Source organism: Dipodomys spectabilis, unplaced genomic scaffold (genome assembly GCF_019054845.1).
Source record: "Dipodomys spectabilis isolate Male_0828 unplaced genomic scaffold, ASM1905484v1 ptg000297l, whole genome shotgun sequence".
NCBI classification, from domain to species: Eukaryota; Metazoa; Chordata; class Mammalia; order Rodentia; family Heteromyidae; genus Dipodomys; species Dipodomys spectabilis.
The window spans coordinates 1699527-1987884 of record NW_024870974.1 but is presented as its reverse complement, the minus strand read 5'-3'; the positions used below and the strand labels follow the sequence as shown (position 1 = coordinate 1987884).

Here is a 288358-nt window from a genome sequence, read left to right as displayed (position 1 = left end):
TACACCCAAACAATTTAAACAGCCTCCTGTACTAGAAAAATGTCACCGATTTAGGTTCTACACTCCAAATTATACTCTTCTCTTGATTTTGCCTATCCCACATGAAAAGTCATTTTCAAATAAATGTTTGGTGTCATCTCTGCCTAGTTTGTGAGCAAATTCCCAAAATCTAGCATAGTTATTTCATATTCATTCTAGGTAGAGAATTGACTAAAGCCCTAAATTGTTATCGTCTAGCTCTTACTTTCAGAGATGTGACTAGTTTGTAAAAGCCAGATGTCGGAATGATTTGCGCAAGATTGTGTAACATGTTAATGACAAAGCCAGGGCTACTTTCTCAATTTCCCATTCCCATTCTCCATTGATGAGGTCATAGAGGTTCTTATACCTAATAGGCCAGGGAGTTAACACTACTGATGAATGTGAGCTACCTATCACTTGATTGGTGGCTTCATTCCCATTGTTCTTCCCTTCCATAAATATGCCTGCTTTATGCATACTTCATGGAAGATCCAAAGAACACAACCCGAAGTAGAATTCTATAGCCATAGTAAAGAGCCAAGTTACTCTCTTAGGGATGGTCAGGTTTGACAGAAATCAAGCCACAAAGACCAGCTGTTATTTCCGTGTCTCTACCATTGCTAAATCAAATCTGCTAAACACAGCTTTGATGTGTGTAAGGGCTTTCAAAATCATTTGGGGGCTCTTGAAATCCAGTTTTCTTTGGTTTTCTAGAGCATCTCAATCTCAAAAAAAAAAAAAAAAGGTAAACACACCTTTCTACAGAGGACAAAGATGGTACAATAATGACAGTCCAACTGTGTAAGTTACAAATCTTAGTGTGTAAGAATTACTTCAAGATCTGATTTTAAAAGGTCTAAGAGTCATATGGTGAAGATACTCCTTTTGGTTAACATCTGATAGCCAAGTCTTTCTACCTAGTATGCTTCAGCCTAAATGGTCCAATGTTTCCCTGTAATTTTGGCAAACATTCTGGAGATAAAACTAGGTATCATGAAAACCCTAAATTCCACTGCTACAGCACCAAGAGATACTGACTAGCAAGATTATCCTTATAAATGATCTACAGATGTTCAACTAAGCACCATGTTCTTTCGCCTTGGGTTCTGAGCAAGTTGGCAACATTTCTTTACCCACCTTACCATGTAGCTCTGTGGACCAGAAGAAAGAATCCAAAAAAAGAATAGTGAACTGTGGGCATAATTTAGTGGTAAGAGTTTGCCTAGCCTTTGTGAGAATCATACCGAAAAGAAAAAAAGAGAGAGAAAAAGAGTAGTATTATTTAAGCTAGAGCCACTAATATGCCAAACTATTTATATAAATTGTCACACAAGGAATTTCTAGTCCTTTTTTTTCAGGTGAGGAAATGAAAAGCAATGAAACTCATTAGTTTGACCACAGTCACACACTTATTTAGTACCAGATGTAGGATTCCAGATTCCAGTCTAGAATTATCCAGCCCATTCTGGATTCCTCATTAGGCTTTAGGCTTTGGAGTCCCTCTGCCCAGAGGATGAACCCTAAGATTGCTAGCACTTATAACTCTCCTAGTTATAAAAAAAATTATATCAGAAAGAGCTTCTCCTAGCATGAGAAAACATTCAATAAATAGTCCCCATAGAGGTTCCTTGCTCAGTAATTTTTAAAAACAGTTATCTATAAATGTTATGATTTCCTTGTAATCTACCTGGACAAATCCCAGTGAGACTTGAGTGCCATCAAAAGCTATTAGAGTGACTACAAACAGCACAGCTTCGCTTCTTTGCTACCAGCCCTCAGCTCTAAGACTCTGCCTGTCAGCAAGAGTGTCAACTTCAATGGATGGGCAAGTGTCCACAGGAACTGAGTTGAGGTCACACTCATCTCCCTCTGCCCTACAAACAGATGTCTGGGTGACAACTCTTAGTCACAGAGAGAGAATCGAGGTTCAAGCCCAATCAGGTGGGAAATGCATATCTTCTTTCTAATCCTTTTTGGCCAGCCAGTTCATTCCCTAAGACAATACTGCACCAGCTGGTTCTCTCCAGAATCTTTTGCTTTCAAGCCATGCCTGCATTTGGGTGATGTCTGGTTATTCAACAAGCAGAACTGAGTATCATTCCTATAACTGGGAATCTGTCAGCAAGATCCCTGTTTGGTTCTGTGTGTTGGAGGGCACACCTTCCAAGGGTTACCTCACAAGTAGCCAGGTTAAAAACTGATGTAATGTGGAGCTCTAGTGGTAGCAAGAAGGAAAGCAGCTGTGAGGGAGAGCCAACAACAAATAAAAGCCAAGGGAATTGCTTTTTATTATTCATTTACCACATTAACATGGAAAGAAAATAGTCTACAATAATCTTCCCAGAGAATATACGGCAAACTCTAAAGGATAATCGCTTCCTCCCACATGACCAGAGTTCAATGACTGGCCTACATGAAACATCATAAAAACAGTCAGATCTCCTCTGGAAATAGAACTCAGTGTGGCCACTTTTCAACATTTTACCAAGTCTGTTATGAATCCTCCAAAGTAACCCTAAGTCTCCACACACAGTGTACTGTATATTTTTTAAAAAAATGCTCTTCCCTCAGTGATTTGTAAAGTCCTATACATACTCAGTGTCCTGGGAATTTAAATCATTCCTGCAGGGCACAGGGAGGGTGTGAGTTCATTCTTGCCCTGGAAAAGTTCTTCCCTTGAATATCTGACTTCTGAGTCTTTCTCAACTACTAAGAATGAAGCATACAACATCAAACATCCACTCTTTGTCTTCTCATCAAAAACCTTCGCTGAAAAGAATATAGCTCCAACATAGCCAATGATGTGGTAGAATATAAATGTTAAAAAAAACTTTCATGCTGTATAACCTGGAGTTGGACATTTCTAAGCTATACCCAAACAAGTTATCATGAGAGGAAATATGAGAAAATATAGGCACTAAGCCTTTTTTTTTTTGGGGGGGGGGGGGCAGGGTCTTGCACGCAGTCCCTGAGCCTCTGTGTTCAAGGCTAGCTCTACCACTTGAACCACAGTGCCACTTCTGGGTTTTGCTGAGTAGTTTGTTGGAGATGAGAGTCTCATAGACTTTCCTGGCTAGGCTGGCTTTGAACTTTGAACCTCAGATCTCAGCCTCCTGAGTAGTCAGGATTCCAGGCATGAGCCACCAGTGCCCAGCGGGCACTGAGCTTTTCAGTCACCTACAGCTTAATCATAAGTGGGGTGCATTCTAAGGACTGTTATAGCTGTCTCACCATTGAGCGAATGTCATGCAGCTCACTTGCTCAAACTAAGCAATGATGACATCACTAGGTTATATAAACTTATAGGGCTATTGTCGTATTTGTGACCTGTCATGGGTTAAAACGTCATCATGAAGCACATGACTACATTGAAACAGAGTTCAATACTGAAGAAAAAGACTCATTCTCCATGCATAATGATGAAAGAAACTAGAATGTTCATAAACACATTTACCATGTTTATCTGAAGAACATCTCAAGATTCATGGGAGTTTTTATGGCTTATATATCTTTGAATCCACTAAATGCCTTCCCCTGGCCATATTCCAAGAGCTTTTAAATTGCTAAGTCTACAGACAACTACCAAGGTTCAGAGGTCTGTGAATGAGATTTCATGATTACAGGTGGGGGAGGGGCTCATTCACTAATGTCTCCTCTCCATCCTTCTAATACACTGTTACTGACCTTTCCTAAAACTACAGAGAAAAAAAATGATCAACATGGAAGAGTCTTTTGCTGGAAAGTCACTGAGAAGAAAATAGTTTGTCAACAGAGGTTCAAAATGAAGAACTCATTTCCTTTTAGTCTTCATTTTTAGCTACAGATTAGGTGAGAAAATGCAGGTCCATTACCTATATAACATCATGACCACCAACAACCCCGCACTAATGCAACATTAGACATCAAGGCCTGACAGCTGTGTAGACCTTTTTCACCACAGACATTGACCTTTCAATCTTGGATGCAAAGAACTTTGTATATCCACTTGCCTATATTTTCCATGGTGATTAGCTCATTTGCTTTCCCCCAATAGACATTGGTATGCTGCTTAAAATAATATTTGGAGCTTTACTTGCCATCTTTCTGATGGAGACATGTTGATTTTATTAAAACAAGTTGGGGCTGCATTCTTTCTCTGTTACTATTCCAGGTAGACCTGACAGACACTTTGTTTGCAAATGGTCTGCTCCAGGGGAAACCTTGTTAATAAGTTCCATTTTTTACCTGCTGGACAGTTGCACTCTGAAGGCGCTTCTCTTGCGATTCTTATTTTAGCCATATGTTCATAGGATTTCTGTAGGAGGGGAAAAAAGTATTAAGAGCTAGCAGGAGTAAACTAGATCCATGAGTTTTTAGAACTCTCTTCTGTGGCTAAGTTACTAATGACGTCTGATAGCCGGCATAAACAGCATTTACATAAATGCATGGATCTTAGGCAAAAGGTAACAGTACTCACGCCGTAACAAACAGCCAATATTGTAGACGCACTTTAATCACATTCAGGCTGTAACTACTGCATCTCGCTACTGGCAGGAAAACTCCTTACCCCCTCCCTACTGGAGTCTAAGCCATCTTTAAAGACATTCCTTTCAATTCTTCATTCATAAATATCTGGGTGCTACATCTCTGACCCGTCCCTCCCCCCCCCCAAAAGAAAAGTTTTTTCCCCCAATTTTTCAAACGTTTAATATGAAAAAGAAGGCCGTGTGAAATTAATTTTAAATCTATAGGCTTAGTTCACTTTTAAGCGTGCTTACCTTTCTCTATTGATAAGGCCTAACCTTGGTATATGAAGAACAGATGTGAGCGTTCCAATGAGTATTCTCCATGCAACGGAGAAGGCTGTCAGCCCAGACGCCACAGAACTAAACAGCCAAGGCAAAGAAAGCCCCTGCTGCCTTTCCAGCCTCGCTCCCTCCCCGCCCGCTGCAGCAGGCCGTGCAACCATTAAGGAAGAGACAGGGAAGATCATACACGCAGACTTGGAGGGTAAACCAAGGAAGGGAGGCGAACAAACATCCACGACAGCCAGACTTCACAGAGCTTCACACAGGCCAGACCAACGGGGTGTATCCGCTCAGGGTGGAGGCTGATCCTGCACACACACACACAGACTCACACCTGTGCAAGATCCGATCCACGTGCAACTCCCCCCCCCCCCCTCCCCGGCTTCCCCAACCCCTCACACCTGAGCCAGGAGCCGCTCCACGTTCTCCTGCACTATGGCCTTCAGCTGATCCGCCGTCTCGGGCAGCAGGGGAAAGGAAGGCGCCCCTTTCGCGGATTCCAGAGCGACGATCCTCGCCTGGAGATCGTTGGTCTTCACCCCGAGGTACAGACAGGAAACCAGGGCCACCCCGGAGAGCAGGGTGGCCAGGATGGCGCACGGGGGCCTGGCGCGGGCGCAACGCCCCCCGGAGGGGCTGTGCTCGTCCGAGCCGGCCTCGCGCCCCGCTCCCTTCCCCGCAGGCTTCTTCCCCAGCATGGTGGCGGAGGTGGGGGGTAGGATCGCCGGCCAACCTCCTGCCGAGAGCCACCGGATCGAGCGCGGACGGCGTCCTCCGGCAAAGTTCGGTGGGGTCCCGGCGGCTGCACAAGTAGTTGTGGGAGCGGGAGGCGGGCGGGCGCGGCGCGCGGCTCAGCGCGGGGACCCGCAGGCGAGGACCATCCCGCGTCCGCGCGCCGCTCCTCCTCGCTGGGAGGGAGATCGAACAGTCACGCAGTACCCTAAAACTCCCTGCGTCCGGGACCTAGCACACGCACCCGAGGACGGACGGCGTGGGGACCACCCCCGGCCCCGGGTCCCGGCAGGCGCGGACCGCCGCGGGGCCGCCGCTCGCCCGGCCCGCCGCGACCTGTTGCGCCTCCTCGGTCCGCCGTGTGTCTACCTAGACCGCGTCTCCTCCGCACGCCGATCAGCCGCCCACCTGGAGTCAGTCCCAGGCAAAACCAAGGGAAAAAAGGCTGCGAGAGCCCTCAGGAGCGCAGCCCAAGAAAGGTGACAAGAGGAGGAAGACCAGATCACCCCAGCAGCAGCCGGTGGCGACGCTCCAGCCGCGGCGGCCCGAAGGCTCTCCGCAGCCCCGCGCGTGTGCGAGCCTTAAATACCCTGCGGGATGCTCGGCCAGGAGAGAGTGCGCGCAGGCCCCGAGCGCGTCGTCCCTCCCCGACCCCCTCCCGGAGCCCTGCGGCCCGCCCCCCCCCTCCCAACGCCCCGGCTGGAAGCCGCCTCATTAGCATAATATATTCACCTTCGCCAGACTCCAGCCCGACCGTTCCCTAGCGCGCCCCCTCCCTCCCAACGTCCGAGCCGGAGCCCTCCTCATTAGCATAATATATTCACCTTTCCCCGTCCTCCTCATTAGCATAATATATTCACCTTCTCCCCCTCCAGTCTACTGGACACGGAGACACACCCCCCCACCCCGCCCGGGGGGACGAGGAGCTCGGGTGGGAACTAGTCTGGAGGTTCCTTATTAGCATAATATATGCAAATATTTGGATCAGCCCCTTGATTGGAGATTGAGGTGGCTCCTCCCCCTCCACTGAGTAACTCCGGTGTCTCCCCCGCCCCCTACCACTCCCTGGCCCGGACGAGGGGCCGATTCGGGGTCTGCTGTACGGTAGGCGATCACTCTGGATTATAGCGATTCATCCCAGAGCCTTTTCTTTAGCCCGGTAAAAAATGGAGGCATCGCCTCCAGAAATGAAAAATGCAGCCCCCAGCTCTAGCCCGCCCCTTGACAACGTTTTTCCCGCCTTCCCAGGCCCAGGGTCTGCAGGCTCCCCGCTTCCTTCCACTTTTCGGACCCGGGGACCTTCCCTCTCCCCTCCCCCAGCTCCCTCCTAGGTTGAGTCCCCGCCGCCCCCAGCTCTGCTCCTCATTCCTACTAAGGGTGCTAATGCGTTTTCCTGATTCCCTGTTTTGTGAGATTGAAAGGGGGTGTGTTGAGGCACACACATGTCTCAGGATTTAAGGAAAGGACTGAAGAATGAGGTCAATTTTTCCTTTTCCCTGACTCCTTCATTCTGTTCCCTCTGGATCGAATTACAAGATCTCTAATGGGATATTTGAAAGTTAGGAACAAGTAGCATTTTTGTGGAGGAACGGGGATGGTCCTACTTCTTATTCTAAAGAGCTGCTTATCTCCTCCTCGAAAACATAAATAAAATACTACCTATTTTTCTCCATTGCAGCCATACCTTCCTAAGATTTCACATCGATTTTTCCTCTTTGCTCTGGTATGGGTGTGTGCCAGGATTCGATCTCAGGGCTTGTGTGTTGTCCTATAGCTTTATCCACTCAAGGCTGGTACTCTATCACTTGAGCCACAACCCTACTCCTGGCCTTTTTGATGATTAATTGGAAATGAGTCTCATGGACTTTTTCTTGCCTGGGCTGGCTTTGAACCTTGATTGTCAGATCTTAGCCACCTGAGTAGCTAGGATTACACTCATGAGCCACTTATGACTTTCTTATACCTCTTAATAAAGATAACCTGCAGTTGTTGCTCAACCAAACCCTGCACAAAGCTGATTTTTCTCACTTGTGTGAACAGATACTGTTGGGTAGGAAGAAGGAAACAACCTGGAAGAAAAAACTTTTATGAATTTTGCTGTCCAATCAAAAAAACCATACTTCCTTACATTTGTATTACTAAGAATTTGTTCACTAAGAATGACTGAATGGAAGAAGAGGTCCCATCACCTGAGGCCTCCCACAACATTCAAATTCGGAAGATCTCATGCCAGATTTTCCCAGTCAAAAGCTGCTACTAAGATCAGAAACACAATCCATGTCTTAACTAGTCCAGTAAGCAATTGGATGCACACTAAAATTTGGTGTAACACTTGAAGAAAGTACTTTTTTTTTCTTTTGAAAATCTCAGAACACTAGCATGCCAAAGGAGGAAATATAGTCCTTTCTAAGTCACATTTCATGGCGATAAATTTATTTTCAATAATAGTGTAGGCGTTAGAATCTTTTTCTGTCAAAAGTAGTTGCTTAGCATAAGTACCACCATTTTGAGGGTAGCTGCCATTATACAAGAAAGCTATTTTAATCAAGCCTTATCCTAGTATAAGAACTGTTTTCCTAAACTGGAGGCATGGCACTCTAGCTGTGCAGGTAATTGTTTTTCAGACAGTTTGGCTGTATGTCCTAGTTTTGGTTGATTGCTTGGGTAAACTTTTAACCCCTTTCAAACTAGTCAATCGTGCAAGTTTGAATTCAGGTCCTCTTGCTTGTCCTTTTTTGTACTTCTTATTTTTGAAATAGTGTCTTGTTTCCTTCCCAGAAAAACATTGGGACCTCAGTTCACCTGCATTAGGCTTTTCATTCTGGTGGGATGACAGGGCTGTGCCACGGTGCCCAGCTTCTTTCCATGAGATGGCATCTTGCTGACTTTTCTCCCAATCTCATAGTGTGATCTTCTTGTTCATAGCTTCTCAAGTACCTAGGATTACAGGTATGAGCCACCAGTGCTGGACATGGTACTTTATATATATATATATATCAACAAGTCTGCTTTTCCAGTTCCCTCTGTAACAATTCTTTTGCCTGTTTTATTTTTCCTCTTCTTCACCTCTGCATGTTTGTGCCCTTGGGGCTCTGTCCTATGCGGTCTTCTAACTCTATACTTGCACAAATACAATTCCTAAATTACCAATTTTTATGAATGAGCCATAAATCCATTGAGTCAACCCAAACCTCTTGAGACTCAGCAACCAATTCCTATCATCTTCACTGGAGGGCCCAGCTTAAAATTCCCCTTCTTTTTTCTCATTTCACGAGATAGATAGTTGCTATCTATCTAGTGTCCCCAAGCAAAACCAAAACCAATTTTTAAAAAAAAACACAGTAGTTAAAATCTCCTTCCCTCTTCCCTCCTTTTGTCTCTAATATTTTCTACTGTCCTCAGGATGAAAACATAATAGCTTGCATCATCTCATTCCTGCCACTTCAACAGCATCCTGGCTCATTCTCCTCCTCTCCAAACCAATTTGAGTGAAGTATAGGGACAACAACAAAAAAGAACTTTGCGCCAAAGTACAGTTCCACCCTCTTAAAACTTCAATAGAGAAGCCATTTTCCATCCCTACCAGCACAGACAGTATGTGACACATTTTTTTGAAAGTACACTTTGTGGAAATTGGCCATGAGAAGGTACATGAGCAACTCTTGAAAGCTCTCCAAACTATCAGATCTTAGGAGAGAGATTGAGTTGGAATTTGAGACCTTTATCCAGAGGATTAGATTTGCTTTATGTCTTTGGTGGTCACAATACCTCAGAAATTCACCGGCCATTATCTCTACAGTTTCAAAACCCAGTAGATTCTCTGCATTAAGCACAAAGAACGCATGGATTAATAAAGCTCTGGGAGTTAAAGTATGTGTTACTCTGTGGAGTCATGAGAGCATGGCTATTTTGGTTTCTATGTGGAGAAGGATTTTTACTTTTTTTAAAATGTTTTTATTGTGAAAATATTGTACAGAGGGGTTATAGTTACATGAGCAAGGTAATGAGTACATTTCTTATCAAGTATTGTTGCCTCCTCCTTTGTTTTCCCCCTGCCATCCCTTCCCTCCCACCTCCACAACTACACTACCCACCCACCCCTAAATTGTAAAGTTCATTTTTTGACTTACCGTCTTGTACATCTCATTGTTGCAGTGGGTCCACCTGTATCCCTATTTAAACAATTTGTTTTTTCCCTTCTGCTCCCCAAATTATACCAACATCAAATACAGAGTAAACAGGGGTTATACAAAGCAACAAAAAAAATCATGTGGTACCTTATAAATACATTAGAAACAATAGCAAGAAAGAAAAACTACTTGTGTCTTCATCTTGGAGTTCATTTCGCTTAACGTCATCTTATGTGACCTTTTCTGCTTGTCTCAGGCATACACTAGTTATTGCAAATAAGGGAAAGCATGGGCCCTATGTTTCTTTGGGTCTGGCTTACTTCATTTAATATATTTATTTTTCCAAGTCTTTCCATTTCCTAACAAATGGGGCAATGTCATTCTTTCTGATGGAGGCATAGAAATCCATTGTGTATATATATCACATTTTCTTGATCCATTCATCTACTGAGGGGCATCTGGGTTAGTTCCATATCTTAACTATGATAAATAATGCTGTGATAAACATAGTTGTGCTGGTAGCTTTAGTATGGTCTTGTTTGTGATAATTTGGAAATGCTCAAAAGTGGGATTGCTGGGTCATAGGGGAGCTCTATATGGAGTCTTTTGAGGAACCTCCATACTACTTTCCAGAGTGGTTGAACAAGTTTACACTCCCACCAACAAAGCAGTAGGGTTCCCTTCTGGCCACATCCCCTCCAGCATCTGTTATCAGAGTTCTTGGTTATAGCCATTCTAACTGGGCTGAGGAGGTATCTCAGTGTTGTTTTGATTTGCATTTCTTTTATGGCTAGAGAGGTTGAGCATTTCTTCATGTGTCTCTTGGCCTTCCTTCTTTCCTCTTCAGAGAAGTTTCTCTTTAAGTCTTTAGCCCACTTATTTATTGGGCAGTTGTTTCTTTGAGGATTTGTTGTTGGGGGATTTAATTTTTTGTGTTGGAGAAGGATTTAAAATAAATAGCTCTAAAAATATGTTGTGGTCCAATTGACTCCAATTAGCCTATGACTTACATCAATAACAGTAAAAGGCAAACAGCTGTTTGATGGATGGCTGTGAATGCCTTAATTCCAAGACGTGTTTGTAAGTCACCTTATGCAACAAAACAGGTATGTAAGACAAGGCATAAGGTAAGGGTCTTGAGATGGGAAGATTTTCTTCAGTTATTTGGCAATGTTCAGTGTGTCCACAAGCCTCCTTAAAAGAGGGAGGTGGTAGGGCAATGATAGCTGAAATCTGAGGATCATGGTTCAAAGCCAATCCAGGCAGGAAAAGTCTGTGAGACTTATCTCCAATTAAACACCTAAAGGGGGGAACTGGAGCTGTGGTTCAACTGGTAGAGTGCTAGCCTCGAGCGAAAAAGCTCAGAGACAGAGCCCAGGCCCTGAGTTCAAGCCCCAGGATTGGTGCAAAGAAGAGGGAGAAAGATGGAGTCTCAGGAAGAGGAGAGCTGTAATAAGAAAAGCAGAGATGAGCATGGTGAGAGTATTCATCACAAAGACCACAAAGGCTAAGATCTAGAAGATCACCATTCAAAGCTAGCCTGAGCAAAACAGTCTGTGAGGCTCTATGTCCAATTAACCAGCAAAAAGCTAAGTTGGAAGCATAGCTCAAGTGGTAGTACAAGCCAACAGAGAGAGCATGAGCCCTTGAGCTCAAGACGCGGTACCCGCAGTAAATAAATAAGTAATAAATACATTGAGATGTCGAGTTTGTGATGACGCATTACAACAGCAAAAAGAAATTAATATAAGCAAAAACACAAGAACTCAGCCTTCAGAAGTGATACTAGAACCACCAGAGCACTGGGCAGGCTGTTAAATACTAAAGTCTGACTCTTGGATGTATATACATACCGATCTCATTAACAGATTCCTGGGAAGGAATTGTAGAACATGCCTTCTTTCATGGCATGAGAAGTGAAGATGCTCTTTTCAGAGGCATAGCAAACTGACCACAATGTGTTCTATCTCCTTGATGCCTACCATTCATGCAACAGGCCAGCCAAGCAATGTAGTCACTCATTTCTTCTCCCTACTGCTTACTGAGCCAAGATCCTGGCCCATCACCAAAGTGCTATGGATACAAATCTTCCACTCACAAAAAAAGGAAGGGAAGGGAAAGGAAGGAAAAGGAAAAGAAAGGAAGGTAAGGAAGAGGGGAGAGAAGTAGGGGATGAGAGAGGGAGGAATCAAGGGAGAGAGGAAAGAAGATAGAAAAAACAGGAAGGAAGGGAGGAAGGAAGGAAGTAAGGAAGGAAGGAAGGGAGGGAGGGAGGGAGGGAGGAAGAAAGGAAGGGAGGAAGAAAGGAAGGGAGGGAGGAAGAAAGGAAGGGAAGGAGGAAGGGAGGGAGGGAAAGAAAAGGCAGGCAGGCAGGCAGGTTTCTGACAGGCATGAAAGACGTTAAAGTGAAAATGAAGATGCCTGGAAACAAAAGGGAGAAAAAGGAGAAAAAGAAAAGAAGAGATAAATATGAGAAAATAGGAGTTTTTAAGCAGGTAGAAAAGTTGGTTTGTGTTATAAAGACATACTCTGTTCCTAATACCTCTAAGAAGCTTATCAATAATGAATACTGAGCATAGATGTGAAGAACTAACACTTTTTTTTCAAATTTTCGTGTTTTACTTATAATTAGATTGTCAACCCAAATGCATCATATTATGCGTGTTTAAGTAGATATTAATTACATCAATAAAAAAGACTTTTCTGAGTAGAAAAAATCTTTTGGTGCCATTAATTTTCAAGACTAACTTTCTAAAACCACAGCTTTAACTGATGTTGACTGAAATTATTAAGGCAGAAGCCAAGGAAACTGGGCCCTGACTCCCACCTGTAATTCTCGCTACTCCAGAGGCTGATATCTGAGGATTGAAGTTCAAAACTGGTCCACTCCGAAAGAGCCCATGAAATTCTTAATCTGCAATTAACCAGCAAAAAGCCAGAAGTGGAGCCGTGGCCCAAGTGTTAAAACACCAGCCCTGAATAGAAAATGCAAAGAACAGGAGAAGAGCGTGAGACTGAGTTCAAGCCCCAGTGCTTGAAATAAATAAACTAAACCCAGAAGCCAGTGAGTAGGGGCATCTGCAGCTGCTCTGTGCATCCACACCACCTGCCGTGTCCCCTCTGTACCTCCATAATAAAAATGGTGGGGTGGCCAGGCACGGGTGGCTCACGCCTATAATCCTAGCTACTCAGGAGGCTGAGATCTGAGGATCTCGGTTCAAAGCCAGCCTGGGCAGGAAACTCCCTGAGACTCTTATCTCTAATAAATCACTAGAAAACTGGAAGTGGCACTGTGGCTCAAGCAGTAGAGTGCTTGCCTTGAGCTGAAGAGCGCAGGGACAGCGCCCAGGCCCAGAGTTCAAGCCCCACAACCAACAACAACAATATGGCAGAGTACTTTATGTGTAGCATTCTGGAGCTGTTTTACAGAAGCCAGAGGAGATTATGGGCTCACAGCACCAGCTTTCCTAAGACAGATTCCCAAAAAGGATGGGTGGGGCAGGCAGTGGAGAGTTAAGTACACTGAAGTTTACAAGATACTTCCGTAACCAGGCAAAAATTCAGTAACTCACCAACAAATTATAAATATCTTTCAGTGAAGAAGAGCAGAAAAGAAGAATTTGGCTCTGAGTGACAGCTGAAAAGCAACCTTTCAGACAGATCAAGGAACTGATCCATGTTTGGGCCTAGTTAAGCTAGGGCTTTAGCTTTACAACTGTATGAATGCAGTGGTCTGCACTACACAGGCCCTCCAAAATCCCAGTCCTCTCTGTACCCAGCTGTGAGTCTGCTGTTCTGTTTTGTTTAGAGGAGGAAGATGAATGTCTTTCTCACACCTTAAAGAACAAAATACCAACCTTCTACCTAATGGGTTTTTCCCGGCATTTAAAAAATTACATTGCTAATTCAAACATGAGGCAATTTTCCATTGAGTCTATGAAACCAACTTTACAAGGGCAATTTCAACTCCCTTTCTGAAAGAAACTCCTGGTAGTTTACTTGGACTGAATGCAGGTATAAGAAGGATCAAAGGATCCCCCAATTTTAGGAGTGTTCTCCAGATGCATGCCTTCATACATCAGTCTGACATCTGACCCCTGGATCTCTTGCTCTCTATCCATCTTGTGAAACAGAGTGAACTACTTGAATTAACATCAGACTAGGCCTAAAAGACATGTTTGATGTCCAAGGGGCCAAAGAGGAGAAGTTGTGCTGGGTGTTGTGGCTCATACCTTTAATCCTAGCTACTCAGGGGGCTGAGAGTTGAGGATTGAGGTTTGAAGCCAGCCTGGGCAGGAAAGTCTGTGAGACCCTTATTTCCAATTAACCACCAATAAGCTGGAAGTACAGCTGTGGCTCAAGTGGTAAAGTGTTAGCCTTGAGCACAAAAGCTTTGAGTTCAAGCCCCCAGGAATATGATCAAACAAGCAAGAACATAAGGCCCTGAGTTCAAGTTCCAGTACACACACACACACACACACACACACACACACACACACACACACACACACACACACACACACACGCACACACACACACACACACAAAGCTGGAAACAGAAAGTATCCAGTTAATCTGCTCCCAAATTTCTGACCAATAAAAACTTTGAGAAAATAAATGTTTAGTGTTGTAAGGCAATTCCTTTGGGGCATATATATTAATATATTGCATTATGGGAATGATGGTTTATTTTCCTTACATTTCTTAATATTACTACTTGCATGTATACTCACAAGCAATTCATTATTTAGTTTTACATGTTCTTGAGCTCCACATAAATGTTCTGTTGATAGTAATGAACTCTTTCTCCCCCTTCCACATTGTATTTTTACAGACTTATTCAAGCTGTAACTTCATTAAAATTTATTTGCTACTGTGTCTATAGCATTGTATCGCAGTGTATCTATTCTCCTGAACCTCAGGTTTGTTTCCATTGATTTTCTCTTCTCCTATTTCAAGCAGTGCTCTATAAACACCTATGCAGCAACTTTGACACAGATGCCAAGTTTCTTTAATAATGTTGCTTTGTAACAAATTACCCCCCTACACATACACACACCAAAAAATAAAATAAAAATAACCATATAAAACAACACACTTTTCTTATTGTACCACTTCTGTGGAGCTGGAATTTGAGACGTGTAGTTTAGGGGCCCAGGCTGAAGATCTCTCACGAAGCTGCAGTCAAGATGTCAGTTCAGCCTGCAGTCATCTAAAGGCTTGATTGGGACTATAAGGTCTTCCAAGATGGCTGAGTCACATGACTCTTGACATGAGGACTTAATTTCTCCCTGGCTGTAGTTAGGAAGCTTCAGCTCTTTGCCACTTGGGTCTCTCCAAAGGGCTGCTTGTATGTGCTTATAACATTGGAGCTGGCTTCTCCCACACAGCAAATGATCCAAGCCTGGGTGGGGAGCCTTTTTTTTGTTTCCAAGGGCCATGTGGATATTTATAATATCATTTGAGGGCCATATGAAATGATCAACATAGGCAGATGGCCACAAGAAACATATGAGACACGTTCATGCCTCTGCACTGTCCTGTACCAAATGATTTCACAGCCCACACATGGCCCACTGGTTGGTGGTTCCTCACCTTGCTAGGGGATGAAGGAATCCCTCACAAGGCCTCTTAGGAACTTAGGAAGTCACACTCAATGCTATTTATCCCATGCAACACTGATCATCAGAAGTGAACCATTGCGCTTCCAGAGGAAGTAGTGAAGTCCCACCATGGAAGGGAACAAAATGCGAATCTACTTTAAAGCTACCTCAGCCATATTTCTTGCTGGGAAGGTCCATGCATCCTTAACTCCTCTGGGTAATGCCAAAGTTATACACCCATGAATGTTAGAAAACAGTTCTTCTTTCCCAAATCCTTACCAATGCCTGGCATTAGGACACTTTCATTCTTTTCTCATCTTTGCCTATTCTAATAAGTAAATCCCCATAAGTGGCTGGTTCGTCAGTAGTAGCAAAGTGAACTCTGTTCCACTTACTACCCGTCCCTTAGCAAAGCCTGTGAGAGGGTGCTGGAGTGGAATCCTGTGGGGAAATGGACTAAGGGAGGAAGAGCACTGCAGAAACGGGGAACATGTTCAGTGCCTGAGGATGTTTGAGGAATTGAATAAGCAAGAGGAGAGAAGGGACAAGACTACAGGGTACATGGGGGAGTGTAGATAGTACAGGACCTTGTTAGAACTTTCCAGACAATTCTACGGGACAGCAGAGTTATTTGGAAGTCTTCCATGGATAAATCAGTGCTTCCCAACTTGACCTGTGCACTGGAATCATCTAGACTGCCCCAAGTCTCAATCCTGTTCTTTGGACTTCTTCATTCAACTCCATAGTGCTTCAGGGCCTGTCCATCTTCATGTGGTCTTTTTACATGTGGCCTTTTCACATCGCTTCTCCGTGAGGGTAGCTGGACTTGTTCTCAAAGAGCAGAGTTGTTTCCATCAAATGCTAGTGGTTAAAGCAAGACCCAAGGCTACCTCCACTTCAAAGGAAGGGGACTGGACACCACAAAGGCGTGACTCACTGGGGCCCAAGAACATAACAAACCACCCCAGGGAGATCTGAGGGGCAATAAAAAGAGGCTCAGAGAAATGGATCAGAGATGCCAGGGGATTCACTCGAGGTAAGCTATTCCTGACAGCCTTTGATCACAACATTTTTGTCCACTGATCAAGTTATAATCTGTAGCTGGATACTTGTGGCTCACCCCTGTAATCCTAGCTGTAATCTCAGGAGGCTGAGATCTGAGGATCATGTTCTGAAGCCAGACCAGGCAGGAAAGTCCATGAGACTCTTATCTGCAATGGACCAGCGAAGAGCCAGAAGTGGACAGACCGTGACTCAAGTGGTAGAGTACTAACCTAGTACTAACCCAGGAACAGTGCCCAGGCCCTGAGTTCAAGCCCTGACATTCTAGCCCTGAGACATGAACACACACAAAAAAAGGTAATAAAATACTACTTACATCCACTCTAAACAAGAAAATGTATAAAGCAATTATTAGAAAGTGTCTTAGATTATTAGAAAGTATGTCTAAGCTGCTCTAACAAATACTGTGGACTTAGTGGCTTACAAACAGCAGCTTCTTATCAAAACCCACATGGTAGAAGTGGCAGGGGTTCGCGCTGGGATTTCTTTTACAAACTTTGTCTTTCTGACTTAATTACCTCCCAAACGTCCTAATACTCAAGTAATACTACTTGAGTATATTCAAGTACCACTCAAGTAATTCTACTCCTAGGCATATGCCCAAGAAAATGAACATATTATCTACACAAAACCTATACATGTGTTTAGAGCAACTGTGTGCATAATTACCAGTAAGTGAAAATATCCCAAATGGACATCAACCGATGAACAAATAAAGATGATATATCAATATAATGTCATATGGAGCCATCAAAAGAAATGAAGATATATACATCTATCTATGTGTATGTATCTATACATACATACATATATACATACACACTACTATCTGATAAACCTTGGAAACATGCTCCTGTTTGAATGTTGAAAGAAGCCAATCAGAAAAGACTACATACTGTATAATTTCATTTATATGAAACATCCTAAATAAGCAACTCTAGGTAGAAAGAAAGTAGATTAGTCTAGGTTTGAAGATGATGACTAGGAGGAGAGGTGAGCAGTAAAGAGTATAATGTTTCTTTTGAGGTGGCAGAAATATTTCCAAATGAACTGCAATGTTAATTGACTAAAAATTCATTGATAGTATAGTTTAAGGTGATGTTATATGAATTACAGCTCATTAAGAAAGGAAAAATATACAATATATTGTTTTTAAAACAGAGAGGTAATTATAGTATATAACACTTGATTACATCTTAGCAATTACCCCAAAAGTAAATCTAGAAATATCATATGACCAGCAATTCCATTCCTAAATACATGCTTCAGAGAATGGAAACCCATATCCACACAAAAATTTGTGTTTGTTTGTTTGTTTGTTTTGTTTGTTTGTTTTGTTTGTTTGTTTTGTTTGTTTGTTTTTGGTCCGGTCGTGGGGCCTGAACTCTGGACCTGGACGCTGTCCCTCAGCTCTTCAGCTCAAGGCTAGCGCTCTACCACTTGAGCCAGAGCGCTACTTCCAGTTTTTTCTTTTTTGCTTATGTGGTGCTGAGGAATCGAACCAGGGCCTCAGGCATGCAAGGCAAGCGCTCTACCACTGAGCCACCTTCCCAGCCCTCCACACAGAACTTTGTGCAGGAATGTTTAGTGAATCATTATTTATCATCATCAAAAGGGAAAACAACCCAAATGCCATCCATAGATGGATAGACAAGCAAATTGAAGGAACTACATAAAATGGTATTTTAGTTATAAAAAGTACTAATAAATGCTACCACCTGTAGGAAGTGTAAAAATATTGTGCTAAGTGAAAGAAGACAGACTTAAAGAGGTCACATATTACACAATAATTTCATATATAAGACATCCAGAAGGTCCAAGCTACAGAGACAAAGCCTAGGTTGTGCTGACCAGGACATGGGAGTGGTTACTATATTACACATTTCTCTGGAATGATGAAAATGTTTCAAAAGTGGAGAGAGGAGGTGGTTGTCTGACATAGTAAATCCATTCTATCACACTGAATTATACCTTATTATTGTTAATTATGCCATACAATTTCTACTTCCTCTTTTTTTTTGGTTGGGGAAGAGAGGACTGGTCCTGGGGCTTGAACTCTGGATTTGGGCACTGTCTCTGAGCTCCTTTTGCTCAAAGTTAGTGCTCTACCACTTGAGCCACAGAGCCACTTCCAGCTTTTTCTGTGATTAATTGGAGATAATGGTCTCAAAAACTTTCCTGCCTGGGCTGGCTTCAAATTGTGACCCTCAGATCTCAGATTACAGGTGTGAGCCACAGGTGCTTGGCTTCTACTTCCTTAAAAAATAATCATTTATTAAATCTTTCCCATTTATACCAAGGATCCAATAGAGTGGAGCATTTTAAAAATGTCAAGATTTAACAGCTCATCCACACAGACATGTAGACCAACTGAAGTAGGACATAATATGCAACTATAGAGAGTTTACTGCCTTTTAGGAGGAAATTTTTTAAACAAATTTTACTCCGTTCTCCCAATAAATTGCATTTGGCATGACATCCCAACATCTCTAAGACAATGATTATTAAAGACAGAAGAGCGTTTTCATGAGCAGCATATGATTTTTTTTCCTGGAGCATGCTGACATCTCGAGGAGCATGTGAGGGCTGCCTTTAGTTACGTGCCATAATTAGTGGAATATTGGCTCATTGTTCACATGGCCCATGTGTTCGGACCCTGTCGCTAATGTGTCTGGATGTGAAACACGATGAAGTAAACGTCTAGAAGTTAGTTAGCATTGGACAGAAGCGCCAGGATGATTCTGGTGGTGACTTTAGGCAATGATCCAGGCAGGCTATATATTACAACTACCTCATGACCCAGATCTTCGAGTCCACCCACCTTATGGCCATCTATTACACAGCTGGCCCCTGATATGGGAATCTCCATTGTACAACACCAGCATTTAGATAAAGCTTTTGTCATCATAACCTGGTTACTCTCATGTTGTCATAGTAACAAGTCCAATCTAGAAAACCTTACACAACCCTAATGTCACAAAATTCTTTAATGACCAGTAAGCTTGTTGCTTTATAACCTGTTTTAAGGTGTTAATATCAAGCACCCAGGCTGGTGTTGTGGAGACCTAATCTCCAGGCCACTTACACACACACACACACACACACACACACACACACCATTCCCTGTACCTACCTTCTTCCCAGGTCCGCACACTGCAAAGGTAAGATCTGTACTGTGGAGGGTGGGCCCAGCACAGGTGCCTTTGGAGGCCTGGGGAATAGGTTTTGGCACATTTGGTAAGAATTCACACTGTCTGTGACCCTGAGCATGGTTGGGGGGAGGGAAGAGGAGCAAAGAGGGGAGAGCTGCGTAGGCCTGGGTTTTGGCCTAATGAACTTTACACAAATGTAAGAAGTGACATCAGTGCTGGAAAGGGACAGAGTCACTGGAAAAGTCAAACTAGGATGCTGAATAACCTCAGGCTGCTGGTCAGATCCTCTGGGTTGCTTTAACCAGTAACTGGAAGCACAGGTTGGAGAATCATTTCACCAACTTGTCCGAGGATTATGACATGTGAACCTTCTGACCTCAGATGCCTCCGACTTCCTATTTGGTGACAACCCCCAACCCCCACTCCTGACCCAGGATGAAAGGGGTCAGGAGCACTAACACATACATTCTTCCATTCATCCTCTTCTCTCCAGGCAATTCATGGTCTTGTTAGATCTTTGGGGCTATTTATAAGGTGTTTTCTGCATTTTCTTCCGATATTTTAGTTTGTTTTACAAGAAAGTTGGGCTGGATTAGAATCAACTATTACTGGAAGCAGAAATCCCAAAATGGCTTTGAGATGTTTGGGTTTTGGCAAATTAACCTTCGGAGAATGATTCCAAGTAGAACATTAAGTTTTCTTTGACTTGTTTTAAAAGTGCATAAGCCAGGTGCTGGTGGCTCATGTCTGTAATCCTAGCTACTCAGGAGGCTGAGTTCTGAGGATCACAGTTCAAATCCAGCCCAGGCAGGAAAGTCTGTGAAGTTCTTACCTCCAATGAGCTGGTGCAAGTAGAGCTGTGACCCAAGTGGTAGAGTGCTAGCCTTGAGCAAAAACAGCTCAGGGACAGCATCCAGACACTGAGTTCAAGCCTCAAGACCAGAACACACACACACACACACACACAGTGCATTAGTACATTATGTTAAAATTGAACTATATAACTTGAGGGTAGGGATAGGATCGTTCTGGGAAAAGATAAGCAATGAAAGAAGAGGTGATATCAATCAAGATGCATTGTACCCCTAAGCTGACTTCTGGAATTGAACCCCCTTTGTAAAACTACTTAACTTTTTTGCTCTTAAAGCAGAGTAAAAAAAAAAAAAAGAATTAGTTTTTTTAAAAATCCACTAATGTAGTATTACATTATTTAAAGCACTATAATAAGTCATACAAAACAAAACGCAAAAGATGCCCCAAAATTTTGTCCCACTAAAAGTAGAGACAATGCCGACCCTGAGGCCAACGTGTATAAATAATGAAGGAGTGAAGGAAGAAGGCAGCATGCAGAAAAATGAACTGAGCCTGGAAGTAACAAAACCTCAAGACTCCAAATTGGAACAGAAACGTCATGTTTTGTGAGCAATATAAATCAAAAGTCTCAAAATGGCAGGCCGCAGACTGCATTCAACCCACAAACGTGTTTGGTTTGGCCCACACAGTGTTTTAAAAATAGGAGATTTCCCACTTAGGAAAAAAAACTGGATTTCCATCTTCTGAAAGCTCAGAAGATCTGGCAACTGTCTTCACAGCCAGCTAGGTAGGCATCAGGCCATGCTGAGTGCAGACTGTCATTCTTGGGGAGGAGGGCCCTGTTTCTTCTGTTCACCCCGTTTCCAGTCTGTCCTCTTCTAGGCCCAGCATAATTCATTTTCCCAATATGATGAGCACAGCTACCTGAGTACAGCACCTAATCCTTCTTGGAATCAGAGAGCCAGTTTTCGACTTTTATATCCACACACCCGTGATATACTGTGAGTCTCATGGTTCGGGATAGGAAACCTCAACCACAGGCATCGCCACCACTTCAGTCTAAGAGTCCTCCAGGTAGTCACTCAATTCATGCACTGTATGTTTATCCTGACCCTGGAATGTGCTATGCAGGGCAGCCCAGGAAACTCCTGCCCAGTATTTTTCCTGCCAGAAGCTATGGTCCCACCAACCCTTAGGGAACACCTAAATATTTGGTCCTCCTCTTTTTCCCCTTCTCTTCCCCTCCCCTTTCCCTACTCCTCTTCCTCCTCTCCTTCCTCCTCCTCCTTTCTCCCTCTCTTCTTCTCTCCTCCTTCTTCTCCTTTTCTCCCCCTCCTCCTCTTCCTTCTTCTCTCCTCTTTCTACTTCTCCTTCTCTTCTCTCCTCTTCTCCTTCTCCTTCTTCTCCTCCTCCTCCTCCTTCCTTCAGGGTGTGTGGGTTTGGGGACTTGAACTCAAAAGCCTGAGCCCTGTCCCTTACCCTTAGTCCCAAGGTTGGCACCCTCCCACTTGAACCACAGCTGTACTTCTGGCATTTTGCTGGTTCATTGGAGATATAATTCTCACAAACTTTCCTGCCTGAGCTGGCTTTGAACTGTGATCCTTACATCACAGGCTCCAGAGTAGCAAGGATCATAGGCATGTAGCACCACATCTGGTTTTAGTTATCATATCTTTTTATTTATGTATTTATTTATCTGTTGATCGATGTACAGTTCTGGGGCTTGAACTGGGGGCTTGTGCACTGTCCCTGAGCTGTTTTGCTCCAAACTGGTGCTCTACCACTTGAACCACAGCTGCATTTCTGGCTTTTTTTTAGTGGTTAATTGGAGATAAGAGTCTATAGACTTTGCTGTCCAGGCTGGCTATGAACCACAATACTCAGATCTCATCTTCCTGAGTAGCTGGAGTTACAGGCATGAGCCACAGGCACCTGGCTTGTCTCTTCATTCTTCATTAGAAGAGTAGTAGCCTGGCCAGAGTTATAGATTAAGTGGAACTCAGCTCAGCTTTAAAATGAAGAGACTGATCCTAGCACTGCAAAAGTTCCTCAAGTTTCAGTTAACTGATGAATTCCAAAGAGGGAAAGTGTTCTGAGGCCAGTTCCTAGGAAATATGAGATAGGCAGTGATATTTCATGACCCTGGTTTAAAAATAGCCCTCGCGCATATAGATACCATGATAGCTTGTTAGAGATACATAAACTATTGGGTTCTTTGCCAGGAGTCTCTCCTCAAATTAGAGCATGCCCTATCAAAACACATCCCTTCTAGCTGGCGAGTCAGAAAATATATTGTTAAATATAAACAATGCAACTGGGCGCTGGTGGCTCACGCCTGTAATCCTGTCTACTCAGGAAGCTGAGATCTGAGGATCAAGGTTTGAAGCCAGCCCAGGCAGGAAAGTCCCTAAGACTCTTATCTCCAATTAAGTATCAAGATGCCCAAAGTGGAGCTGTGGTTCAAGAGTCATAGTACCAGCCTTGAGCAAAAATACTAAAGAACCATGCCCAGGTGCTGAGTTCAAGCCCCAGTACCTGTATGATATAAATACCTGTATGAAATAAATTGATGGGTAAGCTAGAGGTTCAACAGGATAGGGTCTGGGTAAAAAAGTAATATGAATTCCTGAAATATCATGCTAATGAGCCTGAAGCACAGTGACTAGAAATTTAAAACATCTACACTGTCTTTCACACCACCAGCCCCTCCTTTTTTTGCCTTCATTAGTTTTCAGATAGTATCTTACATTTTTTGGTGAAGACTGGCTTCTGACTATGATCCTCCTACCTACACCTCCCACATACCTAGGATTATAGGGGCATGTCACCACCACTGGCTTTGAAATGCATTTCAGAATTGGAAAAGGGGTCTACCAAAGTGAGAAGCATGGTCTCTTTCTGCTAAGGGTTGAGCAAAGGTAAATAAACCTACAGGCACATTCACCGAAGTTTGAAAACATACTTGAGCTCATCAGCTTAGCATGGTTGGACAATCAAATGCCGCATGAACATTCAAGTTGGAGTACACTAACCGTGAACTATGATTCTGCCACTTAGCACTATTCCTCCAGGTTTCAGAACAGTTGTGATGATTAAGTAAGTTAATAGTGCCAAGTGCTGAGAATAGTGTCTTATATGAATTAAGTAGTCCATACTGACCAGCTTTTATAATTGCTTCACTTTGTATAGAACCATGGCCTGAATACTTGTGTGCCCTCAAATTTTTTATGATGAAAGCCGGGTACTGATGGCTCATGCCTATGATCTTAGCTACTCAGGTGGCTGAGATTTGAGGACCATGGTTCAAAGCCAGCCTGGGTAGGAAAGTCTGTGAGACTCTTATCTCCAATAAACTACTCAGAAAAAACTGGAAGAGGTGCTGTGGCTTCAATGGTAGAATGCTAGCCTTGAACACCAAGAGGCTCAAGGACAGTGCCCAGGCTGTAAGTTCAAGCCCCAGGACTGGCAAAAATAAATAAAAATTAAAGTTAAATTATGATGAAATCCTAACCCTCCATGCAATGATAATTGGGGGCGGGGAGCGGGGGAGGATTGAGGAAGCCATTAGGTCAATGGGAAAAAGGCCTTTGTAAGAGATCTTGTGGGGATGGGTATAGTAGTGATGGACTATCATCCCAGCTACAGAGGAGGTAGAGCTCCATCCCCCAAGGAGAGCTCCCTTGACCCTTCTACCATGGGAAGACACAGCAAAAAGATGGCCAGCAATGAAACAGGAAGCAATGAGCTTCGCTAAACTCTGGATCTGCCAACATTTGACCATGGATTCTTTATTCCTGTAACTGAGAGATAAATGTCTGTGGTTTAATTTCGATGGTATTTTGTGTGTGTGTGTGTGTGTGTGTGTGTGTGTGTGTGTGTGTGTGTGTGTGTGTGTGTGTGTGATAGCAATCTGAATGGACCAGGATCATATAGGGTTCAAAAATCAGTAAGCATGGCATTGTGGGTCTTGTCAGTCTTAATGAATGAAAAATAACACCTGGTGTTTAATCACACCACGTTTTCCCCTGTATAAGTCACAGGATAGTTTGAAAATGGGGGGAAAAAGTGGCATGAGGGTATGAGGAACACCTTTCAAAATGACAGGAATGAAACGCAGGGCATGAAAATAAGACGGCAATATGAGAGGCTTACTTTCTTACAGAAAAGAAGAAAGAGTGTGGGCCATGGTATCCGAAGCGTGCTGGCACAAAGATGAAAGTTGAACACGAGTCCTTCAAAGATCTGCTTCTGATTCAATTTAGCCAAAAGAGAATTTACTCACATTCTTCTTCCTAAATGGAGTTCCTTTTAGCAGGAAAGAGATCACATACATTCTTAGGTACTCAATCCCCCCTAGAAAGCATGTCTGTTGCTGGACCAAATTCAACTTTCCCCCACCCTCAAAAGTTACAGCATCCATGAGGTACTTCAAGGGAAGAGCATTAGGTAAGATTTTTTTCAAATCTTCCTCATTTTCATACATTTTTCTTTACTTAAGTAAATAAATATATGTATATGTATGCGTATGTGTATATGTGTATGTATATTTTTGGTGCTGGTATTGGGGCCTGAACTCAGGGCTTCACACTCCCTTAGCTTTTTCACTCAAGGCTGGTGCTCTACCACTTACTTGAGCCACAGCTCAACTTCCATGCTTTGTTGGAGATAAGAGTCTCATGGACATTTCTGCCCAACCTGGCTTCAAACCTCAATCCTTAGATCTCAGCCTCCTGAGTAGCTACGATTACAGATGTGAGATATGAGTGCCTATCATTGTGAACTTGAATTTTTTGATCACTCATTTAATGAATAAGGAAGTTGAGGACTGACATGTCTGCTTTCAAATAATTTATGACTTATGAGAAATAAATTAATACTCAAATTTTATTTGAAAACCTCAACTTTGTAAAGAAAATAATTATATCTTACTATCTATTTTGGATCAAGAAGTTTATTCTCTTGAATAAAGCAATCTCAAATTATACTTCTGGAAACAGATTTCTACCTCGGTTTACTCAACTGTATACCTGTTTTGTGCATCATTGTGCATTTTGGAGGAAAAAAAATATCTACCTCAGTGGCAGAGTGCTTGCCTAGAATTCACAAAGCTGTGGATTAGATCTCTGGCATTGAAAACAAAATGTAGATCAGTTACGCTTCCTTTTGTAAATGACCAAAAGCTAGGGTTTTGCGTCTATTAAATGACTCTATGTGTGTATATGTATATGTTGTATACATCCATGCATCAATATTTGTCTGTCTGTCTCTAAGCTAGGAAAATTGGACAGTGGATTTGAATTCTTTCTATAACTCAATATTCCAATTTGAATGCAAATTATAAACCTTGCACAAGAGGTCAAGTTTACCATCTGGAGTATAAGAATAACTTTGAGCCATGATTTTGAGAGCTAAACTTGGGCTTATTTCAAGTTATTTTGTTTTTGCCATTTTAATGATTTCTTTTTGTCGTTAGGAAACACACACACACACACACACACACACACACACACATTCTGCCATTAATTAAAATCAAATGCCTCTTTCTGTGCAGATACCTGTAAATCTATTAGACCCCTAAACTGCCTTTTGTGGCTTTTTAATTGACTTTTCCTAGACTTCATTGAAGCACACAGACACAAGTCCCTCTATTCTCCTCGGGAGTCCCATGCTGTGGGTCATTAATGCTAATGGACTTTGCATGCATGCACACCGAGGGACAATAAGCTCCTTAAACACCTTTTTAATGGAACAGTTTAGTGTTTTTCCATTCCTCCGTACACACTCCCATTTGGACATTCTCTCCTCAATTGGTGTTCCCAAAGCATGTAGTTCTTATTCTTTATGGAACTCTACCACTCAAAGGAGAGCCTGACTTTTCGTCTTTATTGATCATTTCTGGGAAAAGCAGCATGCCGAAGTCATTACTACTGTATTCGATTTTCTGCTTTCAGAGCAAAAACTCAGATGTTGCTTTTGTTCCAGTCCTCTACTTTCCAGCAAGCATATTTAATGCACAGACTATTTTTTATCCTCCTGAAGACTTGCTAGCCAGAAGCTAATTAAGTAATGAACACATATTTACCCCAGGAGGCTAAAGATTTCTTTACTTGAACATGGAAATAAATAGGCATGCTTTCAAACTCTTGTATATAATGCCTTTATTTGTTTACACCTTGGGAAAGGTTATTCCCCTCCTCCATCATTTTTTTTAAAAGTACCTATTTTATAGGACTTCATCAAAATGGTCAAACTGAGAGCAGCAAAGTTAACAGAATAAACTGTGCCTTTGGGGCCACACATCCATAGGAAGTGAACCCCAGTGTGTATGCTAACAATCATATTTCAGTTTAGCTTTTAGAAATGCATTATTCTTTATTGTTATTATAGCTTGATTAGTAGATTCTACAAGACAGCTTTTATTTTCCTTTTTCCTTTGTAAAGTGAGGGGTAAGAATACATGATACAGTGCCTAGCAGGGTGCTGGATATTTGGTGTTTATTTGAATCACATGAAGTTGTTGTCATTGGAAGATCAAAAACTGATGAGTTGAGGGTGCAGTTCAAGTGATAGAGCACCCGACTGACACGCATGAGGCCCTGGCTTCCAATCCCAGTACCACAAGAAAATAATAATAATCATCATGTTAAATAAGCATGCAAAAAATATCTATTAAAACATCTATTTAAAATGAATGCTGGAAGTGCATACCTGTAATCGTAACTACTCAGGAGGCTGAAATCTTGAAGGATCAAGGTTCAAAGGCAGCCTGGAGAGAGAAGACTGAAGTAACTAGCAAAAAGCTGGGCTGAAAGTATAGAGCACCAGCTGAACAAGCAAACCAAATAAGAGCGTGAGGCCTTGAGTTAAAACTCTGGAACCCACATGCAAACAGAATAACAAATTACATTTAAATAAATAAATCTAAATATATAAAATCCAAATCTAAAAACTTTACTCCATTTCTAAAACTTATAGAAGAAGCAATCTAGCCAGATGTTGGTAGCTCATGCCTGTAATTCTAGCTAGCATGAAATCTGAAGATTGTGGTTCAAGTCTAGCCCAAAGTCAGCCAAGGCAGGAAAGTCTGTGAGACTCTTACCTCCAATTAAACCACCAAAAAACCAGATATGGAGTTATAGCTCAAGTGGTAGAGTGCTAGGCATGAACACAAAACCTCAAAGAAAACACCAAGGCCCTGAGTTCAAGCCCCACACACACATACAAAAGAAAGAAAAAAGAAAAATATACTTTAAACAATAGACAAATGCACATTAGTCATTCAATGGAATGAAATCCTAAAATGGGCTTGTCTTTTGTCTTCTTGTTCTTTTGTTTGGAATAACAGGTTCCTGCAAACCAGCTTAAATTCGCATTATGAAGAAATGACATTCTGATGTATCTGAGCATTTAGGAAAAAAATTACTATATGACAGATTTAATAGTGCATGTGGAAAATACTGAGAATAAACATAAAAAATAAACAAATATGGGGCTGGGAAGGTGGCTCAGTGGTAGAGCGCTTGCCTTGCATGCCTGAGGCCCTGGGTTCGATTCCTCAGCACCACATAAGCAAAAAGAAAAAAGCCGGAAGTGGCGCTGTGGCTCAAGTGGTAGAGTGCTAGCCTTGAGCTGAAGAGCTGAGGGACAGCGCCCAGGCCCAGAGTTCAGGCCCCATGACCGGACCCAAAAAATAAATAAACAAATATGCTTTCATAAAATAACATTGTAAGAAAAGAACTAAAATCATAGTACAGTGTTTAAATGCCCAACGACTATTCCTTAGATATCAGAATAATACAATTCTGTTGAAGTACCCCACATATTATCTAAAAATTAAATACATATCACACGCCTGTAATCTCCTTTACGTGGGAAGAAGAGAGTGGAGAGTTGAAGTTTGATACCAGCTTGAGCAGAAAAGTTAGCAAGATTCTATCTCAAACATAAGCCAGGCATGGTGGTGCATATCTATAATCCCAGCTACAAAGGAGGAGGAAGTACAAGGGTGGACAGGCTGGCTGGTGGGAGAAGAAAAATATATATAAGAGTAACCAACCATAAAGCCTAGGGGCTTAATGGTAATTTCCTCCTGGAAAGTATATATACCTATTTTCAGCCATTTCTACTGGTCTAACATGGATACAAACATATATGTATATATACACATGTCATATATATGATACATATCAGATAGGACATACATCATCTATAACATATAACATCAGATATCTGAGGTGATGGATGGCAAATGGAATGAGCAATGTGAGCGGTGAGAGTAGAATTGCTGATTTGATTAAAACTTGGACAGCCCTTGAAGAAACTCCTCACTATAACCCCAGGAAATTTATCTGCCCAATACTACTTTATACTATACTCAATCGACTCTTCAACCTCAATGTAGATCAAGGTTTATATATTTACATAGAGCTTAAATATTTCTATTTTAACTATACATATATGTGATAAAATTTAAAATTAAATTAGAAAAATTAAAAAATATTCTGTAGTACTGAGGACCTCAGAACCTTAGGCTAGATACACAGGTGCTCTTCCAATTGAGCCATACCCCCATCCCCTTTTGCTTTGCTTATTTTTTTGAAATCTAGTCTTTCTTTTCCCCCACTCTAAAGTCCAACTGGGCCATGCTCCTCTTATTAATATTTCCCACCTAGCTGAATTGACAGGCAAACACCACCATACCCAGATTTTATTGAATCCAATGAGGTCTCGTGAATTGTTGTTGTTGTTTTGCTCAGATTTGCCTTGAATTGTAATCCTCCAGATCTTAGATTCTGGTGGATTACAGACAGGAGTCACCATACGCAGCTAAGGAGAAAACAAAACTTCTTTCATTAAACTCTTTTAAGGCTCACCTCCAAGTTGGAAGGTGATGGGCAAGCCAGGCTGGGCCTAGATGACTTCTCACCTTTCTGCTGTAGATTCCTCCTCTTTCTAGCCACATTTTCCTGGCCGCTGCCTGGCAGGAGAAGTAGGGATTACCCCAGCTAAGCAGAAAGGAGGAAGAAGAAGAAGAAGAAGAAAAAAAAAAACCACTTCCAAGTTTCTGCATTTTCCTGCTGTGTGCCTTGGCTCAATCTCATTACTTTGACATTAAATCTTGCCTTAGTGCAATAAAATAATTTTCATTTTATTGTAATAATATAAAAAGTGTGAGAAGGTAATAGAGTTCATGGAAACTGACTTTGCCTTCCCTGACTTTTGAAGTTGGAAAATGTTTAATTCTGCCATAACACACGTACTCACTTTTTTTTCCAGGAATGCATCGTCCATCATGTCTAACTTACATGAGCATCAAATCTTTATCAGAATAATTTAATCAGGTGCAACAGTTTTGGGCACACTCTGGTACTGTGATGTCTATCTATGCTCCCTAGATATAAAGGTGAGCATTCTGCATGAAATATGGTATTGAGTGGCCACTTAATTAGAAAAGCTTCTACATTGGATGTACTGTTATCTTGGTGTTAAAAGGGGATCAGAATTAAATAATGACTTTTCACATTAGAACCTTGATAAAAAGAGAAAGATGCCCAGATAACAGGAGCTTGAGCAGAAGCAATGTAACACAAAAGGAGGGAAAGACAGATGAAATAATATTCAGAAAGAAAAACCATCTCCAAGAAGGTGTGCATTAGTCAGAATTATTTGCCCAGCGTCCACGGTCTCCTGTGACTGATCACTTGCAGCATTGCAGCCAGCCTTGCAGTGCGTTCAGAACAGCTTATAAGGTGGCTGTTACTTGGTAACATTCAGACAAATGCTGCTTCTGAGCCCTTGTTCCCACCTGCTCACTCCTGATGAGAAGAGTCTCATGATGACGGCTGTAGCATCTTTTGGAGCCATTTTCTAGGAGAAGGGAGGCATGAGCTCCTGAGCCTCCTCTTTGGCGACTACACCGCACTTCTCTTCCTACTGCTCGTGTGACCTTGGCTGACTCCATAACCTTGCTGGCTTTCAGCCTCCTCACCTGTACGATGAGCAATAACAGCACCTAGTTTATGGAATGTCTGTGGACAGTAAATGAATGATCACATGTAAAATAACAGTACCAGAACTTTAAATGCCAGCTTTTCTGAAACAGTGAGCCCCTCTCCTATCCCCCCCCTCTCTGTGTCTCTGTCTCTCTCTTTCTCTCACAAAAACATATCCTTTAAACTCAATCTAAGAATGTCTTCCTTCCTTTCTTCCTTCCTTTCTTCCTTTCTTTCTCTTTCTTTCTTTCTTTCTGTCTTTCTTTCTTTCTGTCTGTCTTTCTTTCTGTCTTTCTTGCTTCCTTCCTTCCTTCCTTTCTTTTTTTGCCAGTCCTGGGGCTTGAACTCAAGGTCTGGGAGTAAACTCTATCACTTGAACCACAGCACCAATTTCAGCTTTTTCTGAGTGGTTTATTGGAGATAAGAGTCTCACAGACTTTCCTGCCCAGGCTGGCTTCAAACTACTATTCTCAGATCTTCTGAGTAGTTAGGATTATAGGTGTGAGCCACCAGTGCCCAGCATATCAGAATGTATTTCTTCTCATCCTTGGATGAGTCATCAACCAATCCTACAAGTTTTCTATAATTTTCGTGATGATTACTCTCTATCCCAAGGAGTTATGTTTGAGTAGGTAAAATATCCTGGATAAAAAAAAATAATCATGGAAATGTCTGTACAGAAATGTCTAGTACAGAAATTTTCATCTACTCTGTCTTGAAAACCTTCAGACTCTGAAGGCTTTATGTATTAGATGGTGAAAGGAAATGTGCAAGACCAGCTTTTCCTCTCCCTTTTAACTTGATCTTTTTTCTCCTAGCATCCTTGTCTGCCTCCCTGGCCCTTCTAAAACTATTCTGGGAGAACAAGGCATTGTGGGAAACCCACAATAATCACTTTTATGGCTGGTATCGTTGTGGTCTGGCATTGGAGCACTCTGGACTTGACAGTTGATTAAAGATAGTGCTTTCTCCAGCAGAGTTTTCTCAGTTTACATTTGTTAAATGAAAGGCCTTTTCCTTTGGCTGGTCATTAATATCCCTAAATTGAATCCCCTAGATGTCTGGCAGTCGCCCCAAACTCTCTTTATTGGGGTTCTACCACCATGCAAGCAACAGGCTGATGCCGAGGTGGGTCCAGGCTGAGTCAACTCCCCCATCTGTGAAGCATGAGAAAGAAAGCCTGCATCCCCGCAGTGCCACAGCAAAAACATAGGACTTTTCATGTCTCATGATTACACATGCGTCAACTCTAAGAAACACATGTCGGGTTTCCCTGGAGGCCCCCTGAAGCGTCTCTCGCCGAGACTTCAATGAAAATGTGCCTGACCCAGTGTCCTTCCTCCCAGGGCAGAACTGGTTGCTCCCCCTGAGAGCATTCCCAAAGGAATCTTCTCTCCCAGCTTCTTCCATGGAGTAAGTCCTTAAAAAGGCAACCCAGCACCTCCTCTGGCATGTGAGGGCGATGGGCCAGGGAACTGTTTTATGCTTGGTCATTGGATCCTCGATCAAAACAGGTTTTACAAGTTTGAATAAGTCTCTCCACCCTCGAGGCCTAGGTGTGGAAGGCTTGATGCCCACCCCGTGGCTCTAGTGAAGGGAATGGAGCCTTTAAGAGGTAGAGTCTGGTGGGAGGAAATTAGATCATTGGAGGTATGCCCCTGAAGGGGGTACTGGGATACTGAGCTTTTTCTTTCACCTTTTATGTCCTGGCTACCATGAGGTCTAATAAGAGGTTTCCCTCTTATTATACTTCTTTTTTATTTATATTATTTATTTACATTGTTTACATTATTATATTTATTTCCATCATAATATACCATGGGCCTTAAAACAATGGGCTAACCAACCATAAACCAAAACCTCCAAAACTGTGGGCCAAAATGAATCTAATCTTTCCTTTTCTTTACTCTTCCTTTCTCGCTTTCTTTCTCCCTTTCTTTCTTCCTTCCTTCCTTCCTTCCTTTCTTTCTCCCTTTCGTTCTTTCTTTCTTTCTTTTTCTTTCTTCTTTCCTTCTTTCTTTTGATGGGATATGGTATCTTGTGTAGCCAGGCTGGCCTTGAACTTCCAATCCTCCTGTCCCTGCCTCCAAAATGCTAAAATTACAGGTGTTTTCCCCCATGTCCAGCTAACCTTTTCTCTTTTTAACTTGATTATCTCAAGTATTTTGTTATGCCAATGGAAAGCTGACTGACACAGAAGTTACCTTACCTCATGCTTACTTTTTTTTAATGTTTTGCATTATAGTTACTTTTTTTTCTTTTTTTCTTTTTGTGCCACACTTATTTTTTAACAACTATCCATTTCCATACCACTCTCCACATTCACTGAGGTCTTTAACGGCTGAAATCAGTCCTTGCCTATGCCAAGATGCCTCTTTCAGTGGATGTCATGTTAATTTAAGCATTGCATGCCTATAGAGCAAGGGTATTGGCAGTCCAAAGATAAACAATTGAAACAATGCCTACAGTTCCTTGACTGTTTCTCCCAAAGAATTTATAGAGTTTGTAAACTCTAACTGATGTGGAATCAGCAACTTCCTAAGATGTATCCTCTTCTGGATATATTCTCATACTATACACATCTCACCCTTACTGAGCATAAAACTATTATTTAAAGATATTTTTTCATACAAATGGCCCTTAAACTCAAGCCACAATAGGGGTAATTCCTAAAGAATAGCACTGCTCTTTTCTAAAGCTGAGAATTGGCTTGTGGGGGGAGAGGGGAAGGAGAAGAAATGGGAGTAACAGAGACAGAGAGAGAAACACAGAGAGAGACAGAGACATTGATAGAGAAACAGAGAGAGGGAGAGACAGACAGACAGACAGACAACAGGAGTAGTATGGCCAGCTCCTCATGGTTTGCTCAGACCCTTCCTGGTTTTAGCTCTAGAAGTTCCACAATCTGGGAGGTTCCTCAATCTCAAACCAGAATGGCTAATCATTTGATTATCTCATTAATTTGATGCATCAGCTTGAGTGGCTTAAGAGAGGCCTGGATAGCTGGTAAAACATTATTTCCAGGTGAGTCTATGAGACTGATTCTGGAAAAGATTAGCAGCCCTGCAGGCAGGCTGAGTGAAAAAAAACCACCCTCACCAAGTGAATGGGTCTGGGTATCATTCAATCCATGGAGGGCCCCCCAAAAGCAAACAGGAAAGGGCTGACTGAGATTTCTCTCTTCCTAGCTGGGTCATGTTGCTGCACTTGCACATCAGAGCTCTGGTTCCTGGGCTTAAAACGCAGGGATTTGTAAGAGCACCTCTCACTTTCCAGGACTGGATGTTACACCATGGGCTCCTCTGGTGTTCAGCCTGAATGACTCAACCTGAACTATATTACTGTCTTTCCTAGGACTCCTGCTTTCAGATGGCGAGTCATAGCATGGACGTTCTAAGCCTCCATCTTCAGTGAGCCAATTCCATAACAAGTCATCTTTGATGGGTACAGATGCTGGTCACTGACTTAGAATGGTTTGACTAATCACCTTTTTTTGTTTTGTTTTTGTTTTGATTTTTGTTGGTCATGGGGCTTGAACTCTGGGCCTGGGCACTGTCCTTGAGCTCTTCAGCTCAAAGCGAGCACTCTACCACTTGAGCCACAGCGCCATTTCCACTTTTCAGGTGGTTAATAGTAGATGGTTTCACAGACTTTCCTGCCTGGGCTGGCCTTGAACCTCGATCCTCAGATCTCAGCCTCCTGATAGCTAGTATTACAAGCGTGAGCCATTGGCACCTGGCAAACTGATCACCTTTTCACAAGAGAACAGTGATGTATCAGGTTGCTAAACTGTAAGGTTCTGGTTAGGTGTATTGTGTAGTTTTCCACTATATATTTTTGACTTATGATGCACTTAATGGCACCATAACCTCATGATAAGTTGAGGAGCATCTGTATCTATGTATGTGTGCGCATGTGTGCGTGAGTGTGCTTTTGGCTCTGTTTCTCTGGAGAGGCCCTGACTAATGCAATGCAGGCATCAGATGGATCAGGGGTTCTTGGAAGGCTGTGAGGCTGCACTGAGCACACCACTCCCTGCGCTCGCTCCCTGCATGGTTATTCTCTTCCAACTTCTCCTGCCTTTCTCATTGCTGAGAGAGGAAGAAAACTAAGCATCAGATGAGTCTTAAAGTGCTGGGGAAGCTGGGTAAATAACTCCTCACTACATATTTCTCAAAGGATCTTTCATACCACCAGAAGAAAAGGAAATGAACCACGAAAATCCAAGTGGCCTGCTCTTAGCCACACAATTACGGGGAAGATCTACTATTTCCTGTTCTTGGCCTGGTCTACTGAGCCATTTTTCTTGGGAAGTTTCTTAAGCTTGTCTGGGTCTCCGGCTTGTTTTGTTATGCTCTACTTTAAATCATTAACTTGTTTTTTTTTAAAAAAAAAATCTATATTTTGGCTAACCCCTGGGTAAAGATGAGAAGTACATTAGGAGAATCTGATAATGCATATGAAAAATCCCCACTCAGATCCCTTTCCTCGACTCTCCCAGCCCCACACTGCCAACTCATTTTGGCCTAGTCATATGCTACACTTTGTCTATCCCAAACATTACAACTTGCCTGTCCAAAACTTGTCTGTCCAAGATTCCTTAGCATTTGTTTCAATGTGCACGCCAAAAGAAAACCAACATATATAAAGAAACAAAACTCCTGGCAAATGGGATTCTTGTCTACATCATGGGCCTTTATTTTTCTAGAAAGAGGCTCTAGATTGTTCTGGTCCAGAAAGTTGATGAAACCCTATCACCAACAAGCTGGACATGGTGGTTCATGTCTCTAGTTCCAGCTTCACTGGTGATAGAAGTAGGAGGATCAGGGTCAGAGGCTGGTACAGAGAAAGGGCAAGACCCTATTTGCAATATAAAATAAAGCAAAAAGAGCTAGAGTCATGACTCAGTGGGCAATGCAAGGCATTGAGTTAAAACCCCAATGCTGCCAAAACAAACTAATAAATGAGAAAAGAAGGCAGGCAGGCAGGCAGGCAGGCAGGCAGGCAGGAAGGCAGGCAGGAAGGCAGGAAGGAAGGAAGGAAGGAAGGAAGGAAGGAAGGAAGGAAGGAAGGAAGGAAGGAAGGAAGGAAGGAAAGAAAAGAAAGAAAGAAAGACAGGAAGGGAGGGAGATGGGGCAAGGCAGGAAGGAGGAAAGGAGGGAGGAAAGGCACAGGGGAACTGGTGAGGTGAATTTCACGTTAAATTTATGAATTATAATTACAAATAAAACTCACTATGTCAGGTCTTTCAAAATACAAAAGAGCACTGTATGACTTACCAGAATTAACTTGGAAATCAACAGACTTAGATTTTTAAATCCCAGTTCTTCTGTTTCCCAACTGAAAGATCCTAGGAAAGTCACTCAACCTTAGTTTCCTTATTGATGAATCGGAAAGTAATCTCTACCTCATATTATTTGTGTTGGAAAGATTTGGTCTGTATCAGACATCCTGTCATTTCTCATAAGTAATTGCAAAAGGCTAAATCCAGGCTTCGTCCTTCTTTTACTAGAAAAGAAACCCTTAGCTACCATGCATACCAAGATATGATTATTTTAGCAAATACTGTAATACACTTTAAAAAGATGCTAGTATTTTGAACAGTTTTGCTTCAATTCCAATCATCAATATTGAATCTGTGCACCTGTTAACATTGTGAGAATATGCTAAGGAAAACACGGGTAGATTACTTTAGAGTCCTTTCTCATAGGTATATGAAAACCAGCTCAGAATCTCCTTCCTGAGACTTTTCCCTGAAAACGTGACTTCTTCACCAAGCCCACTGTCCATAGTTGAAGCACAAACATGTAAAGCAAAATAGGTTTGTACATTGGCTCACTTGGGCAGTCAGTGACCCAGCCACTGAGCGCTCTGTACAGGCCACATAGTCAACCCAAGTGAGAGGAGCTACAACTAGCACTGGTGTGGTCTGTGTGATCTTGGGAGAAGAAGAGGAAGTTTAAAAAAGCATCAGACGAATATACAAGAAACCATCTAACTCTAAGTCTGATGACCCCTAAGAGCTAGTCCTCACATCAGAACACATGAAGTCCAATCTCAGCATTATTACAGACAGTTGCCACAGGTTCCTGGGTAATTCCAGCTCAACAACCACAACAATAATAATGTAGCTCTCTTTGATTATATTGTGAAATCCAATATGGACTTGTGGCTCAGGTTAGCTGGGGGTTTTTATTGTTGTTGTTGTTGTTTGGGGTTTTTTTGTCGGTTGTGGGGCTTGAACTCTGGGCCTGGGTTAGTTTTAAAATATTCAAATACACATGTTTGGCCAGGCACTAATGACTCATGCCTATAGTCCTAGCTACTCAGAAGGCTAAAATCTGAGGATTGTGTTTCCTGCCCAGGCAGGAAAGTCTATATGATTCTTATCTCCAGTGAACCACCAAAAAGCCAGCAGTGAAGCTGTGACTCAAGTGGTAAAGTGCTACCTTGTGCACTAAAGCTAAAGGACATCTCCCAGGCCCAGCGTTCAAGCCCTGTACCTGCTCAAAATAAAAAAACAAAAACGCAAAACATGTGTTTTCATCTTCCTCTAGGTCTCTAACAAGGATCCCCTTTCTCTGTACTCACAGTGAAATGATTGTTCAGCAGGAAAAAAAAATCCAGGCTCTCATACCATTCTTTTCCTACGTGCCGGGTTCTTCCGTTTTTAACAAGGTGCTGATTTCCACTGTAACTCAGCTATGTCTCCACTTGACTGGGTCCCCTTAGACCTTAAAATAAAATCTTGGTAATGCTAGCATTCCTCCTAGCATTCAGTGAGTCCTGCCTACACTATGCCAATCATTTATGGGTGACCCCCATGAATAATGTAAAGAGATTCGGTTCAATATGCCAAGAGGCAAGATAATTCCAATCCTTTTGCTTCCATGCTCTACCTCAACCCATAGTTCACAGATTTATAAGCACAAGCAGATCTTACATCTGCTACTGGCTCCAGTCCTAGATGATTGTGTATTTGAGGTAGCCATGAAGGGAAAGCTTTTCCAAGTTCTTTTATTTATAGGGTTAGTCTAATGGCTGCATGTACCTTTCCAACCCACGTTCTGTGAAATATAACCAGTGAGAAGGAGATCCTTGCATGGTGGCTGTCATCCTTCCAAATGCTGTAGAAATGCAAAAAGAAAAAAGAGAATTCCTTCCACATGGAACCACCGGGGTTTATGTTCTGTATGCTGCAATAGAACTTTGACCTGCTCCTTACTCAAGCATTCTTACAGGAGAGCAGATGAGCCACAAATACCAAGGACAGAGTTATGAGCTTTAACCATTCTCCATTAAGTGGAGAACTTAGAAGCTGACCATAAAAATACAATATTCTTTGTGAGCTAAAAATCTTGTTCTGTGTCCCTGATAAATAATTGGACCTTACTCTAAGCCTTGAGCTATAGAAGGCCTTGCTCGACCCCTTCCAGCCCAATTTTCCTCATGTTGTGAGTTGTGCATTATGCAAAGGGAATATGCACACTCAGAGCTGCACCTGCCCTCAGGACCCTTTCTTAATTCCCAGAGCACAGAATTCCTATGCCAAATAGTCAGAAGTCTGCCATCAGATTTTCTATGCCTATAGATCACTATAGGGTAGCTCTTAGCAAGAGAGTATGAATGGAGACTGGACACCTGAGTTAAAGTGTCTGTATACAAATGTGCCCGCATAAAGGCCTTTAGTATGAGCAAGAGCCAGCTGTGGAAGAAGAGGACCGACACAGCCACGCTTCCATGCTCTGCTGGAAAACTCCAGGTTAGGAGAAATAACACCTTCTGGTTTTGTTTGGTACAGCCCTGAGGCTTGAAATCAAGGCCTTGAGCAATCACTTAGCTTTTTCACTAAAGACTTGTTACACTCCCACTTGAGCCACAGCTCCACTTCTGGCTTTTTAGTGGTTATTTGGAGATATGAGTCTCATGAATTTTTTTTCTCTATCCAGGCTGGCTTTGAACCACCATCCTCATATCTCAGCTTCCTGAGTAGTTAGGATTACAGGCATGAGACACTGGAACCTTAACATCTTATAATTAACAGGGTTTCCCACACACACACACTTGATTTATTACTGGTAAATATTGAGATTCAGGATGTGTGAGTCAGCCTCTGTATGTATTTTTTTTTATTTGTGTTTGTGTTTTTAGTGGTGCCGGTCTGGGGGCTTGAACTCAGAACCCCGGCACTCTTGCTCAGCTTTTTTGCTCATCACAGGCTCTCTACTATGTGAGCCGTACCTTCAGTTTCTTTGTTTATGTTTTTGCTCCAGTCTTCCCACTTGTGAAGAGTGCGCCACTAGAAGAAGCTATGGCATTCAGAGACACCAATAACCAACACTAACCTGGGAAGTCATCTATTCCCTTCTACACATAAATCTTAGAAGTATAAAACAAAAGCTTCAGCAGGGATAGGGGAGCAGAGCTCCAGCATTTAGATCAAACAGTAGCTTCAGTCTCTGAAGTGGAGTTCTTTGTTCATGAAGCATGAGGCTGCACAGAACATTCTTCTCTCTGCCACAAGAATTCCATCCGTAGGACAGGCTCCCGAGCTGCCAGCTGCTCCACACTCCCCTGCTATAAGAATGCGACTGAGGTCGAAAACTTGTCACAAACTTGGAGCCAATATCCACCTGTCCCTCTTGTCAGTCTCCTTCTGCAAAGTCTTCCTGGGCCTTAAAAACTAAAACCATAAAAAAGGGATTTGCCTTCCCTCTCCCCAGACCAGTGATAGACCACGCATGCATCATATGTCCCAGGATAGCGGGGTCTCTAAAATGGTGATATTTAACTCAAATAACAGCTGTGCAGGACTATGGATGGCCACCACTCATGTTCTCAGGTATCATTTGCTTATTTAAGTCTTTGAGCATGGATTTTATTTTCCAGTTAGGGGTGGGGGCAGGTACCCATGGCTCATGCCTATAATCCTGGCTATTCATGAAGCTGAGATCTGAGGATTGTGGTTGGAAGCCTACCCCCAGGCAGTAAAGTCCATGAAAGTCTGATCATTGATTAACCACCAAAAAGCCAGAAGTAGAAGTATGGCTTGAGTAGAGTGCTAGCTTTGAATGAAAAGGCTAAGGGACAGTACCCAAGCCCTGAGTCTAAGCCTCACAAAATAGTAATAGTAGTAGTAGTAGTAGTAGCAGCAGCAGTAGTAGTAGGGGAGAAATGTTCATAATTAAAATTTATTCAAAACCATGTCAATAAGTTAAGTCTATTTTTCAGAAGTATGAAGTTAATATATACAATCATATATGTCATAAATATGGCACTGTATCCCCCTGTAATAGAAAAGAGTACATTGCTATAACAATGCATATTAATATGCTGTTGTTTTGATACCTAATAGTTTTGAAAACCTATAAATACACTGATGGATTTTAATTCAATTTTTAAATTATTTCTAAAAGATGTCTATCTTTTTTTATCAGATCCTTGGTAGAAAGACATGATTATGACTATGTAAAAGCAAAATCTCTAGGCTGGGCCAAGTAGGTCATGTCTATAATCCCAGCTACTTGGGGGGAGGTAAAGATCAAGAAGATCATGGTTTGAGACTAGCCTGTGTAAAAACTAAAAGAAACCAGGCTAGGAAGGTGGCTCAGTGGTAGAGTCCTTCCTTGCATGCATGAGGCCTTGGGTTCGATTCCTCAGCACCACATAAGCAGAAAAAGCCAGACGTGATGCTATGACTCAAGTGGTAGAGTACTAGCCTTGAGCTGAAGAGTTGAGGGACAGCACCCAGGCTCAGAGTTCAGGCCCCACAACCAAAAAACAAAAAACAAAAAAAAAAAATGAAAGAAACTCCAACATCTGAACATAGTGACTCACTTCTATAATCCAAGCTATGTGACAAATATAGGTGGGAAGATCACAGCCCAAGTCCTGTCCAAGGCAAAAAGGCAAGACTCTTTCTGGAAGCAAGCAAGCAAACAAAACTAAAGTTAAAAAAAGAGGTGAATGGGAGAGAGCAAGAGAAGGGGTGGCATTGTCCAAAAAGAAATATATTCATGACCTGACTTGTGTCACTGTAATTGCTCTGTCCTCTGTAGATCACTTTGATAATAACTTAAAAAAAAAGAATTACCAATTATCTAAAAAAAAAAAAAAAGTGAGATTCTGGCTCAAGTGGAACCTAAGATAAGTAAGCTCAGGGCCTGCCTAGCAAGTGTGAGGCCCTGAGTTCAAACTCTAGTCCTATGAAAAATAACCAAGACACAAACACAAAAACGTTGAACTCTTTGGATGAAAAGTATTACAACCAGGCATGGTGGTACATACCTGTAACCTAGGAAGCTGAGGCAGTAAGATCATAGGCTCAAAGCTTGGACTACATAGCAAGACCTTGTCTTAAGAAAAACAAACAAACAAAAGTAAGTATTCTATATCTATATTCCATAATCTAACTAAACAGCAAAAATAGAATATGTCATAAAAGGTCTGAGAGGTGTTCCTGGTAAGTGGAGATCACCCAGATCAGCCCGAAACAACATGCAGTACCACCACGCCATGCAGCAGATCCCATAGCCCATTCTATTTCTGGGTCCAATGTGAGGTACTGCAAGCAAGACTTCTCACACAATCTCCCTGTTCCTCCTGCTGCTTCTGTTGTGAACAAAGGCTGATGGCTTGTTTCCTGGCTTTCAATAGCTTGGCCAACCAGGTATCTGTTTCAAATTCTTTTCGGCAAAGGCAAGAAGTGCTAGGACCATAGGTCAGTGGTTGAGCACTTGCCTAGCTTTGGAGACATGAGTTCAATCCCCACACTCAAGTGGAGTGACTGGTCAGAAAGACTTTGTTTACATTTTAATGGACTTGTTAAAATAAAACCTCCTGGTGCTATGAATGGATGTCCATTTAAAAAAAAAAAAGGAGGAGGAGGAAGAAAAGAAAAGGAGAAAAAGGAGGAGGAGGAAGACTGGGAGAAGGAAAAGAAAGGGGAAAAACTCTTCTACTCCTCGGTATTACATAACTCTTATTTAGGAAGGGGGACATCACATTAGATATTATGAACACTGAGTTTATACATTATCATCATATAAAAACAGGTTTCCCCCAAAATATCACATTCACATCTACTAAGAACATCCAATGTACATTTAATAAGGATCCTGTGTATGCCACCGGAGTCATTTAAATATAAGAGGACAATAAGAACTAACAGCTAGGCTGAAAGAAGATAAATCACACAACTAGTATAAAATCATCCATGTTTCCCCCACCCCCCGGCCCCCAGAGCCCAGTGAGCTTGCTTCCTTTGGAGTGAAATCTTTAACGCTGGTGTCCAATTGGCACACTCTGATTGAACTAAAGAGGATGACTGAATAATGATATTTATCCAATCTGTGTCTGTATTCATGTTGGGAGATCTAAGTTTAACTTTGCATTAGGAAAGCAAGCCCAATTTTCTCTGTGTGAGCCGCCATGCCTCAGGGAAATCATATTCACCTCCAGCCTCTGAGCATCTCTCTTTAGTTCTGCCCAGCTTAAGATCAGAAAGGGAGACACCAGGGGAAGGAAATGACCTTCCTTAACTCAATGTATCATCGTTATTGCTGAAGACAGCTTATCAGTGAGAAATTGGCTGGAGAAGCCACATCTCAGTTCCCAACATTTCAATCATGGAACGTGACGCAAATGTCACAGGCTGTGATTCTGCAACTCCCTAATTTGTTTTCCTTCAGGCATCCCACTATTTCCTTTGGAAAGGAAGTAGCAACTGGAAGGCAGCAGCTGAAAGCTACAGTCCCTCTGAGTGACTCCCCTTCTTCCCTCCACCCTCTTCGGGGTCTGTGCCTTGGTCATTTCCTTCACCTTTAATTACTAGAGTTCCAACTAGGAAGGGCTAGGAAGCAAAGCCTGGGTTTAGCACAATGTAAGCTACCCATAACCCTTCCCAAAGCAGAACTTGTAGCTCCACCTGGCATAGAACCACATCTACATTATATATATATGTATGTATGTATGTATATACATATATATATATATATATATATATATATAGCTGTTCCCAGGCACAATGTGGGCACTCAGCACCACACGTGGGTGTTAAATAGGAATAACTTAAACATAACCTCTGTGCATGTTCAAATAATACGGGCGACTAACATTTCCCAACACGTGGACTTCTCTGGTCCCTCTCCTGCACAGAAAGTTCATTCAGATCGGAGTCTCCAAAGCACTGGGACCTGTTTATTTTTAAGATTATTTTCCAGTTTGGGTAGCAAGCCAATTTACACAGTTGGAATAATTTTAATAAATGAGAGGACTGTGTCCTCCCTTCCTAGTCTTTATTGTGTTATACACACCGCCGGATTGTTTTACTACTGTTGCCTGGGCCACATGTATGAACCGATGCAGGACCCATGTCACTCATGCATTTAACAAATATTTGTTGGATACTTCAGACATGTTTATTTCCTATTCATTTTATAGGAAATCTTTATTAAAAAAGAAAAAGACAGCCATCGCCTTGGTCTTTATAAAGCTTAGAATCTAGTAGAAAAGATCAACATTCTCTTCATGCATATCATAAGATCTCCCCCTTGCTTCTGTGTGGAGCCAGAAGCAGAATAGAAGTCACTGCAGGCTGGCCCCAGGGATAATCCAGACTGGGCTATAGATTGGGGAGGAGCAAAAGAAATGGCTTTGTTATGGTTTCTGTCTGGTATATCTTCAAGAGACTCATGTTTTGGAGGCTTGGTGCCCAGTCGATGGTGCTACATAGTAGCGACTGGATTCCAAGGACACTAACCTGATCAAGGCGCCAACCCATGGATGAGGTCATAGTCTAGTGGGCTGTTAAGAGGCAGGACCTTGGTGGAGGAAGTGTGTCACTGGGAGAGTGACTTTGTAGGGCATATCTGTCTCAGCCTCCTTATGTGTCTCTGTCCGCCTCTCCCCCTCTCTCTTTCCCTCCTCCCCTCCCCCCTCTCACCGTCTCTTGCCTTCCCTCCTCTCCTTCCTGGCTGTTGAGACATGAGCAGTTCTGCTCCACCAGGCCCTCTTTGCCATGATGCTCTGTCTTGCTACACTCAATCCCAAAATAACAGAGCCAATGGACCCTAGATCAAAATTTCTGAAACCATGAACTTTATGAAGTTCCCTCCTTTAAGTGTTTTTCTTAGGTGTTTTGTCACCATGATGACAAGCTAAGTAAGACAGTCCTCAGGAAACCCATAGGGTGCTGTCATCAGGACTTGACAACCAATAAACTGTGGAGAAGACATGGAGGAGAAAAAGCAAACCAGGTCTCAACAATTGTGTGAAGTAGATTCCAGCCAGGTTCTTCCTCTCAGAACATAGCCAAGCTGGGCATTGGTGGCTAACCTTGTAATCCTAGTTACTCAGGAAACTGAGACCTGAGGGTTGAAATACAAAGCCTAGTAGGCAGAAAAATCCATGAGACTCTTATCTCCAATTAACCAGCACAAAGCCAAGCCAGAAGTAGAACTGTAGTTCAAGTGATAGAGAACATTAGCCTTGAGCAAAAAGGCCAAGGGAGAATATGAGGCCCTGAGTTCAAGTCCCAGTGTCAACACACACACCATACCACACACACACACACACACACACACACACACAATTCATGCTAAAAATTAAACCTTTTAGTTGTATTGTTTTGCTTCAGAGATAACTATGGATCCTGTGAATTTGCGATTACTGCCTAGAATCTAAGTAACAAGTGATTTTAGGGTCCAATCGGTAGACTCCCAATGTTGATTTAGTTCTTAGGGGGCACACTCAGAGCTAGACTTGAGGAGAAGGCAACAGAGTCTTCTTCAAAACCCAGCACAATCTGCTCCACTGGTATGTGTCAATGTTTGTGTGTGTGTATGTGTGTGTGTGTGTGTGTGTGTGTGTGTGTGCGTGCACGTGCACATGTGGTACTGGGGCTTGAACTCAGGGCCTGGGTGCTTTTTTGTTCAAGGCTAGCACTCTATCACTTGATCAACAACTTCACTTCTGACATTTTGCTGGTTAATTTAAGGTAAATTAGACTTTCCATTTCCTAACAAATGGGGCAATGTCATTTTTTTCTGATGGAAGCATAGAATTCCATTATATATATATAATATTTTCTTGATCCATTCATCTACTGAGGGGTATTGGGGGTTGGTTCCATATCTTAGCTATGATGAATAATGCTGCAATAAACATTGTTGTGCTGGTAGCTTTGGTATGACCTTGTTTGTGATCATTTAGAAAAAATTATATTAAGTAAAGTAAGCCAGGCCCAAAGAAACATAGGTCCCATGATTTCCCTTGTTTGCAATGTCTAGTACATGTCTATGACAAACAAAGAAGGCCAAAGGCTATGTACATATGACCATGTGAGATGATGTTGAGTGAAATGTACCGTAAGACAGGGACACAAGGCATTTTTTCTTTTTTGCTATTGTTTTTAATGCACTTATAATGCATTATGTGATTCTTTTGTTTCTGTAAGTTCTTCCCCCACAGTATAACCCCTGTTTTCACTGTATTTGATTCCAGTGTTCTGCATCTTGTATATACATTTTTGTAATTTGGGGAGGGGAAGAGGTAGAGTGGAATGCTTAAATGGGGATGCAGGTTGACCCATTGTGACGATGAGATATACAGGACACTATGTTGAAAATGAACTTTACAATGTCGGGGGGCGGGGAGAAGTTGGAGAGATGGGAAGGGAAGTGATGGTGGGGGGAAAAATCAAAGGAGGAGGTAACAATGCTCAATAGGAAATGTACTCATTACCCTACTCATGTAACTGTAACCCCTCTATTCACTATCTTTACAATTAAAAAAAATATATTAAAAAATATCTCATAGACTTTCTTGCCCAGGCTGTCTTTGAACTACAACCCTCAGATTTCAGCCTCCTGAATAGCTAGGATTACAAGTATGAGCCACTGGCACAAGGCTTTCTGTTAACTCGTGTGTGTGTGTGTGTGTGTGTGTGTGTGTGTGTGTGTGTGTGTGTGTGAGAGAGAGAGAGAGAGAGAGAGAGAGAGAGAGAGAGACAGTGTGGGACTTAGGGACTGGGTGCTGTCCCTGAGCTTTTTTGCTCAAGGCTATAGTTGGCTCTACCACTTGAGCCACAGCTACACTTCTGGCTTTTTGGTAATTAATTGGAAATAACAGTTTCATGAACTTTGCTGCCTGGGCTGGTGCCTGGCTTTCTGTCAACTTTTAAAACCTGGAAATTATCCTTAAAACTAGAAAGGATTGGTGTGAAGGGACAGCAGATGTAGCCCCATAATGCTTGCTTGTTAGTGTGATAAAGGACTACTTCAGCTGAGCCTGAGGACAGGTGTCTATAGGCCTAGTTTTCCTGAAGATCAGAGACAAAATCAAATGAAAGAGAAATATTTGCATAACGACATTTTCTCAAAAAAAAAAAAAACTAGAAGTGTATTGTTATTTTACTGTTAAGATGGCTTGGGAAAAAGGCTCAGGTATGGCTCAAGTGGTAGAGTGCTTGCCTACTTAGCAAGCAAGAAGACCTGAGGATCAAACTCATTACTTAAATATATACATACACACATTTATACGTATATGCATGGTTTTGCAATTGATAATTTTAACAATTCTGATGGCTGATGATAGGAATCTGCTTATTTATGTGGAATCACTGGAATGAAGTCCCTTCCAGAAAGGGTAATCTGGTGAGTGCTTTCTCCTATTCTACAAATAATTCTCCCAAACAGCAATGCTAAGTTCTCAATGATTTAACCGGTAAAAACCAGGAAGGATTAAAGTTAATACAATGCCTTCTGAATGGCACACTCACAGAAAAGAAATAAAAACCAAGGAGTGAAAGGGAGAAGGTTGTTCCAAGAGAATAATACATAAAACCAGATCATCTAAGAAATGGACTGGATGGGCAAAGATGGATTTATTCAAAGCTAACTCGGAATGTAGAATACAGAATTAGCAAGTTAAAATATCTAGCAGATATATACACACACATAAAAGACTATGTTTTCTGCCGGAGGCGAAATACTAAAGTATTGAACTGGTTCTTGTATTACCTATATTTTCTTTTTCCAGAGCTGGGGACCAAACTCAGAGCCTTGCGCTTTCCAAGTGCTCTTTCAACTGGTAGAACACCAGCCTTGAGTGAAAAAGCTAAGGGGCACTGCCCAGGCCCTGAGTTTAAGCCCCAAGACTGGCACACACATACTACACACACACACACACACACATACATATATAGTAGAATAATAGAACATCTATGGAATATCAACTATCTCAATAATTTTTTCTGTGAAACATGTTAAAATGATACCTGTCAGATTTCTACTCTTTGTGAACTAAGGTTTGTCATATACTACTTCATATTTTAGATTTTTTTAAAAAAGACTCTCCCTGTGATGATCCTGTGTATTGCCTAAAGAGGGTTTCCAGGCATCACTCAGAGAGAGCGAGAGCTGAGAAATCAGGGGAGCCGTGGCAGAGTAATAAGCCACAGGGCAGAAGAGAAAGGGCTGCCCAGGGAAGGAGATTAATCCAGAGAGAAAGCCAGCCTGCCGCCTGCCGGCTCCGTGGGTAACCCAGTATTACTCCCGTTTGAAGTTTAGCTTATAGCCGTGGAGCATCTACCAATTGTTGAAACCGATCTGGAGGCACGAGACAGCAGAGACGAACTTGCCAGTTGTTGATTCTTTCTGTGAGCTCTTGCTCAGGATGGCTTTAGATCTCAGAAACGCCTCTCAGTATAAACCATCTCGGAATGATCTTGCATCAGAAAAATCTAGAGTTTAAACAAAACCTTGCACCTGTTGGAGACAAATACACGGGTGAAACAGATGACTGCAGCAACTACTGGACAGCCACACAAGGAGGTGACAGTGCTGCTAGTCAAGGAAATCAATTACCATCTCTCTTTATTCTCCACAGAGAGCTGTCCTGGGCCAGAGGAGGGAGGGTTTCTTGCAAGGATCCACATAACTCTAGAAGTAAAAGGCCAGGCACCACCAGGTTCCAGAAAGGGTTCCCAAAGGGAACTTCTTATCAATATGGCTCTAGGGATATGCAACCAGGGTTTCTCTCCAAACCAACCCAGTCCTCCACTGAACCTGACCCTATTCACCACAGCAATGAAGGCAATTCCACATGAGAGGGAGATCAAGGGGTTGGAGGTGTGGCTCAGCTCAAGCACTAGCCAATGAGTAAACGTGACAAGTATGAAGATTGAGTCCTGATCTTAACTCTAAAAAAAAAAGAAAAGAAAAGAAAGAAAGAATTCTTAAAAAAAAAAAAAAAAAAAGAACACAAATCATACATAGGTGAGTTTCAAGATCTTTGGGTGTTTCTGTGAATTTGTAGCTCACCAGAGAAGACACAGGAATGAGTGAAGCGATTTGTTTGTATCACAAAGGATTCCATTAGGCCTCAGATCTATGAGGCATCCAACAACTCACACAGAGAGAAGCATGTTACATGCAGTCTCTGTGACAAGTCCTCTGTCACAAAACACAACCTGTGGCTCAGGAGAGGATGACAGAGGATAGAATTTCCATACACAACCTCACACCTGAAGCTCCCCCAGCTACTGTCCTAATGGATGCAAGTATGCATGTATGCACATTCCTAGATCACTTATCCACTGAGAATATGCTGACTGGTTTCCTGATTTTTATCCACTTATTTTCCCACTCCACTAAAATATAAGGCAAAAAGAGAGCAGGGAGTTTGTCAACTTTGTGAAATTATTCTCACTGCCTTAGAAAGTATTAACATTTCATGTCCAGTAAGCATCTGTGGAATAAGTAAATGAAGAAGAAAAGACGTCCCCCTGGGAGCTGCCAGGACTCCCAGATAGAAGCACCTCAGATGAGGACTGACAAGCACCTACTTGTAGCAAGGAAGGTCACACCAAAGAGTTGTGAAGGAATCCACAACATGGTAATTCCAGGTCTCCATGCTGGTGGGACATAGTAGAGAGAGCAACTGCTGATGGGAGGGAGGAAGTGGAGAATTGTTCCTGCACTGTCTGAGAGGCAAGAGGATCTAAGGGCCCAAATGAGGAACAGGTCTGAGCCAACTCTGTGGCAGGCAAGATGCTGAGACGTGGGGAGATGTACTCGGGAGTTCTGAGCAAGGTTTCTCCAGACCTTATGAGATGACTTCTACACCTGGCCAGAGCTGATATCTTCAGGTTCTTGTTGTGCAAGAATCGCCTCTTTTATACAGCAGAACTTGTACACATACACACAAGAAGAAGTTTAGAAACTGCCGGTAACTAGAGCAGCCCAAGGAACTGGCTCTTTTTATAGTGTGTGTGTGTGTGTGTGTGTGTGTGTGTGTGTGTGTGTGTGTGTGTGTGTGTTTATAGTGTGTGTGTGTGTGTGTGTGTTTATAGTGTGTGTGTGTGTGTGTGTTTATAGTGTGTGTGTGTGTGTGTTTATAGTGTGTGTGTGTGTGTGTGTGTGTTTATAGTGTGTGTGTGTGTGTGTGTGTGTGTGTGTGGTTGACTCCTTTTCCTCCTTTGTTGATTCTTTATCCTACTGCTTGCTATCCAAGAAGTCAAGCCTTCTACTGACTAGTAATTTCATCTGTCTCACAACTTTACCTACCGTCAACCATGCCTTTCTAGTGTATTAGTTACTATGGCTTTTATGTCTTGGCTCCCCTTCTAGTTGTTTAATCCTTTCTCATTCTGAACTCTGGAGAGGCATGTGATTTCACTGTTATGTTTAGGCTACAGGACAATCTATTGACCGACTAACCACCATGGCTCTGGCATTCACCTCCCAGTGGAGCAGCTGTGGTTTGAGGGATGGGTGGATATAGGGGTAAGGAAGCAGGGACCGTGGGCATTTGAGAGGTGGCCAGAAGGAACACGGCAAGCATCACAAGGAACCTCAGGCCTAGTACAGCATGCCAGTAGAAAGCAGAACGTTCCTGTAGACTGAAGCCAAGGAAAGCCCTATTTTTAAATTAGCCACATTTCAGAAAACATAACCTAATCAACTATGGCTGGGAAATTCCAGGTCTTAAGTCCTAATCCCACTTTTTCTATTAACACACTACGTGAAAGTTTGAAGATCTCCTTGTGCCTAACTTTCTTCATCTGTAAAAATAAGGAACTGATATCTATTACCTCTTGAAGCTGCAGAGAGGAGCAATAAAATTGATTTGCAAGGTGTTTTATTGCCATAAAGTGCTATGTCAAAAATGGTCTGTTTTTAAGATAGTCTGATCTGTTGCAGTATGTACTGAAGCATGCTACTTAATAGATTCTAAGTCGGTGTATCTTTAAGTCTGCTGTCTTTTTGGTTGTTACTTTTGTGATACCACTAAAATTTAGTAAGAGACATTAAAGGCTTAATTCCCATTAAATTTTCTCACAAAAAAAGAAAGGAATTCTAGTGTCATATCTTGAGTGTACTCTTTCACAATTCCTTCAGCTAGACTTTATGCTTAAATGTATAGAATCAAAATTCCTGGGATGAGACCCAATGCAGATTTTGAGGGTCACATGCTCCCCTCTTCCCTAGTCCAGATCTCTTCCAAGATCCTTTTCTTTTATTCTTCTGCTTTTGGATTTTTTTCATTATTCATTTAAGTTTTTAATTTTAGATTTGTATTGGTGTATATTAATGGTATATAGAAGGGAATTAATTACAGTATTTGGTGATATTTACCCTCCCATTACTCTGTCATTATGTTCAATGATACCATTCTAGTAGCTTGAAATATACTATGATAGAAGTACTTACACTAGAGAAATGAACAAACCTACAAATAAGGTGTCTCTTTTTCCCTTTTCTGGTTGTTAACTACTTATCTGAAAAACCACTGGGTTTGGTGTATTTAGAACTAAGAAAAACACAGAGACAAATATAACATCACCATTATCACACAAACAGCAGCAGCAAAAAATAAGTCTAATAAGTATCAGTGGAATGGATTTCATAAACAATATACTGTCTGTTCTTTTAAAAATGTCTTTTGATGGTCTGTGAAATATACTTAGAATATTTTCTACAAGCGGATTCAAGTATTTTTTTAGCCTACATCAGTGACCCTGAAATTTTAGTATACCATTTGCATTACCCAGAGTCTTTCAAAACAAGTTGCTAAGCTCTCTCTACCTTTGACTTTCTGGTTCATTGGGTTCAGAATAAGCCCTGAAGTTTTTCCTCTCTAACAAGATCCCAGGTGATATTGCATGGCCAGTGTGGAATAGCACAAAACCAAACCAGCAAGATTGAGGAGTGCACTGCTAAATATGGATCCAACCACTACAAACTTAGTAAAATATACAGGATTCTTATGAGTCTTTGTTTGAAACCTGTATGTAATACCAATGCAAGATGCTGCAGAGGACCTTGTTTCTAGACCTCTTCACGTTAGTGAGATTGCTAGAAAGATCTCAGATGCCTGGAATGTGGAGTCAGGGTTTTCAGCTCTTCAAAAGTGGGGACTCTGCTGGGTCTTCCAGGCAGAAAAGTCTGTGAGACTATTATTTCCAATAAATCACCAGAAAACCAGAAGTAGTGCTATAGCTCAAGTGGTAGAGCACTAGCCTTGAGCTGAACTGCTCAGAGACAGTGCTCAGGCCCAGAGTTCACGCCCCACAACAAGAAAAGAAAAAGAATTCACTCAGAGGTTTCTTTAGTTTGAAAATAAGAGCCTTGGGTCTTCTGACCACAACATCTCTATCAGAGCCTGTTCTCAGAGATAGAATGGAGGTGGGGAACAACGTTGTCCTTGTAATTCAATGTGGCTTTTACAGCATTTACTTGCTGTCTTCTCATGGGCAGGCTTCTGAGTTCCCATGCTAGATTGTATGATTACCATGACCTTGGGACTCTCCATTTCTGCATCTGCACCTCTTAGCTTCTTCTTCCACTGCCAAATGATCTCTGTTCTCCCTGCCTAGAACCTTCCCTCTCGCCTGTGGTTTCTGCATTTCTACATGGTCTATGCGTAGACTCCTGCCAGCCACCACACCCTTTTCTTCTGCATCTCTATAGGCTTCGCATTTGAGGGTAGGTTTAGGCCTACCTTCATCTTCAGAATCCCTAGCATAGTGTTTGGCACAGAGTAAGTATTTTTGGAATGAATGAAATTTAGGCCCACTCCTAGATCTATTTATATTTATAGCCAACAAGGCAAGGTTACATGGTATGGAATTTGACCAATTACATGTAACAAATGTGAAAAGCTGCCTTGCTCAACTAGAGTCTGGGGCTAAGGCTTCATAACATGACTGTTCATCCACAGGCATTACCTATGGACATTCTTTATGGTGTCTGGCTCAAGCACAGCAAAGATATGAGATGGTTTGAGAAGCCGAGTGAATAAACATTTCATAAACTTGTTTCTAGAATTCCCTAAAAACTTCCACCAATCACCAGCTGAATTAATTTTCAGATACACTATCAGTGAATAATTGTTTGCAAAGGTTGGAGTCCTCCAGTTCAGATCTTGAGACAAGGTTTTGAGAGCCATAGTTTATTTGGGTATCATCCCAGTTAAAAAAAAAAAAATCCAGGGGCTGGGAAGGTGGCTCAGCGGTAGAGTGCTTGCCTTGCATGCATGAGGCCCTGGGTTTGATTCCTCAGCACCACACAAACAGAAAAAGCCGGAAATAGCGCTTTAGCTCAAGTGGTAGAGCGCTAACCTTGAGCTGAAGAGCTGAGGGTCAGCGCCCAGGCCCAGAGTTCAGGCCTCATGACCGGACCCCAAAAAATAAAAATAAAAAAATTTTAAAAATCCCGAAGTAAGATAGAAACTAGGCACAGTAATTCACACCTATAACCCTAGCTACATGGGTGGTGGAGATCAGGATGACCAAAGTTCAAGGTCAGCCTAGGCAAAAATAATAGTTCAACATACTCCCATCTCAACCATTAGCTATGTGCAGTGGGTACACCTGCCATCCCAACTATGGAAGGAAGCTTAAACAGGAAGTTGTGGTGATATAGGCCAGTCTAGGAGGGAAAAAAGCAAGACCCCCACCCCCATCATCTAAAAAACAATCAGAGCAAAGGGGGCTAGAGGCGTAGTATAAGCAGTAGAACAACTGCATAGGAAATGTGAAGCCCTCAGTTCAAACACCATAGCACCAAAAAGGAAGGGGAGAGAGAGAGAGAGAGAGAGAAGGGAGGGAAGAAGGGGAGGGAGGGAAGAAGTCCACTAATTCAGGCATGTTTTCAAGCCTACCACTGTAGGCAACTAGGCTCTGGTCTCTCTAGAGCTCTGCCAATCAAGACTCAGAGTTAGCCTACTGGAGGAGCGAATGGATTGGACACATCTATATAGGCCTAATTTTATCAGTTGTTAATGGGGCTGGAGATAGTAAAAGAGAGCATTAAATCTCTAGTATACGCAGTGTACTAATGCTGCTGTAGAAAGCCTGAAGTTAAGCAGTCATGAGTTACAACAAGGCAAAAAGGACACAGACCAGGCACTGACAGTGGACTGACAATGGTTGTAACAAACTCTCATCCATCACATAGTCCCATCTGAGAACTTCACCACCCTGGAAATGCTGCATTCCAGAAGACAGAAGGACTCTATCTTGTTCTGCAGTTCTCTGAGTCTCAACACTCACGACCAGAAACAGGCCCTCACCACTCCCAATCCCCCAGCCCTAGAAATTTCAGACAGACTACAGCTCCAACCCTTCTGTGTCCTGCCATAAAATATCAAAATGGACAATAAAAACCATTATAGTAACTCCCATGTGATAATACAATTTTCTGCTTTCTTACACTCTGTCCGTTCCTCACCTCTTCATGCCCTCTTCCCACACTCGTGAACTCAATGAAAGAAAGCCTTGTGATTCATTCTTAAAATCTCCAACATCGACGGCATCGGGCAGGGAGCTGACATTCAGTAAATGTTTATTGAATGAATTAATGCAATTAACAAACCTCCAAACCCCACACATGTTATTCTGGCCATTTTGGTTCACAATGGAACACATTTACTACACGATTGGGACTGAAGGATTTGCCAAATGCAAGCATAATTTCTGTTCCTTGAGAACATTGCTATTTCGGAGTCAAAGCTGGGTTGCTTTACTTTGCTCATTAGGAACTCTAGTTACCAAGGGGGCGGGGGGGGGGGGGGGGGGGGGGGGAATACTATGAAGATGAAGTTCCTGAACACCCAAGTGGTATCTTCACCGTTGGGCGAAGCAATGGTATCTTGGCTCCATTCCCCTCTAGGGAATGGAGCTGATATTTTTTTTTGTCTGATGTATTTGCAGCCATCTATTCATCTCCTTTCTGGTTCTCTCATTAAATTTTGAGCTCCTGGGGAGGAGCGTTTACAATTTAATGAGCACTTCTGTTCTTTTTTGGGTCTCCTCTGAGGAACCTAGAAGAGTGCTTGGCACAGAAAACACCATCAATCAATAAACCATAGCTGATGGGGAGAATCGCCCTTTTAAGTAGGTGGAACAACCCTAAAGGAGCATTAATTGCTAGCGTTTCTAAGACCTGAAGGTCGTCAGTGTGTACAGCTTGGTAAACAACTTCCTCAAGTCACTGCTGTACTCAGTAATGACTAAACATTTCATTCCTGCAGCCACTAAGTTTGCTTGTTTTCTTAAAGTCATCTCCCACAGTAAATAAACATATAGTGACCTTAGTCTTTCACATTTATGACCCACTGGTATAAAATAAACAGTGACCATAGGGTACACTCAAGGCATAGTACTAGCTGAATGAGAGTATCATTCTAAATGCCATGCCATGGGACTGGGGCCATGGAAAAATCACTGCATGTTGTGCAACTCCAGGATTTAGCATAAGGGAGCGTACAGAGGAGAGTATTACATTCATGTCCCTGAAATGTTACTTTTTTTTTTTCACTCTTCTGTGGGTTATGATGGGTCAGAATCAGAAGCGACTGTGCAAACTAAAACAAAACTAAAGAATCTGGAATTTGGAATCACTCCTGGGTTGTGATTTGATTGGGTCAGGAGCCGAGAGGAAGGATTCAATTTTCAGCAGCCCTGCTCTGTCCCCAAAGCTCACATGTGTTGTAGCTGGCCCTTGATCTGCAGCCGCCCCTGTTTACTGGGTGATGGACAGCTGTTCCCTCCCAGCGCTCCTGTCCCTCCTCCTGTCCCTGCACACGCCAGCCCTGTGCAAAATGAAGCACTCTCAGCATGGGCAATAGCATGTGGCTGCAAAGCTCAGTACCAGACAGGAACTGATCAGCGAAAGCTCAGCCACGGGACAGATAAAAATCCAGGCAGTAAAGAAAATGTCCTACCACATAGATTACCCATGAAATCAAGTTTACACCACGCCACCCAATACTGACATTTCGTCTTATTGGGTTCTATTTTCAGCTGTTAGAGCTTTTCCTTCACCTGCTGGGCTCTTTCTGAAATAAAGACAGCAACAGAGTGAGTCTCGCTGGGGGCCCGTGATTGACAGCTCCCCCCTAAAGTGCACAAATTACACCCAGCTCCCAAGCACTGCTGGGTCTCACACAGGACCCTATTTAAAAATACTGAGTTCTCATTGCCAGGCTGGGCAGTTTTAGTACCAGGTGGTTGTGTGTGTGTGTGTGTGTGTGTGTGTGTGTGTGTGTGTGTGTGTGCCTGCACAGAACTAGGACTTGAATTTAGGGCCTCTTGCCCTCACTTGACTGGTGCACCACCACTTCACCTAGGCCTCCAATTCTGGCTTTTTGCATTTTGGAGGATTTTTGTTGGGTTTTTTTTCTGGCTAATTGGAAATAAGTATCTCTCAGGTTTTTCTGCTCAGCTGACTTGAATCTCAGAGTTCAGCCTCCTGGGTAGCTAGGATTATAGGTGTGAGCCACCAGCATTGGCTTGGCTTATTTTTTTAAATAATGAGGAAAGAAAAAAAGAAAGAAGAAGAGAAAAAGGAAGGAAGAAAGACAGAAAGGAAAGAAGGAAGGAAAAAAGGAAGGAAGGAAGCAAGCAAGCAAGGAAGGAAGCAAGGAAGCAAGCAAGGAAGCAAGGAGAGAGAAAAAGGAAAGAAAGAAGGGAAAAGAAAACAGATGACAGTGAGAAGTGTAGTTTTAGTCACAAGCATAATAGAAGAGCCCTGGACAAGGAGTCAGGAGGACAAGGGACCCAGTATTGGCTTTCCACAGATGACCATAGGCAAATATCTTAAGCTCAGCAAATCCAAAGCTCTTATTCTACAGAATGTACTAAATAACCTCCAGCTCCAGTCAGCTATAAATTTCTATGATATAAGCCACCTACTCACTTGCTGTAGAGACATTTTGGTTAGAGACCACCTTTGAACAGTATTATTAGTTTAGAAAAAAAGAATGATTTGAATTCATCACTGACACTTTGATTACATCCATATGCTCCAATAATACTTCATTGTCTATCTTAAGTCAGTGAACATTCTCCCTCTGTTTTAATCAACCCATGGCTAGATATAAGGTAGAGCGGAAAATGCTTCAAAATTAGTGGATTCAGACGGGAGGCATGGATCAACTAGTAGAGTCTCAGTCAGAAGAAAAGAAGCTGAGTGTGAATATTTGGTCCTGAGTTCAAGCTCTAGCCTTGGCACAAAGAAATGGATTGACTGTTAGAGCTATCTAAAGAGCTTCTGCTCATTGTTGCCTCTCTGTCTCTTTGTCTGAGTGTGTCTCTCTCCCTCTCTTTCTTTCTCCCTTTCTTCAGTACTCTAAGCTGTATTGCATTCATAGTAAAAGGACTTTACGTAAAATACATGACTGTGTGCTTCAAAACTGTCTAAGCAAAGAGAAGTTGAATTAATAGTTAGAGGTTAAATGAGAAGAAAGAGGCTTGGTAATTAAATATGATGGGTGAGCTGGGTTGGATCCTGTACTAGGGGAAGATAGCTATTTAAAACACCTTAGTAGAAATTTAACAACACTTAAATGTGAGCTGTCAATTAGATAATAGTTCGAGCAACCAATGATAAAATTTTCCTGTGGAAGTAGGTTACTGGAATGTGCCGCTTTTTGTGTGCCAAACATGGGGCTTTTTAGCTTTTTTGAACCACAGCTCTGCTTCTGGCTTTGTGTGTATTTGTGTGTGTGTGTGTGTGTGTGTGTGTGTGTGTGTGTGTGTGTGTGTGTGTGTGTGTGTGATTAATTGGAGATCAGACTCTCATAGACTTTCCTGCCCAGGCTGGCTTTGAATGACAATCCTCAGAACTGGGCCTCCTAAGTAGCTAAGATCAGAAGTGTGAGCCACCAGTACCAGACTGGGGTATGTCTGGGTGTATCACAGCCCTATCCCCTTCCTTTCACCACAAAGCAATCAGCTTTACTCCACCACACCCTTCTGCCATGATTTTCTGTTTTACATTGACTAAGAAGCGATGGAGCTCATTGATCCTATACTGAAACCTCAAAACTTTTGAGCCAGTGGTTTTCTTGGGTACTGTGTCACCACAACCAAAAACTACCTAACATAGTTGACTGGCTGGTATATCAAGAAGACAAAAACTAAATGCTGGCAGGGATGTAGATAAAAAGGAACTTTTATCACATTTTTGGTAATGCATATTAACTATAACAAAATAATCAGTGTCATTTTGACACTTTCATATAAATATGTGGTGTACTTTGGTTCCTGTTCAGAGGCCCATGATCTTCTCTATTATTTCAAAATAGCTTATTGAGAGGATTTTAGATGGTCCTCAGAAAGAAATGATAAAATCTTTGGTGATAGGTATACCAATAACACTGACCTGATGATTATACAGCATATTATGTATTGAAATATCAAATATCCCATACATACAAATATATATGAAACTTTGAAATAGCTCTGTCTGTATATATTTACATATGTATATATATGGAGAGAGAGAGAGAGAGGGAGAGAGAGAGAGAAAGGGAAAAGTAAAGATATTTAAATGAGCTGGGTGCTGATGGCTCACACCTATAATCCTAGCTATTCAAGAGGCTGAAATCTGGGGAGTGCAGTTTGAAGCCAGCCCAGGCAAACAAGTTTGTGAGACTCTTAGCTCCAATTAACCACCAGAAAACCAGAAGTGGAACTGTGGCTCAAAATGGTAGAGTGCTATCCTTGAGCAAAAGAGCTTGGGGACTGAGCTGAGGCCCTGAGTTCAAGCCCTATGACTAACAATAATATATAAATAAATAAATATGTATGAACTATCAATTAAAATAAAATATTTAAATACATACAAACTAAGTAAATATAGACAACTTGTACATGAACATTCTTGACTGTTCTAATTTTTTTTTTTTTTTTTGGTCCGGTCGTAGGGCCTGAACTCTGGGCCTGAGCACTGTCCTTCAGCTCAAGGCTAGTGCCCTACCACTTGAGCCACAGTGCCACTCCCGGCTTTTTTCTTTTTGCTTATGTTGTACTGAGGAATCGAACCCAGGGCCTCAGGCATGCAAGGCAAGTGCTCTACCACTGAACCAACTTTCCAGCCCCCGACTTCTAATTTTTCTATATGACTGAAAAAACAAAAACTAGGCTCAGGACAAATGTTTTATAACAAATATTATTTGCTAACTTATAAAATCTTGTCTTAGGAAGCCAACTAAGTCATCATCCCAATGTGCATCAAATTGTTTTCTCCTGTGTCTGTGGCCTACTCTTCTCCACTCTCTTCATCTCTAACTCAGAATACATTATCCTCTATCCTAGTCATGTTACAGCTACTGTGTTCTCAACGACACAACTGTAGCTGATTGGCCCATAAGTAAGCACCTGATCCAAGATGTCCAATCTAAGAATTGCTCCATGGATTTCCCATTGGGTCAAAATGAACTCCAAACTAGTTGTTCTTTGTCGTTTGTCCCAGTTTCAGTTCTTCTGAGAAAGGACTTTGAAACAAGGACTTTGGTACAAATAGTTCAATTGGATGCCGAGACAAACATGCATGCCATGAGAGAAGAAAAAGGAGGCAGGGAAAGGAGGAAAGCAACAAGAACAGGTTGTTTAGTCTTGCTGAAAATCTGCTGAGATGCCCATTGAGCAAAATTTACAATTACCTACCTGAAGAAAAAAGAAAATGAAACCTACCAGTTCCCACCCCTCTTTGCCTAAGATGTATTAACCAGTTTTATCCTGCCCTGTCTGCTCCATTCCATCACACTACCAGAGAATGTCCTTGGGCAGAAAGATGCAAATGCTTGAGACAGGAAACAAGCAAAGTACAGGAGAACAATTCTCAGTTGCAGGTGATCTTAGAGATAGGTTCCAAGTACAGGCTAGTGTAATAAGAGTATCTGGGAGAGTTGCTAAAGGTAGAAATTGTAGGAAGGTGCTGGTGGGCTGATTTTCCAGCTATGTGGAGGAATTTAGTCTATAGTGAAGGAGAAGGAAGTTAACTTGGACAAAAACAGAGATGCTGAGACTATCTTAAGCCTTGATTCCAAATGAGTCTCAGTTATAGCTTTTTCTGGGCAATCTTCCCTTGGATTCAGTGAGCACTTAAGATCACCTTTATAAGCCAGGCACCCCTGGCTCATACCTGTAAGTCTAGTTATTCAGGAGGCCGAGATCTGAGAATCATGGTTCGAAGCCACTCCAGGGCAGAAAAGTCCCCGTGAGACTCTTATCTCCAATTAAACACTCAAAAATCAGAAGTGGCAATGTGGCTCAAATGGTAGAGTGCTAGCCTTGAGCACAAAGAGGCTCAGGGACAGCACCAGGCCTATGTCCAGGAAGCCCCACAACTAACAACAACAACAAAAAGATCACCTGTATTTCTCAACACATTAGAATCATTCCTATCAAAGACAAAAAAATAAGCAAACAAAACACTCCTATTAAATGAAACAAAAAAATATTAAGATATTGCATTCCTCTGATGAGATTTTAGCACTATCATTCTAAAATCCTCTCACATAGATATGATCATTTTGTGTGTGTTTGCCAGTATTATACCTTGAACTCACCAGGCCTAGGAGCTGTCCCTGAGCTTTTCTCTCAAGGCTAGCACTCTACCACGTGAGTGCTAATAGTATCAACCACTTCCATGTTTAATACGATTCTATACTAATTTCTAAAATACAAATGTAGGTGTCACGCAACAGAGAGTGAGAAAAAAAGACAAGAAATGAAAATCATGTTTGCATTGTCTGCCTGAAATGTAAGAGACAGGCATTGCTTCTAGCATGTACCATCAAATTTATGTACCTGTTCTATTTTGACATGATAAATGATATAATTAAGAACTTTCACAATAATTCCAGCAACACCCTGCTTTTAAGTTACCTTTCAAAAACAACTGTTATCCAGATCATTGCTTTAATATAAGTAAAATAGGCTATTCCATGTTTTCAAAATTAAGCTATGTCTTAACAGCTTGTTTGTGCAAATACAGCCATGATAAAAATAGATAGAAGAGAGGGAAAATAACTGATCTGTAAAAACTTTGTGAAAGAGCTTCTTGTTTAAACTAATGCTATCTACCAACCAGTATTGCTCTTAAGATATTTCTTATACACTGAAGTATCCTATATAAGCATTTGCAATATTATTCTATGAAAGATAAATGAGCCTGAGCAATGGACTCTTCAGAGTAAACAGCCAGTGTGGTATGTGGAAAACTAACTATAGCCATCATCCCACGGTACTTAGTCCTGTCCTATTGATTGGACTGTCTTAACTTGCATCTGACCCACATATGCTTTTGCAGCACCGATTCCAAAATCTCATGAGAAACATAAACATGTGTTTTGGGAACTGTTTTTGATTGGGTTGTCTATAAAGTAAGTGTGTGGTGCATATATCTTGATTTTTTTTCCCTTCCATTTTTTTTTTTAGCTGCACGTTAAAATCATCCATCTTCCTTAGGTCTCAAAACACAGCTATATTTTCAGGATCAGGATATAAATATGTTTTTGTTTCCTCCCCCACCCACCACAAATAAATTATTTTAGTCATTTTCTTAGGCTAAATTGTATTTTACTTCCTCTTCAATTTCTTTTACCATCAGACATTTTTTTCAGTGAATGTAAAATTTATACCCACCAAACACATTTCATTAAAAAATGTAGTCCTTTTTAGAAGTGGAACTCATTTAATACTTGTTCCTACAAAATTATCCTCAAGATAGATGGAGAATGTTTCACTAATCTGATGAGTTTGGGATTGTTCAAAGATATATGCAGGAGAAAGTAAATGAGGAAAGCATTTTGGAGCTATTTTAATAGAACTTCCATTTAAAAACAAAGCAAGCCAGGTGCCAGTGGCTCACACCTGTAATCCTACCTACTCAGAAGGCTGAGATGTGAGGATCATGTTTCAAAGTCAGCCTGGACAGAGATTCTGACCTCCAATTAAACAGCAAAAAACAGAAGTAGAGGTGTGGCTCAAATGGTAGAGGGCCAACCTTGAATGTAAAAGTCAAGCGAATCCAAGCCCCAGTACCAGCACCAAAAAATGGGAAGGGGGAGAGTTCTGGAATTGCAAATACCTAACCAATTGCTAAACCTCTGCATACCTCAGTTGCCACAACTGTAAAGTTGGTATAATAACAGTAATTGATTCGTGTCATATGAATTGGGATAAAGCTAAGTAAAATACTTAGTCATTGAAACAGAATCTTGAAAAAGTATGTGTATACCCATGTTCACAATGCAATTGGTCATAAGAACCAAAGATAGATGCAAACCCAAAAGCCCACTGACTAATAATGGATGAGTACAATGTGATATATATATGATATACATATATAATCACAGGTATGTGTACATATTCATATATGTGCATATATATATGTACATAATCACATATATTATACAGAAAAACATTATATATTATGTACATTATATATCACATGTATAATAACATTCTAATATATGTATATATAATAGAGTATTAGTCTTATAAAAGAAGGAAAGACTGTCTTATCTGCTATAGGACATTAGCCACTAATAGAAAAATAAAGCTAGTAGCTCCTCTTGAACTCTTAGCTACTTAGAAGGAGGAGAAGCTGAGAACAGGAGGATTGCAGTTTAAGGCAAAAAAGTTGGTGAGACCCTCTTTGTAACCCATGGCTGGGCACAGTAGCATGTTCCTATCATCCCAGACTATCTGGCAGGCTGAGAACGGAAGGATCAAAATATAGGCCACTCTAGACAAAAAAAAATCTATGACACCCCATTTCCACAAGATAAAGTTGGAGGTGGTGGCCCACATCTATGATCTCAGCAATGAAAAGAAGCCTGAAATTAGGTGGTTCCATGGCCTGGGTAGGAAACAAAACCCTATCCTAAAAATAAGCAGTGAAAAACAGGGCTGGAGGTGTGGCTTAGCGGGATCTCACCAGCCTAGCCAACGCAAAGCGCTGAGTTCAAAGACTCAGTATCACCATCACACAAAAGGATAAATATTGTAGTCAAACTCACAGGCCAAAAAGTAGAATGGTGTTCCCTCCGGAGTTTCAGAATGAGAAGTTCAAGTGGTAGAATGTTTGTGAGGCCCTGGGTGTAATCCCTAGTATAAACAAACAAACAAATAAATAAAAAGTAAAGACTAAGGTGGTAAATATGTACCATATCATAGTTTTTAAAAATGAAAAATGTTAAATGAACACAAGTGGCTCATACCTGTAGTCTTAGCTATGCAGGAAGCTGAGATCTGAGGATCACAGTTTGAAGCCAGCCCAGGCAGGAAAGTCTGTGAGACTCTCACCTCCAATTAACCAGTGGAGGTATGGCTCAAGAGATGAGTGCTATCGCTGGGCGCCGGTGGCTCACACCTGTAATCCTAGCTACTCAGGAGGCAGAGATCTGAGGATCACGGTTCAAAGCCAGGCAGGAAAGCCCGTAAGCTCATCTCCAGTAAACCACCAGAAAACCGGAAGTGGCACTGTGATTCAAGTGGTAGAGTGCTCTCCTTGAGCTGAAAAGCTCAGGGACAGCACCCAGGCCCAGAGTTCAAGTCCCATGACCGATAAAAGAGAGAGAGAGAGAGAGAGAGAGAGATGAGTGCCAGCCCTGAGTGAAAAAGCTAGGCTAGAGTGAGTGCAAGACTCTGAATTCAAGTCCCCATACTGGCACACATGCCCGTGTACACACACACACATAAATACTACCGTTTATAGACAGTTTCAAAACAAAAGGGCTAGTCAGAAAGGGGCTATTGCTTCTCTTCGTGGAATTTCCTGATTCAAGACCAAGTTCTTTATTTGTGCTGTAATACCAGATAGTTCGTTAGTGTTAGGAGCAAGTCTCCTGGTTCAAGTGGAAACAAGCAATGGAGTTTTCCTTGGGTTGCTCAGGGGCCCTGGGTGGGGATACAGCCTGTGAGGAAGGAAGTGCTGGAACCAGATATGCAAGCAGGGATCAGAGCACAGGTGGCTGTGCGCGCTGTGGGGTGGCACAATAAAATCTGGCAGCCAACCAATTAGCTGTTTCTGCTAATGAAGGAGGAGAAGGACACATCCGGGTCACATGCCAGTTCCTGGTCCTGGCCATAGGTCACTGTAAACTCTCTGCAGGCTACAGAAGAAGAATAAGAAGTGGGTACTTGCAAGCATGAGAAGAATAAACAATGCCCCTCGGACCTATGGCAACCAAAGCTCCCATCAACCACACTGACAGCAGGGATATTACAGACACTGAATGACAGAATAGGACCGAGAGAACACAGCAAAGAAACCCAGCCATTGAGGAAGGGGCTATAAATCCTAAGTACCTTAGAGGAAACTTAACAAGAAATATGCAGTGAGGACATAAAGAAAAACACAAATTTTTACTGGGGATTCTAAAAGAACTCCTAAATAAACGGAGTAAAATACTCAGAGGAGGAAAAAAAAAATAGTGAAAAATATCGAATACCCTAAATACCACTTATAAATATACTTCCATTTTAAGAAAATTTGCAATTCTAAAGCTATGTAATGAAAGAATAAGAAATGGAATGAAACTTCATAAGCAAAAATATCTAGACAATGTAATTCTGGCATAACACTGGACCGATAGAACAGATAAACAGATTCCTAAATCAATGACATATCCAAAACATATGTAGACTTAGAATTATTAGTTAATTGTTTTTTAATCCACAGAGAAAGGGTAGTTTTTAATTGCTTTAAGGTCAGAAACTATGAAAAAATACAGGGAGGAGGATGATGGACAGGGTGACTTTCTGGCCAAGAATAGATATGTTTGTTGTTGTTGTTGTTGGGTCCGGTCATGGGGCCTGAACTCTGGGCCTGGGCGCTGTCCCTCAGCTCTTCAGCTCAAGGCTAGCGCTCTACCACTTGAGCCACAGCACCACTTCCGGCTTTTTTCTTTTTGCTTATGTGGTGCTGAGGAATCGAACCCAGGGCCTCAAGCATGCAAGGCATGCGCTCTACCACTGAGCCACCTTCCCAGCCCAAGAATAGATATGTTGAATTGAAAACCCTCTGTATAATCATTTGAAGGTAATAATAAACAGGGAAAATACACATAAAATGAAAAATGCAGATTTCTGATCTAACACTGTTTATTATCTTGTATTTGTATATTTCTATATGGCTTCAATCATATGTGGTGATATACAATCAATGTATTTCTTTTCGTTTGGTTTGGGTTTTTTCTTTTTTTAGTATCAGGGTTTGAACTTGCTAAACAGTTGCTCTACCACTTGAATCACAGCTCCAACCCTTTTGTTCTCTGGCTATTTTTAAGATAGAGTCTCACTTTTTGCCTGAATTTGCTTAGACCATATCCTCCCATTTTGCTTCCCTCTATGGCTGGGATAACAGCACAAATCACCACACCGAGATTTTTCTGTTGAGATAGGGTCATATGAACATTTTTATCTACTCTAATCTCAAACCACAATCCCTACAACCACTTCTCAATGAGATAACATTGTAGACATAAACCACCAGGGCCTGCTTCAGTGTATTTCTCGTGTATGTTTATTTTTTTTAACAGATTTTTAAAAAAGAAGTCATATGGCTAAAGATTCCAATTTATCACAACATTAAAGTACAAGTTAAAAATAAGAAGATAACAGTCTAGCCCATCAAATTGGCATTTTAAAAATGATAGCTCAGGTGCCAAGAAAACGTTAAGAAAAGAGACATTTACATTAACTGTAGGTGAGAGTATAAATTGGACAATCTTTTAAGAAGCAATTTTGCACGACGTCTCCAAGTGCTAAGAAAAATAGTCAAACCTTTTTACCTGCAGAAATAGGCATGAAGGATACTGAAGCTTTCCATATCTGGGAATATTTTGAATGATATAACCTGAAAATATTCCTTCTAAAAAGCATATTAAGTGAAATAAGCAGGACCCAAAGAAATATAGGTCCCATAGTTTCCCTTATATGCAATAATTAGTATACATCTGGGATTATCTTATCAGATGAGCAGAAAAGCTCAAAAGCTATGTACATAGGACCATATAAGATGATCTAAGTGAAATGAACCCCAAGATATAGACATAAGAGGTTTGTTGTTATTTTTACTGTACTATGTGATTTTCTTTTGTTTCTTTTGTATGTCTTCCCCCTGTTGTCACTGTATTTGATTTTGGTACCTTGTATTTTGTATATACATTTATGTAATCTGGGGAAGGGAAGGGAATAACAAAACGCTGAAACAAGGACACAGGATGACCCATTGCAACAATGAGACTCACAAGACATTATGTTGGAAATTAATTTTTCAATTTGGCAAGGGGAGGGGGGAAGATGAAGAGGGAGGGAGGTAGGGGAGGGAAGAGATACTAGGCGAAAAACGAAGGAAGGGGTAACAATGCTTGACAAGAAATGTATTCATTACCTTATTCATGTAACCTCGCTGTACAGAATCTTTACAATAAAATAAAACTTAAAAAAAGAAAATATTCCTTCTGCAAAACCCTCAGAAATATTGGTTTTCAAAATAAAGTTTTAGATGCTAGAAGAGATTAAGAAGCTGAAGGCAGAGGAGAGAAATAGAAGAGGGGAATTGTAAAACAGAACAAGTAAATGTAAATAAGGGATTGAAGAGGCAAGAAAAGAGAAATAGGCTGGATATTAGAGGAATAAGGAAGATGAAAGAGGGTGAATGTGGTTGAAGTAGTTTATTTGCATCTATGAAAATAAAACAATTGAAACCTATTGAAATTGTTTTGATAAGGGGGAAAGGGAGAGCTAGAGAGGAAATGAGGTTGATAGGAATATATTGTAAACATCTGTGGAAATAAAGCAATGAAATCCCCCCCCCATTACTAATTTTTTTAAAAAGAAAAGAACAAGTAAGTTTGTGAGCTAAAACTTCAACAGCTCCTTCTAGAAGAAGAGATCATGGATATCAAGGTAGAGCTAAGCCAAGAGACATTTTTTAAATGTTCATTAATGGGCGGGGTAGCAATGGCTCACGCCTGTAATCCTAGCTACTCAGGAGGCTGAGATCTGAGGATCACAGTTCAAAGGCAGCCCAGGCAGGAAAGTCTCTGAGACTCTTATGTCCAATAAACCACTAGAAAATCAGAAGTGGCACTGTGGCTCAAGTGGTGGAGCACTCACCTTGAGCTGAAGAGCTGAGGGACAGCGCCCAGGACCAGAGTTCAGGCCCCACGACCAACAACAACAAAAAAAGTTCATTAAAAGGCAGTAATTATACTTATGGATAGTAATTCCTGGGTTACAGTTTGATATTTTAATGCATGTATCCAATGCATAATAATTAAATCATAGTATTGGCCTGGTTTATCTTTTGTGTCTATAGTCTACTTGAATTAAGCTCCACCCAAAATAATCAAAGATAATCTAATTTCAACATCTTTAAGTATGCTAAGATCTTTTTCCAGATAAGATAAGAGTCATAGGCTTCTAGGATAAGGGAGTAGATATATTTTATTGGGGCTATCAGTCAGCCCACTACAAATATCCATATAGTGTATTGAGTAGAACTGGGGTATAGAGGATTCAAATTCAGGAAAGTATTCAGGGTGGGAATATAAATTTGAGATTATTTTAGTGCACATGTACATGTGTGTGTACATGCACACACATCACACGCACTCACTTGTTTTGTGCTGGGAATTAAACCTAGGAACTGTGCATGCAGAGGACATATCCAGGGATTGAACTTAGCATGCACCTTATCAACTCCCAGAGCTACCATTTTACAGATATTTTCAAGCCATGGAACTGAATATCATTACTAAAGAAGAACAGAGAAAGTGCAAATTAACATTTGGAACCTTACATGATTTTGAGGTGAGAATAAAAAATCAGAACTCAGCAAAGGAAAAGAAAATATAACCTAGTTGTTCTATTCACTATTGTTCCACCATCATTTAAAGCAGTTCTTGGCACTTAAAAGCCACTCAACAAATACCTGTCAAATGATTTTTTTTTTTGGTCAGTTGTGGGGCTTGAACTCTGGGCCTGGGCACTGTCCCTCAGCTCTTCAGCTCAAGGCTAGTGCTCTACCACTTGAACCACAGTGCCAATTCTGGTTTTCAGGTGGTTAATTGGAGATAAGGATCTCACGGACTTTCCTGCCCAGGCTGGCTTTGAACTGTGCTCCTCACTTCTCAGCCTCTTGAGTAGCTAGGATCTCAGGTGTGAGCCACCAGCACCCAGCCAAATGATTATTTTTTAACTGGATGGGTAACAGGATAGGAACCAAAAATAGGCAAATGGGAAGCTGGAATTCAAGTGAAATAGATCATTTTCAAGAAAGGGGCTGGAGGAATAGCTTGCTACTAGAGCACCTGGTTAATATGCATGAAGCTCTGGGTTTTGTCCCAAGCCCTCCCCACCCCAAAAGAGGGAGGGGATGAAGCTCTTCTTTTTGTGGGTGCAGAGCTACACAGTGAGAAGCTCTTGTCTACACTTGTGCGATCAGTGAAGGTTTGGGGACACAAGAAGATGACCTTAGCCTTGATACCCTGCAAATGTGCCAGCAACTCCAACAAGATAAGCAGGTCTCTCCCAGAGATGACTGAAGCAAGCCAGCTGTGGGACAAGCCACTAAATCTACAAAGAGTGGCTCCCTGGCACAGACACTGTGCCTGTGTGAAGAATGATGCTTATGTGGCCCAGATTTAAGACACCTGCTGGTCCAGTTCCAAAGCCTTGGGTGCCAGGAATATGTGGATGGGGCTTCTAAGAAGGAGATCAAAGGCATCCTCACCTCATCTGACCAGAGTCTGTGGGCAGCTGACTCCCTTCACTAAAACCCAATGAGTTCAGAGGCCCTGGTGCCATGCTGGCTGCCAGAAATCCCACCAATAAGCCTGCCATGAAGCACAAGGCTCACCTTTATATTAAGCCATGGCTGTGGATTTGAAGATTTTTTTAAAGGTGGGGGAGAATGTCAGAATAGTCCAAGATTATACGCGGGGTATGTTCAGGTTCCAGTAGCCCCTGGAAGCATGGGTTTGAATCCCACTTCTGAAAAAAAAAAAAGTCATATTCCAGGAGAGTATGGGAGAATGCTTGTACACCAAGCACTTAGGAGAATGAAGCAGGAGGATCATGAGTTCAAGGCCAACGGTGAAACCTGATCAAAAAAAAAAAGTGAGGGGCTGGGTGCTAATGGCTCCTACATATAACTATACACATATAACTATAGTTATTCAAAAGGCTGAGATCTGAAGATTGTGGTTCAAAGCCCACCCAGGCAGGAAAAATCTCTGAGACTCTTCAATGAGCCACTAAAGAAGCGGAAAGTGACGCTGTGGCTAAAGCAGTAGAGCTCTAGCCTGGAGTGAAAAGGTTAAAGGACACTGCCCAGGCCCTAAGTTCAAGCCCCAGTACTGGCTCAAAAATAAATAAATACATACATACATAAATTGAGGAGAACTGGCTGTCTTTCAGGTTAATATGATGTAAACATATAACCTATTTTTCTCCTTTTGAAGTCCTGTGAGAGTATAACACATGTTCTTGTTTAACCTGCAAACATGGAAAAAAAAAATTAGAGGAAACTAAAGCAACAAGAAGTTGGAAGTTGGAAAGCAGATAAATGGGTGACAATTGCTTTAGCACTGCTCCCAAGAAACCCAAATCCTTAGCTGCAGAACAATTCACTATCAAAATAATGTGCACTTCAGTCCTTTTTTTGGGGGGGGGGAGGGAGGAGGCGGGTCCGGTCGTGGGGCCTGAACTCTGGGCCTGGGCGCTGTCCCTCAGCTCTTCAGCTCAAGGCTAGCACTCTACCACTTGAGCCACAGCGCCACTTCCGGCTTTTTTTTTCTGCTTATGTGGTGCTGAGGAATCGAACCCAGGACCTCATGCACGCAAGGCAAGTGCTCTACCACTGAGCCACCTTCCCAGCCCTGCACTTCAGTCTTTAAAAGTGATCAGAATCCAAGTGCCTGTAGCTCATGCCTGTAATCCTAGTCACTCAGGAAGCTGAGATCTGAAGACTGAAGTTTGAAATTAGCCCACGCAGGAAAGTCCATGTGACTCTTATTTCCAATTAACCACCAGAAAACTGGAAGTACTGCTCAGGCTCAAAGTGGTAGAGTACTAGCCTTGAGCAAAAGAGCTCAGGAACAGTGCCCAGGCCCTGAGTTCAAGCCCACTACTGAAAAGAAAACAAAAACAAAACAAAACAAATTAGCCACACCAGAAAAATCCAAAACTGAATTAGAAGCGTTTTTAAATGAGAAACTATGGATAAAAGCTGCTTGAGAAGCAGATACATTTCCCCAATCCTCATTTCTAACCTAATGAAACAGAGAAAGGATGTTCTGGGACCAAACAATGACTTATGATCACAAGACTAGTACTGAACACAGACATCTTTCTTCTGTTTCCTTAAAACAGCTCCCAGGAGGCTGGTAGCCACGTTTGCCCTGCTGAAAGCAAACTGAAAATGTTCTCTGCCTCAGACTCTGACCTACCCAAGAGCAAGACCTAAAGATACTAACCTCAGAGTTTCCCCCTGGAAATGGCCAGCCCATAAGCTCTGGGTGCCAATGGATTTTCAGTCTCATACTTTTCTGGCCATGAGCAGAGAATAAAGAACTACAGGCCCAGTAAAGAAAATCCCAAGCACAGAAAATGGAACTAGAATATGCAATCAAAAATACATTAGCTTTGATCAGGGACCCTGGTGGCTTATATCTGTAATCCTCTACACCAGAGTCTGAGATCTGAGGATAGCCGTTTGAAGCCAGCCCAGACAGACAAATTTATAAGACTCCTATTCCCCAATTAACCAACAAAAGCGAGAATGAAGCTGTGGTTCAAATGGTAGAGTACAGCATTGGGTAAAAAAGCCAAGCAAGAGCGTGAGCACAGAGGGGGAGGCAGTTTTGGAGGAAAGAAAAGCTTCAAGAAAAAAACCGAAGTAATCAAAAAAAAAAAATTGAAGCAAAAGCAAGAGACCATTAAAAGGAAATATTCAGGGAATATAGAAAAGAATGCGAAAAAGAACTCAAAAACATATAGAATAATCAAAAATTTTAATAGATAGGTCAGAAGATAAAGCTAAACCAACATCTCCAAAAAGTTAGAACAAAGCCAGGCTCCAGTAACTCATGCCTGTAATCCTAGACACTTATGAGACTGAGATCTGAAGGTCAGAGTTCAAAGTTAGCCCAGGAAGGAAAGTCCGTAAGACTCTTATCTCCAGCAAAAAGCTGGAAGTAAAGCTATGGTTTACGTGGTAGAGCACAAGCCTTAAGCAAGAATGCTAAGAGACAAGGCCCGGGCTCTGAGTTCAAGCCTGGCGCACACACACACACACACACACACACACACACACACACACACACAGTAGAACAAAAAGTCAAGATGATTAAACACACACACACACACAAACAGAAATGAAAGTTATAACATCACTGCAAGAGGCCCCTTTTTGTAATGAGGAAAGAAATCATCAAAGACTCATTTTTAAGAACTTTTTTTTTTTTTTACAGACTGGGATGTAGCTCAGTGGCCAAGCGCTTGCCTAGCAGGTGTAATGTACTGGTTTCAATCCCCAGTACCAAAAAAGAAAAGACAAAAAATAAAGAGCATTTTTTAAACCCAAAACAAGAGAATAGAGACAAAAACAGGGATTGCAGAAGCAGGAACCTGAACTTGTCATCGTAAAGTTTCAGGACTTCAGCAAGAAATAATTTCTCTAAAGGTTTCACAGAGCATGAAACCAGTCACACAGAATGGGTGAGATCCATGACTTCTCATCCCTTTGAGAGGTGAATGCTGAGTATTTACCGTGAGATAGTACAATCTGGATTTTGATTCAAAGTAAGTAAAAGTTGGGTAGTACATTGCCTAGCCACATTTCTATCTGTAGATCTGAGTTGGACTGGTGGCTATGTGGGGATTTGTTACATTATTATCTTTTTGAACATATTTAACTTTTTCTATGATATAGAGTTCTAAAACAAATGAACAATAAAAATAATAGAACATAGAGGCATTCTTTAAAGGGGAGTGGAGGAGGAAATGTTAGGAATGGTTTCAATCTCCAGACACTACAAACAAGAAGTCAACAGCAACCCAGGTATGGTAGTGCATGCCTATAATACCAGCCCTTGGAAGGTTCAGACAGAAGCTCTTGAGTTCCTGGACAGCCCAGCTTATATAGTAAGACACTGTCCTCCCCCCACAAAAAAAAAAAAAAAGAACTATTGGCATGGTTGGCACAGGTTATAAAGTGTCTATCTAACAAGTATGAGAGCCTTAGTCTAAATCGCAGAACCATTAAAAAAAAGTCACAATGAGATGTACAAGTCGTTATGTCGAAAACAACGAACTTTACAACTTTGGCGGGGGGGGGGGGGGGGGGGGGGGGGGGGGGGGGGGGGGAGGCAGGATTGGGGTGGCGGGGAAAGGAAGGGAAGGGATGGGAAGGGGAAACAAAGGAGGAGGCTACAATGCTTGATAAGGAATGTACTCATTATCTTGCCCATGTCATTGTAACCCCTCTGTACATTATTTTCACAATAATAAAAAATAAAATATTTTAACTTTTCTTCAAAAAAAAAAGTTCACAGAAAAATACTTTCGTAATTCTGAAAGAAAATTTTTCCAAACTAGGATTTTATACCTATACTATAAATTAAGTATAAAGGAAGTAGGAAGGACCCATGTAGATTGGCCTTAGACGAATCAATGAGTTTATCCACTGTACCCATAAGTAAGTAGGGTATTTGGGTATCGATATACATAGGTTTATATATTTGATATGGAAATAGGAGGTCATTTTCTTCCAACTATTTCTGATTGCTTCCTTTTGAGGAGTTCATAGGCTTATGTGTAGGATACGGGCAAACAAACAGATGATTGTTCCTGTGTACTAAACCAATATATCAAATCTCTTGTTCCCGGGAACAAGTCCTTACAATCCTGGCTCAGAAAAGGATGCACGGGGCAGGCAATATCGGAAATGAGTCTTCAAGAATGTGTAGTGGTTTCACAAGGGAAAAAGATGGAAGTCATTTCAAGAGAGAAATACCAGCCTTAGAAAAGACACAACAGAACTGAGCACCCTATGTGTGTGGCATACCAGCCCAGCACCATGCGCACAGTACTACTTACTGGCACAAACGCAAACACCTTGTGTTCTCATGGGCCAGGCCTATCTGAAGTGACCAATGGCCAGAGAGATCCAAGTGTTAGGAAATAGCAAAGAAACGACTTACCAGGCAGGCCCTGGTGGTTCACGCCACTTAGGAGGATAAGATCTGAGAATTGAGGTTCGAAAGCAGACAAATCCTCCAGACTCTTCTCTCCAAATAAGCAGCCAAAAGCCAAACGTGGAAGTGTGATTCACGTGGCAGAGTTCTGAAGGAGTCCAGCAGGAAGGCATGAGTTCAAGCCCCAGTACAAGAAGAAAGAAAAGGAGGAGGAGAAAGTGGAAGAGGAAGAAGAAAAGGAACAGGAGGAGGAAGAGGAGGGAGAGGGAGAAGGAAAAGGAGGGGGGAAACACGGTGTTAAAACATGTAGTCCAAAAAGGAAATTAAGATCAAATAAATTTAAGAGCGAACCAAGATGGTAAATTTCTTAGTGACTTAAATGTTTCTCCTACCAAAACCACTTCTGTAGTTAGTTTTAGGAAGATTCTAGCTTGCCCACTTTACTATTCTTTTGAACTAAGATTAAATTTAACCTCTCTTGGCTGATATTCTAAATAATATCCTTTTAATTCAGCAATGTTTAGCCTTATTTGTCTATTGCTAAATTTATTCTACAAAAAAAATTAAGCTGGGATTTGGATAGACACTGTTTAAATGAAACACTGCTGTGGTGTTTATAGTCAATGGGAAAGACAGATGCTAAAGAAATATATGAACATTAACTATATAAATGATATTTTATATGGCATGAGGTCCCTACTACATAATACAACCAGAGAAGGTTCAAATATTCCAATAACATTAGGGTCAACTTTAATCTTAAAAAACACTTCATAGATACAATAGTAATTTTAATACATGTTATAAGCATGGCCAGGAAAAAATGTACAACCCAATTTTGTTTTTATTTGCTCATTTTAATGAAAACACTAACTCCTATTTACTCACTCCTGTAAAAATCTAATTTTTTTTTAATCTATGATGAGTCCTGGCCAATACTAGCTAAATAACAGAACATATGACAGGGAATGTAATAAAAACATACAGATCTATTTTCTCTTAAGTTAAAAAAAGAAAAAAAGAGTCTTTGACTCAAATGGAACTTGTTTGGTGAATGAATAAGTCACCCTAACCCACTGATTGTAAGTCACAATTTAATTGAAAACCAGAAGGTAAAAATAATGACTAAACACATAATATCCTTCTTTCTTCATCTTTGCTTCTGGAAGGTGGGTCATGCCTGGACCATGAGTCACAGCCTCAGACCTTGCAAGTTTGTTCCAGGAGAGGGGAGTTTGAATATGCAGTGATACTGTTCTTCTGGGCTTCACTGCTGAAGAGGGCCAAAGTGGGCCGGTGGCTCATGCCTATCATCCTAGCTACATAGAAGGCTGAGATCTGAGGGTTGTAGTTGGAGGCCAGCCTGGGCAGGAAAGTCCATGAATCTCCTATCTTCAATTAACCAGCAAAAAATAAATAAATAAGAAAGAAAAGAAAAAGAAAAGCCAGAAGTGAAGATGTGGACTCAGGTGACAGAGCACCAGCCTTGAGCAAAAGAGCTAAGGAGGCCCTGAGTTCAAGCCCCAGATAGCAACACACATGTGCACTGCACACACACACATGGACAGTGTAGATAGCTGTCATTGCCCATAGGCTACAAAAAGTGAAAAAACAATGTAAAAAAAGAAATACTTCACACTGTACTGGCCTTCTTTGAGTTCATGTCTACAGCGCCACTTCTGGTTTTCTGGTGGTTAATTGGAGATAAGAGTCTCAAGGACAGGCTGAGAAGGTGGCTTAGTGGTAGAGCGCTTGCCTTGCATGCCTGAGGCCCTGGGTTCGATTCCTCAGCACCACATAAGCAAAAAGAAAAAAGCCGGAAGTGGCTCTGTGGCTCAAGTGGTAGAGCCTTGAGCTGAAGAGCTGAGGGACAGCACCCAGGCCCCACGACCGGACCCCCCCCCCCCAAAAAAAAAAAGAGTCTCAAGGACTTTCCTGCCCGGGCTGGCTTTGAACCACGATTCTCAGATCTCAGCCTCCTGAGTAGCTAGGATTATAGGTATGAGCCACCAGTGCCCGGCTTGTGTTGTTTCTTTTCTTTCTTTTTTTTTTTTTGGGGGGGGGGTGGGGGCGTTAGTCATGAGGCCTGAACTCTGGGCCTGGGTGCTGTCCCCAGCTCTTCAGCTCAAGGCTAGCGCCTACCACTTGAGCCACTTTCAGCTTTTTCTGCTTATATGGTGCTGAGGAATCGAACCTAGGGCCTCATGCATACAAGGTAAGCACTCTACCACTGGGCCACCTTCCCAACCCTGGGTATTTTCTTAACCAATCTGATCATGGAACTTTAACATCTCAATACTAAAAGGTAATAAGAGCAGGGTTCATAAAATGTACAAGTTATGCTTGATATTTTATCAGCCTGGAAATAAAATGAATAGAGCTTGAATTTTGAGCCAGAAGTAAGGTTTTCTTTTTCTTACTAAACTTGGACTGATTGTTATAGACTTTTACCAAATTGTCAGATTTAGAATTGCAATTTTTATTACCAAATGTTTTTGGGCATTGTTAAAAGAGCCTTGAGCTGGTACCTGTGGCTCACACATGTAATCCTAGCTACTCAGAAGGCTGAGATCCAGAGGATCAAGACTCGAAGTCAACCTGAGTGGAGAAGTTTAACAGATTCTATTTTCAATTAATTCAATTAATTAGCAAAAAGCAGGGCTGGTGGTATGGCTCAAGTTGTAGAGTACCTAACTAGCAAAGGCAAAGCCATGAGTTCAAACTCCAAACAACCAAAATAAAACAATCATAATAATATAGTATTGTATAAAGTTTTTCCATTTACATAGTTTATTTAACTTTTTTGCACTCTCTAAACTTCCTTTTTCCATATATTCCTTTTGGTTGTTTTTCTTTAGAAATAATGAACATTAGCATTGACAGCTTCTCACTCCAATTTTTTTCCACATCCAGAACAAAAGTTGTAAATGATAGCTTCTTAAAAAGCATATAAAAATAAAATTTATTTTCTTCTTCATTCTCCTAATAATGTTTAAAAGGATGGTAATAAATTTGCAGATAAATTCTTTCTTTACCCAGTTTTGTTAATTCAGGTGTTGCAGTGACACCTAGTGGACAGGTTTGTAGTTTCAGTGACAAATTGTTTACCTTCAAAGTCTGAAATTGGCTTGTTTTGAAGAATGAAATTTGTATGCTATTGCTGGTGATTCTATTTTTTTTTAATTGCTTGGTAAGCAAATGTGTGAACTTACATAGAATTCACCTAATGTATGTAAAAAATTGCACTCAAAGCTATGTGCCAGTGGCTCAAGCCTAGCTACTCAAGAGGCTGAGATCTGAGGATTGAGGTTCAAAGCCAGCCTGGGCAAGAAAGTCTCACTAGAAATATCAGAATTTGGAACTTTGAAAGGTGTAAGGGAGAAAAATTGGGCAATTTTCAAAGGGTAAAAACAGAATCAAGACATCCTTATAAAATCCAATCATGTAAGCATTTATTTAGTCATACAGCGTCTGTCAGCTAACATTAATCTATTATAGTCTTGCTGTAGTATAGACTAGATAAAATGAATCCGAACACTGTAACAGACCTGTGGCCTGAGTTTTATATAACCTATGATCTGAAAATGAATTTACATTTTTTTTCAATCATGGGGCTTGAACTCTGGGCCTGAGCACTGTCCCTCAGCTCTTCAGCTCAAGGAGAGCACTCTACCACTTGAGCTACAGTGCCACTTCCCATTTTCTGGTGGTTTATTGGAGATAAGAGTTTCATGGACTTACCTGCCTGGGCTGGCTCTGAACCGTGATCCTCAGATCTCAGCCTCCTGAGTAGCTAGGATTATAGGCGTGAGCCACTGGCGCCAGGCAGAATTTACATTTTTATGCTTGTAAGAAAAAGAAGGCAAAGACTATCTGGCAGAGCTGACACACTTGCCTGAAATGCTACCTGCTGACCTTCTACCACAGGAAAATATCTACTACAAATGAAGTTTGGGTCTAGAAAAGAAACAAACAATAAGTAAAAATACAATAACATAATTTCTGACCATGTACTATGAACTCAAAACTGGTTAAGCATACATATTCATTATCTTATTCAGTCTTCACAAAAAATTCCAATAGTGCTCACTTCGGCAGCACATATACTAAGAATCGGAATGATACAGGGAAGATTAGCATGGCCCCTGCGCAAAGGTGATACGCAAATTCATGAAGCGTTCCATATTTTTATAATTTGGGGAGGGGAAGGGAAATAACAAAATTCTTAAATAAGGATACAGGTTGACCCATTGTAACAATGAGATGTACGAGATACTATGTTGGGTTTGTTTTTTGTCAGTCGGGCTTGAACTCTGGGCCTGGGCACTGTCCCTCAGCTCTTCAGTTCAGGGCTAGTGCTATACAACTTGAGCCAGTGCCACTTCTGGCTTTTTCTGCTTACATGGTGCTGAGGAATTGAACCCAGGGCCTCATGCATGCAAGGCAAGCACTCTACCACTGAGCCACCCTCCCAGCCCAACACACTATGTTGAAAACAAACTTTACAGTTTTGGAGGGGGAGGGAGGGAGGAGTTGGGGAGGTGGGGTGGGAAGGGATAGTAAGGGAAAAACAAAAGAGGAGGTAACGATGCTTGATAGGAAATGTACTCATTACCCTGCTCATGTAACTGTAACCCCTCTGTACAGTATTTTTACAATAAAATATATATATGGAAGGAAGTGGCACTGTGGCTCAAGTGGTAGAGTGCTAGCCTTGAGCTGAAGAGCTGAGGAACACAGCCCAGGCCCAGAGTTCAGGCCCCACGACTGACATATATATATGGAAAAAGTTCCTATAACACAGTTATGATTACCATCAATTTACCAACAAAGAAGCTAAGACTAAAGAAGGCATTGTACTCAAGTCACATAAATAACCAAATCTGTGATTAAAATTCAGATTTGTGGCCCAGAGCAAGCATTGCCTACGCAGCTCAGATGTGCACACAAATAAACAAAGGTAGAACATGGTGGGATCCAGAAAATAGAAAAACACCACATACCGTGGAGAAACAGAGAGACTTTCAGGAAAGATCCATGCACAAGGTAGTGTGTGTGTGCGCATCACACACACACACACACACACACACACACACACACACACACACACACACACACATTATGCATGCACCACTACTGGGGCTTGAATGCAGAACCTTGAACTTCCCTTTGGTGCTTCATCTAAAATTGGCTATTACTTGAGCCACATCAACTTTTTTGCTTGTTATCTGTAAATGTTAAAAAAAATTCTAGCTGGGTGCTGGTGGCTCATGCCTGTAATCCTAGCTACTCATGAGGCTGAGATCTGAATATTGAGGTTCAAAATCAGCACGGGCAGTAAAGCTCTTGAGACTCTTATCTCTGATAAACCACCACAAAACCAGAAGTGGGGCTGTGGCTCAAGTGGTAGAGTGTTCTCCTTGAGCTGAAGAGCTAAGGGACAGCGCTCAGGCCCAGAGTTCAAGTCCCATGACCAACAAAATATTCTGGGCTGGGAAGGTAGCTCAGTGGTAGAGTGCTTGCCTTGCATGCATGAGGCCCTAGGTTCAATTCTTCAGCACCACATAAACAGAAAAATCCGGAAGTGGGTGCTGTGGCTCAAGTGGTAGAGCACTAGCCTTAAGCTGAAGAGCTGAGGGCCAAGGCCCAGAATTCAAGCTCCATGACTGAAAAAAAAAAATGCCTGGGCTGGCTTTGAACTATGATTCTCAGATCTCTTGAGTAGCTGGGATGACAGGCATGAGCCACCAGCACTCAGCTGCACAATCTCTGTACTTCAACACCCTAAAGAAAGCCCATCTTTTGGCAGGGCTTAAACACATGACCTTGCAGTTGCATCTCCCACTGGAGGCTCTCTTCTAGTAATAACATTTTTAAAATGCTACTCAACACTATCGCTTCATTTTTCCCCCCTTTCTATTTTTTATTATCTCTAAGTAGTAGTTGTACAAAGAGGTTTTTATTCAACATATCAACTTATGAGCACAATGCATCTTGATCGATGTCATCCCTTTCATCATTCTCCCCCAGCCCCATGCAATCATTCCATTTACTCTCACTTCTTAAACAGAATCTGGGTCTCATTGAAAGAGATAGGCCAAAAACTGTGGTACCTATATACAATGGAATAGATATTGGTATACTGTGGAGGGAAAGGAAAAAAAACAAATTGTTTAAATAGGGATACAGGTGGACCCATTGCAACAATGAGATGTACAAGACGTTATGTTGAAAAATGAACTTTACAACTATAGGGGGAGAAGGGGTGAGTGTGGGGGGAGATGGGAAGGGATGGGAAGAGGAAACAAAGGAGGAGGCAACAATGCTTGATAAGAAATGTATCATTACCTTTCCTATGTAACTGTAACCCCTCTGTATGGTATTTTCACAATAATAAAAAAATGTATTAAAAAAAAAAAAGAAAGGCTGGGCAACGGTGGCTCACGCCTGTAATACTAGCTACTCAGGAGGCTGAGATCTGAGGATCGCAGTTCAAAGCCAGGCAGGAAAGACTGTGAGACTCCTATCTCCAATAAACCACTAAGAAACTGGAAGTGGCGCTGTAGCTCAAGTGGTAGAGCGCTAGCCTTGAGCTGAAGAGTGCAGGGACAGCGCCCAAGCCCAGAGTTCAAGCCCCACGGCCAACAACAACAACAAAAAAGGACAAAATAAAGGTATTTGCAGGGAAATGGATGGAACTAGAGCAAATTATTTTGAACAAGGTAAGCCAAGAACAAAGAGACAAATGGCACATGGTCTCGTTGATACGTGGATGCTCAAGCCAAAATCCAAGAAAATATGACAAAGTAAACAGGACTCGAGAAACAAAGGACAGCCACTCATTTTGTCGTATCATTACTAAATGACTCCATGTTCTTGACCCTATATATGATAAATATATGCACACAATGGAGGGAAGCCAGGAGGAGGACACAGAATAAATAAATGGGAAACAGAAAAACATACAACAAAGGGGCCCATCAGCTCACTGGACATAGAAGAAAAAGAATTAAGCAAGCCCAAGTCAGCGATGGAAAGGGAAGAATGAGAGGGAAAGAGGGAACAGCCTACAATAAGCAGAAAGAAATGTAATCATCACCCAATGTGGAAGAAATAATTTCTATTGTCAAAGCTCATAGAATTCACAAACTTTATAGACCATGATAAGGACAAATTCCCTTGTGAAGGTTAAAATGTGTTTGTGACTTTAACTAAGTATCGTTATTCCACAATACTGTGAAATTTATGTAATCACCTAATCTCAATTTTTTAAAAAAAAAAGTGAGAGAAGGGATGGGTTAGGAGGGATGAGTGACAATGTTGTCAGATACCTTGTACTCATATACTGTTTTTGTAGTATGGGAACTTCTTTGTACAACTACTTAAAATAATAATAATAAAAGAGAGAGAGAGAGAGGTTGCCAGGCAATCTCATGGGTAAGGTTACCAAAGCCAAGTGGAAAATGGCTTTGTCATCCTGAGATTGTGAGTGCTTCAAATCAAGGCAAGAGAAGAAAATGGGGACGAAAGAGAAATCAAACACAAAGCCAGAAGTGGCTGTATGAAACATGGAGCTGGAAGAATAGAAAACCCAAATCACAGAGAAGAACCACCTCTGAGAGAAAATGGAATGTGGAGGGGGTGGAGCTGTTGAGTCAGACATTTGGGGCAGGAAGTCCTGGTAGTATAATGGCACCCTGCAGTTGAGACTGGCATGTCAGGAGAGAGAGAGTAGCTCCTTACGTGTATAGCAAGTTGGATACTCATAGCCTACTGGCTGGGAATGTGCCCTGGGTTGATAGATGGATGGGGACAATGGAACTAACGAATCTAAGCACACGCATGCTGATAGGATGACAAATAGTAAAAGTTCCCATCATCAAATAAGATGAATCAGGTAGGTGCTCACAGAGGGGAGCTTTGACTTGGATTTCGAAGCTCATATTCCTGGGCTTCTAAGTTATTATTGATTCTTTTGGCTAGTTTTCAAACTTGTGCTATGAACTCCTTTCTTCCCTCTTAGTCCCACATCCCTGGTCCCTCTATGCATGAATCATCACCAAGCCCACAAGGAAAGTTCCAGGAAAGGAAGCAGGTTGGGCTGGTAGGGGAGCTATGCTGAAACCTTCTTGTTATTTGCTGGACACCATTGATTTTACTGTGTGGATTTATAATGCAGCAGCTGCGTTTCAATTTCTCCTGTAAAACTAGCGGCGGAGAAAAATCCATCAATTAAAACAGACAAAAAGAGACCACAAAGCACTTTCCCAGTTACCCACAAGTTGACAGTCGATAGATTACAACCAAATCTTTAAGTGTTCTCTTGGTCGATTGTATTAGCTGTAGCATATTGTGGAGACCTAAAAGCAGGTGATGTGTTCGGCTCTACTCCAGAATTTAAAACTTGTGTAACAGAATGTAAACCTACCTAGAGTTTTATGTGAATTTCTGTTCCGCTTTGGGGGTTTGGTCTGTGTGCTGTCATTCTTCATTCACAAAGAATACATTTTTTTTTTCTCAATGCTAGTGTTTCCCACATAAACTTCCCCATGGCTGGCTGCGTCTACCCTATGTTATATACAGGCTGCCGTCATGTTCTCAGTACTTTCTGGCCTCGTACAGACTGAACTTGCTTCTCTCTCTTACCACCCATCCCGCTAGGATGGAGAGAGAGTTCAAGAGCCCATAAGCTGTGGGCGATAAAGAGACTTTGTGGAGAGAGAGAAGGATTTGGAGAGAAGAAGTGTAGAAAGAGTTGCTGAGAACCAATGAGTCAAAGTGTCAGATGCCAAGTTTGAGTCCTGATTTTGAACCAAAAAAAAAAAGGAAAAAGGAAAGAGTTCCTGGCAATGTGTGTTTGCATATATTTCACCCTTGTGGGTGAGAAGCTGCAAACAGAGGGGGAAGGATGTTGGCAGTGGCTTTGCAGCATGGCTGATGACAAGCACAAAGAGGACCTGCAGGGACCTGCCGCAGAAGATTGTCCTACTTCAAAATGTGATCAAGAAGCTGAGTGCTGGTAGCTCACGCCTGTAATCCTAGCTACTTAGGAGGTAGAGATCTGAGGGTCAAGGTTCCAAGCCAGCCCAGACAAACAAATCTGAGAGACTCTTATTTCCAATTAGAAAGCAAAAAGCTGGAAGTGTAAGTGTGGCTCAAACAGGAGAGCACCAGCCTTGAGCATAAAAGCTAAGCAAGAGCACAAACACCTGAGTTCAAGGTCAAGTATTCGTACAAAAACTAAACTTAAGAATACAAAGTGATATCAAGATACCAAGAAATATCTTTGCCAGTGTAGGGATTTCGGGGGCCCCTGGAAGAGATTAATGCTTTGAAAAAGAACACAAAAGGTTTTCATCCTGCTGGACCTAGGAGACCTGGTATCATTTTACTAAGATCAAGCTGTGTGGCCTACGTTTGCATCCCTTGGTACCTGTGAGTTTGTTCCCATTATGTTATTGTGAATTTTTTTAAAAAGGGAGGGGCCTGAAAGCATGTCTTCCCCTATAACCAGCAGGCCTATGATCTATCAGCGTATCTAGCTGCCTCCACAGCCATAGAAATCTGGTGCATCAGCTCTTCTAACACTAATTTTTTCCCTAGTCATGTTTACCATTGGACCACATCCATAGGGGTTAACACGAGACACGGAATAGCTGCATGTCATCAGAAACAAGGGGTTTGGAAAAGACAGCCCTCCCCTCTGCTGCCCCCAACAAAATTAACCATCACTGCTCTAAAAAGAAACTACCAACACCACCACAAATCCACATCTAAGGAACAGCCTAAGCAAACATCTGGAAAATAGTGTTCCATTAACAAACCATTAGATAAAAATGTTTGATGTTCTACCCACTGATGTTACACCCTGCAAAAGCAGTTAGAGTCTTATGAGGAAGCAGATCTTGGCAGTGGATGAACAGCAAGGCAGCCAGGTGTTTTTACTTGCTGCGTAACAAGCGCCAATATGCAGACTGTAATGCAGTCTGCCCAATGCCTGAAGAGCAAACCACACGATGTGAAAACAAGTGCCCAGATTGGGCAGCAGTAACCGGGCATCTGAGATGAAGTGAGAGCAATCTCTGCTTCTACTACAGCGGCCACTTCCAGGGCAACTTCCTAATGAAAGATTTCTTCTTGTTATATTTCCAGTTATTTGCTTTTACTCACAATTTATATTGTGGTCTGGAAAGAACTGTTTCTAAACAAGGGATTCTCTAAAGCATACCAGATGTTGGAAATGCCATAAGACTAGCCATAAAAAGAGGAAGGGGGGGGGGGTGTCAGCAAAGACTATATCTGTAACAGACAGAAAAAGAGCCCTCAGCGGAGTGGACATGAAGATGAAAACAATGGCTAAGTGTGCTAAAGATCATCATGAGAATTTTTGGAAGTACCCACCTCAGAGGGCCAGAAGATTATATTCATCTGCAATTGACACTTCGAAAGAGTAAGGCCAAAGATGAAAGACAAAGGGAAAGAAAGGAATGTTCAGCAGGCTCACGCCTGTAACCCTAGCTACTCAGGAGGCTGAGATCTGAGGGTTGTGCTTTGAAGCCAGCTAGAGCAAGAAAATCTGTGAAACTCTTATCTCCAATGAACCGCCGCCCCTCCCCCCCCAAAAATAAAGCCAGAAGTGGGGGCTCCAGTGGACTGGCACAGAAAAAAAAAGAGGAGGGAGGGAGGAAAAAAGGAAGGTAAGGATGATGAGAGGAAGGAAAGAAGGAAGGAAGGAAGGAAGGAAGGAAGGTAGTTCAGAAAGCTGGGTAGCTGCTTATTTGTGGTCCTACTTTTGTGCTCATTGAAATCTGCCATTCTTCAGAATTTAGAAGCTAAAGTGTGATACACTTGGCTAATATTCTTGCAATGATTCATTATTGAACCCCTTCTATGTATCAAGTAAGGTTCTAAAGAGTGTGGGAAGTAAGGCAAAATATTCATGAACAGAAAGACAAGAGCAGTCTTTCATGAATAGCAAAACATATGGTAATCTTTTTGGTTAAAATACCATTATTTTCTTTTGGCTTCAAAGTAAATTCTTTTTTCTTTTCTTTTTTTTTTTTTTTTGCCGGTCCTGGAGCTTGAACACAGGGCCTAGGTACTGTCCTTGAGCCTCTCTGTACTCAAGGCTAGCACTCTACCACTTGAGCCACAATGCCATTTCTGGCTTTTTCTGTTTATGTGGTACAGAGGAATTGAACCCAGGGCTTTATGCATGCTAGGCAAGCACTCTATGGCTAAGCTACATTCCCAGCCCCCAAAATAAATTCTTATTCAAATGGAAAGTATTCCTTTTGGGATTCTTAGCCCACCCCGCAGTCACAGAAGAAAAGCTTACACCTACTCACTTTTATACTTTAGTCAGGTAATCTACCATCTCCGACAGGAAAATACCCAGTCTGTCTGAAAATACTCAGTCAAAAAAGAACTAGTGGACCAGGCACTAGTAGCTCAAGCTTGTAATCCTAGCTACTCAGAAAGCTGAGATCTAAGGATCACAGTTCAAAATCACCCTGGGCAGGAAAGTCCATGAGACTCTTAGCTCCAGTTAACCATCAGAAAACCAGAAGTGGTAAAGTGCTAGCCTTGAGCAAAAGAGCTCAGAAACAGTGCCCAGGCCCTGAGTTCAAGCCCCTTGACAGACAAAAAAAAAAGGGGGGTGGGGAGTGTGGCTTGATAGTTGAGTGTTTGCTTAATAAGCAAAAGATTTTGAGTTAAAAACCTGTGCCAAAAAATCTGAATCAATCACTATTTTCTGTCCCAAGACACTTTATTTTCACTCTCAATTGATAACTGCTGCATATTGTATACTAAATGTTTGCTGTATTCATAAGAGGTGATTATAATATAGTAAAAGTAATTTCATGATTGTCTCTAAAGAGATTTTCTCTTATGTTAGCAGGAGGCATGCAGAAACCTTGGAGTACTGGTTTCTACTCATTTCTAGAAGACATAGAGACTCTCCGAGGTTGGCTTAAATAAAAAGGAAGGGAGTGTTTCTTACTTTGTGGACATGGGCCAGAGCCAAGAGTCTGGAATAGGTCTTAACTGCTGGCAGCAATGCCTTGTCCCTGTTTATCCATTCTTTTGTGTTTTCCCTTTTTCTTCACAGATCACAATAACAGACTTTCAAGGTGGAAAAGACAGAGATTGCTGAAAAGCATTCATTCTGACCAGCTGACAATGACCCGCCGTAGGCCAGAAAAAAATCAGCTCCTCCACTGAAGATTCCAAAATGTTGTTTGTGCCAAAGATATCACTGTAGTGCCATTAATTGTAAGGTCACACCACAAAAGCCTGGCTAGGAAATGTGTCTGCAATCAAGATGATAGGGAGACAAGAAGGAAAGTGACTGGAGCCAGGGAAATGGCTGAAGTTACCTGCCCTACATGAGACACTTAGAAAACTCTAGATCCTCTGTAACTTGCTATGTAGTCATCTGTCAGTATGAAGAGGACGGTGGTTTTCTGTTTAAAAAAAAAAAAAAAAAGCACAAAACTGGGGTTTGAACTCAAGATTTTGTACTTGCTAAACAGGTGCTCTATCACTGAGCCACACCCTGAAACTTTCATTTATTTATTTATTTGTTTGTTTGTTTGCCAGTCCTGCAGCCTGAACTCAGTATCTGAACTTCGTTTGCTCAAGGCTAACACTCTACCACTTGGTCCACAGCACCACTTCTGACTTTTCTGTTTATGTGATACTGAGGAATCGAACCTAGGGCTTCATGCATGCTAGGCAAGCACTCTACCACTAAGCCAACAGCCCTTGAACCTTTTTTTAATTATTATTATTTTATATTTATTATATTTAATTATTATTTTTGTGATAGGTCTTACTTCCTTTCTGGGCAATTGTCATAATTAGGAAAACAGGTGCCATCCTGCTCACCTGCCAGTTGAGAAAGGATTTTGTGGATTTTTCTTGTAATTCTCCTGTGTGATGGGATTACAGAAGTACACCAATGCACTCAGGATAATTTTTTTAATTGGGCATTTTCCCGAAGAAAATGTGTGTCTGTAGTTTGATTCTTCCAACTAATACAAAGGGAAAATAATCAAACCCTCTGTAATAGCAGAAAGCATTGTTTCTTAGGATTGTTTAGCTTACATGGTTGCATAAAGACAATAAATATACTTTCTGGTGCAAATAGTAGCTCAATTCTGGCTACTTCCAGCAGGTGGCATGGGAGATCACTCTTGGTAATCCTAGTCAGCATGGCCCAACCCTTTGAGGTCAAACATAGCTAGAAAATCAAGAGCATTTTCATGGGACAGAAGGAAAAAAAAAAAAAAAAAAGGATGCTTGCAGCCCAAAGAGACTAGTGTAAGGCTAGCCTCAGGTCCCCAAGGTGCTCTGCAATCTGAAGGGAACTGCCATCTTGGCACCTTGGGGCCCATTGCTGCCTGTCTGATTTTTAATGGTGCCCTAGTTTGGGCCATCTTATTAATTTGAGGGCCTAGTTTGTTTTTAAAATGTTTTGTAAATAGTAATAGCAACATCTGTATTGATGAGAGAAAAATATGAAATCTGAAGATGATGGATGAGTGATTCTAAAAGGTGCTTAAAGCAGAGACTTAAAATTTCATTAATACTGAATAATAAATACATGTTAGACAACCATTTGAAAGTAAGAAGAGAGCTGAAGAAAAGGCTATTTATTATGGGACATTTGTGTCCCTCACAAACTGATATATTGAAGTCCTACCCACTCCACCACCACCACCCCCCCCCCAGCCATGTATTGGAGCTTGGGCCTTTAAAGAGGTTGTCAGGTTAAATGAGATAATACAGCAGATTTTAGTTGATAGAACATGATTGATAGATCATAAAGCCAGGTGTAGTCCTAGCTATTGAGGAGACTGAGGAAAGAGGACCATAAGGTTGTTTTTTTTTTAAGAAATTTCTAGAAGGTTCTAGAAATGGCCTACATATAACCTCCCTGCAAAATAAGGCAGAGCATATTTCTTCTTTGTAATTGAGAGGATGAAGGCTCTGAGTGTGTTTTGGTCTTGAGATACATAAAATAATAGTAGGTAAACTGATTGATTGGTATATCCTAAAGAAGCCATCAAGTTATGTGGCAGGTGTTCAATAAGTGAGGTTCCTTCTACCCAGATCCTTCAGAATCTCAGCTTATAAATTCTTAGATGGCATAGCCTATGGGCTGTGATTCTCATTTTCCCAGTGGAATATGTAGGGTTGCTCAATTTCACTAATTGCATCAGACACCTATGAAGTTTGAACTCTTCCACTCCCTAATATTCTTGTCTTCCTTGTACTTACTCTGCCAATAAATAGTGGCTGCTGTTGTCAACTTACCTCCAACTACAGCATTTCCTTCCCCTGCTCATCATCCCTTGTTTCTGCTATACTGTAGTATGGATAACAGAAACTACAGCATGTCAAAAATAACCAGTGTTCTATGTGAGAATTTCTCCACAGTGCATGTACACTGGTGCAGAGTTTGACTCTGGGGCAATTATTTGCCTCACAATTCCATTCTTTTGTTTTCTTTCAGAATCTAAGTTGTGTCTTAGACAGGTGAGATATAAATAATGGTTAAATGACATCACCCAAATAATGAAGAGAAGAAACAGGAAGGGCAGTGAAGTTACTTCTTTTCACTGAGGATTAAAAAAGTGCTAGAGCTCCAACTAGAATGCTAGAACAGAAAGAAGCAACAAGTATTCACAAGAAGTGAGAAAAGTGTCACAAGAAAAGATAATGTAAAAAATAATAATAATGTCAGCAAGTTTGTAGAAGTCAAGAAACACAAATAAATTCAGTAAGAACACACATAAGATTCTGCATACATTTATTCATCGTTATTTCATGACCTAATAAAAATGCAATAGATTTGTAAGTAGTTCAGATAAAGAAGGAGAAATCAGAGTGAGAATGGGGCTTTAGTGGTAGAGTGCTTGCCTAAAATGCATGAGACCCTGGGTTCAATTCCTTGGTACCACATAAACAAATCATTAAATAAATCCTAAAAGTTTTTTTTTTAATTGGGAGGGGAACATCTAAGTGAAAAGGGTGTTCTACAGAGGTCAAATGTGATTTTAAGACTAGAGAACAGAAAACCTGTGGGGGAGAATGGACTAAAACTGAGAAAGAACTGGACAGGGGAGATAGGTGCTCAAATGTCCTACTTCTGCTACACAGAATGAGGCCAAAGCTGAGGATGATAAATAGTGACATGTCAGAAATATCCTTTCTTCATTTGTGGCAGCTGTGGGCTTATGTTATAGCATTCCTTCCATGGAACAGAGTATTCTCTTGGCCTTAGCATCTGCAACAAGTATACCAAGTACCAGAAACTGCCCCAAACAATCACTTTGGCATTTGTGGATCTGTAATCACCAATGTACAAAATATCACTTGTAAAAGTTTGCAAAGATTGGAGAGAAGTTCTTTAATATAAAACACACACACACACACACACACACACACACACACACACACCACCATCATCTCACTAAATAAAGATGAACGAACCAGTTCAGTTTAACTTTGCTATTCAAAGCAGCACGTTTTCAAAATGTTCCTGCATTTCAGGGCTATTTGGAGAATGTGTTAGTCACTGTAACAAAATATCACAGCAACAGGAATCTATTTGAGCTCAGGGTTTCATGGATTTCCATCCATGCTTCTCAATTCCATTGCTTTTAGGCAGGCTCGGGAAAACAGCACATCATGGAGGAAGGGTGTGATGGAGGAAAGCTGCTCACCTTAAGGCAGCCTGGAAGCAAAATGAGGAATAGGAAGCGGCCAGATCCACACTGCATCCTTCAAAACCCTGCCCTAGTGACCTACTTCATTCACTTTCACCCTCCCTTCCAGACTTCTGTCACCTCCAAATAGCCTACTCAAAGTTCAGATCCACTAATGGATTACAGATCCATCAGGAGAGAGCCCTCCTGTCCTCATCTCCAGTCCAGGTTGAATCATCACAGAGGCTTGTTGAGCCCCTGTGCTAGGGTTCTGACTCAGTAGTTTGAGGTTGGGCACAATTTGCATTTCAAACCCTTTGAGAGCTACCATTCTAAAGAACACTAGAACATAGCCTAAATATGTAAAACTGAAAGTCTGACAGGCAAAATAGGATACTACAATTTGGACAGCTTCTAGAGTAGCAACCTAGATTAACCCAATGCAGTTGTAATGAACAAAACAAAGGTACTGGAGCTGTTAGGTTTTTAAAAAGAGGTAGCCGAGTAAGAACAGCAGCAAGCACGTGGTATTCAGGTAAGGGGTAGGTTTATTCAGTAGACCTGCTGGGACCAGGCAAGGTTGGCACTCCACGTGGCTGGGAAAGGCCTGGGAAAGAGGTGGGAAAGAGCTGAGAAAGAGCTAGAAAAGAGAAGAGAGAGCTGGGAGAGAGAGAGAAAAGAGCTAAAAAAGAGCAGAGAGAGGGTGTCTGGGCCTAGGCTAGGCCTTATCTAGGGTATGGGCGGAGAAAGGTGTGGCCACATCAAATTCAGATGTGACCTCAGCGGATGCAGATGTGACCTCTTCCAAGTGTCCCAGTTGCCTAGGTAACGAAGGTACTTGGTGGAGACTTTGCTGCGAGGAGGGTGGAGTCTGCTAGCCATCCAGGAGCCGACCTTACAGGAGCTAAATAGACTTGAGTTTGCTCTCTGGTTCTGCTCACTAGAGGTACATGATTTTTAACTAAGATTATTTGAGCTCTGGAAATCTTCATTTACTAACCAGAAAAATGGGGATTAGAGAAATATGCCAGATAGATTATGAGAATAAAAATAATATTCAGGGGCTGGAAAGGTGGCTCAGTGGTAGAGTGCTTGCCTTGCATGCATGAGGCCCTGGGTTCGATTTCTCAGCACCACATAAGCAGAAAAAAAAAGCCGGAAGTGGCGCTGTGGCTCAAGTGGTAGAGCGCTAGCCTTGAGCTGAAGAGCTGAGGGACAGTGCCCAGGCCCAGAGTTCAGGCCTCAAGCCCGGACCAAAAAAAACCAATAATAATTTGCAGTCTATACATTTATATTTGCATTATTCTGTATACAATAGTAACAATAAATAATAGTAATAAACCAAATGACCACTGCAGTGCTTAGTATCCAGTAAGTATTCATCCACCATTGCCTTTCCGGCTCTCACTGAAGTGTGGAAGCTTTCAGGAATGCAGTGCAATGACATATTTTCAGAAAGATGATAGAGCCCCTCATACAAAAGATTCTTCCACCTGTAGGAAAGGGAAAGTATCTTTTCCTTCTGCTCTTCTAGGTTCACAGCTGGGAAAAGTCTAACAAAAGTTAGACTAACAAAACATATCCCTTGCCCATTTTACATGACATTGGGGTCTTCAGAAGGAAACGAAGACTTGTAGGAAAGATCTGAATGATTTTTAAACCGATGAAGAATAGACAGTCACAGGAAAATGTGTGAGGATAAAGCAAGCTGGAGGCTTGTTCACTGGGACACCTCTGAGCATTCATATCTTCAGGGCTGAGGGTGCTTCTGTCCTGAAGGTGGGGGAGGGCACCCTCACATGCAGTTCTTAGGAGACATATCAGGGAAGGCCAGAGTATACCTGCCATTCTCAAATTCCTTCAGCTTCAAATACTCATTATGGCATATATTGTTTTGTATAGCATGTCCTAAACATTGTCCCAAACATGCTAGAATACTATAATGAATTACTGGACAACTGGTAGCAGCTAAAGTGTTAAGGATGATGGAATAAATCTATGGAAATATGGGATCCCAATCCTCCTCATTTAAATGTTTCTTAAACGGAGGACACATTTAAAGCCAATTGTCCAGCAATTACTTTATCCACACAATGGCAGCCCTTAATTCCAGCTCAAAGGACTCCTGGGAAGTGCTGGAATTTGCAACTGTGTAATCTCCTTGGTGAAGTAGAGTGTGTTCTTTTGCCCTGTGTGGAGCAAGCTGTGGAGAAGCTGCAAATGCCATGAAAAACATGTGTCTGGAACATAGTGTAGTTATAAATCCTAGAACCTCAAAGTACAAATCCAACTACAAAATTCGATCTGTTGTTTGATACATTAAAGCAAAGCAACCAGTTGCTGGGTGTTAGAGGCTCACATGCCTGTAATCCTAGCCACTCAGGAGCCTGAGATCTGAGGATCTCAGTTCAAAGCCAGCCAGGGCAGCAAAGTCCTGAGACTCTCATCTCCAATTAACCATCAGAAAACCGGAAGTGGTGCTGTGGTTCAAAGAGACAAAGTGCTAGCTTTGAGCAGAAGAGCTCAGGGACAGCTTGCAGGCCCTGAGTTCAAGCCCCACAACTGACCACCCTCCTCCCACCCCACTCCCAAAGCAAATCAACTAGCGTTGTTAATTCATGGCAACAACTAAAGAAAGGCTTTGCATTTTTTTAGGACTGTAATATACTTGGTACTTTGCATGGTCTTGCAGAAAATAAGGCTGATAAACAATGCTGGAGAAATATCTTGCTAGACCCCAATCTGGATCTAAGCAATTCCATTTCTGGCATAGAACGATGGCTGCCTACCCAAAGTTCGCAAATGCCAAAATGGCTTGGGCAATGTAGTCTTGGCTTTCCCGTTAGCAGAGGGGGGCGGGCCCAGATTTCACTTAAATACAGAGAGCTGACTTCTGACTTTTGGATGCCACAGCTCCTTCCAAATACCAACAGGATGAACCAACCCTCAAGAAAAGAAAAAAGAAAAAGATGTCTTCTAGCCTTTTCTTACTTCATTTTTGCTTTTCTGTTTCCTAGCAAATGAAGTCGCTGGAGTAAAAGTTGGGAAGCATACGATTCTTACTGACGAGTCTTGTGTGTCTCACAGAGATGTGTTGCGAGCGAGGATACATGACCAACAGACATAAAAAGTTCGACGGCCATGTTCCCTTTGCAGGTAAGGAGAGGGATAAAATCAGTAACAATAGGTTAAAAGGTCAAAACAACAACAACAAAAAACCAAAACCAAACACCAGTGGCTCCGGACTGTAAGAAAGCTGACATCTGAAGATCCATCCCCAAGACTGAGATCTTGAGGATCGTGGTTCGAATCCCAGACGGCAAAGTCTCCAATTAGCCATCCCAAAGCAGGAGCTGTGGCTCCAGCGGTTGAGAACTAGTCTTGAGCCAAAAAAGCTCAGATACAGCGTCCAGGCCCCGAGTTCGAGCCCCCAGCCCGGCACACACATGGGCGCAGGGGTGGCGGGGATTCTTAGTCTGATGCGGTCCGGGGCTCTGGATCTCACCCAGCCCGCTTCGCACCGGCCTCCCGCGCCCCCGGGGGGGGGGGGGGCGTGGGTTCCGGGCCCTGCGGCCTGCCGGAGCCCGGGCAGAGGCGGGGATTCCGGCGCGGGCCCGCGACCCGCCCGGCCGTCCGGGGTCGGCGCTGCCCGGCTCCCGCCTGCAGGGGGCGCTGCGGGGCGGCGGCGGCGGCGGCGCGCGCACCAGCCCCGGGCCGGGGTCCCGCGCACGGAGGAGGGGGCGCGGGGGGGGGGGGGTCCTCTGGTGGCCGCGGAAACACCGAGCGTGGCCCAGGGCGGCTGCAGTCCGGGCGGCTCCCGGGGTGACGCGGACGCGTTCCTTCCCCTTCCTCCGGCCGCCGGGCCCCGCCCTCGCTCCCTTCCTCCCTCCGCCCACCTCCCCGGGCCGAGCCGCCGCCGCCGCCGCCGCCGCCGCCCGCGACGCCGTCATGTCGGCCTCCGCCGGCTCCCCTCACCCGGCCGCCAGCGCTCGCATGCCGCCTAAGTTCGCAGGAGCCGCCGCCGCCGCCGCCGTCTCCGGAGCCGCCACGCCCGCGGGCCCGGCACCGCCGCAGCAGAACGGTGAGGCGGGCTGGGGCCGGGCGCGGCGCGGGGCCTAGTGCGGGCCGGGCGGCCTGCGCGGCGGGGCCGGGTCGGGGCCGCGGCCGGGGCTGGGGGCGGGGCGGCGCGGCCCCGGGGGGCCGTGGTGGGGGCGCGGTACGGGGGCCGCGAGGGGCCACGCGGGGCGCAGATGGCGTGGGGGGGGCCCGGGAGGGGCGCGCGGGGGAGGGGGCGCCCCGGGTGTGGGAAAGCCGGGACCGAGCTAGTTATAGAAAGCAAGGTGGGGTGGGGGCTAGGGTTCCCCCCCCCCCAAAACCGGAGGCCGGGGACGGAGGAAATGGGAGCCCACGTGCGGTGGGAGCGTGACGTCCGTCCGGGGCGCGGGCCGACGAGTTGCCCCGAGCGACCCCTAGGCCGGGAGGGCCGGGCCCACCCGACCCGCGGGGACCCGGGCTCAGCCACGCGTGCGTGCGTGCGTGTGCGGTCTGGGGCGGGGGGGACCCGCACGGCGGCCTCCCGCCTTCCCGGGCCTGCCGGGAATCCTCGCTGGTTTGGGCTGTGGATTCTGAGGGTTCGAGGCCCAGCCAGCGTGCGGCCGGCCGGCCGGCCTGCCCGGCAGGACTAACTTCAGGTTGTACTCCGGTGGCGGCGGTGTTTTCCTTTTTCCTTTTGGTAGATAAAGGGGTGTAAATAGTGCTCCCCGAGCGTCACCCGTAACCCTGACCCAGTTCAGCCCTCTCAAGCCCCGTCCTCGCTGCCCTGCCGGGTTCTGTGGCTGCTGCATCTGGAGTTTGCTGGCCGTGGGTTTCGAAAAGGGAGCCAGGGGTCAAACGGATCCAAAACCAACACCTGGAGATAACGGGGGCTGTGATCCCCCCCCCCCTTCTTTCCCAGTTCCTCTCTCAGAAATAGAAAATCGTGCCAGAGTGGCTGGCTGGTTGGCCCTGTGTAAGGGGCAAGGCCCTCTCAGGCCATCGGGGCTCCGAAAGGGAGCCCGTGTCACACACGGATCCCAGGGAACTTCCACCTTGAGATCGGGGGATTCTCGCCCTCCTGCCACTCCTTTGTCTAGATCCACCTCGAGAAATTGAAAAAAAAAAAAAAGTACCACAGTTGGTTGTCACCTGCTTGGAGGCTAGGCCTTACTTCCAGCATGGGCCACTGCGACGTGAAAACCGATTTCATACTAATATTCTATGCAGGAGTATCATCTTCGGGACAGCTGGCCTCTGGAGATTTGGAGTGCTTGCTTGCTCATAGGATGGGGGAGGGGAGATCTCTTTAGCAGCTTGATGGTACTGTCGGATGAAAACCTTCAAAAGTTAATGAATTGGATTTAGAAGGCACTTTTGTTCCGTGTTAGTAAGCAAACAGCACTACTTTCTAAACGATTGACCTGATTTATCTGATTTGTTAGTCCAAATTTACTAGACTTTAATCACGTCTGTTTTGCACCTGATGCTTGTGAAAACGTGGAATTGATCATTCAGCCTGTCTTGCCTAATTTGTTAATCAAAACTTGGTTGACGCTAGTCTGATTAACCAGCTAATCCTCAGTTCTACAACCGGTGCCTTTCAAACGTGAATCAGAGGTGGAGTCTTTTCATAGTCCTTTGTCAATATTACATACTTCATTTCCAACAGTCTTAGAATAAAGGGGTTTGCTAGTGTTTTACACTTGTCCTAAAGATAAGTAAAAATATTTGACAGTAGTTTTTATTTTTATAATCTTAATATAAATTCTTGGTTACTTTTGTTTTAACAAATCCTTGTGTGCTACAGCACCACTTCCAGCTTTTTTGAGTGGTTTATTGGAGATAAGTGTCTCATGGACTTTTCTGCCCCGGCTAGCTTCAAACCAGGATCCTCAGATCTCAGCCTCCTGAGTTCATGTTCATCCACTGCCTGGCTTGGCTGACAGTTTTTCAAAGTGGCAAATGTTATTTTTTTAATTTTGGGTCGGTTGTGGGGCCTGACCTCTGGGCCTGGGCGCTGTCCCTCAGCTCTTCATTTCAAGGCTAGCACTCTACTACTTGAGCCACAGTGCCACTTCTGGCTTTTTCTGCTTATGTGGTGCTGAGGAATCGAACCCAGGGCTTCATGCATGCAAGGCAAGCACTCTACCACTGAGCCACCTTCCCAGCCCCTGCAAATGTTTATTTTAGCCTTATAACTTTTGTGGCTCCTCAGAGCTGCCAGGATGATAAATTTGTAAGAACAAATCAGTGTTTTGATTCCAAGCATAAATGATGCTTGATTTCCACTGTTTATAATCATTCCTTTTCTTTGAAGTTGCAACAGTCATTTCAACATCTGTTGCCTGGCAACCGGGGTTAGGATAGTAGATTAGACAAAACCCTCTTTTAACATGACCTGTATTTTGGTGACATTGCAAGTTGGCTCGGGCTGGGTTGGAGAGGGTTTTGACAGGTAGGGGTGGGAGGGAGTGGCTGGCTGCCTGTACAAAGAAGGTACAGCAGGAACAAAAGTCTGGGAGTGAAATATTCAGAAAACTGAAAGCAAAGGTAGGAGTGGCAGAGAAAAGCACGGTGCTGGGAGCTCAGTGGTTTCAGGGCGACCAGGATACAGAAAGGCCTTAAAATGCCATGCTCAGGAATTTGGAAATAAAGAACTAGGGTAACGTTTGCAGTTGTGGAAGGGATTAGTTTAAGTAGAGAAGCAACAAGATTAAATCTATTTTTGCTTTGTTTCCTAATTTCAGAAAGAAAATCATGAAAATCAGGTAGCTATTGGGTTTCTAATTTATTCTATAATCTTCCATTAACCACTTTGCTTTTTTGCTATTTCTGGAATTCCAGACATGGAATAGGCCAAATAAAGAGTGCAAAACACCATGGAAGACAGAACATGAAATACAGTTGATTTTTGTGCTGTTTTTGTTTTTGTTGTTGTTTTTTTGTTTGGTTAATCATGGAGCCTGAACTCTGGGTCTGGGCACTGTCCCTGAGATCTTCAACTAAAGGCTAGGGCTCTACCACTTGAGCCACTTCTGGCCTTTTCTGCTTATGTGGTGCTGAAGAATTGAACCCAAGGCCTCATGCATACAAGGCATACTCTACCATTGAGCCACCTTCCCAGCCCTGTGCTGGTTTTTAGAGCTTCTAAAACTTTCAGAATTACCAGGGTGACAGCAGTTTGTCTTTTTTTTTTTTTTTTTTTTTTTTGCCGGTCATGGAGCTTGAACTCTGGGCTTGGGCACTATCCCTGTGCTCTTCAGCTCAAGGCGAGTGCTCTATGAGCCACAGCGCCACTTCCAGTTTTCCAGTGGTTTATTGGAAACAAGAGTCTCACAGACTTTTCTGCCTGGGCTGGTTTTGAACTGTGATCCTCAGATCACAGAGTAGCTAGGATTACAGGCCTGAGCCACCGGCGCCCCACTTAGCAGTTTGTCTTGTTAATTGTCGGACTATCTGGGTCACACCTAAGGAAGTGACTTAGGGTGGGCCCCTAGATTGATTTGGGATGGGATTGGTTACCAGAAAGACGAAAACATTAGAAAGTTTGGTCTTTACCATTAACCTCTGAGAAAGAGACTCTGTGTGTGTGTCTGTGTCTGTGTGTCTGTCTCTGTGTCTCTGTGTGTTGGGCTGGGCCAGGCCAGGTGAGGATTACAATCTAAAAACACTTGAACAATAAGATTTGATGAGCTTCTGGGTTGCTGAAAAGGGGGAGATGCAGGCAGCTTACTCCCTCCTCCCAGTCCTTGTTTTGTCAATCTCCTCTACTGGCAATTCTTTGTATCCTTTCTTTTTTCTATTTACCTATCTCTATTTGTTTAGTTATTTTTGTAGTATTAGGGATTGAACCCATATCTCAGTTATGCCAGGCAAGCATTCTACCCCTGAGTTACAGCCAAAGCCCCTCCTCTCCGTACTTTTTAATATCTTTGATAGTGAACTGATAGATGTATTTCTCTAAAGTGGGGGCTGTCTCCTGGGATGGAGGCCTTTGCTTGTGGGACCTGGCTCCTACTTCAGCACGGTGGAGCAGGAATTGCTGGAGTGGGAGTTGAATTCGTTTAGAGGATGTCCAGTTGGTGTCCACTGGGGAACTCCACTCATCTCAATACCCAAGTCTTCTCTGCAGAGTTGGAGTTTTTCCCTTTTGTAAGATAATTTAGAATATTTAGAAAATATTTTTAAAACATTTGTTTTTTTCCAAGGAAATTGTAGATAGAGTCTTGAGAGGGAATCAGGAGAACAAAAAAAACCCCAGTTTGTAACACACCTAGCCCTACTTTTAGAGATGAAGTCAGGATCCAGAAAGGCTAAGTGGGTACATTTTCAATTCTGGGAAAGCCTTGCCAGAGAGGCAGTTTGTCCATTGCTTTCTCTGTCTCCAGGGCTAGAATCAGTAATGGGCAGGTTATAGGCCTTCACTAAACATTTGTCAGCTGAAGTCTAACCACTTCTCTTGATAACAAGTCCATGTCTTTCTCCATAAGAATTGTTTGTGAAAGGTGGAGTACAGAGAGGCAGAACACTTGAGTCTTCATCACTTTTACTAGTTTTCTAAGTTTACTAGCTTGCTTTGTCTCTGCTTAATGAAGATATAATTTGACTTCATTAACTATGTGAAATCTTTTCTCTTAAACTTCCTTCCTTGGAATATATTTCCACACTTCAGTTTTTCATTGAGTAAATACGGGATTATTTGTATTTCCATATAAATTTATTAGTGGAATATTTTCCACTAATATTTTCCACTTTTTTTTCCTGTGAGATTTCTTGAGATTTCTTTTAAAACTGAGTCATCAAACATAAGAGGGTAGAATGAATTAATAACCTGATAATTTTGTAGCTCCAGAATTAGTCTCAATTGACTTGAACATAAAGTGTTTTTTTTTTCCTCTTTTTCTTTTGGGGTACTACTGAGGTTTGAACTCAGAGCCTTGTGTTTGCTGGACAAATACTCTACTACTTGAACCACACCCCCAAGCATTTTTTCAGGCTGGGTTTTGTTAGTTTGCCCTAGGCTGGACCGAGATCTCTCTAGGCTGAGCTGGTGGCTGATGATACCCAGGTTAAGATTGGGATCTTGATGTTTTTCCCTAGGCTGACCTCAAATCCTGATCTCTGCCTATTGAGTGGCTGGGATTACAGATGTGAAGCCCTCCCTCACACTTGAAAGGGATCTTCTATGTGTGCCCATCCTGGGGTTTGAACTCAGAGCCTAGGTGCTGTCCCTGAGCTTTTTGCCTAAGGCTAGCATCACTTGAACCACAGCTGTACTTCAGGCTTTTTGGTAGTTAATTGTAGATAGGAGTGTCATGGATTCTCTTGCTTAGGCTGGTTTCAAACTATATCCTCAGGTCTCAGCCTCCTGAGTAGCTGGGATTACAGGCATGAGCTACCAGGGCCCAGTGGAAAGGGTCTTTTTTAATATATATTGGATAGATAATGTGGAGCACACACAGGTGGGAGGATCAAAAGTTTGGAGAACAAACGACTACCAAATGAAACCCTGTCTCAAAGTTAAACAACACCAAAAACACCCTTGCAGCATGGAAGGATTTTTTTTTTTTACAAGATTAGATTTAACAACATGGTACCTTTTTTGTTGTTGTTGTTGTTTTCACTTCACTTTTAGGTTAAAATTTTTTGCATGAAAGTGTTTTCTTCCCACCATATGTCTTTTTCAAGAATGATGCTAATGGCAGTTTCATCAGTTTAATTGTCAGTAATGCAAGAGATGAGAGTATTACTAAAATTCATTATGAAAAGGATCAGTAAACACAACATTCACCCAGACAGTATCTGGTTCATCAGTTACAGGAAACCCTTCAGCTTTGAGACCACATACAAAATTTAAAGTGATGCTAGTCTCCCCAATGTGTCTGAAGTATGTTCCCTTTGACCAGTGTCTTGGGTTTCAGAAGCCTCAGGATCTCTCATGAAGATATGGGTGTAATATAGATTACCATGGTATAATATAGCTCTCTGAATGCGTTTTTTCTACACTGATTAATAGATATCTCAAGGATCTTTACAAAGTATTTGCTCTGTGTATAAACAAGCACCTTTTATCCAGGTTTATTACTTTTTAAAATCTTTATTGCTTTCTTTATGGGCAGTGTCCAAGGTTTCTGAGCTTATGGTTGTAATAATTTTGTAAACTACAATCATTGTCATTAAATGTCCTCTTTTAGTTCATTTGTAAACCCTAAAGTGTTTGATGCTAAAGACTTTGAAGTGGGACAGAGTTGAGTCAAGCTTTGTGGACTTTGCTAGGAGTAAAGAATTTTCATAGAAAGCACTGTAGCATTGTTAGAGGATGATGTCATACGTGTTCAGCCCTAGAGAAGCACTATTTGCAATAGACTGAGCAGACTCAGAATTTCCCAGAAGGTGTGGACTGATGAAAAGGTTGCTCAAGGTTTTGTGGAGAAAAGGTACCCAGCATCTCTGAGATCTTTGAGCTTTGGCATACAGATTCCTTTCTTGTAGAGTTAGTTAGTAAGATGACTGCATTAACTGAGATAGTATTTGGTGTTTAGCAATGGAAGTTCCCTCAATTCCACTTCTCCAGAGCACCAGCTTATTCCATCTATGAATGGCAAAGATGATGTAGGCTTTCTTCATACTTCCAATAGCGTTACACTGTAGGAACTCATTTGAATAAGTGACCTTGGCTTCATATTTATTGTTTTGGGAGACTTGCCACTAAGAGGAGTTTATTTCCTTCCTGTCTTAAAGGTTCAGTCACTATTTTGGTCTTTAATTTTCTTCCACTTTCCAGACTTTTCTCCCACAAATCCACTGTTGCAAGGTTTCTACTAATAAATAGGCTAATAGGCCATTTACCTGAACTAGTCATCTTGCAGCAAGATGGGTTAGATTGCTTTCAATTTAAAGATTGTATGTCAAAAGCCTCTTGTAATAGAATAAGGAAAAACATGAGGAAGTAGAGAGGTGGAGTAGTAAAATAATGTCTAGCCAGTGTCCAGTTCATGACTTGTAATAGGAGGTCAAGTGGAGCATCAACTGTGTCCAAAATTATGGCCTGAAAGGTCAGGTAGGAATGTGTGGATCGAAGGCAAGGAGCTTTAAAAATATATGGGAGAGAGAGCAATGGAAGAAGAGTATTGGAGGACATGTTGCACCGTTGTTGGAGGTTCTTGCAAATTAAGGTAGGAGGTTTGAACTTCATTTGGATCGGAGAAAAGCCAGTGGAGACTGACTGTGTGGTAGGAAATGTTAAAAAGCACTTTGGTTACTACTGTCATGCATTAGAGGGTAGAGAAAGTAGAACAAAAGAAATTCAGAGCATTTTGAAATTTTTCAAACCAAATCATATTTCATGTGTCCTAAGAAAACTCATGTATAGCCAGACACCAGTGGTGCACACTTGTCATCTTAGCTACTGAGGAGGCTGACATAAGGAGGGTGGTGGTTTGAAGCCACCCTGGGCAGAAAAAGTCTTGAAGACTCCAACTCCAAAATAGCTAAAGTGGCAAAGTACCAGTTGAGCATCCAAGCCCAGCAATCTTGCACCCTGAGTTCAAACCCTTGTGCAGTCAAAAAACTAGCAAAAGAAACTAGCAAAAGACACATCACCTGCATTTGTTGCTGTACGTGTTTTTCAGGTGGTAGAGTGCTTGCCTAACAAATGTGAGGCCCTGATTCAAACATCAGTACTGCCAAAGCCAAATTTTAAAATCTCCTAAGTGTGTGTAGAACAGTGATTCTCAGCCTTTTCATTCATTTTTAGTGGCATTCTAAAAAGAATTAGTCTTTAAACATGTACATAGAAAAATGGAAGTTTCCGGACAATATATATTTGATCCCCTTCTAAAGCCTTTAAAAGGCAAAGTAAAATTGTTCTGCCCTGTCAGCCTCTTTGGGGCCCCCTGAGGTATAGTTCTTACTTGCACTCCTTTGCCTGTGTGTGTGGGGGGGTGGGGGGGGGTGGCAGCATTGTGCATCTTCCCACCTGCTCAATATTCTGTTTGCCTTCATATCAGAATCATACATCTTTAGTTGTAGCTAATGTAATTTTGTTTACTGATCAGCCTTTGGCAGAGGATGCGAAAGAGTGCCCGTGTATGCTAAGGCACACCTGTTGAAAGTCGTCTTGTGAAAGAATGAGCTAGCTGGGAAGCAGAACGGATAGGCCCAGATCCCAGGGGGAAGAGCCTTTGCAGTGTTTTTCTGTTCATTGCTGTAACCGATTGCCACATGTTGGAGGCTCAGAACAGTATGGATTTATTAATCGTAGGTTGGAAGTTCAGGTAAGCTAAAACCAAGATTTCTCTATAAGACAGCTTTCCTTTCTGGCAGATCTAGGGCAGCATCATTTTCTTTGCTTTTTTCAGTCTGAGGAGCTCTCCACATTCCTTGGCTCATGGCCACTTCCTCCATGTTCAAAGCCAGCAAGCAACATTGCATCTCGGAAAGTCTTCTATGGTCACATCGCCCTCTGATTCTCTTGTGCCCCCCTTTTCTGCTTTTAAGGAATCTGGGGATTACATTGGGACCACCTGGATAATTGAAGCTATGCTTCTTTAGTAAAGTTCATCTGGTTAATTTCCCTTTGTCATGTGACTTCCCATATTCACAGGTTCCAGAGATTAGGTTGTAGATGTATGTTTTTTTAAAAATGTTTTTTATTGTAAAATAGTGTACAGAGGGGGTTACAGTTACATGGGTAAGGTTATAGATGTATGTCTTCTATTGACCATGTTAAAGAATTTAAATTTTTCTTAATGGTAAGAGAAACCATTGGAAAGCTTTATCAGATTTGCTTTTCAGGAAAATTACTCTGTTTATGTTTGGCATAGCTGTTGTCCAAAAAAATTATGTCATATAATTCAATTTACTAGGTCATTCACAACAATTTTTTCCCACAGATGCTTTAAAAATCCCTTTTCGTTTAGATGGAAGTGTTTCAAAAATAGTATGGAAAGTATAATACCTTTCCCTCAGCATTAATATTAATAGCTTATAAAATGATGATGCATTAGACGACTTATCAAAACCAGGAAATTAAAATTGGTAAAATACAATTAACTATGCTACTGATCATTTATTTCTTAAATTTCATTTCATCGGTTTTTCTACTGTTTTGTTTTTTTTTGTTGTGGGATCTAGTTCAAGATGTCATGTTACATTTAGTTATCTTGTTTCTTGTTCTTAGTCTGTGACAACTTCTTATTCTGTTTTTTTTTTTCTTGTTTTTCTGATCTAGACATTTGAATAGTGGGTAGATATTTTGTTTTCAGTTCCTCATTTTGGATTTCTGATGCTTTCTCATGATTAGATTGGAGGATAGGAAGAATATACAGGTAAAATACCCGAGTTTACATGATATCAGTTTCTTTTATTGCTACTCATGTTAACCTTAACTTAAAGTGGGTCTTAGCTCAGGCTGCTATAACAACGACAACAATAAAACCCATATAGCTAGCTGGGCACTGATGGTTCACACCTGTAATTCTAGCTACTCAGGAGGCTGAGATCTGAGTTTCAAGGTTCAAAGCCAGCATGGGCTGGAAAGTCCGTAAGACTCTTACCTCCAGTAACCACCTGAAAAACCTGGAGTGGCACTGTGGCTCAGTGGTAGGGCCCTAGCCTTGACCTGAAGAGCTGAGGCCCAGGCCCAGAGTTCAAGCCTTATGACCGACAAAAACAAAAAAATCTCCCATACATTGGGTAGCTAAGCAGCCTACATTTACTTTCTCAAAGTTCTGGAACTTGGAAGTCTGAGGTCAGAGGAAGGCTTTCTTTTACATTGTTGCTATGTGCTGACTTGGCCTTTCAACTTGGTATGTGTGCATAGGGAGATCTTTTGTCTTGTAAGGCCATTACCTCCATCATGATGCTCAGGCCCTAACCTAAACCTAATTACCTCCAAAGACTTTTATTTAGCTCCTGATATCAAAGTGGGTGCTGGGGCTTCAACACAAGAATTCTAAGTGGGGAGGGGGGGTCTTGGAGAGGAATAGCTATAAACATTCAGTCCATCACAGAGTGTGTTTAGCAAATTCCTCCACTATGAAGGTGGTTTTTTCCTTTTATTACTGTGTAGTTAGAGTGACTTCCTTAGCTCCAGTATAGCTTCAGAAGAAGAGGAATTAAGCCCCTGCTCTTGGAATGAGATGTATTAAGTAATGTTCTTTGTACATGTTAAAATTATCACACTAGGGCTGGGAAGATGGCTCAGTGGTAGAGCGCTTGCCTTGCATGCCTGAGGCCCTGGGTTCGATTCCTCAGCACCACATAAGCAAAAAGAAAAAAGCCGGAGTGGCGCTGTGGCTCAAGTGGTAGAGCGCTAGCCTTGAGCTGAAGAGCTGAGGGACAGCGCCCAGGCCCAGAGTTCAGGCCCCACGTCCGGACCCAAAAAAAAAAAAAAGTTATCACACTAGTTAATAACTGTTCTTGAGAAAATAGATGTTATTCTATCCTACTTCTTCTTAAAATTTCACTAATTTTTGCTATCCCCTAATGATACTTACAGCAGGTATTACTATGGAATTCTAATGGTGAATTTCCTCTGAATTCATTATTTGGAATTTTTCTCTACGGAAGGCTTTGACTGTTAATTCCCCTTTAAAATTTAGTCACTCATATTATTATGAACTAAAATATTTTATTCTTTGAATTCTAATTGAATTACATTTACTTATGTCTACATTATTTCCACTTTGACAACAGCCTTTTCAGACTGGCATCTGCATCTGTTTTCACCATTCTTTTTCATTGTCTTGTGGACATGTGATTCTGTAAATCAAGGGGGTTTTATCTCCTTTCTGGTCTGTGGCTATTTTTTTCTTAGCTTGATGGAGTAAATATTTTGTTTTATAGCAGTGGAGAAAGAGGGTATCTCCTCATTTTCTTTAGCTTTAGGAAGCATTCTCTCTCTTATTATTAAGGATGATGTTTGCTGTAGGATTTAATAATTATTCCATATTAGATCAAGATCATTTCCTTCTAGGGGATATACCGAGTGCTTACCTAGCATCTGAACTCCTTGTGTTTGATATGCAGCATCTCAAAAAGAAAAAGGAAAAAAAGTTCCTTCTAGTCTTACTTCATTAGGAGGCTTTTAAAAAATTATTACTAATGGATATTAGGTTTTACCTAATGTATTCTTGTTTTCTAGCATCTATTGATGTAATTATATGGATTAAGTCTATTACTAGAATTACATTTGATGGATTCTATTGTTGAAATGGCCTTACATTTCTGGTGTGAACAGGTTTGCCAATAATGTATTTTTTTGGTATACTCTGCTGTATTCTACTTACTTATATTTTTATTCACACAAAAAAAAGATTGCAACTAAGTTAATAATCACTTTTCCTCAAGATAATCTTCATATATAAGCATGTAATACAAGTGCTTGTGCTTCATGCTATTCCTATTTTTATTAGAAAACTTTACTCCAGGTTGAGATATAATAAAATTAGTAAATTTTTCTCTGTAAAGTAGGACATTTGTGACAATGGGTATTTCCCCTGTGATTGCATGTGGTGAAGAGTAGGATAATCACAGTGTTGCTTGGTGCCACTGCTTCCGTTTGTAGCGCAGGTGTAGCATTTGCTTTCTTATCCTTAATACAAATGTCAACTCATCTGTCTGTCATGAAGGTAGTTTTTAACTTTCCTGCTTCCAGCTCACGCCTAAGTGCTGAGATGATAGGTATGTGTCACCATGACCCATTTAATAGTTGAGTTTAAAGCACAAACCAGTTTTTTTTGTTGTTGTTGTTTTGTTTTTTGGTTTTTTTTTGGTTCGGGTCATGGGCCTGAACTCTAGGCCTGGGCACTGTCCCTCAGCTCTTCAGCTCAAGGCTTGCGCTCTACCACTTGAGCCACAGTGCCACTTCCGGCTTTTTTCTTTTTGCTAATGTGGTACTGAGGAATCAAACTCAGGGCCTCAGGCATGCAAGGCAAGCGCTCTACCACTGAGCCACCTTCCCAGCCCAGCACAAACCAGTTTTACTGCTAGATGACTTACAAAGATTCATCATAGAAATTGACCACTTTAATTTTCAGTTTACCTTCTGAAATAAATATCAGTGAGGATTCAGTAATTAATGTTACCTCCAATGAAATTCATGTATAATTTTATTTATTTTTTATTTATTTGTCGGTCATGGGGCTTGAACTCTGGTCCTGGGTGCTGTCCCTCAGCTCTTCAGCTCAAGGCTAGCGGCTCTACCACTTGAGCCACAGCACCACTTCCGATTTTCTGGTGGTATTAGAGTTAAGAGTCTCATGGATGTTCCTGCAGAGGCTGGTGATCTCAGCCTTCTGAGTAGCTAGGATTATGGGTGTGAGCCACCAGCATCCAACTACATGTACTTTTTGTTGTTGTTGGTATTGGGAGCTGAACTCTGGGTCCAGGCATTGTTCCTCAGCTCTTCAGCTCAAGGCTAGCACCCTACCACTTGAGCCACAGTGCCACTTCTAGCTTTTTTCTGCTTATGTGGTGCTAAGGAATAGAACCCAGGGCCTCATGCATGCAAGGCAAGCACTCTACCACTGAGCCACCTTCCCAGCCCCCTGCATGTACATTTTTAAAGTGAGGATTTATATATCTAATATGAAAGGATACCCAGTATATTTTAAGTAATACAAGCAAAGAAGTTTGTCATGGTTCTGTTTGTAGTTTTTTTGTTTTTTGGGGGGGTATTTTCTGAGATTTATTAGTTTTCTATCAGGTAATTTTATAGCTTCAGGATCTTCCCCTCAAAATTAAGATCCCATCTCCCTCCTCCCCCCAAAGTTTAGAACTGGATCACTTGGCCCTTTCTCTTCTTATCTCCTCCCAGTTCAAAATGTTTGCATCTCTTAATGGTCAGCATCCTCTTGGATCTGCAGTTAGGCTCAACACATTCAAGCCTCAGCACAATCTTCTTGGTGGTTTTAGCCTTCTTTTGGAATATTGGCTTGGTCTGCCCACCATAGCCGCTTTGCTTCCGATCATAGCGCCTCTTCCCTTGGGCATACAGAGAATCTTTGCCCTTCTTGTACTGGGTCACTTTGTGTGGCTGATGCTTGCCACATTTCTTACAGAAAGTCCTTCTGGTTTTGGGTACGTTGACCATCTTTGTAGTAGAGCTGTCGGGAGACTCGGAGACCACGACACACGCCTCACGCAGCTCTGAGGAAAAGTGTAGTTTTTTTTTTTTTAATGAAATGTTATGTATACACTAAGACTCTACTGAGTTTGAAGGATGCTCGCAAACTCACCCCTGTAATAGTTGGCAGGCCTGTTTTATCTTTGTTGGCCAGAGAATTCCTTTGCTCATGACATTGCCTTTTCCCGAAAGTTCTTCATAATGTAGCTTATTTCTTCCTGAGTGGTCTTGAGAGAAAGAGCCAGAACCGAAGACTAGGCAAATCTTAGAAGTGACGTGTCATCTGCTGTTGGTCATACAGGTCATCCTGGTCCATGAGGGAGAGATATGTGTTTGAATATCGAAGGTTGGGGGCTCTTTAGGGACCAACTTGAAGGTTAGCTTCAACAGAAGGTCTATGATAATGTGTTTCTTTTGTAATAAATTGATGGTATGAGAAGAAAGTTTGAATTTGGTCAGTATTTAGATAGTAACTATTTACAAATTTATGTTTATTCATACCCGTAAATACTTGCTCCTTTGTTCTTCAGGTCCAGCACAGAGTCAAATGCAGGTTCCCTCTGGGTATGGATTGCATCATCAGAACTATCTTCCCCCCTCAGGACATTACTCTCAAGAACCTGGAAAAATGACCTCAATGCCATTGGATAACCAGTGTAATGATTACTACTCTGGTCTGTATACAGTACCAACACAAAATGTGGTGACTCCAAGCACAGCCAACCAACCAGGAACACAGCAAATGTATGGCAGGGGTCCTTCTGCCCCTCATGTTGTGGGATCCGCTCCAGGATCTTTCCAAGGTGCTGCATCATCAGCATCCCATTTGCATACGAGTGCCTCCCAGTTATACTCTTTTGTGAATCACTACAATAGCCCAGCCATGTACTCTGCCAACTCGTCTGTTGCTTCTCAGGGATTTCCCTCTACTTGTGGTCATTATACTATGGCAACTGTTTCTAATGCTGTGTATCCTAGTGTTTCATATCCTTCTCTGCCTGCTGGTGATCCATATGGGCAAATGTTTACCTCACAGAATGCTCCAGCTGTCAGGCCAGTTAAAGATAATTCATTTTCTGGCCAAAATCCAGCTCTCAGCCATCCGTCACCACTTCCTCCTCCTCCACAACACCACCATCAGCAGCAGAATCTCTCACGATATAATACGCTACCATGGGCAGTTCCAGGCCTTCCATCAACCCAAGACAATCTCATCCAAAACCACATGGGATCTCTGGCTTCACCCAACAACAACCCAACAAGTACCGGTAGGTTGCCAAAACACTGTTGAAAATCAGTGCATCTCCAAATCAGGTGTTTACTTATATGAAGGTTAAAGATGAATTTGCCTAATAGAAAAAGTAAAAAGTAGTTCACCAGAGCAGTATATTTGCGATTTTAGTTGAGATATTTTATGGCATATCTCTGAACTCCAACTCCCTCCCCCAACTCACAATTTGCCACCTGACCATCTGCCCTGTATAGCTTATTCCTGGTCATGATGGGGTTCTTAGTGAATGCTAATGGATTTATACCTCTACTATATTGGTATTAGTGTGAATTTGGTATAGGGCAAATTGGAGGGGTCCATTTTGAGGGAAATGCCAGGGTGGCACATTCTTTTTCCTTCTAGGTTAGCTGGGTCCATCCAGAACCTTAGAAAAGTAAAGACCTACAACATTACAATGGTTTCTCTAGGGTGCCTCCTACACATAAAAACTGCTTTGTTGTTCTCAAATTGGCAATTTAGGATACAGGATAAAGAAGATGGAAATAAAGTACATAAAGGATATCATGGTGGTTAGCCTTTCTGAACTTCCTAAACCAAAGATGTAGTTAAATGACTTAGTTTTAAAATTATAGTACATATGTAAAAATATATGTGTGTAAATTTGTTATATATTATAAATATATAGATATAGAGAGAGTGTGTGTTTGTTTGTGTGTGTGTGTGTGTGTGTATGTGTATGTATGTATGTGCACGTGCATGCTGGTTCTGGTACCTGAACTCAGGGCTTGGATGCTGCCCCTGAGCTTTTGTGCTCAAGACTACATTGAGCCATTTAAGCCACAGCTCCACTTCCAGCTTTCTGGTGGCTAATAAGAGATGAGTCTCACAGACTTTAGGCTGGCTTCGAACCTTGATCCCCACATGTCAGCCTCCCAAGTAGCTAAGATTACAGGCATGAGTCACTGGCATTCAGCAATGTTTACTTTTATAGAAATTATAAAGGAATACTCTTTGGAGAGGCTGTCCAGAGGCCTAATACTTATATATTATCATATATGAGGAAGTGAATTATACGTAATTTACAAAGAACTAAAGAGCTACTAGGAACTATCTACAGACTATTTTAATATTAAAAACAGACAAAAGACTTATTCTTTGTGATTTCTATCTTTATCCCTTAAACTACAGCAGTTTCTTCTGTCCAATTCCTTTTGGGAAAGAACCAATTCCTTTTTGATTGGCATGCTTTTCTGGTTCTTACTGTTGGTACATTTGCCTTCATCCGACAAATACTTAGAAGCCTACTTTGTGCCAAGATTCATCTAGTGTTGAGAGATTAAAGAGTAAGAGGCTTGATTCTTATCGATACACGCTCCGCAGCCCATCTCTGTGGAGGCAGACATCTACACAAATGTGAATGGATAGAGTTGCCATTATTTGAGTGTCATGAAGCAAGGATCTATGGTGCTTTTAGAGCTTACTTCAGGTATATTTGACCTGTTAATCATGAAGCTTAGTCTGAAGTTAGTCATAAAGCTTAGGGCAGTTTTGTCTGAGAAAGTGATAGTTTGGCTACAAGATGGAAGATGAATTCTCCATATATAAAAGAAATTATAGGTAAATTATTTAAATTCAGGAAGGCAAAACTTAAGAGAAAATATAGAAGCCTGTCTCAAAAGAGAGTAGTAGAGAAGGAATTCTTAACATATCTGGTGCTAGTCATGAAAGGTAAGCATGATAAACTTGAGTAATTTCTAAAAAAATAAACTTTTCATAATGTGAAGATATAACCATGAGATCCTCCCTTGTGTAAGCAAGTTTTTCATAATTGAAAGACAGCTTAAACTGAAAGGACATTTGATGTGTGAAATAGTTATTCCTGTATTTTTCTCACTTGGTGGTATTTTCCATATTAATTTGTTACTTGTGTATATGGAAAATTACATTTTTTCCCCCCATTTCTCAGCTTGTCTTTTTTGAGATGGAGTCTCATGAAATTTTCACAAGTCTGGCCTTAGACTGTGATCCTCTGGATCTCAGCCTCCCAAGTCGCTAAGATTACAGTTATAAGCCTCCATACCTAGAGCTTCAGATTGATAGGCATTTGAAAGTCTAACAATACTAAGGCATCCTGAAGGTGTGAAATAACTGGAAACTTTAGCACTGTTGTAGGAAGGTATAGTGAATTATTAGTTAGGAAACTGACCTTAGAGGAATAAAATCTTAAAATACATATCTTAAAATACTGTTGTTTCACTTCTAAATATTCTGGGAAAAATATCCTTTTTTTAAAGTAAGTTTTTTGCCTCTTCCTTTGTTTCCCCTTACCATCCCTGCCCTCCCATTCTCCCACCAAAGTTGTAAAGTTTGTTTTTCAACATAGCATTTTGTACATTTATTGTTGCGATGGGTCCACCTGTATCCCTATTTAAACAATTTGTTTTTTCCCTTCTGCTCCCCAAATTATACCAACATCAAATACAGTGAAAACAGAGGTTATACCGTGGGGGAGGGACATACAAAGCAACAACAAAAAAAATCACCTTATAAATATGAAACAATAGCAAGAAAGAAAAACCACTTCAGTCCTTACCTTGGGGCTCATTTCACCTAACATCAACTTATCTGACCATTTCTGCTTGTCTCAGACATATACTAGTTATTACAAATAAGAGAAACCATGGGACCTATGTTTCTTTGGGCCTGGCTTACTTCAATCACTTAATAGAATTTTTCCCAAGTCTTTCCATTTCCTAACAAATGGGACAATGGAAAAATATCCTTTTAAAACTTTATGCATATGAGTTACTCAGAATCTTACTAAAAGGTAGGTTGATTCACTGGGTCTGTTAGGCCTGGCTGAAGAGTCTGCAGAGTCTACATGTCTAGCGAGTTTCCATATGAGGTGTTATCTCGTAGACTACACTGAGCAAGGAGACCCAAGAGAGCACTGTTTGCTATTTTGTATGTGTGGCACTGTGGCAAATAACATTTATTTGTGATACTGGGCTAAATAGGCTATATAATCTCTCTGTGGACCAAAGGCCTCATTTCCTTCAGCGTGATCCCAGGGCTAGAGGATTCTGTATTCTAGCTACATACTTCCACTTAACCTTTAGCACATACATTGTGAAACTGCCCTAGGAAACTCACGTCTTCACCAGGGAGGAATTCCCAAGTAAGGCAAAGAAAATCTTCCTAAAGACTACTTTCCACCTCCTTCCCCCATCTGCTTTATGTGTTCACTATGTCAACACTATGTGTTGACATACACACACACACACACACACACACACATATATATATATATATATATATATATATATATATACATACACATACATACATATATACATACATCTCCCATATTGGTGTGTGTATGTGCATATGTACAAATGTCCATATGATCATGTCTGTTTATATAATATGGTCCCTATTGATCACTGTTCTTTACTATAGGTTTTTCAGGGATCTCTTCATTGGATAATTTTAAAGGTGATCCTATAGGTCAATGTTTTTATAACTACAGGCAAAATATTTGCTAATTTGAAGTATCTCAAAGGCTACTGTGAATCAAATATACTTTATTTAAGACATCCAACCTAGTGTTATGGTGAAGCCCTTTTTAAAAAAAAAAAAAAATAAGGAATTTAGTTAAAACCACCATATGACAGGTAGCAGTTTACCATGTTCCAAAAAAAAAAAATTGCAGCTGGTAGTTCAACAGATACTTTTTGTAATTCAGAAGTCATGTTACTATAGTCAAGTAATCTCACTTATCTCCTTGCCTGACACGCCGTCGCATAATACAACAGTTAATGGTAATGGTCATTGTGTTCATTGTCTAATAAGGTGAGGAGGTTTATGAGATACTTTAGAAAAACTGTCACTAAAAATTGGAACGTGGGCTAGAGGTATGGCTAAGCAGTATCACACCATCCTAGCAAACATGTGGCCCTTAGTAAAACTCTAGTATCACCACAAACATGATAGGTAGGTATGGGTGTACTAGTCAAGAGGTAGAGCAAGAACAAGGCTTTGGGTTCAACTCCCAGTAGCACTCCCCCCAAACATAGGTAGATAGATACATACATAGATACATAGACAGATACATACTTGGAGAATAGGATTTCTAGGTTTTTTTTTTGTAAAAGCATTTCTTTAGACTACATTTTTTTTTTTTTTTTTCTCGTCAGTTGTGGGGCTTGAACACAGGGTCTGGGCACTGTCCCTAAGCTCTTTTGCTCAAGACTAGCACTCTAGCCACAGCACCACTTCCAGTTTTTGAGTTGTTAACTAATTGAAGGTAAGAGTCTCAGGAGGACTTTCCTCCCCTGGCAGGCTTAAGCCTCAATCCTCAAATCTCTGCCTCCTGAGTAGGATTATAGATGTGAGACAGTAGTGCCCCGCTAGACTGCCTTTTTTCCTAGGTGAAACACATGCATGGAATGCTGAAGTTTTCTATAAAATTTTAAATAAGTTGCATTTTTTCATAAGTCTGTTTTAATGTTCTTCACATTTGTTGCTGTGGATGAATAATCCTGTCTTCAGTTGCAGATTCTCTGTCTGGTCCGGGTATGCCTCCCAAGTCCAGCTCAGTAGCTCCCCCTGTTCTGCCAGGAGTCCCATCAACAAGAATGCCTCCTGCTGCAAAGCACCCGGCCGAGCCCATGGCCTCTGTCACACAGCCCTCAGAGCTGTTCCAGCAGAAAGGTATTGGAGAAATTTGTTGTTTGACACACACATATACACGTATGTACACATACACACCAGTAGCTGATTTGAAAAAGCATACTGTGTAACCCTTATCTAAGAAAATGTGAGAAGATTAATTTATGATCTCAATTCAACTGTGACTGTGCCTATTTATGTTTTAATTTCCAGTGTCTTTTTATGATTATTTTACTAAGTTACAATTATAGCTTACCATTTTGTATTTCGCTTTTACATTTATTAAACTATACAGTTTTTATGTATGCAGTTTTTTTCACCATTTTTCATGACAAAATCCTTTGTGTTGATGTATTATGATTTACTTATCCATCCCTTGTGAGCCATTTCTTTTTTTTGTTCTTGTTATTGAAGGTTATTAAAGGTTATTTTTAGAGATAAGGCAACTGAGATCTCCTTACTTAGTGAATCTTATGGTGTTCAATGATTTCTGTACTTGTCATTATTATTAGTGAAAAATAAACTTTGAGGAGTGAAAATGAAATTATAACCCACACTATTGCATGGTTGCAGACCAAAGTTGACTCATTTATTACTCACTTATTATTTATTATTACTCATTTATTATAAGTAAGTGACCAGTGATGAAAATGTGTTGTTTTGTTCCTATTTCTCTACATTGTCTTGCCTTTCAGAAGTATTCTTGGTTAATTTCTATCTGGCTAAAATTCCAGCATATTTATGTACTGTATTTCATTGGATCTGAAATAGCTGAACTGTTTTCAGGAATCTTCAGTATCTGCAGAGCAACTATTGAAATATATTAAGAACATTTCTTTGAAATTGAGCTTGAAGAACACTTCCATTATATTCTGAAAGTCAGGAAAGGAAACAGCATTGGAACATGTTAGGCTGATTTCACTGCTTGTATGTGCTGAATGTTGATGTGGTCAGCAGAGACCTTTCTGTCAATTGACCAGTTTACACATTGTAAACTTTCTTATTTTTAATTTTATTAAGTTAGCATACATTGATTGTACAAGAGGGATTTCATTGAGACATTTCTATACATGCTTTCAATGTGTACCCATCAAACGTACCGCCTTACTGCTTTCATTACTCTCCCTTACCATCCTCCCCTCTTAAAATAATTGCAGCAGATCTCATTGTTCTATTCTCATACCTGCAGATAAACTTCTTTGATTATATTCATCCTCATTCACCATCTTCATTAGCTCTAGCTCTCCTACTCCTGATAGTACTCACGCCCACAACGAAGCCTATTTTACTTTCCTGTCATTCTTTTTGAATTGTACCATGGGGTTACAGTTTCACCATGATGTTTCTAACGTGCATATATTTTGTTAAGAATAGCCCTCTACTGCATTATCTTTCTCCACCTTTCCAATAGGTTTTTTATTTTTTATTTTTATTTTTTGCCAGTCGTGGGGCCTGAACTCTGGGCCTTGGCGTTGTCCCTCAGCTCTTCGGCTCAAGGCTGGTGCTCTACCACTTAAGCCACAGTGCCACTTGCGACTTTTTCTGCTTATGTGCTGCTGAGGAATCAAACCCAGGGCCTCATGCATGCAAGGCAAGCGCTCTACCACTGAGTACCTTCCCAGCCCAGGTTTTTAAATTTTTTATTGACCACTAGTTTTCATTGAGATTCCTTATGTCATCATCATATATAATTGTAAAATTTTGAAATTCTTTACCCTCCATCTTTTTCCCTTCCTTCTATCCCTCTAAAGACTTCTACAATTAGAATTATTTTCTTTGTGTGTGTGTGTATGTGTGTATTTTAGGTGTTTCAGTGTATATATATGAATATACAGGTTTATAAATAAGTTTTTTTAGGTCTAGTTTCTACTTATAGCAAAAGTATTTGCCTCTTTGAAATTATACTTCTTTCCTATTGCTCATTTACTAATCTATTCATGTATTAGAATTTATTCATGTATTAGGGTTTATTCTTTCTTGTATTTTCCTGGTTTTTATTTTCTTTTTTCATGGATAGGATTCCCTAAGTACCTTTTTTTTGTGTGTGTGTGGTCATGGAGCTTGAACTGTGGGCCTGGGCGCTGTCCTTGAGCTCTTTTGCTCAAGGCAAGCACTTTACCATTTGAGCCACAGCCCCACTTCCAGTTTTCTGGTGGTTAATTGAAGATAAGAGTCTCATAGATGTTCCTGTCCGGGCTGGCTTTGAACCATGATCCTCAGATCTCAGCCTCTTGAGTAGCTAGGATTACAGGCGTTAGCCACCAGTGCCCAGTTCCTAAGTATCTTTTTGTAGTGCTGGTTTAGTAGTAATGAATTCCTTAGCCTTTTTTTGTTTTGTTTTGTTTTGGCGCCAATTCCAGAACTTGAACTCAGGGCTGGAGAACTGCTTTTTTGCTCAAAGCTTATACTCTACCACTTGAGCCATAGCTCTGCTTCTAGCTTTTTGGTGGTTAATTGGAGATACTTTCCCAGACTTTCCTGCTCTGGCCGTTTTTTTTTTTTTTTGTTTGTTTGTTTGTTTGTTTGTTTTTGTTTTTGTCTTTTTTGGTCAGTCGTGGGCCTTGAACTCTGGGACTGAGTGCTGTCCCTCAGCTCTTCAGCTCAAGGCTAGCGCTCTAGCGCTTGAGCTACAGTGTCACTTCCAGTTTTCTGGTGGTTTATTGGAGATAAGAGTTTCCCAGCTTTCCTGCTCCGGCTGGCTTTGAACTAAGATCCTCAGATCTCAGCCTCCTGAGTAGCTAGGATTACAGGCGTGAGCCACTGGCACCTGTCAGCCCTAGCTGGCTTTGAACTGTGATTCTCAGATTTCAACCTCCTGATTAGCTAAGATTACAAGTTTAAGCTACCAGTTCTGGCTTTCTAAGCTTTTACCCCTGTTATGAAGGAATGAAGGATAGTTTTACTGGGGGTACACTAATTTAGACTGACAGTTTTGGGGTTTTTTTTGGGGGGGAGGTGGCTTGAATTAGGTCCTTACATGTCCTCCTTATGTTCAGAGTTTGTGCTGAGAAATCTGTTATTCTAATGGGTTTGCCCTTGTATAGAACATGTGTCTTTTCTTTTTCAACTTTAAGTATCTTCCTTTATTCTAGACACTTAGTATTTTAACTATAATACTTCTAGGGGTGTTTCTTCTCAGATCTTGCCTATTTTATATTTTGTATGCTTCCTCATTTGGATAACCCTTTTTTTTTTAAATCAAGGTTGGAAAGTTTTCTGCTACTAATGTATTGAATATGTTCTCTGTCTTTACTTTGTATCTCTTTCCTTTCTACACTTATAATTTGATCATGTGTGTGTGTGTGTGTGTGTGTGTGTGTGTGTGTGTGTGTGTGTGTGGGTGTGTGTGCGTGGAGCGCTGCTCTTGTAGCTTGAACTCATAGCCTGGATATTGTCCCTGAACTAAAAATCTCAAGGCCAGTACTCTACCATTTAAGCCACAGCTGCATTTCCAGCTTTTGTTGGTAGTTAGTTGGAGATAAGTATCAGACTTTTGTGGCCAGGCTAACTTTGAACCATGATCCTCATATCTCTGACTCCTTAGTAGTAGATTACAGGCATGAGCCCCTGGCACCTGACTAGATTTGGTCTTTTAATGCAGCCTGAAAGGTTTTATAAATTCAATTAATATTTTCCTAGTATTATTTTCAATACCTATTAATTTCCCAAGCCATTCCTGGTAAGTAGTCCTTCAGTTACAAGCTTTTGGCCTACCACTATAAGACCCTGAAAGTCCGAGTTTTGTTCTTAATGTAATACTGTACTGTCTGTCCTCTTCCTCTCCCTACCCGAGACCTCTTCTTTCTGCTGCAAAGATCCCCAGGCTTACCTACCTCCAGGTAAAAACATTTACTGCTGGTGAAGAGAGGAGATGTCATACCAAAAAAAATACTTGAAAAACTATAATTTGAACATTTTTTGAGATCAACATCTAAAATTGTCAAAAGTTATAGTAATGTCTTGATTATAAACCAGAAGTGTAACATCACTCTTAATTGTTTGTGGTGCTAGGGATTGAACTCAGGGTGTTTCGTGTGTTAGGAAAGCACTGAGCTATATCCCCAGTCTATGTTATTCTTTTAAGTGTATCCATTGACACTGTCATCCTTTAACATTTGTTAACATTTGGAAAGGCTTTTTTCCCCTCTTTTCCTTTTATTTGTAACCTTTTCTGAAAGTAAAATGTCCTGTTGAGCTAGAAATTCTTTAAATACTGTTGTATTTTGCTCCCACACTAACAAATAAATCGAAACTTTAGAACCTATATCTTTATTGTTTATGATGATAAGTTGTTATTACAGAATTTTCTTTTGGCTTGAGCTGTTATTGTAAATACTATACATAATTGGTGAAAATAGCACAAACATCATGGATATGATGCTATTTATATAGAAAGTGTATTTTTAATGAAAGGCTTTTTTTTGTCAGTTCTGGTGTTTGAACTCTGGGCCTGGGTGCTCTCCCTGAGCTCTTTTACTCAAGGGGAGCACTTTATGACTTGAGCCACAGAGCTACTTCCAGTTTTTAGGTGGTTAATTGGAGATAAAGAGTCTCATGGACGTTCCTGCCCGGGCTGGCTTTGAACTGTGATCCTCAGATCTCAGCCTCCTGAGTAACTAGGATTACAGGTGTGAGCCACCAGTGCCCAGCTTGGCTATTATTATTATTATTATTTTGCCTGTCTTGGTCCTTGAACTCAGATCCTGGGCCCTGACTTTGAGCTTCTTTTGCTCAAGGCTAGCACTGTACCACCTGAGTCACAGCACCACTTCCAGCTTTTTCTTACTGAGGAATCAAACCCAGGCCTTCATGTATATTAGGTAAGCACTCTACTACTAAGCCACATTCCCAGCCCATTAAAATGCATTATTCAGTGAGATGAATGGGCTCGCCTCCTTTCTACTAGATATTTATATTTGGATTGGATGTGATTTATTGATTCTAGTTTCCAACTTTATACACCTAATTAATGAGTATTGTCATTCATACAAAGTAAGAATGGTATTAGAAGCATCTAAAGCATACTAAAGCAATCTTACTTTATTTTTTACGTCTTTTTACTCCTCTAAGTCACGTTTCTGAAGTTGTCACTGGTTAGATTTTGTTTTCCAGGTTATAGATGGTTGTGTTATTATCGCTTTGATCTAGCAGTTTAGAACTTAATAAGTGCTTTTGGTTTGTTCATCACCTGAAACAGGTACATCCTGCCTCATTTCCCTTTCATAAAGAAGGAACCTGAAATCTAGAGCACTTATTTTCCTACCCAGAGACCAACAAACTTTCAGGGGATAGGGATGACTTGCACTGACCTTCTCCCTCCAGGAGCTGCTCCTTTTTCCTTTACCAGCTGTCATTCAGAGTTCTATGTTTCTTTACACTACCGCCACTCAGTGCTTAACCATATTCTTCCAGTATTCTAGAGAAAAAAAATGAATATTGGTCATGTGTTACATCAAGGTGTTTTGTCCCTATCACCTTATGGGCAAAAGCAGTTCTCAAAATAGGAGTGAATATACAATCCTGAGTAGTAATAGTTTGCCTCTTGGCAAATTTGTTATTGTTGAAAGGACTCCAAAAGTAGTAAATACAAACTATAACAAAGTGAGAACTTTTTAAAAATTGATTAATGCTGTATTATAACTATAGCAGCTTAATTTTTATACACAACTTATACTTTTGTCATTTACTGAAGGATTGATAGGATTTGTTTTTAACTTGTTTATTTTTGTGGTTCTGGATCACAGCTTTGCAAATGCTGGGTACTCTTCCACTGAACTACAGCCTTCAACCTTGTAGGGTTTTTCTAGTATGTCATGGAAAAATCTAGTAACCCTAGAAAATATTTGATTTTCAAAGAACTAGCAATGCTAAAGTGGACATAACATCATAACCATGTAAACCTAGCACTGAGAAGATGAGGCGGGAGGATGACCAGTTGCAGCCAAACTTGGCTATGTGGTGAAATCTTGTAACTTCTTTGTACAACTACTTAATAATTTTTTAAGCACCATAAAAACTAAACTAAATGAATTAGCATTTCTTAGTCACTAGTCAAGATTGTTGGAAGGTTTTTTTTTCTTCCTCTAGCTAATGATTTTTCTTAGAGATGCATATTAACAATAACTGATACTTGCGTTAATATATTAAAAGAAGACATTTTTAAGGTTCAACCTAATGATAGTGGCTAATAGTGTTTAGTGCAGATGAGGTATCATGTCTAAGCATTTGAAATATATTACTCACTTAAACCTTAAAACCGCTTGAGGTAGTTATCCCTCCATGTTCCATATGATTTATGTGAAGATGAGGAGAGGTTGGTAACTTGGCCAGGACACAACTCTAGAATTAAAATGGAACCTGAGTCCCCATCTTCCCACATGGTTATGTTGCTTTTCTACTCAGTAGTTCTTATTCGCTTCTCACTTTGTTCTCAGGGGATCTTTCAAGAGCAGAAAATTCTTGGACACTAGGGAACAGGTTGGGACCTTTGTAAAGGCAGATTATTATTTAAATAACTTTGTCATTTCTGGTATCACCCTAGTTTTCATATTTTGGAATATAGACTTGCTATATGAGAACCATTCCTCTGTTTAATCTGTGTTACCCGTCTCTCTGAGGTGTGTCCATCATGGGAAAGGTCCATAGGTCTGGAGGCAGGAGGAAGTGTTCGATTTAGTGCCAGAGAGATTTGGGTTCCATGCTTTCTTTGGGAAGTGAAACAGAACGGCTGTTAACACTGGTACTTTTTTTAGGAATGAGAGTATAGAAATTGATACCTGGAAATTGATTTCTGAAAATATAGTTTTTGGGAGGGAACTCTTGAAAGTCTTCTAATAGTTTAGGAAAGGTAATAGTTGTTTAAAACAATTGAATTTTTTTAAAAAAACTAACCTCTACTAGTACTTTTAAGACCAATTTGCTGTATTGCAAACATAGATGCATCCTAGGGATACAGCAAAGGTAACTTTGATTAAGCAGTCCCAGAGGATATGGTCTCCTGGAGCATTCTGCCTAAGGTATCTTTACTAGTAAGTGGTTTAATTGGCATGTCCTTTTTTTAAAATATCATCTCACCCTTGGGGAGATCAAATCCAGTGCTTACACAGGCTGGACGGGTGCTCTGCCACCAAGCAAACTCTCAGTCTTCAGTGGTTTGTAGTTTTTCTTCTCTCCTTTTTCTTTCTCTTCTTTCCTTTTCTTGAGGAAAATGTCTTTTTAACTACTGGGGTCTGTTCATTGCAGAGCTCTTTATCATGTTAGGGTCTATGGAATATTTCTTGGCCTCTTGGTTAACTAGATTCATAGATTGGAAACCCTGCTTATGGCAGAATGAATTAGAATCTAGTATTCTCTCTCCCTTTGATGGTGCTGGTGGTTGTAGGTACTGTATGTACATTTCTACACTGGGTTTCACTATGAGCTCTCTCCTCATATATTTAACCTATGTATTTTTTATAAGTATGCTCTGGCCCAAATAGAGGCACTTTGGGAAGTGCCATTCATGTATTCATAACCATTGGTGTATCCTAGAGTAGCTGAGGCAGTTGTTCGCTGCCTTGTGACCCTAACTCCCTGTTTGCTGCAGTGTGTATCCGCTGCACAAACCTCCAGCAGGGCAGATGAATGTGGAATGATTATTCTGGAGCTTGTACCATTTCTTTGTGGATTAACTGAAGTGTCGTGCTCTTGCCCATTAATACTCCTAAGCTTTTAGCAGAATTTACTTGACAAGTAAAGGTGAAGTAAATTCTGAACTTGAGTTACAGTTGGAGAAAAGCGTATAACATTATTAATGTAGTATATTACCAACCAGAGTATTATCTAAGATGGTACCGTCATAAATATTTGTGTACTGTTTTTTAAGTTTATTCGATGCACTATATAGCTGCTATATAATTTTTTTATCATTGGATAGCCATCTCTTTGCTGTCAATTAAGCATTGGGATGTTTTTATTCAGTAATCTGGAGATAAATCTATTCTAACACCTGTTAGAATAAATGTATGTGTATGCACATACAGGTGTGTATGTATGTATATATTTATGTTAATCTTGTGTTTTGGGTCCTATGATTCATGTCAGCAACCAGTCATATTCAGTCCTGAAGAGTGATTTTCTTCTGAATTTTTTTATACTTTGTGGCCTCCTCTGTCTCAGTACAGCGAACAGAATTTGTTCTTGTTTCATCTTTCTCTCTCTTATATACATGTGCATGTGTATTTTTTTTGTCTTTTTGTGTGTGTATATGCCAGTCCTGGGGGCTATCCCTGAGCTTTTTGTGCTTGAGGCTAGTGCAGAACCACTGGAGTCATAGTTCTACTTCTGACTTTTGGAGATACGAGTCTCATAGATTAACTTCAGCCGTGATTCTTAGTCTCAGTCTCTGAGTAGGGTTACAGACATGAGCCACTGGTGCCTGGCTTCATATGTATGTCTTTTAAAGTGCAGTGCTAATATTATTTGAGCACTTTATTTTAAGTAGGACATGGTGGCATGGACCTGTAATCCCAGGTCCATACTAAGTGGAGGTAAGTGGATCCTAAAGCTCAAGGCCAATATGAGCTACAGAAAGAGATCCTGTGTGTCCCGCCCACCGTCCCTCCTCCCCCCCCCAAAAAAAAAAGCAAAAGAAGAAACAGAAGAGGAAGGAGACTGGCAGGGAGGCAAGGAGGAAGAATGGAGTGGGAGGAAGGAAAAGAAGAAAGGAAGGATCTTTATAATGTTCTTAAAGAATAACTCCTATTAAACTTTTTACTACTGGCTTGTTAAATCATAAAACTTCCTGGTATATTGTTTTACTCTCAGATGAATTTGAGATAACTGCTACATAATCTATATTTTACAAAAATGTTTTAGCAAGGTAGCAGATTTTCCATGCTGTTTTTAGTCATGGTGGGAAGATAAAGCTTCACCCATGTATACTCTAAGATCAGCTTCCTTTTAGGCTGGTTACTCAGTACCAGCTTTTTCTTACAATAGGGATGAGTTTTATTCCTTCACAACGGTAGAGGTTTCCCTGAAAACACAGTGAAGAGTGCGTGGCATGACTGTGTACCTTTGCTGTGTCAGAGCTTCTTCGTGCTTCCAGTGCTAGGAAGCATTTCTGGAAATCTCATTAGGTTTCTTGGGTTTTCTTTATTCTTATTTTCAAAGTAGAACTATAAAATTTTCCTTACAAACATATTCATTCTTATTCATAAAGTCTTTTAATTCTTAAGATTAATTTTATTTTCTCTCTTAATTTTATCTCCAGAGGCTGAGATCTGAGGATCATTGTTCAAAGCCAGCCTGGGCAGGAAACTCCATGAGACTCTTAACTTAATAAACTACTCAAAAAAGCCAGAAGTGGTGCTGTGGCTCAAGTGGTAGAACACTAGCCTTGGACAAGGCCCAGGCCCTAAGTTCAAGCCTTAGGACTGGCAAAAAACAAACAAACAAAAAAACCCGAACTTATGGATGTTAATTTTCTATGTCTTGATTTCACTAGACTAAGTCTCAAAAGTATCCAATCAAGGGGAGTCTTAAACAGTTCCTAGTACCAAAGATGCATATTTTCCACTGAGTCTGTTTGTGTAGGAGCTGATCCACAGGGTGTAGAAGGTCTTACCTCTTTCACACTCCCATATAGGAAATAGGATGTCAGACCTGATTGATAACCACCACTCAGGTGATCCAGCTCTGTAATTGTCACATTTGCAAGGCCACAGTTAATAAGGGTCTTGGATCTTTTGTTTTGTAGGGTGCATTGTGGGCCAGGAATTGTGCTGAATATAGTGTCTGAGTATGTTTTATGTGCTGTATAGATACTGTTTAGTACAAATGACCACTTTCCACCAAGAATGCACAGTACCAGAGGAAATAAACCACAGTGACTCTAGATCAAAGTGAAAGGTATGACAGGTATCCACTCCTCCCTAAGATAGAGGTTAAACATTGCTAGAGCACTGTTTTGTATGGTTAAAGTATTGTTACTGATAAACATTTGTGGTTAGCACCCAGTGAAGTACTTCTTTTTCTTTAAATGTGCTAAGGTACTGGGTGTTAAGGAGGCTTAAGTTCCTAATTGACCTTTTTCTGCTGCCCCAGTAGCTTTGAGTAGAGGACTACCAATCAGGGAGCCTTGACTGGCCTCATGCTAAATCCCTGAGCACGACTGGCTCCAGAAGACACTGCCCCACAAGCAGCTTAAACTGGAGTCTGGCTCAACAGAAGATTAACTGTCACAACTGGCACTGCTACCCAAGACAGGGCGGAGGGGACTTCAGCTGAACAGAGTACCTGTGATTGGTGTAAAGAAATCTTTCATTTGCATAATGGACTTTTTGGTGCAAACACAGTCCTTTGCATAACAGACGAACTGTATTGCAATTGCTACAGACACTTTTCCTTCCCCCTTCTGGCTATATAGTAGGAAACTCAGCTCACTTTGTCAACAACTGGGAGACACTCTTGTTGCTCCACTTACTTTCTCCCAAGTGATCTTGCCCCCTTAGCTGATATCACAAAGAAGAGAAGCAACCACAGTGAAAGGGAGGAAGCTGTGCAAGAAGCACAGAAGCTGTGCAGCAGAGCAGGCAGCAAGTGGCAACAGATAAGATTGGTGTGTGGTAGAAGGCTTCAGGTTCTCTGGAGTATGAGATTCTCGGGTGGAGAGATCCTTCCTGCTGCAGGAGATTAATACTTTAAGGCCCTGAATCCTGTGCCACAATTCTACCTGTCAAAGCTTGAGGACTGACTGTCACTGGCCACTGTCATCTACCACTGCAGTACCACAAGGACCTGGAGTAACTGAAGTAGCTCTTCTCATTTACTCATAATGTCTATCTGGGTAGAACAAAAGGACCCCACCTAGCTGGTTTGTAACAAAAGAAGGCAAATGTAACAAAAGAATTCAGAAATGCTTTCTTAGAATATTGATGTAGTTTCTAAATATTGTCAGTTTAATACATGTTACTTTTTCATACTTAACTGATTAGTTCATATTAAAACTGCTTTTACTAAACTGCTTTGCAGAAGTTTTCTAATGGTTCTAGTTTTGATAATACATTTGCTAATATTACAGTGCATGCTGGATGTTCTTTGGAATGTCAGAGTTCTTTCTCACTTTTAATGCAATGTCAAATTTTATTTCTCGTCCTTCATGTTGGTTTGACTCTTGTGTTTGTGCTTTCCACTTTACAGGCATGCAGTATGGTGAATATGTTAATAATCAAGCTAGCTCCGCACCAACTCCCTTGTCATCAACTTCCGATGATGAGGAAGAGGAGGAGGAGGATGAGGAAGCAGGTCTGCTTTAGCTTTACACCAGTTTTTAATCTTTCCTACTCACATTTTCTTTCATTTCTACAGTCTTACCCTTTAAAAAAGAAAATGTCTCTGGAGATTTAGCACACTGAATTTACTTGATTTGGGTTTTAGACAGTTGAAATGAGATATGTTTTTATTTTTCCTCCTTTGACTATTGCTACCATTTTGTTAGTAATAGAATACATCTTTCATGATGGCAGGTGCTTTTTTTCTTTCAGAAATCCAATTGTATTCATGTCCTGTGTAAAGCCTTGCATCCTGATTGAAGCCCTTGCTGTAGCTCCCTTTTGGAAATAATGTTTTCTGCATTGCGTGCAACTTTAACGTAATCAAAATGAACCATTTGAATAGAGAAATAGATGAGGTCCTCTTGGTATGTCTTGTAATATACTTAGAAAACTCAGAATTTATAGATATTTTCTTGTTTATAAAGTAGTTAGTTGCTTATATCATCTCAGAGAAGTCATGCAGCCTGGCACTGGTGTCTCACACCTGTAATCGTAGCTACTCAGAAGGCTGAATCTGAGGATTGTGCTTCAAAGCCAGTGTGGGCAGGAACATCTGTGAGACTCTTAGCTCCACTTAACCACCAGAAAACTGGAAGTGGAGCTGTGGCTCAAAATGGTAGAGTGCTAACCTTGAGCACAGAAACTCAGGGGCAGCACCAGACCCTGAGTTCAAGCCCCAGTGACCAATAAAAACAACAAAAAGAAGTCATGTACATGGTTGTGTAGTGCAAGTTGTTTGTTTTCTACCTTGATAAATAGAATACTCCTGAATATAAGCAGTTTAGTTCATCTGTTAATTTTAACAAAGACTGAACCAAGAATTGATGATCTGTCAAATTCCTGTAAGAGACCACAGTTCTGGTTTTATTACCAAATTTGTCCTAAATTTATGTAACCAAATGGTTTAATTTTCTGTACATGTTTTAAAATATTCTAATCTTTATGCATGATTTGAGGGGGATAAAATAGGAGGTACCAGGTGGGAAATAGCTTTTCTACTCTAAATATAAAAATACCATGCTGGGAATGTGGCTTAGTGGCAGAGTGCTTGCCTTGCATGCATGAAGCCATGGTTTTAATTCCACAGTACCACATACACAGAAAAATCTGCAAGTGGTGCTATGTGGTAGCTCAAGTGGTAGAGTACTAGCCTTGAGCAAAAGAAGCTCAAGGACAATGCCCAGGCCAAGACTTCAACCCTCAGGACTGGCTAAATAAATAAATAAATACCTAGCTACCTTTCCAACATTTTAAAATAATTTAACAGAAAAGTTGTGAAAATATTGAAAGAGACTCTCATATATGCTTCACCAAGATAAACTATTTCTTCTCCACTTGTTTTGCAATTATCTTTGTTTTTCTACACCATTTTACAGTAAATTGGAGAGAAATTATGAACATTATTCCTGAATGCTTTGAAGTATATTTCACAATTATAAAGACAATGTCTTACATACCTCAGTATAGTTATCAAGAAATGGAGCATAGATATCTGATGCACAGCCCATTGTGAAGTATTTCAGTTGTCTCAACCATATTTTTTTTATTGTTAATTAGATCTTTTATAGCTATTTGAATGGTCCAGATTCAGTCTATGTTCATGTATTGAGGTTAGTTGCCAGGTCTTTTTATACTCTTCCAGTCACAGTCCTTAACCTTGACATATTCAGAGAGTACAGGCCAGTTATTTTATAGTGTTTCTCAATCTAGACTTAATAGATGTTTTCTCTTCATGAGATTCAGATCATGAATTTTGACAGGATTTCAAAAGTGATACTTCATCCTATCTGAGGCAGGTGATGTTAATTTGTTCCTATATTGATGAGATTAATTTGTAGTAGAATGATCTAGTTTCTCCACTGGAAAGTTAACTACATTTTCCTCTGGAAATTAATGAGCAATATGTAACAACGTTCTTTCAGACAGTGTCCTGTACCTATTAAATTATCACCCATTTGGTCTAATACTCACTGATGTTTTTCAAACTCCCGAGAGCCTTCTACATTGATGAGTTGGAGTTTCCTTATAAAGAATCATTGATACCTACCTTGTCTTGGAGTTGGCCAATAGTAGTTCTTTCAGACTGGCCCTGAAAGTAGTTTGAAATGCTCCATGAGTCTTTGAGCGCTTACTTCTAGGTTCTTGTAGCAGGTTAAGTGTACTTAATGGCCCTGGAATGAGCCATTGCTTGGAGAGGCTAGGATCCTGGTTCCTTTAGTGGAGAAACCAAAATACAGTGTGATGTTTGCAGAGTTTGGCTGAAATCTGAGAAAAGATAATTAGATTGATCAATGAAGGAATTCTTGTGTGGTTCCCCCTACCCCATAGATAGCACTATATTGGGAATAGAGAAAGAGAAAGGAATATTTGAGTCTTTTTTCTCTTATCTGTGTAATGTTTACTTGCTATACCTGTCTAATCTTGATAGTCACCATGCAGAGTTGGTATTAATATAAAACCTGTCATTATCAATAATAATGAACAACTCAGAAGTATGAAGTGTTCATCTTTTTCCCTTCCTGTTAAGTGGAGACATGGAATTTGGCTTATACTTTTTTCTTGTTTTTTTCCCCACTGTGAGGGACTAAAATCTGGTTATTTTCAAGTTGAGCACCAAAGTTAATTTATTGGCCTTTGTTGACCTCTGTTACTTGTCTTCTAGAGAGAATAAAATCTTAAGTTTTCTTACATTTTTTCACCAGCTTCAAGGATTCTTTTGATCTGTTCTCTTTCTTCCTTTCTCAGAATTTAGCTCCTTTTTTTTCCTTTGAAGCTGTTGTAACAGAGTCATTAAAAGGATGAACAGGAAACGTCCCCCCTAGTTCTGTAGCAGTGGTCTGATCATTCTTATCACTGTGTTGGTGTGGAGAATAACCCAGAGCCACCTAAGGTTTAGAGTGGATAATCATGAAACCAGCACAGTAATGTGAGGATCTGAAACCGAAAGTGCTCCCAAATCCCAAATTTCCAGTCCCATGATGACACCACAGTGGACAGTTCCACCTTTACCTCATGAGGCGTCATAATCCAACCCAGGCATCCTAGAAATACCATATAGAATACCTAACATAAGTGATATGTAAGTGAATTTTATATTTAGACTTGATTTTAAGATACCCCGGCACTTTTGGCAACTATTTCAAAATCTGAAAAAGAAACTGAAATGTGAAACATTTCTGATCCCAAGCAGAGCTTTTTTTACCTGTATTTTCCTTGCTATTGCAGATCCAAAGTCCAGTGCAGTAGCATAGTTTCTGGCCTTCAAAAATTTCTAGTATGGTAGGGAAGCAGATACTACATATGATTATATATCATATAACTTGGAAAGGAGAAAATGTCTTATTCACAGCCATATAAAATATATTTCGAAAAGCATTTGGAATTTGAAAAATAGTGGAAAAGACCACATAGAGAAAGGAAATCCACCAAGGGGAAAGTGTTGTATTTGATGATAGAAGTTTTATATGACTGAAGAGGGCACAGGCATGTCTGAGAAATGCAGGTGAAAGGCAAGCCAAAATGTACATTTCTTCTACAACAGTGTGCAGGCACCTTTATTATCTAGGATGATGGAAAATAGTGAAGGTATTTAAGCATATTCAGAATGTCAACATAAAAGTTTCATGTTCTGCTGGGGCACCAGTGGCTCACACTTGTAATCCTAGCTACTCAGGAGGCTAGATCTGAGAATCGCGGTTCAAAGCCAGCCTAGGCAGGAAAGTCGGTGAGACTCTTACCTCCAATAAACCATCAGAAAACCAGAAGTGGCACTGTGGTAGGTAGAGTGCTAGCCTTGAGCTGAATTGCTGAGGGACAGCACCCAGACCCAGAGTTTAAGACCCACGACTGACAAAAAAGAAAAAGAAAAAAGATTCATGTTTTGTGTGCTTGTTTTCATTTTAATGCAGTTTGGATTGGTGTTGGCAGTGATGGCATGAGCTAAAGAAAATGCTAATTTACATAATTAAAACATGCTAATTTACATAATTAAAACATGCTAATTTACATAATACATTTTAGCAAAGTTTAATTATTTAGTTTAACTTTGTGAACTTAGACTCATCTATTAGTAGATGTAAAGCAATTCAATAAGATAGAAAATGTTTCTGTAAAATCATTAAAGTTTAACATTTACATCTGATAAGGCATAAAAAGCTCAGCAGCATGATTAAGTAGCATTTGATCTTTGAAATAATTTGATATATATAAATAACATTTTTATCTTTGGGCTTTTTTCAAGCAAAATTATTACTATATACATTTAAATTTTTATCAGATCTATCATAGTATTTTAGTGTTTTATTGTGCTATAATCCACAAAGCAGGGCTGGGAATGTGTCTTCATGGTAGATTGCTTGCCTAGCATACATGAAGCCCTGGGTTCAATTCCTCAGTGGCACATAAACAGAAAAAGCCAGAGTTGGCACTGTGGCTCAAGTGGTAGAGTGCTAGCCTTGAGCAAAAAGAAGCTTAGAGACAGTGCCTAGGCCCTGAGTTCAAGCCCCAGGACTGTCAAAAAATATATATTATAACAATAATATTATTATTATTAAATACACATTGTACTCCACATACCATAAGCCACTTACTTAAATTGTACTTACGGTTCAGTTTTTAGTATATTCATAAAGTTTGTCAGCCATTCACTACTAATTCTAGAACATTTGCATAACCCCCAAACAGAAACCCCTTATGTTTTAGGAGAACGTTAAAGTGTAGCTGAGCAGCACTCAGCTCTAGGCAAGCACTGATTTACTTTCTGTCTCCATACATTTGTCTCTGAACGTCTCATACTTTTTACTTCTACTTCTTTCTTTTAGCACAAGTATGAGCATTTCATTCCTTTTTATTGTTTGAAAATATTATGTATGTAGGTTCCCTTCCATTTATCCATTCATGAATTGGATGTTTGGGTTGTTTCTCTCTTTCAACTGTTACAAATTGTGCTGTTATGAACATTTGTCAGCAAATATTTAATATAGGCATATGTTTTCATTTATCTTGCTCTACGGGTAGAATGTCTGGGTTACAACCTTTTGAGAAGTTAACTGTTTTCTAAAAATATCTGAACCAAATAAGTTATACTTTCCTATGTTGCCAAAGGTTGGTATTAGTAGTCTTTTTGGTAATAATTAATATAGTGGATGTGAAGTAGAATCTCATTGTTTTAATTATGATTTCCCTGACAAATGCTGTAAATATCTTTTCATATGCTTATGCTTTTGTTTATTTTCTTTGGAGAAATATCTTTGTCCATTTTTATCATCATTTTTAAGAGTTCTTTTTATATTCTAGATACTTATTAGATAATTAGATACTTATTAGATAATATGATTATAAATATTTCTGCCTTGCAACTTGTCTCTACTTGGTTATTTTTTCTTATTTTAAGATATAGAAAACACATGTGCTGTTGTGTCTTACTAAACACATAGTAAAATTTGTTCAAATAAAAGAGAGTCAGATGTAGGCAGTACAGTTTTCTTGGTTGTACTCTTGAGAGCAGTTTTGTTTTGTCTTGGTCCGTTGTGAAGCTTGAATTCAGGGCCTGAGTGCTGTCTCTGAGCTCTTTCTGTTAAGGCTAGTGCTCTATCACTTCAAGCCACTGCTCCACTTCCAGTTTTCTGGTGGTTAATTGGAGATAAAGGTTAATAGATTCTCCTTCCCTGACTGGCTTTGAACTGTGATCCTCATTCTCAGCCTCCTGAGTACCTAGGACTACATGAATAAGCCTGCTAGAGCAGAAATATTTTTAACTTTAAGGCCCCTACTTTTATTCCTTTTGCGTTGGTGCCATATTAAAGAATTCATTGTCTGATACAAGATCATGAAGATTTCCATATTCTAAGAATTTTATAACTTGAATGTAGGCCTACTGTTTTATTTTGAGTCAAGACCAGTATAGGAAAAGGGTCTGGCTTCACTCTTCTGCATATGGATATGACAAATTGTTCTAATACCATTTTCTGAAAAGAATATTCTCCACTGCAATGTCTTAGTAAATGGTTTTGTTTTATCAAGATAAAATTCCTATAACATCAAACTAAGCATTTTGAAGTGGCATTTACAACATCTACCATGTTGTGCAACCCCGCTTGTCTAGTTCTGTGTCCTAAACTATAGATTGAACTAGACAGAGCCAAACAGTTTGATCATCCCAAATGGAAAGTTTATACTCATTAAGCAGTAACTCCTCATTTCAGCCTCCTGCATAAATTGGGAGCCACCAGTCTTTCCTTTGACTCTGTAGATTTACTATTCATAACATTCATGTAGATATGTAGCCTTTATGTCTCTTCTTTCACTTAATATGTTTTCAAGTTTCTTTCACATTGCAGCATGTATTAGTACTTCATTGCTTTTTTAAAAGGACTGAATAGATCATTATATAAACATTATCACATTTTATTTATTCATCTGTTGATGAACATTTGAGTTTTGGTATTTTTTTTTTAATGCTACTACTTTAGGACTTTTTTCTTTTGGGGATCAAGGGTTTCAATATATAGATCAATGGGCCTTGAAGTCATGTTCTTCCTTCCTCGTCTCCCATGTACAGGAATGTACACCCCAACTTTGTAAGACTTTCAGCACAGCATATCAGTGTTCTGCTTTTGTTATAAATTCATAAAAAGTTTAAAAAGGAAGACCGACTACTTTATTAAGATGAACAGCATGTATATATATATATATATATATATATATATATGTGTGTGTGTGTGTGTGTGTGTGTGTGTGTATATATGTGTATGTATATATATGCAGCAATATTCTTTTTACAACAAAGCAGGCTGCTTAATACTTAATATTAGTGTCTTCCACCTATTTATTACTTATAACTTCATACTGTGGATATGAAATCGCTTCATATCCACTATCTCATTTAAGCCTCACAAGAACATTAGAAATATCACAGGACATTAAGGAAAACACACTCATATTCTGAAGACAATATTATTGTAGCTTAGCCACAGTTATGTAGCATGTAAATGACAGAATTTTGTGGTCTCCCAGCTGTGCCTTCAAATCATGTTCTTTGCTGAGAAGAGTGTTCCTACACCAAGAACTGTAGCTATTATGCCCTTCATCAATATGCTTAATTCTCATTTCTTAGTGAAATACTGCTATGCATGTTCATTCTTTTCAACCTCAACTGTAATTTAAACATTGATTATAATGTTGATATTAAGAGCCAAAGATTATCTTCTGTACTAAGGAATTTTGTCACTCGGAAGTAGAACCAAGTCTACTTGGAAGTAGACTTGGGAAGGGCCTAATGCATTTTCTATTTTACATGTAAGTATATACTCTAGCACATCTACTTAGGTATTTGTAGGTTTCCAATAAAACACTTGTGTGAATGAGAGAAATACATTTATGTTTTCTTGTCAATGTGTCCTGTCACCAGATTTTATCATAAATTGCCAGTCAACTTTGCTCCTAATTGCTCAGGTTTTGAATGAATACAAACAATAAAGATTCTTGTAGTCTTAACACTTAACCCTCATTAGATAGCCTTCATTCATATTCCCTTACTAAGTATGGCAGGCATTATTTCATTCTGCACATGAATAAACTGAGGCACAAGAAAGCTTAGTAATATGCTAGGAATCAGCTCACGTCATGAACTCCTAGAACATTTCAGAAAGCTTGTATAAAATTCATTAAGATTTAATAATCTTATACTTGGATGTCTATTCTCTTAAATATGTTTAATTGAATTTCATTCTGCTCAATTTCCTATTCTCCCCATGCTTTTTCTATTTGATTTAATAAATTTTGTGTTTTAAAAAATGTTTCATTTTAATTTCTTCTTGTCAGAAATGTTCCTAGTTGAACACAAGTTGCAGCAGCTGTTGTAAGATGCACTGTAGTTTTAAACTCAACAGATTATTTGGGTTTTCCCGCAGGTATGGACAGTTCTTCTACTACGAGCAGTGCCTCACCCATGCCCAATAGCTATGACGCCCTGGAAGGAGGCAGCTACCCAGGTACCTTGTTTTGTGCTTGCTTCTGTTCACTTTAAAAGTTACTATCAGTTGGTTTCAAAGGAAACATCTGTTGCATTAGTTGCATTAGTTGACAGGAAAAAAATGGAGTGGGAGGACATTTTGCTGACATTTCTGTCCTAATTTAATCATGTCCATTGTCTTAAGATAACTGTTGAGTATTGTTTCTAGGAGGCCTAAGGAAGTTATCTTATTTTAGTGGTTTTTTTCTTTTGCCTCTTTCAAGGAAACATTTAATAGTGAGTAACTTTCTTCTTTCCCCTTCTTTTTTTTTTTTTAACAAAATAACTTCTTAAATAAATTTTCTATTTTTGTTTTTATGTTTAGGTCCTTGAATTCCTTTCAGCTAGCCTCTGACTATTCCCCCTGTGGCCTCTGGGTGCCTCTACTTGGTAAATAGCTACTGGAGATAGGTTTTGGTGGCATCACTTTTAGCCATATCTAGAAATAACTTTAATGATTATATAAGAATACAGGAGTAATGGATAGTATTGAAAGAAAGTACAATTATTTGGCTGATACCCACCCCTCACACTTAAAGACTAATAGAACAAATAATTTTGTCCTCATTTCTTTACCACTTTGATTATAATCCAGGATGAAGTTTAACTAAAGTTGGAGTATTGTATTTAACTGCATGCTCTCCATCATCACTATTCTGTGAATCAGTAGAAAACTTTAATCCTGTTAGCTTACTACAAAATACCTTCTTTTTCAAGAATATTCAAATTCAAATTAAACATTTTCCTTAGAAATTAATGGCTGTATACAAGTTACAAAGAGTTCCAAAAGCAATCACCATTGAAGTGTTAGGGAATTACTCCACTTACTAAAACAGTGAGCACTACAACTCTAGCATTTTACAAGCTCTGAATTAACCTGAAATGAAATGTCACTTGTGACAATTAAAAGACCACGGCCTTTACAGCCATCAATTTGTCTATAATATTCTATCAACAAATTATAATCTTATAATAAATTATGCTTCAACACAAGTTTTTTAGTAGCTGTTTATCCTTCCCTAAAGGAACTATTTAAGCATCTATAGTAAAAATAGTAAATGAACTGAAGGCCTATTATATCCTATTATTATCTATTATCCTACTGCTAGGATAGAACTGATCTATAGAACTTTTGAAAGGAGAAATTTAACTTACATGTTTATGACTTCAATTTTTTTGTTTCTTAAATTGATGACTTGTCATGTTAAAAGAGCTTTCTACCTATGTTCCCAGAGATAGAAAGCACTATGAACTGTATTAAAGCGCTAATCCTTATAAGAAGTCTTAAGAGGTTTCCAGAACACCAGTAAGTTGAGCCTTGTGTAATCAGGACAGACGATAGCTGAATGATCATCAGAAGTGTGTTTTCAAAATTAGAGGCAATAGACTGAACAGAAAGATGCAATTCCTCAAGGAACTTTAAAAAAATATTAAGTCAGCTAATTTTCAGGATGTATGTTTGCAGTCTTATTGCTAATAAAAAATACCAATTTTAAGCTGGGCACTGATGGCTCATACCTGTAATCCTAGCTATTCAGAAGACTGAGATCTAAGGAACACAGTTTAAAGCCAGCAAGAACAGGAAGGTCCAGTAGCCTCTTCTCTCCAATTAAGCATCAGAAAAGCCCGAAGTAGAGCTGTGGCTCAAGTGGTAGAGTACTAGCCTTGAGCAAAAAAAAGCCCAAGGACGGTGCATAGGCCCTGAGTTCAAGCCCCAGGGTTAATACAAAAATAAATCATTTTATAAGGAAAAAATTTAAATGATCACACTGAGCTAGAGGTTTGACTTAGGTGGGTAGAGAGCCTACATCATGAGCCCAAGTTCAGATCAAACCTCAATATTGCCAAAAATACTTTTAGGGGATTCTGGAAATGTGCTACTCCTCCCATGGACACATTTACATACTTGGCAGGGTCAGATAAAGGACAGGTTAGGGGAGAAAAAAAGGTAGTTGAGACTCCTGTGTTTTGAGCCAGGATCTCTGTATGAAACTCAGGAACAGCCCAGGTATCCTCCAACTCAGGATGTTCCTACTGTGCCTCCTTAGTCCTAGGATCACAGGTGTGAGCCACATGTCCAGCTTTGACAGTGTTGCTTTGCTATGATTGCTTCTTAATCTCAATCCTGCTAAGAGAATAATAGCTTGGAACAACAACAAAAAAGCAGTATAAGCTGTACTAACCAAAGAATGTATTGATTAAATGATACCTAGTGTGGAGCAATCTGTTAAAAAAAGTGATAAAGCTGGATGTTGGTATGTAGGTTTGTTATTCCCTCTACTTGACGTGCATTTAGAATTTGTCAGAGTATAAAGTTTTGAAAAGAAAAGGGGAAATGAAAAGAAAAGGTTATTGTTTGCCAGGATCAAGTCTTTGATTTTCAGTTGTGAACACCATGTTTTCCCCCTTGCTAGATATGCATTCTTCATCAGCAAGCAGTCCTGCTCCTGATCCTGGCCCTGAACCTGATCCTGCTCCTTCTTCAGCATCTGCTCCAGCTTCTGTTTCTGCTGCTCCTCACCCTTCAAAAATGGTTAAGCCTTTTGGTTATGGTTACCCAACTCTTCAGCCTGGTTATCAGAACACTGGTTATCAGCACACAACAGCTCCGCTTAGCGCTGGAGTACATCCTAGTAACCCTGTGTATTCTGGATTCCAGCAGTATCCTCAGGTATGCATTCAGCCATGTGAAGACTGTCCAACTAATGATTACTTTTTAAATTTCTTGAATCAGCATGCATTTGTGTTATTTCTATACACGCACTGAAGTGCTTTGATCAAAATCACTTTCTCTACCATATTCCTATTCCTTCTCTCCTCTCTTCTCCTCTCCCTAGTGATCAGATGTTAAAGAGGTTAAATCTAGATTTAGATTTAGCTTTCAATCTGCAGTGCACAAGTATTCATTTTATAATCAGGAAATTAAATGTTAAGTTTTAAAAAAATCTAAGCTGGCATTGTCCTCAGATAATTACATAGTAGGATATGGTTTAGGATTTATTTTAGTCCCTGCTTTTCACTCGAAGCATTCTCTGTGACATGAAAATGACCCTGGTGAGAGCCTCCATGCACAGAACATGGACCTCCCATGCTCATTAACTGCTGCCAGGACCAGTCTGTCATGACTTCTTCCAAAGCCTCCTCTTAAAAGATTTTATCAGTTTAATTGTACACAAAACAATAAATGTTTCACATTTTTATCTTGAGAGGGAAATGATTGAAACAGAACAAAAATAAATATAGGGAAATGATTGAAATGGAACAACTGTTTTTAAACTGTTTATAGTCTTATGGAAATTATATCTTATGCTAAACTAAGACTGAAAATTAGAAGTAGTAACAGTACAAAGAGAAGATTGATTCTTGGAAGTGATGGACAAGAAGAAAACAATTTATTTTGCATCAGTATATGATTTTCTATAATTCCTTCAGGCAAGGGTTTAGACCTTTGGCCAAATCTGACCTACTGCCTGTTTTTATGAATGAGACTATTGGAATATATCAATTCCCATTCTTTTATGTTACGTATTAGCTATAGATAAAGTTATTATTTGAGCATACACAACCTGTAACAGACCTTTAAATCTTTCATCGTTGTTGTTTGGTGCTGGTCCTAGGGCTTGAACTCAGGCCCTGGACAATGTCCCTGAGATACTTTATCTCAAGGCTAACACTCTACCATTGAGCCACAGCTCACTTCCACTTTTTTCTGAGTAGTATTGGAGATAAGAATCTCATGGACTTTTCTGCCCGGGCTAGCTATGAACTGTGATCCTCAGATCTCAGCCTCCTGAGTAGCTAGCATTACAGTCATAAGACACCAACACCCAGCTAGAGCTTAAAATCTTATCTGTGTCTGTTAGAAAGTGTGGTTAAAGTGGCTGTGGCTCAAATGGTAGAGTGCTCACCTTGAGCTGAAGAGCTCAGGGACAGCGCCCAGGCTCAAGAGTTCAAGACCCAAGACCAAAACAAAACAAAAGCAAACAAAAAAGAAAGTATGGTTGCATTTCATTTATGATGAACATTATCAAACCAATTTTAAGGAGGCCATTTACTTTTGAAGTGCTAGAATAAGGATAATGTATCTTAGTTTAGCTCTACGCAGCCTTTTATAATACCTTTGTAATACTTTATAATACCTTTATAATACTTTAAGTACAGTGGCATGGTTTTGAAAACTATTGGCTTTCTTTGTAGTGATTTGATTTGAGATGATCTTACGTGTTGGAAAACTTTTAAGGAGAAATTTTTTCAAATTTGTTTTTTAGGAAAGATGGAGCTGTGGCTCAAGTGGTAGAATACTAGCCATGAGCCAAAAACAAAAAACAAAAAAACCTCAGGTATACAGCCCAAGTCCTGAGTTCAAGCCCCAGGATTAACACAAACAAATAAATAAAAAAACAATTCTATAAGGAAAAAAATTAAAATTATCACACATTAGACATGTCAGGTTGATCAGTGGTTGGTAGTCAGTTGTGGAGAGGTAACTGCCAGTTTTTGGTTGGTTGTGGGGCTTGAGTTCTGGGCCCAGACTCTGTCAGCTTCAGCTCAAGGCTAGCACTCTACCACTTGAGCCACAGTGCCACTTCCAGTTTTTTGGTGGTTAATTGGATATGAGTCTCACAGATTTTCCTGCTTAGGCTGGCTTTGAACCACAATCCTCAAATCTCAGCCTCCTGAGTAGCTAGGATTATAGGCATGAGCCACCAGCACCTGGCAAACTAAAACTATTTGAGGAAGTCAGAAATGAGGCACAAGTGGTAGACAGTTTGCTCAACAAATGCAAGATCCTCAGTTCAGTTTGAAAGGAAAGGCAAAGGAGGAGACAGAGAAAGAAATACACAAACTTTTTTTCCTTGTTCTCTACATAATACAGTATAATAACCATGTGCATAATCATTTAAGATTTAGATTGTAAACACTCTAGAGAGGAAGATGTGCTAATCCCTCAGGGATATCAAGGGATAATCATCAATCAGGGTGTTACCATTAGGAACTAAAATTTTCATCAAAAGAGAGCTACAGATATAAAATAAAAGTAAAATTATTAATTGATTTTAGAAAACAATGTTAACTCATTTTTTTCTTTCTCCTTAAACTCATGTGTTTAATTAACAGGATTCTAGACATTCACACACAGTGGGACCAAAGGAGGATATTATTAGGAGAGGAATACAAAGGCAGCATCTGATTATATAAAATATTTATCAAAATGAGCTCTTGGAAATGGAAACAAGGTTTTTTTCTTTGTTAAAAACAACAACAACAAAAAAGACTGTTTCTGTTTCTACCAGTTTCAAAAGTCTGGAAGCAATATAGTACACTAGCACTAAGCAATCTTATAGCCCAGATTCTGGTTTCTAGATGCCATCTTCATTTAAAAAGAATGAGATTCCTGCAAGAAAGCAGCAAAGGCTTGTTAGGGTTATTAAAAGGTCACTGGGAGCTTGGAGGGTAAGTAATAATAAATGAAGTAAAATGGCACTGGAGTCAGCTTGAAGGGACTTTCACTGGCCAAAGATTGAGTAGTTTGAACATCAAATAGTGAGTAATTCATTAAACTAATTTGAGTAACCACAAAGCTAAGAACTCCTACTAAAAATATAAGGAACAGAAAAGAAAAATGGGGGCTGGGAAGGTGGCTCAGTGGTAGAGTGCTTGCCTTACATGCATGAGGCCCTGGGTTCGATTCCTCAGCACCACATAAGCAAAAAGAAAAAAGCCGGAAGTGGTGCTGTGGCTCAAGTGGTAGAGCACTAGCCTTGAGCGGAAGAGCTGAGGGACAGTGCCCAGGCCCAGAGTTCAGGCCCCACAACTGGACCCCCCCCCCCAAAAAAAAAGAAAAGAAAAGAAAAATGGGCAATGCAAAATTCAGTGAACAAATTTCTTAGTCATCAACTCATTCTGAAAATTGGTAATTGAAAATATCTAAGCATTTATCCTGCCTTTTCAGTGTGAACAATTTAAGAAAAATACATTCTTGATGTTGAACAGTTGTTGCTGGAGTTTAGTTGTTAGAGTTGGTCTTTCTGATGAGAGTTAAGTGTATTCAGTATTTCAAGTATGTTTTAAATTGATTGCTCTATTGAGTAATTCTATCACTGAGCTTTAAATTTCTTCACCTTCTTGGTTTTGCTTTATATTGAAATCTTGTATAAAAAGCTCTATTCACATCTGTTAAGTTATTTTATGTTGTTTTGGGTTTCTCTTTTCAGCAGTATCCTGGTGTGAACCACCTCTCTTCCAGTCTAGGAGGACTGAGTCTTCAGAGTTCTCCACAGCCAGAAAGCCTGAGGCCTGTAAACCTCACTCAGGAGAAGGATATTTTACCCCCCACTCCAGTCTGGGCTCCTATACCTAACTTGAATTTAGAACTCAAGAAGTTAAATTGTAGCCCAGAGTAAGTATTCATTTATTGTGTGATCTTTCTCAAGTAATATTCTTTAATGAAAATATTGTATAACTTTAAAAAATAGAAGTAGTGTGGTATATGTTCCCCAGTGGAAGCTTTTCATGTTGGAACATGCAGATTAAGTTCTAGTCCCCTGTCACCTAATACTAGGGTGATGATATCTATTTGATTGAAGTAGGGTTTTAGGTACCCAGACATGACTGTCATTTTTCATTTTGTTAAATCTCTTTCCTCACCTTATACCAGAGTTAATTTCTGTATATCTCCTAAGTAAGAATGCTCACATATCTTATTCAGACCTTGCTTATGTGAACTCAAGAACAGGTTTAGATAAAGCCTGTGTATCTCTGAATTTTATCTTCACACCCTATAAAGAAATGAGATGACCATTAACCCCAACTTATTGATTCAATCTGAGTTTAGGTTTGGATTTCATTCACTTAAGAAGAATTTTCTCACCCCCTGGAAAAGAGTACTGGCTACTACATCTAGTGCCACCAAATCCTTGTATATTTTCTGTGTGTCCAGCTTTGTGTTCACCTCCCAGGGCCTCCCAAACTAGATGTTCTTGGGTCTTGCCTACTTTCAGTACTTTTTCATCTAAGAATAGCTTATTCCTCTGTACCCACATGCATTGTAGAAGCCATTACACTGCTCCTAGACTTTATCCTCACAAAGTAAACTCATTCCCAGAACACCATCTTGTTCCTTGCCTTATGAAATTGATACTTTTTTAATGTCAGTGTTTTATGTCTCCTAAGGCAATAGTTTGCAGCTCTTGGGGAAAAAAGAAACTGAAAACTTCTCTTACATCCAAAATTTTAAATATGATTCAAATACGCAAATTGGAAGTTGATGACCAGGCATTGGTCTCTGTAATCCTAACCACTCAGGAGGCTGAGATCTGGAAGATCAAGGTTCAAAGGCATCTTAGGCAAACACAAGATTCCATCTCCAGTTAACCAGTAAAATGCCAGATTGAAGGTGTAGTTCTGGTGGTAGAACTTTAGCCAAGCAAGTTTGAGGCCCTGAGTTCAAACCCTAGGGTTTGAACCATTAAAAACAAAAATTTTTAAAGAACAGGAAGTGAAACCTCTGACTGTTTCCCTTCTTTCTCCATACTACAGCAGACACCCCATTGGTGATTAAGGCAGTGAATACTCAGATCACTTCTGTAAAACTCAGTAAATCATGGATGGTAGATTGACGACAACTGCCTATCCTTATGATTGTAGTCTGTGCTCAAGTTGCTGATAACCTGGTATTGTGAATGGTTAGGTATTCCCTATACTGTATGTATAGGTAAAAGTGATCTTAGCCTAGCAAAATGGTAGTCTTGTCTGTAATTTCAACATCAGAAGGATTAAGCATCAGGAGGATGAGACACATAAGAGTTTCACATAATGAAACCCTTTAAAAAGAGTGACATAAAAATAAAAAATAGATAAAAAAAGAAATAAAAAATAAGAGACCAAATAGGTAGGGGGATACTTATGTGTTTGTATATGTTTTATCAGAAGTAAAGTAATTAGGAGTAAATGTTAAAACGTTTGGACAAATCTACTAGTTTGAGGATGCAATTTATGTAACCCCATAAAATGTCAATATTGTCAAGTATATATCATATTTTGGATTTTGGTGCCTTTCATGTTTAATATTTTCAGTTTAGGGTTGGCAAAACCTGTAGTAATAGTGCCTACACAGTAAGATAAATCATTAATTCAATAAATATTTACTGATTGCCTTCTAAGTTAAGCATAAGCATCTGTTTCTATGTTTGGAGTAGACATAAACAAAAGATCTCTATGGAATCATAGAACTCATTCTATTAGAGAAAGCCTAATATGTACCATTAAAGTAGTAAGTGTATTATACAATATCAGAATATTACAGAAGTGGAAGTGAGGATGGTAGGTGACTATTTTTAGTTAAGGGGGTCTATGCAGGTTTTCTCAAGGAGTTAGTGTATGAGCAGAATTCTGAATGCAGTGAAGAGCAGCCACAGGGCACCAGGAAAAAGTATTTTTAGCTGCCTAGACAGCAGAGGAAGTTCTGAAGCAGGAACACCTGGGTGTGTTCTAGGAACGGCAGCCTAGAGTAAATACATAGCCCTACACACTGTTACCCACACTGCTTAAAATAACCCTTTCTGGTTACCAAGCACTAGTGCTATTTCTTTGGCTGCTCCTTTATTCGTCCTTTTTTTTGTTAACTTTCACTTTCATAGGTTATAGCCCTCAGTGTGTGCTACACCAGTAGTAGGGCAACACAGGACAGAATGACTGATACCTGGCAAAGGCAGACAAGGTACTCAGCTAACTAAAGCAGATCAGACTGATGAGTAGCACAGAAGTGGAAGCATACCTCAGAGCTTAGAAAGAAGTCATTCTTTTAAAAATTTTTTAGAGGGAAATAAAACCTCTTGACAACGTGTGTGTGTGTGTGTGTATATGTGTGTGTGTAAATACCATACAGAGTGGTTACAATACAACGTGTGTGTGTGTGTGTGTGTAAATACCATACAGAGTGGTTACAATTACGTGGGCAAGATAATGAGTACATTTCTTATCAAGTATTGTTGCCTCCTCCTTTGTTTCCCCTTCCTATCTCTTCCCTTCTCCGCCCCCCCCCCCCCCAAAGTTGTAAGGTTCGGAAGGGAAAAAAACAAATAGTTTAAATCAGAAAGAAGTCATTCTTTATGACATGGGTAGGGAGTCTTGAGTCCAGAGTGGAGCTGGGGAACGGGCAGGGAAGTCCGGAGCAGCAGTGTGAGAGGCCTAGCGTGCCTTTGTTCTCTACTTTGTTTTCTACTTTGTGCCCAGTCCCACAGGCTAGTCATAGTGAGTCTGTTTTTCCTGAATGTGTTGTGCTTTCCTCCCAGGAATATGCAGTCCTTCACTTAGGTCTTTGGACAACTGTATATATGTATGCCTGGTAAAGTAACCAGGATCTTCCCCTGAAGATTATGCACATCATAATAACATGTGCAAGTGATTTTCACCTGTGCCTTTACATGTTATCCAATCTACTTGATATTTTTTCTGACAGCTAACGTATTCCATGTTTATATTTATTGCAGCTCATTTCGGTGTACTTTGACAAATATTCCACAGACACAGGCTTTATTGAATAAAGCTAAACTTCCTTTAGGATTGCTGTTACATCCCTTTAGAGATCTAACGGTAAAGTAATGTTTTTAAGTATCTTGGGTTCTGACATGAGTTTATGTAAAAGATACTCATATTTGATACTTTTTAGAATTGTCATCTTTATTTTTTGTGGTGCTGGAGATTAAAGGATGTTGATCTTATTTTATCTGAAGTTACAAATAATCATTTGTGAAATTCAAGTCAATAAGCATATTCTTAGTTTTCTTCCAGTAGACCCTAAACTAAGCATTAATAATAAAATGACCTTTCCCAAAGAAGTTCCTGCCTAGCAGGGAATCAAGATGTAAATTTATATTCAGGGTAATTAATATATGTAATTAGTCACATTCTAAGGATATTTAACAGTGAGTATAGTATAAGAAGTAATTCTCTTTGAATGCAGTAACAAGATTTTCTTTAAGTTTTTTGGAAATGTCAAGCTCCATAGCGAAGCATGGTGCAAAAGCTTTAGTAGTCCTCTATTAAGATACATTGATGAAGTGGCACTGCAGCTCAAGTGGCAGAGTGCTAGCCTTGAGCTGAAGAGCTGAGGGACAGCGCCCAGACCCAGAGTTCAAGCCCCACGACCTACAAAAAAAAAAAAAGATACATTGATGTCTGGGTTAGAAGGAAAATTGATTGTTCCAAATTGAGCAAATAAACTTCCTAACTGTAGGGAAAGCATGAACAGTTTAGGATTATTGAATAGAAACAAAATTTCTACAGTGTATTTGGTTTAATAACTAGTTATTAAACATTTTTATACATCCTCACTTTTTAAAACCTCACAAAAATATTTTGTCAGGAATATTTTATTTACAAGTTGCTTCTATCCCTCACCCTTTATTGCTAGTGTGATTTTCTATCCATCCAGTTGCCACAGCTTTCTTTTGTACTCTGTCATCAAAGATTATCACCCAGCTTCCATGCTGGATGCTGGAATAAAGATGATTGCACTTCCTGCTGGAGTTTATTCCATACTGAATGTGTAGAAAGGATCACAGTGAGGGGCTGGGAAGGTGGCTCAGTGGTAAAGCGCTTGTCTTGCATGCTTGAGGCCCTGGGTTCGATTCCTCAGCACCCATAAGCAAAAAAAAAAAAAAAAAGCTGGAAGTGGCGCTGTGGCTCAAGTGGTAGAGCGCTAGCCTTGAGCTGAAGAGCTGAGGGACATCGCCCAGGCTCAAGAGTTCAGGCCCACGACCGGACCCAAAAAGAAAGGATCACAATGAATAGAAAGTAGAATTGTAATGTGGAATAAGTACTCTAAGTTTATGCTTTCAGTCAGTACCATTTAGTCACGTCCATGCTATTACAACTTTACCCTTAAGCTAAGGCAATTTTCTGTATCTACTGGTGAGTGTTCTCTAAATACAGTTTCTATACACAATACCTTCTGACAGTATATATTCCATATATATAACACTATAATGTTACCACTGATGTCTTTTGGGATTTGGAATTCCAAGAACATATTTCTTTTCTCATTTTTAGTTAATGACATTTCCTGATACAGTTACATAATGAAAGTAGTATATGTGGAAAAAAATATAATATTTGTGTTTAAAAATGAAATAAAAACCTATGTTATTAATAAAAGCTAGGATAAAGTATACTAAAATGAGAACAAGTTAACTCTGGTGTGTGGAATAAATAATATATGACCTCTTAATCTTTTTTTCCATACTTTCACATTTTCTACCTTGAATATAAAGTTCCATTCCCAGCTCAGCATGGAGATGAATTTTTTAAGGCACCTTGTGTTTGGCTGCCTCTGGCTTCAGCTCCCTCCGGGTGGGAGCAGTGTCCAACAGTGTGGTACCAGGTACCTGGGACTTTTTGCAGTGCACAAGACAAAGACATTGTTGCAAAGTGCTGGTTTCTCTCACTGGTTTTTCTTGAGTCTCTGATGAGCTGTAGCTTACATCATTTTCATAGCCAACTAGGCTTTCTTGTCAGCTAGTGACATTGATTTCATCTGGTGTGACTTTGTTGTTGTGTTGTTATGGTTACAACGAGGAAGAAAACCACAGCTGCTTGTGTGGCTTCACACTGCACTGCATTTAATTAGTACAGTTCAACATGAAACCACACAAAAATCCATCTGTGATTTCTGCTCTATATATGGAGTAGAGCAGTTAGTGTTCTGTTTTTCCCTGGGGTTCTTCTTGTTGTTACAACATCTTTATTTTCTTTCCCAGCAATTACCAGTGATAACATCAAATACCATTGTGCGGTGCCGATCTTGTCGAACATACATCAATCCGTTTGTGTCCTTCATTGATCAGCGTAGATGGAAGTGCAACTTATGCTATAGAGTAAATGATGGTGAGCTTCTGACTCTTATTGTAGTGTGCTTTAGTATTATTCATTACATCTTTGTCATTATTCCTCTCCTTATTGCATTAAAAACAATTTTCATGCCATTTTTAATGGAGAGATTATAGACCAGGGTATTTTAATGTTGGTTGGCCATGGAGGTAAAGAGAGTTGACAGGGGGCCTGGGAAGGTGGCTCAGTGGTAGAGCGCTTGCCTAGCATGCCTGAGGCCCTGGGTTTGATTCCTCAGCACCACATAAGCAAAAAGAAAAAAGCCGGAAGTGGTGTTGTGTCTCAAGTGGTAGAGCGCTAGCCTTGAGCTGAAGAGCTGAGGGATAGCGCCCAGGCCCAGAGTTCAGGCCCCACTACCGGACCCCCCCCCCCCCCCCCCGCCAAAAAAAAAAATATGAGAGAGAGAGTTGACAGGGCAGTTAAAAAACAAAAAAACTCCAAAGACTGTGCTAATACTGAGACTTGAACTCAGGTCTTTGTGCTCTCCCTTGGCTCTAGAGTCTCATGCACTTTCCTGCCTGGTCTGGCTTTGAAACAAGATCCTGAGATTACAGTCTCCCGAATAGCTAGGATTACAGGTGTGAGGCATAAGTGCCCAGCCTCTTTACATATTTCTTGCATATCTCCCTATTATAATTGCTTTCATATTTCTGTGTCTCTGATTTTTCCTTCTGTATCATGTGATGTGATAAATAGGACAGAAGACTTAAGAAGCAAGGTTACCTATGATCTGGTCTCCTCACATAATTTAGAAAATAAGTTTCTTTCTCCTTTTTTTCAAGGAAGATTAAGGGATTTGTTTTTTGTCATTAAGTGTTCACAAAACTGTTGGTATTCCTCATAAATATTGCTGCTAAGTGTTGAACTTTAGACATGTTCCTCCCTCTTATCCAGTTCCTGAAGAATTCATGTATAACCCCCTTACTCGATCATATGGAGAGCCTCATAAGCGGCCAGAAGTTCAGAATTCCACCGTGGAGTTCATCGCCTCTTCAGATTACATGGTAACCACTCACTGTTAAAAGTTTAGTCATGGCTAATTATACAGTTATAATTTTCTGTGAATTCTTGCCCATATTTCAGTTGCCCGTGCTATTCATTTTTAAACATTAATTAATAGTGAAAGTTTGCACTTAGCAAATAGAAAACACTTTCTAAATGTTACTTGATCTCCCAGAATGTATTAGGTCACTAAGAAATGTTTGCAGTGTCTTATGGTAAGCGTTAGCTTTTATAGTTTGTGTCCATATGGACTTGATTACTTGCCTAGAGTGGATATGCATAGTCTTTCACCATTTAAACTTAAGTAACTTGGAACAGAAAATGTTTGCTTTTGCCAAAAGCTGCAGTTTTTAGGGGTCTTAAAGATATCACTGGTTCTCCCAGTACTTTCACTCAATTTTTTCCTTCCTTGTACTATCAGCAAATTTCTCTGTGCTCTTTGAATTATATAGACACTGAATCTCATTTTACAGCTGGGCATGGTGATTCACTCCTGCAATCCCAGCCCTTGGGTTCACAGACGGGAAGGTCCTAAGTACATGGGCACATAAATAGCTACAAAAACAAGCAAACACAGCTGGGTACTGATGGCTGACACTGGTAATCCCTTCTACTCAGGAGATTTGGAGGATTGAAGTTCAAAGCCAGCCTCCAACAGAAAAGTCTAATAAGAGATTCCATCTCCGATAATAACCAACAAAAAGCCAGCCTGGAGGTATGGCTCAAGTAACAGAGCATGAGCTAGACAAGCAAGCCCAGCAAGTTCAAGGCTCAGAGTTCAAACTTCTGGCAGGAAAAAAAACGAATACAAAAAAAATCAGCCTATGTCCTGCTCATATACTTTGTCATATTTTATTATTGTTTTGGCAGTACTGGGGTTTGAACTCAGGGGTTCGCACTTGTTAGATAGGTACTCTAGCCTTTTTAACTGGGTAGAGTCTCACAGTTTTAACCATGGCCAGCTTCAAACTGTAATTCTCCTACTTAACATTTCTATGCAGCTGGGGTTTCAAATGCAGACCACCATGCCTGGCTTATTGATTAAGTAAAGATTGAGGTCTCACTAACTTTTTGCCCAGGCTGACCTCAAATTGTTATTTTCTCAGTCTCTGCCTTACAAGTAGCTGAGTTTAGAGGCATGAACCACCACTCCTAGCCTTCTCTGTAATTTTCTTTTCTTTTCTTTTCTTTTTTGCCAGTCCTGGGGCTTGAACTCAGGGTTTGGGCTCTGTCCCTGAGCTTGTTTTGCTCAAGGCTAGCACTCTACCACTTGAGTCACAGCTAGACTTCCAGCTTTTTCTATTTATGTGGTACTGAGTAATGGACTCTAGGCAAGCACTCTACCACTAAGCCACATTCCCAGCCCCTGTAATACTTTCTGGGGAGGTCCTTTTTGGTGATGCTGAGGTTTGAACTCAGGATCAAACCTCACTTGCCAGGCAGGTGCTCTACCACTTGAGCCATGCCACAGCCTGTTTTAATATATGTATAGTAGCTATGTTTTTTCCTATATCTTTATTTCTAATCCTTGATGGCTGTAGCAATTTAGTGCTGCTAGCAGAGAAAGCTGCATAAGACTAACAGATGTAAGCCGGGCGCTGGTGGCTCACGCCTGTAATCCTAGCTATGCAGGAGGCTGAGATCTGAGGATCGCGGTTCAAAGCCAGCCTGGGCAGGAGAGACCGTGAGACTCCTATCTCCAATAAACCACCAGAAAACTGGAAGTGGCGCTGTAGCTCAAGTGGTAGAGCGCTCGCCTTGAGCTGAAGAGCTGGAGGACAGCACTCAGGCCCAGAGTTCAAGCCCCACGGCCGACCAAAAATAACAGATGTGCTTTCCCATCTTCTGTAATGTTTATTATCTCCTATGTAATCGTGTGTAATTTATCCTATTATGAGGTAACTGTACTTTCTGTGTCTATTTCCAGTGGACTATAGTAAACTTTCTCTTTATCACTTCTCTCAGCTTCTGACCTTTATAACTTTCTATGTTCTCAACTTTGGGATCTAATTAAAATAGCAAAACAAAAAAGATCTTAATTTTTTTCTTATGATTTATATAACCTTTCATGGGCATTGAAAAAAAAAACACTTCATGGATTTGAGGGGTAACTCTGTGGTAGATCACTGGTCTAGCCTGTATGAGGGTCAAATCTCTAGGACTGCAAAAAAGAGGTCTTGGTATGTACTCATATGTACACTCTATCACTATAAGGAAGAATTTAGTCTGTTAGCCTAGCTACTTCTCTTTTTCCTTGTCTTCCCTGGAATTTACAAATGCTAATCTGAGCCATCATATCATCATACCCACAGTATGTCAGTATATTTTTCTGACCAATATGGACTTTTAAAAAATATGCTTGTAATACCATCACAAGGACTTCCTTTATACTTAGCACTTTACCTTAGGATTCAGCCATTATCAGGTGACCAAATAGATAATGTCAAGTTTTATTTTATTTTATTGTTTTGAAGAAAAAAATAGAAACTTACATGGTCTGGGGACAGAGCTAAGTAGCAGATAGCATGTGCATGGATGGCTCATCCTCACCACTGCCAAAAACAAGCATTTTATATGTAGTTTGTATTAATTATTCAGTAGTTTGTATTAATAATAAATGAGGCCACCTTTAAATGATCTCTTTGCCAACATTCCTTATCAGGAACACATTTAATGCACCTGTTCAACTGTGACAACTGTCTCTTGTGCTCAAACCCCAACAAATTTTGTAAGAGAGGAATTTCATTTAAGGAAAGCATGTAAGATCTTAGAAAATAGCAATCCTGTTTGTTGTGCATTTCTGGTACAGAATACTCAGTAAATATTCAGTAGTAACAGTGATGTAAAAAGAACAAATTTGAACTTTCTACATAAATTGCATTGTTGTTTTTTTTTTTCTTTCAGCTTCGTCCTCCTCAGCCCGCAGTTTACCTGTTTGTCTTAGATGTGTCTCACAACGCAGAGGAAACTGGCTACTTAACAATTTTGTGCCAATCCCTGTTAGAAAACTTAGACAAGTAAGATTATATTTTTGTTGACAGTTACGTATATGTATATAAATATAGAAAAAGACATGAAGTGTTTATTTGTAATTTATGGGTTTGGGTTTTGTTAGGTTTAGTCATATGTATCTATAAACTTTCTGCCATAGAATAAGGAGCCTGCTACTTGAGTTGTTACAATTTAATAACATAAAACAATTTTAACTCAGGGTATGGGTGCAATCCCTGACCTCTTTGGCTCAAGGCCAGTGCTCTACCACTTTAAGCTATAGCACCACTTCCAGTTTTCTGGTGGTTAAGTATTGGAGGTAAGAGTCTCATGGACTTTGCTGTCTGGGCTGGCTTTGAACCTCAATCCTCAGATCTCAGCCTCCTGCATGTATATATAGGATTACAAGCATGAGCTACCAGTGCCTAGGTTAACTTAAAATTTTTTAAATTTAGTAAAAATGTTAGATATTTCCAAACTTGCCCTCTGACTAAAATCATGTGAACATTGAGGCTCAGAAAGTAATAACATAGCCTGGGTATAAACAGTCTGGATGACTAGATATCATGGCTAGATCTGAAGGATATTATGTTGAGTAACCTAAGCCAGTCACTGAAAGCTGAGTACCCCATGGTTGAGAACAGGGTTGGATCATAGAGATGTTGGTCTAAGGAGACAGAATTTTAATTACACAAGAGGATCCACTCGAGATGATAGCTATAGTTAGTTTATTGTACTCAAAAAATACTAAGGAGATTTGAAATGTCCTCAAAAAAATGTATGTTAACCATGGCTTATGCTCTACCACTGGAGCCACACCTCCAGCGCTGCTTTTTGTTGATTAATTGGAGTTTATGGGACTTTTTTTTTTGTTTTTGGGGGGGTCCGGTTGTGGGGCCTCAACTCTGGGCCTGGGCGCTGTCTCTCAGCTCTTCAGATCAAGGCTAGCACTCTACCACTTGAGCCACAGCGCCACTTCCGGCTTTTTTCTTTTTGCATATGTGGTGCTGAGGAATCGAACCCAGGGCCTCTGGCATGCAAGGCAAGCACTCTACCACTGAACCACCTTCCCAGACCACATATATTAAATTGTACATAGTAAGGAGTTTCATTATAATATTTCTATACCTGCATATAATGTATTTTTATTTATTCCCCTTTTCCCTGTGCCATAATCTTACTTAAATAGTGATACAGTTTTTGGAAGTATAATTCTCATCTCTGAGAATTAAATAGTTCATCATTCTTTTTATGTTTATATTAATTTAGATAAGAGATACATCTTTTATCTCCTCTGAAATTTGACATGACTTACTATCTTATTATTTTCTGAAATAAAATGTTACTTTGAATTTTAAATTGCCATTTTTATCTCTAGGCTTCCAGGAGATTCTCGAACAAGAATAGGCTTCATGACCTTTGACAGCACTATTCATTTCTACAACTTACAGGAGGGACTGTCTCAGCCACAGATGTTGATTGTGTCTGACATAGACGGTGAGCAGGCAGCAGAGTAACTACAGATTCTGGGTCATGGGCTGCTTCGCTTTACAACTCATTTGCCAAATGCTGTACCTGTATATGTAGCCTACACGTGTATAGATAATATGTACCCAGTGTATATTATGTAGCCTACACGTGTATAGATAATATGTACCCAGTGTATGTTATCACAGTGATAGAATGCATATTATGTGTGACATCTTGATTTTTTAAAAAAATAAGTTTTTCTAATTTCTTGTATTCTTTTGACTTGATTGGTTGATTATTTTCCCTATAGATGTTTTTCTACCTACACCGGATAGTCTACTTGTGAATCTATACGAAAGCAAAGAGGTGAGATTGATTTATTTCCTCAGAATATTAGAATGTGTCTGTCAGTTCATCTGGTGGCTAGATATTAACGTGTTTACCTGATGCGGTAATATCAGACAGTAGACAATGTGGATATAGAATGTCTGTGGACTCTTTAGTTTACAGTCCCTAGAGATGGAGTGACACTATATTCTGGAATGTTTTAAAGAATATTGTCTTATCTTTTCAGTAATTCAAATTTTAATCTTTGTTTTCCCAGCTTATAAAAGACTTACTGAACGCATTACCAAACATGTTCACCAATACACGAGAAACACACAGTGCCCTTGGTCCTGCCCTTCAGGCTGCTTTTAAATTAATGTCTCCAACAGGGGGCCGTGTGTCTGTATTTCAGACACAGTTACCTTCCTTGGGTGCAGGACTTCTGCAGTCCAGAGAAGATCCTAATCAAAGGTCAAGTACAAAGGTATTCTATGCTTAGTTTCTCTGTCATATCTACAAACTGTGTGAGGACTTGTTCATTGTCCTTTTTAATTTTGTTAATAATAATAGTAGTAAATAGGGAGAGATTAATTCAGATTTTTTTAAATTTTGTTGTTGTTTGCAAAAGTTGTAAAAATTTAGAAGTCACTTAGTCTTTCATTTAAAAATGAGGAAATAGCCAATGGTTCATGCCTGTAATCCTAGCTACTCAGGAGATTGAGACCTAAAGATTATGGTTCAAACCTAGCTAGGGCAGGAAAGTCCATTATGCTTACGTCTAGTTAACCAACAAAAAGCTGGAAGTGGAACTGTGGCTCAAGTGGTAGAGCACTATCCTTGAGCACAAAATCTCAGGGACAGAACCTAGGTCCTTATTTCAAGCCCTGTTGTGTAGCAGTATGGAGTAACATTTCCCAGCTCTCAGTCTGGAGTTAGAGTCCTTGGATTTCTTCCAGCATTCACCACTCCATAGCTATGTAATCTTAGACAAGTTATTTAATGAGTTCTGCCTTAGTTTTCTCATCTGTGATAGATAATGGTTGGGATGGCCTTCAGTAATAGAGTACCTGCCTAGCAGGTGCACAGTCTTCAGTGCAATCCCTAGCATTAGTTAATAATTAAACTTATAGGAAGGCCAGTTACAGTAGTTCAGTCCTGTATTCTCAGCTACTTGGGAGGCAAAGATCAGAAGGATCATGATTAGGTTCAAAGCCGTCACAAGAAAAAATTAGGAAGACCCCCTCATTTCAACAAAAAAGCTGAGTATAATGATTGATCCTAGCTTTGAGGGAGCCATAAGAAGATTGCAGCCCTAGGTGAAAATGTAAGACCTTATCTGAGAAGAAAACCTAAAGCAAAAGGGCTGGAAACATAGCACTGAGTTTAAGCCTCACCATCATAAAAAAATACATGTATGTATGTTTGTGTGTTAGTGTGTGTATAGCCTATGGGATATATATGAGAAATTATGTCTAACATCTGAATCAGTGCTGGCAGAAAGTGTTTTTTTATAAATATTAGCAATTATTGTAGGGGGTCTGTTCACAAACCCATAGCATGGTAGTAGAGCAGAGGACATCCTCTTTTGATGCAAGAGAGACGTAGAAGTGTGTGTGATTAGAAGTTTCTACCTCTTACTCTGATCTATTGACTTAGGTAGTACAGCACCTTGGCCCTGCAACTGATTTTTATAAGAAACTTGCTTTAGACTGCTCAGGACAGCAGACTGCGGTGGATTTGTTCCTTTTGAGTTCACAGTATTCTGATCTTGCTTCTCTAGGTAAGATGTCATTGCATTTATCTGCTTATGTATACATTTTTAGCATATGATTAAATCTGAACTTGTCCTTTACTCTTCTCAGTTTAGGGAGAGAAAGGCATGTGAATTAGATGCTTAATGTCTATGAGGGTTATCTGTAAACTTTAAAGCCCTAGACAAATACAAAATGACAGTATTTTGTTTTAAAGCTCTAAAGTAAACCTTTTTTCTCTATTTTATAAGTATTTTTGTTGTACAAGACTTACATGTTATTTGTCTTAGATCTTTTCATTATAATTCAGATTTCATTAGAATCTGTACTACTGCTAAACAAGTAGAATATTCTTGCTTCTGTAGCTAATAGTTATGTTTCTCTCTGAAGCTTGCATGTCCAAGTACTCGGCAGGATGCATCTATTACTATCCATCTTTCCACTATAATCACAACCCTTCACAAGCAGAAAAGTTACAAAAAGACCTAAAACGGTATCTCACAAGAAAAATTGGATTTGAAGCTGTCATGAGGATAAGATGCACTAAAGGTATGAACTTATAAATGTGATGTTGTTACTTCTGGTCTACCTATGCTACCAACTGTTCCTTGTAGAAGATTTTGTTTGATAGGTTAGCATTGGCCAAAATACCCCCTTTGATTTAAAATGAGGGGTGCTGACTTTATTTATTTATTTATTTTGAAAGTAACTAGCCTGTTGTAAAGAAACTACTGTTACTCATCTTCTGTACCACATTCTCTGTCTCTTAGGTCTTTCAATGCATACTTTTCATGGAAACTTCTTTGTGCGTTCCACTGACTTGTTATCTCTTGCCAACATCAATCCTGATGCTGGGTTTGCAGTGCAGTTATCAATTGAGGAAAGTTTGACGGATACTTCCTTAGTGTGCTTTCAGACAGCACTGTTATACACGTCGAGCAAAGGTAAGGCTATCAGAAGTGAAGTGAGGCCTGCAAGAAGCCTCTTCCACTTAGTGGAATGAGGAGAAGGAATGAATGTACTGGGAACTAATGCAGCTTCAGCACTTAACCAAAAGTATGTTCTGATAAGTTGTTCTTAACACTAATGTTTAAATCACTAGATAATACACTGTATATGTTTGTATGTGTATATGTGCAAGTACTTGCATGCTTGGAAAACTTGCATTCCTCAGAAAATACATTTCTGCTAAGCTAAATCCATTCTTTGCATTATTTTTTGCGTTGTAAATTAAGGTATTTGTTTGTGTTGTTTTGAAAGCCTAAGTTTTCTGATACTTTACTCTGTTGGGTAATCAAAAACGAGCAACATCAAAATAAAAACGAGAATGTTAAGTTTCAACTACACATGTTTTATGTATTCATAGTCTACAAAGTCAGAGTGTTTAATTATCTTGGACACTTATTAGTTAGGCTGGGGATGTAGCTCAGTGTGAGAATGCTCACCCAGCATACACGAGGTCCTCGGTTCAGTCTCCAGTACCAAAAACAAAGAAATAAGAACATGCTAACCATGTTCATTTTAAAACTTTGAGTTACATTTCAAAATCCTGTTGATGATTTAATCTGGCAAAAACAGTAATTTAAATAAGACTTGGCCAACAGTGTTCTGCATCACTTTATGCACATCTGTTTAGGTGAGCGGAGGATCAGAGTCCACACACTTTGTTTGCCGGTGGTGAGTTCCTTAGCAGATGTGTATGCCGGAGTGGATGTTCAAGCCGCCATCTGCCTTCTGGCAAACATGGGTGAGTGAAAGGGAACAAGGGGCCAATCAAGCACAGCTTGCCAGCCTAGACAGTCAAGTGAAGGTGGGATTTTTTCTGCCATAGAAACCCCTCACTTAGAGAGTCTGTTTTATATTTCCAATTATTGCAGCACAAAGTAGATTGTTCTTATATTCCTTACTAATTCTTAGTTTAGCAATCTGTTGGGATTAATATTTGCTGAAAACTTAAAAAAAATCGAAATGTCTTTAAATGAATGTATGAGCAAACTCAAGTGTTGTACAGTGGACTAAGCTCAGCACTGAGCTCTTGGTGCTAAAATCAGCATGGGTACCTCTTGTGAGGAGTGCTGAGGGAAAGAAGTAACATTCAGAAGGCTGTGTCTCGCATTGCCATTTAATTTCAGGAATCAATATACTATTTTGTTTTTTGTTTTTGTTTTTATTTTTGGTGGTCTTGGGGCATGAACTCTGGGCCTGGGCACTGTTCCTGAGGTCTTCAGCTCAAGGCTAGCGCTCTACTACTTGAGCCACAGCGCCACTTCCTGTTTTCTGGTGGTTAATTAGAGATAAGAGTCTCACGGATTTTCCTGCCCAGGCAGGCTTTGAACCATGATCTTCAGATCTCAGCCTCCTGAATAGCTAGGATTACAGGCGTGAGCCACCGGCGCCCAGCTTTTAACAAATCTTTATTGATAATTTTAGACCTTTAGTGATCCTTGCTCTTTCCAATACAGATCTGGAGTCGTTTGGGCAAAATTATAATAGCATTATTCAAGGACCTTTTCTTGCAGGTGGGCAGTGCTGAGAACAAAAACTAGGGCTGTGTGCACACTTGAGCAACCGCTTCCCCACTGGGCTGTGCTCACCCATCTCAGGATTTCAGTTTTTCAAGCGCCATTTTTCTGTCGAGATTTTGAATTATGTATACAATAAGGTTCCCCCCACCACCACCACAAATACCTTTATTTATAGATTCATTTTTATAGATTTATAGATTCATTTTTCTTGTTAGTACTGGGATTGAACTTGGTCTTGCTTCTCAGGGTAGATACTCTACTACTTGAGCCATGGCTTTAGCCCTTTCTGACCTGGTTATTTTGTAGGTAGAGTCTTGCTTTTGTTGGTGGTGGTGGTGGTGATGGTGGTAGGGCTTGAACTTAGGACCTGGGCGCTTTCCCTGAGCTCTTTTTGCTCAAGGCTAGTGCTCTACCACTTTGAGCCACAGCACCACTTCCTGTTTTCTTGTGGTTAATTGGAGATAAGAGTCTCATGGGCTTTTCTGCCCAGGCTGGCTTTGAACCATGATTCTCGGATCTCAACTTCCCTGAGTAGCTAGGATTAAAGGTATGAGCCACCAGCACCCAGCTAGAGTTTTGCTTTATGCCTGTATTGAAGATATCATTTCTTTGTGTCTCTGTAGACAGCTGGATGCCATTGAGTTCCCTGGTAGCTGGGGCAGCTGCCACTGAGCATAGCCATGGTGGAGGTGGAGTTTCACAAGTTTCTTTTTTGCTAGGACTGATCTCTCAAACCATGATCCTCCATTCTCCACCCCCATATCACAGTGACTAAAGTTTGAATCAACACTCCCAGCTCTAAAAATTATATTGTAGCCGGGCACTGGTAGCTCACGCCTGTATTCCTAAGCTACTCTGGATGCTGAAGTCTGAGGATCATGGTTCAAAGCCAGCCTAGGTAGGAAAGTCCGTGAGACTCTTATCTCCAATAAACCACTAGAATACTGGCAATGGTGCTGTGGCTCAAGCAGTAGAGTGCTCGCCTTGAGCTGAAGAGTGCAGGGACAGTGCCAAGGCCTAGAGTTCAAGCCCCACAACTGACTACCTTACTATGTAACTCTAACCCCATGTACATCACCATGACAATACAATTAAATTTTAAATTAAAAAAAAAAACCTATAAAGTGTGGCTCAAGTAGTTACAAAGCACCAGCCTTGAGTGAAAAAGCTAAGGGACCAGTGCTCAGGCCATGAGTTCAAACTCTTTGATACTGCACCAGCCCCCCCACCCTCTTACCTCCCAAAAAAAGTTCAGCTTGCCCTCTTTTTTTTTTTTTCTTTTTTTTTAATCTATTGACCTGGAATGCTTTTGTAAAGAAGATTTTAGAGGATCATAAGAGATTACTTAGATTGTGTAATTTACATCAGTTGTACAGAAAAAAAATGGCTCTTTACACATGTGACTTTGCTTTGAGTAATGGAATCATCTCCAGTGCTGTATCAGAAATAGATGGATGATATACATTCTTTTTATCAAGAATAGCCAAGTGTTTAAACTTAAGAGATTAAAACGAAAGTCCAGAAGAATGCAGGAACCTAGACTTGTTCTGGTTTATCATATTCAGTTCAGAAAAGTAGGTAATGAACTAATTATTTACTGAGGGAACAGATGAAGTGCATTCTATTGGTCTCTTAGATGATTCATGTCTGTGTTCTCTCTGGGGACTTACAGGGATCTCATGGTTAAGTGCCTTTTCATTTGGGTTGCTTTGCAGCTGTCGATCGCTCGGTCTCATCTAGTCTGTCAGATGCCAGGGACGCCTTGGTGAACGCAGTGGTGGACTCGCTGTCTGCCTACGGCTCTACTGTCTCCAACTTGCAGCACTCGGCGCTCATTGCCCCTGGCTCCCTCAAGTTGTTCCCGCTCTATGTTTTGGCCCTTCTCAAACAGGTAGCTCTCGACACATGGTTATATTTAACAAAGTTTAAAAAAAAAATCTCAGATTACTTGCATATAGAGATATGAAGCCGAGAGGTTGTTATTTTAATACTTAGCCAGGGGAATAATGCACTTCAGTGTTGGGAAACATAAGTGGGAAATGAAGGTATAAAAATACATTATGACTTTTGTGAAACCATCTATATGCCCTCTCTATCATTATCCATGTGAGTATTATGTGGTCCTGGCCCACTCTTAATACATGCTTCTGAACACAGAATAAGGAGGGGCTTTAGTTTTTTACTACCTTCCCATTATTTTGAACACCACAATAAGTGTCCAACACATTCATCATCTTATAATCCTTACCATAGAAAGGTAAGTATTCTTTTCTCTGTTTTTCTTATGATGATAATATAGCTAAGAGAAACTTGCTCACTTTCTTATTAAATGTCAGCTTAATGGAATCCAGGCCTGTCGTTTTGAAGACATGCTCTATGATTGGTAGTAGTCTACTGTGTGTGTTTGACTTGGAAACTTGTATGTTTTTCCTTGCAGAAAGCATTTAGAACAGGTACAAGCACTCGCCTGGATGATCGTGTGTATGCCATGTGTCAGATCAAGTCTCAGCCACTTGTTCATCTAATGAAAATGATTCATCCCAACTTATACAGGATAGACAGGTTGACAGATGAGGTATGCTTTTGAGTGTTACAGTTGTACAGTTACCGCATTGTCAACATTTTCCTCTATTCTTTTCCCTTGTGTGGTAATAGTACATTAAAAAAGGACATTTGGATCTAATTAGATGCTTAGATTCTCAGAAGCTTAGATTCTCAGAAACTATATCAATCAGCAGTTATGGAATTTCATACATGAAGTAATTTAACTCATGTACTATTTATTACAAAGCTAAAGTATAGAGTGATTTCCATTTGTACTTGATAGATATTGGCAGTTTCTGATATAATCAGATTGCAGGATCAGTTACTAGAAAACCCAATCTGGTAGCTAACAGCTATTTCAGCATGCAAATGTGTAGTACTTTTTTCTTTTTGTGTGAAAACAACATTCTTTGACATTAGTATTCTTAGCATAATAATATGTTAGTAGGGAAATAGAAAAATGTACCTTGCTATGTGACAGTCACTAGTCATATTTTTAGTATATTCTGGCCCTAAAAGAGAAATGAATGAAACAGATGCATTTGTGTTTGAACTTTTTAAATTTGAATACATTTAATGGTTGCAATCCTTCAGCCAAGGTGCTAATATAGAATTAATAGTCTTTACATTATACAAAACTCTCAATTGTCACATTTTAATACTTAAGGTAGCCACTAATTCCCAGATGTAGTGACAGAATGTTAGCTCACTCATATTCTACTTTCTCTTTCAGGGTGCAATACACGTTAATGACAGGGTAGTGCCTCAGCCACCCCTTCAAAAATTATCTGCAGAGAAGCTGACAAGAGAAGGTGCTTTCCTGTTGGACTGCGGCTCTGTAAGCACCTCTGTAACAATGTTCTCCTGTTCCAGTAGGTCCATGGGAAGCACTGGTGCTATTGCAGGGAGGGAAGAAGACCAGGGCCAGACAGTAAATGGGTACTCACATGAGCCTACCTTAGGACGTTTCTATTTGGACATCTTATTTATCATAGGTTAATCCATTTTTATTATAGTTGATTGCATATGCTTGATAAAGAGAAACAAGACCCTGAGAATCATAAAATTCAAAATGACCTCAAGAGTAGTTCAAATTATACCAATTGTCAGAAATCTCAAGAGATTCAGAAGTAGCTATGTGATGGGGCCGGCAGGTAAAGAGTGTGTCAGAATGGCCAGACAGCTGCAAATTGTTCCTATGAGCAGGAAAAGGGTTTGGATAGCCACAGAGGAGGGACAACCCCCAAAAGTTGAAAGTACAGAAAGTGATTGAAATACAGCATTACCTTCCTGTGGGGAAATCAGTGAAGAAGAAGGTAAAATACATTTAATAGGCAGCCTTGAAATTTAAGTGAAGATGTAAACCACCACCTGGATCCTTCTATGTAGCTCCACTGTGTGCTGACTTTGGGTTTCATTCCTTCTTTTGTGTTTCTTCCTACAGTATTTTAAATTGTGTTTCTTTTGACTGTATTTTAAATAATTCATTTGACCTTTTTTTCATGACTTCTCTTATTAGTTATACAGGGAGGTGGGTTTCATTGTGACTTTTCCACACATTGTACTGCAATCAGCTTTAACCTATTACTTTGCCTTCCTAAAACAATTTGAACAGGTTTTATTGTTCAATTTTTCTATATGCAGGTCATCTTCTCTGACCATATTCATCCTCTTGTTAGCTAAACTCCCTCTAGCTGTGCCTCCCACTGTCCCCAACAGAGCCTGTTTCTCCATTCTCACCTCTGTAGCTCCCTACTTATCAACAGCTTTCATTGAAGTTCTTTAACTTGTTGTTACATATAGTTATGTGTGATAATTGTAAGAGAATTAACTGTAATTAATTAATGTTAACTATTGGTGCATTTAAATATTTTGTTGATTTCTGTTTTAGGTGTTTTACATTTGGATTGGCAAAGGCTGTGACAATAACTTCATAGAGGAAGTGCTTGGATGTCCTAATTTTGCATCAATACCACAGAAAATGGTCAGTGGACTTTAGACTTTTTGTGTATGTGTGCTAGTACTGGGGCTTGAACTCAGTGCCTAAGCACTGTCCTTGAATTTTTTGCTCAAAGCTAGTGCTCTAACCAGCTGGTTAATTGGAAATGAGATTGTCGCAGACTTTTCCTGCATGGGCTGGCTTTGAATCACAATCCTCAGATCTCAGCCTCCCGAGTAACTAAGATTACTTGTCTTTAATGTTTTCGTTGACATAAGGTTTATGTGGTGAGCTTAGCTGTTTTCATGTGTATGATTTCAATGGCTTTTAGTATATTCATAATGTTTTACAACCATTACCACCATCTAATTTCAGAACATTTCTTTTCATCACAGAGTACTCATTTTTGCTTTCTCTCTGGCAGCTAGTGCTGTGTTTTTTATTCATTAGCTTGCTGTTGTGGACATGTCACGTTGAATGACTCAACATGTGATCTCTGTGTTTGGCCTCTTTCACTTCATGCATGCCTGGCTTACACCAGTACTCTGTTCTTTATGACTGGAACTAGTCTGTGGTTGGAAGTTTGCTTGTTTCTTTGGGAGGGAGGCTTTTTTGAATGACGCTACACGAACACTTGTGTGCAAGCTGTGCCCCTGGCATTTTCAGCACTCGCACGTCCACACCAAGGATGGAACTGCCAAACTCTCCCCAGCAATTTTAACTTCTAACTTAAATTATTATCTGCAGACTTCTATTAAAGTACTCTGTTGGTTAAAGTAATGTTACTTTTTTCAGTATGCCCTTAACCAACACAAAGAAATAGGATTTTGAAAGCAGCTCTGTATGTTTAATTGAAATGAAAGATCTACTTTATTTTTGAGTATTGTAAATATGTTCTTTTTTTCTGCAATTCATAGGCATTCAGTTAGTCCTTATTATGATCTTTTGTTTGTTTTTTTTACTTTGAAAATTAATCCCATTTCTAAGATACAACAAATCATAGTATTAAGGAAATATTTGAAAAGGAAGAACAGTCAACAAAGGGGAAAGGTATATGACAAATACGTCTTACTAAATAGATAGTAAACCTTATCTGAAGCTGCAGTTATTTAAGCACGGTGATACTGGCACAATAAGCAAATCAGTGGAACCAGTTAAGAGTGCAGAAAGGAGGGCTGGGAAGGTGGCTCAGTGGTAGAGCGCTTGCCTTGCATGCATGAGGCCCTGGGTTCGATTCCTCAGCACCACATAAGCAAAAAGAAAAAAGCCAGAAGTGGCTCTGTGGCTCAAGTGGTAGAGCGCTAGCCTTGAGCTGAAGAGCTGAGGGACAGTGCCCAGGCCCAGAGTTCAGGCCCCATGACCGGACCCAAAAAAAAAAAAAAAAGAGTGCAGAAAGGGTTTTGATTCATGAAGAATACTTCAGAACACTGTGGTAAAATAGAATATTACAAAAATCAGCTTGAGACCATTGATTAAGCCACTAGGAGAAAAGACACAGCTGGATATTTACCTTAGTCCTTGCAGTATATGACTCTCAAATAAAGAGAACATTTCAACATTTTTTTAAAAGAAAAAGAGGCCAGATGTGGTGGCACACACTTGTAATCTAAGCTACTCAGGAGGCAGAGAACAGGTAGATTGTGGTTCATGGTTTAAGACTAACATGGGCACAAAGTTGCCCCATCTCAGAACAAGCCAGGCATGACGGTACACGGCTATAAGCCCAGCTTCATAGGAGTTATAGCTAGAGGACCAAGTACAAAAAGCATGTCCCTATCCAAAAAATAACTAGAAGCAAAGAAGGACTGAGAATGTGGCTCATATGGTAGAATCCCTGACTAGCAAGCAGGAGGCCTGAGTTCAGGTTCTGGTAAAGATAAAAACTAAACCCTAAGCCAGGCACTGGTGGCGCACACCTATAATCCTAGCTACTCGGGAGGCTGAGATCACGATTCAAAGGAAAATCCTGAGACTCTTTTATCTCCAATAAACCACTTGAAAACCGGAAGTGGCACTGTGGTTCAAGCAGTAGAGCGCTCACCTTGAGCTGAAGAGTGCAGGGACAGTACCCAGGCCCAGAGTTCAAGTGCCACAACCCACCAAAAAATAAAAATAAAATAAATTTTAAAAAAAATCCTAGGAGGATGTCAAATGAAACATTTATACATATATAGTATTAAAATACAAAGACCTTTGGAAGCCATTTACCAAAAAATTAACATAGCTTAGAGAATAAATATAAAACATTTCTATTTTTAAGCCGGGCGCTGGTGGCTCACGCCTGTAATCCTAGCTACTCAGGAGGCTGAGATCTGAGGATCGCGGTTCAAAGCCAGCCCGGGCAGGAGAGACCGTGAGACTCCTATCTCCAATAAACCACCAGAAAACCGGAAGTGGCGCTGTAGCTCAAGTGGTAGAGCGCTCGCCTTGAGCTGAAGAGCTGAGGGACAGCGCCCAGGCCCAGAGTTCAAGCCCCACGACCGACAAAAAAAAAAAAAATTTCTATTTTTAATAAAGCCAAAAGGTAAGCAATAAAAATATGAGATTATCTGTATTTTTATTTATTTTTGTACCAGTCCTGGGCTTGAACTCAGGGCCTGGCACTGTCCCTGAGCTTTATTTGCTCAAGGCTGGCACTTTGCCACTGGAGCCACAGCTCCACTTCCCACTTTTTGGTGGTTAATTAGGTAAGATTCTCAACAGACTTTCCTACCTGGGCTGGCTTTGAACTACAGTCCTCAGATTTCAGCCTCTCAAGTAACTAGGATTACAGGCCTGAACCACTAGTAGTCAGATTTTTTGTTTTTTATTTATTTTGAAAAAATGCTTAAACTCTTGTGGAGACCTATTTGACAACATCTGTTAAAATTAAAATCATATACTACATGATTCAGTAAATTGTTCTGGGAATGTGGCTTAGTGGTAGTGTGCTTCCCTAGTATACATGAAGCCCTGGGTTCAATTCTTCACTACCACATAAACAGAAAAAGCCAGAAGTGGCACTTTGGCTCAAGTGGTAGAGCGCTAGCCTTCATCAAAGAGAGGCTCAAGGACAGTGCCCACGCCCTGAGTTCAAGTTCCAGGACTGGCAAAAAATTATAGATAGATAGATAGATAGATATCATAAATATACTCATAAAAATATAGCTATGTACACAAATGTGTATAGCATTAAATAGGTAGGTTATCTGGGCACTTACTGAAAAGGGATATTAACATGAAAAAAATCTATAGTGTGATCCATTTTTATTTTCAAAAATATGTTCACTAGATCCCTTCTGAAACAGTAGCTGAGTGTAGTGGTATGCCTGCCATCCCAGCTACAGTAGGAAGCATAAATAAGAATTGAAGGCTGGAAAGGGCAAAAAGGTCCAAAACAGCCCGAGCAAAAAGGACTTGAGGCATGTTTCAAGTGGGAAAGCAATGTATACATCCAGCCTGTTCTTACATTCCTTGCTTCAAAATTTTAAATGAAAGAAACATGAAATTCTCCCAGAGTAGTAGTTTTTCACATGAAGTACAATGTATGACTATTATTGGGGTTGGAAACTTTGTGTTATCTACCTTCATGTGACTATCACCATCAGAAAAAGCATGAAGATGTGGCGTAGTGCTTGTGATATGTAGATATTGGGGAGGTTTTATTCACTTGTCTAAAAAATATATTCAGGTAAAATGTAATGACACATCTCTTAGTAAACATGGCTTAAACTGATTTGCTGCAAGCTAAACTTCATTGGTGTGGTGTGATTTGGTGTTATGCCTGCAGAATTGCCAGAATAATTTCCTTTCTTTTCTTTCCAGACACATCTTCCAGAGCTGGACACACTTTCGTCCGAAAGAACCAGGTCCTTTATAACTTGGCTCAGAGACAGCAGACCGCTAAGCCCAGTCCTTCATATGGTAAAGTAAGTACATCTACAACTTCTCCTGCACAAACTGAGCAGGATTTCTTCGTCTTTTTTTTTTTTTAATTATTATTATCTTTATGTAGTTGTACAGAGGAGTTGCATTCAACAAAGCGGCTTATGAATATATCTTGATCACAGTCACCCCTTTCAGCATCCTCCCTCCTCCCTCTTGGCCCACCCCTTCCCTCACTTTTCTTAATAATGTAGGCTATACAGTGAATTCTTGACCGAAGTCTTTCCCCTTCCTTCATTACTCTGCCCCTCTCCCCTTGACACCACCCCATTGTTCTTAAGTACCTGTTTCCTGGTGTTTATTTTGTTCAACTTTGCCTTTCTAAGAAATTACACTATTTGCTTTCTCCCTTGAATCTTACCATATTTCAGTTAATCCATTTGTGTATACTTGAATACCACCCAATATATTTACTTACATGTTTATAAACTAAGCGAAAACATGGAACCTTTGGGTCTTTGGGCCTGACTTACTTCACTTAACATAATGTTTTCCAGATCCTTCCATTTCTTTGCAAATGATGTAATTTTCTTTCTAATGGAAGAGTAAAATTCCATTGTGTACATGTGCCACATTTTCTTGATCCATTCATCCACTGTGGGACATCTGGGCCGATTCTGTGGAAAGTCTGCAGTGGACATGATAGTCTGAGCAAGATTTCTTATCCTCAAAGTAGACATTAAATGACACCAGAATACATCCTCAGGATAGAATATCATTCCCTGGCCAGTGAGTCCTGTCATGAATCTCTCTTCCCTTTGCTCTCTTTCAGAGATGAGAGTCCTGCCAAAGCAGAATTTTTTCAACACTTAATTGAAGATCGGACAGAAGCCGCATTCTCTTACTATGAATTTTTGCTTCATGTTCAGCAGCAGATTTGTAAGTGAAATAGAATAAAATTGAACAAGAAGACAAAGATGCATAGCCTAGGCGAAGTCTGATCTTCCAGAGGAGCATATAGCGGGCTGGGAAGGAAGCATTCTCTGTTACTCAGCAGTGCCCTGCTCTGCCGGAGGTGCTGGCAGGAGGGAGGGGAAGGAGGGCTTGGCCTATGTTAACGGCAGTGATGATGCTGTTTCACTAAGTATGTTTCAGTTGGTTTCTACACATTTCCAGTAGTGCAGTCGGGAGATTTATGTAGCTGTGTGGAATGACATGTCATAATGTAACATTAGATCATTTTTCTCCTTAATATAACATTTCTGGACTTGAACTCTGACAAGAGATGCCAAAAGGCAGTGGTACTGTGTTACTCGTTTATATGAATTACTTTTTAACAAGGAATGATTCGTATTCATTAAATGAATTGAACATTTTCTCTGTAAAAACAATAGAATTTCAGTACATGAGCTATAGAATATATACATATATATATATATAATGTACATAAGCGTTCCATTTGTAAAGAAAATGTAAAAAATGTAACTACAGAATATGAATTGCTTAAACTGTGCTACATTGTTGGATGACAACTCTTTTTGTCGCAGTTAGAGAATGAGGTTGACTAATGCATATTATGAATTGAGTCCACAAAAGAAACACAAAACCCTTTGTAATTCTGTTAAATCTTTTATGTGGATTTATTTATGATCAGCCTACTAATTAAAAATATTTTGCTTGACAATGGTTTGGTGTTGTTTTGTTTGTTTGGGTTTTTTGGTTAGAAGTTTTTGTGCTTGGGATTTCGTGGTCTTTTTACAGATAGACTACAATGAAGTTACTTCTTAGAGGAAATACAGTGCTACCGTATTTCAGTTAGGAATCTGTAAATCCATACATTTCATTGGTTATCTGTTGGTATTCTAGAAACAAATGGTGCTATTTTCAAAATATATGTAATTACTTGGCTCAGGCGGTAGAGTGCTCACCATGAACTGAAGAGCGCAGGGACAGCGTCCAAGCCCAGAGTTCAAGCCCCACGACCGACAAAAAATATATGTGTGTGTGTGTGTGTGTGTGTGTGTGTAATTACTAAGCATAATCTTAAACTGTCTTACTCATTTAAATTAAGCATTTCCCCTTATACTTGTAATAAGAAAACTTTAATAACATACTTGATTATTCTTTTAGACTTGAAGATTACATCATGAATTTTGATAGTGTTTTTGTTTTAATCAAATCTTATTCACTAATAGCTTATTTATAATTAAAAAAACTGCTGGACGTAGTAACACTTTGGGTTTAGAATGCGGTTTTATCTTGTATACCACAAAAGTCCCTGTTGGTGACTTTTGAAGAAAAGCTATTAGTGGGTGTTGATAATTCTTGTTGGTTTTATGCTTTGGTGGATCTCTTTTCTTTTAGATAAAAATAAAAGAGCTCTCACAGTCTGTAATGGAAATGAGAGGTTAAATGACTCACCCTAAGTGACATTGCTTACTAATTAGTGACAGAGCTGGTAATAAGAGGCAAATGTTCTCCCCACCCACCACCTACACCCACTCTGCCCCCCACTCCTAGCACTGTACTTCATCCCTCTAAGAAGAATGGTACTGACTAAGCATCAGGAGAAGCTGCAACTAAACACTGACATTTGACAGTAGGAAAGACAAAAACATATTTTGGCATTCACACAATATTTATGAGCAGGTAATGCTTGCCAGATACTATTTCCAGGCACAAAACATCACCACATCAACAAAGCTTAGGTCCACATGGAGAATGGAAGGCAGAGGCCAAGTGTGATGACTCCGAGAAGAGAAATGAGGCTGGGTAAGAAGACTGGGTTAATGCTGCTTTGACCATGATAGGGAAGGGCCTTCTGAAAGGTGAGTGCCTTTTTTTTAGGAAGAAAAGCTAAGTAAAGGAACTGGGTGCTTAGATGATTGTGCCTTTGGATTGCCCTTTTTGCTTAAAGATGCTGCAGACTCTCAGCAGAGCAGGTGGAAAGAGTGATGTGTCTGTCTCCTAGAAGAACCAGGTGCCCAGTTGACCATGCTGGTCAGTGCAATGGCCTGGCAGCAGTGTGGGCCATCTGGAGTTGTAAATCGTAGACTCGGGGAAAACAGCTTTGCTTAGTGTCTTTTCCCTAAGCATGTTTAATGCTTGGTGAAAAGTTGGATTTAATCAGGGTTGGGTACAAGAAAACAGAAGCAAAGGAATTAAGAAATTAGCAAGGGGAAAGGGACTTGTATGTGTAGTAAAAGTCAGTGAGCTAAGGAATGTGGTGGTTCCTTTGAGGCCAAAGAACTGTTAAGAGTATGAATATCAGGAGGAATGAATTGGAGAGATAATCAAGGTGCTTGGATTTAAAATGTGGGGAGTTAAATACTGCTGGTGTTAGATGGATTATGTCTCTGTCACTGGGCAGTTGAGGTATTTAAGAGTAGAGGAGGTCAGAGCTAAGTAGTTATACATGGATCATCTATGTGTATCCCCCTCCAATGACAGGAGTAGAGATGAGAGATGGGAGGGTTATAAAAAATTGGCAGTGGCAGCAGGTATGATATGGCTTGATGGCCTGAGTTGGAAGACCTAAAGCAGACAAGAGTGAAGAATCTGTATCCACAAATGAGGAAGAGAGGGTGCCCCTGGAGTGTGGAATCAAACCCAGCCATTCCCTGGAAGGTGTGCAAGGGAGGTGGAGTCCTCAGAAGTCACTCAACCTGCAGTATGTGGAGGGTGAAGTCAATTACCTGGGCAGAGGCATGGTGGGATTGATTGATGGGATGTAGGTAAGTCATAAGCCATTTGCTTGGTGAGGCTAAGTGTTGGTGAGAGCAAAAGGCATGCTTCCAGGAGGGCAGTTAGTTGAAACTCATTAAAGTCAGTGTTGCTTAGTGTTGGTGCTGAGAATAGGAGAAGATTTTCCCAGGGCAACTTTTTATAAATACATCCATCACTCCCCAAATCTCATATTTGACCACTTAAGAAGGGCCTTGACCAGGGATATGTACTGTATCTTAGAAGAGCATGTATACATTATGTAAATATGTGTGTCAGATACTAGTTGATGTCTCTATGTGCATGACTCTAGTGTGCTCAGGAAATGCACAGATTAGGAAAAGTGTTACGCTAAGGAAACCAAGAGCCCTTCTTTCAAAATAGCTTCCCACTAATACATTTAAACACTTAGAAAGAGATGAAAACTTACAATTAGGTTGGAAACAACATGGTGGACGCGTTCCCTGTGTCTGGCCATGGTGTGTTCTCAGCCCTCTTGGGGCAGGCCTCACGGAAGCCACATGCAGTCCTGGACCAGGACTCACAACCCGTGATCCGCCTGCCTCTGCCTTTGAGTACTGACATTACTGATGGATGTTACCCATGCTGTTCATTTCAATGAAGGCCAGTATATGATTCCTTCTCCTGGATTTGGTTTTTGGTCCTTTGTTTAAAAGTTGTTGCTATACCCAAGATCATGTTTATTTTTTTCTAGATTTTACCTTGGAGTTTTATGGTCATACCAGTTTTTTTTAATGAGCTTATTCAGAAATTTGTATTTGATGAAATCAAGGATGAAGTGCTTTATTATATCTTGTAAAATATATTTACTTGCAGATTTCTCAGAAACTACTGCTCCAACAGAAATGTAGACATGTTCATTTGTTACTTGGAACAATAATTATTTAAATTTCACAATTATTTAAATTTTGTCCATGGTATCCATTATATCTAAAGAGTAGGAAAGTTGTCAGGCCACTGGTGGCTCATACCTGTAATTCTAGCTGCTCAGGAGGTTGACATCTGAGGACTGCAGTTCGAAGCTACCCCAAGCAGAAAGTCTGTGAGACTTGGATTTCCAGTTAACCACCAGAAAAGCTAGAAGTGGTGCTGTGGCTTACATGGAATAGTAAGCTAACTTTGAGCAAAAGGAGCTCAGGGACAGCCGTCAGGCCCAGAGTTCAAGCCCCCTGAGGACACACAAAAAAGGCAGGAAAACAAGTATAAGCATAATGCACACTTTATGTTTTGGCTTTTGTAAAACTGCTCATTGCAAATACACATATACAGTGATTTGGCATCTTTTGAAAGCAGTTCCATTGCTTGCTTATTTTACTTTTCCATCATTACATTGTAATGGCTGAAGTGTCCTTACGAAAATTCCTTTTACAAATGCTCCCTGGATGCTGGCCGCCGGTGGCTCATGCCTGTAATCCTAACTATTCAGGAGGCTGAGATCTGAAGATCATGGTTCAAAGCCTGCCTGGGCAGGAAAGTCCGTGAGATTCTTATCTCCAATAAACCACCAGAAAACCAGAAGTGGTGCTGTGGCTCGTGGTAGAGCACTAGCCTTGATCTGAAATGCTCAGGGACAGCGCCCAGGCCCAGAGTTCAAGACCCACGACTGACAAAAGAAAAGAAAAAAAAAAAGCTCCCTGAAATAGCACGTTACATTAAGTAAGATAGTCACTGTCCTTTAAGGCAATAACAACAAAAAATGCTTGTTAAACATATTCCTGGATAGAATTTTTGTTTTCTTTTTTGGTACTGAACTCAGAGCCTAGGTGCTATTCCTAAGCTTTTTTAGCTCAAGGTTGGTGCTCTACCAACTTAGCCATCGCTCCACTTCTGGCTTTTTGTTGATTAACTGGCAATGAGTCTAATGGACTTTTCTGCCTGATATGGTGGAGGACGTAAAGATGGAATATGATATTTGACTTGGATTGTGTAAAATGGATAATGATTTTAAGATATAAATGTAAGTGTGCTATGGATAAAACTTCCCTGGTAACTCATTACTTTAGCTAGTAACTGTAATTGTAACTCTGTAACTCCATAACCCTGTAACTGTAACTCTGCTTCTGCTGTTTTCTAAGCAATGGGAGCCCTAACCCAAAGGACCATCCCCACCCTTTGTTCTGTTCCCCTGCTTCCCACCAGCAAAACCTTGGCAGGAAATTTAAACTTAAGGTGTGCATTTCTTGTAATCATTGGCTAAAACCAACACCCAACCTCCCCTTTTCCCCGCCCTAGCCCAAAATGCTTAAAAGCCCATATGGGCTGGCCCTCAGGGCCGTTTCCTGGGATCCCAACTCCAGGTGTGGTCCTGGCGTGTCAGCACTTTTGGTGCTCAATAAAATCTTTTACATTTTCAGGGCTGGGAAGGTGATTCAGTGGTAGAGCGCTTGCCTTGCATGCATGAGGCTCTAGGTTGGATTCCTCAGCACCACATAAGCAGAAGAAAGAAAGAAAAAGCCGGAAGTGGTGCTATGGCTCAAGTGGTAGCGTGCTAGCCTTAAGCTGAAGACCTGAGGGACAGCACCCAGGCCCAGAGTTCAGGCCCCACGACTGGACCCAAAAAATCTTTCATATTTTCACTGTGGACTGAGTGGTCTCACTGCCCAGGGTGGCTTTGAACCTTGATCCTCAGATCTCAACTTCCTGAGTAGCTAGGATTACAAGCATGAACCATTCTGCCTTATTTACATTGTCTGTAATTGCCTCTGCATGAGCTGCATACAGCCAGAACCTAACCCTGTGGTATATGTTCATATTGCAATACAATCTCTGGTCCTATACTTTGAACCAAAATACTAAGTTGGAGCTGGGCACTGATGATTCACACATCTTAGCTACTCAGGAGGCTGAGATCTGCAAATTGTGATTTAAAGCCATTCTGGGCAAACAAATCCTCCAATTAACCAGCAAAAGAGGGGAGACTGGAGGCATGGCTCAGTAGTAAAATGCCAGCCATGGTTGAAAAAGCCCAGCGCAAGTGCAAGGCCCTCATACGGGCACAAAACAAAAAACGAAGTTGGCCAACTTATTAGTATATGAAAAAAGACTTTTGAGTCAAAACCATGTGTCTCTGTACCCAAACTAAAGATAGCTCCAATTCAACTTACTCCTGTGTAGACCCTTGAGAAAGGCCAGACCCCCATTGCCACCCAATATACAGGCATGTGTGACAGAACAGGCTGGGGAGGAAAGATGGAGCAGTTTTAGCTATTCCAATTAAGGTATCTTTGTAGAAATAGTGGTCACATAAGCACATTGCTATGCGTACACACACACACTCCTATCCCTGGGCTTTAGGAGAGCTTTGGCAAGTGAACAGCCTGAAGCTTAAGTGTCCTTAGCTTCTGAGTAAATTCAATGTGCTGGCTCCTAACTGCTGTTATGACTACTCCTTTGCACTTAGCACTTGCACACTTTGAAGTCTTCAGCACTGATTTTATTTGCACCGTGTCTCCCTCCCCAGTTAGATTATGCATGCCAGGGCCAGTGCTGGGCTTTACTAGTCTTTGGGCGCCTAGCACGGTAGCTGCTTTAAATTAAAGATTCTGTCAATGATAAACAATGAAAGTACGCTTATGGGAAGGAAGAGATGTGACAAATTTAAAACTGTGACTGGAAGTTGTAGATTAGAAGGCAGAATAACAATACACAGAGACAGGAAGTGCTCATGCCAAGTGCTAGAGAGTGAGGACTAGCAACTTCAAATTAATGAGCTGCTTACGAAGTGAGGATCCTGGTTTGAAGCCAGCCTGAGCTGCAAAGCTCATGAGACTCTTACCAACACCCAACAAAAAGGCACAAATGGAGCTGTGGCTCAAGTGCTAGTGTGCCAGCTGTGAGCACACACACAAACACAAAAACAAAACCCCAAACAAAGTGCCTAGGTGTTATTTTCAAGCCCCAGGACCAGCACCAGATAAAAGTTTATTTGTCCACCATTACATGCTTGTGGAGGTCATCTACCACACACCCTAGCTGTCTACAACACCCAGAGGAGCTCAGCAATTTGCTGACTTTGTCCTAGTGGCAGATTCTAAACTGAAAATAGGCATCTTCTCTCCTTTCCACATTTTTAAGAAAAAAAAAAAAACACTTTTTTTGGAGTACTAGTTTATAGCAAAAAACCACTCAAGTAAAGTCATTTATTTTCCCCTAGGAACTTTCTGTCTCCAGCGACACTAACTGCCCAGGGATATTAGATTTTCCAAACCCTAGTGCTGCTTAACTCAATTAGTCTTTAAAGGTCTTGTTCCCTAACCAGCCTCAGTTGATCTTTCTGTGGTGCTCTAATCTCTGAAAAGGGGTGGAGATTAGGGTTTGGGGGACACTTGTGGGCTCAGGGGAGGAGAAAGGCAATTAAGAGATTAAAGCAATTAGAGATGAACAGAGCCTAAGTAACAGTTTTACTTATTCAGCCTGGACCTTATCTTCCTCACCCCCAGGCGTAGATGTTATCTATAGGAAATGGTAGCTGAGAGCAGGTGAAACCTATCCCCAGGCTTTATTTAGGAAACTTAGAACACTTGTTTTGAGTCCTGTTTTTCCAGTTTTTTTTTCTTCCTGGTTTTCAGTGGAAAAAGTTTTAGTATCTCAGACATTTCCAGGGGTTTTCTGTTTTGTTTTCAATTCATGGTGATCCTCTGGAGAAGCGGACACCTGTATTCTGTGACAGCTTTGATTCATTGGCCCCAGCTCTGGCAGGTTGGGCCAATGAAAACACAGGATCCCAGGAGAGCAGTGTCGCCTAGTGCATGTTTCAGAAGACCGATGCCCCACCCGGGCTGTGCCCCAAACGCTGGCGAGTGAGCCGGAGTCAGACCCCAGCCGGAGCCTGGGAGGCCCCTGGGAGGTGGGATCTGGACGATCCCGCCCGGGCCCGCCGGGGACCCGGGACGCCCAGGCCCGGGCCGGGCAGCCCTGCCAGGCGGGGGACCTGGACGATCCCGCCCGGGTCCGCCGGGGACCCGGGACGCCCAGGCCCGGGCCGGGCAGCCCTGCCAGGCGGGGGCTGCAATGGGCAGCGCAAGGCTCCTAGCAATAGTGGAGACGCTGGAAAGCAGTAGTTGGCCAGGTGTGGATCTCTTGTTCTGGATTGTTCCAAAGAAGCATCTGCAGGAAACGCCTGCCCTGCAAAACCCCAGCTTGGGAGAGCAGCGTTGGCTCGTTCTTCGCTCGAGTTCGAACCCGAGGCCCTTCCCGGGCTCTCTGAGCCCGGCCCCGGGGCCCTCGTGGCTCGGTACTGTTCAGATGGGGACGCCTTCGCCCGGGAGAGCTGAGGAAGACCGTGCTCCTGCTCTCTCTGCCTTTTTTTTGTTTTTTTGTCGGAGGGGGGAAAATCCCGGGCCGGGGCCCCGCCCTCCCGCCCGCCCGCGCCCACGCCGCGCCCGGCCGCCGGCTCGGAGCCGCCCCGCGCGCACCGCGGCGCCCGCGAGCCAGGCATGCTCGCGACGAGGCTGTGGCGCGGGCCACCGCGGCGGCCGCCGAGCCCCCGCGCCCCGCGCCCCGCGCGTCCGCCGGCGTCCCGGGTAAGCGCGGGGCCCCCAGGCGGCGCGGGCGGGCGGCTGCAAAGTTTGCGTCGGGCAAGTTTGGCGGGAGCGGCCCGGAGGCCCACAGGTGGTGGCGGGGCCGGCGCGGGGCGCGGGGTCCCCCCGGGTCTCCCCCCTGCCCCGATCAGAAGCTTCCCGCAAAGCGCGAGCACCCCGCTCCCCCATGGGGAAGGGTTGGGGGGGCGGCCTGCGGGCGCCCGACCGGACAGACACACACCCTGACACCCAGACCGACACCTGGGTCGGAGGGCGCCGGCCCGGGCTGGAGGGGGGGCCCGGGGCGTGGGGTTGGGTGCACTTCCCGTCCTCTCTCCATCGAGGCTCAGATTGGTTTCGGATGGCGATGAAGAAAAATGCAAAGTAGGCAGTGTGATTGTTCTGGTCACTTCCACTTCCTGGCTTGTTTGTTTGTTTGTTGGGGGGAGCAGATCTTGCTTTGTTTTTATTTGCCTCCCAGGGTCTCAGGGCGTCCGAGTGGAATTGATGCAGGAAATGTGTAAACAGATTTAAAAAAAAAAAAATGGTTCCCCTTGAATGCAAGCCAGGGGAAGAAGGGTCATGGTATTATGAAACTGGGCCAAACTCCTTCCAATGTAAAATGGTAGACTTAGTAAAGAGATTGGGGGGGGAGGGCAGATGCTTTTTGTGATGGTACTTTTGTCTCCTTGTTTCTTTGTTTGGGGGGGGGGGGGGAGAAGATGGGGAATGGGGATAGTATTAGGGTTTGAGCTCAGGATCTCATGATTGCCAGACCCAGACAAGGTTCTGTGCCTTTTTGCTTGCATTATTTTGGGGGGAATTAAGTCTCCAGGTCCTCTGGCTGGACTGGCAGGATTGGTAATCATCATCCTTATCTCTGCTGTAGCCGAGATGACAGACAGGCACTACTACTACACTGGCTTTATTTCATTGAGATAAGGTTTTGCTTTTTGCCTGGACTAGCTAGCCCAGAACTTTGATCCTCCTGATTTCTAACTCTCAAATTACTAGGATTATAGGCATGTGGCCCTTCTCGATTTTTTTTTTTTTTTTTTTTGGACACAGGGTCTCCATAAATAGCATAAGCTAAACTTGAATTGACTATGTAGCCCTGGCTACCCTCGAACCCCACACCCAACGTTTGCCTCAGCCCTAGGGAGCACTGAGGATTACAGGCGGGAGCCACCATACCTGGCTCAAATGATTGTACTCTATTAAGCCTATTTAACAATGTTGGGGTACTTGGATGGGACCAAGGAGCCCCACAAGCTAGGCTAACAATCTTACCATTAAGCTACATTCCTAGTCCTTTGACACTTCAAATAGTATTTAATGGATTCCAGCAGTGGCTGATCCTGTCTCCATTATTTCCCATCACCTGGCTGTGCCACTGTATGAAGGCTGTAAGAAGGAAAAGAAAATGACACCGTGGAGCTTCTTAGGCCTAATCATAGGGGAACAGTGCTTAGCGCTTTGGCTGTAATTAATGATGCTCTTAAGCCTTACATTTGAACGTTTTTAATTTGCAGACTTTTAAGCCACCTGTCCAAGGCAATTTACGGAACTTCAGAAGTGGAAATGTTAACATGTCTTCCCCATCTGCCAAAGCTCCCTTCCCCCAAGAACGAAGCTATGCTCATGTTTATCTCCTGTGCAGCTTTGCTTTAAAATCTAACTGTAAGGAAATTGATAGAAGTAGCCTTGGCCCCTTAGGAGGTTTAGCTTTTCTGCAAATCAGATTACCTTGCTACATCGTTTTTCAAGCTAAGATTTCACTGATCGTCTCATTGATCAGAAATGCCCCATGACTCAAGGCAAGTATTCTATGTATTTTTCCCCCACAAACATTCAAACCTCTGGAGCCTATGAAATCAGCTGGGGGGGGCGGGGGTGGGAATGTGGTTTGCAACCCAGTGGCTCCTAAAATCCTAGCTTGCAAGGACTTGTCATGAGTTAGCAGTCTTTCCCAACTGTAATTGGTATTTTCAGAAATTATGAGTGTGCCTTACCAGGAACATTTAGTAACTTTGAAAAATCTAGGGTTCCCATCCTTTTTCATAGGGAGATAATCGTCAGTACTTTACGAGCAGGGGAGAAAACAGCTCCGTTTGTTGACGTGGATATGTTTCGTGTTTTTGAAAAGAGCACGATTAGAGAATCTGTACGTCTTGTATTATCTTTGGCAGATGCATGGCTTGGTGTCTTGGTCGCATCTGGTCGCAACATGTCTGCTGCCAGCAGGTTGGCTAGGTGGTTGTCAGGGCAATCGGTGGCTCCTGCTGGGGTGTGTGTGCATGTCAGTGTATGTGTCAGGACTGGAGTGATCAAGATGCTTAGTGAATTCTCTGGAAACAGAAAGTTCTTGCCTAGCTGTGCCTTTCTGCTGCTGAGATCAAGAAACTCATACCCCCAATACAGTATTTGAATCCCTCCCCCCTGGGGGGGGGGAGAGAGAGAGTTATGTATATATATAGAGTTGGAGTTGTATATTTTGCAATTGCTTATATATTAACTGGGCTTTTTAAAAAACATCTAGAAACAAAACATAGGGATTAGAGGTGTGGCTCAGTTGATAGAGCACTAGCCAATGAGCAGAATCAGCAGGTACTGAGTTTGAGTTCTGGTCTTGGACCTAGAAAAAGAAAAAGAAAAGAAACAAAACAGGGATATGTTCAATTCTGTTCTGAGATGTTAACTTACATATTTTCATATCACTCTTTTTGGTGCTTTCCTGCTATGCCATCTCTTGGGCTTTTTCTTTTATTTATTTTTGGAACTGGTGCCTTGGGGTCTGCAATGCTGGTTTCATGGTTGTTTTGCTATTTATTATTTGCACTAGAGAAAAGACACTGATGCTGGGTGCCGGTGGCTCACGCCTGTAATCCTAGCTACTCAGGAGGCTGAGATCTGAGGATCGGAGTTCAAAGCCAGCCCGGGGAAGGAAAGTCTGTAAGACTCTTATCTCCAATTAACCACCAGAAAATTGGGAGTGGCACTGTGGCTCAAGTGGTAGAGCACTGGACCTTTGCTGAAGAGCTGAGGGACAGCACCCAGGCCTAGAGTTCAAGCCCCACAGCCGAAAAAAAAAGGAAGGAAGGAAGGACGGACACTGATGCTTTAATCTCAAAGTGCTACATCAGTTTGTCTATTAAATACTAAACATTACCATTTCAACACTTAGGAATAAGTGTTCTGTGTGTGTGTGTGTGTCTGTGTGTGTGTGTGTGTGTGAGAGAGAGAGAGAGAGAGAGAGAGAGAGAGAGAGAGAGAGGAGTGAACTTTTGGCTTTGGTGTATAAATTCCCCTTCTAAATGAGGTACTTTGCATTTGATTCTAGTCTTCTGCACAGCGCCTTGTCTTGCTGTGTTGGGCTAGGTGATCTTGAACGCCTGTAAACTCACCTTCTTTAGTTGTGGGATTGTAGGCATATATATTCCACATGCCTGGCTTGCAGCTGGATAAAATGGGATGCTTGAAAAGGAAGCTTGAAACAGGTATTGCTGGAAAAAACTGCTTTTTTCTGGAGGCTGACAGTAATAGCACTATAAACCTAGAAAAATGGTTGCAGAGAATGGTTTGCAAACAGATAACATTGGCTAGCCTTTGCTAGAGGGGTATCTGGCATTTTATAGCCCAATAACTCACTTCTGCAAATGCATAGAAGCAGTTTTCACTTTCCCCTGAAAAGGTTCAAAGGAACTCATCAGTAGCCGTTCATAGGTTTCTTCCTGAGAGCAAGGTAAGCCAGCTTCCAGTCGAGCTGCTGCTGATCTAGAGCCCGGTTCTGGTGCATCCACCTTCATGCCCAGCCAGCCTATACCCTCCCTCAATCCAGGCTGCTGAGTTCAGGCCACTTCCTTTGGCTCCTCCTGAGTTTTCAACCCTCACCATTACTGTTTCTGGGACTCCTGAGGCAGCAGGCTCCCTCCATCCCCCACGTGCTTTGCCCTGACTCTGAGTCCATGCCAGCCCACTTTTGAAGAGGTCTTGGCAAACAGAATAATGAGCTGCAGGCGTTGTGCAGCTGTGACATCACCATCCTGAGCGGTGCCTGTTGACTTCCTGTCTGGGTTCCAAGAACCACGTGACCCAGAACTATTTTCCTCCACCTCTCTCATCACCTCGGCCTGTGCACAGTAGGCACATCATAAATGCTTGTCAGGTAGAGGAATGGAGGAATGAAAGACAAAGAATGAGTGTTGTGTGAAGTTCCTTTCAGGTCTTATCTGAGTTTCCTCAGACCCACTTCATCTAGAGGGGAATCTTGAGACATTCTTAGGTACTTCGTGTGATAAAACCAATTCTTCAAGGCTCTTTTAAATAAAAATTAATGTAATCTTTGGACACCTATTTTTTAAAAAATATTATTGTAAGAAAATAATAGTCCTAAATCATATTTGTGTTAACTGTTTGGTTTCAGGCATGCTTGTCTGTCAGGATATTTAAAGAACATAGTTGGTGTAATTTAGCAAAACATAAAACCTAAAAGGAAAGCCTGGGGCATAAGCATTTTCTTGGCTATTTTGGAAGCACGGCATGTGGTTAGGGTAATTGTTTATATGTAGGAGAGGCATTATTTTATTTTCTCCATAGATAAGGAATCATCTTTAGTGGGATTCTGAAGATTAGATTGCATTTGTTTTAAATGTGTAAAGTGCTGTGATTGCCAAATATTATCAATGTTACTTCAATAGGCTTAATCATGAAAACTTAACGATGAGCTTTAAATAATAGAGTATTAAAAAAATTAGAGCATTATTTTAAAAAAAATCAACTATAAAAATATCATTATCTGGGGCTGGGAAGGTGGCTCAGTGGTAGAGTGCTTGCCTTGCACGCATGAGGCCCTGGGTTGGATTCCTCAGCACCACATAAACAGAAAAAGCTGGAAGTGGTGCTGTGACTCAAGTAGTAGAGCACTAGCCTTGAGCTGAAGAGCTGAAGACCAGTGCCCAGGCTCAGAGTTCAGGCTCCAGGACTGACAAAAAAAAAAAAACAAAAACCAGAGTTAAAAAATATCGTTATCTGGATGTCCATGGCTCATGTCTGTAATTGTAGCTACTTGGGAGGCTGAGAACAGGAGAATCAGAGGTGGAGGCCCATTCTCAACCCAACACAGTGGTATGCACCCATCATCCCAAACTACAGGGGAGGCTGAGATTGGGAGGATCACTGTTGCAGGCCAGCCTGGACAAGAAAGTCCCATCTCCACTGAGGGAAGTTAGACATGGTGGCATGCTCCTTGGATCCCAGCAACGAGTGAACGTCTGAAGTAGGTGGATTGTGTGGGGTGTACACATAGGCAGGAAGCAAGACCTCATCCTAAAAATATCCAGGGGGGAGCAGGGATGGCAGTGTAGCTCAGCAACAGAATACCAGCCCAGCAAGTGTGAGGCCTTGAGCTCGAACCTCAATACTACCAAAAGATAGTTTATGCATTAAAAATATTACTCCTGGGCAGAAATGTAAAACATGGCAGATTTATAAAAGGAATATAGCTGGATGCTAGTGGTTCATGCCTATAATCCTAGCTACTTAGTTGACCTGAAGATTGTGGTTCAAAGCCAGCCTGGGCAGAAAAGTCCATGTAGCCCTTATCTCCAAGGAAACACCAAAAAGCTGGAGGTGGAGGTGTGGCTCAAGTGGTAGAGTAGCATCCTTAGTGGAAAAGTTATGTAAGATTGCAAGGCTCTGAGTTCATACTTGAATATAGACCAAAGAAAGAGAAATGAATAGAATTTGAGCAGTAGGAAATAGATTCCAGAAGTGGGGCCCATAGAGTTGGCATGACTACAGTTACCTGTTGGTCTTCTAGTGCCAGGGCCTCGTTTAGCTGGCTTTTTAGGAGAACATGGCAAAGTGTGTTGAGTGCTGTTGAGTGTTCACAGATGTTGCCTGGGGAATATAGTACCATGGTTGCCATTCATTTCCTCACATCTGCAGCCTCGAAGGAAGCATCTTTAAATGTGAGTAGGGGCCATTTACCTATGGATCCGGAGGTTCTTTATCATGACTTGTAGCAGTGTCCCAATATCTCTAGATCGGGGTGTGTGGTGGGGAATGGGTAAGTAGGATGGCATTTACATTGTGAAATGGAGATTCCAGCTGTTAACCAGAGTCTATGCCGTGGCTTCTGCTGCCACTATCCTGACCAGCTCCAAGACCTGCTTTAGCCTGGAAAGCTCTTAGCCACAAGTAAGCTTTTATTTCCCTCACCCTGGCTGGGTTCAGTTACTATTAGTTAAGCCCCAGTCCATGTGTTAGAATTGACCGTATTTCCCTTGTTCTTAGAATGGCTTTTTGCCTTTGGCCTAAGCATGAGGAAATCCTAGAAGAAAATAGATGCAGAATTGACTGACACTTGTGATGGCAAAACGTCTGGCAGCGGCTGTTTGATAGCGCCTTCTGGAATCAGAGTTGTGCTACTGGCAGCAAGCATTTGTGGTTGCCATGTAGCTTCTCAAGGCGTGTATTTACACCAGTCCAAGGCCTCCAGTCCAGCCCTTTGCCAGTTAATTGGAGACAGAGTCTTGTGGACTTTTCTGCACAGACTGGCTGTAAGCCACAGTATTCTGAGTCTTAGCCTCTGAAATAACTAGGACTACATCCAGCTCTGAAATATCAAATGATGTTTCTTTTCTGAATTCTAGGATTTCTTCCCTCTCTCTCTCTCTTTTGGTGAAACTTGAACTGAGACTTGAACTCAGGGCCTGAGAGATGTCCTTTAGCTTTTTTGCCCAAGGCTAGTGTTCTACCACTTGAGCCTCAGCTTCACTTTTTGGTGGTTACTTGGCAATAAGAGTTTCACAGACTTTCCTGCCCCAGCAGGCTTAAAACCACCGTTTTCATATATCCTACATAGAAAGGATTAAAGGCATGAGCCACTAGTGCCCAGCCAAGAATAGCTTTCTTTTTGAATGAATTGGCATCTTGTCTTCCCTGTGACTCATAAGAACCTGGTCTACAAGCCTTTAGCCCTGATAAACACTTTGCTTCGATCTCAGAGTTTAGACACAGCTTGCAGCTTGCGCTCTGCCATACCTCCCACCCCACATTTTGCTGGTTAATTGGATATAGTCTGACTTTAAACTTACATCCTCACGTTCTCAGCCTCCTGGGTAGGATTTCAGGTGTAAGCCTGGCCACTTCTGTATTTTTAATGCCAGATTTTTTTTTCTTCTTGCTTAGGAAATGGTTCTGAGGTGAACTTGAAGAGCCAGACAGTGAACCAGGCACTGGTAGCTCATGCCTGTCTCCCTAGCTGCTCAGGAGGCTGAAATCTGAGGATCACTGTTTGAATCCAGCCCTAGCAGAATAGTCTCCATGAGACCCTTATCTCCAGTTAACCACTGAAAAATCCGAATCTTCCTGATAAATTTTTATTTCTTCCTGATAAATCCACTTGGGACTTAAGTAGTAGAGTGCTCACCTTGAGCACAAAGAAGCTCAGGGACAGTGCCCAGGCCCTGAATTCAAGTCCCAACACTGGAAAAAAAAAGAACATAAAAATGAAAGCCAGGCAGTGGCTCAGTTCCACACCACGAGGAACTTCAACTGACCTATTCCTCTATCTACTAAGTGCAGCTTCCAGAGTCAAAAGAGCGCAGTGTTTGTCAGTGTTGCAAGTTATTGTGGGTTAGGCCTTGAGGGGTTACATGTCACTTGTCAAGCAGGAGCTCCCTTTTTTTGTCAGTTGTGGGGCTTGAACTCTGGGCCTGGGCGCTGTCCCTCAGCTCTTCAGCTCAAGGCTAGCACTCTACCACTTGAGCCACAGCACTACTTCTGGTTTTCTGAGTGGTTTATTGGAGATCAGAGTCTCGCAGACTTTCCTGCCTGGGCTAGCTTTAAACCACGATCCTCAGATCTGAGCTTCCTGAGTAGCTAGGATGACAGGCATGAGCCACTGGCCCCCAGCTAAGCAGGACCTCTTACCAAGCTCATAGTCCATTGGATAGCTCATTGCATGTGACGTGTCATTCACCGCAGGGGGCTGCAAGGTGCAAGAGTCTTGTTTCAGCAAAAACTTGATGACTCTTGGGAGATTTCACATGGACATATAGCTGTGCCCGCCTCAGTCCCCTTGGCTGGGAGCAAGGTAGTTTTGTTTAAGGGAATTACTGAATTTCAAGGTGGGATGGAGACTCACTTAGAAAAGTTACTCAGCATTGGCTTTATTTCTTCCTGATAATTATGGGAAGGAAAGGTAGAATTTCAGGTCGATAATTTGGGCTGGGACAGGAACAGTGGACACCTTGCTGGGTTCATTAAAAGCTGCCCTCCAGGCTGAAACTTAATAGAAAAGCAAGTGGAATCATTGGTGCTTTCTAAGCTGAAGAAGGGGCAGAACATCATTCTAATGGCTCAGTGAGGAGCTGAGGCCAGGATTCAAGTTTTTACAGCAATACCTGCTCACAGAAAAGAAACGCAGCTGAGAAAAGATGCTGACGATGTGGTTTTAGGAAAAGACATGATCTATAGATAATGAGCCCTGGTGCAAGTTTCAGAACTATCATGTATCCCTAGAATATAAATTTAATGGTGTTTTATAGGTTAGCTTGTTATAAATATGGTCTTAAATAAAAACCTAGTTACCACGTGCTGGTGCACACCTATAATCCTAGCTATTCAGGAGTTTGAGATCTGAGAATTGTAGTTCAAAGCAAGCTTGGGCAGGGAAAATCCATGAGACTCTGATCATCAATTAATTGCCAGAAAACGGGAAGTGGAGCTGTGGTTCAAAGGGGTAGAGCGCTAGCCTTGAGCAAAAGAGCTCAGGGGCAGCGCCCAGCCCTGAGTTCAAGCCTCATGACCACCACCAGCAACAACAAAAACCTACTTATGTAAGATAGTTGAAAGATGCAGTGTCGGAGGATAAAATATGAGTATATAAGACTAAGGTGAATCTACTGTCATTTTAGCAAACCCTGTGTGTTTTCTCACCACATTTATTTAACCATATTATTTTGGTTTCTATGGAGCTTTTTGTTGTAACTTGTAAGCTTTGAATATTGGTATTGTCAGTCTTTTTGTTTAGTCGGTTGTAGGGTTTGAACTCCAGCCTGGAATTCTGTGTCAGCTTTTTCACTCAAGGCTAGCATTCTATTACTTTGAGCCACAAGGCCACTTCTGGTTTTCTGGTGGTTAATTGAAGATAAGAGTCTCACAGACCTTCCTTCCTGGGCTGGCTTCCAGTCATGATCCTCAGATCACTAGTGCCCGGCTGATGAGTCTTTAATATATACTTTTGAGATACTAGAAGACATTTTCATTTCCTGTTGCCTTTCCAGGTATTTCAGTATGATCATTATTTGACATCCTCAAATGGCTATGGATTGCCATGTTTTACATCCTTGAACTTTATAGTTTGTATCCTTGAACTTGGATGTTCTGTAATTGTCCATGAAACATTAGTAAAGCTTCAAGTAAAAATGCCCTAAAGAGCTGTATTATAACAGATGAATGGGTTCCGTTAGATGGAGTAGTGAGGGGAAGATGATGGAAGTGGTAAACAGTCATCAAAATGCAGAGTATTCAGAAATTGACAGGTTGAATTGAAAAGAAAAAAAGATGCTCATGCTTATAATCCTAGCTACTCAGAGGCTGAGATCTAAGGACTGTGGAGAGAAATCAGCCCAGGCAGGAAAGTCCATGAGACTTATTTCCAATTAACCACTAAAAAGATGTAAGTGGAGCTGTGGCTCAAGTGGTAAAATGCCAGACTTGAGCTAAAAAGCCAAGGGACAATACCTAGATCCTGAGTCCAAGCCCCAGTACTAGCACACACATACACACACAGACAAACTGTACTATAGAATATATGTTTATACATTATATTGGAAATATATGGATGTATACAATATTACTGATATAAACACATTTTGAACTGGCTTGAGCCTGGATGTATCAAAACATTAAATATCCTTGTAGATACTAGGAACCATATTCTTCTGAAGACTTCTTACTGTTATCCCTTCACTTTGCAAGACATTAGTTTGGGTACAGTAAGCATAGAATTCATTGCTTTAGGTATCGTAGAAGAAGACCAACTTAACAATGCTAGAAGAGGCAGTGTCTTTGAGTGGAGGGTGAGAGAGAACAGTACAGGGTATGCCAATACTTAACCTGGCAGTTGTGCACAAGAGAGCTGGGACTTCCAGTTCACCTACAGGCCTCCCAAGAATGAGGGATTCCAGAACACCGGCGTGGCAGCTCGGGAAGAAGTGATGGTCTGTACGTTTGATGGGGATGACCAGGCTGCATCAGGGCCATTACATTTTGTTAAACTACTAGTTTAACAGGACACTGACAAATCAGTGGAGACAGAGACACCCAGAAAAGGTGAATTCATGTGTTGAAGATTTATATGGGAGATGACTGAAGAGGCTAGACATGGTTTTAATCTGGTAAGGAATAAAGCAAAAAGAAGGTAAGATGTTTATATTCCAATATATGAGACAGTATGGTGTGAAAGAAGATTGTCTTTTTTGTTGTTGTTGTTGTTGTTGGTTGTGGGGCCTGAACTCTGGGCCTGAGCACTGTCCCTCAGCTCTTCAGCTCAAGGCTAGTGCTCTACCACTTGAACCACAGCGCCACTTCCAGCTTTTTCTGCTTATGTGGTGCTGAGGAATCGAACCCAGGGCCTCATGCATGCAAGGCAAGCGCTCTACCACTGAGCCACCTTCCCAGCCCCAGAAGATTGTCATTCTGTGTTGCTTGCAAAGAAAACCACTCTCAAGATTGGAAAGACTAGGTCAGTAGGTTTTTGTTTTTGTTTTTGTTTTTTTTTAGTAGTTTTAACAAATTATTATTGTTATATGCTAGTACTAATGCCTTGAGTTTTCTTGTAGCTTTGTTGCTCATGGCTGGCACTCTTAGCACTGAGTCACCCTTCTACTCCCAGCATTTTGCTGGGTTAATTGGAGATAAAGGTCTCTTGGATTTATCTGCTGGGGCTGGCTTTGAACTGCGATCCTCAGCCTCTTGAGTAGCTAGGATTCCAGGCATGAGACACCCTGGTGCCCAGCTTAGAGTGATCTTGATCAACCCTCAGGTTCATTCTACCTCCAGTGATCTCTGAGCTCCCATGGATACCCACTGCTGATGTTCAGAGACTCAAGATAAAAGTTAGCCAGCAGGCAGCTACTCATCCCTTGGTGTACCCATTCTTTACCTGCTGTTGTGCTCACCAAGAAAAATCTTTGAGTTGTTTTGGTCTTTTGTAGCTTTGTTTTTTTTTTTCTCTCTCTCTCTCCAGGGCTGAGGAACGAATCCAGGGCCTTGGGTGCGCCAGGCGGGTGCCCTTCCGCTGGGCTAAACCCCCAGCCCCCTTTGAGTTGTTTTGATTGTGGGAGTGGTCTTGTCTTTTCTTGTTATGAAGTTGTTGATCTTTCTGTAAAAGCTTGGGGTTAGCAGGTTTGTTACGTGGTTTTGCCAGCAGGCCGCGCTGTGGTGCTAAGTCCTAGCCTTGCTGAGCTTGGCTGCTCTACCATCAGGTATGAAATTCACCTCATGTAGAATACACGAAGATTCATTTAATTAGATTACACTGTTGGGTGAGACTATGCTCCTATTTAATTAGTGGAGTCTGAATTTGTGCCAGTGACTAAGCATTGTAACACCTGTACTTGTTAGGCTTGCAATTATGTGAAAATATCAAAGGAAAGTGTATTACCTGAATGTACCTTTGGCAGTGAATAAGGAGGAAATATCTTTCTTAATATTTAGACCTGTTTCCTTAAAGCTATTAAAGAATAGACAAAGATCTTTCATAGATAGAATGGTGACCCTTAAAATGGTTAATATTCTATTTTAGCATATTAATGTTTTTGGTTTTGAAACATCTACTTTGTGGTCTGTTTGCCACCTTGCTTTTCTGGAAACTTCCTACTGTTTCACACACCTGGCCATCTTAGTACAACACGACTTCCATTCAATTGGCTGAGCTAGGAATTTGGAATTGAATCTAGGATTGCCACCTCCACTGGAAGCCCTTTTAGGAGTGGAGTTGTATTTGGAGCTTGGAGCTGTTTGGGGGTGGTTATTTTCCTGACAAATGGATTGAAAAGCCATTTGTGGTGATGTTGATATACAGAAAGGAGGATGAACCCTGGGCCCACAGGACTTTCCAACCTCAGTACAGCACTGCTGTCTCCGATTCTAGCCCGTGCCCAAGGCTTAAGTGAACCTGTGAGCCACTGCCTCTGTCCTTAGAGTAGATTTCCATTCCTGTTGAAGGTAAGTTGGGTGCATGTATGTTCCTTCTATCCAGATGGCAAATCTGTATTCCTTTCATCTAGACACTAAGCCTATTTATATTTATCATCTATGATGATAACGTTGATCCTTCAGATTTGAAAGAAAATCACCAAATATCTTGGTAGAAAAATGGGCCAAAGACAAAACTGTGATCTCTAATGACTTTTTTTTTTGAGCCAGTCCTAGGGCTTGAACTTAGGCCTGGGCACCGTCCCTGAGCTTCTTTTGTGCAAGGCTAGCACTCTACCACTTGAGCCACAGCACCATTTCTGGCATATTCTGTTTATGTGGTGCTGAGGAATCGAACCTAGGGCTTTGTGCATGCAAGGCAAACACCCTACCACTAAGCCACATTTCTAGCCCCAAGACTGTGATATCAAAAGAGAATAAAAATGTGCCCACACATAGGAAAAAGCTCAATCTCACCGTAATCAAAGAAATATTAAGAAAAAATTTAATGGGATAAAAAGGGAATATTTTCCCCTTTTCTTCATCTTGACAGAAAAAGGATAGTACTCCAAGCAAGAAACATAGTCTGGTATGGAAGCTTCTAGAATGCTGAGAAGTGATTTATAATTCATGGTCCCAACAGGAAACAGATGGCCACTCAGATTTGGATAATTAGAGGCAAGTTTGTACACAAAGGCTTATTCACAGAGGAATCAGGAGGGATGTGCAGTAGCCCAGGACTGATTTAGGGTGTGGGGTGGGTGAGAGGAGTTACGGACACAGCCCTGCATCAAGCCAGACATGCAGAAAAGATGCCTTTTGATATTAACAGCCATTAAAACGGAAATCGCCAAAATCTCAGCGCCAGTGATGATGTCGGGCATAATGGAGCAAATTTCTCCCAAGTCAAGCTTATACATATTTTATATGTTTTAATATCAGCAGCTGCTGAATTCAGCACTCTTTTTCTTTGATTAATAATAATAATGTAGAATGATGGCTCCTACTCAGTGTGTATCAAACGCTGCCGAGCGCTCCGCTGTGAGGGTTACAGTGGGGTCCATTTGCATAATTTCTTCAGCAAAGAGCATTAAGGCACGTATGTGGCTTATTTGCAGTTCCCTCACTCCAGTCCTGGGGGAAAGTGCTTGCTGCTCCGATCACCCAAGCACTGGCCAACTGATGCTGAAACCAAGGTTCAAATAGACTCTAGAGACCCACACCCCCTCCGGTCTGCTTTGTAGTGGTGTGGAGTATTTCTTTTTCTTTTTTGGTGTCAGTCACTGGGACTTGAACTCAGGGCCTAGCACTCTTGCCTAGCCTTTTCTGCTTAAGGCTGACATTCTACCACTTGAATGCACTTCCCATCTTCAGCTTTTTGCTGGTTAGTTGAAAATGAGAGTCTCTTGGATTTGTCTGCCTGCACTGGCTTCAAATCATGATCTAAACCAAGAAAGAGCTTCCAAGCCCTGAGTTCAAGTCCCAGTACTGGAGGGGGAAAAAGGGGAGCAGCGGGTCAGGGGGAAGGGCCTACAGGGATTCCAAGTTCCTCCTTGCAGCCAGAGTCATTTGCTCCTGACATCTTCCAAGACTGTAATTATGTACCATCTGCATTGGATCCACAAAGGCCCAGAGATGGGCAGGAACGTGTTCAGGGTCACATAGCTTAGGAGCATTTGAACCAGGTCCACCTGCTGCTCTTTTTCCTGCCTTCAGTGCCTCAGACAGGCAGCAGGTAAGAGCCAGTCTCTCCCTGTACCAACCTCCCCCCAATCACACCACGAAGGCTCTGTGTCAGAGCAGACTCTGTGTGAGCTGTCTAGCCAGTGGATTAGTGGATACATGTCCAGGATACAAGTGAATACTTGTCCACAGGGCCCAAGCCACTGACATGCAGAAACGTGGGACTCCAGACAGGACGTTCAAATAGGTGTGGCATCTGATAAACAAGAGATTACTTCTTCCTCTAGCTCAGTTTCTGATTTGCATGTAGTATCACCCCTAGGCGGCAGTTTTGTGTGTGTGTGTGTGTGTGTGTGTGTGTGTGTGTGTGTGTGTATGGGGGGGGCAGGGGAGGAGGAGAGGGGGTTGAGAAGCATAAAGAACCATCACTAAGATAAAATTCATGTTTTATTTATGAGAAATAAGACTGAAATAAGACTGAAAGCTGGCATCCGTATGAACAACATATTTAAACTAGTTTGAATTTTTAGTCCTACAATACAGTGAATATTTTTTCAGATCATTTAGCTCAATTACTCACTCCCTGGCACCCTATCGGATAAAAGAAGTCAGAGCCAAATTTCCATCTGTGTTCCGTTTCTCTGGCGTTCCCCCGTGCTCCCTCTCCAGATGTTGGAGGCTATTCGTGTCAGGGTGGTGTCAGGACTCCAGAGTGCTTGTCGACTTACTCCCAGCACCAATTATTGGCTAGGCGGCGCTTCACCTCACTGGAGAAGAGCCTGAGGGAAGAGGTGGAGCGTGACTTAGGTAATAGCTGGGTGTTTCCATTTATAGTTCATGCCAGCCTCCCGGAGAAGAAGGCTGTCATGTCTTTCCCAAATTCAGCTGATCCCTCAGAATTTCTAAAATAGCGAGGACTTATTATGGGATACCACCAGATGCAATCTGTGTGGCGACTGGGCATTCCATAAAGCACATGCTACGTGATTTCTCATGGGATGAGGCACACCTGTAATCCACAATCCCAGAGCGAAGAGGCCGGAGAATCTAGGGTTCAAGGCCAGCCTGAGTTATATATAGGCAGGCCCCATGTCTAAAACAAGGCCTCATGGGTTGCTGAGCAGGGTGGCTCTGATGTGAGGGTTTCAGTGGCATCCATTTACATATTTTCTTCAAGAATGGGCATTAGGGCACCTAAGCGGCCCATTTGCCTGAGATTCCCACGGTTTTCCAAGGGAGATTTTGAAGGGCGCCCAGGTACCAACTAGTTGTCAGCATAGTAGACACTGACGTTGGAAAAGAGAGAAAGACAGCTCCCTAAGTGGTCCCTGGAAGACAGGACGTCACAACTGGAAATGAGACTAGAGGGACAAGCAGGCAGGAGACAGGTGTCCCAGATTGGACCCAGGCAGGGAAGGGCTGCCCTCGCGTGATGCGGCTCACACCGTTCCCTACCCCAGCTCTGTAACAGAACACACACTTACCCGCAGCATGCATTGTACTTTACACCTGAAAGGTGTTCTAGCGGGAGTGTACATCTCAGGAAAACTGGATCCATTTTAATTAGTTTTTCCTATTACCAATGAGGCCTATTTACCAAGGATTTGTTTGAGAGCTTCAAACTGAGACTTCTCGTGAGCTCTTTTACCATGTGTGTGTGAGAGAGACAGACAGACAGATGGACAGAACCTATATAGCTCCGACTGGCTTTGCATTAATTCAAAATTCTCTTGCCTTGGCCTGAATGCTTGGATTACAGACATGCACCACCACATCCAGTAACTTCCTTGTGAAATACATACATTATACATATGTAAATAATAAGGAATAACTCTAATATAAATATAATTATAGATATATGTAAATATTTATATATAAATATATATACACGTATATATGAATGTATATATTCTTTCCATAGTCAAGTGGTTGCTTTTATTTCATTGCCCAAAGATAATTGTAAGGGCTGCATATGGTGTACACACCTGTGATATCAGCTGTGCTGAAGTACCACAGTTCAAGGTGAGCTTGGGCAAAGTTTGGGACCCTATCTCAAAAGCCAACTAAAAGCCAAAGTACTAGAATGTGGCTCAGGTTGGTAGAGTCCTTGCTTAGCAAGATGAGGCCGAGTTCTTTCTCTAGGGATGCAAACTCATGAAATTATTTCAATATATCATTATACATTCTGCTATACAGAAGAGAGTCAATCAGCCATTCTATTTCAAGCAAGAGTTGTGCCAGGCTAGGCTTGGCATTAGTTTTGGGGAAGCGGGGGAAGGTGCTTACATTTTAACTATGGCATGAAAAACTATTGAATGTCTTTAACATTTGTCTGTGTGTCTGTGTGTTTTAAGACATCAAACTGTCTCTTCATTTGGGGAAATAAAAAGGTAAAAGTAGACACATTCGTAACCAAAGGTGTTCAAAGAACAAAGTAAATATGGTGGCTCATAGTGGAATTGGCAGTCAAGTCAATGAAACTTGCAGTTTCCATTCTCACTCCCAGTCCATCCCTCCTCACTTTGACCCTTCTCTTTGATCTTGTCTGGATGTCTGCTAAGGTCTCTTGGGAGTTGTGGAAACAATCCAAATGGTTGCTTTATAAGGCCAGGATCTCCTAGCCGAGAGCCCACCTGGCAAGGGCCTTTGAACTGCAGTGTCAGACGGTGCAGGTGCAGGGCACCCACCAGAGTCAGTGCAAACTGGCTTTCATAGCACACTGTTGAGATACTGTGTTAGCTCCTTAATCCATGCATGAATGAAACTACTCAGTGAAGGCAGAGCCTCCCTGGCCGGTCGCCTCGACCCACTGCTCCTACCTTTTATCTCGTGAGGATTCAATTTCAATGAGTTGTGGGGGGTTGGGGGTGGGGTAGCCATAGCACAGCCTTTACTCTCCTTTTCCAAAGCTCAGTCTTTTAAACTCAGAAGCGTGAAGTTTTCAAGAAGTCCAGGCCTTTATAGTGGTACTGGAGGAAGCCAAGTAGTCTGTGGAGGTGGCTTGACCTCATCTCTGGGGGTCCTCTGAGTGATCCTGTGTGTGTGTGTGTGTGTGTGTGTGTGTCCTCTGAGTGATCGTGTGTGTGTGTGTGTGTGTGTGTGTGTGTCCTCTGAGTGATCGTGTGTATGTGTGTGTGTCCTCTGAGTGATCGTGTGTGTGTCTTCTGAGTGATCGTGTGTGTGTGTGTGTGTGTGTGTCCTCTGAGTGATCGTGTGTATGTGTGTGTGTCCTCTGAGTGATCGTGTGTGTGTGTGTGTGTGTGTCCTCTGAGTGATCGTGTGTGTGTATGTGTGTGTGTGTCCTCTGAGTGATCGTGTGTGTGTCTTCTGAGTGATCGTGTGTGTGTGTGTGTGTGTGTGTCCTCTGAGTGATCGTGTGTGTGTGTGTGTCCTCTAAGTGATCGTGTGTATGTATGTGTGTGTCCTCTGAGTGATCGTGTGTATGTCTTCTGAGTGATCGTGTGTGTGTGTGTGTGTGTGTGTGTCCTCTGAGTGATCGTGTGTATGTGTGTGTGTGTCCTCTGAGTGATCGTGTGTATGTCTTCTGAGTGATCGTGTGTGTGTGTGTGTGTGTGTGTGTGTGTCCTCTGAGTGATCGTGTGTGTGTGTGTCCTCTGAGTGATCGTGTGTGTCCTCTGAGTGATCGTGTGTGTGTGTGTGTGTGTGCCCTCTGAGTGATCATGTGTGTGTGTGTGTGTGTGTCCTCTGAGTGATCGTGTGTGTGTGTGTGTGCCCTCTGAGTGATCGTGTGTGTGTGTGTGTCCTCTGAGTGATCGTGTGTGTGTGTGTGTGTGTGTGTGTGTGTGTGTGTGTGTGTGTGTCTCATGGGGCTTGAACTCGGTCTGGGCACTGCCCCTGAGCCTCTTTGTGCTCAAGACTAGCACTCTGCCACTCTGAGCCATAGCTCCACTTCCAATTTTTGAGTGGTTCCTTGGAGATAAGCTGCACAGGGACTTTTCTGCCCTGGCTGGCTTTGAACCATGATCCTCAGATCTCAGCTTCCTGAGTAGCTAGGATTACAGGCATGAGCCACTAGCACCCCGCCTCTGAATGATCACAGATGATTCTTGGTGATTCTCAAAGTCTGATTTTGTCAGTTCGCATGGTGGGTGGCCTTAGTGAGAACTGGGTTCTCCTTGGGAAAATCTTAGACCCCTTTTAAAATAACACTAATAGGGCTGGGAAGGTGGCTCAGTGGTAGAGCGCTTACCTTGCATGCATGAGGCCCTGGGTTCGACTCCTCAGCACCACAGAAAAAGAAAAAAGCTGGAAGTGGCGCTATGGCTCACATGGTAGAGCGCTAGCCTTGAGCTCAAGAGCTGAGGGACAGCGCCCAGGCCCAGAGTTCAGGCTCCAAAACAAACAAAAACAAACAAAAAAAAGCACTAATACATATTGCAGTCAGAAATGTTATCTGTCGTAAGTGAGGCCATGCTTTCCTAGTATTGAGGTATCTTGGAGATGCGAATTGAATCATAAAGTTGTTTGTTGAACAGGACATCTAGGCTGTGATGAGCAATTCCGGTTGCTACTGCTTTTGTGTTATTTTTCAGATCTCTTTTTGCTTAGGTGACTTTGGACTGTGATCGTTGTACTTAAGCTTCCCACATAGCTGAGATTACAGGCATGTTCCAGTTCCTCTTACATGCACCCACTTCCAAATTGTTAAGATAGAAGGTCTCACTGACTTGTATTGGCAAAAATTGTCATCCTCCTAATCTCTACCTCCCAGTAGCTGGGACTTGACAGGCATGAGCCCCACCTAGCAAAAACAATTTTCTTTTGTCATGTTGGGGACCAAATGGGACCTTGTGCATTTTAGGTAAGCATGCTTAATCACCAAGCTACATCTCTGGTCCTTGGAAAACAACCTTAATGGATGCATAATCATACTTTATACATTCATAATTTATTTAACCCTCCAACTATTATTGGACGGTTGGATTGTTTCCAGCGTTTTCCTGTTATAAATAATGTTACAGTTAAACCTCTTTGTAGAGGTAAAATCGAATTAGATATTTATTAAGCCCATAATAAGGAGTAGGCAGGGATTTTTCCTCCCCCTCCTTTTTATTTTTTTAATCTGTTTTTAATACTTTAGATCAAGGTGCTCTCGACTGTTTGGGGGAGGATCAGGAAGGACAGTGGCTTGCTGTCATTTCTGGGAATAGCCCGAGTCGTCCTGTGTTCACGTGTCGCTTGGCGCTCTGTGTCTCGTGTGTCTCGGGACCTTCCGTTGTTACACGCGTTTGCTGTATCTCTTATCTCCAATGGGGGCCGCACCAGGCCATCTGCTTTCTGTTCCCGCGTCCTCTTTGGCAGCATGGGGACTGGGGGGTTCACTGAGTCTCTGGACTTTATGTACCCTGGAAGAGCTATGGAATAGTCTCACTATCCTAGCCCTGCCGCCATGTCTACACCTCTCCAAGGAGGGAAGAGAGGCACCATTTACCTGGCTCAGGAAACCTCCGATGGTTGGAGATATTTCTCATGAGTCCTGCAGCATGTGTCTCCTGTTGTCTGTGGTTCTTGCTCTTCTGTTGGCTTTTCTTCCTTCCTGTCTCAAGCCTCCCATTCTCTCTCCTCCTCATCGGATCACCAACCAGCAAAACGACTCCCCAAAATGCAGCAGGGGTACTCACTAGACACGGTGTGTGTGTGGAGGGGGGGAAGGGACAGAAGGGAAAAACTGGGAGAAAGCCTGACATTGTCTAAAAACAAGTGATCTTTACCAGACTTACGTAACTGGAACCTCTATGTGCATCATTAAAAAAAAAAAATTAAGTAGCCAGGTGCCGGTGGCTCATGCCTGTAATCCTAGCTACTCAGGAGGCTGAGATCTGAGGATCACAGTTCAAAGCCAGCCCAGGCAGGAAAGTCTGTGAGCCTCTTATCTCCAATAAACCTCTAGAAAATCGCAAGTGGTGCTGTGACTCAAGTGGTAGAGCACTCGCTTTAGCTGAAGAGCGCAGGGACAGCACCCAGGCCCAGAGTTCAAGCCCCACAACCGACAAAAAAAAAAAAAAAAAATTTAAGCCGGGCACTGGTGGCTCACGCCTGTAATCCTAGCTACTTAGGAGGCTGAGATCTGAGGATCTCAGTTCCAAAAAGTCCTTGAGACTCTTATCTCCATAAAACCGGAAGTGGTGCTGTGTCTCAAGTGATAGAGTGCTTGCCTTGAGCTGAAGAGCTCCCCTTACCACTGGAGCCAGAGCCACAGCCGGTTTTCTGGTGGTTAATTGGAAATAAGAGTCTCAAGGACTTTCCTTCCCGGCTGGCTTTGAACCGAGATCCTCAGATCTCAGCCCATCCTGAACACTAGGATTACAGGCATGAGCCACCAGTGCCTGGCTATATAAATCATTTTTATAATAACAATGTTCTTTAAAACTATTCTTCAATTCTTGTCTTAGGCTTGCTTTCAGGGGAAACACAGACTAAGACTTAGGTAACAATTTTAGCTTTTTGTTTGTTTATGGTATGTCTGATATACTGTCATCCTCACACCACACTTTGAGAATCCTGTCCCACTGATACTGCTACAGCATACAGAGTGGCAGGCAAGCAAATGGCCAGAAAGGTTCAATGTTTTTCTGAATGGCCCTACCCCAGCTTAGATGGGAGGTTTGCTTTTCATCATGCTTGTCATACAAGGTTAAAAAAGAATCTTCTGGCCAAGCATTTGTGGCTCATACCTGTTGTCACAGCTACTGAAGAAGCTGAGACATGGAGGATCATGGTTCAAGTCTATGAGACTCCATCTCCAATTAACTAGCAAAAAGCTGGACTGGAGGCATGGCTCAGGCAGCAGAATGCTAGCTGAGCAAGCAAGCCCAGCAAGTGTAAAGACTTTTGAGTTCAAACAAGAGGGAATCTTCTTTATTTCAGATCTCCTGCTTTTTTTTATTATTATTATTCTTAAAGAAATAATCATGGAGGGCTGGGAAGGTGGCTCAGTGGTAGAGCGCTTGCCTTGCATGCCTGAGGCCCTGGGTTCGATTCCCCAGCACCACATAAGCAAAAAGAAAAAAAAGCCGGAAGTGGCGCTGTGGCTCAAGTGGTAGAACGCTAGCCTTGAGCTGAAGAGCTGAGGGACAGTGCCCAGGCCCAGAGTTCAGGCTCATGACCGGACCCAAAAACAAAACAAAACAAAGAAATAATCATGGAAGTGGCACTGTGGCTCAAGTGGTAGAGTGCTAGTCTTGAGTTAGAGCTCATGGACAGCACCCTGACCAAGAGTTCAAGCCCCATGACTGACCAAAAAAAGAAAATAAAGAAATCATCATATATCTTGCAGATTTTGTGTGTGAGGCTGTGTGGAAATCCAGAATTCTCCCAATCACACCGTTATGGGACAGTGGCGCCACCTGATGGTAAGCAACCGATCACTTCTTTGCTTCCGGTGCTAATTGGTGATTTCTGTTCTTCTAAAGAAAATGGAGGGCTGGGAAGGTGGCTCAGTGGTAGAGCACTTGCCTTGCATGCATGAGGCCCTGGGTTTGATTCCCCAGCACCACATAAGCAAAAAGAAAAAAAAAAGCCGGAAGTGGCGCTGTGGCTCAAGTGGTAGAGCGCTAGCCTTGAGCTGAAGAGCTGAGGGACAGCGCCCAGGCCCAGAGTTCAGGCCCCACAACCGGACCCCAAAAAAAAAAGAAAATGGAACTGGGAGGCTGGAGCAGGACAGACTTGTCTCCCCCTCCCTCTCTCCTATCTTCCCTTCTTCCCTCTCTCATTCTTCCCTCCCTTCCTCCCCAGCATACTCCGCCTCCTACTGGGGTGTCTCCCCTCCCTGCTCCTCTGTTTTACTTTTATTCTTCTTATTTGTGGTGTCAGTCCTGGGACTTGAACTCAGGGCCTGACACTGTCCCTGAGCTTTTTTTTTTTTTCCTCTCAAGGTTGTACCATTTGAGCACCACTTCTGGCTTTTTCTGGGAGGAGAGAGGGGGTATGTGTAGTTTAGTGGAGATAAGCGTCTCATAGACTGTCCTGACCTGGCTGGCTTTGCACCATGATCCTCAGATCTCAGCCTCCCGAATACCCAGGATTACAGGCGTAGGCCACTAGCACCAGGCTTCCTTCTCCTCTAATATCTCTAGTTAGTGAGTCTTTTGGCACATGGCCGCCCCAGTAGCTAGAGATGAGTAAGATAGTTTCTCCTTCATGCACTCAGTGCTTACTGTGAGAGCTGTGGCAGAAACATAGCACCGTGTGGTACAGGCTACCGTGCCATGCTGAGCAGTACTAGCGCCAGATGAGCCTGGGAAGTTTGGACAGGAATTCAGAGACAGGAGTTTCATCTGTAAAGGCTCCTTTTAGAATTCTTGTATTTTTTAAAAAAATATTCTTCTTATAAAGGTTATGTACAGAGGGATTATGGTTACATAAGACAGGTAATGAGTACATTTCTTTTGTAACTGCCCCTCCTTCCTCACCCTCTCTGTTTCCCCTCCCATTTCCTTCCCCCCCAACAAGTTGTACAGTTTATTTTCCACACAGTGTCAAGTGAGTGCCACTGCTACATTTGTTGACCTCCAGCCCCACCATTTTTGTGCAGAATCCTTGTAGTGTAAAGGCTTTTTTTTTTTTTTTTTTAAGCGTATGTTTATCACAGCTATGTGTTTCTCTTTTTTGTCTTAATAGAAATAACAGTGAGTTATAGACATGGCTTTCCCGTGATCACGCTCACCTTGCCGTCCCGAAGAGAGCGCTGTCAGTTTGTGATCAAGCCCATGCTGTCCACCGTGGCCTCCTTCCTTCAGGATGTGCAGAATGAAGACAAAGGGGTCAAAGATGTGGCTGTTCTCACAGGAGGTACAGATGCATGCACCGCACCGCTGTCCCGGCCTCCTCCGTCTCCTGGACCTGGTGTTGGTTCTTTTCCAGAAAGAGTTTCGTTCTGTAAATCATTATAGAATAGTTCATTGGCCTTTCTTGAGTTCCTTTTTACACATCAGTGTGATTTTTAAAAAGGATAACCACATTGAATACAAAATGGATGAAATGTAAGTTTAGTTACTTGCTCCCCCAACTTAGAAATACTTTGTGGTGGGGCTGGGAAGGTGGCTCAGTGGTAGAGCGCTTGCCTTGCATGCCTGAGGCCCTGGGTTCGATTCCTCAGCACCACATAAGCAAAAGAAAAAAGCCGGAAGTGGCACCGTGGCTCAAGTGGTAGAGCGCTAGCCTTGAGCTGAAGAGCTGAGGGACAGCGCCCAGGCCCAGAGTTCAGGCCCCATGACTGGACCCCCCCCCCCCCCCGCAAAAAAAAAGAAATACTTTGTGGTTCTCCCCCCCTCCCCACCCACTCCATATCAGCATTAAGGTGTAATTTGGAGTAACTAGGAAATGAAGTATAGTCCATTGGTTTAAACAGCTAGTAATTAAATGCACACATAGTGCATTTATTTTGTCATGCAGAAATGGTAGTCTAGTATGTTTTGACAGAATATATATATATATTCAAGAATATATATATATATTTGCTATAAACACACATATTAACACATATATTTCACACACACACATATATGAAGGTACCTACACACACACACACACACACACACACACACACACACACACGTATCCCAACAGAGGTGACTGGCTTGGAACCAGTGGCTCATGCCTATAATCATAGTTATTTAGGAGGCTGAGATCCAGAGGACTGTGTTTGAAGCCAGCCCAGGCAGAAAAACCCAAGAGTTTCTATTTCCAGTTACCCAGCAAAAAGCAGGTAGAGTGCCAGCTAACAAGACAACCAAGCAAGAGCTCTGGTCCCTGAGTTCAAGCCCCGTCCATGCTGAGAGGTGATTAATAATTTAGACATATTAAGTTATTACCCATTGAGGATATGACTTCTCTCTTACCATGGCCTGAAATGGCCTTAAACCAGTCTCCCCTAAAATAGAATGAAGAATTATTCACTACAAGCCAGCATGCAGAGGGGGCTACCTGATACAAATTAATAAGCTTACATTGCCATTTTCATGTAATATTTTTTTATTTTTATTTTTTTATTGTGAAAATACTGTACAGAGGGGTTACACTTACATGAGTAAGATAATGAGTACATTTCTTATCAAGCATTGTAGCCTCCTCCTTTGTTTCCCCTTTCCAGCCCTTCGTATTCCCCCCCTCGTCCCCCCCACCAAAGTTGTAAAGTTTGTTTTTCGACTTAACGACTTGTACATCTCATTGTTGCAATGGGTCCACCTGTATCCCTGTTTTAACAATTTGCTTTTTCCCTTCCCCTCTACATATACCAACATCATATATAGTGAAAGCAGGGGTTGTACCATGGGGGAGGGACATTCAAGGCAACAAAGACATAATCTCACAAGTATTTCATGTAATATTAAATGTACAGTATCAACTTAAAATGATGACTTAATGATTCCTGTTGCAGTTTTGAAAATATTTTTCTTGTTTAGAACCAATTTCAGGATAGATACAGAAACTGGAAAGTGGAGATGAAAGAATTTATTCATCCAACCAATACTTCTTGAGCATCTAACACATGCCAGGCCCTTCCCTAAATACTAGAGATGACCAAGGAACAAAGCAGTTACAGTCTCCTGTCTTCATGGAGCCTCATAAGAGAACACAACAAATAAAAAGTAATAAGTAGCCAGGTGCTGGTGGTGGCTCATGCCTGTAATCTTAGCTACTTAGGAGGCTCTAAGGAAAATTGTTTGAAGCCAGCCCAAGCATGAAAGTCCATGAGACTCTTATCTCTCATTAACAACCAGAAAACCAGAAGTGGAGCTGTGGCTCAAAGTGGTAAGAGTGTTAGTGTTGAGCACAAAAGCTCAGGGACAGTGCCAGACCCTGAGTTCAAGCCCCATGACAAAAACAAAAAAAAAAAAAAAGAGAGAGAGAAAGCCATTAAGTCACACATTATGAGTGTTTTCTAGAGAAAGCAAGCAGGTAAGCACTGGGCAAGGGTAGGTATGTTCACAGAAAGTATTTGTTAAATGACTGAAATAAAGGAGGTTCACGGGCACCCTGCTTTTTCCAAAAGAGTAAACAGCTTTGCTGACACACAACACAAAGCAAGAGACAAGATAAGTCAGAGAGACTTTTCTGTAAGATTTCAAGAAAACCGTGTGGTTAGTCTGATGGGGAATCATTTCAGGGAAGATCTTTTCCTAAGAACTGACATTAATTAATTCCATTTTATTGAAGGCTTAAGCAGATAGTTGCCAAAGAGTACATGAAAAATTTAGCCAGATAGCTGCTTTACAGTGTTTCCTGTCCATTTTTGCTAAGTCATACATTTGTATAAAGGATAATGTTTTTCCACCATATTTACTTGATTTCATTTCTTTTTATTATGTTTTCTTTTTGTGCCAGTACTCAGGCTTGACCTCAGTGCCTCATGCTTTGGCTTAGATGTTTTGCTCAAGGCTGGTGCTCTACTACTTGAGCCATGCCTCCACTTCTGGCTTTTTGTTGGTTAATTGGAATCTCACAGACTTTTCAGCATGGATGGGCATGAACCTCCAGTGACCAACACCTGCTTTCTTCTTCTTCTTCTTTCTTCTTCTTTATTTTCTTCTTCTTCCTTTTTTTTTTCTTCTGGTTATGGGGCTTGAACTCTGGGCCTGGGCGCTGTCCCTGAGCTCTTCAGCTCAAGGCTAGTGCTCTACCACTTGAGCCACAGCCACTTCAGTTTTCTGGTGGTTTACTGGAGATACCAGTATTACAGACTTTCCTGCCCGGGCTGGTTTTGAACTGCGATCCTCAGACCTCAGCCTCCTGAGTAGCTAGGATTACAAGTGTGAGCCACTGGTGCCCGGCACCTGCTTTCTTATAGTGGTATTTTAACAAGCTCATTTGAAGTCATTTCTACATAAGTTTTAAATGGCATGTGGAGAGTTAGATAAAATGGTTTTTGTTGTTGTTTCCATTTTGATAAATATTATTTTGTCTGATCAGATACACATAGGCATTTCACTTTGTGTTTCTCTTTTAAGCATTTCCTCATTTGGTCTCTGTGTGACTGTCTAAAGTCCTGTATAATTTATCATGTCCTGTGGCTGGGAAGGTGGCTCAGTGGTAGAGTGCTTGTCTTGCATGCATGAGGCCCTGGGTTCGATTCCTAAGCACCACATAAGCAGAAAAAGCCGGAAGTTACACCATGGGTCAAGTGGTAGAGCGCTAGCCTTGAGCTGAAGAGCTGAGGGACAGTGCCCAGGCCCAGAGTTCAGGCCCCATGACCGATAAAAAAAAAAAAAAATTAGCATGTCCCAGTGTATTTTAGGTTTTCTTTTTTTTTGGGAGGGGGGGGTCCGGTCGTGGGGCCTGAACTCTGGGCCTGGGCACTGTCCCTCAGCTCTTCAGCTCAAGGCTAGCGCTCTTCCACTTGAGCCACAGCGCCACTTCCGGCTTTTTTCTTTTTTTGCTTATGTGGTGCTGGGAATTGAACCCAGGGCCTCAGGCATGCAAGGCAAGTGCTCTACCACTGAGCCACCTTCCCAGCCCCTGTCCCAGTGTATTTTAGGTCTAGCTTCTGCATGTAAGAGAAAAGCCATTTGTCTGAGCTTAGCTTACCTCATTTAACATGATTTGTTCTCAGTCTATCCATTCCCTGTAAATTATGTAAAATATTAGTCTTTCTACTGGCTGTGTAAAATTCCGTTGTGTATAGGTATCATGTTTATTTTTCTCATCCTGGGATGTGAATCTGGGCCTGGGTGCTATACCTGAGTCACTTTTGCTTAAGGCTAAGCACTCTACTACTTTAACCCACAGCACCACTTCCAGATTTTGAGTGGCTAACTGGAGATGAGTCATACCAGGACTTTTCTGCCTGGGTAGACTTTGAACCATGATGCCTAGATAGCCTGAGTAGCTGGGATTACAGGTGTGAGCTAATTGCCCCCGGCTTTTTTAAGAGACTGCAGGCACTGGCTGCTCACACCTGTAATCCTAGCTACTTAGGAGGCTGAGACCTGAGGATTGTGGTTCAAGGCCTGTCCAGGCAGAAAGGTCCTGGTGAGACTCTTATCTCTAGTTAACCACTCAAAATCTGGAAGTGGTACTGTGGCTCAGTGGTAGAGTGTTTAGCCTTGAGCAATAAAGAGCTCAGGGACAGCACCCAGACCTGAGTTCAAGCCCCATGAGAGAGAGAGAGAGAGAAAGAGAGAGAGAGAGAGAGACTCTGTGAGTGAAATTTGCTTGGGCTCAAAAGTATTCTGAGCAGTCACAGTTTTGCTCACTGTGTGGGTTGAATTGTTTGGCAATTCCTGGGGAAGTGATCTCACCCCAGATGATGAGCAGGAACCCAAACAGCCAGACTCTAGCGTCAGAGCCAGGTGCAGACTTGACATGCTGCCTTCTAGAACAAAAGATTCATGGAGCGCCAGGTGGCAACAGCAGCTGGGTTCTTCCTGACCTCAGGAGCCATGGCACACACCACAGCTGGAGAAGTTGGTTGAACCCCAGCTGAGCAAACACCTGGCTAGACAGAATACACAAAATACACAGAACTCAGATGGAGAAAACCCCAACTGGTACTAGTTTTCTACTCAATATCCAGTGGCTTTGCCTTTTGTTATTGTTGTTGGTGTGGGGCTTGAACTCAGGGCCTGGGCTCTGTCCCTGAGCTCTCTTGCTCAAGGCTAGCACTCTACCACTTTGAGCCACAGCTCCACTTCTGGTTTTCTGATGGGCCATTGGTGCTGAGTCTTACGGACTTTACTGCCGGGGTTAGCTTTGAACTGTGACCCTCAGATCTCAGCCTCCTAAGTAGCTAGGATTACAAGCATGAGCCACCAGCACTGGCTTGAATTTGCTTTCTTAACACCTGGGTTACTTTGTAGCTTTCTTCAAAACAAAAGCAAAACCAGAAGTGGGCTATATCAACCAAAAACCATGTTGCATTTAAAAAAGGTCTAAGAGATTTGTTTTCTCTCTTTTTATTACCCTTAAGTAGTTGTACGGAGAGGTTTCAATTCAACACTTCTGTCCGTGAGTGCAATGCGTCTTGATCAGTGTCACCCCTTCCTTCATTCTTTCCCATCTCTTCCAGCTCCTCCCATGCCCTCAATTTACTTAGGTCCATTTTCACATGTGTACATTGAATACTATGAATACATTCACCCACCCTTCCTCTCTCTTCTACCCTTTCCCCTTAACCTCACCTCCACCCTGACAACACACGTTCCAGCTTCCTGGAACATGTATTTGTTTTGTTAAACTGTAAATTAGTTGTTCAAAGGAGTTGCACGATTGGAACCCTCCCTGCACACACCATACTTTAGTTATGTTGTGCATATGTGCATATGTACCTTTCTTCTTACATACATATATATTTATAATTTAGATCTAACTTCCACATAATGAGAGAAAATATGCCTCTTTTGTCTCTCTAAGCCTGACTTAATTTTTTCCAGATTCATCCATTTCCCAGCAAATGACATAATCTTCCTGATGAGTAAAATTCCATTTTGTGTGTGTGTGTGTGTGTGTGTGTCACATTTTCTTAAGAAATTGCTTTCTGAAATGTTCCTAGCTAAACCAAAACTCTTGAGACTGAGTCATTTAGATAAAAAGGCTAATTATCTTGTCCTAGGACAAGCTGCTACAACTCCCAGCAGCAGAGCTAGGTAGTAGCTAAGAGTGTTTTGCACTGAGAAACTGGCAGACAGCGTAAGTAGTTTGCATTGAATCTACATTGGCTGAGGGTAAGACACCACGACCAGGTGGTGAGTGGTGATGGAATTAAAGTGGACAGTTCAGTGTACAGTCAGGAACAGAGAAGTCTTATTAGCAGCAGCTAATGGAGAATCATTCCCTTACTCCATCCTCTAGCTCCTGTAATTAAATTTAGTATAATGCAGAATTTTTTTTGTTTGTTGGTTGGTCTTGGGGCTTGAACTCTGGACCTGAACACAGTCCCTGAGCTCTTCAGCTCAAGACTAGCACTCTACCACTTGAGCCACAATGCCACTTCCAGTTTTCTGGTGGTTAATTGGAGATAAGAGTCTCCAGGACTTTCCTGCCCCAGCTGCCTTTCAACCATGATCCTCAGATCTCAGCCTCCTGAGTAGCTAGGATTACAGGCGTAAGCCACCAGCACCCGGCAGATTTTTTTAAATCACTGGGATATTACAAGTTGCTATAGAAATCTCTCCTGCCTCTCCATGTCCATGAAATAAACCATACAAAATAGAAATTTACTTCTTAGGCTTAGTGATGTTGATTAAAATCTTTTGAAAGTATCTTTATAGTGTACAAATGGGTTATTTATTAACTCTAAGCTATGTTCACTTTTATCCCTACCACTTCACTTCCTTTGGATTTTTTTTTTTTTTGTCGGTTGTGGGGCTTGAACTCTGGGCCTGGGCGCTGTCCCTCAGCTCTTCAGCTCAAGGCGAGCGCTCTACCACTTGAGCTACAGCGCCACTTTCGGTTTTCTGCTGGTTTATTGGAGATAGGAGTCTCACAGTCTCTCCTGCCTGGGCTGGCTTTGAACCGTGATCTTCAGATCTCAGCCTCCTGAGTAGCTAGGATTACAGGCGTGAGCCACCAGCGCCCGGCTTTCCTTTAGATTTTTCAAACACTGTATTCCAAAGCTAGGAAGTAGGTGAATCCGTGTTCAAGCAGTGGTTATACTTTGAGGTGCTTTTCCGCTACTAGGATTTTTTTCCTGTGTGTGACTGTGTGTGTGTACACATACACATGCTAGCAATAGGGCTTGATCCCAGGGCCTCATGCTCTTGCAATTTTTTTCCTCTCAAAGCTGGTGCTGTACCACTTGAGCCCACTCCACTTCTGACTTTTTGCTGATTAATTGGAGATAAGGGTCCCAACAGCTTTCCTACCTAGGCTGGCTTCAAACCACAGTCCTCAGATCCCATCCTCCTGAGGAGGATTATAGGCATGAGTCATTATAGCCAGTGAAAAGCTGATTTTGTTTATCTTACAGGCAATACTGGAATTTGAACTCAGGGCCTCACACTTGCTAAATGAGTACGTATCTATCTCTTGAGCCATGTTTCCAGCTTGGTTACTATAGTTTCTTACTGGAACTGTAATTCTCTTGATCTTAGTTTCCAGAGTAGTTAGGATCACAAGTGTGAGACCCCCCCCCCCAAACCCCCCTCCCTTGCCCTGCAAGAGCGTGGGTGGGTTGGTAATTTTCTGTGGGTTGGAAAGTGATCCTAATAATTTTAAAGCAAAGACATGTTTTCACATTGTTTTCTTTCAGATGGCAATGCTCTTCCAGCTTCAACTTTAATGGATGTTTTACTCATGGAGGATTTTAAGCTTATCATTAACAAAGTAGCATATGAAGTACAATGTCCTAAGAAAGGTAAGAAATGCAGCTCTCCAACTGTGTTAACTTTCGTGTTTAGCTGCAGGGCTTTTGCAGGGCCCAAAGCAGGTGTAGTTGAGACCTGATCACAGAAGTATTCCACAATGCCCCTTTTCTCCTGCTGGAAGCAGGAGGGAGGTTTCTCTTAGTTTTTGTTTTTTACTTCTTTTAGAGTTCATTTTGCTAAATATTATCTTATATGATCAGAGGCACATAAGCATTGAGCTTTTGTGTTCTTCTAAGAGTAATATCCCCTCCTTTGGTCTTACTGTGTGTGAATCCTAGGGTCTTATATTTAACTATCATGTTCCAATGTATATTGGACCTAGCTTCCACATATAAGAGAAAACAGGTGCTGTTTGTCTCTCTGAGCCTAATGGCTTACTTTGCTTAAAATGATTTGTTCTAGGTCCATCTATTTTCCTGCAAATGATATAATATTCTTTCTAATGGCTGTGTGAAGTTCCATAGGTCTCATATTTTTTGTGCTCTATATAGTTTTTGTTTTTGTTTTTTTTTTGTCGGTCGTGGGGCTTGAACTCTGGGCCTGGGCGTTGTCCCTCAGCTGTTCAACTCAAGGCGAGCGCTCTACCACTTGAGCTACAGCGCCACTTCCAAGTCTCATATTTTTTGTATCCATCCATTGTAGGGTATCTGGGCTGTTTCTCTTAGTTTTTTGTTGTTGTTAGTGGTGGGGTTTTTTTTTTTTATTTTATTTTTACCATGAACACTTTTAGCAGTAAAATTCACAAAACTGGTTGGGAATGTGGCTTAGTGGTAGAGTGCTTGCCTAGCATGCATGAAGCCCTGGGTTCAACTCCTCAGTACCACATACCCAGAAAAAGCTAGAAGTGGTGCTGTGAATCAAGTGTTAGGTAGAGTGCTAGCTTTGAACAAAAGAAGCTCAGGGAAGATGCCCAGGCCTTGAGTTCAAGCATCAGGACTGGCAAAATAAAATAAATTCAAAACTGAGTGCTAATGGCTCATGCTTGTAGTCCTAGCTACTCAGGAGGCTGAGGTCTGAGGTTCATGGAGTTAAAGCAAAACAAACTTGAATTGCCACATTGAGGATCCTAGTTCCTTGTGAAGTTCAAGTGTTCCTGTTCGCATAGCAACCTTGCAGGTAGCTGCTGAGGGTATCTGTTCCAGTAAGTGGCAGTGCTCTGTAGCTACTGTTCTCTTCATTTGAGGAGGATGTAGTTTGCCTTCGGATCTTATTTCTCTTATAGGTCTGAGCTAGGTTTTCCAGTTCTCTCAGCTTTTTGTTGGATGTCAGGATATACTAAGGACTTCTAAGCTCCTTGGGGGTACCACATTAGAAACTGGAAGCCCTAGCTTCAATTTGAAGCTAGGCTTATGCATTCTAATCTGAAAACCTTAAATCTGAAATGTTCCAAAATTCAACTTTCTGAAAACTCCACACCTGACCTCTTACGATTTGTTGAAGGCAAACTAGAACGAATGCTATGGGGGCTGGGGATTGTAACTCAGGGATTAGGGTACGCACCTAGTTTATACAATGTCCTGGGTTCATTCCTAACCACTGCAAAACCAACCAGCCAAAAAATATATAGGGACAGAAAAGGGGGTGAAGGTAAAGTCGATCTGCTTAATGGCAGATTAAAAGATAAAAAAATAGCTGGGCTATGGTTGAGATCTGAGGATCACATCTGTAATGCCGGCTACTCAGGAGGCTGAGATCTGAGGATTGCAGTTTGAAGCCAGTCTGGACAGGAAAGTCTGTGAGACTCTTAACTCCAATTAAGCACCAAAAGCCAGAAGTAGAGCTGTGACTCAAATGATAATGTGTTATTAGCCTTGAGGAAAAAAAAAAACCTCAGGGACAGAGCCCAGGCCCTAAGTTGAAGACCCAGGACCAGCACCAAACAAACAAAAACAGAAAAAAGAAATCCAAGCCAGTAAGATTGTACAGTAAGATTGTGCAGATGCCATTTCCAGGCTGTAAGGATCTAAAGTATATGGGGTTTTTTTTATAAGAGAAGGGAGATCTTTGGCACTTTGTGCCATAATTTTAGGCAGAACAGGTCAAAGAGTTTACTTTTCCATTGCTTACAGCTCAAAATCCTGTGCCCAAGTGGCTTGGTATAGGGGTGAGGGTAGAATACAATTAGAACAGCATATATGAATTACTTTTCAGATCTACATTCTGTTGTGACTCCCTTGTTAAAAGAACCTACAAGTTCAGACCTTTTTTTTTTTTTTAAGTCCGTTGTAGGGCTTGAACTCGGCCAGCTCTTCAGCTCAAGGCGAGCACTCTACCATTTGAGCCACAGCACCACTTCCAGTTTTCTGGTGGTTCACTGGAGATAAGAGTCTCATGGACTTTCCTGCCCAGGCTGGCTTTGAACTGTGATCCTCAGATTTCAGCCTCCCGAGTAGTTAGGTATACAGGCCTGAGCCACTGGCACCCTGCTCAGACTACTCTTCAAATGTGTTTTACCTTTATTTTTGTGTCTGTATACGCTCCACTGTCTCCTATGAATCCTGAAATAATTGTTGGAAAGATGGAGCTAGCTGAGCTAGGATTCACTCAGATCTGAGGTTAAACAAGCTCAGGAGTCACTCAGATCTGAGGTTAAACGAGGAGAAATGGCCTGCCTTCTGGTCAACAGACACTCCCTTAATTTTCTCCCTTATCTACTGTGAAAGCAACAGCACTCAGAAAAGACAAGGCTAACACCGAGTCTTAAGCTTGTTGCCATAACTAATCACTACAAATTGTCGTCATGGGCTCAGGAGCAGAGGCCAGGATCATCCCCAGTGCATCCCCAGGATGCACTGGCGAGACAGGTACAGGAACTCTGATCGTGTTCTGCCTCCCCTGGAGAAGGCAGTGTGGTGACTGCACCTGCATCCCTGCTCTTTCCTCAGAAAAACCCGGTCATGAGCACGTGGCAGAGCTGGAAGACGTGAAATTTCTGGTCCACAGGCTGTTCACGGTCTTGCACTTAGAAGAGTTTCAGAAGAAGAGGGAGCACCATTTGTTGGAGAAAATCGACCTCCTGCAGGAGCAGCTGCGGCCTCTGGAGCAGGTGGGGCAGCTTCACAGTTGGGCCATTTTGAAAGTCATGTTTCCCCGAGGACTCCTCACCTGAGCTGTTCCATGCCGTTCCCCCTCGCATCCTGCCACGTCTGCGAGTTCAGTTCCCATGAGGACGTGGGGCGGCAGGGAAATGGACCGCACACAGGGAGAGCTTAACTCACGTGAACTCAGGGGGTCTGAACCCAGAGCTGAGGGCATCTCTGTAAATGAGAAGCCCGGCAGGGATGCGGCAGGGAGTCATAGCTCACAGCGCAGGCTCTGCTCCCGAGAATTGGGGCTAGAAAGTTGCTCCAGTTACTATGACCCCACACCTGTGAGTAATTCTGTGTCAATTCTTACCTTTTCCTTTGCTAGGCAGAGCTTCCCTGTTACCATAGGATATCCTGATAGCATGTGATCGTCTCTTACTGTTAAGACAGAACCAGTGGCTCATGTCTATAATCCTAGCTATTCAGGAGGCTCAGATCTGAGGACCATGGTTCAAAGCTAGCCCAGGCAGGAAAGTTCTCTTGAGACTCTTATCTCCAGTTAACCACTCAAGCACAAAGAGCTCAGGGACAGTGCCCAGGCCCTGAGTTCAAGCCCCATGATTGACAAAAACAGGAGGCTGGGGACGGGAGAGATGGGATCTACAAGTGGTACTGTTGGGTCAAAGAAAATAGGCCTGTGATTCCAGTTCTCCAAGAATGACTTCTGAGTTGCTCATTAGGTACTTTTCTATAGTATTTAGGGTGTTACTAAGATTTTTCCAATAAACTGATTTGGAAATGAGTAAGCAGATTGTTTTTCTATATGCCTGATCTCTTTAAGCAACATTTTGAACCAAAGTACAACTTTGGCTAAACCACAATGTGCACTGGTTCAAACGCTGCTTTTCTTCTTGCCCAAGTTGGTGTGCTTGTAACTTGAATTAATGGCTCTTCCTACCCCAGGTGAAAGCTAGTATCGAAGCTCAGTCGGAAGCCAGAACCAGCAGCCTCCTGTGGGCTGGCTTAGCGCTGCTCTCCGTGCAGGGTGGGGCTCTGGCCTGGCTCACCTGGTGGGTGTACTCCTGGGATATCATGGAACCGGTCACATACTTCCTCACATTTGCGAATTCCATGGTCTTTTTTGCATACTTTATAACCACGCGACAGGTGAGTAGTTGGCAAAACCGGTAAGTGAGAATATCTTTGTAAAGTCCACTTTATCCAAGTCAAGTGAGAAGCAATAAACCTTTTGATTTAGTTACTGCTGGCTGAGTTTTCATGAAGTTGGTACCTTATTATTGTTGTCTATAAGGCTGAAGAGTTTTTACAGCACAGGGAAATCATATATAACTTAGATGGGTGAATCCATTTGTGGCAAATTTGTCATGTTTATGTTCTGTTTCATTATTCTAAGTAACATCAAAAGCCAGGTGTCTCACACAGAAAATTCTAGCTCTTCATGAAGTTGAGATCAGTGTTTGAAACCTGGCACTGAAATCCAAGAGATTTTTACCTCCAATTAACCAGAAAAAATACAAAATAAAAAAAGATAAACAGAAGTGGAGACATGGCTTGAATGGTAATGCTACCACAAAAAAAAAAAACCCAATGAGTGTGAGGCTGAGTTCAAGCCCCACTACTGGGGTGCACACGTGCATGTGTGCGTGTACACACACACACACACACAACAATTTAACATTGAATTTGTGTTGCAAAACACCCTGTAACTTTAGCTCATGGATGTTTTGCCAGAAGAACCGTCATTTTTTTCTTTTCTTTCCATTATGTACAATTTTCTTAGCTCAGCTTGCTTGCTCTTAGGAGTCGCTGATCTCAGAGAAAACTCATGATCAACCTGTGCTGGCTTCTGCTCCGTGGATTGCCTTTCTCAGGCATTCAAACCCTGTTGGATTCTTTTCTTGTTTTAGAATTATACTTATACATCCATGAGGAGTAGGCAGTTTCTTCAGTTCTTCCACAAGAAATCACAACAGAAGCATTTTGATGTGGAGAAGTACAACAGGTTGAAAGAAGACCTGGCGAAGGTATCTTCCTGCGAACACATCTTACGCTGGTTTTGTCTGGAACCAGAGCTTGGTGTGGGGAAATAAGGCAAAGGCTGGATCGTCTTGAAAGGTTTAAGCCTTGTATTTGTGTGTTTGGGGATTATTGAGCAAAGTGGATGACATACCTCATAGTAGTTTCATAGCCTATTCTTACCATCTTTTGTACTCTGATACCACCATAGCTTTTTTTGGGGTGTCAGGGGGGAGAGTGTTCCAGGGTTTGTTTTTGGTGGTATTGGGGTTTAAACACAGGGTGTCACACTTGCTAGATGGCTGCTCTACCTCTTTTTTTGTTGTTGTTGGTTGTGGAGCTTGAATTCTGGGCCTGGGCACTGTCCCTCAGCTCTTCAGCTCAGGACAAGTGCTCTACCACTTGAGCCACAGTGCCACTTCTGGTTTTCTAGTGGTTATTGGATATAAGAGTCTCATGGACTTTCCTGCCCAAGCTGGCTTTGAACCACGATTCTCAGATCTCAGCCTTCTGAGTAGCTAGGATTATAGGCATGAGCCACCAGCGCCTGGCTTCGCTCTACCTCTTGAGCCACACTTCCAGCCCTTTTTGCATTGCTTGTTTTTTTTTTCGGGTCCGGTGGTGGGGCCTGAACTCTGGGCCTGGGCGGCTGTCCCTCAGCTCTTCAGCTCAAGGCTAGCATTCTAGGCATGCAAGGCAAGCACTCTACCACTGAGCCATCTTCCCAGCCCCTGCATTGCTTGTTTTTGAGATAGGTCATTGCTCTATGCAAAGGCTCATGCTTCCTTGGGTATGAGCCACCACACCCCTCCCCATCCCAGAGGCTCCTACACTTTCAATGTGTACACAAGTATCTCTACTTGTGATAGTAAGATGCATGTTTTCAATAGAAACCTGTTTCTAAGCAAATACAAAGTAGAATTTTAGGAATGCAAACCCTGCGGTGGTGGATTTTAAACTTACTTGGTATTCCTCTCAGATGAGGAAATGTGTTCTTAGCACCACTCACCCAGCTGTGTGCACTAGTAGGAAGTGAGGGGTCCGTGAAATGACCCATGGAATGGGTGTAGCTTCAAGTCCATCAAGTGTCTTTTTTTTTTTTAAGGCAACTTCTGACCTTTCCACACATTTTGTTCAGATTATTTCTCAACATGGAACACAATTTTAATTCTTAGGGTTTTTTGAGGCAGAGTGCCACCATGGCTTTGAACTTGAAATCCTCAGTCTCCAATGTGCTGGGATTATAGGTGTACACTACCACACTTAGCTTCCTTTTTCTTAAAAAATTTTGGTTTAAGAAAAAAAATAGCTGGGCGCCAGTGCTCACATCTGTAATCCCAGCTATTCAGGAGGCTGAGATCTGAGGATCATGGCTTAAAGCCAGCCAGGGCAGGAAAGTCCAGGAGACTCTTATCTCCAATTAACTACTAGAAAACAAGAAGTAGTGCTGTGGCTCAAATGGTAGAGCACTACCCTTGAGCTGAAGAGCTCAGGGACAGAGTCCAGGCCCAGCTCCACAACCAACCAAAAAAAAAAAAAAAATACCCCATGGCTGTGAATGTGGCTTAGTGCAGAGTGCTTGCCTAGCATGCATGAAGCCCTGAGTTCTATTCCTCAGTACCACATAAACAGAAAAAGCCAGAAGTAGCACTGTGGCTCAAGTGGTAGAATGCTAACCTTGAGCAAAAGAAGCTCAGGGACAGTGCCCAGGCCTTGAGTTCAAGCCCCAGGACTGGCAAACTACAAAACAAACAAAAACCTAGGGAAACAGAGGTAGGTAGCTTGAGTGGTATAGTGTCAGTGTTGGGGGGTGAGGGGCAATACTACCCCTCCCTGAAATTAAAGACATACATAATTGTTGCCTAGGAAACCAGTAATTATACTTTGTAGATTCTCTTAAGGAATGTTATTTCACAGGGTGTTATCTTCAGTCTGTGCACTTTTTTCAAGGCAATCAACTAACTAGAAAAAAGGAAGCAGGTAATTTATGAGATCAAGAATATGAGCTGTTCTGGGTGTTGGTGGCTCACACCTGTAATCCTAGCTACTCAAGAAGCTGAGACCTGAGGATCATGGTTCAAAGCCAGCCTGGGCAGGAAAGCTTGTGAAACTTTATTTTTTGTCGGCTGTGGGGCTTGAACTCAGGGCTTGGGCACTGTCCCTGAGCCTCTTTGTGCTCAAGGCTAGTGCTCTACCACTTGAGCCATAGTGCCACTTCCAGGTTTTGAGTCTCACAGGGACTTTTCTGCCTGGGCTGCTTTGGAACCATGATCCTAAGATCTCAGTCTCCTGAACAGCTACCATTACAGGAGTGAGCCACCAGTGCCTGGCTTTTGAGATTCTTTCTCTCTAGTTAACCACCAGAAAACTCAAGTGGTGCTATGGCTAAGAGTGGTAGAGTGCTTAGCTTTGGGCAAAAGAGCTCAAAGACTGTGCCCAGGCCTTGAGTTCAAGCCTCACAACAAAAAACCAAAATTATATATATACATTGAGCTGAAGAAGCAAAATGTAAGGATAAGAGTGCTTGCTAGGGCCTCAATACAGTAAAAAAAAATAACCATACAAAATTAATTTGGGGGGCTGGGAAGGTGGCTCAGTGGTAGAGCACTTGCCTTGCATGCATGAGGTCCTGGGTTCGATTCCTCAGCACCACATAAGCAAAAAGAAAAAAGCCGGAAGTGGCACTATGGCTCAAGTGGTAGAGCGCTAGCCTTGAGCTGAAGAGCTGAGGGACAGTGCCCAGGCCCAGAGTTCAGGCCCCACGACTGGACCGCCCCCCCCCCCAAAAAAAAATTTAATTTTGGCATTTGCCCCTTATTCTGTCAGATTACAATGCCTTTTCTTTTTCCCACAACAGGCTACAGAATCCCTGGACCGGGTCCGCCATGCCCTCTATTGGAGAATTCATTGAATCCTTGCCTTTTTAAGCATCATTGGATTTCTCCTGTATGTATTCATCTGTAACTTAAAAATAAGACATGTGGGGGTTTCATAGGTGAGTTAATAAATCTGGAGAAACAGAAGTCTTGTGAGAAGTTCTCACGTGAGGCTCCTGGTTTACAGGCTTGCCTGACTTCCATGTTACACAGGGTCTGTGGGCTCCATCCAAGCAGTGCCTGCTGCCTAGACTTCCCCCCAGCCAGTCCCTCGCCAAAATGCCATGCTGGGAAGTGATTTGGAACAATCCTTTGTTAATTTAAAAAAAAAAAATGCAGTAATTGTGTAGTTGGCTCTTGATGCTAACAGATTCCTAAGAATTACTACATACTATATTTTATCAGAATGCCATAAAACTGTTTTTTGGTCTGCTCTCGGGGCCTAGGCGCTGTCCCTGAGCTGTTCGGCTCAAGGCTCTCGCTCTACCTCAACACCACTTCCGGTTTTATTGGAGAGCAGAGTCTCACAGACTTTGGGCCTGGCTTTGAACCATGATCCTCAGATCTCATCCTCCTGAGATCTCATCCTCCTGAGTAGCTAGGATTACAGGTGTGAGCCACCAGCCAGCTTGTACATTAATTTTTAAAGTATAAAGAGTCATATAGCCTGGCACCGGTGCCTCATGCCTGTAATCCTAGGTACTCAGGAGGCTAAGATCTGAGGATCACAGTTCGAAGCCAGCCCATGCAGAAAAGTGAGACTCTAATTTCCAATTAACCACTCAAAAACTGGAAGTGGTGCTGTGGTTCAAGTGGTCAAACACTAGTCTTGAGCACAAAATTGTTCAGGGACTGCACAAAAAAAAGTCATTCTATGAATCATTTTGTATATGAGACAGTAATAGTAAAACATTTGACCCAGAAAAACAAGTCCACCATAAATAACATGAGCAAGAATATGAATTACAAAATTCATAAAACAATTTCCAACAGGAATTAAATTTATAAACATGATTTCTCAATATCTTAAAGGAATCATTCTTAGGCTGTGAAACTGTTGAAAAACATTATAAATTCTACATATAAAATGGAAGTTCTATCAGGCATATATCTACTGTTTATATTTGCAGTTTACTAAAAATGCTTATAGATCGGTATGTACAGTATTTCCTGAGGACTTCATTTCAAACCCTTTTGCCATGTCCATGAACTATTTTTTTATTTTTAAAAGGCACTTCTCTGCTAGGCATTAAACTCTGACCCAGAAACATTTTAAATCGCTAGACCATATACAGTTCAACCTAGGTAGAAAAGGTAAATATGAATATAGATAAAACAGCCTCTACTTCCTAGCTTTTGGGGAGGAAATGAAGCTTCTTTGTTAGCATGGAGGCAAAGCACGGCACCTGCTTCTTGCCGATGGCACTTAGGTCCTTGCAGAAGTCCACTCGGCGCTGAGATACCTTCCTGTTCACCAGGGTGAGGAGCTCGGTGAACTCTAAGGAGGAGCCGTATTTTCCCAGCATCTCGCACAAGTCCTGAATGTACCAGGAGCCATTCAGAGTTTCTCGGTGAGAGTAGTACCCTAAAACAGGAGAAGGAGAGAGGCAAACTAGTTTTCTTTCAGTTCCTAACGACAGAGGAACACCATTCTCATTCATCTCTGTACAAGTCCAAGTTCTCAAAGATCCCTGGAAAAGACTAAGATGTGTCCATGAAGGAACTTAAATTTCCTCTATTTCTGAGAGAAAAGTCTGAAGATGGGAATTTTCAGGGAGTGTGACAAGGCTAGAGCTTAGCTAGAAGACATTCTTTTATCAAAACATTTCTCAACAAGGTGTCCTGTGACTACCATGTCTCGGAATTGACAGCAGTGGTAGCATTTAAATATTGTTACTTAGTCAAGAGTTTGCAGAAATGATTTTTTCCTATACTTTTTTATTTTGTGCCTATCCTCAGGGTCTGGGCAGTGTGCCTGAGTTTTTGTTGTGCTCAAGGCTAGCACTCTACAACTTGAACCACAACTCCACTTCTGGATTTTAGGTGGTTAATTAGAGATAAGTCTCACAGACTTTCCTGCCCAGGCTAGCTTTGAACTGTGATTCTCAGATCTCAGTCTCCTGAGTAGCTAGGATTGGCATGAGCCACTGGCATCTGACTTTTTTCTTTTTCTATACTTTTATCTCTGTGCCATCTGATCAAAGAAAGCTCTTCTACATCTTGGACTTGTTGGGATGTGGTGATTCAATCTCAAAAAACCTGACCCAGCTCACTCCTAGGGGAAGTCAGGAGCGGCCATGACAGTCTTACTGCAGGAAACACCCACTCACCTTCAGCAACGGAGTAGCACATGAGGAAGTCGGCTCCAGCTGGCAGTGTGTACACAGAGGCTGCATCGACCTCTGTTATGTTGTTGTCTAGCCGGTCTGTCTGATGGTCCACCACATCCAAAGGAATGACAGGCACATCATGCTGGTTTCCCCGGCATGCCTGTAAGAGGAGGAAGACATTTCTTTGCTTACTGTTTCTTCCCACTGTGTATCACATGTGGAATTCAGTTCAACCTGTATCAATATCAGAGGAAACAAGATAAGTAAATAGTACATTAGTCCAGGAATGGTGACACATGCCTGTACCAACTACTGGGGAGATGGAGGTAAGAATGAATGAAAGGCCAACCCAGGGAAGAAAGGTAGTAAGAGGCTGTCTCAAAACTCAAAAGGGGCTGGGAATGTAGCTTAGTGGTACAGTGCTTACCTAGCATGCATGAAGCCCTGGGTTTGATTCCTCAGTAACACATAAACAGAAAAGGCAGGAAGTGGTGCTGTGGCTCAAAGTGATAGAATACTAGCCTTGAGCAAAAGAAGCTCAGAGACAGTGCCCAGGCCCTGAGTTCAAGCCCCAGAACTGGCAAACAAAAACAAAAACTCAAAGGGGGTCAGATGCCAGTGGCTCACGCCTGTAATCCTGGCCACTCAGGAGGCTGAGATCTATCTCAGAATCGCAGTTTGCAGCCAGCCAGGGCAGGAAAGTCCTGAGACTCTTGTCTCCAGTTAATCACAGAAAAAGCCAGAAGGGGCATTGTGGTTCAAGTGGTAGAAAGCTAGCCTTGAGCAAAAGGAGCTCAGAGACAGCCCCTAAGCTGAGTTCAAGCCCCTGGACCGGCCAAAAAAACCCCAAAACAAAACACCTCAAAATGGGTGAGGGGTGGAACACTTACCTAGCATGCATGCACAAGGGTCTGGGTTCATTCTGCAGTACCACAAAACAAAATCCAGAAAGCATTCAGCTGACAAGGGACGAATAGCTGTTTCCTTATTTTCTTTTAGTTAATAATTAAAAAAAAAATTGGTATTTCCAAACACACAAACTATGTTGAAAAGTATTCAGTAGAGAAGGAGAAACCCACTGTGTTTTCAGAATTTCTTTATTTTTTTTGGGTCCAGTCGTGGGGCCTGAACTCTGGGCCTGGGCGCTGTCCCTCAGCTCTTCAGCTCAAGGCTAGCGCTCTACCACTTGAGCCACAGCGCCACTTCCGGCTTTTTTCTTTTTGCTTATGGGGTGCTGAGGAATCGAACCCATGGCCTCAGGCATGCAAGGCAAGCACTCTACCACTGAGCCACCTTCCCAGACCCATGTTTTCAGAATTTCTGATGTTATTAATCATACCACAGCACTGGGAGTTACTCTGTGTTAAAAGCTATAGTATTCACGTAAGTATTTTTCATCAGGCAATAGTTCAGATGTCAAGATGACATTGCCTGGCCTGAGACAGCCTTCAGTGTGCCTTTCTCCTCTGGGTCCTGCTTTGAAGGAAGGTTCTAGGTTTGTATGCACTAATTCTGGCCCACTATCATTAAACGTGTGTGTGTGTGTTTGTGTGTGTGTGTGTGTGTGTGTGCTAGGTTTGTATGCACTAATTCTGGCCCACTATCATTAAATGTGTGTGTGTGTGTGTGTTGATCAAATCCAGAGCATTTCACACTTGTGAAAGCACTAAAAGCTCTTAGTGCTAAACTAAATCTTCAACCCAAAATTCTACTCCTGAGTATTAACAGGCTGAACTGTGTCCTGCCTGTAAAGAGACACACACCAAGGCCCTAGCCCCGGCCCCTTCAACGGGAATTAAGATAGCATGTAGTCAGAAGGCTCGATGCAGAAGCTACACAGTATGACACAGGTGTTCTAATGAAGGAGGAGGAGACGAAGGACATGCACAAAGAGAGACCATGTGACAGGAGAAGGACATCTGGTCTGGGAGGCCATGGAGAGGCGTCAGAAGCAGCCAGCCCTGCCAGCACCCTCTCAGGCTCAGAGCCTCCAGGACGGAGACAACAAAAGTCCCGTCTCTTACATTCTGCACTCCTTTCCGCAAGCTTCATGTAACTTGGGTAAACTCAGCTACTGCTGTGACTCACATAGACCAGCCATTTCCTGATTACTTCCTATTTCTCCAGCCCGCCAGGACTCCTACCTTAGGTTCTAGACTTCCATAGCCAGCTCCCCAGAACATGGGATATTCCATGAAGTAGTCCAAACCAGAAATCTTACCTGGTTTTTTGTTTCGTTTTTGCCAGTCCTGGGGCTTTGAACTCAGGGCCTGGGCACTGTTTAGGCTCTAGGCTAGCACTTTGCCACTTGAGCCACAGCACCACTCCCAGCTTTTTCTGTTTATGTAGTGCTGAAGAATTGAACCCAAGGCTTCAAGCATGCTGTTCGTATAGCTGTTTTGCATGGCCACCCCGTACCACAACTTTAGGGCAGAATGTGGTACAATTTCATTCCCTCAGGCCACTAATGGAAGCACACAATGCAGCACTGGGGCTCCCTTTTGTTTGAAATCCCTATTGAACTGAAGGAAAGCAAAGGAAGAGGTGACATCGTCTGAGAAGAACTGTACTAACTTACCTGACGTATGGAATTATAACGCTTCTGTACAACTCCTTAATAATAAAAGAAGTTAAGGAAGAAAAAGATCTCTATTGAGATGCCAAATGATCTTATACCAAAAAGTATATTCCTAATATACTTAGTGAGATACTTTGGGCAGTTGGGCAGGCAGGCAGGCAGCTGTCTTGCTTTTAGAAGTATGGGCAGGGTATGCCCAAACTAGTCTCTGTCTACATTTCCAATGTGGCATGCTCTCCACAGACCACAACTGAGTCTGACCAAGCTGCCTTGCATGGTCCTCTTTCATGACATCTTCCCGTTCCCATGGCTACCTCCACACCCAGCCCAGCTAGACAGCAGCTCCTGGGTTTGTTCCTGTCATTGCAAAGGTCAATCCAGATGCTACTGTTCCAGATGCAACTCAGATTGGCCAGGTTTCACAAAGAGCCTTTCTAATTGCTGGAGAAAGTTATGGTGGAAATAGATTTCGAAGCTTTATCATCAGAAGTACCAAACCATGCATTTTGATAATTATGATCAGTCTTACCTGAATGATAAAGATCTTGGGTTTTCCAACCAAGCTCTGACATTTGTCTCCTTTGAACAAGCCAGTTAGTGTCTGAATCTCAATCTTGGCATCAAAAGCATAAATGTGATTGCCTTCGCCGTGGCTCAGGAAAACACACAAAAAGCAGTCAGCATCAGCGTGGCTTGAGGTTGATACTAGGCAGGTCCCCATATGAGCACATAGAAATGAACACAAGATGCTTGTTATCTACAGAGAAATTCCATCTACTAACGCTAGAACAGATACATTCCTATGGTGTGGTAGCTCTTGTTACCCTTCAAGACACACGTAACATCTGCCCAGAACACAACTTTTTAAAATCTTTTAACAAACTCTTTCTGAACTTTAAAAATCTGCATCATTAAAGCTCAAAGCACTACCCCTGAGCAAAAAAACCAAGCAAGAGCATGCGGCCCTGAGTTCAAGCCCCAGTACAGGCACATGCATGCACATACACAAAAAAGATCCAAGTAAGTTGGCAATAAATTGTCTCAACTTTCATAAAGCAGACTGGAAAGACCCAGATGATATCACTAAACAACTCCAAATGCCTCCATAGTATATCTACACACCCAGAGCGTCAGAGTGTCAAGACTGGGCTCCAAAGCTCTAACTAAAGTTCAAAATAATTATGTAGATAACAATAGCCCATTAGCAGCTGATTTGAAAATCCAGGGCATGCAGCACTGATAAGTTATCAGAATGCCTCCTACAAAGTGATGTTGCAAAAATTAAGATACATGTAAATATACTGTGAACATGAGGCCAGCCTGAGCTACTTAGTCAGACCTTACTAAAGGCAAAACCAAATGTAGAAGCCATTTCACCCCTATCTAGAATAACAGACTCTAAACTAGTGGCATGGTAATAAACTTTGCAGACATATACTTGCCAGCATCTCTAGAGCTGGTGGGTAATCCAAAAAGAGGGACAGGACCAGGACCTGCAAACCTGAGCTTATGATACTTTGGTTTTGTCATGCAATGAATAATAATTTGTGCCTGTCTTTATGGATACCACAAGTACTCAATCCCATCAGAGCAAGATGAACTATTTAACGACTTACCCTCATGAATTTTGAGCAGAAGTTCTTCTGCTTTAAGATCATTAAAGCATTTCACTTCAAATCCTAGATCTGAAAACCTGGTGATGATACATTAAATGAAATACTATCTTAGGACTTTTTCCAAGTTGTAAAATAGCGAACAGCTACACACATTTATGTCATATTATATGTCTGCTTTTTTTAGAGGCCCTTCCCTCCCCTCTAAAAAAAAGAATGTGATGGTTTTCCTTGATCATCCACAGTAGAATTTAACCCCAATGAGAGCAATTTAATTCGCAAATATGTTAATGACAATGCAGAGCTTATTCAGGTTGAACAGAATGGGAGGGAAGCTAGTTCAGGCAAGTTCTGAAGCAAGGCCCCAATATGAGTTGTGTGCTAGTTTGTGGGCCTAGGCACGTGACATTCCTGCACCCCCAATGCATACAGACCTTATGGTATATGTGTGTGGAGGTGGGGGGTGCGAGGGGGATGTAGGGCCCCTGACCTGTTACCAGTGACACTGGCAAGTTCAGATCAGCTCAGTGTATCGGTCATCTTTCACATGCAGAAGCAAGCACTACCTGCGAATCAGGTTGTCCCTGTCTGCACAAGTGCCCCTCCGGTCCGGCAGAGTCAAGTGCCAAAAGAATTTCTCATGATTGAAGATTAGGGCAATTCCTCTCCTCTTGTGGTCCATCTTGTATTTTTCTTCTGGATCAAACATTTCCCTATGGATCAAAGATTTAAAAAAAACAATTGTTAAGTCATATTGAACAATGAGCCTCTCCACACCCAAGGTACATGTACCATGCAGGTCTGTGGCTTCCCCCAGGTTGAGGCAGACATGCACGCTGGGGCTGGGCAGATAAGGGACCCGGGTGATTAACATGCTGGATGGCATATCTCTCCCTTGAGTTCCCATCATATCTGGGGCACTCCACAGGGATCTTTCCTCCTCCTGCCCAGGATCCAGTGACCAAGATCTATAGCTTAGCAGGGTGCAAGCTCTATAGCACTAGGCCATGTTCTGTTATTTATTAAACACCATCCCAGGTCTAGACAACCAGGGGCAGCAACTAAGCAATCTAGAAATCAGTTCCCCACATGCTGAAATTGGCAGACTCCATTCTCTTCTCAAGCTCCCATTCTTGCTGGAGTTCTACAAGATGTTCATGACCAGCAAATGACCTGTATTAGAAAGGAATACACTTTACCTTCTGTAAAAGGCATCTGTTTCTGTCATGTTTTGTTCCTCACCTATTTAATAAGAATGATAAAAAAAGATTGACTTTGGTTAGTTGACTTTGTGACTTAAACTAGTAAAATACAGCAGAGAGCTCCCTTCCCCCTCCGTTCTCTGTATGACCCTTGGAATCTCTGTATGACCCTTGGAAATGGAAGGAAGCTGCTCAAGAACCAATGGATGAAAGCTCAGTGCTTCCCCCAGCATCTGCTACATGGAAGTGGAGAAAATACTACACCAACACAGCCACCGCAAAACATGCCCAAGACTGTGGAGTGGGAATGAAACAAGCAATTGCTTTGCTATGTAGAAATTGAGTCACCAGAGAAACTGAATCCAGGTTGTGGCTAACACCTGAGGTTTACACACAAGAGAATTCTGGGTGGAGGAAAGGAAGAGCCAGTCTTGCAAAAGGATCAGAACTTGAGTCTCCCCACTAACACATACAATGTGGCCCATCTACTGTTTTACTGTTCAGACTTTGCTTGTAGCCTTCCCTCCTCTCCACCCTTGATCTGCAAATGTATAAACATCTTCCCACCTCTGGTCCCAAATGAAAACCGAGTTCTGGCCTAAACCAGTTAAAGTAGGCTCAGAACTGTATTCTACCCATTCCCATGTTATCACAATCTCATTGTACAAATATGGTTCAGATGGTCCTGGAGATTGCCTAAGCGCACGCGTAAAGGGGTTCTTGAGATGTATTATAATTCAGCTTCATGTTATCCACTATGGGTTGGCTGGGTCTGGAGAGAGACTTTGTGCCAAGCCCCCTAAATGTCATAGCTTGGGCCACTGGAGAAATGGTTTTCAACTTCTTGGAGACCACCCACTAACACCTTTAGAAGTGCGTTCTAATACATGGTACTATGCTAAAGAGTCTTGGCTATCACTTCTACATTTCACATCTTGAGTGAAATTCTCTCCTGGGACACAAGACCTGAGAACAGCACTGACCTTCTGGTAGCCATAGCAACCCTCCACCTCATCGCCTCTATAATTCCCCACAGGCAGGCCAGGCTGCAGTCCCTGCACAGCTGACACCTGTAGAGACTTCCCCTCCTGCCACATTCAAATGCTGTCCAGGTCTCTCCTCATCTTGTATCCAATTATACAGTAACCAACTAAGCCAGAGAGAGCTGAGTCAGGAAAAAAACAAAACCATTACCTATGACACTGCTCCCCTATCCCGACCCTCTTGTGTGGCTGGAAAGGGGGTGCAGGTGCCAGACTTGACAGTTCACCTCCTCTAGCATTGTGGAACCATTCACCACCAAGCCTAAGGAGGCACAAAGTGACCTGAAAGATGCTATGTCACACACCCCACCACCAAAGAACTCCAGGGTCAAAGGGTAAAGGCAGTGGAGGTGTATCCTTTACTGGGTCTTCAAATCTGTTCTTCATATTCTCTGAGAGATCTGAAGGACTTTCTGGCTACGGCAGTTTAAGGTGGGAATTCAGTTATCTCTAATTTTCTTCCCGCTTGGTCAAGAACTATGGATTTCATTTTCATGCTGGTAATGGAGCAAGATCTAGGCATTGTCCCTTAGCTTTTTTGCTGAAGGCTAGCATTCTACCATGTGAGCTTCACTTCTTGCTTTTTGGTGGTTAATGGAAGGTAAGAGTCACAGGGGCTTTCTTGCTCAGGCTGGCTGTGAACCACAATCCTTAGATCAGATACCTAATAGCAAGGATTATAGGCATGAGACACTGGCAACAAACTTTCTTTTGTTATGAATGCTGCAGACCTAGAAAGAAAGGGCTCTGGAAACAACTTGGTTCTGATCCAAGGTCTGATCCTCCCTATAATATAGAATTGCATCCTATATCTGTAGCAGCAATTTATGGCTAGGAGCAAAGGCCATTCCAGAGTACTAAGTCAGCACCGAAAGCCATGGAGACAGATCTCAGAAACAAAGTTCCAAACACCTTTGAATTTGATCAATTTACCCAGACTGCAGAAAAAGAATGCAACCCATGACCACCCTGAGGTACTTCGAAGTGCTAAGCAGACAACCTTCCAAGAACATACTTAACAAATAAGTGTTATTGCACAGCTGAGTAACAAAGAAAACCCAAACCTGAAACTATAAACAGCTTTGTTTGACATGGAGAAACTATTTTGGAGGGGGCCAGTTCTCACTGTATAGCCCAGGCTAGCCTCAAACTTGACATCTTCCCACCTCAGCAACCTGAGCAGCTGGGGCTGCAGGCACAGCCACCACACTGGAAAATATAATTTTAATGAATTTACAAATTTCTTCTGTAACGAAACATGAGTTTTTATCACCACTTGGTTCCACCCCACCCCACTGGTGCTAGTCCTGCTGTCCCTAAATTGTTCTGTGTGTGTGTGTGTCTTGTTTAAAACTCTCATTGTTTTTCCCGTATAATAATTTAATAATCTTGGGCTGGGAAGGTGGCTCAGTGGTAGAGCACATGCCTTGCATTGCCTGAGGCCCTGGGTTCGATTCCTCAGCACCACATAAGCAGAAAAAAAGCCGGAAGTGGCACTGTGGCTCAAGTGGTGGAGCACTAGCCTTGAGCTGAAGAGCTGAGGGACAGCGCCCAGGCCCAGAGTTCAGGCCCCATGACCAGCCCCCCCTCCCAAAAAAAATTTCATAATCTCTCAGATAAGGCTACAGCTACCACTTTCGATACTTTATAGCCCAGTGGCAGTTCCAGAGCTAAGGCGCAGCGATAGTGGGCCACACCTGTCCAAGTTCGGCGCTGTGGATGGAGCTGGGACTGAAGTCTGAGCCACCTGTAGATTAGAAAGTCTCTGCAGCCCTACCTCCTTTCCACACTGCCATATTCTCGGCCAACCATCTGTTCAGTAAGCCACGTCGAGTCTAGAACACAAGAGGGTGTGAGGAAAGCAAAGGAAGCAGGCGAGGAAAGGAATGGAACCCATGGACGTGGCCCGGCTTCCCAGATCCCAGCACGGCGGCAGAGGGATGGCCACTGGCCCCCGTCCTGTGGTCCAGCAAGGCCACTCCCCGCACAACCTCGGGGCCTCCTGTAACGCTGGAGAAAGGCCAGGGATCTGAAACCAAGGCACCGACTGCAGGCTTGGCGTTGCTCACGTGTGCCAGGAAGCCTCGGCCCTGCTCCTGGCGGGCCGGCCTTGCGCCCTCCGCCGCCAGGAACGACCGCCTTTGCCGGGCCTTCGCGGGGCCGGCGGGCCGCGGCCCGAGTCCCGAGCGAAGCCGGCGGGAGGAGGGAGCGCGCGGCCTTTAAAGTTTAAATGGCCCGGCCGCGGGAGGACACAGGCGGCAGGGCCCCGCCCGCCCCGCCGCCCCCGCCGCTGCCAGGCCCCCGGCTCCCAGGGCTGCTCCGGCCTCGGGCTCCCAGGGCTGCTCCGGCCCCCACACCCGGACGCTTCCGCCCAGGACCCGCAAAGTAGGGGACCTCCGCCGCGGCACCCCGTGCGCGCGCCCCGTAGACAGGCGCACGCGCTCCAGCCTGCGCGCCCGGCGCCCCCTCCTACCTGCAGGGCGAGGGCCGGGTGACCCCAGGCCGAGCTCAGTCATTGCTCACCGCCCACGATTCCCGCAACGCCCGCCGCCGCAGCTGCTGCGGTGCGAACCAGGGTTCTGCACAGGCCGCGCTCCTTCCTGGACGGCCTACCTCGCGCGAAGCCACGCCCCCAGACACGCCCCCTGTACATCGCTGCTTCCTCCATAGCCTTCCTCCCGCTAGGCCACGCCCCACGAGCATCGCTGTTTCCTCCCGCGAGGCCACGCCCCCAAACACGCCCCCTGTACACCGCGGCTTCCTCCACGGCCTTCCTCCCGCGAGGCCACGCCCTGGCCACGCCCCCTGAGCACCGCCGCTTCCTCCCGCGAGGCCACGCCCCCTCCGTTGCCCCTGGCGCTCTCCCCTCCAGCCTCTAGTGCCCAGTGCCTGGAGCCCCGGGGGGAAACGCCAGGACCAAGAGCTGGCATCTTCAGAGCACTGCCTGGGACTCCCCACAGCTCTCTCTCCCCCAGGGAGTAGCGTTGTTTTCCTGCTTTCTTCTCTGCAGCGCTCACTCCAGAGCCAGCTCGGAAACAGAACTTGCAGTAACATTGTAGAAAGAAAAAATAAATAAATGTTGTCTGTACCGAGGCGTGGGGCGGAAAGAAACGAGAGCCAGCTCCTGGATCTTCCCATCTGGCTTGCCGAAGTATTGCTAGTTTGGAGGAATATGGGGAAAATGGAAGAACTGCAAGAGTCTACAGATGCTGGCTTTTAGGCAGAGCACACGTTCTCTCTCACCCATTAAATGCCACGCAAACAACGTGCTTTTCTGGTGCCTTGGAGCAGCTGTGTTGAATATAACTTTCAGCTTCTTTGGTTGGCTATTCTCAAATTTGCTTCCCCCGACAATTCCTTCAGATTGGATGAAAAGGTCACTCTTCCTCCCCCCCCTCCAATATCTGGACCTTTAAAAATTTTAAAAATAAACAACACCTGGTGCTGGTGGCTCATGCCTTTTATCCTAGCTACTAAAGAGGATGAGATCTGGAGGATCCTCCATAGAAACCAGCTAGGACCGAAAACTCTGAGGCTTCTATTTCCAAAATAAAAAGCAGGACTGGAGGCATGGCAGAAGTGGTAGAATGTTAACTGAACAAGAAACCCAAGTAAGTAGACAGTCCTGAGTTCAAACTTCTAGTATTACAAAGAAAAATACACATAAAAATAATACAAAAAGGCCAAGTTGGCTAAGTGTCTTGAGTGCTAGCAGCTCTTGATACTAGCCAGTTACCTGCTCCTAGTACAACCAGCTCAGCCTGCTCTATTCTAGACAGAGATCATGGGTACTCAAAATTTAAAAAAAAAAAAAAAGATATGAAAGGGCTTTATTAGGACTTAATGCTGCAGCATTAGGAGTGGTACATGGAAGGACCAGTGAAGGGTAAGGAGAGAATTTTTGTTTTGGGGCTGGTCCTGGAACTTGAACTCAGGACCTGGGAGCTGTCCCTGAGCTTTTCTGCTCAAGGCTAGCGTTCCAACACATTGAGCCACAGCTCCACTTCTCGTTTTCTGGAGGTTAATTGGACATAGGGTCTCATGGACTTTTCTGCCCAGGCTGGCTTTGAACTGAGGCTCTCAGATCTCAGACCCTAGAATAGCTAGGATTACAGGTGCGAGCCACCAGCGCCTGACTTAGAGTTGATTTTATAGACAAAAAGGGTAAGCTCAGGAATTAAGTCTGCCACACACTATACCTGGCAGCCATATCGTTCTGCTGGTCTGTGCAGTGTGGGCCTCCTCTTCTGTTTCAAAGGCGCCATTTCTAATACATTAAAATAAATACAAGGGATATTCAAGAATAGGGAGAACAGGTTGTGCCCCGCTCTTACTTTAGACTGTATACAATGGTAGCTTCCAAATTATTCATTGCCCTGAGTGATTCTATTTTACAAAACAGCAGTTTGCTTCTTTGTGTGTACATGCGCATGCATGCACGTGTTGGTAACTTGGCTTGAACCCAGAGCCACTTGAATCATGCCTGCAGTCCAGCATTTGGGTGGTTAACTGGAGATGAGTCTTGAAGACTTTTCTGCTTCAGCTGGCCTCAAACCTTGATCCTTCAGATCTCAGCCTCCTGTGTAGCTAGGATGACAGGCCCGCAGTTTGTATCATTTTGAGTGTAAATGCTGAGGCAGAATGACTTGGCATTTTGTTTGTGCAAATAACCACAACCTGTGCAGCAAGTACATATCACTGATAACTTGTTTCTGTAAATCAAAGATCACCACCTTTGAACTTATCAAGCGAAGTCATGTGACCATATCAAATTTATATTGGAAGGACCAGGTCCACAAACTTAGAACACACCAGACCCTCTCAGCTGAATCATATAAAGGAAAGATTGATAGAAAATGACTTACACTGAAAGCACTTACCTTTTCCCCCAAGGGCCATATATTAGAACTACTGAATCATCTCCCCTCCCCTTCCCCCTGAAGAAAAGCACCCCATGGTCTTGGAAGAGAGCCTGATGAAGTTCTGATGCCTGGAGGACACAGATGCTGTTGAAATCTTGAAACTCCTCAGTCAAATATCGCTCACCCGCCCCCCTCCATCTCATCCGGCCTCCATCCATACCTACCGACTTCGCTTTTTCTGCTTTATATTTAAAACTCCAGTTGTAAGGGAGCGCAACATTTCCCCTTCCGCTAGGATGGAGGAGACTTGGCCACCCTTCCCATGCCTGTTGGGCTGTTGAATTCGCCCTTTCTGCTTTTTCTTCTCTTACATGCACAGCTGCCAGGCTCCCAACTCTGACAGCCGCCTGTTTAAGGCAACTCACTGGACTTGCAATCCATCCAAATCCAGCAGCCCTGGAAACCTGTACCCTGAATCAGCTGAGGTTACCATCACTACGCTTTGGTATCATCAGGCCTCACAACTGTGAGAGGTTTTTCTTTTTTTCTCTCGAGTCCTGGGGCTTGAACTCAAGGCTTGGGCAATGTCCCTAAGTTTCTTTTGCTCAAGGCTAGAGCTCTACCATTTGATCCACAGTGCCACTTCTTTTCTGTTTATGTGGTACTGAGGAATCAAATCCAGAACTTCATGCATGCTAGGCAAACACTCTACCACAAAGCCACTTTCCCAGCCCTGTAAAGAGTTTCTTAGGTCAATATCTAATCATCTGAAGGTCGTTTATTTGCTTCCTATCAGCAATCTGCTCTTGCCTACAAGGCTTCTGAACTCTATAGTCACTTTAATCCCGTGACTGAGATTTAATATTAGTGATTAAGATTGGAATAGAAAAGCTGTGGACAACCAAGCAAAATCAGTAGCACTTGACAAATGAATGCCAACTAAATTGATACAGCATGTGAATTTGATTGTCAGGTTTTGAAATTGTGGAAAGACACAGCTCATTCACTTGTTGCTTTTTACGCCAGTTCTGGAGCTTGAACTCAGGGTCTGGGTGCTGTCCATGAGCATTTTTGCTCAAGGCAAGGACTCTACCACTCTCTACTTCCAGCTTTTTGAGGTTAAAAGAGCATTAGACTTTGCTGCCTCAAATGGCTTCAAACTATGATCCTCAGATCTTAACCTTCTGAGTAGCCAGGATTACAGGCATGAGCCATCAGCACCTATTAGTATTTGTGCTAGTGCTTGAACTCAAGTCCTGTATCTCTTGGCCTTTGTGCTCACAACGAGTGCTCTACTGCTTAAGTCATATCTACAGCTCAAGTTTTTTGGTGGTTAATTGGAGATCAGAGTCACAGATTCGTCTGCTTGGCTTTGAACCAAGATCCTCAGATCTGCCTCCTTAGTAGTTAGGATTATAAGTGTAAGCCATTGCACCAGTCCATTTTTTTGTTTGCTCTTGTCAGTCATGGGGCTTGAACTCTGGGCCTGGGCGCTATCCCTGAGCTCTTCAGCTCAAGGCTAGCACTCTCCCACTTGAGCCACAACAACACTTCTGGTTTTCTGAGTGGTTTATTGGAGATAAGAGTCTCACAGACTTTCTTGCATGGGCTAGCTTTGAACTGCGATCCTCAGATATCAGCCTCCTGAATAGCTAGGATTACAGGCATGAGCCACCAGTGGCCGGCACCAGTTCATTTTTTATATAGTTTGCTCACTATATTTTCTGGGAGAAAAAATAAAGTCTAACTTAACACTTTGTCCTGCATGTATTCATGTATAAAAGAAGGGGTTTAATTCAAATGAAGTCATCTGTTCATTTCCTGATGTGCACAAAATGCTGTATCCTTTCTAGAAAAAGTCTATGCTCGTGTGAGCATGCTGCCTTCAGTGATTATCTAGGGTAGCAGCACAAGCTATCTCCTTCCCCTTTAAGACTGCCTCCCAGCTGCCAGTCATTCTGTCTGTAATTCCAACATGGTCTATCAAGTGCGCCCTTCTGTGGCGGTTACACAGCACTCTGGACGGTGCTTGCCCTGTGGAAAGCACACAAACAGTGGTTATTTGTTTTATTACCACCGTCTCCTGTTAGCTAGGTGAAAGCAGACCCACTTGCTCTCTGTTTTCCTCATTACCAGTCAATGGTCCAGTAGAAAGTGTTTATGTTTGGTAAATATTTAGCCACAGAGTGAATTTCAGCATTTCAACATTTGCACTCTGGACTGCATCCAGCCAGAGTGAGTTGTCTGGCTACCCAAACTTCCTGTTCTTAGGTCTGACTTTCTAGGTCTTCGCCTGAGTCCTAAAAATTCTTGCTGGATAAGAGGAAAACCCTCATAGGCTGACCTTCCATTGACCTGAAAGGAGAGGAAAGGAATTGTTTTTTCTCTCAAGTATTTTATGCCAAAATATTTTTTTTATTACTTTATTAGTTTGGATTTTTTGAGATGGGTTTTGCTACAGTCCAGGCTACCCTCACATGTGTGATTCTCCTGCCTCCTACTAGCCAACTACACACTGCTAACGTATTTTATTACCTTTGTGGTTTTGGAGACACAAAGTCTTGTTATGTAGCTCAGGCTGGTCTTATGACCTTACTGCCCCAGGCTTCTGAGTGCAGGGATTACACATTCTAATGTAACATTTTGTCCATTTTAAGATATCTAATGCATTTTGTTAGTCAGATTTCCATTAGTGTAACAAATACCTGAGGTAAATTGGCTTAAGAGAGGAAAAGGTTTCTTTGTGGCTTACCAGTGTGCAGGTTTTAATTTAGGAGGGCCGGGTGAAGGCAGCACGTCAGCACAGGAGTGGGCTGCTGAGGAAGCTCCTCAACTTCATGGGAACTGTGAAGCAGAGGGAAGGGCTGGGGTCTCCAGATCCCCTTCAAGGTCATGCCATGACCTTCCCACTAAGCCCAGACCCTTCAGGTTCTGTCATCTCCTAATAACACCTTGGGCCAGGGACACATGTGAGCCATTGAGGGGAGAAAAACATTCAAGATCCAAACCACAGTAGTACTCACTGCAGAATTACAAGCAGATGTTAGACTTGTAATGCAACAATGATCCAAGGTAAACAGGTGAGTGCCTGGGACTGGGAAACAGGCTGATGGGGCCCTAAATCCTGGCTCGAGACATTGGTCAGGTAATGGAATTTAACCTAAACAGCTTCACATTCTGTTCTATAAAATGTGGACTAAATGTCCTCCAGAGAGTTTTTGAAACAATGAATCCCAAATTCCTAGCAAGTACCTGATTTTCAACACATTCACTACTTTTAGTTAATGAAGACTGCATAAGACCACATCTCAAAATGGTCTCTGAGCCACCAGCACTAACACCTCCCGAGAACCCACATTCTTGGGTCTACCCAAGGCTGACATTGGGAACTCTGGGGTGGGCCCAGCAATGTTTGAACAAGCACTCTGTTACTTGTATGTATGAAAATCATCTAGAATTTAGCTCTACCAAGTGTTTGTTCCTCTCTCCTCTGCACTCCCCTGCAAGAAAAAAATGTTTTATTGAAATAACTCAGATACATTAACACCCTAAACAGATAGGATGGCTCAGTTCTTCTTGTATCTGAATAGTCACTAGTACTGAAAATCTTGTTGCCTATCTTGGGAATGAGATATACTTAATAAAAATAAGTTCATAAATGATTAGAAAAGTTAACTTTGGTCAGTGTTCAGTATTGACTCCATTTTATAATGTTTTTTCTTATTAGAAATTGTAAAGACATAAAATTTCTATGATTCTGACACTTAAGAAAAATGTATGTTCTAGTTTGGATATGTAACATCTTCCACAAACCAATCTTGAAGTCTTGTCCCCAGCAGGTGGCGCTACTGAGAGGTGACTAAACTAATCTCATCTAGGAGTTAATCATTAATAAATTTATAACTGAATAGACTGGTAGTGGTGAAAACTACTGAAGGTGTGACTTAGTTGCAGGAAAGATATTATCCAGGATGTATTTTGTCTAGGGCCCTCTCTATCTGTCTCTGCCTGCAGTCTGCTTCTAAGTGAGTCCTGCCTTACCACAGACTCAGAAACAATGGATAGAACCATATGATAGACCATAGACTGAAACTACTAAACTGTCAGCCAAACAAAACCCTCTCTCTACAGTCAGACTTGGAAAAAAATATGAAGACCGATTTGTGTGTGTGTGTGTGTGTGTGTGTGTGTGTGCGCACGTGTGTGTGTGTGTGTGCGCGCGCGCGCTAGTCCTGAGGCTTTAACTCGGGGCCTTGGGCACTGTCCCTAAGCTTTTATAATAAGGCTACCACTTGAACCATAGTTCCACTTCCAGCTTTTTGCTGGTTAATTAGAGATAAGAATCTCACATATTCCTTGCTGGCTTCAAACTATGATTCTCAAATTTCAACCTTCTGAGTATCTAGGATGACAGGTGTGAGCTAACAGTGCCCAGATGAAGAATAATTTTTATTAAGACCCCAATTAGTAAAAGGGAAGTCTTTTTTTTTGGTCAGTCATGGGCTTGAACTCTGGGCCTGGGCACTGTCCCTCAGCTCTTCAGCTCAAGGTGAGCACTCTACCACTTAAGCCACAGTGCCATTTCTGGTTTTCTGGTGGTTAAGTGGAGATAAGAGTCTCATAGACTTCCCTGCCCAGGCTGGTTTTGAACTGTGTTCCTCAGATCTCAGCCTCCTGAGTAGCTAGGATTACAGGCATGAGCCATCAGCGCCTGGTGGAAGTCTTTTAAGAAATACCCCAGAGAACTATGAAGGTGGCTCAGTGGTAGAGTGCTTGCCTTGCATGCATGAGGCTCTGCATTCGATTTCTCAGCACCACATAAGCAGGAAAAGCCAAAAATGGCACTGTGTGGCTCAAGTGGTAGAGCACTCGCCTTGAGGTGAAGAGCTGAGGGACAGCGCCCATGCCCAGAGTTCAGTCTCCATGACCAACAAAGAAAAAAAAAAAAGAATACCCCAGAATCTACAGTACAAAACAGGTGCTAGGGAATAAACACCAAAGCACACAGCAAGTGTGCTCTGATGTGGGACGGCCAGCAAGTCTTCCCTTCTCTCATTAAGTCTGTTTTTTCTCTGAGTTAGGCAAAGGTTCCAGCAGAATGTGACCCCTGTGGAGAGTGGCACACAGACCCGAGGTGCTGCACTTCTGAATCCTGCTCACACCACCGTCTGCTGCACCACAGAGTTCCATGATCTGGCTCCGTCCCTGAGGGTATCTGCAATGGTTTGTCGTATCTTCAGGGAGAAACAGGCATAGAACCCTTGACCTGGTAACTAGCATGTCTTTATGTCTGTGCTACCAAAGACAACATATAACTATATGTAACTAAAATAGAGGGAAAAGAAGTGTCAGCTCCTTTGAGGCCTAATGTACATTCAAAATTTCACAGTAAACAAGTAATACCTCCTCAGTGAAGATTTTTCCTGTATTTTCAAATAAGGCAACATTGAATAAACCTTATGAAACATTGTATATTTCGATCTCATTTGCTTTTACTAATATGGTTATGAAAACTGAGTTCTATACGCTTCTATACCTGTTTCTGAGCTTGGCAAAGAAATGGGGAGGTGGCAATGTGGAGAGGACACCTGGGAGGGCGGAGCCTCCTCGTCACCATACTTTTTGCGTTGAGGTTTTGCGTGCAGTTTTGTAAGGTCTATAAGTGGCAACTCCACAAAGGCAAGGCAGCTTGTACTGACAGTGAAAACGTCAGTTCTTTGGCAAAGGTTCTACTCTCCCATGCTCGTGTGTCCCAACCGTCAGATCTTCCTCACAGATCAGTTTTCTCTTCATAGCGGCATCTGCATGCAGCTCGCTGGCTGTCCAGGTATGGTTTACAGCCTAAATGGATAACACTGTCGAACAGGAGCTCCACCGTAGTCTCACAAGCTGCCAAGGAAGCACATGGCCTACAATGAGTTACATCCTCAACTCTGGAAAGGTATTTTCTGTGCAGAATAAATCAAGTGTAAAAAACAAAACCTCAGAAGCTGGGCTCACACCTGTTACGCCAGTTACTGAGGAGACAGATCTGATCAAGATTTGAGCCTAGCCAGGGAAGCAAAGTCCAGTGAAACTCTAATTCCCAATTAACCATCAAAAAGTTGGACGTGGAGGTGTGGCTCAAGTGGTAGTTTTAGACTTTAACAGAAAAATTTAGGGACAGCACCCAGGGGTCCCTGAGTTCAAGCCCCAGTACCAGCACAAACACATACACAAGCACAGATCCTCAATGTTATTGTTGTCAATGGCTTCTAAAAAGTGATCACCATGTAAGATGCTTAAAGTAAATGGAATCTGGTTTTTTTTCCCTTGAACAGTATCTACTTTTGACTTGGCAATGAGCCATCACAGAAATCAAGTTTGATTTCCTTTTTTTTTTTGTGCCCATTCTGGAGCTTGAACTCAGGCCTGGGCACTGTCCCTGAGCTTCTTTTGCTCAAGGCTAGCACTTGACCACTTGAGCCACAGCACCACTTCTGGCTTTTTCTGTTTATGTGGTGCTGAGGAATTGAACCCAGGGCTTCATATATGCCAGGCAAGTACTCCACACTAAGCTTCATTCCCAACCCCACTCAAGTTTGATTTCTGGTAGTATTTTTCAACTTCTTACCATTTCTTTTATTCTTGGGGTTCTGGGATTCAACTCAGGGACTCATGCTCACTAGGCAGGCAGTCTACCACTTGAACCACTCGGCTGCCCCTTCTTCATACTGGTGCTTTTCTAGATAGGGCCTCACTTTATGTCCACTCCGGTGTGGACTGTGGCTCTCTCATTTGTGCTTCCCTGTATCTCTGGGAATGACGGGTATGAAGTGATGGCTTGATCTTGTACCTCCTGTAGTTTGTCACAGTAGCCTAAATGGACTAAGTCAACTGGAGTCCAGGTTTTGAGCGTCAGCCTCTGAACAGTTGCGGACATATTCCAGGGCACAGGTAGATGTCTCAGACAACTCTCCTCCAAGTTTTCTCTGACCACATAGAAACTCGGATTATAAAACCAAGCTCCTCATATCAGGAGATTGAAGAGGCTGTATGGGTACAGCTAACAGATGTGCACAAGTTCTATGGCTATACTACACTACTACAAGTTCTATCCTACACTAAACCACAACACACACCACCCGTCCCCAGCCAGCCAGTCTGTACCCTGAACATGTTGAGCCAGCCCTAGTGTTTTTTGCACGTCTCGGCAGATCTTGGCGAGGCAATACTGGAACTCCTCATCACAGTCATTCTTGCTTTTGCCACAGGTCTCGTAGCACCGGTCATGCTGGTTGCAGCACTTTGTCAGGGAGGGGATGCCAATGTTGAGCTGCCGGGAGCAAATGGATGGATTACTGCCAGCAATGTGCAAAGCCCTTCTGCTTAACTACTGTATCCAGATAGACTTAATAGAAATGAATGGCAATGGCTGATGCCCAGGCCATTCCAAAGCCCATTCCTGCCCACAAATGCTTTGTGTTACCCATCCCCGTTATATACCCATGACAGTAGCCACACCCACCCTGCCCTACCTCACCTGTCTCATGCTCCCTGTTTTGTAGTGTTAGTTTGGTCACACATCTGCCAGGAACAAACATACTTCCAACTGCCCATACCTCAAGGCACAGTTTTTCTTTTTCTTTCTTTCTTTTTTTTTTTTAATCAGTTGTAGGTATTGAACTCTGGGCCTGGGCACTGTCCCTGAGTTCTTCAGCTCTACCACTTGAGCCACTTCTGGTTTTCTGGTGGTGAATTGGAGAGAAGAGTCTCATGGACTTTCCTGCCGGGCTGGCTTTGAACCATGATCCTCAGATCTCAGCCTCCTGAGTAGCTAGGATTACAGGTATGAGCCACCAGCGCACAGCTAAGGCATAAGGCCAAGAAATTAACACTTCCTCAGGTAGTTACGCAGATACATTTTTTTTTTAGTATTTCTTGATTTTTTTTGTGATATTCTGTACTCTTTCCTCTAATAAAATGTACTTTCTATGATGTGTACAAGAGATATAAATTACAAGTCATATCAGGTTTTTGAAATTTTAAGTACTTATCCATACCCCAAAGGTGCTATTTTTGTATTATCTATAACTTATAGTTATTTTAAATAACTCACAAGCCCTTGTATGGAAATCATTTTCATCAATGTTTTCCCCCTACAATTACTGGTTTAGGTTCCATCCCCAACAATAACCACACTCAGACCCCATGAAGCCTTGTTTCAATATAGAAATTTGCATTATCTACCCTGTCCCCTTTCTAAATATTATTTTTGCACCTTAAACTTCTAAGTTGGATTAACAACATTAGGAAATGTAATTTAAATTGTACTGACACCAACCAACAAGATAAAAAAAAAAACAAATTCTATAGTTTTGTTAGAATTTAAATATTTTGCCAAAAAATAATGAATCCGATCACTCTTACCACAAGGAAAATTACTTGTGAACTTGGTAATACATTAAGTCTTACATTATTAAAAGTATTACATAGCTTATCAGTCATAAAGCTTATTAAACAAAAAAGCAATATTTACATGAACGCCAAACAATGGAGAACCACATCCATTTGGTGGGGATGGTTTATATCCGTAGCGTGGAAAAGGCTTCGATCCTATAAAACACAAATGGGTTCTATAAAACATAAATATATAATTCTCAAAGAACAGAAATAAAATACATGCTTAAAAAGGTCTACAATGTACCAGGCTAGCCCTGGAAATAGTTAGTTGGATTCTGACATAAAAATATTATGTCTTTAGCCAGAAGGCGGTGGCTCACGCCTAGCTACTCAGGAGGCTGAGATTTGAGGATCACAGTTCAAAGCCAGCCCAGCAGGAAAATCTGTGAGACTCTTATCTCCAATAAACCACTCAGAAAACCAGAAGTGGTGCTGTGGATCAAGCAGTAGAGTGCTTGCCTTGAGCTGAAGAGTGCAGGGACAGCACCCAAGCCCAGAGTTCAAGCCCCACGACTGACAAAAAAAAAAAAAGTTTTATGTCTTTAATGAACATTAAGAATGCTAAGTCTGTCTCGTTTTTATTTCTCCTATGAAGAATATGACTCCTCAAGCGGAAAAAGTCAGATAATGTGATGTTAGGAAAACGAACCCTCAAATATGTATTTTAATGTTTTTGTTTTTTTCATGCATGTGTTTCTAACGCATTTATAAGATTATTTCTTTGTTGCTTTGTATGTCCCTCCCCCACAGTGTAACCCCCGCTTTCACTATATTTGATGTCAGTATAACATGTGGAGGAGATGGGGACAAACAAGTCGTTTAAGGATTCAGGTGGACCTGTTGCAACAATGAGAAGTACAAAATGTCATGTCAAAACCAGCTTTACAATGTCGGTGGGGGGGGGGGGTGGGGGGGTATGATTGGGTGGGAGGGAGGGGGGAGGCTGGGAAGGGAGGTGAAGGGTAAACAAAGGAGGAGGCTGCAATGCTTGGTAAGAAATGTATGCATTATCCTGCCCATGTAATTGTAACCCCTCTGTACAGTATGTTCTCAAATAAAATAAAATTAAAAAAAAAAAAAAAGAATATGACTCCTTTACAAAAGGGCACTTATATGTACATGAACAGTATGTTAATAATTATTTTGTATGTCTAAAACATACAGAAGCTTGTTCTGGACCATTGTCGATTTCAAAGGTACATGCCAGTTGGGTCCATATGTAGGAGCAATAAATCCAGGCTGCTGTGCTGTAATTTCCAACTTCTAAAGACTTTAGGTTAAATCTCTCAGGCATGAACTGTATCTTCCCAACCTGTAGCAAATACTCCACTGCACACAAACCCTTAAGCTAAGGAAGACTGGAGCCATTCAGTGATGATTTGATCATGTTAATTCCACTAGATGATATACAGGGCTGCTTATTCCGCCCCCTCTCCAGGTGACTTTTCACAAACAGCTAATGGAAAGTGGGGGGACGGAGCACTTATTTATTATGTGGCTTCTTACATTCAAAGGCCCACAGAAGGGGACTTGGATGCCCTCTCTGAGCAGCCATGGCTAACCCCTTGGCTAGACCACTTAGGCAGTTATGTGATCTTACTGAATCAAGGTTTGTCAGGTTTGCATGTCCCTTGAAAACATCATGAGAAACTACACTTCTTGTCCTGCCACATTAGAACCCTTCCTAGAAGAAGGCAGCCCTGCACCAGAGCCATGCCCCTAGTCCATTTTTGCTTTAGTTATTTAATAGGAGGGGCTGGCTGCATTTTTTTCTTGGGTAAATTGGACCACAACCCTTTTTTTTTTTTTTTTTTTGGTCAGTTGGGGCCTGAACTCAGCCTGGGCGCTGTCCCTCAGCTCTCCAGCTCAAGGCCAGTGCTCTACCACTTGAGCCACAGTGCCACTTCCAGCTTTTTCTGCTTCTGTGGTGCTGAGGAACTGAACCAAGGGCCTCATGCATGCAAGGCAAGCACTCTACCACTGAGCCACCTTCCCAGCCCCACAATCCTTTCCTATCTGTATCTCCTGCATCACTGAGATGAAAGGCATGTCCCGCAATTAGCTTATTGATTGAAATGGGGCTTTGCTAACTTTTTGTCTGACTGGCTTCAAGCCACAATCCTCCCAATCTCTGCCTCCTAAGCAGTTTAGATCACAGAGGTGTGCCACAAAGGTCAGATAGTTCACAGCCCTGATGCAGGATCAAGGGGCCACATCTGGTGCTGGCCTTCTTGCTGGCAGCATCCTGAGGTGGTGCAGACCACATCACATAGTAAGAGACAGACTGTGTCTGACTGAACCAAACTTTTTTTTGGGGGGGTATGATGGTGGTACTGGGGCTTCATGCTTGCTGGTAGGCACCTGAGCCATTTGAGCCAATGTCTTATAGAAGATTCCCTCTTGCAGAAGTGGATCCGCTCATGAGGAAAGATGGCTAAGCATCTTTTAAAGTCCCACTCATAATACTGCATCTACTGATGGGGCTTACATTGCAACATGACATTTGGAGAGGACAAATCATACTGAAATCCATCACAAGGAGAGGCTAAATCAGATTTATACTCTTGGGGAATCCATTCTAGTTTCCTTCTAGAAAGTTGTCTTTTGTCTGGGTTTTTAACTATATAGTTTATATGTATTAAACAATAAGTCAAACTGTTCTCAAAAAAGTACAATGTACTAGTGTGTTCAAAAAGTGCTTTGTAGAACTACTCTACACTAATCATAAAATAACTCATAGTTTCCCTTATCTGCAATAACTAGTAAATGTCTAGGACAAGCATTAAAAGTCAAAAGCTATGTACCATATAAGATGACGCTAAGTGAAATGAACCCCAAGATAGGGACATAAGAGGTTTTATCTTTCATGCTGTTGTTTTTAATGTACTTATAATGTACTATATGATTCTTTTGTTTCTCTTGTATGTTCCTCCCCCATGGTATAACCCCTGTTTTCACTGTATTTGATTCCGGTGTCCTGCATCTTCTATATACATTTTTCTATTTGAGGAGAGAAAGGGAAATAACAAAAAACTGAAATAAAGATACAGGTTGACCCATTGTAACCATGAGATGAACAAGACACTATGTTGAAAATGAACTTTACAAACTTTGTGAGGGGGAGGAATTGTGGAGGTGAGGAGGGAAGGGATGGTAGGGGGAAAACAAAGGAGGGGGTAACAATGCTCAATAGGAAATGTACTCATTACCTTATTCATGCAACTGTAACCTCTCTGTACAGTATCTTTACAATAAAAAATATATATTAAAAAAGTGCTTTCTGGGGCTGGGAAGGTGGCTCAGTGGTAGAGCGCTTGCCTTGCATGCATGAGGCCCTGGGTTCGATTCCTCAGCACCACATAAGCAAAAAGAAAAAAGCCAGAAGTGGTGCTGTGGCTCAAGTGGTAGAGTGCTAGCACTAGCTTTGAGCTGAAGAGCTGAGGGACAGCGCCCAGGCCCAGAGTTCTGGCCCCACGACCAGACCCCCCCCCCAAAAAAAAAGTGCTTTCTGCAAACAAGAAAAATTAGGGTATTTACTCTATCTCTCAGGTTAACAACTAGACTTAATGCTTTACGTTTAGAAATGTATCATCTAAAGCATTGTCTGGAAATTGGAGAAAGATATATGGTGTCTATTAGTGGAAATGACACTACCTGTCTTATGTGGTCCCATATGTACTCCCCTTCCTGTTCACCTGCCGACCTACAGGCTTCTGGCACCATCAGATGACCACTGCAGATGACATCAGACAACTAACTAATAAGGTCCTAGAGTTTAAAGGCAGAGGGGTGTCTACTTACTTTGTTACCAGGAAGCTATTTCCCTCAATGTTAATACAACTGCAATACTTACGCCTTTCCTTTGCATTGAAAGAAAGAGGCCTTGATGTCACATCTGTAACAAAGCTTCCTGACAGGTGAATAGTAGAATAGTAGGTGGTGATAACCTGTGCATATGTATCTAAGTATATTAATACTGGAGCCATTTTCTCATTTGTAAGATTATTATTAAATGGGAAAATGATCAGAAACAAAGTAAGTGAGGAAGAACAAGTCCGCAGACATGCCTAGACTGAAGAACAAAGAGGAAAAGAGACAGTACAGATAAGGGCTAGGCAAAATGAACATGGAGGTGTGAGGATGGAGGAAGGAGCTGTCTCTAACAGGGCTGGGGCTCATACTTGCCTTGAAGGAAGTTGGCAGAACTGAGTGATAAAGATCCTGTACCTGCTGTAGGTGAAACACTGGATAGCATACGATGCAATATAAGTGTTGGTAATTTGGCTCCTTAGGATAAGTCGCAAAATAGTTGTGAGTACTGGTTTTGGGTTTCCTCAAGTGTAATGCCTTAGAGAGGTCCTCCCAGCTCACCCCATGTGAAATAGCACTCCTCTCTTCCTCCTTCACTTTATTAGCTTTCCTTTTCTTTCCAGTGTGTCCTGACCACATGAGTGTAACAGTTCCTATGAGGATGGAACTTTAGCCCACCTAGAAGATGCCTAGCACATAATGAGCACCTAAGAAATTATGCCATGGGGAAAAACAATTAGAAGAGGGGAAGAATTTGAGGTAACTGGTTTAAGCCATGACTCATTTATTTGAGGATATGACTGCAGTCATCGTCTCTTCTCCTTCAACAGGGCCTCTACTCAGCCATTCTCCAAAGTTCTCAAACACGTCCTCATCTTTCCTAAATACCCCAAGTCTGTCCTTCTACTTGATTAGGCTAAAAACACTGGTACCATTTTTTTTTTTTTTTTGGCCCTACTCACAATCTATTTCCATATGCAAGTTTAGTGGCTCTTCCTTCAAAAATCTATCTAAATTCAAACACTTCTCAGGCCCTCCGTTGCTCCTGACTTAATAAAACCACCAAGATCTTTTACCTGGACTTGTGCACCCTGCCTCCATTCCCCTCCCTAACTCTCTTGATCCCCAGCTTCATTCAGTATAATACCTTGTTATAGTATACTTTCAAGTATACGTCACTGAGTGAATTAACAACGTACTTCGAATTCTAAAACTGTAAGCCTATTTTGTTTTCTATTTTTCAAGAGAAATTGAAAGGTTTTCTTGTTCAAATATTCTTTGATGTCATGGAGAAAAAGGTCAAGAATAAATGGAAAACATCATACTTCATTCCTTAAATCATTTTACTAAAGCCTTTTTCTTACCCAACAGATGAGGGCCAAAAGCAAGGAAGTAGGTCTCTATAACGTCAATCCCTTGGGTAAAGCAAGACTTGCTGAATGAACACAGAGCATCTTCCGGGAATTCCTGTACTCCTCTGCTTCTGTTTGGTTCTGCTTTGGTCACTAGCATGGTGAAGATTTTGCATCATTGTTCCAGGAAGACTTCTCAAGTGATGGTAATTAAAAGTATATGTTTTGCTTTGTTGGAATTATCAACAAGATGGCTCTGAACTACATTCACTGAAAACATGGTACCTAGGCCCTAGGTGCCAGCTCAACCAATGAAAAGAGCCAGGGGGGAGCATACACAAGCCATCAAGCAATCAGTGCACAGCTCTGATGTGGACTTTATCGGGCTCCTCTTTGAGACCCCTCTCCAAATGTAGACTCTCACTCCTTTCCTTTCATGACTCTTTCACTTTCAAATAATCTTCCTGTTCATTTGTGTTTTTTATACTGTAGACCTTGTTCTAAACTCCAAATAGATTCCCCCGCCTCCCGCACAATGGCAAATTGTATTAGATCTGGGGTTGGTGGAAGATGAAACCAGATGAAGTAAAAGGAAAATGTAGAACAGTTATTGAATAAGAATAGTATGCACTCAACTTCAAAGACACTTTACTCATAGCTAAGTTTATAAAGACTCCTCTGTCCAAGTCCTCCCTATCTCTGTAAATAGCAGCTGCAGCTTCCCTGTGGCTCATGACACAACCTTCAGTCAACCTTGTAGGCTCTTTCTGAGGTCCTAGACATTGCCCCTTCCTCTGTCTGGAACACATTTCCCCAGATAATGTCACCCTTCCCATTTTCAAGTTCTTCTCAAATACTCTCCTGAACATTATGCCCACCAGTCTTTGTTTTCCAAGTGATTCTCACTCACCCGCATACTAAGAGCTCTGAATACAGTCCATACTCGGTGCATTTTAATTGTTTACTGCTTTGCTCATGGGTTCTCCCCAACAAGAACATCAGCTCCACGTCAGGGATTTTGTCAGTTTTTTTCACTGATGGATCTCCCAATTAGTAGAGCAATAGCGGACCCGTGGATGGAACACTAATATTTGCATAATGACTAAGTAAAACTCTTTTACCTCAGGAAAGACTACTATCTAATTCCTAAATTATTCATTTACTTCTTACAAGCTCCACAAGAACAAAGCCATCTTTCCTGATACACAATGGTGGAAACATTTAGAACTAATTAACTTTAGCTAAGCACCTGCTTTAGAATTAGCAGGCATCCTAGATACAACCCATGTCTTCAGTAACAGAAAACTAGAAATGACTCGATAACTTAGGGAATTACAGGCAACAGGTGGCATCACAGTTTGACATGGAAGGAGTTCCTGGCACTAACTGGCTCAGATCTTGGCTAATCTTACTGGAAACATGATTTCCCAAGTACCAACTTAACATGTTTCCAAACAGTAGCCCAAGTTCTTTTCTGAACTCTTAAAACATTTAAGCATTCAAAGAACCTCAACTGCTTATACATTCCCAAACTCTCTGCCTTGAAATACTGACTTTATCACCACCATAATTTCCCCAAACAAGAATGTTGACTCAAAGCTTTAAAATGTGAAAGCCTTAAGTGAATAATTATATATATACACATATATATTAATATTGACCAAAAATGAGTAACAGGGATCAGTGATATCCAAGGTAAGAAAACTATCAAGCCTCGATGGACGATTTTCTACAAGTTATCAGAACGCTCATTAATCCCTTACACTTCTCTCAACAGTGGAGTACATGAAGAATCTGTACAAAGGTCGCAACTGATTTTTTCCACAGCTTTGCAGAAAAAAAAGCTTTTAATGCCCATCCTCCGGGAAGCTAGTAAGAGGACGCCTGACTTAAAATTTCTCCATTAGCAGGACGAAGAGTGAACAGATGCAGCAGGGGCACTCACGAGACACTCTGTGGAAAACAAACGACACAACTTGGGGGTGGGGACAGAAGGGCAAGAGAGTGCGGGAAGGGGTAACACAGTCCCACAAGACGTGAACTCTTCACCTAGTTCGTGTACCTGGAACCCCTTTGTGCATCCCCTTTGTAACAACTACATAAATCCTCCATCAGCATGGCATGTTTAGCTGACTCGTTTGCCAGCGCAAAAACAGAGTTAAAAATCAGTCTATTCTCAGGGTTCTTACATCAGTCCGGCCTTGGGCAACTTTGTGCAATTGCAATAATAATAACAACAACAATAATGATAATAATAATGATAATAATGACGATGATAATAATAATACTGATGATGATGATGATAATGATGACGATGATAATTAAGAATGAAATAAAGCAGCTGACAAGCAGCGGAGCCCGGAGGACCCGCCCCCCTCGGAGCGCCCGGGTCCGTTCGGGGCCGGCCCCACGCAGAGGGCGGCGTCAAGGTCGGCCCCGCCCCTGCCGTCCCTGCGCGACCCCGCGCGTGCGCGGCCCCCGCGTCCTCACCGTCGCTGCACTTGTACTGGCAGAGCCCGTCCTCGCCCCCCAGCAGGTCGAGGGCGGCGTTCAGGTAGGTGTCGATCCGGTGGATGCCGTTGCGGATGGTCTTCAGCGTGGCCCGCCAGTCCGGGCTCTGCTCGGGCTCCGGCTCCTGACCCCCGACGGCCGCCGTCAGGACCAGCAGGAGGACCACGAGTGCGGGCCGCGAGGACCGGGCCATCCGCGCGGCCGGGCCCGCCGCTCACCGCTCGCCCTCGCCGAGCCCTACGCAGCGGCCTGGGCCCCGGGCGCAACCGCAGCGGGCTCCATGCCCGCGCCTTCTGGGCGGGCGAGCTGGCGGCCCCACGCTGCCTTCACTGACTGGAGGGGAGGTGTGCGACGCCACCAGCGTGCTCACCGGAGCCGCGGACGGCGCGTGCGCAGCTGGGGAGGCCCGGGGCGGGGCGAGCGGAGAGGGGCGAGGCGAGCGGAGAGGGGCGGGGCGGAACGCCAGGGCGCCGCGGCCGCGTCGCCCACGTGACCACACCGCTGGAGCCACGCCTTGGACGTAAGCGAGCCCCGCCCGGGAGCTGGTGGCTCACACCTGTAATCCTAACTACTCTGGAGACTGAGATATGGAGATCATGGTTCAAAGCCAGCCCGGGTTGGACCCTCAGTGAGACTCGTATTTAAAATCTCCAATTAACTCCCCAAAAAGCTGGAAGTAGAGCTGTGGCTCCAATGGTAGATAGCTAGTCTTGAGCAAAGAGAAGGTCAGGAACAGGCGCCCAGACCCTTCAGTTCAAACCCCAGGAACTGTACGAGAGCCATAAATACCTGTTTTAGTACTTTAAAAAAAAGAAACAACTAGGGATGTGTGTATTTGTGCATATATATTCTGTCACCCCGGCCACGATGTGTGAAGAAGGGTTAGGCAATCTAGCTTTTTGACAGAACCCCTAGGCTGAGGGTATTGAGCATGTAGGAGTCCCTGGGTTCAGTCTCCAGCACCGAACAAAACCTCAACCAAACAGTGATAACAACAACAAAATCTTACATGTTTAGCCAAAGTATTTTATTCGGGAATTACACAGCAAAATGTCAATAGGCTGTAAGCTCTGCCTCATTTTCTGTATTAATTATGCAGCTTTATTCCCATCCAAATGGAACTGCGCGAAGGAGGGTAGGAAGACGGAGGTCACCGCTTCAGACATTGTACTGAGAAATCAGAGATCTTCCTACATGATAGCTAATCCAGTCGAAATAATTGGCCACCTTGGTGTAAACTCCTGGGAACTCTGGCTTCCCACAGTTTTCACCCCAGCTCACAATGCCCCAAACATAAGTCACGTTGTTGGCGTCCATGCAGACTAAGGGGCCTCCAGAGTCTCCTTTGCAGGCATCGATGGATCCATCCTCTGTACCTGAGAGAGAGAAATTGCCTGTTTCCCCGCTGTTGTTCTAAGCAGCCGTACCACCTTCCTTCCTGCCTCCTCCACCCAGAATAGCAACTCTGGCTTTCTTGCACTCACCTGTCAGGATGTGACAGGGGCTCTCCCTCTCTGTGGGCCTCTCCTGGGCTGGCAGATTGGAAAGTGTTCTAGTTGTTCTCCTAAATTATTAGTTGCTTTCTGCCTGTGTTCTCTATGCAATTGTATACCAATGTGAGATTACATCACAGCATCACACACCAAGTGGGAAAGCAATAGAATACCTGGGATTTACGGAGTGTTAGGCAATGTTTTCATCATCACCACAGCCTGATGAGTAAGACTCATGCTTTTCTTCATTTTACAAATGAGACAATAAACAGAGAGGTTTGCTAACTTGTCCAAGTTAACCCAGCTCACAAGTGGCTGGCAAGACTGCAGGCAACCAGACCTCAGAGTTTGTCTTCTTCACAAATGCAATTCTTTGCCCAGTAAAATCCTGAGCTCTATTTCAATATGGGAGGCCAATTTCTTCTCAGGACCTTTGAACTTCTTTTTTCTTTTTGTCATTTGTGGGGCTTGAACTCAAGGTCTGGGCACTATCCCCGAGCCTCTCTTGTGTTCAAGGCTAGCGCTCTACCACTGGAGCCACAGCGCCACTTCAGGCTTTTTCTGTTTATGTGGTGCTGAGGAACCAAACCCAGGGCTTCATGTGTGCTAGGCAAGCAGTCTACCACTGAGCCACATTCCCAGCCACATTTTTACTAGGTGGGTGCTCTACCTCCAGTAACTTTAAAGCATGGTTGGATGTAGTTTGAGTTCATTTGGTGAGCATGTGTGGCTCATGCCTGTAATCCTAGCAACTCAGGAGGCTGAGATCTGAGGATCAAGGTTCAAAGCCAGCCAGGGCAGATAAATCAGTGAGACTCTTTTCTCTAATTTCTCTAGCAAAAAAGCTGTTTGTTCAGCATACACACACACATGATGGTTTTCAGTGTGGTGATAATAAAAAGTCTTTAGATCAGGGAGGTGTAATCTCAGAGGGATTAAGATAGTTCTTGTGAGACTTCCAAATTAGTTCTCAACAATAGAGTAAGCCCAGACCATATTGCTTTTTTGTTTCCTTAAAATAAAAGTTTTGGCACTACAGTGCCTTCAGATTGCTACGTAAGTGCTCTCCCACTGGAATCCACATCCCAGCCCTTGATGCTTTCATTATTTTCCACATAGATTCTTGAGCTTTTGCCAAGGCCTCAGACCTCCATCTTCCTACTACACCTCTTATATAGCTGTGAACACAGATGTAAACCACCACATCTGGGGCTTGTTTAGTGAGATGAGGTTTTGGTAATTTTTTGCCTAGAACCTCAAACCTCAGTCCTTACAATGCATATCTCCTGTCTGCTTCCTGTCTTTCAGTTGACCTCACTTCTGATCTGGAACTTTTGTGGTACATTGCCTTGAAAGGCTCATGACAGCTGATACCAACACCATGCTCTTAAGCCTCTGTAACTAAATGAGCTGCGTTTCTTTTTTGCCAGTACTGGGGCTTGAATTCAGGGCCTCACATACACTTGCTTTGCTTGGTCAGTTGATCCTTCACCACTTGAACCATGTTTCTACACTCTCTTTTCTTTACAAATGTTCAGCTTAAGTTATTTTATTAAAGTCATGACAACTTATTAATACAATATATGTCTCAGATAAACCACTTGGCACTTACCTGCACATTGCATTTCTTCTTCATAGTAGCGATTTGAGTAAAACTTAGAGCAGTTGCCTATTAGTTTAACTTCACCCCATTTAAGTGAAAAGACTTTTTGGTTGTCTAAATAAAATGAGGAAACAGACATTTAGAAATCACAAATGAAAAATCCGAGTAAATGGTCTCATAACTTAGTAAATCATTGGGATAGCAAATTATCTATCTATAATATAAAGAATAACTATAAAGAACATATATAAAGTCAAGCATAGTGGCTCATGCCTGTGATCCTAGCTACCCAGGAGATTTGAGATTTGAGGATTGAAGCCAGCCCAGGCAGGAAAGTCTGTGAGACTCTTATCTCCAATTAACCAGCAAAAAAATGAAAGGGAAGTTGTGGTTCAATTGGTAGAGTGCCAGCCTTGAGCAAAAATGCTCAGAAAGAGCATCCTGGTCCCAAGTTCAAACCTGAATATTGGCACACATACAAATATAGAATATATATTTGTATACATGAAAATACATATATGTCTGTGTATATATATATATGCATGTATATCTGACATATATTTTTTTTTATTGTGAAAATACTGTACAGAGGGGTTACAATTACATGGGCAAGATAATGAGTACATTTCTTATCAAGCATTGTAGCCTCCTCCTTTGTTTCCCCTTCCCATCCCTTCCTAGCCTCCCCTCCCCCACCCCCCACATATATTCTTTAAGACATATATTAACTGGTTTTGTTTTTTTTTTTTTGCAAGTCCTAGGGCCTAAACTCAGAGCCTGGACACTGCCCCTGAGCTTCTTCTGCTCAAGGTTGGCACTCTACCACTTGAGCCACAGTGCTACTTCTGGCTTTTTCTGTGTATGTGGTAATGAGGAATCGAACCCAGGGCTTCATGAATGCTAGGCAAGCACTCTACCACCAAGGCACATCACAGCCCCACATATCAACTTTTGAGAACAATGTCTTAGCACATTTAGTCACATGCTCTTCAAATGCTTAGTGCTATAATTGTCTTTCTAAATTCAGGTGAAGTCAAGGGAAAGCCTACAGGTGAAGTCATTACTGCTTAATTAAGGCCTGGCATGCTGAGATCGCTGGGGTACAGTCCTTCCCCTCAGGTCACTGAGTTCAGCAGGGGAATTGGCTAGATATTGGTAATGATCTCGTCTCACAAAGTAAATCTTACAGCTCCTGAATACCTCATGCAAGCTTGTTAAATTGAAAACTTTTTTTTACAGTGAAAAAATGCAGAAGGAAGTTATCAGTGTGTGATTTTGTGTGTCTGAAGGAAATCCATTTCTTTGGCAATCTGAAGCACTTGAAAGAGGATTTAGAATTTGCTTTATATTTAAGTGACCATTTAGGTTCTTGAAATATTTGGTCCATGGAAGGAAAGGGGCCAGGTACTATTGACTTTCAGACCAAGACAAATGAGGAAAACACAAGAACACAGGATAAGATGCCTCATGGGTGTGGGATCAATCTTTGTCCCATCTCCCTCTATTTTTTCCCCCAGTTCACAGCACTCTTTTTATGGTGTATTTTATCACTGGATGTTATCTTCCTCAATACCCACAGTTCCAAGAAGCTAACTTTATGGGGTACATTATTCATAATTCAATATATGTATACAGCGGGTAATAAATTAGCACAAGCATCCCTTTCTCTTTAAACATGAATGTTATTTACGTGCTGGGAATTTTGTGCTCTCCACAAAATTGCTCATTTGAAAATAGTCACATTGAAAAGTAGATTGCTTTAGCTGCCGCAGTGCTAAACGACAGATGTGATTCCTCCACTTTAGACATTTGGAGCCCCTCCCTTAGCTGCTTTCCACCCTGTGCTCCTCACTTCCCTTCCCAGTCTTAGGGACCACTATTCTGTTCCTATTCTGCAAACCTTTGACCGTCTGTCTATATCACTCCAACCAATCCACAAAATCCATACTTTCTGGACATCCTGTCTATTCTTTCTTCTTGGTTCATGTTGACCTCTCAATATCAACTTCACAATCAGGGTTTAAGTGTCCTTTGAATGTCTGCATAAGAACTGGCTATGTGATGTATAAGACCCAGTGCAAAATGGACATGTGGGATGGGAACCCTTGAAAACTCATGAAGAACTTCATGGTAGTGACAGGACAGCAGAGCCAGTAAGCCAGTCTCGGGATTCTCCTGCTCATGACATCGTTGCTGAGCAAATGCACAGATCACAAGCCCAGTCCGCCTGTGTGCTCACTCTTCTACTTTATGATAGTGTCTCTCTAATTCTTTTTTTTGGGGGGGGGGCGGGGTCCGGTCGTGGTTCCTGAACTCTGGGCCTGGGCGCTGTCCCTCAGCTCTTCAGCTCAAGGCTAGTGCTCTACCACTTGAGCCACAGCGCCACTTCTGGCTTTTTTCTTTTTGCTTATGTGGTGCTGAGGAATCGAACCCAGGGCCTCAGGCATGCAAGGCAAGCGCTCTACCACTGAGCCAACTTCCCAGCCTGTGTCTCTCTCATTCTAAGAGGTTTACTCCCATGCTTTTCTATTCCTCCTAGTCCCTTTCACTTCCCACCCCTTGATGTTGGGTAACAAATAACAAAACAAATACCTTTTTCTCGCCCCCAGCCAGAAACGATGCATGTGTCGTTAGGTTGGAATAGATATGGAGACCAGGGAACACAGGCAGGGATAGAATTAGAGAAATGACATTCTTTGTGGTTGGCCTTTTTTTTCATTTCAATCAAAGCTATGTCATTTTGGTAGGTGGATCCATTATAGTTTTCATGGACAATAATTTTTTGCACCTTCTGAATCGCTGATGCTGTATTATATTTTACCCGGCTTACTAATCCGGTCCATATTCCATAATGGTGTGCTTTACTGGGTCTATAAGAGAAATGAAAAGGGAAATACTATATATTGAGAAAAACATACGAGTTTTGAGTTGTAATACTTCATCTTTATATTCTCTTTTTAATTTTCATTTTCCTAGATTAAAAAAAATCCTGCTGTCATGAAGAAATTAGATTAAATTTACTCAGGAGAGAACTAGATCACTGGGAAATGAAGAGATGGCCAATCTAACTCACTCTTCCTACCATCTTGTAGTCTAGTGCAGCTCCACAATGAAGCAGCTCAAAAAATGGATTTTCTATAAGCAGTAAAACATATGTTAGGGAGAACAGGCCCTCCCCTCTTCATCTTCCAAGTCTAACAACCTAATGGATTTTTTTGTTACTACCAGGGTTTGAATTCAGTGCCTTGCACTTGCTTTGAACTGTTGCACTACCACTTGAGCCATATCTCCAATTCTAGCTTTTTGCTAATTATTTTTGAAGGTGGAATCTCATGGACTTTTTTTCCCAGGCTGCATTCAAACTATGATCCTTTGGATCTCAGCCTTCTGGGTAGCTAGGATTACAGGTGTGAGCCACTGGCACCCACATGTGTTATCTATATACCTTCCAGCGTCTCAAATAACAAACACTAAACAGAATTCATCCTTCTATATTAATGATTCTGATGTTCACATTACATTTAAACAGAGAAGTCTTAGGAGTTCATGAGATGTTTGGATGCTTTTATTTACACTGAAGTGTCCTAAGAAAGCTGTCTTCCATATTAATTTTGGCTACATTTCAGTATCCAAGATCTTGAATGTTGTCTGATGGTTAAATGTGCTCATTCTTTCAATTTACTCAACTATACTTTGGGTGTATCTATTACATGTACCAGGAAGGCACTGGTGCTAATCGGTGGCAAAATACAAAAATCACCCCTGCTTTCATGGAATTCAGCAAATGATACAACACTAAATAGATAATGACACTGAAAAAGATAGATGTTCTACTGTAAAACAGGTGAAGCACAGACACTACATAATTGTTTCAGTCAACAAGTGAGCTTTGACTTGAGGCTTCATACAGGGCCTAATAGGCTGTGTTAGAGTTTTCGTTTAGGTTTAGACTGCAAACCACTGAGTGTTAAGTGGTAAAACCAAGTATAGCAATGGTACTCTTACTGCACAGGAAAGAACAGATAGGTGGGGGCAGTGGGTAGACAGAGTGAATGTAGGTTAAGTAATATGAGGCCATTCATTTAATCCCAATGACAGGTGAGAGAGCAGGGTAATAACAATGGAGGAGAAGAGAAGTTTTGAGAATTAAATGTTTAGAAATTAAAGTAGCTCAGGAGGTAGAGATAGGAGGATTGTGTTTGAGGTCAGCCTAGGCTGACTCTGTCTCAAAAACAAGCTGGGAAGCTGGGTGCTCATAGATGATGCCTAATTTAGCTACTCAGGCAGTTGAGATCTGGAGGATCACAGTTTGAAAACAGCCTGAGCAGAAAAATCTGTAAGACTCCATCTCCAAGTAACCAGCAAGAAGATAGACTGGGGGCTCAAGTGGAAGAGCACCAGCCTACCAAGCAAGCCGAATAAGTGCAAGGCCTTAAAGTCAAGCCATGGTACTGGAACCCCCTGCTTCTCTCCCCCCAAAAACCCCATAGCCAGCTGGGTATGATGGTTCGTAGTGATTGTGTCTGCATCCCAAATATCAGGAGGCAGAGGTAGGAGAATCATGGTCCATGGTTTGAAGCCAGGGCAGGTAGTAGCAAAAGATGAGACCCTATCTGAAAAAATGGACTAAAAGCCAATTTGAGGCGTGGCTCAAGGGCTAGAATATTTAGGTAGTCTCTATCCACTTATCTACAAAATGGGAAGAATGACTTTTAAGAATACTCAACAAGATATGGCCTGGTTCAGTACTGAGTCTGTATGAAATACTCAATACATGTCATTTCCTTTACTCTAAGTCAGAATTGAGACTGGAATCTTGAACTTTGCCCTTCTCCACGTTAATCTTAATTTATTAATCAAATACATTTTGAATGGTGCCATTTAGCCATGATTATAGACTGTTTTGTCTGTCACAAAGATTGGGTCCCCATGTGACTATATTTGGGGACAAGGCGTTTTCAGAGTAAGGCTAGCTCTTTAAACCTCTTTGAGCAAAACCAGAGGAAATGCTAAGTTAGTATCACAGCTTTATAAACAGTCATAAACTGGTCCAAGCACTTTGGTTTTCATACCAGCAAATAAGCCAAGGAAGGAACTTGGTCCCTATACACTTGGTCAGCTCTTTGCAATGGAATCAACAATCTGGTCTGTGGAGAACACAGAAAGGTCTGAAGAATTGGCGTCTAGACTCCTGCTTATGAATACCAGCAAATATTTAGCAGTCAATGAAGTGAAAATTAGTGACTTCTCACAGATGTTTTTATTTATCATCCACCACAGTCTCCATTACTCATTTTCATTGTTTCAGGAAACAATGAAAAACATACTGAAGACAATTTATTTTTACCTGACACAATGTGCAGCAGTCAAAATCCAACAGCCACCAATATAAATTCCCCCACAGTTGATGTTTTCTTCCTCCTTAATTGCCACCTGCCATGGGAATTCTCCCTGTAAAAGATATTTGTATGGTCACAGCTGTTCACTGCCATTCTAACAGACACTGTCCAGTCTCCTATAATGGCACCATTCCCTGTATTCTCCCAACTTGGCTGTTCCCAGGAAGAAAATGTGACTGGTGTGCAGGCCTACCACTTGTGCTGGCTTTCCTCCAACTACTCGCTTCCTCCGGATGTGCATGTTTCTTGGGATCCCACAGGACACTGTAGGCAATAAGGATTTTGTCCATTTTCTTTCTTCAAGAAAGGAAAGATTGTATTGTTATTATCCTGAACCTGTTAGCATCTGTCCAGCCACTTCTTGATTATCTTTGCCACAGAATCAGCAGGCTTGAAGCCCTAGTCATGAGTAAATTGTTTTGGATTTCAAATGTTACTATATACTTGCTGAATATTTCTGGCTTACTATTAAATTTGACTTGATTCTCTGAAGTTTTCTCCAAAGGTTGCCTTGGAGGCAGAAAGGAGCTGGCCAAGGAGTTAAACATTTACAGGCTGCTGGCAGATGAGAAATGCCACTGTCCAGGCATCATTGCAATGAGAACTCTGGATAGGTGGGGCAGGGCGGGTCACATTTTGAAATTGTCAGAATAAACAGATAATATGGAAAATTGCATCCTTTCCCTATCACGGTCTTTCCTCTCCACAGCTATTTAATACTACTAATGTTAACATTATGAAAATGTTGAGTACTCTGCATCTAACTCCCTACTGAGTATTTTGTATATGGTATGCATCATTTAAACAACATATTAGCCCTGAGAAGCAATATGCTGGGAACCCTGGACAATTAAAAGATCAGGACACATAAGGCACTGGACGATATTTCCTTCTTGCGTGAGCATGGACACAGGGCACATTTGTCACTGAGACTATCACAGCTTAATACATGAGCTTGAAAGAGGATCGATGACAGAAGAAAGTACAACATATTATCTTAATTTTGTATGTATATGAATCACTTCGTGAAAAGTTTTTGTAAACTTGTTTTCAGTCCCAAATGAGCAAGGAAAGTTAGTACTACCGTGAATGATTTTGTGCATACTCAAGTGAGAAGGAATCTGCATAGAAGTTTTGCTTTGTTTTTGGTGCCATTCATCCTGAAACCTGGGTTGGAAGAAGAGAATGGTGGCAAGTACTAAACATTTGCTTGGACTTTTGACAGAGAAAGACCTTAGCAGCTAAAGCCTGTTTGGGTAATGTCTGAAAAGTAACACAATCTTGAAGAAAAAAATAGAAAAAAAATAATGCTCTTGATTAGTATTTGTAGCTTTGAGGTCTCAATCTGTCACCCTTCGAATGATTTTCTTTTAATTTAACGAATTTGGGATCTGGCAATCAGAAGTGAGTATTGTACATTTCATTTAAAATGTCCTAAAACATAGCCAGGTGATGATGGCTGATGCTTGTAATCCTAGCTACTAAGGAGTTTGAGATATGAGGATCAGAGTTCAAAGCCAGCCCAGGCAAGAAAATCTGTGAGAGTCTTATCTCCAATTAACTTCAAAAAACCTGGAAGTTGAACTGAGACTCAAGTCGTAAAGTGCTAGCCTTGAATAAAAGAAGCTCAGGGACAGTGCCCAGGTGTAGCACAAAAAAAGTTCTAAAACAGATAGCTATTTTATTCCCAATTGTATATAACCTAAAGTGAATAACAAATAACTTAAGAGCCGGGCGCTGGTGGCTCACGCCTGTAATCCTAGCTACACAGGAGGCTGAGATCTGAGGATTGCGGTTCAAAGCCAGCCTGGGCAGGAGAGACTGAGACTCCTATCTCCAGTAAACCACCAGAAAACTGGAAGTGGTGCTGTAGCTCAAGTGGTAGAGTGCTCGCCTTGAGCTGAAGAGCTGAGGGACAGCGCCCAGGCCCAGAGTTCAAGCCCCACGACTAACAAAAAAAATAAAATAACTTAAGATTTTAACTTAATATTTTAACATAATTTGGCTTTTCGTGCAAAACTAGCCAGAATATGGATCTTCAATGCTTCCTCTTATCATGACTTTCAACACTGCAAAAGAACAGATTAATTCAATTGACATCGATTATTTTTCAGTTTCAGAAGGTACATTGTAAATCATGCTTGAAAGCTGGCTATTTTGGACAAAACTAACCTGACAAAGTTCAGATCCAATAGAAAGCCTCTATGTGGGTCTGGAGAAATATTTACTTCAAGATTAATTGTATGAATTAACCCTACTTCCAAAAGTAGTTCTTTCAAAATCACTTTTGCTGAGCTGGGCACTGGTGGCTCATGCCTGTAATCGTAGCTACTCAGGAGGCTGAGATCTGAGGATTATGGTTCCTCAGCAGGAAAGTCCATGAGACTCTTACCTCCAATGAACCACCAGAAAACCAGAAATGGAACTGTGGCTCAAAGTGGAGAGCACTAGCCTTGAGCAAAAGCAGCTCGGTGTCTAAGCCCTGAGTTCAAGCCACACAACTTCAACAACAAAAAACCATTCATGCTTGTTTTTCTTAAAAGTGATAGGGAGGGGCTGGGAAGGTGGCTCAGTGGTAGAGTGCTTGCTTGGTATGCATGAGGCATTGGGTTCGATTCCTCAGCACCACATAAGTAGAAAAAGCTGGAAGTGGCACTGTGGCTCAAGTGGTAGAGCATAGCCTAGAGCTGAAGAGCTGAGAGACAGCGCACAGGCCCAGAGTTCAGGCCCCATGACCAACCAAAAAAAAAGTGACAGGGAAAGAAGAAGAATGATACATTTTTTCAATTTAAATATATATTGGGGACTATATTGGAGTCAGAATCAGTGGGAAAGGAAGTGTGAAAAGGAGAAGGTAGAAGTGATGTTGAACATGATTGAAGTACTTTATATGCATGTATGAAAATGGAATATTGGAGTCATTAAAATGTTTGCAGGAGATGGGGAACACCAAAAATATGTAGGGATGAATTTGATAAAAGTACATTTAGATGTAGGTATGGAAATATTACAAAGAAACTCCTTTATGCAATTAACATATTTTATAAATGTATATAAGTTAAGTAGTATTTGCATAAATTACAAATACAACATAGCCATATTTAATGTCCATACACACAACATTAAAATGTGAACTTAAGTGAGACCAATGAACCACCAGTAAAAAGTAACAAAGTATGATGTTAACTTACCCACATCCATATCAGGAGTCAAAAGTTCTTCTATTTCTTTTTCTTCTATGATAAAATAAGCAAACAAAGATACAGTGTTTATGGTTATGTTTATAGAGAAGACGAAATCATTTAAACCCTGACAATAATTTTGTCTTCAAATTTGTCTTCCTGTTTAAAATGACTATACAGAATTCTCAAAGCATGTCATCTGATTTTCTTTCTCTGGGTAATAAAGGTAGAAATTCTTGCTGGCACACACTGGAGGTGTCTTTTGGTGTAAAATATACTTAGAAGTCAAAAAAATAACCCCCCCATAAACAAATTATCAAAGAAAACAACCACCCTATCGATAAGTGGACTTGGAAGTGGCGCTGTGGCTCAAGCGGTAGAGCGCTCACCTTGAACTGAAGAGCGCAGGGACAGCGCCTAAGCCCAGAGTTCAAGCCCCATGACCGACAAAAAAAAAGACTTAGAGACTTCTCTGAAGAAGAAATAAGAATGGCCAATAGACACATGAAGAAATGCTCAACTTCTCTAGCCATAAAAGAAATGCAAATCAAAACAACATTGAGATTCCACCTCACCCCACTTAGAATGGCTATAATCAAGAAATCTAATAACAACAGATTATGGAGGGGATGTGGCCAAAATGGAACGCTACTGCACTGTTGGTGGGAGTGTAAACTTGGTCAGCCACTTTGGAAAGCAGTATGGAGGTTCCTCAAAAGATTACACATAGAGCTCCCCTATGACCCAGCAATCCCACTTCTGGGCATTTACCCAAATGATCACAAAGCCATACTAAAGCTACCAGCATGACTATGTTTATTGCAGCATTATTCACCATAGCTAAGATATGGAACCAACCCGGATGCCCTTCAGTAGATGAATGGATCAAGAAAATTATATATAAATATATGTATATGTATAGAGATAGATAGATGTATCTATCTTCCTTTTTTTTCTTTTTCTTTTTTGTTGGTCATGGGGCTGAGCCCTCGGCCTGGGCACTGTCCCTCAGCTCTTCAGCTCAAGGCTAGCGCTCTACCACTTGAGCCACAGTGCCACTTCTGGCCTTTTCTGTTATGTGGTGCTGAGGAATCCAACCCAAGGCCTCATGCATGTGAGGCAAGCACTCTACCACTAAGCCACCTTCCCAGCCTCTATCTATCTATCTATATCTATATCTATATATAGTGGAATTCTATGCTTCCATCAGAAAGAGACCATCTCATTTGTTAGGAAATGGAAAGACTTGGAAAAATCCTATTAAATGAAGTAAGCCAGACGTAGAGAAATATAGATCCATGGTTTCCCTTATTTGCAATGATTAATATAGGTCTAGCAGTCTTATCCAAAGAGCAGAAAATCTTGAAAGTTATACATGTGACCATCTAAGAAGATGCTAAGCGAAATGAACCCAAGATATGGACACAAGAGGTTTTCCTTTGTTGTTGTTGTCTTTAATGTACTATGCAATTTTTTTGTTTGTTTCTTTGTATGTTCTTCCCCGTATGGTATATCCCTTGTCACTGTATTTGATTTTGGTACCCTGTGTCTTGTATATAGATTTATCTGATTTGGGGAGGGGAAGGGGAATAACAGAATGCTGAAACAAGGACACAGGATGACCCATTGCAACAATGATACTCACAAGACACTGTTGAAAATGATCTTTACAATTTCAGTGGGGGTGGGGGGCAAGAGGGAAAGGGAGAAAGGTGGGGGGAAGGGATAGTAGGAAAAAAAAGAAGGGGGTAACATGTTCAACAAGAAGCGTACTAATTATCTTACTCATGTAACTGTAACCCCTCTGTAAAGCATCTTTACAATAAAATAAAATAAAAATTTTTGGGTCCGGTCGTGGGTCCTGAACTCTGGGCCTGGGCGCTGTCCCTCAACTCTTCAGCTCAAGGCTAGCACTCTACCACTTGAGCCACAGTGCCACTTCCATTTTTTTTTTCTTTTTGCTTATGTGGTGCTGGGAATTGAACCCGGGGCCTCATGCATGCAAGGCAAGTGCTCTAACACTGAGCCACCTTCCAAGCCCCTAAAATAATTTTTTGAAAGACTCAGGATGCTACACCTTTCTTATTAAATGCAGACAAAATGCATATGTCAGAGGAGACTTTTTTTTCTCAACTCTGCAGTCAAAACTCTTTCCATGAAAAGAAAGCAGTCACTGGCATGTACAAGAGAACAGAACCATCATGTTGTACAATATAATGCATCTCTTATAGGGGTCATGCCTGCAAATATATATCGTTGGTTTTAGGAGTAGATAGAGGTAGCAATTTATTTATTTATTGCCAGTCCTGGGGCTTGAACTCAGGGCCTGGGCACTGTCCCTGAGCTTCTTTTGCTCAAGGCTAGTATTCTACCTCTTGAATCACATCACCACTCCTGGCTTTTTCTGTGTATGTGGTTCTGAGGAATCTAACCCAGGGCTTCATGCATGCTAGGCAAGCACTCTACCACTAAGCCACCTTCCCAGCCACCAGCAAATTTATTTTTACTTCCAAATCCCAAAGGAAATATTCCTTTTCTTCCTTTTGCTTGAAGTTAGATAGGATGTTTCCATCCTCACTCTGCTGCTCTACAATGTTTCAGAAGATAGGATTATGATTTCTTTGGCCTGGACATGTTGATGGGTGTCTGGGATATGATAGAGACAGCATAGCCCAAAAAAGGCAATGTTACTTAGATGAAGCAATCCTGACTTATATTTCTGGATTTCCCAAGTTCTCTGTGGGAAAAAGCTACATCTGTCTGGTATAACATGTATCTAAGTGTTTTCTAGGGCAAGAAAGTGTTCAGAAGTATACAAGGTACACTTGTGAATGAGAGGCAACATTCAAAAAGGAAAGTAGGGGGAAATCTGGGGTAGCTCAACTATCTTGGGTTTTAGAAAAGCAGCACAAACCCTCAAAAGTACATAAGAAAAACAGTCTTTGGTTATATAAAAATTAAGGGGTTTCATTCAACAAATTTCAAGGTGAATAGAATTAACAGATAGAGGGGTGAGAGAATAGAACAAAGTATTTGCAGTGTCTAAAATTGATAATTGATCAATATCTAGAATGCAAAGAGAATCATTGGAGATCAGTAAGGAAGAACAATGCAGTAGGAAAAAACTAGGCAAAAGATGTGGACTACTGAAAGGAAGGAGAGAGGAAAGGAAAAGTAGAGGAAACTCAAAATGCTACTCTACACATGAGTCTATAACAAAAATCACTGGTATTTACCAGACGATAAGCAAATAAACAATGTTATTGCTTGACAGTTGTCAGAAAGTTGGATAGTGCTAGCTGGTGTTGGGGTGAGGAGAATCCCCAGGTAGTATTGGTAGAAGAGAGGACTGATGCATAACAGCTTTGTCTAAGAACATGAAGGTACAAGTGGCCGATTAGAGATATGCATACCTCAAGACTGAGGAAGGGAACAACAAAAAAAGAATGCATGGGGTAGAGAGGACAGGGAACAGCAGCTTCAGAGGGGCAAATGGTGAGTAAGAGGCACTGAGGGGAAGGAGTGGCTCTGAGTTGGTTAGTTCCCCAGGAAATCTAACGTCCTGAGGAGGGCCGTGAACGATGGGCATTCTGTAGGCTTGAACGTGATCATTTTACATGAGTAACTAAGGAAAGGTAGCTCCGAAGAGCTGGAGGCTTTGAGGATATCTGGAAAATATGATATATTTCATCGGGTAACAATTCTTTAGGAGCTGCCAACGTTTTGAAACAGAAAAATTAAAGGAAGGGCAGAAAAATATTTGGCAAAGGTGAAATGTGCAGGGCTGGTCCCATTCTGGATGATTTTCTGGTCAGCAGGCGGTGGATAAGAGTGTGAGATTGAAAGTTTCATCACTCAACCAAAGCCCTCTGTGTCTAAACTAATGGGAAAGCTCAGTTATTGGCAAGACAACATCAAATCATGCTTAGTTAATATTGACATTATAATATTAAAAGGCAATTGTTTCAAGGTTTGAATATTGTAATATTGCAATAAAATTTTACCTTGAGTAGAGCGTGAAAGTCCTGAAGAAAAGCAAAACCAAAACATTTACCAAAGCAAAGGGAAACATGTTAGCATATTGATACAACTGTACATTTATTTTACTGGTGTATATTCTAGTCACTCTATCAATACATGCAGAACTGCTTCACAATGTGGAGAATCTATACACAGTTCCCATTCCCTTATACTGAATTCCTTTAATGTGTGTAAATAAAACCCTGAACACATTACTCTCTATATATAACATAAAGATCGAAACACCTTGCTTTCCACAGCTATGTAAATTTTCTGTTATCAAAACAGATTTACTAGCTGGGCACCAGTGGCTCATGGCTGTAATCCTAGCCACTCAGGATGTTGAGATCTGAGGATCATGGTTCAAAGTCAGCCTGAGAAGGAAAGTCTGCAAGACTTTTACTTCCAATAAACAACCAACGAGTTGTTTAGCTGTGACTCAAGTAGTAGAGTACTATCCTTGGACAAAATAAGCTCAGGAACAATACCCAGACCTAGAGTTCAAACCCCAAGACTGGTGCGCACACACACACACACACACACACACACACACACACACACACACACACACACAGTGTTTACCTTGAGTTTCAGGAAGTCTGGCTCCTAAAACAAAAATCAAACAAAATACTCACTAAGGCAATAAAATCATTTCACTTGAGTAAATATACCCAACACCATTAATATTTTAGAAACATAGTATAAAAGTTCAAAATGAATAGTTATTAAATGCAAAAGAAAACCAAACAGTAATGCCATTTACTTTGTTTTGTTTTTTGGGTTTTTTTTAGGTCCGGTCGTGGGGCCTGAACTCTAGGCCTGTGCACTGTCCCTCAGCTCTTCAGCTCAAGGCTAGCACTCTACCACTTGAGCCACAGTGTTACTTCTGGCTTTTTTCTTTTTGCTTATGTGGTGCTGAGGAATCGAACCCAGGGCCTCAGGCATGCAAGGCAGGCACTCTACCACTGAGCCACCTTCTCAGCCCCTACTTTAAATTTTAATAGTGTATAATAGAATTTTTGCCTTGCATTTAAGAATATACCAATTTTACAACCGAAGAAATCATCTTAATTTAGATTTAAAAGACTAACATTTAGGTCCATTTGAACACACACTCAGGGGCAAATTTACTATAGAATTATAGAGAATTTATAACTTTTAACGTGTATTAATAAAAGAAGGGCTTATAAAAGAGAAACACTCAAGATACATCCCAAATGTCCTCTGATCTATGATTTATTGATTTATGTCCCCTTAAAGAAGAGACTAGTGAGTATTAGTCTTACATCTCTGCCTTTACTCGTCATTTCCCAACGTTAGCCTGGTATTGGGTAGGAGGGTAGAAAAGAGCTATATTGATGAGATGTAAAATGTGGAGCTCGTGCTAGGAAGAATAAACTGAAATAACAATGATAACTGTCTAAGTGTATTTTTTTACAAAGATTCAGAAGTTAAATGAAAATAAAGTTTGCTATTGTAGTTGATTTATTTATTTGTTTGTTTTGTCAGTCATGGGGCTTGAACTCTGGGCCTGAGCACTGTCCCTTAGCTCTTCAGCTCAAGGCTAGTGCTCTACCACTTGAGCCACTGCACCACTTCCAGTTTTCTCATGGTTTATTGGAGATAAGAGTTTCACAGCCCTGCCCAGGTTGGCTTTGAACCATGATCCTCAGATCTCAGCCTCCTGAGTAACTAGGATTACAAGCATGAGCCACCAGTGCCCAGCTTGTAGTTTATTTCTTTTGGTGCATTTTTTTCTCTGATAAAACTAGCACATTGTATCTCTTGACCTTAATATTCATTATTTTAAATAAAAGCAGGGAGCAGGTGCAAAAAGAAAAGGACAGAGTCTAAAATATTATTACATTAAAGAAGTGAGATTTAGTGTAGACTTTCATTGCCAGGAGTTATGGCTAACTCTTCTTCTACCTGAAATCTCTTTTTTCTTTCCTCTCTCCACTAAGGATTGAACTAAATTGAACATAAAAGCACTTTTTTTCCTCATCTCCTTTAAAAAGTGAGATAAAATTAAAATCCTAAAAAAATGATATCCTAAAAATCTGTCCTTTAAGAACCAATATCAAATATCAATGGAAAATTAAAGAAGATGTCACTGGCCTATTCAGTAATGCCAAATATGATTGGTATCAATTCATTGACTCACAAATATTGTCAGCCCATATTTAATGCTTATGTGTGAGGCACTTACCTGAGGATATTTGAAATATGAAAATAATTTTAAGTAAACAGTTGAGAAGGAAAGGCAAGCACAAAGCCCATGAAAAGCAGTTGAAGTAACCCGGTGATGTGTGGTGTGGCCTGGTACCAGTTCCCAAGAGCCTGTGGTGCCTCTTACTTCCCAACTTTCTACCACAGCATGTCAATGGCTTGAAACTTCCATGGTGGAGTATTTATGCCACAAACATTGGCAAAAGCTACAAGTCATGGCTTCCACTTCCTCTCTAAAGCTGGCTGTGGGGCATTTCCCAGTACACCACTGGTACAGTCCACGAATAGGGTAGCTGTGCACACTAATCCTCCCCTGCCTTCCCCAGGCTCATTGAAGGCAGCCCCATCCTTTCAACTTGAAGTTCAACTTATTGGAACCACTCTTCATGGCTCATTTGCTTGCAACACCCAGCCAATCAGTTGACAAGTCTCACTGGCTCTACCCTAAAAAACAATGCAGAATCTTGCTGTTTCTCATCACTTTCCTTTTGACCAACTCATCCTAGTCACACATCCTTCTCTGAATGATTGCTGTAGCTTCCAAACTGGGTCTCTGCCTCTCCTCTATCCTAATAGAACCATTCCCCACCTAGCAGTCAGAGAACTCTAGATTTAAAGTAGAAGTCAGACTATGTCACTGTGCCCGACTTCACTATTTTATCCACCTTGATGCCTTCCACCCTCACTTCTTTTGCTTTGTCTCTAATCCCATTACTGGGCCACCTGTTACACTAGCTTCCTTGCTGCTCTTCTTCAAATTAGGGATGCTCGTGTGGGGAGGGGAACACTGCACTGCTACTGCTCTGTCTGGGGCACTCTTCTGTAGACTTTTTATCTAGAAGTCATCTCCCTGAATCCTTCTCATAACACCTTATTTAAAATTTCAAAACTTAGCTGGGCGCCGGTGGCTCACACCTGTAATCCTAGCTACTCAGAAGGCTGAGATCTGAGGATCACGGTTCAAAGCCAGCGTAGGCAGGAAAGTCCATGAACTTCTTATCTCCAATAAACCACTAGAAAACCGGAAGTGGTGCTGTGGCTCAAGCATTAGAGCACTCGCCTTGAGCTGAAGAGCGTAGGAACAGCACCCAAGCCTAGAGTTCAAGCCCTACAACTGACCCCTTCCCCCCCCCCCAAAATTCCTTCTAACAATCTCCTTGCATAAGATTTGCTTAGTACTTTTTTAAACCAGTCTTTTACTTATTTCTCATATTTATTGTCATTGTTTCCTCATTGCAATGTAAGATCCATAAAAGGTCAAGGCTTTTTAAATGTGATTTGCTACTGAAACCTCCTGGCACACATTTCAGGAACTTAATAAGGCTCATGAGGGAAGTAAAGTGAATATGATACTCTAAAGAAAAATGCCCTTCAGAAAACATTGCTGGGAGTAAAATGTCCATCTGTGTGGCAGAGATTATTTTTCACCATTGGGGGCTGTCCAGAACACCAGCTCATTGCTCTGAGACTTGGTTAGTAAAGGGAGAGAATTGGTATTATTCTACTTTTCTACTATGAATTACATTGCATGGAAACAAAGCATAGCTGATGAAAAAAAGTTTTCCCCATACAATTTCAGTCAGTATATGCAAAGAGACTCATGCAATTAGGAATAGATATTTTACAGCCTCTACTGACAAAATAGATGGAGACACAATCGCCACATTGGCTAAAAGATGTGGGGAATTTTTTTTAAATCATGCCATCAAAGTTGCCCAGGGATCAATGTCAGTTAGCATCACTGGAAATAAGACAACTAGATAGTTAGACATTATGAGTAATGGGAAGTATTCTGCCAAATATTCCAGGAATTCAAGCCCAAAATATTGAATCCTACATCTAACCAATTCCATAAATCCAGATTAAGAGACATAGGACCCATTTTCATTGCATGAAAACATTGGAAGTAGGGAGATGGGTGAGGTGACTTAAAGTCTAAAAGAAAAAATTTAAATTTATTAAATACAGCATCTGTATTCTTTAGAATCCTGATTTGAACTCATTAGCTTGATAGGGACATTTTTGAGATGGGAAAATTTAGACGTGGCTGTTACTAAATGATGTTATTGTTTGTAGTACTGTTTGTTGGCATACTTAAGAGAGAATGGTGTTTGGCATATATAGTATATATGTATACCTATACTAATATGTACATGTAAATCTGAGATATTTTTGAAAATACTGTAACAAAAAAGCCACAGACAGGAAAATAAGCAGGAAGGGAAATGAACAAGACCAGCAAGCTATCAATAACTTATAGCTGGAGGATGGGTTCACAGAAGATCAGGTTTTTTTTGTTTCTTGCATATGTGAGCATCTTTTTAAATTAAAATGTTCTAACCAGGCACCAGTGGCTTATGCCTATAATTCTAACTATTCAGGAGTCTGAGATATGAGGATTGTGGTTCAAAGCCATCTCAGAGAGGAAAGTTCCTGAGACTCTTATCTCCAATAAACGACTCAGAAAATGGCACTGTGGCTCAAGTGTTAGAACATTTGCCTTGAGCTGAAGAGCTGAGGGACAGTGCCCAGGCCCAGAGTTCAAGCCCCATGACTGACAAAAAATTTTTTTAAATTAAAAATAAGTAAATTAAAATGTTTTGAGATAACAAGTAGATATAAGATGAACATTCCACAATTTAAATGCCTCCTCAGAAATATCCCTATTGCTACTCTCACTTAAGATTATGATCCAGGCTCAAGTGGAAGCCAGTGCTTAGCTAGTAGTGCCAGGTCCTGGGTTCAGTCTCTGGTATCACAGTGGTGAAGGAGATTTTAATTTGCCCCACAGAAAGTTTCAGAATCTCTAGATTCAAAAGTGAACAGGAAAAGACACCACAAACTTTACCTTCACAACCAACTTCATCTTCTCCCGTAAGGCAGTCCACCTCGCCATTGCATTTATACTGGCTGGGGATGCAGACACCCGACTTGCAAAGGAAGCTTTGGTCTCGGCATCCTGTGCAAACACAAACAGAAGTTTCTTCCGCTTCTTGAAACTGGATGGGGAGGATGCTGGGGTAGCTCAGTGGCAGGGTGCCTGCCTAGATGTGAAAAAGGCCCTAGGTTCAATTCCCATCATCATCATCATCACCACAAACAGAATGAACAGGAAACTGAAATTCAGCAGTAAAACTGCTTGAACTTTTTTAGTCAGAAGAATGAATGTAGGGGGCAGGGGACAGCCTTCTATCTATCTACCTTTACAGCACAGCTCATCACTTTGATCTCCACAATCATTGACACCATTGCATGCCTTCTCCCAGGCAATGGATTTCCCATTCACACACTGGAAGGACGGATCTGTTGGAGAAGCTATAAAACAGGAATGATCTTTGTGAAATTTATTCATGGAATTGTGACATAATAGCCTCATCACATGTTTTGGAACAATGGAGTCATTAAGATAAAAACAATAGGGCTGGGAAGGTGGCTCAGTGGTAGAGCGCTTGCCTTGCATGCCTGAGGCCCTGGGTTCGATTCCTCAGCACCACATAAGCAAAAAAGAAAAAAGCCGGAAGTGGCGCTATGGCTCAAGTGGTAGAGCGCTAGCCTTGAGCTGAAGAGCTGAGGGACAGCACCCAGGCCCAGAGTTCAAGCCCCACGACCGGATCCAAAAATAAAAATTAAAAAAAGATAAAAACGATATAAAAATCTGGTAGAATTAACATATGACATGTGTTTGATGGTGACAATAAATGTCAAAACTGGCTGATGGGGGCCTTTTTCAATACCTCTGAAAAACCAGTACTGGTTGTGGCAATTTGTAATTACTGGAGCCAGGAGCATTAGCTGATCTGAGCAAACACAGGTGCTCACCTTTTCTTCTTAGTGCTACAATACTAGTGCCACCCCTACTTCCGGAGCACACGTGTACTATGCCATTTCCAGGTTGATTGAACAGGGTATAGCTTTGGTGTTTAACACCAAACATATGGCCAAAATATCCCAGTAAAAGGATGGAGGAGCAAAGTAGCAGTGACTGCTTGGAAAGGGAGCTATTGTCTGAACATTGTAAAGAAAGACATATAAGCTAGAATGCCCAAAGGAGATGCTGAAAGTTCTCCTTATCCTCGTGTTTGCTATAGTAACTTTAATATAGATCTTAGAGGAAGCTGAAGGGAATTGGGCAAGATTTCTCTCATCAAAGAACTAGAGAGGAGTAATATTTGAATGGCTAAAAGGAATAATGGGGGAAAGCATCAGTGTAGACACTAAAGCCCAAAACAAAGTCTCCTTGAACTGACAAGTGGGTTTTGATCATTGTTTGTTTATTACAAGCCTGGTGTGAAAGAAGCAAGCTTGAAGGAATGGAAAACATCAGACAAGTAAGTCACCAACCTGTATCCTGTGTGTAACACACCACACCAGCTAAGCCCTGGTAAATCTTAGTTCTTTTCTTGGTAAAAGTACACTCAGCTAAACTGGTCTCTAATCCCCGACACTGCACATGCAGACATTCAGTGGTGTTAATATGGAGATCTGTAGGTGGATAAAACCTTCCTTGAGTACTAAGAGCACCCCTGCAAACAGAATAAATCAAACATAATGGCAGAATAATTAGCACTTTAGAGTTTACAGTCCTGTTGTAAAAGATAAGGGCCTAAAGTAATTAACTTTTATTTGTAAGCAGATGAATTATACATTCGCTGAGCCTTAATAGCTTCATTTGTAAAAGTGAATAGAAACCAGGCTCTAGTGGCTCATGCCTATAATTCTAGCTACTCAGGAGGCTGAGATCTGAAGATGATGTTTCAAAGTCAGCTTGTGCTGCAGAAGTCCATGAGACTCTTACCTCCAATTAACCTCTAAAAAGCCATAAGTGGAACTGTAACTCAAGTGATAGTGCTATCCTTAAATGAAATAGTTAAGAAACAGCATTTAGAGTTCAAGCCCCAGTATCAGCTCCATAAATATATAAATACATAAATAAATAAATAGTGAATAGAACTATCTCACTAGATTTTGTATAGATTAACTAAAATACTCCATGTGAACTAACCAGCCAAGGTTCAAAAAATGTCAAGTTCTCCATCAACAGTTAGTTTTCCCATTCCTATTTCTTGTTAAGGAAGAATGCCACTTTCTTATTCCTAAGGTTTCCTTCTATTCTGACATGTCTTCTCTTTTTAAGTTGATTTTCTTTCCACGTGAGGGAGTAGGTTAATTTGATCAGAGGTTTAAGAAAATATAAATCAGGTATGCTCGGCTCAGATTTCCATCTTAGCCTTATGGGAGTCTCTCTACATGCATCATACTATAAGGCTTAATTACCTGGCACGTTATTGCTTAAGAAATAGTAAATGAAGTTGGCTTACCTCTAATCATTCCAATTTGTCTTTACACTAAGCTGCATCTTCAATTCAACCTTGATATAGTATTGATATTTTAGCACCTCTATACTGTTACCTAGACTTTAAAATTTGCTAAGAATTTTGCAAAGAGCGCCTCAGTTCCCCAACATCCTAGAGATGATGATTTACAGTGAGCCGGGCTTCTACCATACTCAATAATTTCTGCTATTCTTTAAAAGCAAATAAGAAAAACCAGGTTAAAAACTAAAAGTAAGTGAAGATACCTATGACAAATGGAACCAGAAATAAAACACTAATGGCAGTCTAATTTTCAGACTAATTGAAATGAAAAGAACAAAAGGGTACTGTATTCCTTACTGTTCTAGATACATAATGAAGATACAGTAGTTATGAAGTTGATCCATAATAACGAAAAAGAGCCATTTGGGACAATATGATAGATAAATAAGAAAGACCTCACAACTTAACAATACTATAAAAAATATAATAAAATAAACTCAAGGAGCTCTTAAGGATGTAAGAGAAGTTCTCACTAGCTAGAAGCAGAGAAATTTTTCCTTATGCAAAATGTGGCAACAGAAAATACACCGAGAGACTGAAGATTAAGAGAGTTTACTATTAGGTTAAAACTATAGGTTGTTTGTCACGTGCACTTGGGAGGTTGAGGTAGGAGGAAAGGAGGGAAAGAAGGAAGGAGAGAAGGAACAAGAGGGGGAGAAAAGAAGGAAAGGATGGAGGGAGGAGAGAGGCAGGAAAGAAGGAAGGAAGGAAGGAAGGAAGGAGGGAAAAATACTTACCATGGAGATACAGAAAGTTTAAAAGTAAAGAAATAGAAAAAGACTTGAACATAAGAGTTAACAACAAAGGCTAGGAATGTGGCTTAGTGGTAGAGTGCTTAGTGCTTGCCTAGCATTCATGAAGCCCTGGGTTCAATTCCTCAGTACTACATGAACAGAAAGGCTGGAAGTGGTTCTGTGGCTCAAGTGGTAGAATGCTAGCCTTGAGCAGAAGAAGCTCAGGGACAGTGCCCAGGCCCTGAGTTCAAGCCCCAGGACAGGCAAAAAATAAAAGAGGGGGGCTATAAACAGACAACATTCAATAAGAACAAGTGGAAATGGACAGTAATGAGTGCATTTAAGACTTTGAGAGTCACTAAGGGATTCAGTGCAGATATTTAAGGAAGCTTACAGGTGGTCTGCAGAATCACCTGCTCAGCAGGATCTAAGTGTTACGCAAACATGAACATATTTAATCCTCCCAGCAAGGCTCTGAGGTGGAAATTAATGCTCCCAGGTTACATAGGAGGAAAGTGATGCATGGGAAGATTAAATAATCAGAAAGCAAACAGTTGGGACAATACAATCAACCCTGAGAAAAATCTCCATCTATATAAGTGCTTACTGTTGAAATCCAAGGTCAACGCAGGCCACATTGGCTTCAGTCATGCTCCAGCTCCTTTTACATATGAACATTTTCTCCTTCTGGTCCACAAGTTTTACTTCAACGACTCCCTCTGAATCTGTGTTCCCATAACTTAAGGAAACATTAAATTTTCCTAAAATAAAAACCACCAACAATACTCAGGCATTCACTTTCTCCCCTTGTAATTTAAAATCTTTTTTTTTTGTTGGTTGTGGGGCCTGAACTCTGGGCCTGGGCGCTGTTCCTCAGCTCTTCAGCTCAAGGCTAGAGCTCTACTGCTTGAGCCACAGCGCTACTTCTGGCTTTTTCTGCTTATGTGGCGCTGAGGAATCGAACCCTGGGCCTCATGCATGCACCTTTCCAGCCCTAATTTAAAATTTTTAAAACAACCATTTTATGAGTGCTTATGTCAATGGCTGTGCTGCTCAGTCATGTAGGAAAAATATCACTAAATATTAACATCATCTCTCTGAAGATGGAGCCTGTACGTCCCTTTTCAGACACACAGAGCTTGTCTAGAAGTTATTACCAGCCCCAGAGGTGAAGCCAGGAATTGACATTTGCTTCATTTATCTTACTCCAAAGTCCACAGTCCTAAAGTAAGCTAAACAATTAACAACACTATAGAGAGGATTTATGTCTCCTCATAAATTTGAAGCATTTAATGTCAGACATTTACAAAATAAACTCAACTATTTCCTTCTTCCAGTCAACAGGGAGGGGAGACGGGCTCAGCCAGGGAGCTTTGTTCTTTGTTCCCCATAGTACCTTGACATTTTAACAACAGGAAATTAAATAGGTAATCACAGGCTGGGGTGTGTCATGGTAACTTTACAAAGAATGTGTCAGCATTCCTCTGTAAATTCAGAAATATCTGCAGTAACTTCCTATCAGAAGAACATGAACCTGAGTTTTGCTATGAGAGCTGGAATTTAATGAGCACTTTCTTTGTGCCCTGAGCACTGTGCAGAGAGCTTTTGTGCCTCATTTTGTTGATTTTTACATTGCACAGATGTCACACAGATTGTCAGTAACTGAGGAAGGACTTAGAGGAACCTGAAGCTCAACCTAAATGTCAGTGAAATCTCCAATCTTCAACGATCTTCTAACCTACATGTGAGGGTCCCAGCCTCTCACCACATCACCTGCCATGGAATGTAGACAAGTTCCTGGCCTGACACGCCAAGTTTGGTAGGAAGGAATGTGTTATCCTTAATCAGTGCTGTCTCAAGTTTCTTGGATAGTCAGAGACAATGGTTTGGGCCTGGAGTAGAAAGACCTGAGAAGATAGATGCTAGAAGAAACCCTAAGGCTAGAGATCCAAGGGGAGTTGAGGCCTAGCTAGGCTACTTTACTACATGTAAGAACCAATCTCAATCATATAAAGACTTACTTGTTCACTGAAGTCTAAACTAGTTGAGTGTCTCTGGGAATGATCCCTTTAATTAAGCAGACAAAGTGGGGACAATTCTAAGGCACCAGGCAGTAGTGAGTGGCACCTCAAATCTTGTACTCTGAATTCACAGGATGGCTGGATTCTAGTGACTATATTTCTCCATTGCTATTGAGTCTAAATTTTTGGGATGTCTTCAGAACATTTTATAGTAAAATGATTTTCTAATAGAAAAAATGATATACAATGACACTCTTATGCCACAGGATAACTTTCCTACCTTCAGCTGTGCATGTTCCTTGATTTAAGAACTTTGCCCCTGGACGAAGACATTCAAAGCTCTTCTGATGACAGTAAGTCGGGTAGCTTTTTCCATTGGTTGAACACACGGAGGTGCCATTCTTTGGGCACTGATAAGGGAGCTTACAAGTACAGGTTCCATCAATGCATTTCTGCCATGGCTGGCAGAAGACTTTAGTGCAGGAAAGATGTGTGTATTTTTTCAGTAAGCACTTGCTGTCCACCGGATCCTCTTGAGATGGGTCTGACGTTGAACTCTGCCACAAAACAAAATGGACCCAGCCCACACAAGGATGCTATGGTCTGCTGTTTTAAGAACCAGACAAACCTAGCTGCTAGCCCCAGTTTTGGGATACTTGCAGTTATAAGGGCAAGTTACCCTCATGAAACATACATTTCCTAATCTGTAAAATGAGGATGATAAATATCTCCTGATTTCTGCAGTTTTACTTTAACGAGTATAAGTAATATGTGTGTAATGGTTGGCACACACAAGGCATGCAGTTAGTGGGAGCTATTAGTATCCTAGGGCTGACAAAATCCAGTCATTAACACACTGATGAGTCTCTGGTGTCCTATTAAAAGGAGTGTCAAACTTGGTGCTAAAGTCAGTCTCATGGACTGAATTAGATGCATACATTTATTCATCTATTGCTAAATGCAAAATAATTTATTGACCTCTTGGTAAGCTAGTATGACATGGTCTGTGTCTTAAGGACTTAATATCTAGGCAATAAGATAGAAACTCACATTAGTAGGATGTGAGGTAGGCCGTGGTTAAATAATGTAACTAACATTACCTAATATAGACACAGAGTAGGGGGATGGCTTTCTAGGTCTCGTAGAGGTAGTATTTGAACAAGGCCAGGAAAGATGGGTAGCATTGTCAGAGGGTTGTGCTAGCAGAAAGACAGTACAGACATATTCAGGGAGTAGTGAGCTGTCCTGACTCTGGAGTGAATGGTGCCGAGAATGGTGCCCGACTGAGAACCTGGGAGGAAGAGGCAGCAAGAGTAGAATGCGATCATGGTTTGGGAGGGACTTGAACAAAGTAAAACAATGGAATTCAACAAAGGATTCCATGTAGGGGGAGAAGGAAGGCCCTAGAGGGTTTATTTTGGTTGGTTTGTTGTTTTGAGAAAGTTTCCTTATGTCTATGTGAGCACTTATTTCCCAAGCTGGCCTTGAATTCATGATCCTTCTGCCTGAGCCTCCTGAAAGCTGGGATTACACATGTGTACCACCATGCCCAGCAGTTTCTAAATTTTCATGTTGAGTGAATGAATGATGCCAGCCAACTTTTATCTCCAACTGTCAGTACCACAGACTGTGAACTACTATTTTATCTTCCAATACCAACAATAATGACCCCTCTCCCTGTGTAGTCATTGTAAATGTTGTTCTCTGTGAGGTATCTTTTTCAGTTACTATGTCACCGAAATGGGAAAAAAACACAACTTCCAAAGTAAAAAGGATGATGGATGATATCCCATGAATGACTAGTTGTAAAATTATTAAAATATTAAATTAAATTATGTACAAAATTTGTTTTAAGGTGTATTTGTTTGTATAGCAGTGCACTCATCATTTATAAATAAGTATATTCACATATCCTAAGAACGAGCACATAGTCAAAAGTGTCCAGCAGTAACCTAGTATCTTCCAAATGTGTACCCTATATCCTTAGCTGCTGCTACATCAGAATGGATGAGTTCATTTTCTTTCTGACCCTCCTCCTTAATATAATGATGCCTCTCTTTTCCCTCTGTGCAGGAGTACCATGAATCCTAAAATAGTCACTAGAAAAGCAAGAAACAACCTCCCAGGCTAGGCCTTAACAACAACCATATCAGGTCTTTAGCTTCACCTCAGGTTTTTGTTTTTTTTTTTTGGTCTCCTTGCCTTTTCTTTTATCCTGTACACAAAAGGAAAAAGATGATCAATGATGGCCAAAGAAAGAAAAACTCCATCACTCTTTTTCCACCCCATGCCTAACTTTAAAAAGTTTTTCTCTTACTATGTAGTACCAGGGTGGTCCTAAGATCCTCTGATCCTCTGGTCCTAAGATCTGGTCCCTGATCCTCCTGCCTCAGCCTGTCACATAGCATTCACTTCCCTCTGCCCCCACTTTTCTTTAAAAAAGAAATTATTATAAAGTCCCCTTCTGTGGATAACAAGGTATGTGACTCTGGGTAAGAGGCTTTACCTTTCTGATTGTTTTTCCTTTTATAAAATGTGGAAATAAACAATGATCTCACAGAGTTACTGTGAAGATCAAATGCAAAAAATACAAATAGACTTTGAGACCCTATATAAATGTTATATATAAATATGTTATATGTATAATTGTGGTACATTGCATATAGTACCAATTTTTCTACCCTATTATTCCAGTCCTCTGCAGCCTCTTTCTGGGTCAAGTTATATTTTGACTTTAATTCTGGCACTGGCCTTATTTCTTGCTCTAATGGGAAGTCATCCAGTGTGACTCACGAGAACCCAGGAAAGTACTTGTGCCACTGGGTTTCTCTACCACAGCAATGAAAACTTGGCCAGGAGGGCAAAAATATGAAGAGAAGACCATCCTAGCTCAGTCCACTGTACATCAGCTATCTGGTCCACAGCCAGTCTACAAACATATACTAAATAAGGTTTAATACCAATGAGATTTTAGGGTAGTTTTATTACTATGATATTAACCAATCAGTACAACGCTAATTTTCACGGAAAACAGTAAAGGACAAAAATGGGCGGAAAGCTTCAAATAGAGTACAATTAAAAAACATATATAACCACACAAACCCTTTCTTCCTGGAGGAGCTACTTGGATCCTAAGCATGAACAACCAAGTAGAAACTTTCCCATTGGAGTATTAGGTCCTTTTAGCCTTAGTTCTTCAGCATGGTCAGCACTTCCCATCTACCTTGCTTCATACATGGAAGCAGACTTGTGTCTGTTATAGAAAGCCTTGCCTCAACTTCTAAACCCACAAGCATTCTGCTTAGCTTTAAAAAAAATGGAGGAAGAGAATTTCTCTATTAATATCTAATGTATTAGGTAATTCCAATTTTCATAAGAAAGTTGATGATCTTTTATTGTTTTGGTTGCTTATGTGTTATTTTCCAAACAAGCACCCCAACCCCACCCCAGGATCAGAATGGTGCTGGGAATTATGGGAAGATGGTGATGTGGTCAAGCAGATGTGGGCTCGCAGATGTTGATCTCTAGTTTCTTGAAAACACCAGGAAATATTGTCTTGGAATCAACTCTATTAATAATTTTTTGCTTCAGAGATTACAAAAAGATCATTAGTATACTTTCTTGGGCTTGTATTTTGACATAATAAATGTGGGATGCCTGAATTTTAAACTTGCAGTTGATTTTTAAAAATAAGAAACAGGAACAATGTTCTAATAGATTAAAATGATTTCTGTAAAAGTTATATTTTCACCAAGTGTTGAGGTGTGTGCCTGTACTTAACACTCAAGGAGCTAAGACAGGAATGTAATGAGTTCAAGGCCAGCTTGGGATACACAGTGAGATCCTGTCTTAGGGGGAGGGGTGGGGCAGGTGGATGGGCTCCATGGTTCATGCCTGTAATGATACTACAGCTACTTAGGAGAATTACAGGTCTGAGAATCTGAGAATCACAGTTCAAAGCCAGCTTAGGCAAGAAGGTGATGGAAAGTGACTTAACCTAAAGCACCTTGACAGCTGTATCTTAGAACTGTCCTCACTGCAGACTCTGCTGAACCTTCTCCATTCCCCTTACCCCAGTGGTCTTGGAAAAGGACCTGAGACCAAGGCCATATCTGATGCTGACACCCCTGATGAACATAGCGGCTGTTGAAACCTTAAAACTCCTCAGTCAAAATAAGATTGCTCTCCTGCCCTGCCTCCATCTCACCCTGCTTCCATTGCCCCCTTCACCTGTTCTGTCTATTGAAAGAGACCCTGGTTGTAAGGAGAGTGTGCCATTTACCCTTCAGGCTGAAGGACACTTGGTTGCCCTTCCCAGGTTTCACTCTTGAATAAAGCCTCTTAAGTCTGTTGAGTTTGCTTTCTATCCTTTCTTTATTCTGATACCCTCGTGACTCAGTTTCCTTACAGAAAGTCTATGAGAACCTTATCTCCAATTAACCACCAAAAAGCTGGAAGTGGAGCTGTGATTCAAGTGGTAGAGTGCTACTCTTGAGCACAAAAGTTCAGAGACAATGCCCAGGCTCTGAAGTCAAGCCCCAGGACCAGCACAAAAAAAGAAAAATAAATATAGACACATATACATACATAATTGCATACTTATTTTTATGTATCACAACTAAAATGTTCTTGCAGGTTATGTATCAAATAGTTAACAGTATGTATCCAATATTTAACAGTGGTATTTGAGTAATAGGATAGTTTTCTTTTCTATCTCAAAGAAACCTATTGACTCTTCAGTAAATGCTCCTGGCAAAATTGGTTAAACACCTGTAGAAAACTAAAATTAGATCCTTATATATCACCCTACACCAGAATCAACTCTAAGTGGATCAAAGACTTTGAAGTAAAAGCAACACCCTGAAAACATTACAGGAAGGAATAAGAGAAACTACTGGGCTCCTTGGCACAGGCTGACATTTTCTTAATAAAGACCCAGAAACACAACAGATCGAAGAAAGGCTGGACAAGTGGGATTGCATGAAACTGCAGAGCTTCTGCATGGCAAAGGACATAGCTAGCAAGATCAATAGAAAGCCCATGAATTGGGAGAAGATCTTCACTAGTCATAAACAGACAAGGGCCTCATATTTCAAATATACTTAGAACTCAAAAATTAAATTCTCTAAAAATAAATACTCAAAGAAACAACTGCCACATTAATAAGTGGGCTAAATTTTAGAGAGAGATTTCTCTGGAGAAGAAATAAGAATGGCCAATAGACACATGAAGAAATGCTCAACTTCTCTGGCCATAAAAGAAATGCAAATCAAAACAACACTGAGATTCTACCTCACACCAGTTAGAATGGCTAAAATCAAGAAAGCTAATAGCAACAGATGCTGGAAGGGATGTGGCCAAAAAGGAATGCTACTGCATTGTTGGTGGGAGTGTAAACATGTTCAACCACTCTGGAAAGCAATATGGAAGTTCCTCAAAAGACTATACATAGAGCTCCTCTATGACCCAGCAATCCCACTTCTGGGATTTACCCAAATGATCACAAACAAGGCCATACTAAAGCTACCAGCATAACTATGTTTATTGCAGCATTATTCACCATAGCTAAGATATGGAACCAACCCAGATGCCCTTCAGTAAATGAATGGATCAAGAAAATGTGATATATAGAGATATATAGATATATAGATGCACATGTGATGGAATTCTGTGTTTCCATCAGAAAGAATGACACTGTCCCATTTGTTAGGAAATGGAAAGACTTGGACAAAATAATATTAAGTGAAGTAAGCCAGACCCAAAGAAATATAGGTCTCATGTTTTCTCTCATTTTCAAATAATTAGTATACATCTAGGATAATTTTATCAGAAGAGCAGAAAAGATCAAAAGCTATGCACATATGATCAAGCTATGTACATATGATCATATAAGATGATGCTAAGCAAAATGAACCCAAGATATGGACATGAGGGTTTTTTTGTTTTTAATGTACTATGTGATTTTTTTGTTTCTTTTGTATGTTCTTCCTCCTGTGGTATATCCCCTGTTGTCACTGTATTGATTTTGGTACCCTGCATCTTATATATACATTTATCTAATTTGGGGAGAGGAAGGGGAATAACAAAACGCTGAAACAAGGACACAGGATGACCCATTGCAACAATGATAATCACAAGACACTATGCTGGAAATGAACTTTACAACTTCGTGAGGCGGGGTGGGGTGGTGGTAGAAGAGGAGTGGGGAGGTGGGGAAGGGAAGGTATAGCAGGAGAAAAACAAAGGAGAGGGTAACAATGCTAGACAAGAAATGTACTCATTACCTTACTCATGTAACTGTAACCCCTCTGTACAGCATCTTTACAATAAAATAAGTTTTATAAAAAAAGAAATTGTTTCAAGGCAAAGTAAGGGAGAGTATGTGGGTGAACATCAGGTACATTGTACACATGTATGAAAATCTCACAATGACTTCCCTTGTACAATTACATATGCTAATAAAATGTCAGAAAGGAATATTGCCTCTGAAACTATTGTAGAGTACTCCTTAATTATTATTGATCACTTACAATGTTTGTAATGCTGAGGACACAGTAATAAATTACAAGGACAAGTAAAAATAAAGTAGGCTGGTGTTTGTAGTGATGAGCAAAAAACTAGAAGGACAAATCAAACAATAAAATAGGTTATGGTGCATGTTTGGCTTAACAGTATTCTAGTTATGATGGGTTTATTAGGGCATAATACCATTGTAAGTACATTGTGAAATTCCTTTATTATTTCCCCAATGATATATTTATCTTATCTTTCAATACCTGTACTAGAAGGTTACTGAATAAAGATATTAGACTTATTATTTTCTTAGCACAGGACCTTATTTATATAGAAGGAGTGTGGTAAATGTTTGTTGACTTAATGTGGCAATAAATGAAATGCTTGTATTAATAAAATTCCTGTTCAGTTTAATGTCTATGCATATACACAAGCATATAAAAACTTTTAATTTTTAATGAAATTATTAACATACTTATTACTACGTAGCATTCTTATTAATGGAAATGTGATATTTATCTAAGTCACATCTCTTAAGAAATTTGTCATATTTTTATAATTTTTAAAATGTTTACTTAATATAATCTGCATAAAGATTGAACTACTTACCACACAAAGATTTAAGTGGAAGCCCAAAAATAACAAAACAATATGAATGAGCTTCATGTTGGAGGTGTTCAGGTAAGGTGTCTCTGTTGAAGACTCTTGTCCATCCCAGATGGGCTTTTGAAATTTAATTTTTAACCTCTGAAAAAATATTTAAAAAAGAAAAAGCCTCCCAAAGTGCTTTGTACTTTTGAACTCTTAAATCGACTAAAACCGAGTTTTACTGGAACTGAAACCAAATGAGCTTTCCCAATAACAAGCAGACGGAGGTAACCAATAGGAACTGTGGACTCCAGGAAAGATCACTGCCCTAGTCTTTAGTCACATCTCAGCCTTTTTTTCCATACAAGACAAATTACCCCGAAAGAGACATGAGTACAGGCACATCAATTTGAAAACATTCTAACATGAAAAACTAAAAAAAAAAAAAAATCTAATTTTTTGCCATGCACTGTTTGTGCTTTGATTATATATGATCTTAGTACAGAAAATATTTTAAAACAATTTTTAATCTCACCAGTATAAACTTCTTTAGGCCAGAGAAACATAAGGCACAAGACCTTAGTTACCTGGGTCATTTTGACCTAGCATTGCAGGTTTCTGAAGACTACCTGATACCACAAAGAAAAAACTTAACTCACTAAAAAGCCTTTTCCTTCCTATCACAATTTGTACCTGGATGAGTAAGTGATCAATCACCAATCAATGTCCTATATTGTTCTTGCCAACCAATACAGTTGTAACAAATTAGCTGTAACTTTCTTCTTCTTTTTAAAAATTTCTATTAAAAAAAACCCTAGTTGTCATGTAAGGGAGCATCGATTATTCTCTCCTGCTAATCATCCTCATTTTGGCTGGAATAAACTGTGGTATTCTCATAATTGGTGTGGCTCAATTTACCTTTTAGGCCAACAATACTCTTTATTAACATTTGTATTTTATAAACACAACTTTATAGTCTAATGTGGTGATTTTTTTCTTTTTCCTTCCTTCCTTCCTTCCTTCCTTCCTTCCTTCCTTCCTTCCTTCCTTCCTTCCTTCCTTCCTTCCTTCCTTCCTTCCTTCCTTCCTCTCTCCCCCTTCCTTCTTTTCTTTCTCCTTCCTTCCTTTCTTTTTCTTTCTTCCTTTCCTTCCTTTCCTTTCCTTTCCTTTCTGTCCTGAGGCTTGAACTCTGGATCTGGGTACTGTCCCTGAGCTTTTGTGCCCAGGTTAGTGTTTTCACTTGAGAGCACAGCTTCACTTCCAGCTTTTTATGGTTAACTGGAGATAAGAATCTCAGACCTTCCTGACCAGGCTGACAGAATGGAGATTTTCAGATCTCAGCCTCTGGAATAGCTAGGATTACAGGCTGTGATCCACAACAACCAGCTAAATGTGGTGGTGATTTCTGATGAACTAGAACAAGGAAGAGAATCGTGATAAAGAATTCTGACTTATGGGCTGGGAAGGTGGCTCAGTGGTAGAGCACTTGCCTTGCATACCTGAGGCCCTGGGTTCGATTCCTCAGCACCACATAAGCAGAAAAAAAAAGCCGCAAGTGGCGCTGTGGCTCAAGTGGTAGAGCGCTAGCCTTGAGCTGAAGAGCTGAGGGACAGCGCCCAGGCCCAGAGTTAAGGCCCACGACTGGACCCCCACCCCCACCCCCAAAAAAGAATTCTGACTTATAAATGAAGAAATGGCTTTGGGAAAACTGGAAAGGCACTTAATTATGAGTCACAATAAAGAAACAGAAAACTTGGTGACTTGGAAGCCCAGAATAAAGAAATTGGCTTTAACTTTTTAACATGACCTTTAATAAAAAGGCATAGAAGTAAATTATTTAGATTTTTTTTGGGGGGGGGTTGGTTATGGCACCTGAACTCTGGGCCTGGGTACTGTCCCTGAGCTCTTCAGCTCAAGGCTAGTGCTCTACCACTTGAGCCACAGCACCACTTGTTTTCTTTTTGCTTATGTGGTACTGAGGAATTGAACCCAGGGCCTCATGCATGCAAGGCAAGCACTCTACTACTGAGCCAACTTTATCTTTTTAACCAGTAACCCTCACTCACCGCTGGTGAAAACCTCATGTACTAGCATGTACAATTACAGATCATAAATTCAAGGACATGATGTAATATGGAAACTGAAAGGTTTCATTTTCAAAGTTTGATAAACTGGTAAGATTGAAGACACATCACAAGATAGTAAAGCAGTAGAAACCCCAAGTTCTTATCCAAGTTGATGAATCATCAGACTTGAATAACAGCAGCATTTGTAATATTTGAAAATCAGGGCAAAATTCAAGAAATATTTTCTGCTATAAAATGCTGTCCCAAGCCAGGCACAGGTGGCTCACGCCTGTAATACTAGCTACTCAGGAGGCTGAGATCTGAGGATCACAGTTCAAAGCCAGCCTGGGCAGGAAAGTCCGTGAGACTCTTAGCTCCAGTAAACCACTCAGAAAACCAGAAGTGGCACTGTGGCTCAAGTGGTAAAGCACTATGAGCTGAAGAACTGAGGGACAGTGCTCCGGCCCAGAGTTCAAGCCCCACGACTGATAAAAAATAAATAAAATAAAATACTGTCCCCAAAAGCAAAGGTGAAGATATATTTAGTGTTATCTTCATTTTGAAAATAAAAGGCGTATCTTGGAAGAAGTATGTCCCTATCTGTATGGATATTGCCCATCAATGATCAACTCCCTGTTAGGTTTCACCTTTTGTTGAAAAAAGAAAATGAAAAGGAAAGGAAAGAAAGTAAAATAAAAGCAAGGTATTTACAGCACATGCTTTATTTCCACAGAAATGCTGATGTCAGGACCTGGTACTGAAATGAAAAAAGTTCTGGATGAATGAATGGGGTGTATAAAGTACATTTGTAGTCCCAGCATTTAGTAGGCTAAGGTGGGAAGATCATGAGCTCGAAACCAGTTTGGGTCACATATCTGGACCCTGTTTCAGAAAAAAACAAATAACAAAACCCAAAGCAACATAAAACTTCTGGATGATGCCAACTTCCATGTGGCTTTGACCAAATCACTCACATAAACAACTTAAGGGGAGAATTATTTATTCTGGTTCCAGGTTTCAGAGGTGTTGGTCGATCATGGTGGGGAGAATGTGGCACAGAGCACAACAGCTCACATCACAGTGGCCTGGAAGCAAAGAAAGGTGAGATGAGGTATAACCTTCAAAATCAAGCTCCCAGGGACCCCTTCCTTTGGCTAGGTCCCATATCCCAAGGTTTCCACCACCTCTCAAAATACTGCTACCAGTGGGGGAGCCAGCATGTAACACATGAACCTGTGGGGTCATTTCATATTCAACATATAATACTTGTCAAATCTCATGGTTTAGGAGATTATTTGTTCTAAAAGAAGGCAGTTGATGACATACCATAAAGAAAACCGTGCAGGGCTGGGCAAGGTGGTTCAGGCCTATAATCACAGCTCATTGGGATGATCATGGTCCAACGCTAGCCTAAGACCCTATCTAAAAAGGACTGGTTATGTGGCTCAAGTGGTTGAGTACCTGACTAGTTAAGTGCAAGGCTCTGAATTCAAACTCTCAGTACCATCAAAAAACAAGGCCCCTGTAGCACATGACTTAGACTTCCTGCAGGTGAGCAGTGTCAGGTTTCCAGGCTTGGCTGCAAGCTCCTTTAGAAAAGAATCCTCCTGTTCTAGTCAAGCTTTCAAAGAATGGCATTTTGATTCCAATTTGCTGAAAAACCCTGAGACAGAACTACCCAGCTAAATATTCCAGAATCCTTGCCTTACAGAAACTATATAAGGCAGTGTTTGTTCTTTTGGTCACCAGGTGTCAGGGTAATTTATTACCTGGTAAGAGAAATACAGGCTTTAGTTCTTAAAGCATGTTTGATTTGTAAGATGAATTATAGGAGTAATTCCCAGAAAACAGTAGGTCCAGACTTTGTAAAATGCTTTAAAGCTAAGGGATGGTTGTAGAAACAGCCTACTTGACAGATATTGTTTTATCACATGAACTAGTCAAACAAGTACTTTCAAGGACCTAGAGAAAATATTTGCACTCAGCAATATTTCTGGGTTTAAGTGGAAATTGAATATTTGGAAAAAGTCATATTGCAAAAAATATTTGTTTTAAAATGTTTCCACTTCTGCTTGCAGTTGAGAATGAGGAAGTCTTAAGTCTTCCAGAAAACTATTTGGGAGAATTAGAGAACAAATTAAATCGTATTTTTGTTCACCTTGACACATGTGTATAAATTAATGAGGGCCCCTTCCCTGACTCTTCTCAGCCTGAACACCTGTGAGAGAAGGTGAACTTTGTGTAAGCAGAAAGTAAACATACTGGTTGCCCTTTTACAAGTTCTGTATTTCTGTGAAAGAAAAGCATTCTGTCCTTCACAGAAGAGAAACAGCCAGGTACCAGTGTCTCCACCTATAATCCTAGTTGCTTAGGAGGCTGAGGTCTGAGGATCATGATTCAATACCAGCCAGGGCAGCAATGTCTGTGAGACTCCATCTCCATCCAATGAACCAGCAAAAAGTTGGGCTGGAGGCATGGCTCAAATGGTCAAGCACCAGCCATGAGTGAAAAAGCCAAGCTCACTAGCAGCCCTGAGTTCAAGTCCCAGCATTGACAAAAAATAAATAATTTGCCAAATTCCATGTATATGTGGAGCTGTTAGGTGCTCCTTCAGGAAGCTTAGATTTTACATGATTTAAAGGAATTCCCAGTATTTCCATAAAAAAATTTACAAAGGTCTTTCAAACCCCTTGTGAAGTGGGTATCAATGTCAAAGAAGTGGAAGTAGACTATATCAAATATAAAGGCAAGGTCCTAGAGGAATTGAGTATAAAAGACGCCAACCATATTTAATAAATGGAGGTCACTACTTTTATTATGAAAGAGGTTTTAGTGAAGGTGAATGGGAAGAGTTGTCATATATCAAAGGTTCAAGGCCAGGCCGGGAAGCTTCTAGAACAGGCTGGCCCACAGAACTACCAAGGCTCAAAACATTATTTGAGGGGCTGGGAAGGTGGCTCGGTGGTAGAGCACTTGCTTTACGTGCATGAGGTCCTGGGTTCGATTGCTCAGCACCACCTAAACAGAAAAGGCCGGAAGTGGCACTGTGGCTCAAGTGGTAGAGCGCTAACGTTGCGCTGAAGAGCTGATGGACAGCGCCCAGGCCCAGAGTTCAAGCCCCATGACTGACAAAAAAAAAAAAAAAAAGTTATTTGATGAGCGAATAAACTGGTACAAAACATTCGATGACAGTTTGGTTTTCTACCAGGTTAACAGTTTCCTTAAACGCGTGCACATACTCGGCTTTTGTTGCTTTAACCCATAAAAGCATGAGGCCGCGATAGGAGGATCGTGGTTCGAAGTCTCTGAGATCCCTATCTCCAATTCACCACCAAGAAGTCGGGAGTGGAGCTGTGGCTCGAGTGACGGAGCGCTCGGCCTGAACAAAAGTATTCAGGGACAGCCTTGAATTCAAACCCAAGGCTGGCACTAAAACGAAATAAAACCAGCGAAACCACGGCCGCAGGGCAGCGCAGGGCAGCACGCAAAAGGACATCATTAAAAAAAAGACAATCAGGAGGAGACAGGGCGGAGACCGGGCCGCAGAGGCGCCTCCCCGGGCGGGCCGGACCCACCTGTGGGCCGAGCGCAGCTCCGACCGCCCCGGCTGCGCCCGCGCCGTGGCAGCGCGCAAGAGCGGAGCGAAGAGGCAAGGCTGGGGGGACCGTGTGGCCGGCTGGGCAGCAAGGGGGTCCCCCGGCCGCAGGCCCCCGAACCCAGCCCGATACCAACACCAGCCCCGGCTCCGCCTCCGGCAACAGCCATCTCCACCCGGCGCCGACGCCGCGGCACTTCCGGGAGCGACTCGGCGCGAAGGGACGCGGACCTTTGACGTCACTTCCGCCGCCCTCAGGAGGGAAGTGGTCTTCGCTCTCGTAGCGACGGGAGTTAGCTGTCGCTGCCTTTCCCGGTGTTATACGGGCTCTGTCTGGCATTTAGGACCGCCGGTCTTCCGGGGGGGGGGGCGGGGCAGGCTTTGTTTAATTTCATTTCGTTTTGGAACTAGTTCTTTGAGTTTCTGGTCGTGTTTTTTTTTTTTTTAAACTACCGGTACGGTGGCCGAGGAGGTCCCGGCGGGCCGGAAGTGCGCGGCGGGTGGGTGTGCGCTCTGAGCCCGAGTCCGGGCTGCACGTGGCGCCGGTGAGTGCTCGCGGGAGCCGCGGCGTGGAGGGTGCTGGGGGGGGGGGGGGGGAAGGGGATGGAGTACGTAGCTGTCTGCCGCGGGGAGAGGTACGGACGCGGGGCGGCGGGGCTGGCGCGGAGCCGGTCGGCGCCCGCCCTGGGCCCGGGGCAGGTCGCCCGCTTCCCGTGGGCTTTGGCATGGAGGTGGCGCGGTGACAGCGTTGCGATTGGTGTTGGGAGATCACAGTCACCGGCAGGAGCGGACTGTTCCGTTTTGCGTTGCAGGAGCGATGTCTTTCCGAGGAGGCGGTCGTGGAGGCTTTAATCGGGGCGGCGGAGGTGGCGGCTTCCACCGGGGCGGCGGTAGCAACAACCACTTCCGAGGTGGAGGCGGCGGCGGCAGTTTCAGAGGCGGCGGCGGCGGCCGAGGAGGATTCGGCCGGGGTGGCGGCCGCGGAGGCTTTAACAAAGGCCAAGATCAAGGACCCCCGGATCACGTAGTCCGTACGTCGGCTTCCAGGCTTAGCCTAGGGGTCTGTGCTATTGGCGAGTTTGCTGTTTACTAGCCAGTGGGTGTTGGGGGCTGAAGGTTGGATCCTGTAAGCTCTCCCATGGTGGTGGCAGTTTGGTCGGGGAAACAAGTCTGTGTGGACTGTGCTGTAAACTGACTTGCAGTTCTTACTCCAGAGTACGTGGAGGTAGTGAAGAAAGCTGAAGGATACCGAAAATGCAATGATGTAGGTGGAACTTGAGCTTAGGAGGAAAGGATGAAATTAGGCAATATCGCATGCTGCATTAGAGGTTGTGTTAGAAGGGGCTGCTCTTTTTAACAGATGAGTAAGTGATCACATAATGGTACAGTTTAAGTACAAACTAGTTTTTCAGACTTCACAGTCTGTGCTTCAGTTACTAAGAAGTAAGTTGTGAGAAATAAAAATTGCTCAGGAAGTAACCTACAGGAGAGAAAAGAAAAGTAAGAAACAGACCTCATTAAAGGAAGTCGTAGAAAGAAAGACATCTTGGGTAGTAGCAACCTTTTTTTTTTGGTTTGTTGTGGGGCTTGAACTCTGGGCCTGGGCGCTGTCCCTCAGCTCTTCAGCTCAAGACTAGTGCTCTACCACTTGAGCCACAGCGCCGCTTCCGGTTTTCTGGTGGTTTATTGGAGATAGTCTCACCGACTTTCTTGCTCGGGCTGGCTTTGAACCGTGATCCTCAGATCTCAGGCTCCTGAGTAGCTAGGATTACAGGTGTGAGCCACCGGCGCCCAGCTAGTAGCAACTTTTTCTAAAGGGGAAAGAAGAAGACTGGGCATGTGACTCAAGTGGTAGTGTTCCTGCCCACTAAGTGCCAGGTCCCGAGTTCAAATCCCAGTACTACCATAAATAAATACAAAAAAGGAAGGGGAGGGCAGGGACAGTATTTAAGAGTGTGTGGGTCTGTATGATCGTGGTTTGAAGGAAGCAATAGCTCAAATCAAAGGTCTCACCCTACAAACTGTTGTAACAATCTGTATAGGAGACATTGAGAGCATGATTTAATATGTTGGCACCCCCCCCCCCCCAAAAAAAAAGAAAAGGATTAGGTGAAAGATTTCAAGGGAAAGAAAATAAGGAGAACTTAGTTAATAGTGGGATAAAAGCTTGGCTGGTAGGGATTAGGGAGTTACTTTTGTGATGTTTTAGTTGGGAGTAATTGAAACGAAGGTACTTATTTTGGAGTTGTAGACCTTTCTAACTAAGAATCATTGACAAAGCGTGGGAAAAATAGACAAGAGCAAAGAATGAGTCCCGTTTAGGAGTTGAAGAAAGGAGAATGAAGTATGGTGTTCAATGAAATCGTAGTAGCTATAATAAGTAACTGTCATAGGTTGAATGGTCTTAGTCTGCCACACACTGTTCAAAGGACTCGACATTCATTTACTTCGTCAGGTGTACATGTGACTGACAATGTTATTAGTCCCATATTTAAAAGAATGCTGTAGCTAATGTGTTGTTAGTAATTGCTCATCTACTTTAGAGGAGAACAGATAGGATGAAATTCCAAGTGGAAGATGGAATCTTAAGGAGAGGTCAATATTACTTGAAAAAATGTTTTATATTTTTAATATTTTCTTCCCATTTCAGTATTAGGAGAATTCCTGCATCCCTGTGAAGATGACATAGTTTGTAAATGTACCACAGAAGAAAATAAGGTTCCTTATTTCAATGCCCCTGTTTATTTAGAAAACAAAGAACAAATTGGAAAGGTGGATGAAATATTTGGACAACTTAGAGATTTTGTATCCTTACTAATTGCGTGATCTAGTACATTGAGAATCTACTATTTTCTTAAGATTAAATACAAATTAAATTTATTGCCTAAAATAACAATGCTACAGAATTAGATAATGAAAAGAATCAGGAGGAGAGATTGTATTCATCCATGTATGGAAATGACAAACCCTAGAGAGATTATTTTTCAAAAGTTATATAAACTCCCACTTGGGAAAGTAGGACACAGGGATTTTTTTTTTGGGTGCTTTGGATGTGACGGTGCCACTATAATAGTATGGTAGAATTGGAAGTTTCTTTTGTATTTTAAAGAAAGTTTTCTTTCCTCTTGGAAATTCATTTCTTTCCTATGTGTCTATACATTCTCATTTTGTTTTTTAAATTATACATGAATTCAGAAGACTTAATATCTTTCATCTTAAATTTGTTCCTTAATAAAACTAACAGTATTTTTCAGTTAAATTATCAGAAAACATGAAGGCAGGTTCCTTTAAAAAACTACAGAAGGTGAGTTAAGCTTATAAAATTTGGATCCTTGTTTTGATTTTTTTATTACTGGTACTGGAGTTTGAATTCAGGTCCTTGTGGTTGCTCTGCTGGCACTTTACCATTGGAGTTGTGGCTTTTTACCACTGTTTTTTTGCTGTTGTTTGAAAGTGGAGACTAGCAAACTTCACTGCTTTGTCTGGTTTTATAACATCGTCCTCCAGCTTGCAGCCTTCTGAGTCACTAGGATTACAGGTGCAAGCCACGGAATGCCTTACGAGAGATAGTGCTACTCGGGTCACTTTATACTCCCCTGGTGTATCACTGCTGAAGCTCTTACACTGATGTGTTCTGTACTTTAAAACATTGACATTAATCTTTAAGAGCAATTGATAGAGCTTTCCTTACTCATATTAGCAACGTTTGACTATGCTTTTTAATTTATTTAAAATTCCTGTCAAAGCCTATAGAAGCTAAACCTTCTGAGCAGAATGTTGAATTATAAATCATATTTGGGACCGTCAGCTCAGTGGTAGAACACTTGCTTAGTGTGTATAAGGCACCAGTTTGCTCTGTTTTCCTCTCTGCGCCACAAAACCCCGTATTTGGAGGAGGTAGATATTAAAGGATTACACAAGTACTGCAGTGACATGATGCGTGCTGTGGAGAATACAAGCTACTGTGAGAACCTTCCCAGTGGGACCATGTTAGTTTATAGTAGGCTTCCTTAAGGAAGTGATCTTAAAGCTGAGACCTGAAAGTCAACTAGGAAAGTCTTCTCATTCTTTTTTTTTTTTTGTCGGTCATAGGGCTCGAACTCCAGGCCCAACTCCAGGCCTAGGTGCTGTCCCTGAGCTCTTCAGCTCAAGGCAAAACACTCTACCACTTGAGCCACAGTGCCACTTCTGGCTTTTTCTGTCTATGTAGTGCTGAGGAATCGAACCCAGGACCTCATGCATGTGAGGCAAGCACTCTACCACTGAGCCACTTTCCCAGCCCCAACTAGGAAAGTCTTTTAGCATATTACAGTTAGTGGTGAGGAAGGAAGAGCTTTTATAGTCAATGTCCTTTTACATTGATTCTATTACTAGAAATGTGACCTAGCTGCTCTGAAATAGGGCTCAAGATTCAGTTTTAAAAAGCAAAAGCTCCTGAATAATTTTGATGCAGTTGGACAAGCACTTGGGAACCCACTCAGCTCTTCACAGGAAAGGTGTGTTCTGATTACAGAAAACTGGGCAAAATCTCTGAGACAGTGAACAACTTAAAAAGGCAGCAGTATGCTGGGTACTGGTGGCTCATGTCTTTAATCCTAGTTACTCAGGAGGCTGAGATCTGATGATTGCTGTTCAAAGTTAGCCCAGGCAGGAAAGTTTGTGAGACTCTTATCTCCAATTAACCATCAGAAAACTGGGAAGTGGGACTGTGGCTCCAAGTGGTAGAGCGCTAGCAAGAGTTTAAGGACTGTACCCAGGCCCTGAGTTCAAGCCCCAACAACAAAAAGTAAAATCTGTAATAGAAGGGAGTATCTGTAGAGGGAGCACTCAACTGTGGCACAGTGCTAGAAGGGACTCACTGGATTTACCAACAACATAGAGGTTAAAGACTTTAAGCGGTAGTGGCCAATGGAGTGGTGGCCCATTTCTGACTATAGAGTCAGAAGTGAAATGGAAGGCATTTCTGTTGTGAAAACTTTAACAAGATGTGCCTGGGGCTGAAGAGTCTACAGATAAATAGTGTTGAGAATAGATCACCTGGTAACCAGATAAAGTGCTCCTTAGAGCTACTTGAGTTGATTTGCATCCCAGACTTTTCTCACACTACTATTTACTTGAGGATATGTTATTTAGTGTTTTTTTTCTTTTAAGTCATGTCTAATGAATTGGGCATGTATTCCATTTCCAATTCATTGCTGTGTTTAAGTTCAGCCCTGCCTGATCCAGTCTGGATTATTAGTGTGAAGACCAGTGCTGATAATAACATCGTTTTGCTAACCTTACACAAAACATACAGTGATGGGTATTTTGCTCTATACATTTTATAGGTAAGAAAACCAGGTAGTATAAAATAAGTCCTTGCGCATAGCTACACACACTAAGTGGTATGGGTGGCTTTAAACACAGGCAGTTTTGATTGTATTCTGCTATTCCCAAGTAAGTCATCGCCTAATTGCTTCTGTTAAACTTTCAGTTTTACATAGACCCATACAAGCTCTTGCCACTGCAGAGGTTTTTACCTCGGCCTCCAGGTGAAAAAGGACCTCCGAGAGGCGGTGGCAGGGGAGGTAGAGGAGGAGGAAGAGGTGGAGGAGGCAGAGGTGGAGGAGGCAGAGGCGGTGGTAGAGGTGGTAAGTTTTGGGGGGAAATTTTCTAATGAGATTTCATAGACACATTTAATTCATATCATATAATTCCACTTGTAGGCAAACTCAATATTTATTTCAGTAAACCTTTCAAATATTGGCAGATTGTATATATTGCTTTTTTAACACCTTTAAAAATCTTAAGTGTACTTTGAGGTATTTTAATTTGAGGGGATGTCTTAGGGATTCTAATAAATTAATCATTTATTGCTTCATGAGAGAGATGCAGTCTGGAGATGAACTATCAGGCAATTTCATTGTTGTGTAACTGTCATAAAGGGAAATTGTACAAATCTACATGGTGTGGGTTATTCACTCAGCGTGGGCTCTTGATGCAGTTGAGAGACAGTAAATATGAGATCTTTGTTATACCATGTGGCATACTGTTTTACAGCGAACTTTTTATAAAGCAAAAGGAATACACTATAATACCAATACAACATAGAGGAAACACAGGCCAGTAGCTCTGGGTATTGTCCCAGAGCTTTGGTGCTCAAGGCTAGCACTCTACTACTTGAGCCACAACTCCATTTCCCGGAGGATGATTAATTTGAGTCTCACAGACTTTTCTGCCCAGGCTGGCTTTGAACCTCAGTCCTCAGGTTTCAGCTTCCTGAACAGCTAGCCTTACAGGTATGAGCCACTGGTGCATTTTGTCTTTTTTTTTTTTTTTTTTTAGCATTTTGTACACAAATGTTTATTTCTCAATTAAACATTCCCTTTAAACACAAGGAATGAATTCTAAATCTTCATAAAGATGAACTAAAAATGAAATCCCTCCAGTATAGCGTGTGTAATCACTGAGTTCTTGGTCACTACTGTTTACTGTTTTAACATCAAAAACAAAGACAGGTTATTTAAAAATAATGCTACTGGATTTCTAGTTCTTCCTCTATGACCAGCTCTATACTGATCTGCAATGTTTAAAAGTTTACATCACCAAATTGAAGCAAGTTTAAGGTGTGAAACAGCTGTGTATTAGACACAAAATAAACAAAGTTACAAGATATAGTCAAGTTCATAACGAATATAGGTGTTCTTATCATCATTGTAGATTCTTGGGTAATGTGCTGTGATTGTGTCCCGTGAACCAATGTAGCTGGAGTTGTAAATTTTCCAATACACATCTCTGACTTTCCGAGCTGGATGAAACAGACCCTGTAGACAATACTGTAACATTCTACATGGTCCAATAGCAACTCTCAGACCCTCCAGGGCTCCCATAACTGTCTGGATTACATGGGGAGATGTCTCAAACACATTGGGCCATACGTAGTCCAACAAGTGATTCAGAGAATCTTCACAACCAAAACCATAAACCCCAAGTGACATGTGTTGTACCACTGCACTTGCTGTTTGCATTTTATCTTTTTTTTTTTTTTTTTGGATCCGGTCGTGGGCCTGACCTCTGGGCCTGGGCGCTGTCCCTCAGCTCTTCAGCTCAAGGCTAGTGCTCTACCACTTGAGCCACATGCCACTTCCAGCTTTTTATTTTTTCTGCTTATGTGGTGCTGAGGAATCGAACTCAGGGCTCATGCATGCAAGGCAAGCACTCTACCACTGAGCCACCTTCCCAGCCCTGCATTTTATCTTTTAAAAAATGTTTAAAACTAGACAAGAGAGTGTACATTCTTTATGACTATAACAATCTATTGAATTTACTGGAATATGGAAGGCCATAGATACTTAGTATTTTATTTTCTGTTCTAGGTGGTTTTAGAGGTGGGAGAGGAGGTGGAGGCTTCAGAGGAGGAAGAGGGGGTGGTGGCTTCTGAGGTGAGTATGAGAATATATGAAGTAACTGGATATATTTACTGAAAGAAACTGTCAGTTTCTCTATAGGTCTTTATTTTCTTCTCTTAGCACTGATATAGCACATGGATGTTTTTGCTTAACTAATGTCTTTGTTAATCACTCTTCTTTGCATTTCCCTTTTAATTTTTCACCACCTTCAACTTACATTGCTATTAGTTTAAAAAATAAATATGTAATAGTATTACAGTTAAACTTAGTAAGGTTTTTTTATTGGATATTATAGAAACTACTATTGATTTTAAGTGTGATACTGACAGTGATAGTTCTGTTTATTAAATATTCCTTAACACTTTGATTTTTCTTTTGACTAGGGAGAGGACATTAGATGTAATCAGACTTGGCCAGTTGAGTTCTGTGATGACGGAGCGACCTGCTTCTACTGTGGATAAGGAACTTGTGTCTTGAGCCATTTGGAGATAGCAGTCTTTGACAGTGGGACTCAGTGCAACATCATATAAAGTCAGATGTATCGGAACCATCGATTAAAAGAGCAGGAGCAAGTCTTAACAGTGTGATACAATGCCTAGCACCCCGTGGGTGCTCAATAAATGGACAGGAATTTTCATTTGAACCATATTTTGAATTTTTAAAATAAACATTTTATTCCTTTTAAATTCTTTAGAGTGTGTTTATTTAAACAAACTAACTTTTGGACATTTGAAGGAATTTAAGCTTAAATCCAGGAGATTACAGAAAGGGAATGTTTATGTACTTAGAATATTCCATGTAACAGGCTAGTAGAGCAATACTTTTGAGATTATAAGTTAGCACCTCTATCACATATTTACCTTTTTAATTGAGAGAAGACTAGTTCACTTATGTGCATTAGTATATAGAATAAAGCTGTTTTCTAAAGGCAGTTAATAGATTATAGGGCAAGAGGCATGGCTCAAATGTAGTGTTGCTTAGCAAGCATAAGCCCTGTGCTCAAGTTCCATACCTTCAACTGAAATATTTTTGTGTGGTTATTAATAATGATGATGACTATAAAATTAGATTCTAATGTGCAATTTAAAATTTGAGTAGCTTGGTTTTAAGTAAGAACTATAATTCCAAAGAAAAATTCTATTTTCATTATTCAGTGATGTTGAAGGCCTTACTGAAGGTTCTTTCCTTTTTTAATAAAATGATTCTATAGACGTTTAAGGCGTTACCGTATTTATTTAGATCCCTAGCACATGTTTAGACACTGAAATTGTTAAAATGGAATTGATTTGGGTCTCCATTACTAGTTTAGTATTATAAGTAACCATAATAGCATGTTTGAATACCTCAGTATGGAACCATTTGCCCATTACTATTGACTGGCTTTCTTCCTTGTTACTTCTCAGAAGGAAATATCTATATTTTTGAATTTTCTCACATGAATGATTTTTTATTTTATTTTGTTTTATTGTAAGGATGATGAACAGAGGGGTTACACATACGGTAATGAGTACATTTCTTTTTGAACATTGTTCCCCCTTCCCTCAGAGTGATTGATTTTATATGTTCATATAATTTTGTGTGGGTTCATATTTTGGATTTTAGTTATCCTTATTAACTGTAGCAGGATTAATAGATACATAGAACATAAATATGAATGTTGAATAAGTACAGGAAGGGGGCATAATGCTTTTACAGCCTCAGAAAGATGGCTGATTCTGAATCCTTGGGGTGAAAGTGTTAGCAGTTTGTAAATAGTCCTAACCATAGAGAAGAATGGTACTGTCAGAGGATAGGTAATAGTTCAACATTACTATTGGTGTTTAGTATTTAAACTAAAATGGAAATGATGGAGGCCACTTTGTTCATTTCCCATATATATATATATATATATATATATATAAAATTATTTTTTGGTCAATGACCATCTTTAAACATTTCCATATCTCATTTGACCTATAGTAATATGCAGAATTTGCTTTAGGGTATTTCATGTTTTGAATTAAGTTGGCATATTTATGAGTCTAACATTGAGTTTGGTAGTGTAATAATCAGTAAATTCTGTTGTAAAAAATACTTTGATGATCACATTTTATATCTTTTGGTTGCTAGCTAACTGAATAGCACTCTTGATTGCTTTCATGCCAAAAATGTCCTTGTTAGGGCAACAAAAATTTAGCATGCATACTTCCTGGTGCTTTAAACTTTGTGAAGAATGAGGAAGGTTGCTATTTGACTGATTGAGGAAGGAGATGAAATTTTTAAGTGTTGTGGGCTATATAAACACAATACACTTACATTCGCATACCTAAGCTTCCTCCCAATATAGCTTTTCTGTATTACTCATGCAGGAAACATAATTACTTAGAATTACCTACTGTGTTTCTGTCTCTAAAACTCAGCTATAGGAACAAGCTGTCCAGCCTTTCATTTTTGGTGGTACAGGATGGGGGTCATTGAGCTTAAACTTTTTTTGTCCACCATGGAGCTTGAACTCTGGGCCTGGGGGCTACCCTCAGCTCAAGGCTGGCACTCTACCACTGGAGTCACAGCACCACTTCCGGTTTCCTGGTGGTTTATGACTTTCCTGCCCAGGTTGGCTTTGAACCACGATCCTTAGATCCTAGGATTACAGGTGTGAGCCACTGGCACTTGACTTGAGCTTAATTCCATGCTGTACCATTTGAGCCACACATCCAGAGGGTTTTTACCTGACCAGACTGGCCTATGATTCTATTTCCATTTCCTATGAAATAACTGAGGTGACCGGTACTCATCACCAAGCACAGTGTTAATTGGTTGAAATTGCTCACTTATTGCCCAGGCTAGACTTGAATCAAGATCCTTCTGATCTCTACCTCCTGAATAGCTTGGAATATAGACAATGCACCTGTGTTGTTGTTGTTTTTTGTTTTTTGTTTTTGTCTGTCGTGGGGCTTGAACTCTGGGCCTGAGCACTGTCCCTCAGCTCTTCAGCTCAAGGCTAGTGCTCTACCACTTGAGCTACAGCGCCACCGGTTTCCTGATGGTCTATTGGAGGTAAGAGTTTCATGGACTTTCCTTCCCCGGGCTGGCTTTGAACTGCCATCCTCAGATCTCAGCCTCCTCAGTTGCTAGGATTACAGGTGTGAGCCGCCCGGCTTTCAAATCTTAATACATAGAATTACAGGTGTGAGCCACTGGCACTCAGCTGCTGAGATGGCATCTCAAGAAACTTTCTGCCCGGGCTGGCCTCAGATCATCTTGCTTTCAGCCTCCTAAACAGGATTGCAGGATTTAACCAGCAGCACCCAGCTATAGGTACTCCTAAAAGTTCTACTGAGCCCAACGTTGGTGGCTCACGCCTGTAACCCTAGCTACTCAGGAGGCTGAGATCTGTGGATAGTGGTTCAAAGCCAGCCCGTGCAAGAAAGTCCGTGAAGAGTCTTATCTCCAATAAAACACTCAGAAAACGAAGTGGTGCTGTGGCCCAAGTGGTAGAGCACTAGCCTTGAGCTGAAGAACAAAGGTACAGCGTCCAGGCCCAGAGTTCAAGCTCTACCATCAGCAAAAAAGAAAAATAAGTACTACTTTTATATCTGATGTCTAGAAGATTTGAAACTATCAACTATTCCTAATGAGTTTATATGAGAAAAGAGATAAATCTTCTTCAGTTATAAAATTAAAGTAAGTAAGTGGGCAAATACAGCCCTCTAGTGGTTCTCTTCTATGCTTGCACTGTTACCTTTGGCACATTAAAGAATTTCTCAGGTAGTACTGATTTGTAAGAAATTAACGAGTGGTATTTATTTGAATAATTTTACATGGTATAAAGAATATTGACAAAAGACATTAGGGCATACCTTCTCATTCTAACAATGCATGTCACATTAGATTGTGATCCATTTTTTTCTGGTTATAACAGCAAAACAATAGTAAAATTAACTTGTGCTTTACAAGATTAATGAGCTATTGAATCCAGTTACTTTACTGATATTATTACTGTTACTACACAATATTAATTACTATGCATGTACCAAAATGTAAGATAGATTGTTGAGTAGATCATGGTATATCCATGTGGCAAAATATATAGATATTAGTAAAATTAGACCTAGGATTATTAGCCTGGGATTTATAGTATGGTATTTAAGGGAAAGCAAGCTATATAATTTATACACACACAATGGTTACATGTAACACAATGATAATACATAATATATTCTCCATTTTGTTTCAAACTAAAAAAGCCGGGGCTGGGAAGGTGGCTCAGTGTTAGAGTGCTTGCCTTGCATGCATGAGGCCCTGGGTTCGATTCCTCAGCACCACATAAGCAAAAAGAAAAAAGCCGGAAGTGGTGCTGTGGCTCAAGTGGTAGAGCGCTAGCCTTGAGCTGAAGAGCTGAGGGACAGCACCCAGAACCCAGAGTTCAGGCCCCATGACTGGACCCCCCCCCCCCCCAAAAAAAAGTAAAAAAGCCAGAGAAACCTCAAACATTTGTAAACAAGCATACATATACATTTGTACGAATGGATGTTTGTATGAGCAAAGTAAAGCATTAAAAGGATATACACCAAACAATATTGATACCTGTAGGGGAGTGAGATATGAAAATACAGAGGGGAGAGGTTACTCTTTACCTCTAAGTATATAAATCGTTAAACACAAAGGAAACTGAAATCTAACAGCTCAAGTGGGCAACAGACCACAGAGTACTTAATCTGATTAGTTACATAGGACCAAACAAGTTTTTAATTTCAGGCAGAAGGGAGTTCAGTCATCTCCTTCACTGACTGTGTATTGCTTAAGCAG

At 41.7% G+C, this 288358-nt stretch overlaps 8 protein-coding genes and 1 non-coding gene across 17 annotated transcripts in view; 4 read left to right on the top strand and 5 right to left on the bottom strand.

Annotated features, from left to right (window-relative positions):
* Window positions 1–5506, bottom strand: part of Col25a1 (collagen type XXV alpha 1 chain) — a 408459-nt gene extending 402953 nt beyond the window's left edge. Inside the window, exons 1-2 of the mRNA XM_042701800.1 lie at window positions 5210–5506; window positions 4246–4315 (exon numbers count right to left, since the gene is read on the bottom strand). Coding sequence (XP_042557734.1) covers window positions 4246–4315; window positions 5210–5506 — 367 coding nt within the window. The remainder of the gene's footprint in view (window positions 1–4245; window positions 4316–5209) is intronic.
* A 70373-nt stretch (window positions 5507–75879) lies between these two features.
* On the top strand, window positions 75880–75987 carry LOC122127263. The gene has a single exon (XR_006151102.1). It is a non-coding gene; the product is annotated as a U6 spliceosomal RNA (small nuclear RNA).
* Window positions 75988–91455: 15468 nt separating this feature from the next.
* Window positions 91456–161891, top strand: Sec24b (SEC24 homolog B, COPII coat complex component). 5 transcript variants are annotated; one of them, XM_042701708.1, is made up of 24 exons: window positions 91456–91594; window positions 105208–105945; window positions 110466–110621; window positions 121761–121865; window positions 129805–129885; window positions 132320–132576; window positions 136121–136305; window positions 139397–139499; window positions 141665–141791; window positions 142689–142798; window positions 145701–145813; window positions 147166–147284; window positions 147568–147623; window positions 147862–148068; window positions 149241–149364; window positions 149726–149884; window positions 150106–150279; window positions 150972–151082; window positions 153576–153751; window positions 154298–154435; window positions 155138–155242; window positions 156296–156388; window positions 160148–160251; window positions 161040–161891. In XM_042701708.1, the coding sequence occupies exons 1-24, from the start codon at window positions 91462–91464 to the stop codon at window positions 161152–161154; spliced, it is 3789 nt and encodes a 1262-aa protein (XP_042557642.1). In that variant the 5' UTR covers window positions 91456–91461; the 3' UTR covers window positions 161155–161891. The 5 variants fall into 5 exon arrangements, with proteins under 5 accessions (XP_042557642.1, XP_042557641.1, XP_042557640.1 ...); XM_042701707.1 differs by having other exon boundaries at window positions 110460–110621; window positions 136124–136305; XM_042701706.1 differs by having other exon boundaries at window positions 110460–110621.
* On the bottom strand, window positions 104224–104708 carry LOC122127135 (60S ribosomal protein L36a-like). Its single transcript, XM_042701711.1, has one exon. It carries the CDS (start codon window positions 104642–104644, stop codon window positions 104324–104326), a length of 321 nt encoding a protein of 106 aa, XP_042557645.1. The 5' UTR covers window positions 104645–104708; the 3' UTR covers window positions 104224–104323.
* Window positions 161892–168961: 7070 nt separating the features above from the next.
* Window positions 168962–207784, top strand: Mcub (mitochondrial calcium uniporter dominant negative subunit beta). Its single transcript, XM_042701588.1, has 9 exons — window positions 168962–169111; window positions 169276–169473; window positions 190658–190733; window positions 192001–192171; window positions 199568–199672; window positions 202568–202728; window positions 203672–203875; window positions 204637–204753; window positions 207603–207784. The coding sequence occupies exons 1-9, from the start codon at window positions 168962–168964 to the stop codon at window positions 207654–207656; spliced, it is 1236 nt and encodes a 411-aa protein (XP_042557522.1). The 3' UTR covers window positions 207657–207784.
* A 710-nt stretch (window positions 207785–208494) lies between these two features.
* On the bottom strand, window positions 208495–219005 carry Casp6 (caspase 6). 2 transcript variants are annotated; one of them, XM_042701753.1, is made up of 8 exons: window positions 218861–218966; window positions 218165–218222; window positions 215342–215384; window positions 214709–214855; window positions 214146–214222; window positions 213059–213234; window positions 209952–210111; window positions 208495–209206 (listed from the first exon to the last, which is right to left on the bottom strand). In XM_042701753.1, the coding sequence occupies exons 2-8, from the start codon at window positions 218181–218183 to the stop codon at window positions 208971–208973; spliced, it is 858 nt and encodes a 285-aa protein (XP_042557687.1). In that variant the 5' UTR covers window positions 218184–218222; window positions 218861–218966; the 3' UTR covers window positions 208495–208970. The 2 variants fall into 2 exon arrangements, with proteins under 2 accessions (XP_042557687.1, XP_042557686.1); XM_042701752.1 differs by lacking the exon at window positions 218165–218222 and having other exon boundaries at window positions 218861–219005.
* A 7695-nt stretch (window positions 219006–226700) lies between these two features.
* On the bottom strand, window positions 226701–237732 carry Pla2g12a (phospholipase A2 group XIIA). The gene is made up of 4 exons (XM_042701754.1): window positions 237344–237732; window positions 229768–229844; window positions 228399–228564; window positions 226701–227138 (listed from the first exon to the last, which is right to left on the bottom strand). Exons 1-4 carry the CDS (start codon window positions 237555–237557, stop codon window positions 227020–227022), a joined length of 576 nt encoding a protein of 191 aa, XP_042557688.1. The 5' UTR covers window positions 237558–237732; the 3' UTR covers window positions 226701–227019.
* A 654-nt stretch (window positions 237733–238386) lies between these two features.
* On the bottom strand, window positions 238387–270733 carry Cfi (complement factor I). Of its 2 annotated transcripts, XM_042701697.1 has the most exons (14): window positions 270543–270733; window positions 263701–263977; window positions 262007–262160; window positions 259632–259813; window positions 258492–258605; window positions 258139–258249; window positions 253644–253667; window positions 253046–253066; window positions 249051–249095; window positions 246053–246156; window positions 245808–245911; window positions 243053–243330; window positions 240470–240574; window positions 238387–238740 (listed from the first exon to the last, which is right to left on the bottom strand). In XM_042701697.1, exons 1-14 carry the CDS (start codon window positions 270597–270599, stop codon window positions 238523–238525), a joined length of 1794 nt encoding a protein of 597 aa, XP_042557631.1. In that variant the 5' UTR covers window positions 270600–270733; the 3' UTR covers window positions 238387–238522. The 2 variants fall into 2 exon arrangements, with proteins under 2 accessions (XP_042557631.1, XP_042557632.1); XM_042701698.1 differs by lacking the exon at window positions 253046–253066.
* A 5755-nt stretch (window positions 270734–276488) lies between these two features.
* Gar1 (GAR1 ribonucleoprotein) lies at window positions 276489–284256 on the top strand. Of its 3 annotated transcripts, none has more exons than XM_042701871.1 (7): window positions 276489–276727; window positions 276991–277213; window positions 278833–278987; window positions 279427–279486; window positions 281656–281812; window positions 283538–283603; window positions 283954–284256. In XM_042701871.1, exons 2-6 carry the CDS (start codon window positions 277000–277002, stop codon window positions 283600–283602), a joined length of 651 nt encoding a protein of 216 aa, XP_042557805.1. In that variant the 5' UTR covers window positions 276489–276727; window positions 276991–276999; the 3' UTR covers window position 283603; window positions 283954–284256. The 3 variants fall into 3 exon arrangements, with proteins under 3 accessions (XP_042557805.1, XP_042557804.1, XP_042557806.1); XM_042701870.1 differs by having other exon boundaries at window positions 276490–276727; window positions 276995–277213; XM_042701872.1 differs by lacking the exon at window positions 276489–276727 and adding an exon at window positions 276796–276817 and having other exon boundaries at window positions 276995–277213.
* The last annotated feature ends 4102 nt before the right edge of the window (window positions 284257–288358 follow it).

Bases quoted from the DNA above. Each gene is read 5' to 3' on its own strand.
- Sec24b (XM_042701706.1), top strand. From the start codon at position 91,462: ATGTCGGCCTCCGCCGGCTCCCCTCACCCGGCCGCCAGCGCTCGCATG. The intron at 147,285-147,567 runs GTGAGCAGGCAG...TTTTCCCTATAG, and splicing joins GATTGTGTCTGACATAGACG to ATGTTTTTCTACCTACACCG. The intron at 155,243-156,295 runs GTAAGCACCTCT...TTTCTGTTTTAG, and splicing joins TCCTGTTGGACTGCGGCTCT to GTGTTTTACATTTGGATTGG.
- LOC122127135 (XM_042701711.1), bottom strand. From the start codon at position 104,644: ATGGTCAACGTACCCAAAACCAGAAGGACTTTCTGTAAGAAATGTGGC.
- Mcub (XM_042701588.1), top strand. From the start codon at position 168,962: ATGGGCAGCGCAAGGCTCCTAGCAATAGTGGAGACGCTGGAAAGCAGT. The intron at 192,172-199,567 runs GTACAGATGCAT...GTTTTCTTTCAG, and splicing joins TGTGGCTGTTCTCACAGGAG to ATGGCAATGCTCTTCCAGCT. The intron at 203,876-204,636 runs GTGAGTAGTTGG...TTCTTGTTTTAG, and splicing joins ACTTTATAACCACGCGACAG to AATTATACTTATACATCCAT.
- Casp6 (XM_042701752.1), bottom strand. From the start codon at position 218,903: ATGACTGAGCTCGGCCTGGGGTCACCCGGCCCTCGCCCTGCAG. The intron at 210,112-213,058 runs GTAAGACTGATC...CTCCTCTTACAG, and splicing joins CCAAGATCTTTATCATTCAG to GCATGCCGGGGAAACCAGCA. The intron at 209,207-209,951 runs GTGAGTGGGTGT...CTCCTGTTTTAG, and splicing joins GTGCTACTCCGTTGCTGAAG to GGTACTACTCTCACCGAGAA.
- Pla2g12a (XM_042701754.1), bottom strand. From the start codon at position 237,557: ATGGCCCGGTCCTCGCGGCCCGCACTCGTGGTCCTCCTGCTGGTCCTG. The intron at 228,565-229,767 runs GTAAATATTGCT...TGCTCCCGGCAG, and splicing joins CTCCATTGTTTGGCGTTCAT to CTCAACATTGGCATCCCCTC. The intron at 227,139-228,398 runs GTACAGACTGGC...CTTCCTTGGCAG, and splicing joins GCTGGCTCAACATGTTCAGG to CTTGTGAGACTACGGTGGAG.
- Cfi (XM_042701697.1), bottom strand. From the start codon at position 270,599: ATGAAGCTCATTCATATTGTTTTGTTATTTTTGGGCTTCCACTTAAAT. The intron at 249,096-253,045 runs GTAAAATTTTAT...ATTTTATCATAG, and splicing joins ACTTTCACGCTCTACTCAAG to AAGAAAAAGAAATAGAAGAA. The intron at 243,331-245,807 runs GTAAAAATAAAT...TTTCTCTTATAG, and splicing joins ACTGCTGCACATTGTGTCAG to ACCCAGTAAAGCACACCATT.
- Gar1 (XM_042701871.1), top strand. From the start codon at position 277,000: ATGTCTTTCCGAGGAGGCGGTCGTGGAGGCTTTAATCGGGGCGGCGGA. The intron at 277,214-278,832 runs GTACGTCGGCTT...TTCCCATTTCAG, and splicing joins ACCCCCGGATCACGTAGTCC to TATTAGGAGAATTCCTGCAT. The intron at 281,813-283,537 runs GTAAGTTTTGGG...TTTCTGTTCTAG, and splicing joins CAGAGGCGGTGGTAGAGGTG to GTGGTTTTAGAGGTGGGAGA.